Below are 288,358 nucleotides of genomic sequence, written 5' to 3'. Positions count from 1 at the left end.
ATTGTACAAAGAAAAACAGGACACTCATGCACACTCCTCAGCCACCTCACAAGTAAGGTAAGCCCAAGAAACCCAAACCCAACCCTTGAGAATTTCTCCGAAATGTCTTCAGTATTGAATTTCTTCTTGAAAGCAATTTCTCTTCTGTCAAACTGAATGAGAACGGTCGGAAAAAATGTGGGAGAAATTTTCAGCACAGCACTAGAAAATTCTATTGTTATCTATCTTATCAGGACTCTTAGTGATCCCACAGACTTCAAGTTGCCCTCACATCAAGTCTGAAGGACCCCTATGTAAGCCACCTTCTGAGTCTGGCAGTAGGGGTGTTGGTCACTCAAACAAAGAAGCAGAATCTACAGTTCCATCACATCTCCAACTGCCCAGTGAATGTTCCAGCAGAGAAGACCGAGGGCACAACTAGAGACTGGGGGTGTGGACTTGGCATTCAGTAAAGCTGTTTTGCTATTTGGCAGCTCAGTTGAGCTCAGCTCCTTCCTGAGGCAACTTCCACTAATCCTGGGAGCTTTCATGGGGAGCTGCCCTAGGTTTTGCCCTCCTGACAGATCCTTAGCTAACTAGGGATGTCAGAGAATTCCGCCATGGATCTCAGTGAGGCCAAATGCCAGTGCATTCGGCCCCCTGAAATCCGTGGTGGAACAAAGCCCCCCACCCCCCACCCCACAAAAGGCGCGCAAAACGGAGCACTTACTTGCTGCCGTCTGTGCTGACTTGCGAATGGTGGCCGCATCTGCGGCCGCCATTCGCTTCCTTATTATAGCTGTGATAGGCTACATAAATACTTACGTAGCCTATCATAGCAAAAAACCCAAACAAACAGTGGATGGAAATGGCGGCGGCTACGGTGGCTGCCATTTGCGTCCCCTTTTTTTTTGCCGTTTTAGCCTACGTAAATATTTACGTAGGCTATTACTGCAAAAAGAAAAAAGGGAATGCAAATGGCGTAGTGGTCGCCATTTGCGTTCCCTTTTTTTTTTTTTTTTTTGCAGTAATAGCCTACGTAAATATTTACATAGGCTAAAATGGCAAAAAAAAAGGGGACGCAAATGGCCGCCACCATAGCCGCCGCCATTTGCGTCCACTATTTTGTTTTTGTTTTGCCGTGATAGGCTACATAAATATTTACATAGCCTATCACGGCAAAATACAGGGATGCAAATGGCATCGGCTACGGCAGCCGCCATTTGCATCCCTGCAGGCTGCCCAGCGGCCGGATGTCTGGCTGAGGGCGGCCCCGGCCAGCAGCTCCGTGGAATCTCCGCAGAGCGGAGCCGGCCGGAGAGAATTTCAGGGGGAGGGACGGAGCGCCTCCCCCCGACCGCGAATGTCACCCTTCAAAAAGGTGACTTTCGTACATCCCTATAGCTAACTGGAACTTTAATACCTATGACCTGCTTCCTTTTGGTGGGATTGCCATAGGTCTGTCTCCAACTAGGCCACATCACACTGAGCTTTTATCCTGCAATTGAAATTGCTCCTTCACAGAAGCTCATGGGCTCGTCACATGACACCATGATCATTCAAGGTGTCTCCTGCACTAAATGCCCTTTGCTCCATTTTAAATAGATCACAGATAATGAGCTATCAAATTACCCCGTTGGGTTCCATTTCAGTTTCCTCCGTGAAAAGAGGAAAAGCGGCAAGAAGAGGGGCGAGATCAATGAAAGATAATGGCAGATGGGGATATGGGGAGAAGGAGGGTGGGGGGTTGGGGAGAAGGAAGGACGTGAAAATGGGAGTCATTGTGATCCTGCATTTAAAACGGAAGCAGAAAGCCCCATTTTAAATGCAGGATTTTAGAATGGTGTAGAGATGCCCTTGGAAATCAAAGTGGAGCTGATAGGTCTTCTGACTCCACTGTCCTGAAACATTTATATTATAATGAGAGAAAATACAGAGTGGTTCTTATCACTTTTTTTTGTAGACACCAGTGGTGTAGGACATTTTGAAGTGAGGTGCTCATTATAACACTTCCTATAGCCCTGTCCCCATGGAGGGTCCAAAAATTCAGGCAGTTGTGTCAATCTATATCAACAAACCAGTTATAGCATTTTTCATCTCCACCAGGAACAGGTCTTTTGTAATGGGTCTTAATTGCCCATTCAGGACCAAGCCATCCCAAAATACGTGTTACGAAAGGGAAAAAATATTGTTGCTGGGAAAATTCAATTCTCCCCAGCTACTGTGAGAACTGCAGCTAAGTTCAGAGGGAACAGGGAATTCTGAGCGGGGTAGCAGATGGTGTGAGTGCCCCTGCTAATACGAAAGTGCTGGTGGTGCCCACTCCACTCCACTATTGGATGACACTTAATATTTGGTCAAGCTATTTCAGGTTGAGAGAATTATATGCCTACCTAAACCCTGAGATCCTCTTCAGAGTCCCTGTGCTGGGTTCCCCTACGAAGTAAAATGAAAAGGCTGGTTACCAGGGTTACCCTAAGATTTTGAGTGAAAGTTGCAATTACTCAAAAATTATTGTTTCTCTTTTTGTACAACGGACAATTCAAAGATCTGGCTATTAACAGTTAAAGGTCTGTGGGGAAATGATTATCTTCATGCAGAAATATCCAGAGCACAAGGGAAGAGACTAAACACCATCACCATCCTTGTTTCTGGACAAGGAGAATTGCAAACACCGGAATGAAAAAGTGGGACATAGTGAGTTCTGCCTTGAAAACATCTGGTTTCCAGAGTGGCTGGGCATATATCTGCAGCCACCACAGGCCCTCGAGGAAGCCCAGCGGAAGAGACTAACTACCACCATCACCACCCTTCTCTCTGTTGGCCCTTTAAGAACTGCACCAGAATGAGAGAGTTGGGGCATGGCAAAGATCAGCTGATGCAGGCTATAGGAAATCTGGTTGTTATTTCCTGCACTTGGTTCTTCTAGGGTAGTTCTTTGCAGGTTGTATTGTTCCTTAATGCCCCTTTGCTGTATTTGGCTCTGGCTTACACTTTACTGATAAATAACTGATGCTGTGTTGTAATGGTTGATGTGGCCTATTTTGTAATTAATTTGGAATGCCAGAATGTTAGTATTAGTGAAAGGAATTGTTTGGATTGTTTATTATTGGAACAATGTCCTATTACAGTTGATGTATTGGTATGCATTCTTGTTTTTGTATTGCTGTTGTGTTGTGAGCCACTTTGGACACATTTTGTGGAATAGTTGCATACAAATTAAATGATGTTGATGTTGATGATGCTTTTGTCCTATCTGGTAATATACTCTTTTTTGGACCACAATTTGAGATTCAGACTTATTTGCACTTGCCTGAGCGTAAGCCCCAAATCTTTCTGAGTAGATGTACATAGGATTGTGTTGTTAATGAATGAAATGATGAGATGTGAACTGCCATAAGACCCCAAAAGAATATTACCATGATATCTCAAAGGCCTGGTAAATGACAGGGATATAAAAGTGATTGTGCATTTAATCACTGCTGCTAAATTATGTAGCTCAGCTAATTGGAAGCAAGCTGCAGCCCCTGTAATTTCAGAATGGTACAGCAGAATTTGGAATGTTGCTATTTTATTGAAATTAACATATTTCAGGAGAATAAGGAATAGACGACAGGCAGATACATTACGGGATCTTATTGTTCTGGAGTAACAAATTTTATGACAGCATCTAGCCATGTGAGATAGATAGATAGACAGATAGATAGATGGACTATGATGTATAATTTTCTGCTTTCATTTTTAAAAAAGATTTGAAAAATGCCTTCCATCATATTAAACTTGAATAGGCAGAATACGTTCAAGTGCGTCTGTATAACTAATAGTGCAATCCTATACCTGTCTACTCAGAAGCAAGTCCCACTGAGATCAATGAGACTTATTTCCAGGTAATTGCATATAGAATTGCAGCCTTAAACACAGATCAAGCTCTAGGTTTGCAATCTCTATTTTCCCCCATGTGAGGCTAGAAAAATATCCAGAGCATGGATATTCTTTTTAAATTCTAATGAATAACTCACATTTCACACTTCTCTGTAAAGGTCACTGTAACAAATAATTAAATCTGCAACTATATGCAATGAGCAGTATAATTAGTTTCTTTTCCAATAAATAGGAATGTGTCACAAAAATTTTGATATAAAGGGAGCCATTTAAAAAAAGATATGTATGCAAAACAGAAATTGTCCCTTCGTTTCTTCTAGAATGACATTCCATCACCCAAGGATGATTAGATTTCTTTTTCAATTCTACTCCTAACTGCAGCACTGTCCTTTTTTATCAGCAGCACTGTTGCTGATTTTGTTCACAACAGTTTTAATTAGCTACATTGGTAATCCAAAGAAGTCCAAAGGTTTACCTAAAGAAATGGCAAAAGGATGATCAGAAATTGATCTGTGTTTTTTTAACTATTCCTCAATGAATGTCTGAAATGTTTGTACATATACTGGAAAAACTGAATGAAACAATAAAGGATACAGATATTATTACCCCAGTTTCATCACCATAACAACTGAGTTTGAAGAAGTCGTTAATTACTGAGTATCAACAGGGAAATGCTGACCCCAGTTCACAGCTGGGAGTAGAATACAGCATTAACATGATTTAAAATGTAGCCACAGAAATATGTCACAAAGCCCCACTAGCAAATAACTAAAACACAGATGCCAGCTATCAACAGAATTCCTACAAACCAATGCAATTAAACAAGTGGCAACTCCCTAATAAATATTGCCTTTGCCAAGCAGGTTTTTTTTTTACAAGGGGTTCCATCCTGGGAGACATTGTCTGTATTTTTTTCCATCCATCTCTGTCCAACATTTCCCTCTTCTCAGATTCATCAGTACTAATATAATGATGATCCACAGAAATCCCTGTGGCTTGTAAGCAATTAAAATAGAAAGAGAACAAATAGGATTTTTAGGGGAAGTTACAATTCAGTCATCATATCCCAAAATTCCAAATGCCTTGGAGAATGAGGGATGGGCCAAATCTGTCAATTCCCTCAGTTTCTCATTTTTCCAGTCTTCCGTTCATGCCATCCCATTTCTGCACCAGTTTGCATTTTTTTTAAAGTCTGCATGAACATTTGTATGCATCATTGTCCATTTTTCTCCTAGTATACACATATTTGTATGCAATTTTGTCTAATATACACATTATACACATATTTGTATGCAAGTTTGTCTAATATGTATATATATGTGTACATTTAGCAGGTGGTTTTCCTTTATATAATGATTTTGTGTATGTGTCTTTCACTAATATAATGATGAGGCCTCTTGCCATCGTTGCTGCAAGGACAGGAAGCCCTTCAGTGTTGCAAGGCAGGTGGGATCCGGTCCTGCTGCTGCTGCTGCCTTGCTGGAGCTCTACCTCCACCTGGGGGACTTCTACTCTGCCTCCTTGCAGACCCAGGTCCAGCCAAGCACCACCCCACTCCCAGCTGCAACACCTGTGGGAGCTGGGGCATAAAACCCAGGCCCCGGTGGGGGCGGGACCACCACTGATGGGTGTCACTGCCGAAGGGGGTGACACCAAAGGGGGTCACCCCTTCGGGGGAGCCACTTCAGGGGAGCGCGAGGCCAAGGGCCTGTCCCCCGGCTTGAAAGGAGGGAAGGGGACTGTTTGCCTCAGTGTGGCCTGCTGGGCTGCCTGCATTAGATATGTGTTTTTTAATGAAGGGGGGGGGAGGTGTTGGGAGCCAGGGAACGGCCATTATAGTTCTATAGGGAAGAGGGAGATACAGAGGGGGGAGAGAGTCACACTCCAAAGGCAGAGTGTGTATCAATAGGGTGCTGACTGTCCCTAAACTGTCCCCCAATTCAAATAACTTGGAATGCCCTGGCAACAGACACCCTGGGTTGAACTGCTGCTGCTGAATGGTCAGTGAATGGTAAAACAACTGCTATCCAGGACTTGATCCTGGATGAGCACACTGACCTGGCTTGTATTACAGAGACCTGGCTGGATGAAGCGGGGGGGGGGGGTTAATCTCTCTCAGCTCTGCCCTCCAGGGTTCTCTGTCCAGCAGCAGGCAAGACCTGGTGGGCTAGGAGGTGGAGTGGCAGTGGTCTATCAGGATTTGATCCCCCTCGCCAGGTGCCCTATCCCACAGTCTTCTGGGTTCGAGTGTGTGTATTTGGAGGTGGGTGCCCAGGACAGAATAGGAATTCTGTTGGTGTACCATCCACCCCCCTGCTCAACAGTCTCCCTTCCTGAGGTAGCCAGGGTAGTCTCAGGGTTGGTGTTGGAGACCCCTCAGCTTGTTGTGCTGGGGGATTTCAACATCCATGGTGAAACTGCCCTGTCAGGAGCAACTCAGGACTTCATGTCCACTATGACAACCATGGTCTGTCCCAGAAGGTATCTGGCCCCACCCATGCTGCTGGGCACACTCTGGACCTCATTTTCTGTCCTGGATGGAGTGATAGTGATCTGAGAGTGGAGGAACTCTCTATAGTTCCATTGTCATGGACAGATCACTACCTGGTGGGGTTTAGACTTGCTGGCACTCAGCACCTCTGCAGGGGTGGAGGGCCAATTAAGCTGGTCCGCCCCAGGAGGCTGATAGATCCGAATGGTTTCCTGACGGCTCTTGGGGATTTTCCTGTTGCCTCAGCAGGCGATTCTGTCGAAGCCCTGGCCGATCTCTGGAACAGACCCAGTGCATGTAACTTTGGATTCCTGGATGAGACAGATTATCTAGATTCATTTCAATCTGGCTTCAGAGCTGGTTAAGGGACAGAAACAGCTTTGGTCGCCTTGGTGGATGACCTATGCCAGGAACTAGACAGGGGGAGTGTGTCCGTGTTGGTTCTGCTGGACCTCTCAGCAGCTTTCGATACCATCGACCATGGTATCCTTCTGGGCCGCCTCGCTAGGATGGGACTTGGAGGCATTGTTTTACAGTGGCTCCATTCCTTCTTGGAGGAGCAGACCCAGAAGGTGTGCTGGGGGACTCCTGTTCGACTCCCTGGCCATTGGCTTGTGGAATCCCTCAGGGTTCTGTTTTGTCCCCCATGCTATTTAACATAAACATGGAACCACTGGGAAAGGTTGTCCAGAGTTTTGGGGTTCAGTGTCACCAGTACGCTGATGACACCCAACTCTACTTTTCCTTTCCATTTAATTTTCAAGACAAGGCTGGACAGCCACCTGTCAGGGATGCTCTGACTTGGATTCCTGCACTGAGCAGGGGGTTGGACTTGATGGCCTTGTAGGCCCCTTCCAACCCTACTATTCTATGATTCTAGGATTCTAATTCCAAGGAAGCTGTTGGGGCACTGAACCGCTATCTGTCGGCAGTCATGGACTGGATGAGGGCAAACAAATTGAAGCTTCACTGGCTTCCAGTCTGTTTCTGGGCACAATTCAAAGTGCTGGTCATGTCCTATAAAGCCCTATACGGCTTGGGTCCAGGTTATCTGAAAGACCGTATTCTCCACTGTGAGCCTACTTGTGCCCTGAGATCTTCAGGGGAAGCCCTTCTCACCATCCTGCCATCATCACAGGCATGCCTGGTGGGAACGCGGGAGGGGGCCTTTTTGGTGGCTGCCCCTAGGCTCTGGAACTCCCTTCAAAGGGAGGGGACAGTGGCACCCTCTTTGATATGCTTTCGTAGGCATGTGAAATCTTTTTTGTTCCAGCAGGCCTTTGGGGATAACTAGTCTGGACCTGTGAAAATGTGACGTATGGATACTATTTTTGTTGTGGTGGTTGTTTTTTAATGTTTTAATATTTTTACAATTTTAATATCGATGATGTAATTATATTTTTAACTTTTGTATAGTTGTATTTATATTTCTATTTATAGGTTTTGATTGTATAAGTTTTAACATTGTAAAGCCGCCTTGAGTCCCAGTATTGGGGAAAAGATGGCATATAATAATAATAATAATAATAATAATAATAATAATAATAATAATAATATACTCATTTTTGTCTGCCTTTTCCCCTAATATAAACATTTTATATTAACATACTCTTTTTTTTGTTTGGAGAACTTCAAATGCATGCTGGTTCTCATATTGATTTGGGAAGTGCGTATTTGGTATCAAAATGCAAGTTCTTATCAAAATGCAAACCAGAAGAAATTCTCCCCTCGATTGAGTGATTCTGAAGCAGAGGGATTGAGTCAGCAAGATTCTGCTTCAGGTACAATCTGAGGAAGAACACATTGCATGCCATCTGTAGGAAGAGGGTTTGATACCTGACTTTCTTCTCTGAGCCTGAGGGTTTAGACTTCTCAAAAAAGAATCCATAACTCTATCACCACATCACCAACCACCCAAGGCACCTCACACCTTTGAAGTCCCCTTGTTAAACCTCCTGCTACCCAATGAGGCTGCCACAGTGTTTGGGTGCTTGATTGAGCTCCACCACTTGTTGAAGTAATTTCTATTCCTCCCAAAAGCCAAACAATTGTTTAAGCTCACAAGTTTTCCTTCCCATGGCTAAGAGCCAATGGTGTGAGGGCCAATGATTTAGTAGTTGTAGGGTACCATTATGTAGAGTGAGGCAGTCACCTCAGGCAGCTGATTTTGTATGAAGGGCATCAAGTGGTTAGTTATTTCTTAGTATGGTATTTTTATTCCTAGGAAGAAACACTTGTAAGATTTTCTGCCTCAGGACACAAAACAACTTGGCCAACTTTTGGTACTATGCTTCTTGAATCAGGGGTGGGGGGTGTTCTGCCTCAGGCAGCAAAATATCTGGGGAGGTGGTGGCCCTAGTTAGAGCACTGGTAAAGGTTTGGGGACATACAGTTTCCAATTAGAGCTGTGGGTAAATAGCCTCTTGAAATTCTCCACCCTATTTGTGGGCAAAGAAACTGGGGGACAATTTCACTGAATTTTTCCAGAGGGAAGAAATTCTTGAAGTTTCTCACAGCTAAGGTTCAGCATTGGCAGGGATTGTAGCACCACTTCTTTCTTTTTTCCTTTTTTTTTAGGGGGGTGGATTTGTGCTGCCATTGCAAATGGCAACAGCATCCACAGTGTTGACAGAGTGGCCCCCATTTTGCATCTACCACAATGCAGTGTTGTTTCTAACTCCACGGTAGAGCTGGTGCTGTGCCAAAATCTGTCCTCCAATTTCCTGAAAATTTTCTTCCGCCATGAAAGAGGCTTCAATTGTTCTTCCTCATTTTCAGGGTATTTCATAATTTATTTTTGTGGTGTTTTTGACCTTACCTAATCACTGCAGGATGGCCGAGGGTCCTGTGTATGTGTTTTCTTCCATTACATATCTTTCCTTTGCTCTGCAGCCTTCCAGGCCACCTGAGCTTCCTGATCTGTGGGCTTTAATTGAAGTTTGGGAAGCCAAGGATGCTACAGGCTTCCAGAGAGATGACTGTACAATGGAAGACAGAACACTCACGCACACTCTTCACTCACCTCCTAAGTAATGTAAGCACAAGAAACCCAACCCATGAGAATCATTCCGAAATTTTCTTCTCCTTTGAATTTGTTTTTGAAGGCTATTTCTTTTCTATTAAATTGAATGAGAATGGTAAAAAAAAAAAAGTGGAGAAGTTTTTGGCACAGCACTATTTCAAAACTTCACTCTGCTATGAAGGTCACTGGGTGACCTTAGGTCTTAGGCCAGTCATTATTTCTCAGGCTAACTTGCCTCTCAGGATTGTTGGAAGGATAACATGGAAATGGGGACCATGTATGCCATCCTAAAGCCCTTCAAAGAAGAGTGGGATAACAATGTAACAAATAGATAATACCTCCAGGGAGTCGAACTGTAGCAGGCTATGAAGTAGGGAATGGGTTAGTCTTCCTCTGTGCCACAGCCCTGATCCAAATCCCTCCTGCCATCTTCTTTTACAAAAAAGGAAAAATACATTGGGAGCTCCAAAGATGGAGCTCAAAAATAATGTGTAGTTTGGCCCAGAGATGTTGCATTGGATGTTGTCCCAACTTCCTCCCTACTTCACCCAGCTTCATCTACTGGACACCTTTCTCTCTGCTCTTGATACCAGCTCTGGACTCACACCACAGGCCAATCTTCTCCAGACCTACTTGAGCAGCACCTTGCAAGCTCACAGCTTTGCCAGAACAGGATATCAGCGTACCATACTGAATTGCAAAGCAAACCCATAAAAGCACAAAGAAAAGGGGGGGGGGAGACTGTAAAATAAGTAACAAGGATGTGATCTAATTTTACCACCATAGCAAAGTGAATACAAAACAGAAGGATATTTTTCAGGGGAAAAAAGTGTACAGGAGATAACTGAATGCAATTCTAAGGTCACAGGCATGTTTATTATGATACAAGTATGGAATATGTCATATTCCTCTGTGCTTATAGCTGGGGAAAAAAAAACATGCCTGTGACTGATAGATGTGAAGCTTCATCCTGGATCTTTTTTTTTTTTTTTTACAACACTAGAACTTGCTCCGGAAAAGAAGAAAAACAATGCAAAGGCTGTCATTGGCCCAGAAGCAAATCCATCTGGTGAAGTCATGAATGGCTGAATTTAACAGCGGGAGTACCTACTGTTAATCAGTTTTGTAGCCAACTGAGAACAATGGAAAGAATTCATTAAAGGGATAAAGACTCAAGCCTTTTGCAGAATGTTGGGGTGTTTAGGGTAAACATCAACCTTTTTTTCAAAATGTGAAATAATATTATTGGAAAGAGATTTCCCTCCTCAAGGAGATTTCCCCTTTTAGATGTATCTAAAAGAATCACTCCAATATTTCTTCTGTCTTGAAATGCTCCAGATAGACACAGAAGAAATATTGGAAGACAGAAAAAATATTGGAACAATTCTTTTAGATATATTTGAAGAAAGATAAGTGGCCCCTGAGGAAGGAAATCTCTTTCCAAAATGCTTTGGGCAAAATAGTAATACAAAAAAATCAAGCACCTGGGAACTTTTTCTCTTTTATTTTGTGACACATAAATGTGTTCCCCTCTTGCTGTTTCCTCAAATAATATTATTGGCCTACAGGAATGAGCAAACAGGAATTGTTTAAAAGCATATAGAAAAAAGAAGATTATTCATTGAGATTATTCATGATTTCCACATATGCTTCACTCCAAACCTGTGCACACCCGAGTAATTAGTGCAACATCAGCGTAGGCTGGTCAGTCGGGGAGGGGGAGTCATTGTTATCTGTAGGAATTCCAGCTCACACTTGGCTTCTAGACCAGACAAGTACCAATTTGGAGTGTTCATACCTTGTATTAGGCACTGGGGACAGACTGGGGATTCTGCTGGTGTATTGCCCACCCCACTGCCTAGCAGTCTCCCTGTCTGAAATGACAAAGGTGGTCTTGGTGACTCCCAGGGTGATTGGGGCATGTTGGGACTGCATTGTTGGGACTTCATGGCCACCATGACAACCACATGGCTGCCCCCATCATGTCATTGGTCCAGCCCAGGAAATCAGGACACACTCTAGATTTGGTTTTCTCAACCAAAATGGAGGATAGGGACCCAAACGTGGGGGACTTAACATCTATTCCCTTGTCATGGTGGGATCACTTCCTGTTGAAGTTTAGGTTGTCGATGGCTTTACCCCTCTGCAAGGATGGGGGAAATGGTTCAGAAATTACAGTTGATCCAGAATAGGGGCTCAAGGTTATTAATTGGGACTGAGCATTTTGACCAAATTGCACCTGTATTTGGCAGCCACACTGGCTCCCTGTCCATTGCCAGGCCCAATTTAAAGTTCTGGTTCTAGGTTTTAAAGACCTAAATGGCTTGGGAGCAGGGTACCTGAAATACCATCTTCTCCATGTGAACCTACCCCAAACTTAAGATCCTCCTCAGAGGCCCTGTTCCAAGTGCCAAATGAAGTGAGATGGGGAGGGTGTTTTTAGTAGTGGCATTCGAGTTATGGAACAGTGTTCCCAGAGAGGTTCAGATGGTGCTGTCTTTATGGTCTTTTTTGGTGCCAGGCAAATACCTTTTTAATTGTTCAGGACTTTATAATAATTTATTGTCTAGGCCTCTCAGTAATGTGTATTTTAATTGTGCTTTAGTTTTTAATAGTTTTTACTGTTTTATGTTGTATCTTTCATATCTGTTTGGTGAGAAGCCCAGAGAACTTCTGCTATGGGGCAGCTATATAAATACAGTAAGTAAGCAAGTAAGCAAACCTATGGATGCAACTCCAAATAGGCTGAGAGAGGTTCAGTAGCTTTGGGAACAACTGCACTACCCAACATTCTCCTTGTGAAGTATGGAAAAATTTCAAATTTATAACTACACTGAAGCTCTCCACTCTTGACACTTGATAAAACTCAAAACTGTCCACACAAAAATCCAACATGGGTGCAGGAGGAAGTTGGGGAAGTGCTGACAGCATTGCTAATATTGTCATAGCAAACTTGAAACAAAATAATGATCAGGTGGTGGGAAGATGGTTAAATTGGCTGTGGGAAAATTAGGAACAGATCACATATAGTATGCACATAACTCCCAACTATCCAGCCTTTATTGAGCTCATGGGCTCAGTTGACCAGCTGAGTGGCTGATTTAACTGAACTTGGTGGGAAAAAAATCCTCTGTTCTCCCAAACTCACCTCCACTCTCCTGGCATAATGTTTTTTTTTTGTGAAAAAGAGGGGAAAGCACCAAAAGTCTGACTAACGTGGACAAGTTGCTATTATGGACAAGTCTTGGAAGTTGCTTTCCAAAAACTACAATTCCCAGTGGGAAAGACACTGTCTGGACTCACCTCTCTCCCCACCCAACAGAGTATCCACTACCATTTCCAAGTTGCTACCATCATCAGTAGGAACAGCACCATGCTCTTCCCCTATTCACATGAGGAAGTATCGAAAGACTGCTAGATCCCAGATCAGGCCTGCTTGCGTGTCCTATTCCAGAAGAACACACCAGCAATCAAAGGGCAGAGAGGAAACCTCCTACACCATCCGCTACTGCTGTGGGCCCTATCTCTTGCTACCATCAGAAGCAATGACAATGTCCTTTCATTGAGGATGTTCACATCCTGTAGACATACTTATTCTGGTCAAATGCCAAATGAACTTTTGGTGTCTCAGCAGGTTGGTGAATAATTTGGTGGAAATGTTCATTTCTTCTGAATCCCAATCTTTGGCCTCAAAATGAAAATGCAGTGGAATACTGATATAGTGCCAATGTTGCCTACAAAATCCTCCACGTGTGTGTAAGATAAGAGACAAGAAACAGGAGATGAAGGTAGGATTCCCTCATATGACTCATGTGCCTGACATGATCCTGAGGTGTATTGGCTGCTACATGCAACATCCCAGAACTGTCTGTCTTGTATGGATAGTCTATTCACTGCACACTTCAGCCACCCATCGCAGGGGTATGGGAGCATAAAGTAAAGCAACTGATTTAAGATACTGAAATATCTGGTCCACACCAGACTATGCAGTAGCTAATAGTGTGACTTGGCTTCTGCTGTCAAATGGCAACTATACCCGCTGGAAATCTGGTTCCACTTAAAGTAGAACTTGTGCTACAAATGTTTCATACAGCATCTAGTACATGAAGAAACCTGAGGATACTGGCTCTACTGAAATTTGTGATCTCAATAAATAGAAGCAGGGGAAGAAAAAACCAATAGATGTGCACACTTTTGTTGTTGTTAGGCTGTTTTCAGCTAAGGGAGCAATCCTATCAGGATAGGCAGCTGCCTCCAAACTCAGAGGCAAACACCAATCCAATGCAGGGCAGGTGGCGTGCAGAGGGGATCTTCTCCTCCATGCTCTAGCCACCCTGCATTTGCAGCTAGATGGCCAATTGCAGCTGTCTAGCTGTGGGATTTTGGAGCAGGGAGGGAGGCAGACAACACATAGGAAGCATCATACTGGCACTTTTGCACTCCCCATCCTCAGAAATGCCTCCTTTTGCCCCACTCCATGCTGCTCTTCCAAGCACATAGCCTACAAGGCGGTGGGGGAGGGGGGGAGAGGAGGCAGTTTTCTGGAAAGTGACCTTGGAGCGTGGGCTCCGAGGTTGGTTCCTGGAAACCAAACAATCCTATGGCCGTCTAGCTGCTGTCTAGCAGCCATAGGATTGCCCCCTAAGTTACTTATACATTCTCAGTCTAAACCACATTCATTTCCAAGTAATTAGAGATATTTTAGCAGACAAAAGACTATGAATCAGGGCACTAAAGAATCCTTATAGTATTAAGAACAGAACAAAGTGGGTTTCATTTTTTTAAGACTTTTAAAGATCTCGTGCTCCTAGGTCTTTCCCTCCTGCTGTTCTTTACTCTGATGTTAGTCTGCTTTAAACTTTTAAAGGTTTTATATTATGCTTTATCATGTTATATTTTAGGGTTTTAATTTTTGCACTTTGGCTATTGGGAGGCATAGAAATGTAATAAGTAAATACAAATAAGAAGACTAAATCATTTTAGAAACTATGTCTGAGAGAAAGCTTAATAGAAAGCTAAACTGGTATTAAATAAGGGAAGTCTCCCACTGGTATGTAGTCTAGTTCACGCACCACCAATTGATGCAGCAGCAGGAGCCATCACAGCAGCACCAGCTGTCTGAATAGCATTGATGAAGATCAACACAAAATGTTACAATGAAATGTAAAAGTAAAATGTGAAGGAAGATGCCCAGTATTCTCCCCGGCGATGCCCACGGCAGCTGCTACCCTAAATGGTTGTGGTCTCCCATCTATTTTCCTGACATCCATAATGGACGTCTAGACTCTCCCATCTAGACCCTAGACTCTCCCATGCACCGTTTCCTGAAATCTCAGCTTCCACATTTTTCATACCCAAACTATCCATGCAGCATGTTAAGCAGCTATCTTGTCTGACTGGTCTGCAGGGATGCGTTCTGAAGTAACCTTGATGTAGCACTCCATGTTCGTTGCAGCTCTTTTGTTTAGATTATATGGTTTGACCTGTAGTGAAAGGAAAGGTGGAGATGATCCTACCTCATGGCAGGAAGCAGGACTTGATTACCTCTTCTTGTGTTCCTACCCTGACTAGATATCAGACGTTGAAGTCTACTTGTATCCCTGATAATGTATTTGAGGAATGGGATATAAAATCTAAAATTTATTTTATATAGGGCAGGGCATTGCCCCACATCCTTCCCACAATGGGGAAAGGAGGCAAGGTGGGTGAAGGAAAGGCAGCTTGGCTTCCGTGCATGCGAGGTTTCCCTAACCAGGAAAGCCTGAGCACAGCGAAGCCAATCCCTGGCCTGATCTCAGATTGGAGATAGCAGCAGGAATGGGAGTGGTGGAAATCGCCTGTGGGTAGGGATGTATGGATTTTGTAAAATCCATTCTGTCTGCATTTTGCGGGTTGTCAGGTGCCTTTCTTTCCATCATCCACTCACTGACAGAAATTGAGTTTTTCCAGTTTCCAAATTTCCAAATTCACATCTGCGCAAATTTGCATTTACGAAAATGCACAAATCCCCCCTAAATGGACATTGTCGTGCCTTAGCCTATCAGAGAAGTACACATTTTTGGCTTTAAAACATTAAAACATTATTATTATTTTACATACTGTATTTTTCTACAACTAAATTTGTGTAAAATTCCAGAAAGTAAAACAAAAAAACAAAACCCAGTCTGCTAGTCTGTAGAATCTGTGCAATTTGGGAAAAGCCAGTCTGTTACGGAATCTGCAGGTCGGATTCATAGAAATCCAAACTGATTTGATTCCTGGGTGGATTTCTCCAACATCCCTACCTGTGGGATCTGACTCTTCTTCGCCTGCTGCATCACCTTCTTCCATTACCTTGTTTCCCCATTGTGGGACGGAGGTTGCATGACCAAAGCAGGCTGAGACCTCTTTGCTGCTCCAATGGATAGCTAATACCTTGGAAGGCAGAAACAGAATTCAAAGTGATCTTGATAGACTGGAGCACTGGGCAGAAAACAACAGAATGAAATTTAATAGGGATAAATGCCAAGTTCTGCACCTAGGAAAAAGAAACCAAATACACAGTTACAAGATGGGGGATACTTGGCTCAACAACACTACAAGTGAGAAGGATCTTGGAATTGTTGTAGACCACAAGCTGAATATGAGCCAACAATGTGATGTGGCTGCAAAAAAGGCCAATGCTATTTTGGGCTGCATTCATAGAAGCACAGCTTCCAAATCCTGGGAAGTACTTATTCCCCTCTACTCAGCACTAGTTAGGCCTCATCTGGAATACTGTGTCCCATTCTGGGCACCACACTTTAAGAAGGATGCAGACAAGCTGGAGAGGGCAACAAAGGAGGGCAACAAAGATGATCAGGGGACTGGAAATAAAGTCCTATGAGGACAGACTGAAAGAAATGGGCATGTTTAGCCTTGAGAAGAGGAGACTGAGGGGAGATATGAATGATAGCACTCTTCAAGTACTTGAAAGGTTGTCACAGAGAAGAAGGCCAGGATCTCTTCTTGATCATCCCAGAGTGCAGGACATGGAATAATGGGCTCAAGTGACAGGAAGCCAGATTCCGGCTGAACATAAGGAAAAACTTCCTGACTGTTAGAGCAATATGACAATGGACCCAATTCCCTAGGGAGGTGGTGGGCTCTCCCACACTGGAGGCATTCAAGATGAGGCTGGACAGCCACCTGTCAGGGGTGCTCTGACTTGGATTCCTGCATTGATCAGGGGGTTGGACTCGATGGCCTTGTAGGCCCCTTCCAACCCTACTATTCTATGATTCTAGTTAGGACTTCCCTCCCATGGATCTTGAGACAAAGCCCCAGAAGTTGTCAGGTTTGAATAGCTGCTATTTCCATATGAAAGCAGGCACTTTCAACTGGGGCTATTGTAATATGCAACGTGCACAATAAAGCAGAAGAGCAGCTTCAAGAACTGCAGTTTTTGTTTTATCAAATTCCTGCTCTTAATACTTGATTTCTGCCTGCAAATGCAATCATTTTTGAAGTATGCTTTTGTTTTTCTGCCATATTTCAGATTCATTACTGTCAGTGTCAGCATATTAGATTTCATGGCATGCATATATATATATATATATATATATATATGGGAAAGCAACATGAATAACAAATACATCTCAGTCTTGCAAGCTGCAAGTCCCTGCTCACTCTCATCACCCTCAAGATTCACACATTGCACTTATATCTTAACCTTCATCACTGTTTATCATTTATATAATGCATTACCATTGATGAATCAAATATAAACAGAGTGGGGTTGATTAGCGCAAAGAAATCACCGTTGGACGTTGGTCCAACTACGTACAAAGATAAACAGGTGCACTGTCCACAATTCAGAGCCCTGGACACATGTGGGGTTGTATCTAGTGGTGGTAGGGAAACTGCTGGAGGAACGGACTTCCCCTCCTCCCTGCAGAGCACCTCTCCAGAGAAGATCTGGGGTGGGGGTGCACAGGGGACTGCAGGGGGCAGGAGAGAGGGAGAAGTCCTATTGTGCCAGCAGAAGCATGAAGAGACAGCCACTTGCACAATGCGGGCTCCAAGCCAAGAGTCCCTTCCTTTGCCAACTATAAAATCCTTAAGCATATGGGTCTCTTTCCCTTTGCACAGCTGACTGTAGGCTTCACTCCTGTGAGAACAGATCATCTGCTCATTTTCAGCCAATTTGTTTCTTGCGATCTGCACCTTCTTTAGATTTGGGAAGTGGGGTAAGCTATTAATTTGGGAATTAGTTTAATGCATGCCTTTTTTCTTGCTAACATTTTATTGGGCCTGTTTGCACATCACGACAGGCCACCATGAGGAATTTACCTGCAGGGGTTGTTGCGTCATGCCGGGCTCTGGTGGGCACTATTTTTGCATAGTGCTCACAGGCATCTGGCTCGCCGTGGCTTGTCTTGTCATGCAAACCCAGGTGGCAAGGGTTGTTCGAGGGTTATACAACCCTTAAATAACCCATGGCTTGTTTTAGGGTTATTTGAGGGTTGCCTAACTCCAGCAGTTTCTTTTTCAGAAAATCCGTTTTCCTTCGATGTCACTCAAGCACGGCTAGCAAGGTATAGCAGTTGCTCCACAGCCCTTAATCATGCTGCTTGAGCAGTTTTCCATTGCTGCTATGATAATAGTAATAGAATAAGCTCAGGTCTCAAATTTATATATCCCGCATGGCACAGCTTTGTGTGATCGGCCAGCCTCCCATGACATGTGTACCATTAAGGCTTTCCATATATAATGAGAGGTAACAGGATGCTGTGATGCCTGAGCGACAGGAGAATTCTCTCAAGCTCTCCACATGCACACGCTAACAATGTTAGTTCTGCATCCTGTTAAATGTGATGTGATCTGATTGACTCTTTCTTGACTGAACAGCCCATTATGGTTGTTCCATTTACACTGTATCGATTAAGGCTGCCAGAGTGTTTCTGAAATGGCTTCCCCCTCCCCCTCCTCCTGGACCTCGACAGTAACAAAAATAACCGTTGGAAAATAGAATTAAGGGAGACAAATGTTTTCAGATCAATGCCCTTCAAGTTAAATTATGCTTTGGGCTTCCATTTCTTTGAAAGGTAATCACCAACATGTAAAAGTGTCAGCCTGAAGAAGAGCAGTAATATTAGGAAATGCTTAAATATATACAAAAACAAAGTCATTGTAAGGAAGCACTGATGACCATCTACAGCAAGTCACACCCAAAGCTGGGGAATAAAGCAGTGCACTATTTGTTCATTGTTCCTGTTGTTTATTCTGGGCTAGATAGAGACAGCATGCGCTTAAGGACAATGTGAGCTACAAGTTTTGTCCTGTACTCCTTGGACCTTGGCTCTGGCTTGGGAAATGGAACATGATCCTGCCTTCATGGGAGACAGAGCTTTTTAGAAATATATTCCCCTACATTTTTGTGACTGTGTGTACTGATCGCTATCTAAAATTTATTTATTTATTTATAATACTTGTATGCCAGTCAATATAACAAAATCTCTAAGCAGTTAACATGCCGAAGTATTAAAAATCACTATTGAAATAATCAAAGATATTCAACATATTTAAAATATTTAAAAGCATATTTTATCCACATATTCTAAGCTGCCACTGGATTTGAAACTTCTGCACCTACTTGTTGGCCTAAAGCAGTGGATCCTAACCTTGGGTTAGGGTTAGGTTGTAGTCCAATATATTGTTGGACTACAACTTCCACCATCCCCAGACTGCATGGCCAATGGTCACGAATGATGGAGGCAATAGTCCAGCAACATCTGGGGACCAAAGGTGGGGAACACTGGCTTAAACACCCCCTACCTACCAGTAAATTGATACTTTGGTTTTACAGGAAAACACCCCTCGTCGCAAAGAAAAAAATCTCTTAAGAATAAGTAAAGCAGATCTGAATGCCTAGAGAGCCAAAACGAAGTTATGAAGGCTTATTGAAAATGTGGCAAAGATGGTTCACTTTCTCCTGCATTTCAGTGCTTTAAATTGAAACATTCTCACCCATATGCCTGGCTAAATTCAATATACAGCCGTTGCCAGCATAGAGGGGGTTGTGTTGTACCTGCCTGCCGTATACCTGCTAAAGATAAGAAGCTTGTCAAGAAAAAAGAGGTGGCAATCCTAATTCAGTGCTACAAAGATGGATGAATATATACTGAGATTCAAACCCAGACCTTTAAGAGCTAAAATCTCTGCACAACTGCCAGTCGGATCGTTATAGGCTCACACAGAGTTCTTTCTAGGCTTCAGAGGGCCTAGAAAGCTGCCTTCACCTCACTGGTGATCCCTGTGCCCCATGCTATCCAGTCCTTTTTGTCAGCATCACTCTGGAGGTTTTAGGCAGAGGGTTTTCCTAGATTTGCTATACAAGTTCCCTGAATGGAGATGTCGAGGATCAGACGTGGGACTGAATACACTAGGGATGTACGAAAGTCACTTACCTTTTCGAAGGGTGACATTCACAGTGGGGGGGAGGCGCTCTGTCCCTCCCCTTGAAATTCTCCCCGGCTGGCTCCGCTCTGCAGCAACTCCATGGAGCCGCCAGCCGGGGCCGCCTGCAGCCGGACATCCGGCCTCTGGGCTGCACAGGGATGGAAATGGCGACCGCCGTAGCCGCCGCCATTTGCATCCCTGTATTTTGCCGTGATAGTCTATGTATATATTTACGTAGCCTATTAGACGCGGCCACCATTTGCAAAGCAGCGCAAATGGCACCAGGTAAGTGTCCCGTTCCGCATGCCTTTCGTGGGGTGGGGGGGCGGGGGGTTTCCTTCCGCCACAGATTTCGGGGGGCCGAATGCACTGGCATTCGGTCTCACTGAGATCCGTGGCGGAATTCTCTGGCATCCCTAGAATACACACCTTCCACCACTAAACTGTTTGGCATGAGGCTTTGATTCAGACATAAGCCTAGGAGCTCTTCCTTCTCTCTGTCTCTCTTACGAATTAAATAAAGGGTTGGAACTGGTTCACACATTTAATGACACAAGGTCTATATAATTCAAATAAATATCTATGGAGGAAAAAATAATGAAAGGATTAAAATGGTATTATATGAATGAAAGACCATTGCTAAATTTGGAGTACTAATTATATGATCATAACCTTTAACATTGTATTTCTGTAGCAATAATAAATGATGGATTCAATCCTTCATATAAAATGTTCAGTAGGCAAAACCATGCTAATAACATGAATAGAAATAAGGGTAGGGCTTTTCTTTCTTCTTTCTTTTTTTCTTTTTGCTTTTGCTTTTTGTTTTTTTAGAGAATCATATTATATTGATTGCACGGGGGGGGGGGGAACCAAATAGAAAATGTCTGCAGCTCCATCCTATGCTAAGAAAATGAACATCAGTTGCTGGGGAACATGGGCGGGAGGGTGCTGTTGCGCTCATGTCCTGCTTGTGGGTTCCAGGTCGGCAGCTGGTTGGCCACTGTGTGAACAGAATGCTGGACTAGATCAACCATTGCTCTGATCCAGCATGGCCCTTGTTATGTTCCTACGTAATCAAAGATCTGGATATTTCAAAAATCAAAAAATAGCAGAGCTATAATATTTTTTAGCTTAGAGACCAGGTCTCTGTTTCAAGAGAAACCCTTGTCCTAAGACCTGATAAAGAATGAATGTATTTGTTTTGGGATGTGCTTTTTTTTTAATAAATTGAGAAGATAAGTCTAACATGTTCTTAAGGGGGAATCTCTCAGTAAGAAATCTGTCCATACTCTCAGCAGGGAAAATATGACTTCAATCGAACTTTATGTGAAAAGCAAGTTCAGTAGATGTTACAGACATTAAAAGCTTTGCGACTGGTATTGGTAGGATTAGGATTTTGCTGATAGTATTTATGGTAGTTCAATTCCATGCTCCTATTTTTTTATTTATTTTTTTATTTATTTATTATTTCATTTCTATACCGCCCAATAGCCTAGCCAGCATTCCATAGGTCCCTTCTTATCGGAACCCTGAAAGCCCTTTCTGAATTACCTTTGCTAGTTTTGGGGTCCCATCAAGGCCATTCAAGTCAATACAGGCCTTGTATAGAATATTAAAGACCTGTCTTGACTTGGATGGCCTTGGTGTAACCTAAAGATTAGCACAGGTCCATCAGAAAAGGCTGACAGACAGTGCTATAGTGGAACCACAGCTTGTAGGGATGCACCACCAGCACTTCCTTATTAGCAGGGATGCTGAGGTCATTTCCACCACCACATCAGAATTCCCTGTTCCCTCTGAGAGCTTACAGTTAGGGATGGCAGAGAAATCCTCCGCGGACTCCAATGAGGCCAGATTCTTTGGAATCCAGAATCTCCAGAATCTGTGGCGGAGTGGCTCCACTTACCTCTGGCTCCAGAGGATTTCACACGGAGTGGCTCCCTTCTCCCTAGACCAGATGATACGCTCATGGAGGCTGCCATTAGCCTATCGCTGGGAGAAATACAGACATAAATGGCGTATTGGATGCTACTTGCGGCCGTAAAGCCCTGACTTTGACCTAATTGCAGCTGTTTAGGGCTGTATTTAGGTCAAACATGGTGCTTTATAGCCGCAAGTGGCATCCAATATGCTATTTACGTCTGTATTTCTCCCAGCAATAGGCTAATGGCAGCCACCATTAGCGTATCGCCTGGTCTAGGGAGCAGTGCTCCCTAGACCAGGTGAGAGCACTGGGGGGTGGCTGCACAGAGGCCCCTCTTCCCCGTGCCGGCCTTTGCCAGCCAGCGCTTGGAAGAGGGGCCTCAGCACAGACACACACACCCCCAGCGCTCTCTCCCTGAGAATGACAGGACAAGAGCACTGGGGGGAGGCTGTGCTGAGGCCTGACTTTCCCGCACTGGCCTTTGCCAGCCAGCATGCGGAAGACGGATGATGACAGCCAGCGATAGGTTAATGGCAGCTGCCATTACTGTATTGCCTGGTATAGGGAGCCAGAGCGCTGCTCCGCGGAATCCTCCCAGAGTGGAGCTGCTCCAGAGGATTCCGGGGTGGGGTGAGGAATGGATCGCCTCCCTCCTGGGCAGATTCCCCACCCGAATGGAAGGTGGGGAATCCGTACATCCCTACTTACAGTAGCTGGGGGGATTGAATTTTCCCAGCAACAATATATTGTTCCTTGTTGTAATGTAAAGTACTTGGGGGTAGCTTGGTCTTGAATGGGCAATTAAGACCCATTAGCTTTACAAAAGGACTGCTTCTGGTGAAAATTAAAATGGCTAGAATTGGTTTGCTCATATGGCTCAACACAACTGCCTGCAGTTTGGGGCTTTCCTTGGGAAGATGGCTATGGGATCTGGGGCTGTTCACACAACATGCTACCCCACACTCAGTGGCTGAGTGTGGGTGATTTTTAAACCATTGGTTGTTTTTTTGAACTGTGTGTTAGTGTGTTGTCTGAACCCAGGACATTATCTGCAGGTTGGCTTGTTAACCATGCAGTGTGGCTTGTTAACCACCCTGAACATCCCAACAAAAAGCCAAGGGTTCTCAAGGTGTCTTGTTTGAGAAAAATAAGCAGCAACAACAACCCACACTCAGCCACTGAGTGTGGGTTAGCGTGTTGTGAGAATCCAGTGACTGTCATGATAAGTGCCTGCACTTCAAAATTTATACTACACCAGTGCTGACAGGATGCTGAATTTGGTGTGTTTGTGTGACACACACAAGATCTAATGTTATTTCCCCTCCTGTGATGGAGTTCCAATTTTTCTTCATGGTGGTGGGTTATCAGCTGAGCTGGGGAGGGGGGCTTGATCTCTAGGCCTTGGTCAAGTGTACCATTTCAGCCCCTATGTTTGGCCCCAAAGCCTTCTTGCACCAGGATCAAATGTGCTGTGTCTCTTATCTAGTCATATGTGCAGCACTCTCCAGTTTTATTAAGAAAATGAAGCAGATCTCACTTCATTTTAAATGAGTATTGGACATTCCTTTGTTGTATTGATATTCCCTGTTTAGCCTCTAACACTCTCTGACCTGATAAGAATTCACAATGAAACCAGACCTAAGTTGTAGAACATCAGTCATAGGCCAGGAAAGAACCTTTCCGCCACCTAGTCAGCAGTCCCTCCAAGCAATTTTTCGAAGACCTCTGCTCTCTGCAGAGTGTTTTCCTGCGGAGCTTAAAGAACCATTATGGGAAATAGTTTCCTACATTGCAAAACACAAGTACCAAAAATAAGACTTCCTGTACTTGCTATGTTTGTTCATTAGTGTTGTGGCCACAGGCTATTTTTCTCCTTCTCAAAAAAGAAGTCAATAATGGTTGAATATCCCAATAATAGCTTAACTTTCTCTAAAAACAAACAAGATTTTGTCAACTTTTCACATGAAGAAATGTACCTGCATCATTACATTTTTTTATTTGAAATACCAAATATGGTAGCAGTTACTGGCCTGTTCAGACAGTTCACTTAATAAGCTGAGATCTGCATGAGCCTTCTACCTGTGTTCACCATATGTGATGGATCAACTGTCATAAAACCATAAGACTGAAAGTGACTGTCATAAAGCCATAAGACTCTGGCCCCTCAGACAATATCTAGCAGCCATAGGATTGTGCCCAAACTGTTTTAACCAAGATTTGTTTTATGCTACTCTTTTAGATTTTTTGCTTTTGTTGCTGATGTGTGATTTTAATTATATTATTCTATTTTAAATGTTGTAAACCACCCTAGAAACAATGTTGAAGGGTGCGATAAATGTGTCTGTTACTGCTACTGTAGTATCCGGAAATTATTTCATAACCTCCACTGATAAATCATATGTTATTTCTTCTACTGGAAATTAAAATAGTTCTTAGCAGCAGGGAAGCAACTTTTGGATAAATCCTGGGAATGTGCAGTTCTGAAATAAATAAAAAAATTGTTCTTGCCCTGTAGTAATCCCCCTGAAAGCAAGGCAAATGGAGCCTATTGTCTTACCATTGATTTTATGTATTTGCTCCCTTTTTCCTAAGCTGCCAACTAGCAATATACTTTCTAATATTGATTTTCTATTAAAAAAAATTGGTGTAAAATGTTCTGCAATCACTAATAACTGAGAAGGCTATCCAGGTAACCTTAGCTCAGGATTTTTCAAACTTTGCAACATTGAGCTTCCATAAGCATAAATTTTAAAAAAAAATTCATGGCTTTCCCAGCCATTCCAACATGGATCTGGGAACAGTCTTTGGTAGCCAGGTGAATGGAAAACACTGGGTCAAGAAAGACATGACAGCTAGTGTCCCAGAGATGTGTTAATGCGTGCAACTTCCCTTCTGGATCTGCCATTAATTCCTTGGCATGTCTTTGTCCAACAGTATAGGTTTCTTGGAAAATGTGTTGCACTAACAAGCACTATTTATTCATGTATGACATTTCTATGCTGCCCAATAGCCAAAGCTCTGATGTTGCACTAGCATCAGCTTATGCTAGTGCAACATGAATAGTGCTAGCACCATGGCACCACTGAATCCTTCCCATAAACATAATAGAGAGGGTCTATGCAGGGCCCAAGCCAATGCCTTGAATCGTCCTAAAAAGCTATGAAGAACCAGTGTTGATCCTAGAGCACTGATGGCCATAACCAGTCCTAGTAACAACAAAGACAGCATACAAGTCAAGTTGTCTCATGTGTAAGACAGATAATTTGACCGAAGATTCGCTACAGCCTCTGTGGTTCTACAGCTGTCCTTATAGTATGAAAACTATCCTGATCACTCTGCCACATATATTTGGGGAGTGAAAAGCCTTTAATCTTTTCTGTGCATTGACAGCTCAGAAGCTTGAGCCAGTGCAGTATGCAAGATATCACTTCCAAATTGGGTTGGTCATTCAGAAGACATTATGGTCAGTATTGTGTAATGTAACGTTATGAGTTTGGGCTGTCTCAGGTATAAGCAACCGATGGCTGGCCTCAGACTTTAACAAAAGAATGGCAATGTCCCTGATTAGCTAGACATCCCTCAGTTCCCAACTGCATTTGAAAAGGTGACAGAAAGGCAGAGAGCTTGAAGCCAGGGCATTAACTTAAAGTGATGCCAGCAGAGGGTGAAGGGTTTTACCTGGAGTTAGCTAGAAATGTGGTGAATCGTTGGCATTGGCTGAAATGGTGGCTGTCTGGGAAACTGCTACAGGACTGACATGACTGCTGACCATCCTTAGCCATCTGTTTGCTCCACTATTCTCCGCTTGTGTATCTGTAAGTAAAGCAAATATTACAAAGCCACCATAAGTCTCCAGTACTCTCTCATCCAAAGAAAACTTAACCCTGTAGCATTGCCCCTGGACTCATCAGGGAGATGGGTATGGAATCAATTATTATGTCCCTTCAGATTCCATGAAGCTCCTTTCCACCTCTCCCCAAGACTGTACAAAAAAGTCAGTTGATTTTGTCTATATAAAGCATTGCTGCTCCATTATCAGATCCCTTGCATCTTTCTCATGATTTATACGGATTTCCATAAAATCCATTCAGAGATGGAAGGCAATTTTCATACAATAATGTTTAATCATGGTCTATTGTTTGACACTGTGCTGTGAAATGTGTCAGCTCCTCCCCCACGAAAATGGAGATTTTCTTTTCCTTTGAACTTGTAACGTCACGTATGAAAAAAAGATGACCGACGAGTGCTGAAATTTCGACATCTTTAATAGTTTAGTTCAAATTTCCCATACATATTCAGAATGCCCATTGACGCAGGATAGGTCTGTTAACAGTTGAGGGGGGGAATGTTCTGTTTCATTGTAACAGGTGTGAATGTGAAAACCTTGCTAAAATGTAAAATGGAAGTCAGCCTTAATTACCAAGTCGCAACTGGTGCTCTCAAACTCTCTGGAGATACAAATAAACTCTGCAGAGGCCTTGCCTTGTGGAGTTTGTGAGAGAAGATTAATGATCTGCTGTATTCTACAGATCTGGAGTAAGCCTGCCCATAGAAAATGTCAATATTTTTGCCTGTTTTATCTTGAGCTATATAGCTCAGTGATTTAGCAAACAACTAAAAACCTATGTGAAAATTCCTGGGAACTGTAAAAGAGAGAATATTTTCCCAAGGTTATTTCAACAACAACAACAACAGGGCTATTTACTACAATGCCGCCCACCCGCCCTCCCAAATGATCTGTACAATGTTTCTTCAGTATTTTCAACTTCTGCATTGAGCAAACACACAGGATCATACACATAAAAATCCACTGTTGGTGGTCTATAGCTGGGTCAAAGTTCAGAAAATGTGTCTGAAGGTACAGATATCAATTTTTGGTCTATTTTCAGATCAGCATGATTGCCTATATTCTGCCTCTGGATATGAGCAGTGCTCTGGAAGACTGAGACTATTCAATTCAGTTATGTCCTTTCTTCCACTTGACTAATAGCTACTTTAATAGTACCTATCTGCCTTAGAACTTTTAAGTAGCAATTATATCTAATTGCCATGAAACTATGCACATATATAAAAATACACTTGTATCAAAATAACCAGCTGTCATTGTAAATACTGTGGGATCTTTTGACTGCATGAGGGCCAGTCAGTTCCTCTTTGCTATGTGAAAAGTAGTCAAAATTAGAGCTGTGTGCAAATGGCCTCTCAAAATTCTCCAGCCTATTTGTGGGCAGAGAAATTGGGGGCGCAATTTCACTGAATTTTGCCTGGGGAGGAGAAATTCTCCATCAGTTTCTCACAGGTAGGGCTCACTTTTGGCAGGGGTTGTCACACAGGTTCTTTCTTTTTTCCTGAGGTTTTTTGGTTTATTGCACTGCTTCTGTAGGTGGCAGCAACAGCATCGATTGTGGTGAGGCTTCCACTTTTTTGAGAAAGAATTTTGAATTTGTTTTTTGAGCTTACCTAGTTACTGCGAGGTGGCCGAGGGTGCTGTGTGTTTTCTCTCTGTGTTACACATCTTTCCATTGCTCTGCAGCCTCCCAGGCCACCTGCACCTTCTGAACTGAAAGAGCCCCAAGGGAGTAATTGCCTCATGACGTCTTCCTCATGAGGGCTTTAACTGAAGTGCGAAAAACCAAGGAGGCTACAGGCTGCCACGGAGATGATTGTACAATGACAGACAGGACACTCATGCTCAGTCCTCAGCCACCTCAAAAGTAAGGTAAGCACAAGGACCCCAAACCCAACCCATTAAAGTTTCTCCAAAATTTCTCCTCCTTTGTATTTCTTTTCAGAAGCAATTTCTTTTTTTATCAAATTGAATGAGAATGGTCGAAAAAAATGTGGGAGCAATTTTCGGCACCGCACTAGTTAGAATCCAATGGCCAGCACATGCATTGGGATTTCCAGTGGGTCTTTATCTAGAAAACTGCCTTATATACTATAGCCAGGCTGTTTGTCCATCTAGCCTAGCCTAGTCTGCTCTGACTCGCAGTGGCTTCCCAGGGTCTTAGGCAGAGGTTTATCACATCAGCTGGCTACTCCCTGATCCCTTTTTAACTGGAGATGCCAGGGGCTGGACCTAGGACCTTCTACATGCAAAGTATGTGCCTTAGCACTCAGCTATGGCACCTTCCTGCTGCTTAGCACAAAGACCTATCCAGTAGGGCTGTGCAGGGACCCCCCGATCCAACTCAGAAGCCGCTTTGCAGATGGCGAACCCTGCTTCGGTTGCCCCCTGACGCCCCCACGCAGCCCCCCAGCTCCTTACCTGGGCCGCCTCCTCCTCCTCCTCCTCCGCCACCACAGCCATCGCCTTCTCTGTTGCCACGCCATCACTGCACCGCCACTGCCTTCTCTGCCACTACCGTGTTCTCCTCGCTGCCGCCACTGTGTTCTCCATCACCACCCACTGCCGCACCACCTTCTCCACCGCCTCAACCTCCACCTTCTCCATCGCTGCTGCCTTCTCTGTCACTGCCACTGCTGCTGCTGCCTTCTCCGCTGCCATCTACTCAGGCCTGGATGCACGGAGACTCGTCTTCTTGCAGGGAGTCACTATTTTTAAAATGGCAACCTCCTGGAAGTTCCAGGAAGTTGCCATTTTAAAAATGGCGACTCCCTGCAAGAAGAGTCATTGCACATCCAGGCCTCAGGACCTGGCAGCGGTGGCGGCGGTGAAGGCAGCAGCAGTCATGGTGATGGAGAAGGCAGTGGCAGCGGTGGCAATGGAGAAGGCAGCAGCAGTGGTGTGGCGGCAGCAGCATGGCAGCAGCGGAGAAGGCAGCAGAGAATGCGCTGGCGGCATAGCTGGAGGCAGAGAAGGCAGCTCAGGTAAAGACCTGGAGGTGCCGGGGGTGTGGGCCAGGGGGGGCCAGGGGGGCCAAAAGTCTGAAGCACACCGAGTGCTTTGGAGAGCTCCCAACCCGCTCTGGGTCACTTCGTTCCCCCTCTGCTTCGCCTCAGAAGGGGCACACAAAATGACCCAAAGCAGCCTGCTTCGATTCGGTGTTCAGGCCTTGGGCCAAAGCAGTGCACAGCCCTACTATCCAGCATCCTCAGCCAATCTCTAAACTTACTGGAGCCATACAAAAGGACTGTTTTAAAACATTATTTTGAGATAAGTTATTAAAATGTTGTGTTATGCCAAAATTGTCTCATGGCTATTGGATAGCCACTATTGGATAACCATTGGATATCATTACTAACAAGAGTTCAGCAGGCCACACAAAGATTTGAAATGACTATCCACCTAGGCAAACAACTGAAAGAATATTTGCATTATTAACAGTCTAGAAAACATTTTTTTTTATTCCTGCCCTCCTCTGATTTAAATTAAACGTCAAATTTGGCTTGTCAAAAAAAATAGAATATGAGCAGAAAATGAAAAATAATATATTATGAACACAGAAACAGCACAATCCTATACATGTCTACTCAAAAGTAAGTCCTACTGAGTTGAGTGGGGCTTACTCCTAGGTAAGTAGGCCTTGCTTTGCTGCCTAAGCCATGTATTATTTAAAGTCAACCTGCCAATGGTTGTGGTGACATCTAGTGGTAAATACTGGCACATTTTAATAATGTTTGAAAATATGGTTAATTTGTGAGTTATATAGTTGTAATTCTATCCCAGCATGTAGATAAGTTTGCCCCCACATCCTCTTCCAACTGCTGTTGCTAGTTCATGCATGCCAACCTCGTTTAAAAACTTACTTTTGATATGTTAGATTTCACCCAAAACATGCAGGCTTGATTTTCCCCCACCTGCAATCTGAAATGATACAGTCCACGAAGGGCTGTACCATGTTTCTACACTGCTGAGTTGTCTCTAATGTCCCATTCATGCAACCTAGACTCAGGCTGAAATGTGAGTTGAGGAGATGTGGGCTGAGCTGAGCCTGAGCATATGGTCATGGGATTGCTTCAGTGCACAGACCCACTTCTGCAAAGCAGCCACACACAGTCTACCATGCTCACCCACTCTTGAAGGCTTTTGACAACCTGAATCTCACACAGACTTCTTCAGAGCTGTTGCCAATAGGTTGTATCCCATGAGTTGTATCCAATGTTAACTTAAATCCCATTCATTTCAATGGGTCTATTCTAAGTAGGGCTAACATTAGATACAACCCATTGGGTGTTTTAGTATAATTATACTTGTTTTCTCTAAATAGCTATTCTAAAATTGGCTCTGCTTTCTGGTTCTTAGTAAAATTATTCCATCTAGTGCAACAAAAATTATATCTGTTACCAATCTTTTATTGTCTGGAACCAACTGAGGAATGATTTTCTATAGCTTTTCTTATTTTAATTTCCCCAAACATGATCTCTGCTGGTTAGATCGAACTCTGGAACTGTGACAGTTGTTGAAATTCTATTGTTGTCCCAGATTGATATTTGTATGCAGGGAATGGAGCAAGAGCTTAAACTGAAAATACAAATCTTGTCTTTTCTTTTTTTAAAGCGGGGGGGGGGGACATCCCTTAAGTCAAAGTGAGAAATAATTAATTCCTGTCTGTAGTGGTTCTCACATAAAACATTACAGCTTTACCGTTTGCAAGTAACTAGAACGCTGATTTGCAGTTAGCAATCATTAATACAAAGCATTGCCAACCGAGCTCTGAGATTTTAAAATCCTTTGCTTGTAAGATACAATGATTGTGCTGGTTCAGTCAAGAAAAAGGCTTTCCATTCCCAGGGTAAGCTATTAGCTCAGATAAACATTCCACGCTCTGATGTGCTTATCGTCAATCTTTTAAAGATAAAAGTTCTCCTCTCTTCTCTCCTAAGGAGTCATACAGAATAGGAATCTTTCCTGTTCCTTTTTAACCTTGTCCTCCTGTCCCCACCACTGATTCCTTTTGTACCAAACTACTCTGTACTGCGCGTCCTTCTGTTTTCCGATTCTCCTTGACCATGGGGAAGCTGATGAGATTTCTCCATCTTACTGAAAAGGAAATGAAGGCACATCGAATCGCCCTAACCTCTGTTACCAGAGCTAAACCCAAGGTGCATCAGGACTCATCAGCAACCAAGAGACTAGCAATCCGTCAAGAAAAGCAACGTACAAGAGAGGAAAACAACTTGAAATAAGAATTGCAATTTTGTTGAGCTGTTTGTGGAAGAAAGCTGTAGGATTAGTCATACTCTCCAGAAAGGTCAGTGCCTCACTGTGAGAAGAAAGATCACTTCTGTGGGGGGAAAAGAGGAAAGAAGTGAATGAAACTAGCGTTCCTGAGGAAAGCGGTGGTTACAGTCAGTGTGGCGGACATGAGGCGTAATAAAGCAGAACAACACCATGTATAGGGGGTGAGGGGATAAAAGGCCAGTCTAAAATGTTGGCTGCAGCTTTGTAGAGAAAAAGCAAATATAAAAATGTTGAGGAATATGGCTTCTTGAAATTCTCCACCCAATGTGCAGAGAAACTGAGGGGACCATTTCACCACTTTCTTCCAGGAGGAGGAGCAGTTCTTCATCTGTTTCTCATTGGTGGAACAGTAGCAAAGGGTGTCTCTACCTTAAAGGAAATTCCACAGCCTTACCGGGGCATTTTGCTTCTGTTCCCTCGGCGTGATGTGTGCTCTTTTCACAAGGCAGAAGTGAAAACACCATTTCCTCTGGACCGTACTGGGCTTGCCATTGTTTGTAATGTAACACCACCATGTAGTGGCTGCCAAAAACCCAGGCGTTTCTTTTTTTTTAACTTCCAGCATATTTCTGGTTTGGGTTTGTTTGTTTTTTGCACAATGACCAGGGGAAAGGTCAGGAAACATCCTGGAGGTTGGTGACGTCATGTAATGGATCTGCAAATTTCTGTGAGTGGCCAGTCAAGAGCGCACAATAAAAGCCTTGTTTAGAAATGGCTAAAGACTATTTCCCCTTCATGGATCACTGCCTTGTTGTGGCAAAGGGGCTTGCATAACTCAGTGAAGCCATAAGCTATGCCGTGGCCACCCAAGACGGACAGGTCATGGCGGAGAGTTCTGACAAAATGTGGTCCACTGGAGAAGGAAATGGCAACCCACTCCAGTATTCTTGCCAAGAAAACCCCATGGAACGTATCACAAAGCTAATGCAATGAATATGAATTTGAGCACACTCCGGGAGAGAGCAGAGGACAGGAAGGCCTGGCGTGCTATGGTCCATGGGGTCACGAAGAGTCGTACACGACTTAATGACTGAACAACAACAAAAGACTATTTCCTTTTTCTTGAGGTTTTTTTTTTTCTTTGCATCCTCTATAATGCCCCAGATCTAGTGTCATTCCAGGGCATGATGGATGGGTGGGTAGGAGAGAATGGCGGTCACCACAACAAAGTGGTGGAGACTGTTCTGAGAAAATTCTGCAATTAGTCTTTTTCTGGCAGAGGGGTGAGGTGAGGAAAAAAAAGAAAAATCTCAGAAATGTTCTCAGAAAAAAAAAGTCACCCTCCCCAACCTGCTGACCTCCAAATGTTTAGGACTACAGCTCCCACCATTCTTGACCATTGTCCATGCTGGTTGGGGCTGATGGGAAATGAAGTCCAAAACATCTGGAGGACATCAGGTTAGGGAAGGCTGTGTTAGAGAAATGGGGCACTTGTCCTGGGTGCTAGTTGCTTGTAGATGGTAACTTCTGCAAGCTTCTTTTGCTGTATCCCCTGGTCCCTTCATTACTGCAGTCTAGGTGAGGGTGCTTACACAGCCACGGGATGTGCTCATCAGCCATCTCTGGAGGGAGATGAGGCAGCTCATATTCAAGGGTGGTACAGAGCCAGTTTAGGGCACAATCCTACGGCCACTAGACAATGTCTAGATGGCCAAAGTATTTTTCCAGGAATCCGACTTCCCTCCCCCTCCCCCACCACCTCATAGGAGGCACGGTTCATCCCTGGCTCCATACTTGGAAGAACAGTGCAGAGCAACTGAAAAGGGGGCATTCCTGGGAGAGGGACATGCAAGCGCAGGTATGACACTTCCTATGCACCGTCCAGCCTCCCCCCCCCCCCGCTCCAAGGAACCTCAGTTAGAGAGCCGAAATCAGCTGTCTAGCCACAAATGCAGGGAGGCCAGAGTGCGGAGGAGAGGATCTCCTCCGTGCTTCTCCTACCCTGCATTAGATAGCCAGCTGCCTCCAAGTTCAGAGGTGGCCAACTATCCCCATAGGATTGTGCCCTTAGTGTAGTGGTCAGAGGACTGGATCAGGATTGGGGAGAACCAGGTTCAGATCCCTGGTCAGCCATGAAGCTCACCCAGACACCTTGGGCCAGTCACCATCTCCCTCAACCTTTCTCACATGGTTATTGTGAAGATAAAATTGCATGTTGATGGGAAGAACCAGATAGGTCACATTGATCCCCATGGAGAATGATGAGAAATACAAGAGAGAGAGAGAGAGAGATCCGGCCCATTTACACCACTGGCCCTCCTGTTATAGTCTCAGTATTCCTTATGGAACCAAGTTGCATCAACCAGCCAAACTGGTGTTCCCAGGTATGTCACAGGTTTTGTTTTCCATCTGAATCTCAGGGCTGAGCAGCAGCTCCTTTCCAGAGAGTTCTCCATCATGTCTCTACTCAAACCCACCTGGGTTGCCAACACCGCCGCAAGTTCCAGAGGAGGACCTAGGAGTCTGGGTAGACTGTGTTCTGAAATTGCAAGTCAAGTAAGAAGGAGTACGTAGAGGCTGTAGAGTCCTCCAATCAGGACTCCCAGACAGAGGGATCAGGTCCCTCCATTTCCCCCTTGTCAGCTTGAACACTCTGACCAAATTCTCAGTAGGTGGCTAGCCAGGGGCTCTTTGGTCTGCCCCAGCTAGAATAGTGCCTGTAGGAATTTCCAGTTCTGTTGGGGTTGGCCTGGAACCTCCTTGTCTGTTCTGGGCCCTCTTTCTTCCTCCTCTCTCTTCCTCCAGTCCTGCATAGTCTCCTCCTGCTCGTCCTACTTCCTTGCCTTCTGTCTTTCCTGCTTTCCTTCTTGTGCTCCAATCCCTGCCCTCCTTCTCTCTCACTTTGTCTTCTGTTGTTCCTTCCACTCCCACCATGGAGCTATTCAAAGTGCTCTTCAGTGCCTCTCAGCCCCACCTCCTCACGCTGGCTACAGCTGTGGCACTTCCCAGCATTCTGGCTGGCCAGCAAGCAGAAGTAATCCCCCCCCCCATGGCATCGCTCTGGGGCACCGCCACCTGCCACCTTCCTGACCCACAGTGTCAGAGTAAAAGTGGCTCTCTGAGGAGAACCCCGGCCATCTCCCACAGACTCTGTGAGCCAGTGCATTCTTGGCAAGGCTGAAAAGAAGTGCAGGTCCTTCTCACTTCCATTTTGAAATGACCTCGAGGTTACTGCAGAGGCCTGAAGTATATAGCCATTTGACAGAATTCTCTTCATAGTCCAGGGAGTAGGTGGCAATACGTTTACTGATGTTCTAGGCACATGTTAAAGGGCTTTATTTCACCCCAAGCATGTAATGTAAAGTCTTTCTATTCTTTATCTGTAAAACTACAACAAGCAAATAAGTATATGGGCTTTGCCTTTACCATATCAGATCTGGAATTGAGGGTATGTTCTTCATTATCCTTTCAGGCTCTTGTTGAATACAGTTATTAAGATCCATTTAATCAGCTAAGAAAGGAAACCAGAACTAAGCATTTAATACATTAGCATTCTACTGGCTTCTGGAAAAGAGTTGGTACTCAAGAAATATATCTATCACTCTTTAATGCACTTTTGGCAAAGCTCCCTGACTCTTCAAAAATTACACTTAGTATGAAATGCTCCAGCCAAACTTGTCACTTGTACTAAAAATTACAGACACATTAGTACAGTTCACCCTCAATTATTCCAACTTACCCATTAGTGAAATGATTAATAACCTGGATATTTTAAATGGCACATAAAACCTTTCACACTAACATTTTCATGCAGTGGCATAGACAGTAGCTGACAAGTTCTTCTAGAGACTTACACGCTGATCCTAAACATGGAAATGATTCTGAATGTCTTTTAAGTTTCAGGTTTAAAAAATACAAGATATCTTGTACTACAGAAGTGTGCAGAAGGTAGATCTCCAGATGTTTGGAACTTCAACTCCCAGAAGCCCCAACCAGCATGGCCAATGGTCAGGAATGCTGGGAGTTCAAGTCTAAAACATCTGGTGATCTACTTTCAGCCCACCCCTGTTGTACTGGATGGATCAGCTTTCTGAACTCCATGTTTCTCCAGGCTTTTCCTGGTACCCAGAAAACATGTTTCATTCTGAGGGCCAAACTATACATTATAATAAACAAGCTTTCTTTTAAAAAATCCTTAAACTGGCTATTTGAAGGGCCCCAATCCACAGCAAGCTCCCAATCCTGCTCTCAGCCCTCTACCTGTTTCCTGCCAAAGATCCTCCCCTCCCCACTCCCGCCAGGCTGCTATTTGACCACAAAGGTGCTGAGTACAGTAAATAGCACCTTTGGGAACAAATAGCAGTGAGGGCAGGCATGATTTTCAGCAAGAAATCAGCACAATGGAGATCAAGAGCATGAGTTGGTGTAATAACTGAAGGAAGCACTCCTTCACACAGCACATTGTTAATATGTGGAATGCACTGCCACAGGATGTGGTGATTATCTCTAGTTCAGGTGGCATTAAGAGGGAATTAGACAAATGCATGGAGCACAGGTTATTTGTCATGACAGCTGTATGCAATCTCCAAGTTCAGAGGCAGCATGCCTCTGAATACCACCTGCTGAGGGCAACAGCAGAAAAGGGCTATTGCCTTAGCTTCTGCTGCTTGTGCACTTCCCAGAGCTTCTGATTGACTACAGTGGGAAACGGGATGCTGGACTAATCTGATCCAGCAGAACTCTGTTCTTATCTGATTTTTTTAAAAAGAAACTACATTCATGCTTTGTTGGACTGAAAGTTCTGGAATAATTTAAAGTCTAAGCTTTGTGCTTATGCAAAATGTGTTTTCATCCTCCCCTGCCTACAAAAATCTCATGGTTCTACTCCACCCTGCATTTTTTCCTCACAGTAAATGCATGAGTTAGGATAGGCTGTGACTTAAGGTTGGGCTGATAGCAACTGGCCCCAGTAACCTGAATAGGGATTTGGACCCAGGTCTCACTAGACCTAGTCTGACATTCTAACCATGATTCGACACTGACTCTGACATATATCAGATGTCATGTTGCCTGGTTTGTAAACTGTCTTGTATTTTTGTATCGATTATATGCTAATGTCTGATGGCCCATATGGTCGTATCCAATGTTAGTCCTACTTAGAGTAGACCCACTTAAATGAATGGGACTTAAGTTAAACTAACATTGGATATAACCCATGGTCTTCTCAATTAAAAAAAAAATCTGATAGGAATATTTAACTTTAACTACCTTGCATGTCCTAACATTTCCTGAAGAGTCTTCTATTGAAAGACAATCATATTAGCACAGTTCAGAAGATGTCTCGCACTGAGAATGTTGCTTCTTTTCTTTGATTTCTTGGTCTCCTTATTTCTTGATAGCACAGTAGATACCAATGGTATAACAAAACTTTCTCTGAAAGAAGCTGAACAGGAAGCTATATTTTTGAGTTTACTATGTGATAGTTCAAAAACTTTCATCTCTCTTCCTTTCTTAGGCAACAAAAACACAGCCCTTCTTTCTCTGAAGGACCTTTCCTCAAATGGAATTTTTCTTAATAGCATTATCTTTTGAGATAGGGAATGGAAGTAGAAATACGTATTTTTCTATGACAATTTTTCTTCCAACCTTTCTCTAGTTGTTTGATATTTGTCTGGTTTTCTATTTTCATTTTATAGGCTGCATATTTTGCAATAACTGTGCAATTTTTAGAAGGTATTACAAATCCAGTATCAAAAAAGTGTCAAAAGTCATAAGCCAACACTGGCAAAACCTTGAAAGTGAGGCAATATTTTGTTGTTGTTTTTAATGTAAGCCTGAAAAGGGAATGATGTACTTAACATTTCCTAACTAAGGATTACGTCCTGTGTACTTCTATCCTCAGTCGTTTTATTTCAGTGATGCCAAAATGGCAGCCTTAGTTACATTTAAACACACACACACACACACACACACACACATTTTGTGTCTTACTTCTGGGATCCAAGACCAAGGACATGGGAGTTCCTTGCTTGCAAGCACATTGTTAAAAAAATAATTGAAGTGCCAATAACAAGGAAATGTACTAAAAGTTACTTTCTCCTTATAGCAAGTTATTAGACTGTTAATTACAGAATAAAGACCACATCATTCTAATGTCAGTCAAGAGAATTTATTAGAGCAAATTAAAATGGTCAAAAGACATCTATGCCTTAGTAGCATATTACATTCCTGCATCTCATCTTACAACAGCACACAGAAATCATCTTGGAAAGGATGACATAGAAGATAAAAACATGCCCTTGCTAACATACATTTTTAGAAGGAAAGAAATAGGTAAGGGGCATGGTGAGTTTGTGCCTATTATTCTTGGCTATAATCCTATACACCACAGGTGGGGGACACATGGCCCATGGGCCGCAGGCAGATGCACACACACACACACACACACACACAGTGTTGTTGTGGCCCCCACTGCCTCTCCAGCACTGCCAAATTTGCAACGATGGTGACAGAACCCCCGAAAATTTTGCTTGAAAACAAGGCGCATGGGGAGAACTTTGGAAGCAGAATTGCTGATTCACCAGGTCGCCCTCCTTAAGTTTCTCTTTCTGACTACAAACTTTGGAACTTCAAGGGTAATTTTGGGGGAAGTACATCTGACCTATCTCGCATCCTAGCCAGTTCTACCTCATCTCCCCATGCAACCTACTTTCTCATTCTACCTGCAAATGCCACCCATGACCAACAGGCCCTTCTATGCTCAGAAAAGGCAGTGCTTCTGGGAGTTCAAAGCCCCTGGGAGCTCCACCAGAAAATAACTTCTCATGGTAGATGTGAACTCAGTCCATTGTATCAATACAGTCTGACACTGCTTATCAAAACTTTTCTTATAAAGCCATTTGTCTTCTAGATACACCAACTTTCTTTTTTAAAATACTCCCTGTAAAAGGTGGTTGGCATGATGTGCTTTTTTCTTAGGATAGCTTCCCAACAATTAGGTGCTGTTTTATTTGCTCATGTGCTGACCATATCAAGAGAGCTTGCCAACAACTTAACTTGTAATTTAGGAAGCATATGCTTAATAGCTATAGTCTTTGAAGTTTCAGTGTAATCACATTTTTTTGAGCTCCTGCTTTGGTTTCGTTTCATTTAGAATTTGGCAGCACAAAGGTCTGGAAGGGATGGGGGACTCTTCTTGTTTGTGTACTTTCTCTTGCCCACACTGGAGACAGAGTATGAATTAATTATTGTTCTGGGTGAAGGCAATACCTGGATGACTAGATCTTGATATATTTTATTACAGCATTTTCTGATTACATCTTCCTGTCTCATCTCTCCCGCCCCCCCATGCACAGTTACAAAAATGAATTTCTAATGGTAAACATCATTGCTTAATTTAAAACACACACACACACCAGGTGCACTCTCTGAAAGCAGTAATTTTGCTGCTAAAGTACTTCTTCTGATATATATTCCAATAGTTGTTGCAAATAATTAACAGGAACGATGGATTTCTGCATCTACTTTGTTTAGAACTTTGATTTCAGTTGTCCTCCCAGATATTGCCTTAGGACAGGTAATACTACATTATGACTCAGGAATTGATACATTATTGGTAATTAACACAATTAAGGGAAAAATTAAAAATTATTGAGATAGAGTGCAGAAGTGATCATTGCCGCCATGCTCTGGCCACCTTGCATTTTCGGCTAGATGGGCAATTTTGCCTTTCTAGCCACAGCTTTGGGGAGGGGAAGGAAAGGAGGCCAGGATGTGCATAGGAAGTTGCATAACATGGCTTCCACAATCTCCTCCCTACCCCACCCCTAAGACCACCCACTTTTCCCTGTCTCCACACTCCATTTCTGAGACATAGCTGATGCAGAGAGAACCACACTGGCTATGACAGGGCAGAGGAGCGGGCAGGAAGTGTGGTTTCTGGGCTTCGGGGTCAGAGCCAGGCCCTCATTCCAACCTCAGATCCCAGAAACCAAAACATCCTATGGCCCTCTAGACAGTGTCTAGCAGCCATAGGATTGTTCCCTAATTGAGATATAATGGATAATGCTTAACTAGGGTGAGTTAAATTATATTTGTATAGACATACATGCTGTTGTGATCTAAAATGAGAGGTTTGTCTTCAAATGATGGAGAAGCCACTACATCTCTAGCTATGATCCCACAGTGGCTAAACAGTTGCTTTTTTATTTTTGATTTTCCAGAATCTATATATAACTTGAGTGAGGCTTGTTTTGTTTTGTTTTTAATAAGGTAGGTACTTCAGATAAATGAAGTGTGTGTGTGTGTGTGTGATTGGAACTGCATAGAATCCACCATCTTATGGGAAAATCAGGTATCTTCTTTCTTGAAGTTTTTTTTATTTTATATTTTAGATGAAGTTTGATGAACATTCTTCTCTTTGGTAATGCTCCTTTGCAATTTTATGCATGTTTACTCAGAACTAAGTCCAAATGTATTTAGTGGTGCTTACTCCCAGTTAAGTGTGCATAGGATTGCAGCCTCAATTGATAAGTTAAAGAAGGTTAGAGTAGAAGACCCTAGATGCTCCTTCCAACACTATAGGCTGAATCTAGGTTTTGCCCTAGAGCTTGCCTCAGTATAGGTAGGATTTAGGTTCCACCTAGATGCTCCTTCCAACACTATCGGTTGGATCCAGGTTCTGCCTTCCACAGATAGAAGGGCTCTGCCCATGGAAAGTGCTTCTGCCCAACTTTTGTCCTTCTGACTCAGAACATCAGTTTGTTACACAAGGCCTTGTCAATGTGTGTTTACCCAAAAGCAGAACTTGAAAGATTAGGTTGCTTCCCTACTTCAAAGCTATGAAGTGAAGTACTGGGAAAAATGTTTAAAACAGAGCCATCTAGTGCCACCCAGTTTGCATTTTCACTGAAAAGTATATTCTGTAGTTGCTTGTTCATAAATAGAGTCACCTCCACTGACTCATATGGCCTATATCCAGGTCTCCAGCTGATCTCAGTGGTACTCTTGGACCACCTATTGACAACAGGATGCTATGCATTTGAATAAACAGTGCACAGAAAATCAGATGTAAATTAAAATTAAAGTGCTTCAAACATAAAAGTCACAGAGGCCAAATCCAGTATAATAATAAGTTAAAAGAAATACTTCTATTTGCAAGAAGAAAATGTTAAATATTTATTGAAGACCGTTGGGGCTGACTCATTTGGGGGAATCAATAATTAATTGCTAGGAAAGCTGTGGCTCATTTATAAATATCAAAGACTTTTAATAATTACTTTACAAATCCAAATTAGCACATACCACACAGGCTTAAAACTGTGTTGGTTGTAGGCACAAGTTAAGAAGCTGTGTGATTCAAAATTCATCAAAACAGCTTTTCTTTGTGTGGTGCCCCACACAAAACTCCCCATCACTTTGGAGTAAACACTGCTGCAGAAGACATACATCTTAACTATCTGCAAGTTTACTCTCTCAAATATTTTGCAGTTTGATATTAAACATTTCTAATTCCTTCTTCATACACAATCCTGTCGTCAGCTAAATCAGTCATTCCGATTCCAAGGCACTTGCCTCCCGTCCTGTCAAAAGCAGCTAGGTTGGGGCACAGCTGCCTCATGCGGTAAACCACTGAACTGCAAGTGACAGTTTCTCAGTGAAGGACCATCATGTCCTGGGTGGACTCACTCAGCCCATCCAGGCTGCCAACTGGGTCTCCTAGACAGGAAGGGTATGGTAGTCCACAATGGTGTCCCAATGCTAGCACTATTGATGTTGCACTAGTGGAAACCAATGCTTGTGCAACATAAATAGCAAAATGGGGAAAAGTGGTGATTTGCTGCCAAAATGTCCAGCACCAAAATTTGGTGGCAAATCACCACTTTTTCCCATTACACTAATTATGTCATGTAGCCATTAGCTCATGCTAGCACAACATCAATAGTGCTAGCAGGAGAGCACCATTGGATTCTTCCCAATGTAAGAGAGCTTCCTGTTCTATTTGAGCCTAGCTTGTGAGGCAAGGTCTTCCTTAGCTCTGACATGCATCCTTGGTTATTGTTTGGTCCTGATTTCTGACTTGCTTCTCAATCCTACCTCCTGGTTTGTCTTTCAATTCTGACTCACTCCTTTGTCCTCTCTGCAGGCTTGTCTCATGATTTCCTTGCTCTTGGCTCTTGTCAGACTGCTGTCCATGACCTGGCCCTGACACACATTTAGGTGGCTAGACAACTGGGATTCTTCCAACCATGATTTAGCAAGTTCTGAAGAAATCAAAGCAGGACCTCTCTGGTGCTTTAAAAATACAATAAAATGTAAAATAGAGACAGAATATGAGATTCCCAGAGTAGCTGTGTTGATCAGTAAGATGATAGCTCTTATGGAATCTTCTTTAGGAGAAAAATGATGCAAGGTTTCTCTAAAGAAGAACTCTTCATCAGGCAAGACAATAAACAAATTGCCGATGTAGCTCAAACCAGTGATGAGAGGAGCTGCTGTGAAGGGGGTTGATTTGAGCAAGGTTAAATAATTATAAAGGAAGAAAGAACTTTATGGTTGGACTACATGTCATGTTCGCAAGTCATTCTCAACCCCAAGTTAAATATGGTGTTGGCAAAATCAGTTAGTCATACATCACCTTGAATAGTCATTAATGGCACTTTACTCAAGACATCACACCAGTCTTGTATCTGGGCCAGCAGCTGGGTTGTATTTAGCCCTGGTACTTCCAGTTATTGAGCCCTCTCTCTCTCTCTCTGCTATGCCCCATGGGTTCCCGCTTGTTTTTGATGTACTCTAGACAGAGTAAGTTAACATGTGACAGAATTGTGTGATGTAAATCCATGTCACCATGCATGGCATATCAAATGGGGAGTTTGCCCTATTGAACTCAGTGGGACTTAATTCTTAGCAAACATGCATAGGATTGCACTGGTTTCAAAAGGATGAGGACCTAGTTCTCATTGACGTGGGCTCTGTTTGGGCTGTACCACTTTAGACTGCAGGTGGGAGCTAACATGATTGGACATTCCTCCATACAAAATTGTATACAAATATGTGTTAACAGGAGACTTTCTGGTTGTATTTGTATATAACTCATCTCTTTTGTTTCTGCATGTGAGCTAAAATCCTGTATGTTGCTCCCTTGTTATGGGTCTTTAGATGGCTGGTAAAAACTATGCTGCTCCATCGAGCTTTTAGTGATCTTTTTTTATTATTGTTGTTGTTGAAGGTTCCCCTTTTTATTGCAAAGTATTATTTTATCAGTTTTGTTTTACTCTTAGTTTTATTTAGAATAGCTGCATTTTATTGTTTGTTATGTTTTCATTGTACATCACCTTGAGAACTCATTGAGTGGAGGGGTATTTCAGAAATATAATAAATAATGCATTAAATACATTAATAAATAAATATTTCAGTAAATCAGCAATAGTGTTTAACCTTGAAGCTACTGAATATGTAAAAGGAGTCATTAGAAAAGACGTCTTTGTTTGTGGGTCAAAACACTTCTGAAGTGCTGCTTTGGCCTAATTTTCCAGTACATTTTCAGATTAAAGCTAATGAAACATTCATTTTCCATATCATTAGGCAGGCAAACAGTCCTGCAAGGTGCCTAATAGTTGGGGACAATGCTTTTAACATAAGAAGAGCCATGCTGGACCAGACCAAAGTCCAACATTTTATTTGCACAGTGGCCAATCAAATGCCCAAGCAAAGCCCACAAGCAGGACATGAGTGCAAGAGCACCCTCCCGCATGTGTTACCCAGCAACTGTCTTACATACTGCCCCTGATACTGGAGGTTATATATAGCCACCATATATCTCTCAATATAGCCTTATCCTCTGTGATTTGGTTTCCTTTTTGTAAACCACAGGTTGTTTGACAACGTGACACTGGGAAGATGAAGAGCATCTCAGTAGCTTGTTCCTCAGACCTCCTGCTCTTCATCTTGTGCTCTGCTGCGTGCCACTTTCTGTGTTCCAATTCCCATGTGCTCCATGTTGTTTACTCTTTTCTCTTTGCTTTTCATCTCTCTGCAGTGCATCTCAGAGGGAATTAATGTCACTAATATGGCAGTGGGGAGTTCTCACTGCAAGATGTTGTTGACAAGATGCTTAGAACTTTTGGACTTCAAAGTGCATACTTTCTTCTCTCACCCCTCAAAAACATGTTCAAGATATACCAGAGGCAAAAAAAAAAAAAAAAAAAAATCCTTCTTTATGTACCTCTGTGAGCAATTTCACAGTTATGTAAGGCAAGCAGGATGCAACTCTTAATTAGCTTAAGGCATGCTACTGAGCAAGATTAATGTTCAATTATTGATTCCCTTTTGATCTAGTGGAAAAAATCTTCTGGGGGAGTTCTTTTGCTATTGTCATAACCATCTACCCCTTTGATTATGAGCATCTCTACACCAGCCTAAAATCCAGCATTTAAAAGGGGCTTTCTGCTTCCATTTTAAATGCAGGACCACAGTGGATTCCCTTTACACATGCTTCCTTTCACCCCTCCCCCCTCCCTCTCCCCCTTATCTGAGTCTTCCATATGTTTCACTGGTCCAGCTCCTCTTCTTAGAGCTTTTCCTTTTCCACCAAGGGAACTCAAGCGGAACACAAGCAGGGTAATTTGATAGCTCATTATCTCTGATCTATTTAAAAATGGAATAAAGGTCATTTAGTGCAGGAGACACCAGGGAGGTTCACGACATCATCTAAACGGCCCGCAAACTTCCATGAGTGAGCAATCTCAATAGCAGGATAAAAGCTCCATGTGAAGAAGCCCCATATCTCCACGTCCTACTTACTTAACTAAATTTGATGATTGTCTTGTCGCTGCCCCACTTGCCTCTCAGTCTGACTGCTGCCTGGTTGGTTGTTCTGATTTTATAGAAAACACCAGGTGAAATTTGTATGAGACATTTTGGAACCTAGCTGTTGCTTCTTCTTTTTTTTAGATTTATCTTGGATTTATTATTTCAATGAATATGGTATTCCTTCTTGAGTGCTGCAAAACATGCAATTCAATTAATACATCTTAAAAATAAATAACCTTACATAATCTTAGCATCTAATCCTCCATCGTGAGACAGGCTCCACCACATCCAAGCCACTCCAAATAGAACAGCCCAATCCTCTCCTGTGCATGTTAACTTCAAAATTAGTCACTTGTGTTTGATAAATAATGCTTACTTTAAGGTAAATGTGCACAGGACATGCAGTCTTATTCATGGAACAGAAGAACATCAATATTGGATTATATCCTATGTTAGTCAGTCTAACTTAAGACCCGTTCATTTCAATGAGCCTACTCTAAGTAGGTCTAAAGTTAATTACAACCCCTTTTTTAAAAATGTTCACCAGTACTCTAAGAAATACACTGGCAGAGGAATCCTACTGATGGGGCAGGAAGGTCCAAAAACCCATGACGCAGAGTGGAAGGGCGGGGGAAGCACCATTTCTTCATCATCATCATCATCTTTGTCTCCTTCTTCTGTGGAGGAAAATTATGTATGCCCAGTTCCAGGCCTAGAGTACATTCATGGCGGGGGGCAGGGGGATGGACTGGGAACCAGGAGAACTTTGGATCCTCTGGAGTCTTTCCTGATACCCTGATAAACCTACAATACACCACCTAATCTGTCCCCCTTTTGCCTCTGCTGATGTTGGAGCTCCAGTATCAGACAGGCAAAGACCCAGGCATCTGGTCTTCTGTTCCAAGGGGGGACCTCTATCTTTGCCCTTGGGCAGGGACCATAGGATTGGCCTAAAGGCCTTATTAAACATTTCTCTGGGCTATTTCACACTGTGTCCATTCAGAGCTTAAACACGCACATGTTAATAATCTCAATGACAATTGTTAGTGATTGGTTTCACAATACATGTGACCCAAATACCTAGACATCTACATATCCACACATGATGGAGTAGGTCGTGCATATAGATGCACACATTATTTTTCTGGTATCCATTCTTCTTTATATCTGTAAGTATGTCCATTGGTTCATCCATTTACTTCCCAAGACCTGGACTCATGTCATAGAATATGTAGGATTGCATTGGCTTTTCAATGCCTGGATTGGTGCTCAAATATTCAGTGATCAAACGTCCTTGTCTTGGTTGATCTGTAATATGTATGTACAACTGTTAGCATGGTATAACCTTTTGTGTGACACCTGCAACCTGTGAATGGATTAGATAGCTGAAGTGACCTTCAGTGCAATTCTAGAGCATTCAGGAGAAGCAAAGAACACTCTGGGAATACAGATTATTTCCACTTTTTCATTCAATGTGGAAAAAACTAAGGATTCACATATGTGTAAGCTAATATTTGCCTGCAAACCTAGTTGCTTCAGATTCAATGTGTTGTTGTTGTTGTTGTTGTTCAGTCGTTCAGTCGTGTCTGACTCTTCGTGACCCCATGGGCCATAGCCCATAGCATACCAGGCCTTCCTGTCCTGCGCTCTCTCCCAGAGTGTGCTCAAGTCCATATTCATTGCATCGGTGATGCTATCTAGCCATCTCATCCTTTGCTGTCCCCTTCTCCTTTTGCCTTCAATCTTTCTCAGCATCAGGGCCTTTTCTAGAGAGTTTTCTCTTCGCATTAGGTGGCCAAAGTATTTGAGCGTCAGCTTCAGTATCTGTCCTTCCAATGAGCACTCAGGATTGATTTCCTTTAGGACTGACTGATTTGACCTCCTTGCAGTCCAGGGGACTCGTAAGAGTCTTCTCCAGCACCACAGTTCGAAAGCATCGATTCTTTGGCGCTCAGCCTTCCTTATAGTGCAGCTCTCACAGCCATACATTACTACTGGGAAAACCATAGCTTGCCATTGTTGGCAAGGTGATGTCTCTGCTTCTTACTATGCTGTCTAGGTTTGCCATAGCTTTCCTCCCAAGGAGCAAGCGTCTTTTAATTTCATGGCTACAGTCACCGTCTGCGGTGATCTTGGAGCCCAAGAAAGTAAAATCTGTCACTGCTTCCATTTCTTCCCCTTCTATATGCCAGGAAGTCATGGGGCCAGATGCCATGATCTTAGTTTTTTTAATGTTGAGTTTCAAACCAGCTTTTGCACTCTCCACTTTCACTCTCAACAAGAGGCTCTTTAGATCCTCTTCGCTTTCTGCCATTAGGGTGGTATCATCTGCGTATCTGAGGTTGTTGATAATTCTCCTGGCAATCTTAATTCTGACCTGTGATTCATCCAACCCGGCGTTTCTCATGATGTACTCTGCATATAAGTTAAATAAGCAGGGTGACAATATACAGCCTTGTCGTACTTCTTTCCCAACTTTGAACCAATCGGTTGTTCCATGTCCAGTTCTTACTGCTGCTTCTTGACCCTCGTACAGCTTTCTCAGGAGACAGGTAAGGTGGTCTGGTACTCCCATCTCTTTCAGAATTTGCCACAGTTTGTTGTGATCCACACAATCAAAGGCTTTAGTGTAGTCAATGAAGCAGAAACAGACGTTTTTCTGGAAATCTCTTGCTTTCTCCATGATCCAGCGAATGTTGGCGATTTGATCTCTAATTTCTCTGCCTCTTCGAAATCCAGCTTGTACTTCCAGTAGTTCTCAGTTCACATACTGCTGAAGCCTAGCTTGTAGGATTTTGAGCATAACCTTGCTGGCATGTGAAATGAGCGCAATTGTATGGTAGTTTGAACACTCTTTGGCATTGCCTTTCTTTGGAATTGGAATGTAAACTGACCTTTTCCAGTCTTGTGGCCACTGTTGAGTGTTCCAGATTTGTTGGCATATTGAGTGCAGCACTTTAACAGCATCATCTTTTAGGATTTTAAATAGCTCAGCTGGAATACTGTCATCTCCGCTAGTTTTGTTGTTAGTTATGCTTCCTAAGGCCCACTTGATTTCACTCTCTAGGATGTCCAGCTCAAGTTCCGTGACCGCACTATCATGGCTATCAGGGACATTCAGATCTTTCCTGTATAGTTCTTCTGTGTATTCTTTTCACCTCTTCTTAATCTCATCTGCTTCTGTTAGCTCCCTGCCTTCTTTGCCCTTTATCATGCCTGTCTTTGCACAAAACATTCCCTTGAGATCTCCGATTTTCTTGAAGATATCTCTAGTCTTTCCTATTCTATTGTTTTCTTCGATTTCTTTGCATTGTTCATTTAAGAAGGCCTTCTTGTCTCTCCTTGCTATTCTCTGGAAATCTGCATTCAGTTGGATATATCTTCCTCTTTCTCCCTTGCTTTTCGCTTCCCTTCTTTCCTCAGCTACTTGTAAAGCCTCATCAGACAGCCACTTTGCTTTCTTGCATTTCTTTTTCTTTAGGATGGATTTAGTTCTTGCCTCCTGAACAATGTTATGGACCTCTGTCCATAGTTCCTCAGGCACTCTGTCTATCAGGTCTAATCCCTTAAATCTATTCATCACCTCCACTGTATATTCATAAGGGATACGATTTAAGTCATACCTCAATGGTTTAGTAGTTTTCCTACGTTCTTCAGTTTAAGCCGAAATTTTGCGATAAGAAGCTTATGATCTGAGCCACAGTCAGCTCCAGGTCTTGTTTTGACTGACTGTATGGAACTTCTCCATCTTTGGCTGCAAAGGACATAATCAATCTGATTTCGATATTGATATAATGATGTCCATGTGTAGAGTCACCTCTTGTGCTGTTGGAAAAGAGTGTTTGCTATGATCAGCGTGTTCTCTTGGCAAAACTCTATGAGCCTTTGTCCTGCTTCATTTTGTACACCAAGGCCATGCCTGCCTATTATCCCAGTGATTTCTTGACTTCCTACTTTAGCATTCAATCCCCTATGATGAAAAGGACATCTTTTTTTGGTGTTAGTTCTAGAAGGTGTTGTAGGTCTTCATAGAACCGATCAACCTCAGCTTCTTCAGCATCAGTGTATGGGGCATAGACTTGAATTACTGTGATGTTGAATGGTTTGCCTTGGATTCATACTGAGATCATTCTATCGTTTTTGAGATTGTACCCCAGTACTGCTTTTCCCACCCTTTTGTTGACTATGAGTGCTACCCCATTTCTTCTAAGGGATTCTTGCCCACAGTTGTAGATATAATGGTCACCTGAATTAAATTCACCCATGCTTGTCCATTTTAGTTTGCTGATTCCCAAGATGTTGATGTTCAATCTTGCCATCTCATGTTTGACCACCTCCAGTTTACCTTGATTCATTGATCTTACATTCCAGGTTCCTTACAATGTTGTTCTTTCCAGCATTGGACTTTCTTTTCACCACCAGACTCATCCACAGCTGAGTGTCCTTTCGGCTTTGGCCCAGCCTCTTCACTCTTTCTGGTGCTACTTGGAAATTCCCTCTGCTCTTCCCCAGTAATATATTGGATACCTTCCAACCTGAGGGGCTCATCTTCCGGCGACATCTCTTTTAGCTAGGGATGTCAGAGAATTTTGCCATGAATCTTGGGGAGGCCGAATGCCAACACATTCAGCCTCCCCCCCAAAATTGGTGGTGAAACGGTCTGCCCACCCCACCCCCCCAGGATGGGACTTACCTTGGGTGAATCCTCCTGGTGGCGGTGGCTTCGGTGGCGGTTCGGCGGCAGCGGCGGCTGGTCTTCTGACCGGCGGCTGCCGCCGCCATTTCCAGTTAAAAAAAACCAACAATAAAACGTGATAGGCTACGTAAAGATTTACGTAGCCTATCCCAGCTAGATTTTTAAAAAATACTGTGATAGGCTACGTAAATGTTTACATAGCCTATCACGGCTGAGTGAAAAAAAAAACCCGCGCGTACGCAAATGACGGCGCCCATGGGCGCCGCCATTTGCGTTCCTTATTTTGGCACATCTAGACGCTACGCTATTTGCATTCCCCTTATTTTCGCCGTAGTCTACGTAAATGTTTACGTAGACTAGACATGCCAGAATAAGGAACGCAAATGGCGGCGCCCATGGGCACCGCCATTTGCGTACACATGGGTTGTTGTTTTTTTCACTCAGCCGTGATAGGCTATGTAAACATTTACATAGCCTATCAGGGCTGACTGAAGCGACGCAAACGGCGGCGGCTACAGCCGCCGCCATTTGCGGCCCGGCCGACCAGGATTCGGGGGTGGAGGGACGGAGCACCTCCCCCCAGCCAGAATTTCGGTGGGGAGGGACGGAGCGCCTCCCCCCCCAGCCAGAATTTCAGGGGGGAGGGATGGAGCGCCTCCCCCCCGGCCAGAATTTGGGGGGGGGACAGAGCGCCTCCCCCCCACCGCGAATCAAATTTCGATACAGGTAAGAGACTTTCATACATCCCTACTTTTAGCCTTGTGATACGTTCCATGGGGTTTTCTTGGCAAGAATACTGGAGTGGGTTGCCATTTCCTTCTCCAGTGGACCACATTTTGTCAGAACTCTCCGCCATGACCTGTCCGTCTTGGGTGGCCCTGCACAGCATAGCTTATGGCTTCACTGAGTTACGCAAGCCCCTTCGCCACAACAAGGCAGTGATCCATGAAGTGACAGATTCATGGAGGAGCTCAGTCTCAGTAGCAAGTTTAACTAGGGGATTGCAATATATCAGGACCACAGATAAAAGGCTTATCTTTCCTGAATCATTATTTATACCAGGGTTGGGCAACCTATAGCCCTAGGGCTGCATGCCATCCTTGGCCTAATTGCAAAAGGCCCCTGAAAGGGATCAGTTCAACTTCAAACCTTGGACAAAAGCAATCTGGCCCTCTCCCCGCAGCTCACCGGTGTTGGGTATGTTGCAATCTTGTCTGCAAGTTACAGGAAGGGGGCAGTGTTGGAGTAAGTTAATTCATGGGAATTAGGGGCATAGCTAGCCTTATGATCTCTATAGCCTGCAGTGTAATTTCCTGCTCCTCCCCTTTCTCTCCCCCCACATCTCTCTGACCTCCTCCATTTCTGGGAGCACACGTGCTCTCGCTCCCTCACTCCTGCCAGTGTTACAGAACACAAAGGAAAGGACTCAAGAAACCCTGTTTGAAACTTTACGCTGTGCCTGCATTTTTATGCAAGAACATATTCTGACTAAACTATTCTACCTTTTTTCTTCAGTAAAGAAAGATGTGGTCTCTTTTTGTGTGCATGTGGGACTGGTAAACACTCATTCTATTCCTCCTTTTGTTTTTTCTCTGCTAAACTGCCTTTTTTAACGGGAGGCAGAAATACCAAATAATTCCCATCAACTGGGTTAAAAAGGGTGAAAGAGAGAGAAGGGTCTCTCTGCCCACTTTTGGCTCTAGCCCGGGCCCATGACTGGCTTTGGTGCTGCCCACAACCAGCCCCATCTGCCACCAGCATGCAACTCTGCAGAGATTACCCCAAAGCAAGGGTGAGGAAACTCAGTCCAGCCCTCTGAGGCTCCTGAGATGGCCACACACCCTTTCCTTGGCCTCCTCTCCTTTCCCCTAACCACCAACCATTTGGGTGTTTTCTGGCTTTTGTGCAGTTTTTTCCCCATTCTAAAAGGTTTAAGTGCTTCTCCTAGGGCTTAGTTACCGGCAGTAAGAGTTTTAAGCTACAAATATGCTGGTAATTTCTTGTATTTCTGGCCCCACCCTTTCTACTTTTAGCTTCTCCCCCCTTGCCTTTGGCCTTGCCTACCACTGGAAGGCAGCCCCCAAGAGCTTCTCTGAAATTGAATTTGCCCCTCAGGCTGAAAGAGGTTCCCCTCCCTGGCCCTAAGGGAATGCAGCCTTTGACAGGAAAAAAACACACACCTCATTCTCCATAAGAGTTTTAGCCATATAGAGCTTTTCAACACAAGGCTGTTAATCAACTGTATCTACTTTTGGTTTCATCAGAGAATTGAGATCTAAGCACTACATGAGGAGTGTTTCCTTTCCTGCTTTTCCAGTGCATAACCTTTAGGTGGCACTGTGGTAGAGCAGAATAGTGCAATACACAAGAAGAAATTGTGCTTTCTTTCACTTTCACAATTAAATGCAGCATTATCCCTGCTCTAAAAAAACTCGCAGAAAGTGCTGGTTAGACACAGAAGTGAAACTGGAAGGTCACAACGTCATCTACAGAACCCGTAAGTAATCATGAGTAGGGAATGACAAGCACACGATACATGCCTCATGTAGAAAAGCCCATACCTGAGGTTCCTAGAGTTTTAGTCATATACTGTTTTCTACTGCCTTGGGTTACTCTGTTACTGACAAGAGTGTGAAACACCAGACTCTACATATCATGCATAAAGCCTTACTTTTAGTTATATGAGTACTTTCAGGCTGAATTCAAGGATGGTCAGGACTAATTTGCCATGAACAGCCAGCACCTGTACAGGTAGTTTCAGACAACAATATTATTCAGTGATTTCGTGATTTCAGAGTCTGTCTTTTTGAAACTTTTTATTGCATATTGACTCGCTGCAAAATACTCTTTTCCAGTGCAAACCTATTCATGGCTACTCGAAAGTAAGCCCCATTGAGGCTGCAATCCTATACATTCTTACGTGGGAGCAAGTCCCATTGAACTTAATGGGGCTTCTTTCTTACATGTGTAGCATCGCATTGTTAATCTTATGAAATATCTCATGCTAAAAAATTATCACCAAGTGAATGAGTTGTATCTAGAGATGGATAGGAGGGTTCTCATGGAGGGCGGCAGAATATTTTAATACTAGCCAGAAACCTGGGATTATAAATTATAAGATACAGAAAGCTGTGAAATACCAATGGTCTTGTCCTGACTATGAGATCATAGTGACAGAACTCTTTTCCTTCCCCCCTCTTATTCTTATTAAGTGTACAATTATAGAGCTCACATAGCACAATGGTTATAAACACTGGCTGACCTGTGAGCTGGAAGGTCTCCCATTCAAATCTCAGCTCAGCCAGGAATCCACGGGGTGTCTTACATTGTTTGCCAGGCCCCTTTAGCTGCAATATATATTGAGACATCAATAATGGCCTGTGTTGTGTGTGTGCGTGTCTATTATTTATTCATACCAAAAGGAAGCACAAACATATACCAATATGTTATGCAAAAAGAGGAAGTACAATTGAATATGCCAAAAATATACAATATTCACATAATTCTCTGTCTTTACAACATCTCTACCAAAAGGGAAAGGAATAATTCCCATGATTAGTAAATAAAATCAATTTCTCTACCAATGCATCTGTCAATGTTCCTTCTTTTATTTTTTTTAAAAATACATTAAAATACTCACACAAGCAATTATCCATATTTTACCGAACCAAACAAATGTAAAGGATGGGCTGGGGATTTTTCAGTTTAGTAACCACACAGATTCTTGGCTGCTGTTAAAAAAAAAAAAAGATCATTTCTATATGGCCAGGTCTGGTCAAGGCTTCGAGATACCTAAACAGCAACAACAAAAACAACTCCTGTACTTCGGAGAGGAGAGGCCTCCCCCATCCCAGCCATCAGTTCCCCACAGTGGCATGAGATTCTGGAGTCACAGACACTCCACTGCGTGCTCACGCCTCGTGTCACAAAGAGCCGCAACTTCTCTTTCTCCTGGGTGTTCCCACGGTATCCATGTTGGTCTCCCAACTTCAGTAAAGCTATCTGCGTCTTCTCATCTCTCCACCACCGCCACCTTGCAGGCTGGGTAGATCTGGGGTACTCAACCCAGCCAGCCTTGGCCGTCTGTGGCTAAGTTCAGTGGAGGCTGTTGTCTCCAATGTCAGTGCAGTGGTTACTCTGCTCCAGGTTTCAGTCAGAACCAATTAGAATTCTAAAGGAGCTATCCATGGATTCTTGGATAGCTTCTTTAGAGTTCTGACTGAAACCCGGAGCAGATTCACTACCCCACTGAGATCGGAGCCACCAGCCCCCCACTGGCTGAGTTACCACCAGTAGCGCTGAGGAATACAAGTCAAACTGTGCATTCAGGGGCGATGGACAGTACTTTTCCTTCTGCATGGGCCTCTTTCCTCTTCCCCCCACTCAAATATTCTCCTCATTAGGCTCAACCTGGAGGCTTTTGGAAGGAGGCTGGGCATCCCGCCACAGCTGCCCACACTCCCCGAGCAAGAGCACACGCCCTTCTCCATTTGTCCTGAAAAGCAAGTCAAGGGCTTGCTCCTGTCTTTCCTCGACAGCTTTCTTCCCCTCACTTAGGGTGCAGTCCTATGCATGTTTAGACGGAGAAAAGGCCTACAACTCCCAGCATGCCCCAGCCAGCCATGCTGGCTGGGGCATGCTGGGAGTTGTAGGCCTTTTCTCCGTCTAAACATGCATAGGACTGTGCCCTTAATTGCCTTTCAGAGTCTATTCACTTTCTCTCCCCAAATCCCCTCAACCTTTTGTATCCCTGGTTGTACAGCACCGCCTTCCCCAATCTCACAGCCTTCCCTCATCCCTCCCTTGTAGAACTTCATCCTCTTTCTTGGCATCAGTCAGATGGGTTACAGCAGCAACGGCAAAGTGGTGAGTGGGCCACGCAGGGAGAATGCCGGTTCAGAGAAGGCTGCTGCTTCAGCTGCTCACCCCTATTGTTGGGCAGGTGAGCGGATCACCCGGAGCTGGGTGTGTAAGTCGCTTCCTTCCCGGTACAAAGCAGTTCTCCAGCACTGGGAGTCACTGGCGGCCTAGTCCTGTGAAAACAGAGCAGGTTGATTGCCTGCCACAGTGGTGCAGGACTAAGAGAAGGGATGGTCTTAAGGGATCACCTAGATGGGATAGGAACATAGGAAGTTGCCTCATACCAAGTCAGACCATTGGTTCATTTAGCCCAGTACTGACTGACAGCGGCTCTCCAGGCCTTCAGACAGGAGTGTTTCCAGCCTGATGTCAGGGTGGACACTGAGCCCATAGAACCTCAGAGCAGTTCTGATTCTGAGGAGGAACAGCCATCCGTGGGAGAGGAGCACGCTCATCCCTCCCAGGCCCTGCAGCTGGCAGAGGTTCCTCCTGCTGGCATTCCAGAGATAGATAGCGGTCCTGGGAGTGAAAGAGCATGGGAGGAGGGCTGGCTGGATGCTCGACGCAGACGCAAAGAACGACGAGGTATGGAGGGCGCGGAAAGGAGGCGTAGTGCCTGTTTGGTGTGCAAGCAACGGTCGTGTCCAGAGGACCCAAGGGAAAAGGGGAGGGGCTCTCCCTAGCCCATAAGTTCAGGGTCTGCAAGTGATTTTTGTTCAAACGGGGACCAAGCTGTCAGGGGGCCCTAGCCGGCCTCTTTCAGTCTACTCCAGGAGCCAACTCCAGACACAGACAAAGGATTCTTTTCAAGGCTTTATTCCTTTTACAACTTAATAACTCTATCTCCAGCGACTAAGCTATGAACAGCAGCGTAACCTATGCCTCGGATTGGAAACAGTTGGTCCCCGTTTGAACGAGAATCACTTGCAGACCCTGAACTTATGGGCTAGGGAGAGTCCCTTCCCTTTTCCCTTGGGTCCTCTGGATGCGACCATTGCTTGCGCGCCAAACGGGCGCTACACCTCCTTTCCATGCCCTTCATAGCTCGTCTCTCTCTGCGTCTGCGCCGAGCATCCAGCCAGTCCTCCTCCCGCACTCTTTCCCTCCCAGGACCGCTATCTATGTGTGGAACACCGGCAGGAAGAATCTCTGCCAGCTGCAGGGCCTGGGAGGGATGAGCGCGCTCCTGTCCCACGGACAGCTGTTCCTCCTCAGAATCAGAACTGCTCTGAGGTTCTATGGGCTCAGTGTCCACTCTGACACCCTACCTTAAGATGCTGGGGATCGAACCTGGGACCTTCTGCCTGCAAAGCAGGCAGTCTAGCACTGAGCTATGGCCTTTTGATCCCTCTCTGTGTCTTCCAACCACATCAAGATCATCAAGTAACAGCATACCACAGCATCACACCAACATGGCCATGAAGGCCCTGCCTCCACTAGCCCTGAGGCTATTATTATTATTATCATTATTATATTTATTTATTTATTTATACCCTGCCTTTTCCCCAGTACAAGGCAGCTTACAAAAATTAAAACAGATACAATTAAAACATATGAAAATATACAAAAGTTAAAATATAAATTAAACAATATAATTAAAATTATATTAGAACATTAAAGCAGCATTTTAAAACAGCTTTTTAGCAGCTTACCCCCAGGTTCCAGCTATGTCCCAAAGGCCTGCTGGAACAAGAATGTTTTAGTCTGCCTCCAGAAACACATCAAGGAGGGAGCCATCCTAGCCTCCCTGGGAAGGGTGTTCCACAGCTGTGGGGCAGCCACCAAGAAGGCCTTCTCCCGGGTTCCCAGCAAACATGACAGTGACAGTGGTGGGACTGAGAGAAGAGCCTCCACAGAAGATCTCAGAACACAGGCAGGCTCATAAGGGAAGATACAGTCTTTCAGATAATCTGGAACAGAGCCATATAGGGCTTCATAGGTCATAGCCAATTGCCTGAGTCCCCAATAGGTCTATCTGCAAATGGTTGCTTCTGAATGCAAAGATTGGCCAAAGTTTTCCATTCTGTAAAAGCAACCAAATAAAGAAACATCCATGGGCAGGGACATCCATAGGCAGAAAATGTTCACTGTACAAGATAAAGTGTATCTTTAGTTCTAAAGCAAATTCAAAGACTTTTACTACCACACATTGCACAACTAAGTAGAACTCGTTTTTTTACCCACTTCTGGGACAAAAGATGATGCAGAACACACTAAAAACCATTGTGCAATGGCATGCATTAGTAGGAGGAAATTGCAATGACAAAAAATATGTAAGAATAATGCTTGGAGGAAACCAAATGCTATAACTGCCAATTCCTGACATTTTAGGCTGTAAGCATTAATCCTCAAGAGCATCTTCTGAATATATTATGAAGTAATAAATCACATCCAACTGAAAGTAAAAGTATAGACACCAGCCAAGTTTCCTTTGAGTTTTGTTGATACTGAGACACATAACTTTTCTTCCTTTTGGTGCTGATATGCATTATACATAGGAACTGTGCATCATAAAATTAACGTTATTCCCACACATCCCTTATGTATTCCTGTTTATAAATTTCCAGAAAAAGAAGTAAAACACCAGGTGAGAGGCTCTGAAGGTACATTTTGGTCGTTATGAAGTGTCACAGCTTTTCTTCTACTAGGGGCAAATACAGAGAGTGACTCTGACCCTAATTTACACCTAGTAAAACCAGGGATTCCCACAGAAAACTACATAATAAGCAGATTTAACAACAGTAAAATGGGGAAGAAACTGTGGACCATGTAACAGGAACATGTCATAAAGGAAGGGTTGTAGCTCAGCAGTAGTAGAATGCAGAAGGTACCAGGTTCAGTTTCTGACTTCCAGGTAGGGCTGGAAAAGTCCCCTGTCTGAAACCCTGGAGAGCCATAGCCAGTCACTGCAGACAGTACTGAGCTACATGGATGAATGGACTGCTTCGGTATAAGGCAGCTTCCTCTGTTCCAAATCATGGTGAGTTGTTTCCCTGGTAGATTCCCAGGATGCATGATTCGGATGTGTTTACAGTTCTGATGTCTTCTATATTCTTAACAATATAGGCAATCTGAACAGCTAGCATAGTCAACCTGGCTTGACAAAACACATCTATTTTTAATCTACAGAGGATTTCCTATCCACCTTCTTGACCTCAGAGACCAGGCCTAGGATTTATGACTCTGGTAACCTTAGAAATGTATGGCTCTGGAGATAATGCTTTCTGGAGTCTGGGTAACAACTATAGGATTCATCCCAACACTGGGTAGTCATCGCAAAGGTTAAGAACCACATTTTATCAGACCTGCATGATATTTGGCAAGGTAACTTATCTCTGAAAGAGAGGTCCATAGGTCTAAACTACATAGCTGCATCCTATAAATCATTTGACCCTGCTTTTGTTACTGTTTGTGGATATGTCTGAAAAAAAGTTCTTTCACTCCAGATGATAAATTGAATATGTTTATGTTGTTGTTACAAGGATGACCTGCAACAAAATGTTGCAGCGTATCCCCAGTCCCTATAAGGAGAACTCCTGTCTAAGGCTACAGCCAGCCTGGATCATGAAACTTGTCATCCTATTCGGGTCTTGTGGGGTGAGGGGGGTTTCAGGAAGGGGAAACCACTTCCCACAGCCCCCCCCCCCCTTGTAATACAATATAGTGCTAGAGGGATTTCAGCTCCAAACCTGAGCATTTTATACCTGTATAGCAGGAGAGATCTGAAGAGTGGGGAAAAGAAAATGCCCCCCCCTTTCCTTCCTCTTGAAACATTCCTGCAGAATGCAGAAGGATAGGTTTTTTAAAAACCTCATTGCATCCCCCCTCCAAGATACACACTATAAGCAGCTAAGGCCTTGAAGCAGCCAATTTTCTTGTCTCGTTGCCCTCCATTTTTCTCCCTCCACCCCAACTGGCCTCCTAACATTCCATGTCTCAACCATCTACTTAATTAATGTTACCTCCCCACAACCAACCATCTAGATTCTATCACAGGGGTAGTCAGCCTTCCAAATGTTTTGGCCTACAATTCCCATAGCCCCTGACCATTGGCCATGCTGGCTGAGGCTGATGGGAGATATAGTCTAAAACATCTGGAGGGAACCAGGCTCTGTGCCATCACAGGTGCTTGTCACACCATTTGGGTTTTTAAAAAGTTATTATTTTATTGTATTTTTATTTACAGATGTATATGCTTCTCATAGCTAGGGAGTCCCCTGAGTATGTAGAAAACAATCCCTTCTTTTTAGGTGGCCCCACTTCGCTTCCAAGCTTGATCTCCCAAGTTTGCTATTAGAAAGAACGATTGTGCCTAACACTTCTAGGCTCTATACAAAAAGTTTTAAAATGTTGCTGAGTAATTATATGGGTCCTATCTTTGAACTCCTTCTGAATCTATCGTCCTTCATCCCAATCAGTGTCTCTTAGTATAGGACTTTCTTTCTTCCAGAAAATGGCTGAGAACCATGTGTGGCATCTGATTTACCATTCTAGCACCCATATAGCTGCTAAGAAATTTCTTGATGAACCACAGTACTTGGAGCTCTGAAGGACTATGACAAAGATATTGCCAATGTGTTCTGAGTCTCCAAATTTCCAGGAGAAATGCGAAGCCATAAAACAAGGAGATACTTCTAGAAGGCTGCAGTAATTTTTTCTAAGGTGTCAATAAATCCACGGGCATGCTCAGAAGCTCTGTCAATGATAGAATTACTGAATTAAGTTAGGGAATGCTGGGAATTGTAGGACTTTTTCTGTCTAAACATGCATAGGATTAGGCCCTTAGAGAACAACCCTATGGTTCCCAGGAGAGTGTCCCATGGCAGAGTTCCCCCTCCAAGGGTGGAGAGAGAGGTCCATCCTTGGAAGGGGGAATCCAGACAAGGAAATCCAACCATCTGAAATTTCCCAGCCACAGTGGAAATCTCCACATTGGATTCCTCCCTTAACTCAGACCATGGGGAAGGGTGGGAAGAGGCATGTACAAGGTGTGTCAGTGGGCAGGGAGGATGCAGCTGTGGATCTGCATGATCCCAGGCCCCAACAACACCGCCAACATGGAACTGGTCTAAATGAATGTTTTCATCTGAAAAACCCTGCAGAGGCCCAAGGGGGTGGGGCCGAGTGGGGGGAGGAGAGAAAGTAAAACAATGTCTCCCTGCTCTCTTCCACCTTGCCAGCAAGTAGGGATGTATGGATTTTGTTAAATCCATCTGTGTTTCACAGCTTGTCAGGCGACTGACGGAAGCAGATTTTTTTTTTAAACAGGAAATTCGTTCTACTTGTGCTAATGCGGATTAGCGTTAATGCGCACTTGTGAACTTGCACAAATGTGCTAATCTGCACTAGTTAATATAGATTAACACATTGCTGCTAATGTGTACTTGCACTAATGCCCTAGTGTGAATTAGTCCAAATCCCACCCCCAAGTGAAGAACCCATTCTCAAGTCCGCAGAATCCTCATGACTCAGAAAAAGCCAGTCCACTGTGGAATCTGCAGGTCAGATTCATAGAAATGCAAACCTATTTGAATTTGTTGCAGATTTCTGTGACATACCAACAAGAGCACAACAGATTTTAGGATAGATTGGAGGCTCTGATATTGGAGCATTCTGTCAGAGCAGTGGTACAAGTAGGTAATTTTAGACCTTGACCTTAATTATCTTATAGGGTCCCCCTTTAAATGGTCATATGTATTATTTCAATTGTGAACTGCACAACTGACATTTCTCTTCTCCCTCCAACTGGCATCCCATGTTTTAAAACTGCTTCTACATTCCTGGTATGTTAGAACTACAACAAGGATAATAACAGGAATGACAACAACAACACTAATTGTCAAACCTGATGGATGTGTGTGTGTGTGTGTGTGTGTGTGGGGAGGGAGAGAGGGGGGGCACTTGAGCCCCTTATTCACTGCAGGAATAAAATGGAGTTTGCTTCTGCATCTGCTGCCCTTTGGGGGGTCATTTGGAGGGGGAGCTGGGCTGCAGATCCCTCCACTTTGGCTCCAAGGACCACTGCATCAGGGAGTTTAGGATTGCTCTTTTAAATGTCAAAAAGAAAGGGAAAGACCCTCTCCTATTTAAATAAACTATGAAGTCATTAAGGTTGCGATCTTAAAGACACTTATGTGGAGTAAGCCCCACTGAACACAGGAGGACTTGCTTCCAAATAACGCGCATAAAGTTGTGCTATACGGGTTGCAGGGACAAAATGGGATAGATACTTCATCTAACTTCTTTATGATGAAAAAAGTTTATATTTAAGGAAGGCACTGCACACAACAACTCAATACGGTGTTGGTGGTGGGGAAGTGCATATGAAGTTTCTGCCATCAGTGTTTTAGGCTGGAGTTTGTTCTAAAAAGCATTAAGCTAGACTTTTCAGAATTCAGCACAAACTGTGTCTGGCCTTATGTATTCCGAAGCTGCCACTGTTGAATAATGAGGCCATTTTCAAGGATTTAAATTATAATTTCAATAGCCATTAGGCATCTCACTGCATACATTTGGGGAAATACTTCTGCATTAGCATTATGCCTAAAAGTGGATGCAAGTCAGTATAAACACTGAGGGTGGTATTAACAAAGAATAATTTAGATGGTTTTATTTTCAAGGTTAGTGTCAAAAAAACTCTGAACCTAGCCTTCTGGCAGGGATACAGACTTCAAGTAGTCATAGGCTGCTGGAAGGCATGTTCTTGGTTCCACATGGACCCATGGCCTGATTAGAGTCCACCAGGTGACCAGGGGCATTGCTAGGTTGTTAAAAGATGTAGGGCACAGGCCCAAAACACAAATTTGCGCATATATATATATATACATACACACACACACATGAGTCTAAGCACACATCTAATATGTGTGTGTGTGTATGACTGAGGTGTGTGCATGCAGTGTGCTTGTGTGTGTGTATAAATTACATACATACATACATAAGAAGTGTGCACTGACCCCACTTCAACTCAGACCCTGATTCAGCATTTTGGAAAACATCCCGCTTCTGCTCGGGCTAACTTGTAGTTGGACCATTTCAGCTCAGCACCAAACCTGAGTCAATGTTTGGAAAAATGAGTCTTTATGCTTCCTGTTGACTACCACTGGCAATTAAAAAAAAAAAAACCACACAACTTGGTAACTTTTTTGTCTTGGTCAGAACTGGATGATAATTTCAGGCATAGTAGACCCCTAGAAGGAGATTACACCTGCCCAATATCCAAAAAAATAGGTGCAGAGTTTATATTTTTATTTACTTTTAAAGGGAACTGCCAATAACATTTTAATTCCTTTGAAAAATTGGATAAAAAATTCAGGATTCATTGCCCCATCAGAGGAGATCATGTCTGCCAAATTTCAGAATGCTAGCCACAAGATTTTTGTGCAAGGGTGGAGTTGACATTTTGAGGTCTCCAAAAGAGGACATACTTATTTCCCTATGTTCCTTGTGGACGATTGTTCTGAAAATTACAGACAGCCTACAGTTGTCCCTAAGTAAGAAATCAGCAAAGTTTCAGAAGGATAGGTGAAGCAGTTCATGTGGAAGAGGAGTTCTCCAATTTGGGGGAGGTAGTGATTTGCTTTCCCTTCTACTTACCCCTTCCCCAATAGTTTTTGGGTAAATTTTAGGGATGTATGAAAGTCACTTACCTTTCCGTGGATTGTGTTGATGGTAGGGGGGGAGGTGTTCCGTCCCTCCCCCCGGAATCCTTGATGGGGGAGAGGCGATCCATTCCTCCCCCCCGGAATCCTCCATGGTCGGCTGTGCTCCGTGGCAGCTCCACGGAGCAGCCAGCCAGGCCCAGCCAGGCCAGAGCCATCCGCAGCCGGATCTCCGGTCACAGAGGGCTCTGGAGAAAAAAACACCCACGTACGCAAATGGCGGCGGCTATGGCCGCCGCCATTTGAGTTCCTTATTTTTGTCCGTCTTAATCTACGTAAATATTTATGTAGACAATGACGGCGAAAATAAAGGGGAACGCAAATAGCGTAGCGGGCGCTATTTGCGTCCCTTTTTGATTCACCATTTTAGCCTACGTAAATATTTACGTAGGCTAAAACAGCGAATCAAAAAGGGACACAAATAGCGCCTGCGACGCTATTTGCGTTCCCCTTTATTTTTGCCGTCATAGTCTACGTAAATATTTACGTAGACCAAGACGGCCAAAAATAAGGAACGCAAATGGTGGCGGCCATTTGCGTATGCGGGTTTTTGGGGTTTTTTTTAAACCCAGCCATGATAGGCTACGTAAAACTTTACGTAGCCTATCACATTGTGGGGTTTTTTTTGGTTTTTTTACAAGACTGCAAATGGCGGCGGCAGCGGCGGCCGGTCGGAAGACCAGCCGCTGCCAGAGCTGCCGAAGCCACCACCAGAGCCGCCGCCGCCCGGAAGATCCGCCCCAGGTAAGTCTCGTCCCCGGGGGGATCTGTGAGGGGGCAGGGGGGTGGCAGGCTGTTCCACCACGGAGTTCAGGGGGCTGAATGCACTGGCATTCGGCCTCACCAAGATCCGTGGCAGAATTCTCTGCCATCCCTAGTAAATTTGTATGAAAATGCACAGATCATTAGTGGTGTCCCCCAGGCAAGACACCAGCAAAGTTTCTGATGGATATACATGCATGCAAATCTAGAATTACTAGAATTTATTTGCATTTCACCAATTTTAGCAGCAGGGGTGGGAAGGTGCTATTGCACTCATGTCCTGCTTGTGGGTTTCCTATAGGCATCTGGTTGGCCACTGTATGAACAGAATGCTGGACTATGGACCTTGGTCTGATGCAGCATGGCTCTTCTTATGTTCTTAAATATAGAGTGCCTCTGAGCATGTGCAGAATGTTTTTCTTTCACCACAGAGCACTTACATTCTCCCTCTACCTATTCTATTCCCCTTCATGCAACCATCCTTCCTCATCCGACCATCCTCCATTTATTTTCATTAAAAAAGTCTTGCTTTGTGCAACTCCTCTCTACCTCCTCCTTGTTATGCACAAGCTCTCATTGTATCTTCCTCCCCAGAACTTCATTTGTGCCAAGACTTCACCAGGATTCAGCCAATGAGTCTGTTTACAAAACGAGCTACGTTATGGAGAAACTCTGAGCATGTACTAGTGCCTTTTCCTCACCACTGAAGCTAGAATTCATGCAAAAAAAAACCCCAAACCCACAAATGACAAAATATGCATAGGACTGAGCTGAAAGGGTAGGCAATTCATTAGGTGGAATTGGGTAAGCACTATATTAAGCTTGCAGTACCATACTCACAACTCAGGACTTATTTCTGAGTAAACATGCAGAACATCAAAGTGCAAACTTCCCTGCAAAAGTAACTTGTGCTGGAATCCTATGCACATTTTCCTGAGGGTAAGCCTCATTAAACATAATGGGACTTCTCAGTAGGCATACATAGGATTGCATAAATTAGCAATATTTATCTCCCCTCCACTTAAAAAACAAACCCAAAACTCCTATTTTTTTAAATTAAGACTTTCTGTTCATAGGAACATAGGAAGCTGCCTTATATCGAGTCAGACCCTGGGTCCATCTAGCGCAGTATTGTTGGCACTGACTGGCAGCAGCAGTTCTCCAGGGTTTCAGGCAGGATTCTTTTGTAGCCCTACCTGGAGATGCTGGGGATTGAACCTGGGACCTTCCACAGGCCAAGCATGTGCTCTGTAGGGATGGGGGAGAATTTCTCCCCGAAAATTCAGGGGGCCGAGTGCCAACGCATTTGGCCCCCTGAAATCGGTGGTGAAATTCACCGCCACCCCCCCGCCACCCCCCCCCCCCGGGATGGGACTTAACTTTCACGAATGTCCCTCCCGGCGGCAGGTCCCGGCGGCGGTTCGTTGGGTCTTCGTCAGGGGCGGGGGTGGCAGCCGATCTTTCGACCGGCTGCCGCCGCCGCCATTACAAGGAAAGTTAAAAAAAAAAACCACCCCCGTGATAGGCTACGTAACGATTAATGTGGCCTATCACGGCTAGATTTGCAAAGTCAGCCGTGATAGGCTACGTTAATCGTCACGTAGCCTATCACGGGTGACTTTGGAAAAAAAAAAGCACATACGCAAATGGCGGCCCCCATAGGGAGCCACCATTTGCGTTCCTTATTTGGTCCCTGTAGTCTACGTAAATCTACGTAAATCAAAGCTATTTGCGTTGCCCTTATTTTCGCTGTAGTCTACGTAAATCTTTATGTAGACTACAGGGACCAAATAAGGAACGCAAATGGCGGCTCCCTATGGGGGCCGCCATTTGCGTACGCGCTTTTTTTTTTCAAAGTCACCCGTGATAGGCTACGTGACGATTAACGTAGCCTATCACGGCTGACTTTGCAAATCTAGCCATGATAGGCTACGTTAATCGTTACGTAGCCTATCACAGGGGTGGGGTTGTTTGTTTTTTTTCGCGGGTGGGTAGACGGGGCACTTCTACCCGGCCTGACTTTCGCTTGCGAGGGATGGGGCACCTCCCGCCCAGCCTGAATTTCGGCTGGGCGAGGCGGGAAGCCTCCCCCCCCTCGCATGAACTTGGGGGGGAGAAGAGAAGCGCCTTCCCCCCACCGCGAAAAAAGCTGCAGGACAAGGTAAGTCCCTTTCGTACATCCAGCTCTGCCACTGAGCTGCAGCCCTTCCTATTGCTGGATAATGGCAGCTGACAAACAAAACAGCCCCAGATTTGACAAACAAAACAGCTTCCCGCCTCGCCCGGCCGAAATTCAGGCTGGGGAGGAGGCGCCTCACCTCGCCCGGCCGCGAACGCGAAAGTAAAAAAAAAAAAAAAAAGAACGCCCCCTGATAGGCTACGTGACGATTCACGTAGCCTATCACGGCTAGATCTGCAAAGTCAGCCATGATAAGCTACGTGAATCGTCACGTAGCCTATCACGGGTGACTTAAAAAAAAAAAAAGCGCGTACGCGAATGGCGGCCCCCATAGGGAGCTGCCATTCGCGTTCCTTATTTAGTCGCTGTAGTCTATGTAAATGTTTACATAGACTATGGCAAAAATAAGGGCAACGCAAATAGCGTTGCCCTTATTTTCTCCCGTAGTCTACATAAACATTTACGTAGACTACAGCGACCAAATAAGGAACGGGAATGGCGGCTCCCTATGGTGGCCGCCATTATCCGTACACTCTTTTTTTTTTTTTTTTCAAAGTCACCCGTGATAGGCTACGTGACGATTCACGTAGCCTATCACGGCTGACTTCGCAAATCTAGTCATGATAGGCTACGTGAATCGTCACGTAGCCTATCAGGGGGCGTTTTGTTTTTTTTTTCTTTCATTGTAATGGCGGCGGCGGCAGCCGGTCGAAAGACCGGCTGCCGCTCCCACCTCGCTCGAACACCCGCCGAACCGCCGGCCGGACCAACCACCGGGAGGGACATTCGGTGAAGGTAAGTCCCGTCCCGGGGGGGTGCGGGGTGCAGGGGGGAGTGCAGAGGATTTCTCCCTGAAACTTGTTCGGGGGGCTGAACACATTGGCGCTCGGCCCCCCGAAGTTTCGGGGAGAAATTCTCCGCCATCCCTACCTATGGCTAGCACAAAAGCCACTAGACCTGTCTGAATGTTGGCAGACTCAGTCATCTCTATTGGAGCTGCCAGGTCCCCAAATTCCATGCACATTTGTGGAAGCACATATATAGAGATAGATAGATATGCTTTGACACATTTTCTTGAAAATACTAAACTTTACCTGTGACTAGCACAAAAGTCACTGGACATAACTGCCTGAAATTTGGCAGGTTCCATCAGCTCCATGGGGGCTGTCAGTTTTCCAAATTCCATACACTTATGTGGAAGAACAAAGAAATTATAGCTCTTTGCTTTGACAGATTTTCTTGAAAGTAGCAAATTTTACCTGTGACTAGCACAAAAGCCACTGGACCTAACTGCCTGAAATTTGGCATATTCAATCAGCTCCATGGGGGCTACCAAGGCTCCAAATTTCACTTATTCATCGTACAAACTAAAAATGTTATGGCCATTTTTGTTTTCTAATGCAAGTCAATGGGAAAATGTAAAAAAAATGGCGATTAGGACAGTTCAAAAGATCCGGGGCACAGCTCAAAAAAGATCCAGGGCCCATGCCCAGGTGGGCTCTTTTATAATGATGCCCCTGGTGGTGACCCCCTTCCTATGGAATTCCCTGCCTTCGGAGGTGAGGCAGGTGCCAACGTTGTGTTGCTTTCAGCATGTCCTGAAAACATTGCTATTTCAGGAAGCCTTCCTCAAGTGACCAGCTGCGGTTTATTAAACTTGGTTTTCTCAGAACTCTGTTTCTTTTTTTTTCTTTAAAAAAATATTTTAACATGGTGTTTTAACCCTTTATCCTGTTTTCTGTTCACCACTCCAAGGTCTTTGGATGTGGAGCAGTATACAAATACTGCAAATAAAACAAAATAACAAATAAACTGACTGATATGCAGTGCCATGACAGCTGATTAAAGATTTATTGCATGGGCAAAAATGGCAACATTGTTTGTGGCCTCCCACTGTCTATATTTCATCAGAATACAAATAGGGTGGGAATTATTTATCTCATTAATGCTTCAATATTTATCTAAAATCATAGAACTCGCTGTATAAAATCCATCCATGAATCCAGTTTGCTCTTTCGTCTGGTCATAAACCACAATAAACAGATCTGATTCACTCACACTAGTGTCCTCCCTTAAACTTTCTGTGCCTTCCACACATTTTAATCTCATCTTCCTTTTTCTCCACTCAGTAACTCTTCTAAAAAGATACATATGGAAAATATCCTCAATTTACTTCTCACTGAACCATTTGTATATTGTATGGGATTGCCTTATCTTTAAGTTGGAATCCCCCCAGACAGAATGGCTACATCCTCAGTCCATTTCACATTGTTCCCATCCCAGCTTGAATGGCCATTTAAGTGATGTCTTTAACTGCAGATAAAAAGTTCATCTGAAGTGAACGCCAAATCCGTACCTTTGAATTTCAGTCCTGGTTGCCTCTGAAGTAGGTTAAAACACTATAGCTGCTTGACCTTCCTGCTATGTCTTGCTGTCTTGTTTGCTGCAGAGAACCACCCATGCTGCTGTCAAAGAGAATGCATTTGGCAAGCGGCACAGCCGCACAGCAGACAGCAGGCCACAGCCTTGCAGTGTGTTGGTTTGGGTGATGACAATGTCTCAACTCCAGACCAGAATGCTGTATGCCTGAATCTCTTGTGGATCAAGGCATCTCACTCTTTTCCTGCGCTGGGAAATGCTTCCATGTGGCAAAAGTTCAGGGAAGCACATCTCATGCGCCTGTTTGGTCCCATGCAAGCACGAGATAAATGTTCCAACATTCCCTTGGGTAGCAGAGCTGGGAGACACCTGCTTCATGCTGCAAAGCCCATTTAGCTTTGACTATAAAGAGCTATATGAATTACTGACTCAGTGCCTTAATTAAGACTGTTGTTCAGTCGTTCAGTCATGTCCGACTCTTCATGACCCCATGGACCATAGTACGCCAGGCCTTCCTGTCCTGCGCTCCCTCCCGGAGTGTGCTCAAGTTCATATTCATTGCATCGGTGATGCTATCTAGCCATCTCATCCTCTGCCGTCCCCTTTTGCCTTCAGTCTTTCCCAGCATCAGGGTCTTTTCCAGAGAGTTTTCTCTTTGCATTAGGTGGCCAAAATATTTGAGCTTCAGCTTCAGTATCTGTCCTTCCATTGAGCACTCAGGGTTGATTTCCTGTAGGATTGACTGATTTGACCTCCTTGCAGTCCAGGGGACTCGTAAGAGTCTTCTCCAGCACCACAGTTCAAAGGCATCAATTCTTCAGCCCTCAGCCTTCCTTATAGTCCAGCTCTCACAGCCATACGTTACTACTGGGAAAACCATAGCTTTGATTATACAAACCTTTGTCGGCAAGGTGATGTCTCTGCTTCTTACTATGCTGTCTAGGTTTGCCATAGCTTTCCTCCCAAGGAGCAAGCGACTTTTAATTTCATGGCTACAGTCACCGTCTGCGGTGATCTTGGAGCCCAAGAAAATAAAATCTGTCACTGCTTCCATTTCTTCCCCTTCTATATGCCAGGAAGTCATGGGACCAGATGTCATGATCTTAATTTTTAATGTTGAGTTTGAAACCAGCTTTTGCATTCTCCACTTTCACCCTCAACAAGAGGCTCTTTAGATCCTCTTCGCTTTCTGCCATTAGGGTGATATCGTCTGCGTATCTGAGGTTGTTGATAATTCTCCCAGCAATCTTAATTCCGACCTGTGATTCGTCCAACCTGGCGTTTCTCATGATGTACTCTGCATATAAGCAGGGCGACAATATGCAGCCTTGTCGTACTCTTTTCCCAATTTTGAACCAATCGGTTGTTCCATGTCCGGTTCTTACAGTGACTGCACTGTCATGGCTATCAGGGACATAAATACCTTTCCTGTATAGTTCTTCTGTGTATTCTTTCCACCTCTTCTTAATCTCATCTGCTTCTGTTAGCTCCCTGCCTTCTTTGTCCTTTATCATGCCTGTCTTTGCACAAAACGTTCCCTTGAGATCTCCGATTTTCTTGAAGGGATCTCTAGTCTTTCCCATTCTATTGTTTTCTCTGATTTCTTTGCATTGTTAATTTTAAGAAGGCCTTCTTGTCTCTCCTTGCTATTCTCTGGAACTCTGCATTCAGTTGGATATATCTTCCCCTTTCTCCCTTGCTTTTCGCTTCCCTTCTTTCCTCAGCTACTGGTAAAGCCTCCTCAGACAGCCACTTGGCTTTCTTGCATTTCTTTTTCTTTGGGATGGATTTAGCTGCTGCCTCCTGAACAATGTTACGGACCTCTGTCCATGGTTCCCCAGGCACTCTGTCTATCAGGTCTAATCCCTGAAATCTATTCCTCACCTCCACTGTATATTCATAAGGGATATGATTTAGGTTATACCTGAATGGTTTAGTGGTTTTCCCTACGTTCTTCAATTTTAGCCGAAATTTTGCGATAAGAAACTCATAATCTGAGCCACAGTCAGCTCCAGGTCTTGTTTTGACTGACTGTATGGAGCTTCTCCATCTTTGGCTGCAAAGTACATAAGCAATCTGATTTCAGTATTGACCATCTGGTGATGTCCATGTGTAGAGTCACCTCTTGTGCTGTTGGAAAAGAGTGTTTGCTATGATCAGCGTGTTCTCTTGGCAAAACTCTTATGAGTATTTGTCCTACTTCATTTTGTACACCAAGGCCATGCTTGCCTGTTATCCCAGTGATTTCTTGACTTCCTACTTTAGCATTCCAATCCCCTATGATGAAGAGGACATCTTTTTTTGGTGTTAGTTCTAGAAGGTGTTGTAGGTCTTCATAGAACCAATCAACCTCAGCTTCTTCGGCCTCAGTGGTTGGGGCATAGACTTGAATTACTGTGATGTTGAATGGTTTGCCTTGGATTCATACTGAGATCATTCTATTGTTTTTGAGATTGTACCCCAGTACTGCTTTTCCCACCCTTTTATTGACTATGAGTGCTACTCCATTTCTTCTAAGAGATTCTTGCCCACAGTAGTAGATATGATGGTCACCTGAATTAAATTCACCCATGCTTGTCCATTTTAGTTCGCTGATTCCCAAGATGCCGATGTTCAATCTTGCCATCTCATGTTTGACCACCTCCAGCTTACCTTGATTCATTGATCTGACATTCCATGTTCCTAAACAATATTGTTCTTTACAGCATCGGATTTTCTTTTCACCAGCAGACACATCCACAGCTGAGTGTCCTTTCGGCTTTGGCCCAGCCGCTCCACTCTTTCTGGCGCTACTTGGAAATTCCCTCTGCTCTTCCCCAGTAGTATATTGGACACCTTCCAACCTGAGAGGCTCATCTTCCGACGTCATCTCTTTTAGCCTTGTGATACGTTCCATGGGGTTTTCTTGGCAGGAATACTGGAGTGGATTGCCATTTCCTTCTCCAGTGGACCACATTTTGTCAGAACTCTCCGCCATGACCTGTCCATCTTGGGTGGCCCTGCACGGCATAGCTTATGGCTTCACTGAGTTATGCAAGCTCCTTCGCCACAACAAGGCAGTGATCCATGAAGGGGCACACACCTACCTTACACTAAAAATAAATAGGCTCAGCTACATGCTACGCAATTAATGTAAGATGTAGTCTGATCCTAATTGAAATGCTACTTAAGGGCCAAACTAGATGATATGTGAAATGTGTGACTGGATGTCATAAATATGTGCACGTTTTTAATAGCAGCCATGATATGTGTGTGTGGAGTGGGGACACAGACAGGATTGGGAATGTGGCACACAGGGAGGGGGTGTAACATTTTCCTTTCCTGCCGTGGTCTCAGTGAAAAAACCCTGCCCCAAACTGCTGTTCACCTCAGGTGGGTAGTTGCCATTAGACTAATGACGATGAACATGTTTCCTGGTAAGGTGTTGAAAAATTAAAGGCCTTTTCTTTGCTTCCCCCCAGCACAAAGACAACATTGGAGACGCCTAGGAGAAATGACTGCAATTCATTGAGGATCACTGCTTCAGAATAGTGCAAAACACCCAAGGGCAAAGGAGACACAAAAACAAAGATGAGTTCAACTTTTGTGGATGTATATTCTGCCACAGTTTCAGCACAGGCCATGCTGAGAGCTTTTTGAACACGCTAAATCAAAACAGCAGGGTAGCTGTGGCCTCAAGGTAAGAAATATTAAACATCTGCTAGCTTTTAGACTTGAAACATTGCCATAACCTTAGCAGAGGGGGATTTCTTGCTGCTACTCCCTCTGTGAAATGCCTTCTTGCTGCAACGTGGAGATGTTGGTACCTTGACAGAAACTGCTACTTCCCAATAATTAACGATCACGTAGCCCTGAGATCCATGTTTAGCAACAGACACCACTTTTCTGATGCAGGTAGGCTGGTCCAGATACATAGTTAATACCAATGATATGTCTTTGGGTAAGGAAGAATCCTGGATACATCACCATTCTCTAGCCACAGAAGTTACAGTTGATAGCATTTGGTATATTGGCATATACAAATGCCTTAATCTGCTGGCCTTTTGCATGCAGACTGTGATACAAGAACAGAATTTCAGCGTGATGCATCCTGTTGTGCACACAGAACTGTCCCATCCATTGAAGTGAACATCATATGGAACTCTAGCCTGGCAGGAAATGTTTCAGCATTCTTAGCCCACGTATCTATATAATTACTATTAACAGTAATGTTAAATGGTATATATTTTATTGCTAGTTTATAGGAAGTGTATTATACCTGGTCAGACTATATGTCAATTTAGCCCAATATTGCCTACTTTGAGCAGCAGCATTTTTCAGACTCTCAGAGCATCCTTACACCAGCCTAAAATCCTGCATTTAAAACGGGGCTTTCTGCTTCAGTTTTAAATGCAGGATCACAATGGACTCCCTTTACACAAGCTTCCTTTCCCCCCTCCCCTTTTCCCCTCCTTCTCACCCTTATCTGAGTCTTCCACATTTCATTGGCTAGCTCTTTTTATTGCGGGTTTTCCTCTTTTCACAAGGGAACTCAAGCAGAACTGAAGTGCAGTAATTTGATAGCTCATTATCTCTGATCTTTTAAACAATGAAATAAGGGTCATTTAGTGCAGGAGATGCCCTGGAGGTTAATGACGCCGTGAGGGAGCATTCTCAGTAGCAGGATAAAAGCTCTGTGTGAAGAAGCCCTCAGAGTTCTTTCACATCACCTGTTGCTAGATCCTTAAAAAAAATCAAACAAACCTTGAGGTGCCAATGATAAAAAAGATGTGGTTCCATCACTAAGCTATGGTCCCTCTCGAGCCTCTCCCAATAATAGATTTCGTTTCGAACATGTATATAATACGTGGTTCACAGTCTCTCTCAAAATAATACATGGAACAAGCATGCAAAAGAGATAATTATTATTCCCATTTTACAGGAACCAGAAAATCAGACAGTTTACCTGTTGAGTTATCTCACCTTTAGTATATCTTCCTGTCTCTCCCCCCTTTAAAGTATTAAAGGAGACACTTAAAAAAATATTAGCACCCCAATGTAGCAAAGAAGATCTCTGCACGAGCTTCTTTGTAAATGATAATCTAATTTGCTACTCTTTATTGTCAGGATACAGCATTAAGATCGTTTCAGTTAGTTATGCTTATGTCATGTTCTTTACATGTGCTAATATTGCCCTCTAGTGGTTAGTTTTCTGTTAAAGCTTTGAGAAGGCAAATTTATTCTTGTTTTTAATGCAACGTCCCTGTACAATAAAAATGTTTTCTTCCCCTTCATTGGAATTTAACCATAATCCACTGGGTTAAGCGTCATCTTGAAAAGTCACCAATTTTTTGTTTAATGCTCAGGTCCCTTCATCATAATGGGACTCCTAAACAGAAAAATTCCAAAATCCATATTAATGTAATATCTTTATTACGCCAAACAAAAGGACACACAAATGTGTGCTTGTTTTCAAAAATCTCCAGTTTTCTTCATCAGAAAATATGTCACAAAAAGCAGGTTTGGGATCAGGGGAAAAGAGGAAGATAAAGATATTATACTAATAGGGATTTTGGAATGTTTCTTATGGCCAACATGGCTATCTTTGCTTCCCCCCCACCCCACTCCCCAAATAGAAATTGTCATACCAATCCTGGTAGGCAGAAATGTTTTTATGTGTGAACCAACCCTGAGTCTCAGAGGAAGGTAATTTCGTATTTCTATAGAACCTAGACGTACAGCTGTCAGTATTTTAGGAATCACCAGCAACCATATTTGGCACTCACATGGGGAGCTGGTACTGTTTCTTCTTGATGGCTAAAGCAGAAGATGTACATGCCAGAGAAATCTGCAGAGGAACACTGTGTATAGGTGTTTCTATGCAAATGGTAGAAGCCTCTGAGCCAAAATGGGAGAGCTGGAGTGCCTGGTTTTGAAGGAGAACCTGGATATAGTGGGCATTATGGAAATGTGGTAGAATGGAGAGAACCAGTACAATATCGTCATCTTTAGATATAAACTCTATAGGAAGAACAGGGAAGGGCATAATGGAGGAGGGCATAGTGTCGAGCAGACTAGAAAACCTATAAGGGGCAGACTCCTCCACAGAAGCAATGTGGGTGACAATACCAAGCTCCAAAGCTAATTTAGAATGAGTAACAAGCTCCAAAGCTAATTTAGAATGAGTAACATCCCCTTCATGGATCACTGCCTTGTTGTGGCAAAGGGGCTTGCGTAACTCAGTGAAGCCATAAGCTATGCCGTGCAGGGCCACCCAAGACGAACAGGTCATGGCGGAGAGTTCTGACAAAATGTGGTCCACTGGAGAAGGAAATGGCAACCCACTCCAGTATTCCTGCCAAAAAAAACCCATGGAACGTATCACAAGGCTAAAAGATAGACGCTGGAAGATGAGCCCCTCAGGTCGGAAGGTGTCCAATATACTACTGGGGAAGAGCAGAGGGAATTTCCAAGTAGCGCCAGAAAGAGTGAAGCGGCTGGGCCAAAGCCGAAAGGACACTCAGCTGTGGATGTGTCTGCTGGTGAAAAGAAAATCCGATGCTGTAAAGAACAATATTGTTTAGGAACATGGAATGTCAGATCAATGAATCAAGGTAAGCTGGAGGTGGTCAAACATGAGATGGCAAGATTGAACATCGACATCTTGGGAATCAGTGAACTAAAATGGACAGGCATGGGCGAATTTAATTCAGGTGACCATCATATCTACTATTGTGGGCAAGAATCCCTTAGAATAAATGGAGTAGCACTCATAGTCAACAAGAGGGTGGGAAAAGCAGTACTGGGGTACAATCTTAAAAATGATAGAATGATCTCAGTACGAATCCAAGGCAAACCATTCAACATCACAGTAATTCAAGTCTATGCCCCAACCACTGATGCCGAAGAAGCTGAGGTTGATTGGTTCTATGAAGACCTACAACACCTTCTAGAACTAACACCAAAAAAAGATGTCCTCTTCATCATAGGGGATTGGAATGCTAAAGTAGGAAGTCAAGAAATCACTGGGATAATAGGCAGGCATGGCCTTGGTGTACAAAATGAAGCAGGACAAAAGCTAATAGAGTTTTGCCAAGAGAACATGCTGATCATAGCAAACACTCTTTTCCAACAGCACAAGAGACGACTCTACACATGGACATCACCAGATGGTCAATATCGAAATCAGATTGATTATGTCCTTTGCAGCCAAAGATGGAGAAGCTCTATACAGTCAGTCAAAACAAGACCTGGAGCTGACTGTGGCTCAGATTATGAGCTTCTTGTTGCAAAATTTCGGCTTAAATTGAAGAACATAGGGAAAACCACTAAACCATTCAGGTATGACCTAAATCATATCCCTTATGAATATACAGTGGAGGTGAGGAATAGATTTCAGGGATTAGACCTGATAGACAGAGTGCCTGAGGAACCATGGACAGAGGTCTGTAACATTGTTCAGGAGGCAGCAACTCAATCCGTCCCAAAGAAAAAGGAATTCAAGGAAGCCAAGTGGCTGTCTGATGAGGCTTTACAAGTAGCTCACGAAAGAAGGGAAGCGAAAAGCAAGGGAGAAAGGGGAAGATATATCCAACTGAATGCAGAGTTCCAGAGAATAGCAAGGAGAGACAAGAAGGCCTTCTTAAATGAACAATGCAAAGAAATGGAGGAAAACAACAGAATGGGAAAGACTAGAGATCTCTTCAAGAAAATTGGAGATCTCAAGGGAACGTTTTGTGCAAAGACGGGCATGATAAAGGACAAAGAAGGCAGGGACCTAACAGATGCAGATGAGATTAAGAAGAGGTGGAAAGAATACACAGAAGAACTATACAGGAAAGATCTGAATGTCCCTGATAGCCATGATAGTGCGGTCACTGAACTTGAGCCGGACATCCTCGAGAGTGAAGTCAAGTGGGCCTTAGGAAGCATTACTAACAACAAAGCTAGCGGAGATGACAGTATTCCAGCTGAGCTATTTAAAATCCTAAAAGATGATGCTGTTAAAGTGCTGCATTCAATATGCCAACAAATTTGGAACACTCAACAATGGCCGCAAGACTGGAAAAGTTCAGTTTACATTCCAATTCCAAAGAAGGGCAACGCCAAAGAGTGTTCAAACTACCGCACAATTGCGCTCATTTCACATGCCAGCAAGGTGATGCTCAAAATCCTACAAGCTAGGCTTCAGCAGTATGCGAACCGAGAACTACCAGAAGTACAAGCTCGGTTTCAAAGAGGCAGAGGAACTAGAGATCAAATCGCCAACATTCGCTGGATCATGGAGAAAGCAAGAGAATTCCAGAAAAATGTCTATTTCTGCTTCATTGACTACGCTAAAGCCTTTGATTGTGTGGATCACAACAAACTGTGGCAAATTCTGAAAGAGATGGGAGTACCAGACCACCTTACCTGTCTCCTGAGAAACCTGTACGAGGGTCAAGAAGCAACAGTAAGAACCAGACATGGAACAACCGAGTAGTTCAAAATTGGGAAAGGAGTACGACAAGGCTGCATATTGTCGCCCTGCTTATTTAACTTATATGCAGAGTACATCATGAGAAATGCCTGGTTGGATGAATCACAGGTCGGAATTAAGATTGCTGGGAGAATTATCAACAACCTCCGAAATGCAGACGATACCACCCTAATGGCAGAAAGCGAAGAGGATCTAAAGAGCCTCTTGTTGAGGGCGAAAGAGGAGAGTGCAAAAGCTGGTTTGAAACTCAACATTAAAAAAACTAAGATCATGGCATCTTGCCCTATCACTTCCTGGCATATAGAAGGGGAAGAAATGGAAGCAGTGACGGATTTTACTTTCTTGGGCTCCAAGATCACCACAGACAGTGACTGTAGCCATGAAATTAAAAGACGCTTGCTCCTTGAGAGGAAAGCTATGGCAAACCTAGACAGCATAGTAAGAAGCAGAGTCATCACCTTGCCAACAAAGGTCCGTCTAATCAAAGCTATGGTTTTCCCAGTAGTAATGTATGGCTGTGAGATCTGGACTATAAGGAAGGCTGAGCGCCAAAGAATTGATGCTTTCAAACTGTGGTGCTGGAGAAGACTCCTACGAGTCCCCTGGACTGCAAGGAGGTCAAATCAGTCAGTCCTAAAGGAAATCAAACCTGAGTGCTCATTGGAAGGACAGATACTGAAGCTGAAGCTCCAATATTTTGGCCACCTAATGCGAAGAGAAAACTCTCTGGAAAAGACCCTGATGCTGGGAAAGACTGAAGGCAAAAGGAGAAGGGGACGGCAGAGGATGAGATGGCTAGATAGCATCACCAATGCAATGAATATGAACTTGAGCACGCTCCGGGGGAGAGCGCAGGACATGAAGGCCTGGCATGCTATGGTCCATGGGGTCACGAAGAGTCGGACACGACTGAACGACTGAACAACAACAACAACAACATGCTATCATCCCCCAGACCAGAATGCTCAGGGTGTTCTTGAGATGGAAAACAAAATCAGGGAGGCCATCAAATGAAGAAGTGGCTTCAATTACCCCCACATTGCCTGGATAAATGCATGTTCCAGTCACAACAAAGAGATTAAATTTCTCGATGGCCTAAACGACTGTGCCCTTGAACAGCTGGTCATGGAACTGATGAGAGGGGAGGTGACCCTAGATTTAATCCTAAGTGGTGTTGCCCAGGAACTAGTATGAGATATAAATGTTGTTGAACCAACTGGAAACAGTGACCACAGTGCTATCAGATTTAATGTATAGTTAAGAGAAAAAATTGCCAAGGAGGTCCAAGACACAGTCACATTTGATTTCAAACGAGGAAACCTCTCTAAAATGAGGGAACTGGTAAAAAGGAAATTGAAAGGGGGAGACACAAGGGTTAAATCCCTTCAAAATGCTTGGAGGTTACTCAAAACCACAATAACAGAAGCTCAGCTAGAATGTATACCACAGATAAGGAAAGGTAGCATCAAGTCCAAGAGGTCCCCAACACAGTAAACAAGCAGGGTCAAGGAAGCTGTTAGAAAAAAGGCTTCCTTCAGAAAATGGAAGTCTTGCCAAAGTGAGGGAAACTTGGGCAAAACTGGGAAAGATTGCAAGATTATGAAAGTCTGAGTTAGCCTACTCCACTGTTAGTTTCTGCATTTTGTTCAGTTTTTCCCCTTTATTACTCTTCTAATTTCTGATGTTTGTGAATTGTGGACCTGGAAAACTGCTATATAAAGTACCTAGGGCCATATGCGTGGTGCTAGATGTAGAAAATAGTGTCTGTGCCTGCGTGTAATCTATGTGAAACTTTCTGTCTTGAAGGGAATGCTAGGCTTCATTAAGTTTTATTTATACCTAAAAAGCACAAAAAATTAATTAGCTTCTCATCTGTCCCCCTTCTCCCACCCACTCCACTCTTGTTGCCGCTCTTTGCAAGCATTTTTCCCCCACCTCCCAGTTTTACGTGAGAGGTGGAGGAAAGAGGAGGCCAAGCCCTTGATCATTCATATCAAGAACTACTGGGTAGTGAGAGTGTTATTTGGAAGGAGATCCTGCAAGAATGAGTGAAATTGGAAGATAATTAGGAGATGCATGCTACAGGTGGGACAGGACCGTACAACTGCCCAGCTGCATTCTAAATGGAAGCTCCTTAAGGGCTCATTCATACCTGAAGGGCTGGATGCAGCTGAAAGAAGGGTACCTCTGCCAGATCTATCACCATTCCATTGGAGGGTAGCGCATATGGATCAAGGCGGGCAAACCAGCATTCCTTGACAAACCAGCATTGCATGAAAAGACCACACACACACACACACACACGCAATGCAGCGAGAGGAATAAATTGATGAGTGGCATTCTGATATGTAGAGAGGGGATATCGATCTGCTGGGCTGCTGTACTAACAACAGTACTACTGATACTACTGAAGAATGTAAATAGCGGACAGGTGAATCTACACACTTGAGAAGGAGCAATTAAAAAAATTACGAACCCGTTTGCACAGTTGCGAAGGACTGAAAAAGCAAAGAAAAGTTGTGCATGGAATAACAGAAAAGGGGTAGCAATCGGAGTGGGGGGAGCCAGAAAAGCTTCCCTCCATAGGAATATGAGAGGCGCTGTGCTGCAAAGGCCCCTGCGTTATGTGCATGGAGTAGGTGGGAGTACTGAGGGAGTACTGAGTGCCTGATCATCTGTCGGGAATAATGTGGGTTAGCAAGTGAACAACCCACCCACTGTGGCTTATTCTGAGCGTGGCTTATTGTGACATGCAAACTGGCCCGATGTTTATCTCCATGTTGTGAAAAGCTTCATCCAACAATTTCTGAATTCTGAGCTGCTGCTGGACGTAACAGCAGGCCAGGCTAGTTCCTCCTGGTCACTTGACAATCCTGTACAGTGTACGCAGACATTTCAAAGCTCAGTTGTCCTTTGTTTATCAAAGGTCAAAGACTTTCTTTCCATCACAAAACCTGGCTTGAAAAACTCCAATTTGGGCTGGATAGACCTAGAGAAAAGCAGCCAGGCTCTGAAAAAGCCTGGAGAATGACATTCTTTGTCTTGCTCTCCATTTCACAGACCAAACCTCTTTGGCAATGTGAAGGGAACTCATTCTGCTATTAACAGTACTTAACCTTTACCATGAATAATAGGTCCCAGCCAGCAAGCCAAAATTTTTATACATGAAATCTTAATATTGTTCATGTTGTCACACTGTAATATTTCTTACATTGAATTATGAAGTTGCTAAGCAGTTAGTAGTTGCAAAACTCCACACTTCTGCCTGCAAACAGCCTAAGAGTATTTTCCCCCTATTAACAGGAACTATGCATGATGCCTTTTTGTATTAAAATTTTAAATTGCTTTGGGTTGTCAAGAAGTGAAATATGGCTATGGGGTTATGTGGCATAGAAATTCAAACGTACAGCATCCAATTAGGGAGGAGAGGGTGGAAAGCTGTTACAGCACTCTACTGCCACATCTGAATGTTAAAATACACTGCTCTTCAATTTGCACATTTTCTTATTGGTCTCAGAGCTGGCATAGATTCTGTAGCTCTTCTGTCTTTTATGCATCGTTATAGAGCCGTTTGCTTGACGTTTTCTTTTCTTTTTAAATACAAATAACAAATCAGAATGAGAAGTGTTCAAAAGATCTCCAGAAAATTCTGGGTGGTGGGGAAAGCATTTCCAGGTTCAAGCAAGACAATGGGTTTTCCAGGAGCCTTTACACTTTAAAGGCAAGGGAGAAATGGAGCCTAACGCCATGGCCAATCAGGAGACTTAACACCTGACTTACAGCTGTTGGGTGGGATAGGACCGCTCCTACGCCCGCTTGTGCTAGCAGAACACAATACTTACACTGGCAGAGGGAGAAACTACACAGATGTAATCTGCGCTGGCAGGTGGCTACTACTGGTGCAACCCTTGTACTGGTGGGACTCCATCAGTGGAAGGGGAAAAACTGGGCTGAGTTGGAGGCGTGGTAGTGGAGGATTTGCTCACTCAGGAGCTGGTCCCATCCCCACCAATGGTATTGTAAAATTATGCCTGCAAAAAAGGTAGCATAATAGACAAAGCCATTGTATCCGGGGGGGGGGGGGGGCTCAAGTCTCTCTCAGTCAACAGTGGATGAAAGCATCAGGAGCAAACCACGTGTCATATATTAGTGCAGGAAGGGGCTACAGCACTCTGCCCCCATGAATAGCCTACCTAACTCTTCTAATGTTTTACTTGAATCACAGCACCTCCACACCCTCAGAATTTCAGCCAGTTATGGCTATTGTTCAAAAACACCTTTGAGTAGGCATTGTCAGCATTAGACTTACTGCATCAAGTCTCCTGGAATGTGGAAAAGCAGCGACTTATGCAGTCATCCCTGTATCTCACAATGTGAGCACTGTGTGTTATTGAGCGGATTAAAATTTAATAAATTAAATAAAATATAAAATAAATGTTGCCAGTATCTCATTCATTCTAGAAAAGGGAAAAACAGGTGTCCCCTTCAAAACCTAGCAGGTCTTCAGTACTGCCATCTCTAAAATCTTGCTAGCGCTGTATTTTGGAGGGGATAGGGGTCTTTTAAACATCTTTTCTTGAAAGAGGCCAGACCAGGGATGGAGAGCCTCTAGCCCGCAGGCCAAATTCCGCAGGCCAGGCCACCACATGCAGCCTGCAGAGGCCTTGAGCAAGCTCTGAAGCCCCATCCACTCCAAAAAGGGAGAGGGGGCAAGAGAACGACTACACTGCAGCTTTGAGCTGCACTCGAGGCTGTAATTTGGTTTGCCTCATTCCCAACTGGGGAAGGTGAGGAGGAAGCAAAGGTGCCTTGAGACTCTGCCAGCACCTCAAGGATGGAGGACGCAAACAAAAGGGAAAGGGGATGGGTGGGATGATATCAAGAGGTGGGGCTTTCTGGGAGGGGCTTTGGGAGGGAGGGGCTCACCCCCTGATGTCATCTGGCCCCCAGGCAGTTCTTAGGAGGCAATCAGGCCCTTGGGGCCAATCCACATCCCCACTGCCTGGCTAGATCATAACTGTATGGTACTGTTAAGTATCTGAAACAGTAAAGCTTTCAAACTATCAAACTTCACAAGTAGAAGAACTCATTCAGAAATGCATGCCTTGTTTACATATTTTAATAAATATGTTTTAGCAGCACTGTACTTCCTGCATTTTAGAGTGTTAATTTTTGTCATCTTTGTATCTTCCAGTTTAATTTCTAGATAACTGTATCATTTAAATTTGAAGTTTTTTCTCCTTTGATGGTAAACCATAGGAAGAGCAGCATATCACTTCTTTATTTCCCCTTTCCTTGCCTTCAAATCTGTTTCCATTTTATCTGCTTCCATTTCTTCTGGGCTCTGAAATTAAGCCACATGCAAGTTTGAAAAAGACAAGCATATGTGAAATGTGAACCTTACAGGATCAAGGTGTTCCATAAGAAGCTGTAAACCAAGGACCTTGATAATATCTGGAACTGGGCCCAGAATTGCTAGTACATCACATAACCTGAGATGGGGCTCTAGGAGATAAAGAATGGCAATTATTAAAGTAGTTATGGTTGCTAGCGTTTAATGGTCTATCAGCTGGCATACTGGAATTCTATGCACACTTACATGGGAGGAAGCCTCATTAAATTAAGTGGTACCTACATCTGAGTAAATATGCTTAAGATTGCATTGCATATCACATTAACCCCCCTCCCTTTATTCTGGAACTTTTCCAATATGTTTATTAGGACTGCTCTAGAATAAATGGGTTATGGCTTGCAGTTATCCATGGAAATTCACCAAGCGTGGACATGTCCACACTAGCACCCAGTTCTAAGCATAATTACTTGGAAGTCCCATTTATTTTAGTAAATTCCACTTCCAATTAAATGTGCATGGACTGCAAATTAAGTATTATGCTTTCATGACTACTATTGAACATGTATATCCCAATCCTATATATATATTAGGATCCTTGGGAAGGCCCACTGAGTTCAATGGAGGCTATTCCCCCAGAAGTGTGCATAATGGAGGCTATTCCCCCAGAAGTGTGCATAGGAACCTTCCATTTCCTGCCAGTTAGAAGCACCGGCAGGAGACTTAGCAAACCAAAGCACTCTAGGGGTGCTTCCAGACAAGGCTTTAATCCTGCAATCACCCTGCCTCATTCATGGATTTTTACTAGGAGTCCAGATGACACTGTTTTCAACTTGTAACCCTCCAGTGTTTTTCCCACCACTTTTCCCATCTTTTTTCTCTCCATAAAAGAATCGGTTAAGGAGGAAAAAACAGGAGAGCCGCATAATAGCTGTTGACTGATAGTGCTAGAACCCTTCATCTGGAAGCACTTTGAAGCACCAGTAAAACACACCCATATGAATCTAGCCCCACTCTGTGGTCTTCAGAGAAGGCTCTATTTTGCATGGTGCTGCTGCTGCTAACTGAAGTACAGCTGGTGTGTGTGTGGGATAGGGCCATATGGCAGGTAGCACCCAGGATGTGGAACTGGGCAGAAGATCCAGTTGGCTCCTTTTCTTTGTGCATTTTGGCATCAATTTAACAAAAAATGGTTTAGACCTGCAATTCACCCTTGGATAACAAAATACCTGCTAATCTGCTTATCAGAGCTGCTGTTGTCTTGGTTTCTATTTATATAGCTTATGTTGTTTTATTGATGGTTGTGTACTGACAGTTGCTAGCTATCTTTAGGGTCTTCCTAATTTGGGTATAGAAAGGCAGTATATAGATATTTTAATAAAGAAACACAATTAAGTAAAAGAACAGCTTCCTCTCTGCTGAAAGGAATGATCACACAATGCATTTTAATACTGTAATGCACTTTGAATGAAGCTGAAGTGTGAGTCTAGGATTACAAGTGGTCAGTGCCCACATCGGAATAAATCTGTTTGTCTTTAAGGTGCCACAAGACTCTTTTTATTGTTTTTGCTGCAACAGACTAACACGGCTGCCCCTCTGGGAAGTGGTCGAGACAGTTACAGAGAAGATACAAAGCCACAGCCCACAGGGGAAGCAAGAGGAAGTTCCTTTAACCAGAATACATATTCCACTGTGTGTGGCTACTTCAGTTGAAAACAATAATCCACCACAAGGAAGAATCTGGCTGTTTCAACAGAGTGTTCTCTTACCAGACATTCTTCTAGCTAAAATTTCCAATGTAGGTTTAAGCAAAAAGTACAGAATAACATAAAGTGGTTATTTTGTATGACATCTGATTACCACATGGCATTTGGACCCTCAGTTAGGAAATACTTAAAACTTTATTCCTTGTGGTTCTAATGTTTTGGTTCAGCTTCTCTGACCCGGTCACTCCAAGCCAAATATCAGTCCTGCACATCTTATGATCACCTCAAAAAAGACCATATACCAGACTGGGAAATCATGGCATCAATGTGGATGGTCCAGTTGGTGGAAATGCACACAAATTTCCAGCTAATTTGGAAAGAGAATAAGATTACCCAGGATGGCATTCTAGAAACCACAGGTGAAGCTTTCAAGAAGGAAGGCTGTTCCACGACAGGAGGATCAGTGGAATAAAGAAGCCAAGTACTATATTAAGAGGAAGGCATCTGTTAGAACAGTGATGGGGAATCTCTGGCCCATGGACCTAATCCAGCCTGTGAGGTTCCTCAGTCTGGCCCAGGGCACTCTCCCAGACCACACCCCCTTGTCTGCCACAGTTTTAATCCCCATCGCAGTGTGCTGGAGGGAGAAGGTTTAGAAACCTTCCACCCAGCATACCATGATTAAAGTGGGGATTAAAATGGGTCCCTTGCTGCTCCTTAGCTCATCTGTGCCAGTCAGCTAAGGAATAAAGAGGGCCCAATTTTCATCCCCATCATGGTACACTGTACAGAGAGATTTAAACTCCCTACCCAGCACACCACAATGACACACATGGATCAGCTGGGGGATGGGGTGTTGAGAAGGGTGTGTGCATATAATATGAATAATGTGTGTGTGTGTGTGTGTGTGTGTGTGTGTGTGCATGTGTGGAGAATGGGCTGTGCATGGGCGGGGGGGAGAGAGAGAGATGGCTTTGCCCACTGCTGGCACGTGGCTCTTGAGAGGTTTCTTGGTTGGCAATATAGCCCTTGGGCCAAAAAGGGTTTCCCAATCCTGAGTTAGAACCAACAAGCCATAAACAGAAAGAGTGTGTAGGCTCTTTCAGAGCAGAATGTTGTCTAATCTTGACCCTTTCCTGAGGTCCATTTTATTCAGCATATGAGAAAAATGGAGGAGATAACCTTCTATGCAGCCGACACTCATCTGGAAATAAAACAGAATGTCTACCTGCAAGCCCAGATACCATATGATAATGACGACTGAGAAAAACAAGGGATCTCCTTACCTTAGCCAGTTTGTCTAAGTAAAGAAAGATTACAGAACAAGATCTGGGTCTGGGTATTTTTCCTCCTTATCCAGAGCAGCAGTCTCTGGGACACAAATGCATAGGTTCTAACAATGCATAGATTCTAACACTTATCTAACACTTTTGTGAGTTCTCCTCTCCTATCCAACAGCAATATTAAAAATAAATAAATAAACTTATCTGCATAATAACAAATGCCCATTCAAAAAATTCCCCCTCATTCTAGCTTACTTTCATTCTTAACAAATTAAAACACGCTAGTATTAGGACTATAAATACCTGAATGCATTTTTTCAGCTTTAATATATACTTTAGAATGTGGGCTTCTTTTTCGCCAAGCTGGTATATTATATGCCGAAGTGAACCTTTCTACAAATAAAAACACAGATTGCTTTAGACTGTCATTTGTAACTCCCATTCTGTTAAACTGAAATTGCATGAATCACAAATCACTTTGAAAAATATCTTAACCCGAAAGGAAAATGCATTCCCGATTCAACCTGAGGTCATGGGCAAGACTTTTGGAGAGGTAAAGACCACATATGCTCCGGACCTAGCCCAACTGGCTGATTAGCATGGCCAGGTCAAGGCTGACTCACTGGATGTCAAGAGTAGTAAATGCCTTCTTAAAAGAAGGTGTGATCCCACTGGCTGTTCAGGAAGCCACTGTGAGACCCCTTGTAAAAACCCCTGCTTGATCCCACAGATCTATTCTTAGCAACTACTGGCCTCTGCCAAATTTACTGTCCCTAGACAAGGTGTTCAAGTGTGTTCCATTTCCCAAGTTTTCCTGGATGAAAGTGATTATTTAGATCCATTTTAAAATAGGTTCTGACTTGGTTTAGGGACAAAACTATTTTAAGTGTCCTGGTGGATTACATTGGGAGATGGATAGGGGCAATGTAGCCATGTTGATTGTCCTGGAGCTCTCAGCACTTTCTGTACCATGGTAACCTTCTGGATCGCCTGAAATGGAACTGGGAGACACTGTATTTGCAGTGGCTTCAGTCTTCTTTTTTTGTCAGGTTCTGAAGGTGGTGCTGGGAAACTGCTGTTCTACCCTACAGATTTTGGCAACAGGGTGCCATAAGGTTCCATCATGTGTCCCGCACTATTTAATCTCTAAATGAAACTTCTGGGGCAAAGTCATCCAGAAATACATATGACACACAGTATACACATGACACCCACATCTCTGTCTCATTTCCAGTGGCAGTGAAGCTTTAAACTGGTGTTTGGGGTCAGTTCTGGAGTGGATGAGGTTGAACAAACTATTGTGTAATCCAGAAACAACAGAGGTGCTGTTAGTTAACATTCCAGAAGTCTAGGAGTTGGTGGCCATTTGTTTTGGACATGGTCATATTCCCCCTTAAAAACTGTGGGCAGTTTTGTGCTCCTCAATGACCGGGTAGTAACAGTGTTTAGGAGTGCTTTTTACCAGCTTCTGCTGAAAACCACCAGCATCTTTTCCTTGAGAAGCCAGCCAATCATCTCCAGACTACTTTGCTGTAACATGCTCTATGTCAGGCTGGTAGATCAAAATACAGAACACTTGTATTATACCATACACACTGGCTACTAATTTGTTTCTGGTTCAATTCAGTGCTTTTTCTGACCCTTAAAGCCCTAACCAATCCAGGACAAGAGCATCTTAAGAATCACCTTCAACCATATGAAGCTGCCTGATTCTGACTATTAAGGGTATATACTGAGGCCCTTATCCATGTCCTCCTCCCATCTGAAGTACAGCATATGGGCACGAGGAACAGAACCTTTTCTGTAGTGGAGCTAGGATAGTGTGGAACACCCTACCCTACCCCATCACTATTCACCTTTTGGTGGAAAGCAAAGGCCCACCTTTTCTAGCAGGCATTTTTAGCTGTTACCTTTTGAAGTGTTTTTATTACTGCTTTTTATGTTTCAAACTGTATTGTAATTTTAGTTTTATTTTAATTTGATGATTTTTAATTTGTTTCCACTATAATTCCTATAATTATTCATTGTCTTGAGAATATTTTTATATAAAAAGGTGGCTTTAAAATTCTGTAAATTAAAAAAAATCATTAGCTATAATGAATTAGTTGTAACATTCAAGCACACTGTTCCACTGCAACAAGATTATACCAAAAGAAAACCCACACATATAAACCCCACACCCAAAAAAACAGGCAGGAAGACAGAGTAGGGCAAGGGAGACCAAATCTGTTGGAGTAAAAGTGATAATTAGGAAATGACTAAATTCCAGCAGGATTGTATTCTTGAGTATAAAATAGGTAGCGTCATCATCAATAAGTGTTTTTCCATTCCTGTGAAAGAGACATGGTCTTAAAGGGTGCAAAATCTTAGTCACAGATCTCCTTTTTTGACATCCGCTGGGAGTATGGCTCTTCTCACACCAAGGTGTGATATTGCTAAGTGTCACAAAACATTAACAGCTGAATGTGGAAAATGGAGTTCAACTTGGCAGAATACTGCAGATGTGACAAATGCAAAAAAACAGCCTGAGTTTGGGTTTCTGAATGTGACCACAGGATGTTACAATTTACATTCAAGTTAGCCAGATTTTGCATTCCTAAGCCTTTGCCGTGTTTACTTATTTTTCTCTTAACTCTGCAGTAATAAATCTTGCAACGCAGATGACAGCAAGAGTATTTTCTAGCCAAATAAATAGTATTGCTCCATCTACGAGCATCCAACTGGACAACCCTGATTTCTACCTTCTACACAGTGGCAGCTGGTGACTCCAATTCCAAAGGGGCTGTGATCCCATTCAGGATTAGTTACCACCAGCCAAAACTCTAATGGTGCTATCCAAGGTACTGAACTTTATACCCAAAATGGCTTCAGCACCTTGGATAGCAGCATTAGAGTTTTGACTGGTGATAACTAAAACCCTGAATTGAGTCACAGCCCTTCACCACTGCTTCTACATCACTTCCAGTTTATCATGAAAGTCCTCAGACCAGGCTGTGAGTTATGGGCATTTTACTGCTCGTGGTTCTAATCTGGACCTCTCCAGGTCCCTCACAGGACCTGCACCCCACCTTCACTTCAGCTCTAACTCAGACACCCATAGACTATAAACATCCACTTCTGCTCTTGCCTTTTTTACTCTTCATCCTGAATTTTATTTGGTCCTAGTGCCTTTCTCAAACAGTGTTCTAACCTGGCATTCTCTTTGCCTTCAGCTGGACTTATACCTAACCCTGCAAGTAAGCACTGTACTTTCTTTGGGAAAAAATTGTCAAGGTCAATGGAAAGCAGCAGCCATATTTGCTGCCAAAATATCCCTGGCAACATATCCCTGCATGGACCAAAGATGACACAAGGATATTCAGTGATGTTTCGGGTGCTAAGCAAGTATGGATGAAGATGAAGATTGCTATAACCAGAACTGGAAACAAAGTAGATGGGGTACCAGAATGGAAAATGAGACTTCATGAAAATCATGAATGGCAAGAACGAAGTGAATAATGCCACAGCTGCTTCTTAGGGAGCAATCCCATGCCCACTAGACAGAGGCTAGATGGCCACAGGATAACTGGTTTTCAAGAACTGACCTTTGAGCCCGTTTTCCAAGGTTGGTTCCCAGAGAACTGCCCCCCCAACTTCCGCACTGCCTCAGAGGCAGCACGGAACATCCCCATCCTCCGCGCTTGCAAGAGGAGTGTGGAGCAGCCGAAAAGGGGCATTCTAGGGGGTATTCTGAGGCAGGGAGGGCAGAAATGCCTGTACGACACATCCAATGTGTCATACAGCAGCCTCTTCCCTTGCTCAGCCCTCCCGCAGCTAGACAGGAGCAATCAGCTGTCTAACCGAAAATGCAGAGCAGGGGAAGCACAGAGGGAACGATCCCCTCCATGCTTCTCCTGCTCTGCACTGGATAGGCAATCGCCTCCGAGTTTGGTGGTGGCCGCCTATCTGAATAGGACTGAGCCCTCGTTAAATATATTCCAATAAGGCTGTGAGCAGCAGTTGCTACCATAATAAGTTCTTGAAGACTTTTATAGAAAATTCACATAATTTCACTGACTTAATTTTTTTTAGAATATATATACCCTAAAAAAAATCAGTGAAATTATGTGAATTTATTTATATTTAAATATAAATAAATAAATATATATATATATATATATATATATATATATGGTTTTACTCAAACTGATAAGGGCTAGAGATGGGGTGGGCCACAATTCTGAACAAATAAATATATTATGTATAGATGACCAGTTTCTCCTGATCCCCTCCCCTGTATTATTATACAGACTTAACTACAGACAGGGACATTACAAACTTTCCCAGTATTTATTATTTCATTTATTTAGGGCACAATCCTATGGCTGCTAGACAATGTCTGAAGGGCCATAGGATTATTTGGAGTCCCCACTCCAAGGTCAGAGACAGTGCTCTGACCTCGGAAGGGGAAGTTAGAGATCTGACCCTGCTCCCCCTCACAGCCAGCACAGAAACTGTGCCACCTGGCCTCTGAGGTCACGAGAGGGGGAAAGGGAGCATTTCAGTAGGTGGGGAGGAGACTGGAGAGGCCAGGATATGCGTTATCCTGAACCTCTGCCGGCCTCCTTCCCTCCCCCTCCAAAATGCCTTTGCTAAAAAAAAGCCCATCTAGTGTAAAATGCAGAGCAAAAGGATGGGGAGGTGAAGGTCGCCTCCACTGCTCCTTCCACCTTGCATACGATGATTGTAAGCCTCCAAATTCAGGGGCTTATGATCATCAAGAGCGCAATCAACAGAACTGTGCCTTTAAAACATTTTATATAGCCCGTCAACATTGATTCCAGGGCAGTTTACATGGTTGAAATTAAAAATAATAATAATCCAGTTTTGTGTGATAGGCAGCAATCTCATTAATAAAAACTAACACTCATGCCAGAAAGAGGTCCTATGAAACTAGGTGCTCACCTGTAGGTAAATTCATCTTAGATTCTTTGGCCACACCAACTTTACCATAGGTCAGATTTGGTGACCTTCCAGCTACTGGAGAACTCAAGGAAATGCTTCTCCCATTGGCTCTCTGAGAAGGAACATAAGAAGCATTCTCAGCATTCTTGCTTTGATCATTTTGTTGGCAATTCCCTTTACCTTTAGGGTTTGAAGTATGCATTGCTGCAAGAAATAATACAAGAATCAATATTTTCCCCGAACATGTAAGAAGCTACTCAGTGCTGCTCAACATATAGGGCAGGGATGGGGAAAGCGAGGCCCTCCTGATGTTGGACTACAAATTCCATCATCCCTGACCATTAGCCATGTGGGCTGGGGCTGATGGGAGTTGTGGTCCAATAACATCTGGAGTGTCACAGGTTCTCCACCCCTGATATAGGGGAATGAATGGGACATCAGATCCAAATCTAAAGCTCGTTCTTTTAATAAATTGCCTCTGATGACAAAGTATGACCTAGTGAATTTTGAAAATATGACTGATATGACTTTTTTTACCTAGTAAAAGTGATTGCTCAAAATACCTTTTGCTGTCAAAGGGATAGCTGGGTTTTGGGGTTCTTCAGATATCCATTTCTTTTTCTTCACCCCTTTAAAATGATGCTTCCTTATGCTTTCAGCATGGCTTGTAGCTAAAGAAAAGCAACATGACAGGATTCTGCTGTTCAGTTCTAGAGCAGCGGTAAGTAAGGAGGACACATCTCACAGGTCTGATTCACACACTCATTAAGTATCCAGTGTCTGTGGCATGGTAAGGCCTTGCTATATCAATGAGGTAACATATGATCTGAGATCTATACATATATAACCTTACATACATAATATGATTTTAACAATCATCCTGCCCCCAAACATTTTTCTGGGGTATAAATTGGTCCTAGCTGCCATAATGCCAATATCACATGTGTCCTCATCTACAGTGTAAATACAGTGTAAATAAGTGTTCCCTTATTTATTTATTACATAAATGTATATACCACTTTCTAGTGAACTCTCAAAGTGGTTAGCAGAATAATAAAACACAACATGTAACAATAAAAGCAGAATAAAATAATCTCTGGTTAATTATAACCATACCGGCTGATTCACCCCTGAGGGAAAGCCAGCATGAAGAGTATGGGTAGTATCCAATAGTATCCATGTGAAACAATGCTCCTTTCCAGAAGGGGCAGGCTGCATCCCTTTGAGAGATGTGTGTTTTTGCCCAGGTTGGCAAAATATGCTATGAAATATGCAAATATGCTATGAAAGTAAGCCTGCTACGTAATGCAGATCTCATCTGAAGAACTGCTCAGCTCAGTCCCTTTTTAGACTCTTGGGAAGTTGAAATGGTTCATGGGACAGTAAAGATGATAATTGCAATTAACTTGCTGATCCTGCTGCACCCAAAATCAGTAACAAGTTTATGTTGGAACCAAAGAGAGCAGAATGTGCCATAACTGGAAATAACAAACGGAGTGTTAACTGTGATAAGAGAATGAAATTAGCTGCCAATAGAGTTGAACTCTCTGGCACATGTTATAGACAACTCACGCAGACAACTTGCCAGAATGTATTTTCAAATTGAAAAAGACGAAAAAGAAAGAAAAAAGCATATTTTCCCATTCAAAACAAGATGAAGCATGATCTCGAAATACCTTTAACATTTGAACACTTCAGCATGGTAAATTCTTTTTCTCCACTGAACACTTTGCTTTGTATTCCTCCAACAAATATACTTCTTTGTGACAAATAACAATCACCTCCTTTAGAGAGACAGAAAGCATGACAGAATGGTCAGATAAAGGTAATAATAATAATTAAAAAATCACAAAAGGAGGTAAACAGAAGGGTGCTTCAAAAACTACATTAACAACTGGAAAAAGGAGTGAGCAATCAAATGGGAAAATATGCAGATAAAGCAAAGTTATTCAAAGTAGGAAACTAAAAAAAATTACGTTTTATTTATTACATTTATATCCCACCTTTTTTCCTCTTTAAGGAACCCTAGGCAGCGTACATAATCCTCCTCCTCTCCATTTTATCCTCACAACAACCCTGTGAGGTAGGTTGGGCTGAGAGTCTGTGACTGGCCCAAAGTCACCCAGCCAGCTTCCATGGCCAAGTAGGGAATAGAACCCGGATCTTCTGAATCCCAGTCCAGCACTCTAGCCACTACACCACACTGGCTCCATGCTATGAGCCTGTATATGAAGGCAACAGCTCATACAATCCAGTGTAAGGTCAAAATGCTACTGTGCATAGCTTTCATGTGGTGAGTGGTTAGAGTGGTGTAGTGGTTAGAGTGGGACTCTGAAGACCCAGGTTCCAGTCCCCACTCAGTGTCACATTCCCTTGGCCCCCTCCTTCCTCATGCATGCACACAAGAAGGGAGGCTTCAGTCTCATGTCTTTAATTCACTATCAATCAGATTCATTACAGATGCAAATCCTTGAAGACTCTCAGGCTACAAAGGAATACAGCTGCTTCATACCTTTACGAATGGCAACAGGGGATCCAAATGGGAGCTACGACATTGCCAGCAGTTTGAAACAAGAACTTGCCGGCTCGAATAATTTATGGGGGGATGCCCCTAGGGATGTCAGAGAATTCCACCACGGATCACTATCACGGATCACCGCCCGCTACGCTATTTGCGTTCCCCTTGATTTTCGCCGTCATAGTCTACGTAAATATTTCCGTAGATTAAGAGGGCAAAAATAAGGAATGCAAATGGCGGCGGCCGTAGCCGCTGCCATTTGCGTACGCGGTTTTGTTTTTGTTTTTTTACCCAGAGCCCTCCACAGCCGGAAATCCGGCTGCGGACGGCTCTGGCCTGGCCGGGCCTGGCCTGGCCAGCTGCTCCGCGGAGCTGCCGCGGAGCACAGCCGGCCTCGGAGAATTCCGGGGGGGAGGAACGGAGCGCCTCCCCCCACCAGCGAGGATTCCGGGGGTAGGGACGGAACGCCCCCCCCACCATCAACATAATCCGCGAACAGGTCGAACGTCTGAGCTCCTAACTTTTCCCTCCTTGCTCTGCGCTGCAGTCTATCATCCCTCAGGTCACACCCCACACTCTCCTGCTCCTCCTGGGTTCTCAGGGGTGGGGGGGAGCTTCAGGCCCAGCATCCTGAGAAGCATGCCTATCCATATCTGACCTCGCTCGGGAAGATGCCTCCCCTGGTTCTGGCTGTTCCCATTCTGAGTCTGAACTGCTAACTATCTCAGCATGCTCAGAATCAATCCTGACACTCAGTTATGAAGCTCACTGGATGACTTTGGGCCAGTCACTAACTCTCAGCTTAACTCACCTCACAGGATTATTGTAAGGATAAAATGGAGAGGAGGATCATATATACTACCTTGGGCTTCTTGCTAGAGGAAAAAAGGTGGGATATAAATATGATGATGATGATGATGAGCCTGAGCCATTGTGCTGGTCTTGCAGGTGTAGAAGCAGGGTGTCCTAAATGACCCCTATGGTCATTTTATCTGCACACACACAAAGACTACAAAAACGTGTCAGCTCCTGGTGAAAGGAAGAGGTTTCAGGGTTACTGATTCTGGCATGGAGACAGAGATTCCTTTGGATCAGTTTCCTTTGTTCGGGACAGAATGCTGAGGTTGCTTTTGTAGTTCCATAGACTGAACTGTCATTGAAGTGATGTGTTCCAGGAGAAAGCATGTGGACAGCCCAGGAAAAAAGGACCAGATGTACTTCCAAATATTTATTACGAAATTTAAAAGGAAGTAAGTGCCTTGGACATTTTGAATGGGAGCTTTTTATCTGTAGTCTTTCTTCTACTGAAAGAGCCCTCTAATCACTCAAGGATGTTATTATCCTTTAGTAAGGCTTTTGCTCTTTGCTATGGTCTTCTGGGCTGTTGCACGAACACCATTTTTCTTGCTTTCAACCCACTTTCACCCCACTACTGATAACACCACACACGTTACCCTACAATGCAATGCTGTGCCACTGCCAATCTCAGGTTGGCATGGGCCCAGTTTTTACTAGAACAACATTAACTGAATTTTATCAGTAGAGGAACACTTGTGTCCAGTCTTGTATGGTTTTGTGTGTGCAGATAAAATCAGCACTTTCTGTAGTCTCATGCAAGTGTGGAATCAGGTATTGGGAGCAAAATTCAGAATCCTGAAAAATCCCAGTTTTCATTTTCATTTTTTAAAAAGCAAGTTACTAAAATAAAGACAGATGGACAACAGTTAGGAAAACGTGAGAAGCCAGAAAAGGCTGAGGAGGACTTCCATAATTCAGACATTAGGATCTAAGCAGAAAGAGAAAAAAGATGACATACATACATACATACATACATACATATGATTCATTTGCAAAATGGTGTATGTGGGTGACCACTGAATTCAGGTTACCTTAGGGCAAAATTTGCATTTTTTATTCACACAGAGCAGCTGTACTTGAACAGAAGTTTTCACTTTCTTGTCCATTATAAGAATTTAAATAAAAGTATTTTTAAGTAATTACCTCCATTTTCGAAGGCACTAAGATCAGATCTAGAGCTACTGTCTAAAGATGCCATTATCTTTGTTTGCCTTTCTAAAATATTAAACTTTGATGGAACTGCAATACCATCACCTAGAAGGGCAAAAGACAGAGTCAGTGAATTTATTAAACTTATCTACTAGTTTTTCCATAGCATAGACATTACTATAGTGTTAATCAAGCCAATATTTTATTAGCTTCAGCCCAGCTACTCTAAGCATTACAGCGCACCCCACTCTACCCCTAAGCATTACTGAGATAATCGATGCAAAGTGCTTTGCATATGTGAAAGATACCATAGGCTAGATATTATGATTCCTGCGTTCATACATTCACTTACTTCAAACACCCCAATCATGGATTATGCAGGATATTCAGGAGTCATTTTTTTTCCTTGCTGCTCCTAAAAAACCCACTTGACAAAATCCTGGAACCAAACATGTCCACATAATTTGATGATTTAAAGCAAAGATGATCATCTCTAGCTAATTAAAGGAAATCGTCTAAAAATGAACAACGTCTTCACTTATTAGTCAAAATACTTACTTTGCTTTTACAAGTATCAGTATTGTTCAGGGCTCCCCCCACCCCACCCCGACTCTTAATCCTAATTCAATTGATTTTGATATGATAGCAAGCAGATTCAGATAGTTAACCATCATATTAACCCCCCTTTAACCATGCTGGCATCCTGGAATATTCAGGAGATAAATTTTTAATTTTTTAATTTAATTTATTAAATTTATTAAATTTCTTAATTTACTATTATTAAATTTAATTTACTGAATTTCTTAATCGCCCATCTGGCCAGTCACCCAGCCACTCTGGGCAATGTACAATAATACAACAGTTTAAAACAATAAAATCCCACTTTAAAACATTGTATTTCTAAACATACCCTAACTCTAGTAAGCAGCAGCAATACTACCATTTATTATGATTAAAATCTGACCCTTGAAAACTCATTCTAAAATACTGAGTAGGGTGATTCTGTATCGCTTCCTACTAGTGTCTATAATCTGGTTTAAATTAAACAATATCAATGACCTGGGCAATGGAACATAGGAGTATTGTATGCAAGGTGAATATAAGCCTTTTGTGATGCTCCCATAGCTATTTTTCAAAGACTATGGAGATGATTTGCTAAATTTGGTGGTGCTGAGGCAGTGGAGCTTGTGGGCTTTATTAAGGGACCTCTATCTTTCCCCCATAATTAAAGCACTGGTACGCTTGATACCATGAGTAATCATGATATAATCAAAGTACTGTTAGGAACTCTGGGGCAGGAACACCAGTACAAAACTTTCAGACGCCATTATTCCACATCTGAGATTGTGGGCCAGTCTTTCTTCTAAAGGTATTTTATATATATATATATATATATATATACACATATATATATTCGTTAAAAAAATGATAGGCGTATTTTCCCTCCCTCCTCTCCTAAAGCTGTTTCAGATATGGACTGTCACTTTCTCTACTTGCCCAACACATTTCTGCCAGCCCATTTTTCTCTAGGCTGAGTATGGATAGCACCACCAGCAGCAGGAGGTGCTCCAGGAATCAGCTCCTGGAGGGTCTGTTCCCCAGTGAAGAGAGGCTAGCCCAAGGAGCTGTTGAGGGTGGTTGAGGCAATGTGGCTTCTCTGCCTCTTGCCCAAGCTAAACTCAGACACAGACACACAGAGAGAACAAAGATGGAGAATCTCAGGCCTAGGGGCCAAACTGAGCCCTCTGGGGTTCCCCAGATGGCTACACCCCTTTCCCTCAGCCACCAGTCATTTCTTTTTCTGGCTTTTGTGCAATTTTTTCACCCTTTCAAAGGCTGAAATGCCTCTCCTAAGGTTTAGTTACTGACAGTAATAACTTTAAGCTACAATATGCTGACTTTTTTTGTATTTTAAGCTCCACTCCTTTTGCTTTGGGGCCCTCCTCCTTTGCCTTGAACCCCACCCATCACTGAAACGCAGCTCCCAAGAGCATCTCCAAAACTGACTTCAGCCCTCAGGCTGAAAGAGGTTCTCTGCCACTGCTGACATAGAAGTTCAGCATAACACACAATACAATCTTATACTCATTTACTTGGAAGTACGTTGCACTGGATTCATTCAACCTTACTCTCAGGTAAATGTTCACAGGATTTCAGCCCAAGAGACAGAAACTTCATATTGCTATTTTGATGTACATAGGAAGCCGCCTTATAGCAGATCAGATTATTTGCCCATCTAGCTGAGTACTGTCTACTTTGATTGACAGTGGGTCTCTGGGTTTCAGAGGGATGGCCCCAGGCTCTCCAAGTCTCAAGCAGATTTCCCATAACCTGCTACCTGATCTGTTTAACTGCTGACGCCAGAGATTAAATCTGGCACCTTCTGCATACAATGCACATGCTCTACCTCTGAGCTACATGATAACGAAGACTTTAAACATAAGAATTAGAAACATTTTATTTAAATTAAAAACCAACAACATCTAAACCACCTAAATTGAAAGTTCTGTTGCTCAAGTCCTTGCCTTCTTGCAAATCTCTGCCAGTTTCCAGGGGTTTCAAGAGCTCATTCTCCAGCACTGAAGGTATGATTTTTGTGAAATGGTTTTCCTGAGAAGTCTGAATTCTGTAGTATTCTCCTGATTCAATCCCCAGAAAGACAAAAGACAAAGGGAAATTACCATAGTGATATCAAATAAAAAAGAGGAAGGGGGAGGGAAGAAAAAAAGAAAAGGAAAGAATCAAGAATTGATTCTTACCAGATTTATAACACATCTCTTTAATTGCCTTTTCTTCTTCTATGTCTTCTGGTGTCTTTGACAATAAGTAAGATGCATCTGTCGGTAAACATTTTAAAAGATTCTTCTAACTAAAGATCCTTCTAGATTTCTTCCTGCACCATACAAAGCAAGACTCAACTGTCATTGCATTTATTATACAAATTAAAATAGAACTTCCACTGGTAGAGTTCCACATCAGTGTTGCTTTAAATGTGAAGTAACAGATTTCATTCATTTTCTGGGGAATCCTAGTTCTCCATTTTTAACATTAAATAACATTTGCTTGTTATTATGTAGCTTTATTACTAAAAGTCTGGATCAGCTACAGTTGAAGGAGATGTTTTAGTCCAATTTACTAAACTCAAATGTATTATACAAACGTAACATTAAATTCAAAGTATTTACTAGAGCAAACAGTCATTATTATACAGACAGACAGACAGACAAACAGACAGATCAGGGTTTAATTTACAATGCTTCGGATGAGAGCTTGAAAATACAACTGCAGTGATCACAGGAATAATAATAATAATAATAATAATAATAATAATAATAATAGGATCTATAATGCTATAAGAGATCCTCATTTTTAAGGCAGCATTTTCTAGAGTCAAATTACTATAAATAATGAGTAGGTAAACACGAATTACTAACAAAATATTTACATTTCTCCTCCTGTTCTTCTTCTTCTTCGTCCTCAAGATTGATGGTAATAATCAGTGGAGGATGAATAGGTCTTAATGTACTTTCTTGACCTTTTGTGGAATCTTGATTTTGGGCAGGATGTAAAATCCCTTCCTGAACTTCCCTTTGCAATGTAGAATCTATAGGAAGGAACTTTAAGTTCAGTATAAAACTGTGTTGAGTAACACTTTGAAGTGCTCAACATATGTAATTCGTTCACAAAAGGCACAACACTGTGTGTGTGTTTGTTTTCTAGACGTGTTATATGTAGAATGTAACAGATGTGTATTACAACTAGGACCATGAGCTAACTAAATAAATCATACCTGATTAATCAGATGAGTTTTATAGTGCTGCAATCATAGCAATGTCAACTTGGAAGTAATTTCTACTGTGCTCAGTAAGGCTTACTCCCAGTTAAGTGAGTATAGGATTTCAGCCTTGTTCTATTAATCTATTAATCAATCCATTAATTAATTAATTACCGGTACAATCCTATTCATGTTTATTCAGAAGTAATTTCCACAGTGTTCAATGGCCTTTACTCTCTAGTAAGTGTGTTTAGGACTGCAGCCTAAATCAGCATAAATGAGAATAAACAATAACACTTAAGAAAAAGGATGCTATATTTTAAGATGATCTGTGCATGTCTCACAGCAGACATAATTTTAGACGGGACATTTCCCATCTTCTTCCACATATATGCAGTTGTCAGTTGGAGTTTTTAGAAATGCTTGTACTAAAAAAAAATCATAACTTTAAAAAGCCTGCTAACCAACCAATTAGGGACAGCTAGGCTGGTGAGGATGAGGGAGAGGGCCTTCTCTGTGGTGGCCCCTACTCTGTGGAACTCTCTCCCTAGGGAACTCCGCCATGCCCCCTCTTTAATGAGCTTCCGCCACGCACTGAAAACTTGGTTATTCAGGAAGGCATTTGGGGTGGGTTAGGGTATTTTTAAATAATGTTTTAATGTATAATTTTATTGTTTTAAATTGTACCGTTGTACATTGCCCGGAGTGGCCGGGTGACTGGCCAGATGGGCGATTAAGAAATTAAATAAATTAATTTAATTAATTAATAAATAGGGGCACTTTTTTTAGGTAATCAAAATTTTTTTTAATCCCCTTCTGAATTTTATAAAATATTTCTGGAGGAGATCTTAAAACCATTAACAAAAGCAATGGGTGCTAGTTTAGACACAGGAAATATACAGAATACCTGGAATGACGCAAAGATAGTGATTATTCCAAAAGCAGATGAAGACCTATATTTGCTAACCTCGTATCACCCTAATTCATTGCCAGACTATGGTTTTAAAATATTTGCTGCAGTTTTAGCAGTCAGGACAGGTTTAATAAATTAATTCACCAGCAAGGGTTTATTAAAAACAAAAAATATTTACAAATAATATTCCTAAAAGACTAACCTGATAGATTATATAATGGTGCAATTGATTGCACCCTTGATGATTGGAAGCCCCCAAGATCAGAGGCTTCCTATCATCCAATGCCAGGGCGAGAGGAGCGGTGGAGGCGATCTTTGCCTCCCTGTCCTCCTGCCCTGCATTTTTCACTAGGTGGGCTTTTTTGCCTGTCTAGATGGACTGCTTCGGGGGGGGGGGGGTGAGGGGGCTAGAGAGTCCTCAGGATAGCTCATATCCTGTCCTCTCCAGTCTCCTCCCCTCCCCACGCACCAGAATGCTTGCTTCTTCCCTACTCCGAGGTCAAATTTGTGGCCACAGAGAGCAGCTGTTGTGGTTCTTTCTGCAGTGGCTGCAAGGGTGTGTGTGTGTCAGAGCTACGATTCCCCCCTCCAATGTTGGAGCACTGTCTCCAACCTCAGAGCTGGGAGTCTGAAGTATCCCATGTCCCCTCACATGATGTTTAGGGTCCATAGGACTGCTCCCTAAGGGCGCAATCCTATGCAAGTTTAGACTGAAAAAAGTCCTACAACTCCCAGCATGGCTGGCTAGGAAATACCAGGTGTTGTAGGGCTTTTTTTGGTCTAAACCTGCATAGGATTGCACCCTAAATTAGGAAAAAAATAAGGCTAGAAAAGTTTTTGTAGATGCAGAGAAAGCTTTTGATAGGGTGGAGAGGCCCTACTTATTTCAGTTTTCACAATACCATGCATATGGAGTAAAATTTAGGAGTTGGATTAATAATATTTACAAACCAGAATTTACAAATACAAATAGTATTTACAAATTACAAATAGCTAAGATTAGTTAATTATTTATTAGCCCCACAATTTCAGCTGTCAAGAGGAAGTAGACAAGGATACCCCTTAGATCCATACTTATTTATTATCCATACTTATTATTGTTATATTGTGGTTTTAACGTTCTATATATTTTAAATTGTTTTATTGTGTGCTGTTTGGTTTTAATTTTTGTGAACCGCCCAGAGAGCTTCGGCTATTGGGCGGTATAGAAATGAAATAAATAAATAAATATTTAATTTATATATATATTTTTTTACTGCATTATGGAACAACCCTAAGATAAAATGGCAAAGTATGGGAGATTGAGAAATTAACGTCTGTGCATATGCAGATGATATTGCCCTGATTAATGCAGAACCAGAAAATTCTTTGATTGAATTTTTAAATGTTGTAGAGGAATTTAGTAAAATAGCAGGCTATATGATTAATATTACTAAGTCAGAGTTGTTAACAATTTTATTTTACAGAACAAGAACTAATAATACTGGAAAGTAAGACAAGACTTATAATTAATAAAATGTCAGCAAAATATTTGGGGATTGAATTTTTCACCACAAATGAACAAGTAAGAGTACTAAGTTATGATATATTGAAAAGTAAAATAAAGGATTAATTGGATAAATGGGAACATCATAAACTCTTTTTCAGGAAGAATAACAGCAATAAATATGAATATTCTCTCTAAAATAAACTTCCTTTTATAAAATATTCCTATTGCAATAAAAGAATCAAGAATGAACTCATGGGAATGAATTATTAATACATTTGTGTGAGAGAATAAAAAACAATGATTATCAAAAGAAAAGAAGAGGGGCTTTATCAGATTTGAAGAGTTATTTTCAAGCAAATCGTTTAATGTGGATTATGGACTCCTGAAATTAGAGGAGGATATATACATAACTTAGAACAAAGTTTTGTTAAAATTCTATTAAAAGCTTTGCTTTGGATGAATCTGAAAGGAAGAAATGTAGTAAAGGAAATTATTTATATCATCACAGTCTTACTGAAAGTTTGGGATAAGCTATGTATGTCCTTCAAAATCACCATTGTCATCACTCTTATTTGATCCACAGTTGAATAAAATGGGATAATTGATAATTTTATAAAGTTACAATATGTCGTTGATAAATGTGTTGATTAATCAGGGTAAGCCTTTAGACCAGTTGGAGAAAAAAATGGTTAATACAATACTTAATACGTTTGAATACTTTCAAATTAGACATTATTTAAATAGCTGGTTAAGACATCAGGAGGGACAATTAAGACAATTAAATACATTTGAGAAGATAATGTAGGACAAACCAAAAGAGATGCTAACCCAAATCTGGAATTTTATCATGCTCACTGAAAAAAATAGAAGACCAGGTTACATTCAAAGATGGAAGAAATTACTTGGAGAAAGAACATCTGATAAAATGTGGAAATATATTTGGAATAATTTAAATAGATATATAACCATGGGGCAGTATCCAGCTGTGTCATTCTGCTAGCGCAAATTACACTGTGAAGCTAGCTTCCAAATTATGCACAAGAAGAGAATCCAACTAAAGTTACATTTGTGCAAGCGTGGTTGCACATGCGTTTGTGTGTAATTTTTGTGCAACCCATTGTGCAACCTGTTGTGCAGTGGGTTGCAAAAGCGTAATGCTCCACCACTTGTGCAACAGAAAGATTTGGTAGACCTCCACTAGTGCTATTTGAGTTTGCGAAATGACAGTGTTGGATACTGCTCTCTATGTTTTTAACAGAAAATTTGATTAGGATTCTGACTCAATGGTACATTGCCTTTACAGTTATGTAAGATCTATGAATATTGTAAGGATATTTGTTGGAACTGTAGAAGGGGAAAAACAGACTTTATGCATTTTTGGTGGAATTGCTTTGAGGCAAGGAGATTCCTGGTGATGTGGACAAGCTTTTTTTGGCTTGGCCAAAAAACAACAACTTGTCCCCTCGATCCCTGCCCATCCTGGCTTGTAGTCCAGGGAGGGGAGAGGGTAAAGCAATTTTTGCTGAATATGATTACCTTCCCTTAGGGAGGCATTAATTTTCCATCATGTCTAAAAGAAGCAATTGTTAGACCGCTTCTGAAGAAGCCTTCCCTTGACCCCCTAGACTTCAGTAATTATAGGCCGGTAAGTAATCTACCATTTTGGGGCAAGGTAATTGAGAGGGCAGTGTCTATTCAGCTCCAAGCAGTCTTGGATGAAACTGATTATCTGGATCCATTTTAAACCAGCTTCAGGGCGGGATACCGAGTTGAGACTGCCATGGTTGCCTTGGTGGATGACCTTTGCCTGGGAATCAACAGGGGGAGTGTATCCCTGTTGATTCTTTTGGATCTCTCAGCAGCATTCGATACCATCAACCATGGTATCCTTCTGGATTGCCTGAGGGAGTTGGGGGCACTGCTCTGCAGTGGTTCCACTCCTTTCTCTCAGGACGGTTCCAGATGGTGTCACTCAGGGATGTTCCTCGAAAAAGGAACTATTATGTGGAGTCCCTCAGGGCTCCATTCTATCCCCAATGCTGTTCAGTATCTACATGAAACCGCTGGGAGAGATCATCAAGAGGTTTAGGGCTGGGTGTTGTCAGTATGCTGATGACACCCAAATCTATTTCTCCTTAACATCCTTATCCAAGGAAGGTATGACTCCTCTGAATGACTGCCTGAAGTCAGTAATGGGCTGGATGAGGGAGAACAAGCTGAAATTGAATCCATGCAAGACAGAGGTGCTCATCGTGGAGGGTCCTAATTCAGGTATTGAGCTATGTCAACCAGTTCTGGATGGGGCTGCACACCCCCTGAAGAAGCACGTTTGTAGCTTGGGGGTGCTTTTTGACCCAACCCTTCTCCTGGTACCCCAGGTGGAGACAACAGGGAGATGTGTCTGTTATCAACTTCAGCTGAAATGCCAGCTATGCCCATTCCTGGAAGGTGTGGACCTGGTAACGGTGGTGCACGCATTGGTAGCCTCTAAGCCTGATTTCTGTAATGTGCTGTACTTGGGGCTGCCTTTATATTTCGTTCGGAAACTTTAACTGGTACAAAATATGGCAGCCAGGTTGGTCTCTGGGACATCCCATGGAGACCATATTACACTGGTTTTAAAATCTTTACACTGGCTGCCAATCTGTTTCCAAGCAAAATATAAACTGCTGGTTCTTACCTTTAAAGCCTTACATGGTCTAGGTCCAATGTACCTCAGGGAGCGCCTTCTCCCCTACACCCCAGTCCGCCACCTAAGGTCCTCTGAGGGCTCTCTGCTGCAGCTGCCTAATGCGAGACTGGCAGCCAGATGCAAGAGGACCTTTTCCTTTGCTGCCCCTCAGTTGTGGAATGACCTGCTGGGTGAAATGCACCTGCTGACCTTGTTGAAGGTTTTTAAGCAGGAATTAAAGACTGTTATTCCAGCAGGCCTTCCCTTTTTAGAACTCTTGTGCCTTTTGCTGATTTTTGTATACTGTTTTTAAGCTGTGTTGTTTTATTGTTGGATTTTGTAAACAAATTGTTTTTAGTTCAAAGTTGTTTTTAGTCATATGTTGTTTGTCCATAGGTTTCATGTAAATGGTTTTAAAACTTTGTATGTTGTATTTTACTACTTTAACTTTTGTAAACCACCCAGAGAGCTTTGGCTATGGGACAGTATAGAAATAATAATAATTATTATTATTATTATTATTATTATTTCTGGAAAGGAATTATTTTTAATATTAGTAATACTTTCCAACATACTATACCTTTTGATCCTAGAATTTGCTTATTAACTTATTTGAAAGATGCAGTACCAAAGAACAAAGAAAAACTACTTTTTTATATGATATTAAGAGCACATCTTCTTTATGGCAAGTACTGGAAAACAAAGGAAATACCCCGACTAAAAGAGTGGTATATTAGAATGTGAGATTTGGCAACCTTATCCAAAATTACATGGTCTCTTTGGTTTAAGAAGGGAAAATATAGGATACATCAATTTAAACAGGAATAGGAGCCATTTAGGAGGTTTTGGAGTAATAAGCAAAGTGTGATACATGGCTATCCATTTTCTTTAATGCAATGTCTCACTGTTCAAAGGTTATTTATGTCTAAATATTTTATTGTTATAAGGTATTTGATGGGTCTCACTAAACATTTAATGTTTATAATAGGTTTTAGTGTGTTAAATGTCTAAAGAACAGTAATGGCTTAGTATTCACAGTTATTTGTTTTGCAAAGAAATCTGTTTAAAAATAATAAATGAAAAGATGATTTGAATCAATTACTCTAACTGATCAATTGACTAAATGTTGTGGCTCTAATAACTACTACCATCACTTTGTGAACATAATTTAGCATCAGAAACATATAGAGTAGCGTTTCTCATACCATCTTGGCCAGGTAGTCTTTTTGCAAGCAGTCCCATGAAATTTGTATGCCCAGTTACCAAATACACCCATACTTTCCTTTTCTCTTGCTGCCTCCGCACATCCTGGATAATTCTAAGTCCTTTGCCATTGTCCCAACCTTATGGGTTTTTTTTAGCCACGTTCTTCTCCACCACTTTTCTCTCTAGTTAGAGCTAGTTCAGAGGAAATATCTTTCTTCTTTCTAACTAGGAATGCATGTGGAATCCATTATGAGTGGAAAAATGCATATGCATTTTGCAGGAAAGTTATATGACAGTATCCCATCTGTAGATCATTCCTGCAATATCCAAGTCTTTTTTTTTCTTATGAAACACAACGTTTTCCACATGTATTTTTCCATAGAGAAAATACATTATATTGGAACCATACTCTTGTGTTTGTATATAAAATGCAGCATTCATCTTTTGACTATATATGTACTTTACACTTTTTAAAAATGAGAACAGGAGATCCCTAAGTTATACAGTACATAAGTTATTCATATTGTTTCTCATTCCTTCTTCTCTGAGTGTTCAGTTCAGCCCAACCTTCACAAGATGAGTTTCCTATGGAGGAAAGAGTGCTGGATGCTTACAGTGCCCATGTAATACACAGTTTAAGCAGGCACTACAGGTTATAGAACCAAGCACTATGGCAGAAAGTCTTAACCCCAAATCAGTATCTGTACCTTGGAATTCCAAAAACTGATTTCCCCAGAAACTTTTAACAACTCTGCCAGACCAGGCAAAACTGGTTTCTTTCAGCTCCCCCTGACCTTGGCTGATGGATATGATTCAAGGTACATACCAATGCCTGCAACAAATTGACATTGGGGTCAACTGTCCATTAATATCCACTGTCCACTATAATAGCCAAGCCCCCAAGGATGCCCACTTTTCACAAAATGACTATGTAGGTTAGGGATGGGCAGACTTCAGGCTTGTGGGATCTACTTTACTTTTTGTTAGATACCTAAGATCCACCAACTGGATGCAAAACACATATGCTTAGAATTAAACAATTTGAGCTCAGTAATTTGTTGAGCAGCAGAGCTGAATGGAGCTCACACTCCTTCCACACAAAATTCCACTCCTGTTTACCTTCACCATGCCAGCTTTCTTCATCCACCAGTATAATTTAGGGTGGGAGGGAGCCATTTTGTTGCTGTTATTGTTAAACCATTGGGAATCAGAAATCCTTGCTAATCTACTCCAAATCACCCAGAGATCTACAGTAGATGCAGATCTAACTTCTGCCCACCTCTGCTGTAGGTCACAGCAACACGCAATCACAAAAGCGTGAAAATTACTACTGGAAAGCAGGATGTTCAGACTTAAATCCAGCAAAAACACCTATGTGGAAGTCCCAGAAATTTCAGTGGAATTTAATGGCAAGCAAATATGCTCATCATTAGAGTGTAAGGTACAGAACACCAGTGTGGTGGTCATGTACAATCAGAGGTAAAAGGAAACCAAGGGGACTCAAGTATGCTTAACTGAGTTTTGGATTGCCACCTAAATCGGTATCATGTTGGCTTATATTGTAAAATTTCTAGTCTAAGAACTGAAGCTGTAACCCTGGCTCCAATTTGCTTAACAACTCTGAAGACACAAGAGTGTCTGCACAGAGGACACAAGGAAGAACTATTTTCCATGAGCATCTACAGAATTATTCTCCCTCTGGGAAGGGGACACCAATTTTGTGAGGCATAACCATACTGTTTGTATTCAGACCCTGGGTCGCAAACAGTATACTCAGCAGGATTCCACGTACCACAGCAGGGCCAACTACGGGCTGATGCCTTGCCTGGACCCCTGCTGCCATCCTGGGCATTACTGCCATCTCCTGTCACCACTTGGGCCCCCCAGTGGGGCTGATACTGTCCCTGGCAGCATTGTAGCTACCAGCCCCCCCAATTTTCCAGTGGTGGGTGTACCCAGCAGTGGCAGTGCTCTAATAGCTCTGATCAGCACCAGCTGGCCACGTTTTCTCTCCCACAGTGTGATACCCAACTGCCAGGGCCAGCACCTGTGGCACTGGTGAGGGTGGGGGGAAGTGGCGGCAAAAGATAGTGGCGGCAAAAGATAGTGGCAATGTTGGGTGGAGGGTGGTTGGTGCTGGGGGAAATTGGCAGCACAATGCCAAGTGGCCAGTCAAACCTGACACTAACTCTGCCCCCTGCCATTAAAACATATCCTCCAACTGCATGGGAGCAGCTTACATGAAAGTAGCTGCTACATCTCTAGAGTACATTAAGCACGTGCATGCATACACCTTTCTGCAGTAACCCCCCCAGTTATGGAACATGCTCCACAGCGAAGCTTGCTTGATGCGGAGTCTGTCATCCTTTCAGTGCCAGGCCAAGACATTTCTCATCTCCTAGATATTTGAGTAATCTTAACAGTCTGGCCTTGGTGGTTATTTCTACTATTCATTCCTATGTTGGATGGGGAATGGTTTGGGGTGATCTTTGGGATGGGCCTTTGTAGTAAGTTGGTATGGGTTTAATGAATATGTTTTAAATGTAATGAATTTAAGAATATCATACTCTTTGTACTTTAACCTTTTTTGTACATCACTTTGGGACTCCTTTTGGTTGTGTGAAGATATATATAAATGTAATAAACTGAACTAACTAAACATATATAGATCCTAAATTAAGGGGAATCCTGGTTACTCTTAACCACAGTTAAAGTTTGTACTAACAAACTGCTTTGTTATCACAAGTTAACAGGAAGCCAGTATTATATTTGTACTGGCTCCGTGATAATGAGCAATTATTTACGAATTCTGACTTCGAATAATATTTGCCACTGTTTGGAAATGCTGTCTACTTCTGAGCATGATAACCTTCGAAACGCTGTTCTCATTCTGATCCATTAGGCCACAGGCATGGGTGTATCTGTATGTAAAAGTCAGCTTTCTTGTATGATGTTGCTTCTTAACATGCCCCAGATTCTTAATACTGGAATCTGGGGCATGTTTAAACATTTCTATTTCATTCCCAGAATATGGAGAAAACATTTGTACTCACCACTACTAGGTGGCAAAAAAAGTCCATTTATGTTACGAGGTTTCCTGTGATGGAAGACACAACTGATCCTCACACAGCCTAAAGGCTGTGTTTCCCAGAAACACGAGATGCTGTTATATTTTTGCTATGGAAAAAAACATGGATTGTTCCATATTTAATGATTATACAACACTATACAAAGTTACAGATGGAGCTCTGGAATCCATAAATCTAAACTATGATGAACAACAGCTGAGAAATAGAACTTAGCACTCAAAGAAGGCTCTGCCTCTTATATTTTACTATAGAAGTCTCCACACACATGAATGGAGATCTAGAAAGATGTGCTGTTCTTCAAATTGTTTTGGTTGGTTTTCCCACTGATTTCTGCATAGACAGAGAAGTTCACCAACTTGGTTCCAAGACTGGCACTGAAAAAGAATCAGGCTTCTGGCTCCTTGCACATTACACATTTGATGTACATAGTGGGTTGGATCCAAGAGTGCCCTTTCACACCCTTGTGGAAGGGCTGTTTTATACCTCACATTAGAGTGTGGTGTGAGGAAAGTTAAACCAAATCCACAATTGTTGTCCTGCTTGTGCAACAGTGAATGCCCAAGAATAAATATGAGAACTGCTATAGAACCTACCAATTGTAGCACTGTGTGAGCTCTTGAGCATTTGCAAAAGTGTGGTAGTTGCTATTTTCTTTCCATTAATAGTTCTTTGGATCCAACTTATATATGGAATCTGGAAAGTATTTTTTCCATTTCTTTCTAAATCACTATGACTGTAATCCTGAATCCTTGAAACCAATGAACAATTTGCCACTATATTTAATAAGACTCAAGATTTTACTAAAGATAGCTAATTTTTCTTCTCTCTACTCACTGCAATATAAAAATGTTCTATTATCACAGCACAAAGAGGAAGGTTTGGGGAACAGAAAGCTGAATTAAAGTACAGATGGAGAGGCCCTTAAAATTCAATGAATTTGTTCAGCTTTTCAAGCCTGGTAGAAGGTGTGACTGAATGCTATCTTTATTTGATGTGACCGTTTCTAAAGCTGCTATCTGGGTGTCACAAGGACATCACGCTTCTTCAATGTGAAACTAAGATGTTACATTTGCAGTAGCAGAGGTGAGAGACAGCCTATAAATGCTTATAATAGATCTACTTCAAGAGAGGCCACTTCAAAGAGCTTGTCATTTCTACCTGTATTTCCATATGTCTAAATTTGCAAAGTTGATGGGAACATCTTCCCTCTCTCCATAATGAGCACACGGTGTCACTGCCAATGGCTTTTTCACAGTGACGGAATCGGCACTTTGATCCCTGAATAGGGAAGAAAGAGGGGCTTGAAAACTTGGCCATGCAATATTTCTTTATTTTAAATGCTTTTTTTTTTTTTTGGTGGTCACCCTTCCAGTTACAAAACTCTCAGAATGGCCCACATAAAAACAGTGTCAAATACCAGAACATTCTACTTCAAAATCAGCAGAACCAGTGGAAACACAGTAGAATAGTGGACAGTATCCAATGGTGTCATTTTGCAAGCTCAAAAACTGCTAGTGGAGCTCCACTGGCTCTTTCTGTTACACAACCAGTTGCACATTACACCTGCACAACAACTTGCCCAACGAGTTGTGAAAGTGTAATGCACAAGCAGTTACACAATGAGTTGCATAAGCACAGTGTGCAACTGGTTGCACAAAGGGTTTCACAAGTGTAATGCACACCTGGTTGCACAGTGGGTTGTGCAAGCGTACTGCACAACCATTTGAGCAACTATTCTTGTGCAAATGTAAGTTTAGTTGGATGTTCCTCTTGTGCATAGTTTGGAACCTAGTTTCTGGCTGCTAGCGCAATGTCACTTGCACTAGCGGAATGACACAGTTGGATACTGCCCAATAAATCCAGAAGAACGAATAAAGTGTCGAATAAAATCTGTTTTGATGACATCCTGGAAGGCCCAAATGAAATAGACTATGCTTGGCACTAGAAAGCCAGGTGAGGTTCCCTGGGGAGCACATTCTACAAACAGAACATCACAACTGTGAAAGACCTCCCTCTGATCACATCAACCTAACTTCAGAAAGCAGGGGGATGATCCTGACGCTTGTAAAGTTTGAGCAAGCTCATATGGAAGAAGGCAATCTTTTAGATGCCCAGGTCCCAAGCTGTTTAACCTATACTAGTCTACATGTTGCATTTATTGCCCAAGCAGCCTATTAAAATTATTTTTACAAAAGCCTAGGGATACATTTGTCCTCAAAGTGCAATATTACTATGGTGGCATATTCCAAGCATAAGGCTTGGAATCATTATCTCACTGTCCCTAGTGAAATTCCAGTGCAAAACCCAAGGAAGATACAAGTATATGATAGAGGAGAAAAAACTTTAAGTGAATCTACATTGTTAACAATTATATTCCACCAAGAACGACCACTGTGCAAGCTCCATTCAACTGAAGTAACTGGAACTAAAGTAGCAGCAGTACCTGATGGATGGTGCCTAGTGGGTGCAATGCAGATCCATTAACATCAACTGGAGATGCCCTATTGCTACAGTGAGATGTGACCTCCTCGTCTCCAATGCTGAGAGGAAGGCTAGGGTGTTGAAATGGGAGAGACAGAGCCTAACTACAAATGGCGCTAAATCCATCACTGCCAAGTACGTTGGGGGGTTTTGTTAATAGCAAATGCCCCCACCCATTTTTACTGGGTGCAGGGACACAGCATGCAGGGAGGGGAGGTTTTACCCTTCCTTCCTCAGCCATGAACTCCATGCAAATCGGGGGCCCCGCACACACACACGCACACAATTAGTAATAGGAAAAAAGATCCCATTGGGATCAATGGGATTGTTTCCCCGCCCTCCATTGCTAATTGCAGCTGAAGAGGGAAGGGTAAAAGCTTTCCTTCCCATATGCTGCCCCCTCCCAAAAAAGTGGGGGACACACTATTAAAAAAACAACAACCCTAAAATGATTGGCAGTGACGCAATTAGCATCATATGTAGTTAGGCCCAGAGAGAAGCAGATAGATGGATAACTGACAGTTTCTAGCTGGAGTGAGCTGGAACTGGGATCCAGCTTTGGGGAACACTGCACTAGTTGCTCCCTGAGGATCTTCTGCTTGCTTCAGAAGTGCCTGTTTGCTTCCACTGTGCTCTACTTGTATATTTGTAAATAAAGTAAATATTACAAAGACACTGTAAGCCTCTAGTGCTCTCTTGTCCAAAGGGAATTAAACCTGTCACAGTACTCTGAAACCTTGAACGTTCCTACTGTTGAGATATAGGAAGCAGGAAGTGTGTAACATTGGTGTCAGAAATGGAATATTGTTTTCTCCCTGGAGAGAAACTGAGCTGGTAAGCGAGCCAAGATGAAGCAAATCATAGCACCGTTGAAACCAGAACAATGCAGCACCAGTTTGCAGACCTTCAAGCAACCCTGGATGAATATTTAATGAGGACTTTAGAGGAATCACGAAGGAGAATCTGGAGAGTGCTCATAAAAATGTCACCTACACAGCACTACACAGGAGTCAAAGCTAAAACATAAAGTCAGCTGCAGAGCACTCAGAAGTGGCTAAGGAGGTCCATTAAGTGGAGGGACAGCTGACAGGCTTAGACTGTTGTGTACTGCAGTCAGCAGCTGATCAAGAGGTTTTGTCTGTCCAGGAACTTGCCAGCAGCTATGTGAGTGAAAAGCTGGACAAACAGAACCCCAGAATGGGAAAGATGCTGGGGAAATAATTTGCAGGAGTTAAAGCAGAAGAAAGTGTAGAAAGCTGGTCAGGAAGTGTTTTCCCATCTCCTCAGCTTCATTCTTGGGCTGGAGGGCACTTTCTGCACAATCGATGGTGGGTTGCAAAAATTCTAATTATTTTCTCATGGGGCGGGGGCCGAATGGAACTTACATTGTAGCATGGTCAGAGGCTTCTCCTTTTTAATCTGCTCTTCGTTTCTTCCTTCCTTCCTTCCTTCCTTAGTTTTTCTTTTTCAACAGCAATCCTCCTCCATCAAGGCAGGGCAATATCTCCCCACAGTCAGATAGATGCATGTAATGTCCTTCCTCAGATGCACTGTAGGGTAAGATTGCCCCAATGGAAGATTGCTGCTGCTGCAGAAAAACAGCAGCAAAAAACTATTTAAAGCAAGAAAGAAAGGAGGAAGTTTAAAAAGGAAGGCTTTGACTGTGCTTCTGTCTCCCAGTGCTAAAAAATTAAAAATGTTAAGTCCCCTGCCCCTGAATGTACCCCTGAAAGTAATCAGAAGTTATCCACCTCAAGTTTTTTCTCCTCCTCCAACCACCCCCCTTTTTGCCTCTACTGGCTCTTCTAAGAATGTCCCCCAAAAAATTACCCCGAGAACTGCCTGCACTGGAAGTGAGTGGACTAGAAGATGGAACCTGTAACCATGATGACAATTTCTTATAGACTTAGGTTCAGGATCCTACAGCTGGTGGGTTGCAGAGGCAGGGCCTTGCAAGTGAGAGTAATCCATAGCCCTTCAGGTTATGGGACCAAAAGAGATAGGTGGTCTATCTGTTTTTGGTTGATATCCTGCCCAGTATAAGCAATTTGGGTGATGGCCAGAAAAGCAGGGATGGGGGAAACTGGCAACCAACTTGAAAGGATCAGCCCTGCTGGTTCAGCAGCATGGTTCTCCTAGGATATTCATCATGTTGCTTAGCCAGTTATGAGCCAGAAACCAGTGCAAGAATGGTAAAAAGAAGAATCATTATCCTTTCTGCTAGGTAACTGCTATTTTTACTGGGTTTTTAAAAAAATCAGTAACCTTTGTTTTTATTGAATTTTTAATGAATATGTCGCTACTGAATTTTATTGTATCTGTTTTGTATGGATTTTATCTTGCACACCATCTTGAGAGGGTTTTACCCTTAAAGATGGCCTAAAAATAATTTAAATAATAAGCAAATCCTTTCAACAAGGTGCAGCTGATACAAAGAGCTTTATGGGTATAGCATATTAAGATGCAAGGCAGGGGACCTTGGCAGAGGACTGTTTCCTGGAGAGACAGTTTGACTGGAAATGTGCCTAAGCAGGAATTCCTACAGATGTATACTCCTGTTCAGCCCCAAGGCAAATTTATTATTATTATTATTATTAGCATTAGCATTTCAATACCGCCCCATACCTGAAGCTTTCCGGGTGGTTTACAAAGATTAAATAGAAGCAATACTCATCAGGGGAAACGTGCTTAAATGTTGTTTTCAAGATTGAGTATTCTAGTCAAATTTCCTACAGCAAGTGGTCCAGATGCTTATGGGGGACTAGAGTTTTCTTTCCAGGATGCCGCTCTGATAGCATAGTGAAAAATCCCACTTATCCTTGCTCTCCTAACATGTCAGTGAAACCCATTCATTTCATACTAGAAAACAGATGAAATGTAGGGACAAGAGGTGAGCGCTGTCTCTGTTAGGGAATCCTCACTAGTGTTCATAAGCAGTGAAGTGGAAAATGCTGGGAACTGGAAGGGATTGTTATCTTCACATAAACACTGTCTCTTTGTTTTCCTACCACTGATGGTCCCAGTGTTTCCCAACCTTGGGACCCCAGATGTTATTGAACTACAACTCCCATCATCACTGACCATTGGCAATGCTGGCTGGGGACGCTGAGGGTCCAGAAACACTAAGGAAAAACAAAAAAGTAAAGGTAACTGTGTTGACCAAAAGAAAGAAAAAATCTATATCATGATAATACCTTGATTAGGTCAACTAAAAAGTCACAAAATACTATGCAAGCTTTCAAGTTCTCCAGAATTCTTTATCAGGTAAGATGGTAAGCAAAGCAAAAAGGAGTGGGAGAGGAAAACAGTGGCTGATGTGTAGAATCCATGAAGTCTACATTTGGTACAATCTTAGATGGAAGGTGGAAGGAAGCTGGAGACATTCAAATTAGGGTCTATTAGGTTGTAGAGGTCTTGCATGTTCTTATTTTTTCTTAACATTCAATTATCTCATACTTAGGAGGACTTGTAGCCACAAGCCAAGTTGTCATGGAAGACAAGTCATTTAGGGAAAAGGTTATATTAATGGGTGCTGACACTTGCTAATAGACCAGGATGGTAGATTGATTGTCATCAATGGAAGCTAGTGAATAGGGATCTCTCTTTATTGTTCTGAATGTGGTACCCACTGGAACTTGGAGAAGGTGAACATCCTATCAGCAAAAGTGACGGAGCAGAGAAAAGCAATAAAGCAATTTGCAGTTGTTGTTTTAATGGGAAAGACAGATGAATAATACCCCTCCAACTGAGGGCAGGCAGAGAGAAACATCAAAAGCAGTCTGCAGTGTTTGAAATGGGATAAACTGAGGCAGATACACTGCAAGCTGAGAGTTTCAAGGTAGAGTTATGTGGAGCTGGGGAACAGGTGAAGGTTGGGTGGGGTTTGTACAAGCTGCTCTGGGGGATCTTCTGCCTACTGCAGGAGTGCCTGTTTGCTTCCAGTATAAAATTAAGCCACTATTACAAATACATTCTAAGTCTCTAGAGGTCTCTCATCCACAGGAAACTGAGCCTGCAATCTTATATATATTTATCTGGGAGTAAGCTCACATAATGTAATGGGGCTTACTTCTGAATAAATATGCACAGGTCTGTGCTCTAAACCCTGTAGCACGCTCCCTGAAACTTCGCACAACTTGTAAAAGTGGGGAGCACATAACAATATAATAGATGCAAGCCATTATAAATTGTGCAGTATTTACCTTTATACAGGTTGAACGAACATAGAAATAGCAGTCATTCCCAACTTCTGCCATTGCCACCTCTTGTGCTTCTACTCCACTGCCTTTAGAAAGGTCTCAATGTAAATGTAAGAACTATCAACGTGTAAGGGAAGAACATTCCCTTTTGTTCTGAATACAGCTTATTCAGGATCTAAGTTCTATTTCCTCTTAAAGGGAGACCTCCAGTTGATAGTTTTATTCAAAAGGCTACTTATACTAATTGTAAAACAGACGGTACCTTCTCCAGGTTTGTTGAAGTACTCACAAATTGAAAGTGGTTGCTAGACAGTGCGCAAATTCAAACTTCCAGAATTTCTTTCATTGTTACCTTAGTTCTTATGACATCATCACAAAGGACATCATACGACCCCTCAAACTGGGAGTGCTCGCTTATTTTCATCGCTCCTATGTGTTTTAAAACAGGAAGAGGACAGCGATTTCCATGTAGTCTGTTTGTCCCGTTACTCTAACACACATATTAGCTTATCAAGCAAGTAGAATGCAAACATCTGTAAGCTGCATAATTAACAGAAACACAGAGATGGGAGTGGGACAACTGAGAATATCAACACCCTCCTCCTACCCACTCCAACAATGGCCTGCCTGCCAGAACCTTGATCTTTTTATTATATTTGGCTTCTGGACTTACTCATAGCGATTGCTGTTACTGAGAGACTTATCTGCTGCATAGATCACAGTTAATGTCATGTGTGCAAGGACTGGCAGCATTAGGTTTGGGAATACCAATGGTGTTGCTAGTGAGCAACAGCCCAAAGTGCTGACTTTGGGGTGGATGCTTGGTTGCACAGGGGCAAAGATAGGGACTGATGCTTGTTTTCTCTCTCTCTCCAAGTTAGCCTACAGAAGCTTTAGAGCTGACCCCAGTCCTTTGCTTGTGAGTTGCTGAACAACAGGTCTTGAAAAGGCCATTGTTCAGTGATAGTTTTGGGTTAGGCTCCTGTAAGAATGTCCATGTGAAAGATGAGCACAAGGCTAGAATAAGCATCTGGAATGGAGAAAAAGTAGAACTTGGGATGACTTACCACTGGGGTATAGCAGAACAGGGCAGGGAGAAGAGAATACTAAAATTGGCACTTGGTCAGAAAAAGAAGGTATGAAAGAAATAGACCTGGGCATGCAACTACTGACTATCTCCTGTTATGACTTCTGGGTCTGTTTCCAGCCAACAGATACAGGGATTTAATAACAACCAGCATTCATATTTTCAGGTGTTGTTGATCAATGCCAGATAAGTGTCCAAGAAGACATTTTTGCTCCAGAATTTAAGAGGAAGGAGCCAGCCTGTCATGTGTTAAAGAGAACTGGCAGAAGGGGAAGGGGGTCCTACTCTCTCCGAGATAGGCCTACCCAGGTTCTTGGGGCACGATCACAATGTTTTATAGGAATTCAGGTTCCTCTTCCATCAGAATGCCTCGTAATCTGCTATTGACATAATTGCTAAGCAACACCTTGCATTCAATCTGATCAGGATTTCCTGTTGTCAACAGCATCTGTACTTGAATTGTCCTTATCTCCTTGCTTTTCATTAGGTGAATTTCAGCTGCTGTGGCTTGAGGAAAGATGATGGAGAGGTGCAACCAAACATTTATTCTTTGTATCCTGGCCCTTCCTGGATGATTTTAGATAGATGGGATTGGCTGGGTGAAACTATTAATGTTTATAATAGCTTCACCCAGCTATTATGATGTCTCTTTCAGGAAAAGAGTCCTTCCATTGGGTGCCAGCAGGCAAAGTTGTTTTTATTCAGGCAGGCCTTTGGCATATAAACTGAAGAGGGTTTTTTTAATTGGTTGGTGCTACCTATTTCTTGCTGTTGTTGTTAATTGTGTTTTTATTTGCTTTCATGTTGTATTTTAATTAAGATTTTGTTTTTAATCCAGATTTTATTGTTAACCACCTTGGGTGCTGTTTTTGACAGAAAGGTGGGATATAAATAAAATAATAAAGAAGGAAGGAAGGAAGGAAGGAAGGAAGGAAGGTCAGTCAGTCCCTGGTCCTCTTAAGGATACTGCTTGGCAACTTCTTAAAAAAAAAGTAAAAAACCCTCCCTGGATTCTCTGGATGCAGGAATTACTAGCTAGCCAATCCCCAATATACATGTTTGGCAAATGCTAGAGTGGGTAGTGACAGACCAGCTCCAGGCTCTTTGGGATAGAACTAATTTTCTGGACTTATTTCAGATGGGGTTCAGGCTAATTTGGGGGCAGAAACTCCCTTGATCACACTGATAGATGACTCACTGGGAGACAGACAAGGGGAGATCATCCTTGTCGCTTCTCATGACATTAGTAGCTTTTGATACCATCAAGCATAGCATCTTTCTGGATCACCTGGCAAAGTTGGGAATAGATGACTGTGCTTCGGAGTGATTTTGTTCATTCCAATCAGATTCCTGTCACATAGGTTTCAGAAAGTAGTAATGGGGAATTTACTTTCTTCCTGATATCTTGTCAGGTCCTACAGAGTTTGCTTTGTCTCCAGTGCTTTTAAACATCTGAATGAAACCACCAAGAGAGATTATCAGAATATATGGAGTTCAGTGTCATTATGACAGTCAGTTAAGTCTCTCCTTTTCCTCAAATACTAGTCAGGCACAGAAACCTCTGAATCATTGCCTATGATCAGAAATGTGCTGGATGAAGGCTGATAATCCAAGGAAGACAGGGATTATTGCAGTTGGTAGGGATGTGGATTGTGTGGAAGAGGTGAACTGTCTACTCTAGATGTGATCTCACTCTGCTGAAGGAATAAGTCTGCAGCTTAGACTTCTCCTGGAACTGGCCATATTCCTGGACTCTCAAGTGAGGACTGTGACCAGCTTTCCAGCTTTGCCTGGTACACCAGCCTCACTCTCTCCTTGATTACCTGGTCTTGCTAACTTCTAGCTTGGATTAACATAGCACACTCTATGTGATGGTCTTTTGGAGACAGTTCAGAAACTTCAATCCAGCAGCTAGAATTTTAACTGGTGGCTGCAGGGACCACATAACACCAGTCCTAAAGGATCTACAGAGGTTGTCTGTTTGGGGGCTCAATTCAATTTTCAGTCCTACATGGCTGGAAAAATCTCTTCCCCCATACATTTTCCTTTCCCTTGCATTGAGATAATTGAAGGAAGCTCTTCTGTCCCCTAAAGTGTGGTGGGTGTCTGTAAAATCTAGAGCCTTTTTGATAGTGATATGGGCTGTCAGGGCAGAACTTTGGGGCAGAAGTCCAGGGAGAAGTTCAGCAGAATGAGCAATAGGTCCCCGAACACAGCACAGCTGGTTTACCACATTTTGAAGTCAATGAAGTAAGACACATTGCTCCCATTTTCTCCAGCAACTGGTATACAGAGGCACACTGCTTCTAATACCAGAGGTAGTACATAGCCATCATGATGAGTAGCCACTGATAGCCTTATCCTCCATGATTTGTCCAATCCTCTTTTAAAGCCATCCTAATTGGTGGTCATCACTACATCTTGTGGTAGCAAATTCATAGTTTAACTATGCACTGTGTGAACAAGTACTTCCTTTTATCTGTCCTGAATCTCCCACCATTCAACTTCATGGGATGACCCCAGATTCTAATATTATGACAGAGGGGAAAATCCTTCTCCCCTTCCAATTTCTCCACACCATATATAATTTTGCATACCTCAAGACTAGTGTGCAAGTCTGAGTCTGGATTTGGGTTGAAAGAGTGACCAAAGGTGAATGCTATACCCACTTACCTGGGACTAAGCCCCATTGAACTCAGTGGGACTTCCTTCTGAATAGACATGTATAGGATTGTACTGTAAGAGTTTCCAGGCTGAGAAGCAAAGATGGATTATCAGGCATACTGTTGCTTTGGGGCAGATGCTTCTACAAATCTATTACTTCTACTGTGTGGGTGCTTGCCTGTGCTCATGTAATGCCACTGCTATAGTTTTAAATAAACAGAGTATTAGAAAGACATCAGAAGAAATGGACCATGTAAAAGACTGGTCCTGAGCTTCTCACACTACTAGAGAAGGGGAGAGTATGGAACAGTACCAGCTACAAGCATTCAGACTGCTTATGCAACTTCCAAAGGCAAGTTTACCCTAGTGGCTCTTGTAGTTCAATGGCACCAGATGTTCCTTCCATAAATGAAGTCAGGAAGATGTCACCTGAAAGAGGAAACAAGTTGATTTTAAAATATATTCGTATTTGTGGCTTATGTCAATTCTGCAGGTGTTTAGTAACCTAAAAGTGCTTTAAATAACACTGATATTTAAACCCATGTTTGACACAAGGGAAAGGGTGCATTTATTTTTATGATATATGAATAAGAAGTTCATAGTAGAGTAACAGACAAGAAGGAAACCACTTCCACTGAGTAGGTTGCACATCCCATCAGAATATTTATAGCATTAGCTTGCAAACACATGTTTCTCTAGAGCCCTTATATTCAAATTTCAAAGATTCACCATAATTTTTCCAAACAAGGGAAATCATTGAATGGGCATTCTATGCAGCACAGAAACCTTTTAGATTTACTGAAAACAACCACTGACGTAGGCACATGTTATATAAAAATGGACTAAAATTGCCAATCCAAAAGTAACTAGCTATTATCAAGCAGCTGTTCTGGGAATAAACACTCAGGAAGGATATAATTTAGGATATAAAATAACATGAACACTCCTCTAGATTATGGGAATAGGGAGAAAAAAGATATATATGCAAAGTATTCTGGAGAGAACATATTTATGTGCAGATGGATAGAAATTTGAGGCTTATTTAAATTTTGCATGTACATCATCAATGGATGATTCATGAGGCAACTTACCTGACATGTAGGACTGCATTATACATTACAAAAGCAACAGAGAGGCAGCAAGATATTCTTCTACATGTTGGGGATTCTGTATAAGGGATGTAAGAGACTCACTATGTAGACAGGCACCACCGAGCCAAGTTTCCACACCACCATTGCACATTCCTGGTGGTAGACGGTGCTGGCATGGAGACTACATGATAGTCCCAGGCCACATGCTTGGAACTGTTCAAATGTTATGATCCATACATGGAGGTGGTACCACATGGAAGCATTTCTCATTATCACCACATGACTGTGCAGAGCACATAATGGAATTTCCATATTTCAGACAGCACCACAAGAGTGTCATTTTATTTTTTTAAACTCTGGTATTCCTATGTGAAATCCATTTAAAAACAGAGGAGCCAACTGACCAGAAAAAAACCTAGCCCGACCTACTGTGCCTTTAATAACAACTTTATCTACAGAAATCAAAAAGTGAAGCTTTTCCCATGCTTTTTGAAAAAAGCATTATCACTTGCTAATGCCTGCAGATCAGGCTGTTTGTGTGTGGCTGTTTATTCCTTCTACATAAACTATACACACACACACACACACACACAGACCTCTTCCAGTGCGCAATCAAGATAGCATACCTAGATTAAGAAGCAAATGCAGGGATTGACTTTGTGACATGGAAAAAATGATAAAGTACATGCAGCCATCTGTGGCATATTTCAAATTGCATGTGGCCTTGTACATGAGCATTGATCGGCATGTGTGAAAACACGAATGGTTCCTTAGGGTCTTTGGATCTTAAATCTTGGAACAGGATGCAGATGCTATAGTGTCAAACAGGGGTGGAATTCTAACTGAAGAACGTAGGGTTCGGCTCCTGGCAGGCTGTCATTCAGCGTTAAGCATCCAGGGCAAGAGGCAAGCCAAACAAAATATGACCAAAAAATCTGGTGTTCTGAAGCATGCTATAGACTATTTAATGGTCTATATAGCATCTCTGGATTGCTAAAACACACACACAGAGAGAGAAATTAATTTTCTATCAGTGGCTGGTCTGTAACTGTAATTAAATAAAGAAAGAAAAAAAGAGAATTTTCTATCCATTGCACCCCTGATGATCAGAAGCTCCCGAACCCAAAGGTTTATGGTCATCCTAGGCAGGGCGGGAGGAGCAGCAGAAGTGATCTTCGCCTCCCCATTCTCCTGCCCTGCATTTTTTGCTAGATGGACTTTTTTGCCCATCTAGTTGGGGTGCTTCGGAAGGGGAGGGAAGGAGGCTAGAGAGGCTGCAGGATCACTTGTATCCTGGCCTCTCCAATCCCCTCCCCACCCACTAAAACATCTGCCTTCCCCCCCTCTCTGAGACTGCTTTTCCGACTTTGGATAGCAGCCGGTGCAGTTCTCTCCGTCCTGGCTTCGGGGGGGGGGGGGGTCTGATCTCTGACCTTGGAAAGGGAAATCTGAACAACCCTATGGCCCCTAGACAATCTAGGGGCCATAGGATTGTTCCCTCCATACTTCTATCGTTGACCTAACACAAGTAAAAGATAGCATCAACTAGTTGGCCGAGCTCACCCTTTAAAATAATTAGATGTATCAAATGTGTGCACATGAACCTAAAGCTTCATACAGTGCACAGCCTGCCATTTCGGACACCGCAGTTTGAACTTCATCTATTGTAGGACAATTTGGTGCTCCTGATATAGCATTAACCCAAAGTACAAACACTTTCCTGGCTTTTAAATCCATGGAAGAAGATAGGCAATTGCGGAACAGAGCATAGAGTCCTCAGCCATTTGTTGAGCAGTAACAATAATTGGTCATTTAAATTTTTTTAAAAGATATGTTGAATTCTTTCACTGCATAGATGGTAAAGAAATAACTTTCCTTTGGTGCCTCTGCAGATTTATCTGCACGTTTAAAAAAAAATTTGTTCTGTTTGTATCAAATGTAGCATCTTTGAAATGTTGGAGGGTAAATCATTAGAGGTGGGGCTCAGCATTAACTCTTGCTGTTAGAAATATGTGAAGCACTAATAAAGAAAAAATGCCATTTCTGAGGATGTTTGTATTATCAGCAGTAACTGCACTGCAGATGACAACTGTTAATGCAATTGTCACTGTCAGTACTTTCTACACTTAATTTTGCTCTGACCTCAGTGTTTACAATCCCGCCCCTCCTCATCCCCTGCAAAATGTAGTATGAACCTGAAACTCTCCATAATAGCCCATGCATCTGAAGAAGTAGGCTGGAATACATTTGCCTCGAAACCTTATGCCAGAATAAATTTGTTGTTCTTTAAGTTGCCACAACACTTTGTCGTTTTTTCTGCAACAGACTGCCCTCTGGAACCACCTTCCCCAACCTGAGGCCCTCCAGATGTGTTGGACCACAACTTCTAGCGTGCCCCAGCCACGCAGACTGCTGACTGGCATGCTGGGAATTGTAGGTCAACACAACTGGAGGGGGCCACGTTGGGGAAGGCCGCTCTGGAATTTGTGCGCACGTGTGCATTGCACAGCGGAGCCCTTTCGTTCGTGAATAGCCGCAAGCCACACAATGCCTGAACGAAGGCGGGGAAGGCTTGAGGTTAAAAGGAGCAATTGCCAGACAAACTGAGCACCCGGCGTCTCCCTCAGCAAGTTCGGGACTGTGAAGAGGGAGAACACACACACACACACACACGCGCGGGGGGGGGGAGCGCCTGGCACACTTCCAAAGTGTGCCGGGGGTTCTCTGCCTTACCCCCTTTACAGTCCCGAACTACATTTCCCAGCAGTCCTTTCAGTCAGGCCTACCACTGCTGCTGCTTCTGTCGCCGCCGGTGGAGGCAGACTCTGGGCCGGGGAGCGGCTGTTAACTGACGGTCGAGGCTAGTCGCCGCCCGCTGTAGGGTCGCCGCCTGGGCGACGCGTGGCCATGAGCCGCCTGGGCTCGGTGCAGCAGAAGTTGCCCTGCCTGTTTGAGACGCAGGTGAAGCAGGAGCCCTCGACCAAGCGGGAGCGCCAGGTACCGGGGGTCGGAGCTGCCTGCAGCCGAGGGGGCGAGCCCCGGGCCTGCCAGGAAGGGTGGAGGGGGTGGCCGGGGCTTTCGGATGGCCCTGAACGGTGCTTCCGGGGGAGCCAGCCTTTGCTGGGACCGTCAGGCTTTGGAGGGACTCTCATGCTGCAACCCGGTGGGAGGAGACGCTTAGGCAGGGATGGTCACCTGTGCTTTCTTCCGTCCGCCTCGCCTCGTTTTTGCATCGCACGTGAAAGCACGCAGCGCGCGGCGGAACGGCTTTATCCGAGGTCACTCATGAGGAGGGTCGCTTCACACGTTCACGAAAAATCTCCGTGTACGCAAACTACCCTGCAGCCAAGCGGGCGCACGTGACGAACTGCCTGCGTGCGTTCCGTGTGGTCTTTCTTCGGAGACGCAAGCACTTTCCCTGTAGGAATGCCGTAACGTGTGAAACGGCAGGAAATGTTTTGCCCTTCCCTTCGCTGCGAGAGAGCGCTCGCAAGCTTCAGCCAATCTTCTGCCCCGTGGTGGGATGTGTAATGAGTTTTGCAGGGGTAATATACCGTCCAAGGGTTCCTGTTCAGTTTACACGTCCCTCCCCTTCTTAGTACAGGAATTACGGATAGGATTGCTAGGCGGTAGAGCCCCCTGCCCCCATTTCAGGGGCCTGGCCCTTACTCAAAACATTAGAGTCGCATTTAACACAGCGCGTGTATTCTCTCTTATTTTGAACGTGCTGATACAGTAGTGCTCTGTTTTCTTTTTACGTTTTGTATTCTATACTGGGATAACTGCATTCTTGTGAGATGAGGGCGGAGGGCTCTGTTGGGTATAATTTCAAACTCAAGCTAAAGCATTATAATCTACTGGGAGAGTTCCCTAATAAATTCTAATTTCTATATTCATCAAGCTCTAAGTAGTTAAAAAAGTAGTTATCGACTATCATTACTGGCCTTAATACATCTTACTCTTTATAGACCTAGGGCGCAATCCTATGCACGTTTAGACCGAAGAAAGTCCTACTTTCTTCGGTCTAAACATGCATAGGATTGTGCCCTTATTGAAGCAAAAAGGTTTAAATTTGGACAAATGGCTTTTACAGTGTAACAATCTTTAACAACATTACCCCCATAATGTTAGAGCAATAAACATAACTACTTACCATTATTTTGTTGGTGATGTGGCTTCTAATTTCAAACTGAAGCTTGAGAGCAACTGTTGTTCCCTTGATAAATGATGCACGGAATCTTTGTTGCCATGGATATAGTAACTTTTAAGATTCTGTAGTGCTAGGCTTGAATCCTTCAAAATGGAGAAGCACATTGCATTCCCATTGTAGCAACCTCTGAAAATGATTTTAAAGCTCAAGATGTAGGGGGTATTCTATCTTTCTTCTTTGAATAAATATTGAGAACTATACTGTGTCATGAAATAACTCGGGTATTATTAAGAACCAAGATTACTAGTTTGTTTTTTTAATCTGCTTGATAATCTGCTAGTTCTTATCTTGAAGAAAATGATACTTCCAAGAGTTTATAATGAACTTTTCCCCCCTCAGCCTTTTAAAGTGTTGGCCACTGAAACGATTAATCAAAAGGCATTAGATTCAGATATATACAATGCAGTCCCAACTGAAAAAGTGGATGGAACTTGCTGTTACATAACTACATACAAAGGTAATGTGGAAGAACTGTATTAAGAAGTCTTATGGTATAGCAGCAATATATGGGCATTATTCTCCTTCTATGCATGCAGGAAAGAGTACACAGCTGCTAACAGAAGGCAGTGCAAGGCCCCAGTTGATGACTAACTACTGAGGGGTAGATAAGGAGGCTTATCCAAGGTGATGGAGAAGACCACAATAACCTGATGTCAGGGTAGCCACAGTGGTTGCTGCGAACTGGGCACCTGGCCTACTTACCGCCCTGTATTGCTCTGTGGATTCTTTCAGTAACAGAATGAGGCCTTTCTAGCCACATCTCACTTGGCAGAAGGGACTGGCCGTGGTCCTCTCTCACATATGATGTGACTGACAACCTGTAGGCGCTGTTTGTGTACAAGGGCCTGGGCTGTTAGGTGCCAAGTGGGTCTCCTTATGCCAGGATCCCCACATACAACCATTTGTAGAGGCTGGTTCTTGACAACACATTTACCGTAAGGCCATTGTTCTTAACTGTTGATGCAAGTAACACCCATACAGCCATGTCATTACTGAATACCAGCTAACATTGGCCGAAGGTGATTAGACTGGGGGAATAATAAGTAGACATATGAATTGTACCAAAGTTAGAAAAACCCCAAGTGTCTGGTTAACTTGTATGCCTAAATTTTTACCTAGACCATCTAAAATTTATTTTAAGTCCTGGTAAAGCTGGCTTTAAATTGAAGATCATAGGGAAAACCACTAAACCATTCAGGTATGACCTAAATCATATCCCTTATGAATATACAGTGGAGGTGAGGAATAGATTTAAGGGATTAGACCTGACAGAGTGCCTGAGGAACTATGGATGGAGGTCCGTAACATTGTTCAGGAGGCAGCAACTAAATCCATCCCAAAGAAAAAGAAATGCAAGAAAGCAAAGTGGCTGTCTGATGAGGCTTTACAAGTAGCTGAGGAAAGAAGGGAAGTGAAAAGCAAGGGAGAAAGGGGAATATATATCCAACTGAATGCAGAATTCCAGAGAATAGCAAGGAGAGACAAGAAGGCCTTCTTAAATGAATAATGCAAAGAAATTGAGGAAAACAACAGAATGGGAAAGACTAGAGATCTTTTCAAGAAAATCGGAGATCTCAAGGGAACGTTTTGTGCAAAGATGGGCATGATAAAGGACAAAGAAGGCAGGGACCTAACAGAAGCAGATGAGATTAAGAAGAGGTGGAAAGAATACACAGAAGAACTATACAGGAAAGAGCTGAATGTCCCTGATAGCCACAATAGTGCAGTCAGTGAACTTAAGCCGGACATCCTAGAGAGTGAAATCAAGTGGGCCTTAGGAAGCATTACTAACAACAAAGCTAGAGGAGATGACAGTGTTCCAGCTGAGCTATTTAAAATCCTAAAGGATGATGCTGTTAAAGTGCTGCACTCAATATGCCAACAAATTTGGAACACTCAACAGTGGCCACAAGACTGGAAAAGGTCAGTTTACATTCCAATTCCAAAGAAGGGCAACGCCGAAGAGTGTTCAAACTACCGTACAATTGGGCTCATTTCACATGCCAGCAAGGTGATGCTCAAAATCCTACAAGCTAGGCTTCAGCAGTATGCGAACCGAGAACTACCAGAAGTAAAAGCTGGGTTTCGAAGAGGCAGAGGAACTAGAGATCAAATCGCCAACATTCGCTGGATCATGGAGAAAGCAAGAGAATTCCAGAAAAACATCTATTTCTGCTTCATTGACTACACAAAGCCTTTGATTGTGTGGATCACAACAAACTGTGGCAAATTCTTAAAGTGATGGGAGTACCAGACCACCTTACCTGTCTCCTGAGGAACCTGTACGAGGGCCAAGAAGCAGCAGTAAAAACCGGACATGGAACAACCGATTGGTTCAAAATTGGGAAAGGAGTACAACAAGGTTGCATATTGTCGCCCTGCTTATTTAACTTATATGCAGAGTACATCATGAGAAACGCCGGGTTGGATGAATCACAGGTCGGAATTAAGATTGCTGGGAGAATTATCAACAACCTCAGATACGCAGACGATACCACTCTAATGGCAGAAAGCGAAGAGGATCTAAAGAGCCTCTTGTTGAGGGTGAAAGTGGAGAGTGCAAAAGCTGGTTTGAAACTCAGCATTAAAAAAATGAAGATCATGGCATCTGGCCCCATCACTGGCCCCATATAGAAGGGGAAGAAATGGAAGCAGTGACAGATTTTATTTTCTCGGGCTCCAAGATCACCGCAGACGGTGACTGTAGCCATGAAATTAAAAGACGCTTGGGCCTTGGGAGGAAAGCTATGGCAAACCTAGACAGCATAGTAAGAAGCAGAGACATCACCTTGCCGACAAAGGTCCGTATAATCAAAGCTATGGTTTTCCCTGTAGTAACGTATGGCTGTGAGAGCTGGACTATAAGGAAGGCTGAGCGCCGAATAACTGATGCTTTTGAACTGTGGTGCTGGAGAAGACTCTTACGAGTCCCCTGGACTGCAAGGAGGTCAAATCAGTAAATCCTAAAGGTAATCAACCCTGACTGCTCATTGGAAGGACAGATGCTGAAGCTCCAATATTTTGGCCACCTAATGCGAAGAGAAAACTCCCTGGAAAAGACCCTGATGCTGGGAAAGATTGAAGGCAAAAGGAGAAGGGGACGGCAGAGGATGAGATGGCTAGATAGCATCACCGATGCAATGAATATGAACCTGAGCACGCTCCGGGAGAGAGCGCAGGACAGGAAGGCCTGGCGTGCTCTGGTCCATGGGGTCACGAAGAGTCGGACACGACTTAACGACTGAACAACAACAAAAGCTGGCTTAGTGAGCAATCTTATGGTCCCAGGAGAGTCTCTCCAGGGACCGCAGGATTCCTTGGAGTCTCCACTCCAAGGCCAGAGACGCTGCTATGACCTTGGAAGGGGGACTCCGGAATTCCTCCCCCCCCCCGCCACAGAAAGAACTGTGCCAGCTATTCACAAGGTCACAAAAGCGGCCTGGAGGGGTTAGAAATGGGGCATGGCGGTGGTAGGGGAGATGAGAGGCCAGAATATTACTCCTATGGCTTCTCCAGCACCTTCCAGCGTGCCTTCTCTAGATAGGCTCAGAGAGAAAAATCACGCAGAACAGAGAGGTGAAAATTGCCTCCATTGCTCCTCTCGTCCTACTGGCAGCAGCTCAACAGGACATTGGATACATTGAATCCTCCAAGTTTGGAGGCTTCCATCTCACGAGGGTACAACCCATAGGACTGCACTCTCAAGTACTGTTCTGGGTCTGATCTATACCTGCTTTTGCTGTTATAAAGCTTGATTACAGAAGTTATTATTGCTGAAAGAAGGCCAAAAGAATCTCAAAGCAGCTTATGCAATAAAATAGAACCATGTTCGTATAAAGTTGTCAATGCCTTTATTTCTTCTTGCTGCTCCGAATTAATTTTTCTGACAGTGGGATATTCCATACATTATTGTGCCAATATTCCATTGAGAATGCTGTATTTTATTTCTGTGACTTGGTTATACCTTCCCTAGCTACCATAAGTAAAAAAAAGAAAGAACTTTTGTGTAGCACCCCTTTATTTCTGTTTTAATATTTGTAATGAATTTTCAACAACAACAAAAAGGGATGGTGGGTAACAAGTTCAAATTAGCACAACCCCACCTGCAAATGTCTGGTGATCAAGGGGTTACTGTGGCAATCAGTAGGCTTGTGCCCTTCTCACCAACTATGCCAGTTAGCTCTATTAAGCCACATTTTACTGTAATGTTTGTGATACTTCACTGGTGGTGCAGTTACCATGCACAGTTCTGAGATGGTACACGCTTCGGAATTGTCCACTCTGAATAGGCAGGTGTTCATGTAAGAGAAATGCATATTTCATAGCCTATCTTGAAAATCTAGATATTCTAACAACAGGGAATGTGTGTGTAAAACAGCATTACCAACTTGATAAACAATTGTCCTTAAATCATCAAGATTCCATTGCAATAAAAGAGCACAATCCAACCAAAGCCATACACTGAAATTCTATGCACACTTACTTGAGAATATGTGTATTCTCAATATGTATGAAGAAATGTATTAAATATGTGATAGTATAGATTTCATTATATAATTGTGAATATTCTGGCCAGTATCCAATGCTGCTGCTGTGCTTATGCAATTGATGCATCACTAGCGTAAGCAACCTCTAGTGCAACACTGATAGCTTAAGCCGGCACAATGGGTTTCCTTTTTGGTTTTATACTCCCCAGTGTTAAAGTAGTATGTACTGTAGTTATTAAAAGGATTTGTCTTGTAGTTTTTCAATAAGAAACCTGTTACTATAATCTGGTTTCATAACTATAGGGCAGCCATACCTTTGGGCTCGATTGGACAGAAAACCCAACAAGCAAGCTGAAAAAAGATTTAAACGTTTTTTGTACTCTGTAGACAACTCAAAAGGTTTGTGGTGATTTTTCTGGTAATTAAAAGCTTCTGTAAGATGTGGGCTGTACCATAGGGAGGAGGTGGTGAGTACTGTTGAACCAAATGACCATACCATATCTGCAATTGTTTTTTTCCACGCAGTCATCTCCAACTTTTGCATGCACTCCTTCCTTGTTGTCATTGCTTGAAATTCAAATTGATTGGAATATCAACATTTTTAGGAGGAAGATGGGAAGGATGCTCTGTGTGGGTTTCAGCCAGCAGGGCTTTAAAGCATCTGCTGGGTTTCATGCAGTAGAGAAAATGATGGATGGGCTGGAGAATGAAAATAAGCTTCTACCTCATCTTGCTTGTGAAAGGAGCAGCGCTCTTATGAAAGCAAAGGGGAATGTCAAAATGGTGGAGGCACATCCAACTTAGATGGACATGAAGCAAAAGGGGTGCCCATAGGCAGCATGGGCTCACTAAGGAGAGAGAGGGAAAGCAAGGAAGAAAGGGTTTTGAAAAACAAAAAAAAAGCTGGGCCATGAGACAGCAGTACCCATTGGCCAAATCTGCCCCACAAAACACTATTTTTCCCTGAGCTAAAGTGACATCTTGATCAGATCAAACTATTGCTGTGGCAGTTGGCAAACTTTCAAGCCAAAGAAATGTATTTCACATTCTTGCTTGCAGGATTTACTTGGAATATTAAAGAAGACTTCAGGCCTGTTCCTGAATGCTGGATTCCAGCAAAGGAAGTAAAGCATTGCAATGGAGAGCCTTTTCCAGATGAAAATGGGCATATTCCAGGTAGAAAAATCCAGTACAACACCAGAAAGCTCTATCTTTTGTCATTTAGGGTTCACTGTGGTATTTCTGCACTTGATGGCTGCATATAATCAATTTACATGTTCAGTTGCAATCATCGAGCAACAAGTTGCCTAGAAAACCTTTTTTACAGAGTGAACTTAAATCATGTAAATAAATAAAGTTGGCAACAATGATGTGTGAATCAGCTTTTCTATATAGTATATTTCTTGTTCAGGGAACTTTTCAGTCTGTCTTGTTCATCTTCACAATATCATCGAGGCATTAAGCTTGAGAGATCACGATTGTCTGGATCACATTATATCAGAATGGAATATTAGAATGATTTCTGTTTCGTTTCTCCCCCCCACCCCAAGTGAAACAAACATGGGGCCTTGCACATCCCCACTGTCAGATTACTGATTATTGTTCAACTATCCAAAGCCCTACTTACATGCCTACCTGCAGTGACAGGTGGGTTGGTGGGCATGAGGGAGAGATGGTTTTCAACACAACCCACATACTGTGCCAGTTGGGGTAAGGCAGACCCCATCATTGCTGGCCTTTAAAAAGGCCCTTAATGCTCATTTGTTTTCCATTGCTTTCTCCTGATCATGTCGGAGATACATATATAAAAATGTGGCTCTTAACTCTTTAAGAGTTAACTTAATGTTTGATCAGTTTTAGTGTTACTGGGCTACATGTTTTTGTATTCATGTTATTGCTGGGTTTATTATTTTTGTTTGACTTTTGGAATTTCTTGGTTTACATATTGTATTTCTATATATTGGAGGCCACCTTGGTTTTTACCCTGAGAGGTGGTCCGCAAATATTTTAAATAAAATAAGCAAGTAAAATTAGTGTTCATATCATTTTAATATTTTTGTGCATATAAAGCCAAACCTGTCAGGAAATAAAACTTGTTTCTTTTTCATAGGTTGGGTGCCAGTGGAGAAAAACAGCAAACAATATTGTTGGCACACTTCTGTTGTTGACTATGAATTTGAATTGGCTCTCGTTCTCAAGCATCACACTGAGGAAATTGGTCTTCTGGAAATCAGTCCAGTTCCCTTATCCAATTTTTCAGAGCAAACACTGGAGCTTATTGGAACAAACATTAATGCAAACCCGTATGGTAAGCATATCCTATATTCATCAACTTAGATATATTTTTTAAGAATTTTATCAAGCAGTGTAACAAATGCACTGTACTATAATTAGAAATGTAATATTGTAGAAATGAACACAGCAAAACCTTTTGACAAACACACATATGAGGGTGCAGGCTACTGGACGTCCTTACTACTAAGATTTTGATGAAGCCTAGGGCAGTGATTGGCTGAGCTGCAGCTATGCCATAGAGAGGCACAGCAAGCAGAAGCGTCTCTGGCCAAGTTGCTGAGTTTCTAGAAAAAAGGTATGTGGAAAAGCCTACAACAGGAAGGCCAGGCCTATAGATGCAAAAGCTAGAGACTTACTAAGATAATAGAAGGGAGGGTTAGGAAATAAAGGTGGGGAGAAAGACATGTGGGGAGTTTATGTAATAAAATGAAGAAAAAGTTGTGTTTTAAATGTTTTGATAGGTTTAGGAAGCAAGAAACATCCTATACACTTTCTTGTCCCCCATGGAACATTTCAAATAAAAAATCCACCTGCACTGAATCACAGTGACATATTGGCTTGGCTTGATGGATGCAAAGAGGGAAACATTGAAGGAATTGTATGGCATTGTGCTGATGGAAATTTAATCAAGGTAATCCTGGAAGCTTTTCCTGAAAGTAGCCAACTTTTTCAGTTTCATGTGCAAATATTTTCATGTGCAAGATTGGCCCTGACACGCCGATTTATTAAGGACACTGTTATTTGTTTTGAGAAAAAATGAATTTTCACCTAGTGTAAGGCATTAGCTCAGCCCTAGCCACTATGATCAATGGTCAGGGATGATGGGAGTTGGGGAAGGTTGCATTAGCTTATTGGGTCACCTATCATATGGATCTGCTTATATTTCTTTGCTTGTTCTACGCACCCTTTCTGTAAGCATTGTTATGTTGGACTGAGTTTGTGCCCAAATAGAATATGACAGTGCATGCAGGTTGTTATCAGATGTCAATAGTTTAATTGTCTTTCTTTTCCTTTATAGCTTCATCGGCATCATCTTGGTTTGGCCTGGCCAGTCGCAAATCCTTATTTGATTTCTCAACCAGTTGTTGTCGACTTCAGTGGGGCCAAATATGACTATAATTTTAAACCAAAGACACTTTTTAATTATTTTTCAAAATTGGAGGGACAAAGATTCAGTAGTCTCAGAGATATAATAAGTGATCTATGATCAGATTTCTTAAGAAGATAGTCATCTGTAGGACTGCTCATTCCTTTTAGGTGAGAGTGTTGAAATATTTCAGTTTTTGTTGAAATGCAGTGTAAATAGTATTTAGTATATACATGGCTTAGCAGCCACATGTGCACATAACAAATGCTGCTGTTTATGTAGCAGAAGAGCCATAAAGGAAAATCAAAACTTTGAGCACTTATTTATATTTTTCAGTACCCAAAGGTTAAGTGTAAATATACCTTTATTGAAACATTGAGGGCTAGATACTGGGAGTGCCAGTTTTTTTCCCCCTGCTGAAGTCACTATAGGGTTGCTTCATTTTCAGTTATTGTAATGGGTAATTTGTACAGGCAAGTTTATCCTAGCAATATAGAAATAGAATATTTAAGTTTAGCAATAGATGGGACTGTGTTGATGAAATCAAAGGAAAACTCAAAAGGCTATTTGTTCATGTCAACTGAATAGCCTCAGGGCAACTTCTTGTGCTATATTTTATACTCTGCTACAGATATTGGAGTAGAAAATACATATATAGCAAATCAGTTGTGAAGAGCAGAGATATGTAAACATCACTCCTTAAAATACATAGAAGCAGTGATTTTAGAAAGGTCTTATTCTTTGGCTCCATGCATTTTAAAAGTGGAACAGTGGTATATACATCCATCTTACAACTAAGGTGTTTGTACTGAATTCAAAAAGTAGTCTGGGAAGCTACACCCGGTTTTCACATTTGTTTTAAAACGTTTACAGTAATGGGGTTTGCATTTCTTTTGAAATATATATATTCTACAGGACTGCACTATTGGCCTAAATGACTTTATAATTTTTCTTCCCTTGGGATTATGGGCTACATCCAATGTCATGTAAGCAGACTTCCCCTTGCCCCATAACCTCCCCTGCAGGTTGGGGGGTGGGGAAGGACAATCTATTCCACTGCTGGACTGATAGCATTAGATGCAACCCAATGTAACTAAAATTTGGTCTTGTTCATGAAAACCAAAATAATACAGAGTAAACAACATTATGTTTGTAGAATTTTTATTAGGCAAAGCTCCTATTATGTATCTGTCATTTTTAATTTAAAACATTTAACATGGGGTAAATGTTGAACTGCTGTTTGTTCACCATTTACATATATTAAACGTAGAAAAATAAAGAATTGCTAACTGCAGTAAATGTATTCCTTCTGTTCAAACACACCAATGGAAGATCTACAAAAATATATTGAAAACTTAATAAATTAGCACAATACAAAAAAACATAGTGAACTTTACAGTAGTGCAATGCCTTTATTCCTTACTTTTACTTCCATATTCATAGAAGTGAAAAGAGGTAGTGGCTCAAGTTTATCAGGGAGACTTTTGCTTTGTCAAGAGTCGAAAAGAATTGTATGCTAGAGTTACGCAGCAGGAATAAGCTGCACACTTGTCACTTTCTGAGGAAGTAGAAAAACATTTGCTTTGACCCATGGTATGAGCATATTTTTGTTCTTTATGCCAAGACTTTGTTATCTCCAAATGAACATCACTTGCAGGCTTATTCAAGAAATGATGTACCTTAATCAATAGAAACTCTGGCTGGAATATCTACTTGAACACCAAATTGTTCAGCAAGTGTTTTCAATCTTTCTTCCAAGATAATATTTTTTTTAACTTCTTCATTATAGTTGTATTTTAGATCCTCAATTTCTTCAAAAAAGGATGGATCAAAGTGATCCAATTCATTTTTCAGCTTTCTGACTTCTTCCTATTGAGGAACAGAAGCAGTTTTATTCATTACATTTTGAGGCTTCAATGTAAAATGAAGTTCACAAACATAATGGACACAGTCCATCCAGAGCTGAATACTTTTAAATTCCCATTGATTTAATGGGAATATTACAGTGTACTTAACTCTTTCCCACTGAAATCAATAGGATACAGAATTTTTTAAATATGGGTGTCTCATGCCCTAGGAGTTAAAGAACATGGTGGAACTTGATTTATTTCAGTTCAGACATCTAGAGATTTAAAGATCTGCTGCAGCCTTCCCTAGCCCGGCATCCTCCAGAAGTTTTAAGTTACAACTCCCAGAACTCTTGACCATGCTGGTCAGGGCTGGTGGGAGTTCATCCAAAACAACTGGAGGGCACTAGGTTGGAGAACGCTGATGTACTGCATTGCTGTGTTGAAGAAAAGGACTATGGAACAAAACCTTTGCATTTGGGACAATTTCATTAAAGATTTAACAGCATGCACACAATGGCTTTGTCAGAATGAAATTAAATCTCTCTCGCATCTGTTTTAGGCCTATTGTTTTATATCATACTTTTGAAAAGCTATAACCCAATATGGGAAAATTTCATTTGTCCTGAAAGTACAGGGGAAAAAAAACACTGGGTGGTGGAATACCTAGGAAGGACAGACTAAGTAAAGTACCGTGCTTCAATATGAGAGCTCAAGCATAGTCTGCAAGTCTTCTAAGATCCACAGATACTTATTCTGGATGTTTGCAAATGAACAATGACTGGAATATTCACAATACTAACATGAAGTCGTTGCTGTTCCAAATCTGAGGTTTTCAACTGTGTCTTGAGGTCTGTTACTTCTGCCAGTAGTTTGTAGTTCCCAGCCTTCTCTAAGTATTCATATAGAATGTTTTAGGTACAAAAATATTACTATACATGAAGATTAATTAAAATAATCTTACCAGCTAAACAAAGAAACAACTGTGATGCATTAGCCCTTTTTATCCGAAGCTATAAAAGTGAAAGGCATAGATCTGGTTCACATGTAACAACAACTCAGAGTATGGGTTGTCAGTGAATTGTGGGTTGTTATGTACGAACCCTGCACTATAGTTTAACTATGGGTTGTTAATCATGAACAGCCAGAGTTCACAACTCAACAACAAACCATGGGTTCTCTTCGTGGGCTGTGCTCACCCGATACTTACATCGTTATGTGCGAACCAGACCATAGGGTTCAGTACTGCTATGCAAAGTTGAAACTGTTACACAGATCAGCTTAGTTACAGCTGGCAGGGAGAGCCTTCACATGTGAGGGGGAGGAACACACAACTGCATAGCTCTCTTGATCACTAGACCATGGTTAAGGAATTAGGAGCATTATATCTGTACCTGTTTTAAGAGGATGTATATAGCTAAAGTAAGGTCCACCAGAAAAATACACCCCATTGGTAGAAGGGTGAATATGTATTAGCGGCAGGATGTGTTACAGCTCTAAGCTTCTTGTACCATGAAGCAAATTCTGTAATGACTTAGTTTTGAATACCAAAACTGTTTGTCCTACTTTATTTCTCACAATTAGATAATATTCATAGGTGCTGAATCAGTAGGTTTAGAAGAAATATTTAGTAATTAATTTGAGTTAATAGCCTCTCATCTAACCTCAGAGTGGAAAATAATAAAAACTACCAGTGCATTCCCAGTGGTCTGTTCTTCTAATTTTCCTTTGAAAATGCAGGTGAATGCAGTTACCCTTAAAGGATGTAAAGCTACCGAAACAAGTAGAACTAAAGGAAACCATCTCATTGAACTGGCTGTTTGCAATAACACCTTCCCAAGATTCTTCAAGCATATATATTTTTTTCAGAATGAGATTGATTTCAAAGTGCAGCGCCTGGGTTGTTTTGTGACAAAAGATGGATTATTTGGTAGAATGGTTTTACAAAACCTAAGAACGTATTTTAACCTATTGTATTTTACTTTTTCTTCAAAAACATAGAACTCAAACATCATGGGCTTAGATTCAAACCTGTTCTTTCATAAGCAGAAGGCACTTCCTCTATTACAAGGAGAATGCCTCCCTCCATCCCACATTGTACTGGAGGGTCCCTTGTCCTTCAGGAGCAGCTTTTCGGGGGGCTGGCAAGTCCTGTTGTATGAGTGGAATTCTGCTAATGCTTCTTTAGATCTAAGCCTTTGAAAGGTTTGATCAGTCCACAATGTAATTAAGTATTTTAAATATTACCAGTTGGAAAGCCATCTCCTTTCTTAACTTCATTTTGGTTTTGAGAAGCCTCCACCTGGTGAACTAGTTCTGCTTTTTCCTTTTCCAAACGATCATTGGTTAATCTACAAGAGCATAAAATAGGGCACAGAAGTCTAAGTCTTTGATATTCCAGTTCTGTTCTGCAGAGGAAACAAGCTTTTCTGTGTCTTACCTGAGAAGCTGAAGTTCTCTAACAAGTCCTTGCTCTGTTTTGGCACCCTCTGGAAAGTGTTTGAGAAGCTCGATCTTTATATGGAAAAAAGAGAAATACTTGCATTTTAATATTAGAAGTTTTCCAGTAGAAAAGCATTCTAAGTTTTTTTTTAAATGGAGGAGATATGCCTCTTGACTATGTGCTACAATTAACCCCCCTTGGTTGCACTGCTTCTTTTTCTCATCATTCCAGGCCATACAAGGTGCTTAGGTAGCTGTGATAAACTGAGAAGCACTATTTTAGTTGCAGCCCCAAGCTTTCCAACTCTGTCAGACTGGCTAGAGAGAAGGCAAGGTGTAGTAAAGAAAGATGCAGCAAAGACCAAAGTGAGCTGCCAGTTCTGTACTACTCTGGGTAAGGGGGTTTGAGGACAGAAAGCAGGAGGCCTCACAAGAGGAAACCCAGAAATCAATCTCTGTGTGTGTGTGTGACCCCAACCCCTTAACAGGAGAAGGAAAAGCTAAACAGTACAAGTAAAATATATTTTTTAAAGAATTAAAGTTTGTGGAAGATAAAGTCAGAAGACCAGAAGGTGGTGCTATCCCAAAATGTAAAGACTGCTCTCTGGGCAAACTTTACAGTGTCTTCCAGTATTACATTGGAAGGCAGCATTGCTCTCCAGTGCTGCATTGGAGAGAGAGAAAACGTAACAATAACAAAGGTTCATCGTACATTAAAATCTCCTAATATGAATTAGGATGGTTGGCAAATTATACCCACAGTAAGTTTTACTTACTTGCATTTTTGAGTGTTCAGTATTTTTTTCTTCACTCTCTGTGGCTTTCTGTAGTAGCTGTTTAAGGTCACTAATGACTTGATTTTTTTGGGCAATATCAGCTTCCATTTCTTTCATCTTATTTTCATACATCCTGAAAGAAAATTACATTATCCGTGAATATACAGAGCAGAACATTCCAGTTGATGGAGTTCACAAATGGGGCAGATAGCAATACTCCTGGGGGATAGGTAGTTTTGCAGCCATCTTTGTTATAAGTATATAATTGGCTCTGTGCTTTGCAAATGGGGGAAGCATCTACTCATTATCGAAGCAGATATTTTCTTATCATGGCACATACTCCAACATTATTGCCTAAAGTTCAAGTAAGGTAGATAAGAAACTTGATTGTTGGCGATAAGATAAACTGGTCAAACAGTAGACCATTTGGTGTCTGCTGTTTGCTGGGATCCTTGCAAAGAATGCTGGACTAGCCAGACAAGCCACTTCTTACATCCCTTAGTGAGAGTGCGTGCTGAGGATTAGTTGCTGTAACTATTAAGTGATCCCAGGTATGTACTCTCTCTGAATAGATGTACAATGTATCAATAGCTGTTTTGTAAAAGAAAAATGGAAAATCTGCAAGACTGAAGTCAGCTCATTACTGTTGCATGTGATATTATGCACAGCACTCTGAATAAACATTCAGTTTACTGCCCCAAATAAAAACATTTTGTGCAGTTTCCTAAATCAACTATTGTGTAAAAATGGCAAAATAGTATCTATATGCATGAATCAAGATCATTTACACTGGATGTGCACAATATAAAAGCTCTCTGGGCAGTATCTAATACTGCCGTTCTGCCTCCACTGGTTCTGTTGCATTCTCTGGAACCCCGGGAACTAGTGGAAAAGCTCAGTTCCAGAATGGGACAGGTTAGCAGAACTCCCTTCTGTGAGTTCCGCTGACCTGCGCCATTCTGGAAACTAATGTTCCTGCTCATTTCCAATTGCTTCGTAAACCACTAGGTTCCCACAGCGCTAGTGGTAAGTCCTGTTAGTGTGTGGGCAGCTTTGGATATTGCCCTTTATTAATAACACTTTTCTGGAGTGAAAAACATATTTGGAAGTGCTGATAAAATTGAAAATGAACCTCTCATTCATTTGAAAATATTAAGGGAAATGGATCTGCACGACTATCTTTTATTGTTATTCAATTCTACCTTGTTATGACAATGGATTTCCAACCCTTGCTGTAAGCTCCTTCAAGTTGTGGGTTTCTGCTTTCTGCTAAGCTTAACTTCTTTATTGTCTCTTCAAGTTCAGCAGTCAATTTCTCATTTATTATCTCAAGATTATTCTTTGCAATTCGCAGCTTCTCTGCATTCTCTGCTGCCTGTTGACCAAAAACAAGAAGTTGCATACATTGATATGATTGAGACATCATATTTCTAGCCTGCTAAACTATGGCTTAACGAGCTGAGAATGAGCATCAAGCCCTTCATCTCCTCCTGATTTGTTCAAACCAGAGTTCTGCATTACATCTGAAACAAATCCTGGTTTAAGATCGTAGTTAGTAAATAGATATTAGAGTTCCCCATTTCAGATGTAACAGGAAGCTCTGGTTTGAGCAGACCAAGACTAAAGCTGGTATGTGAGAGAAATGTGGTCATTCTCAGCTTGTTGAACTATGTGTTAGGAAGAACACTTTTTAAAAAGCTAGATCCCAGAACATCTTTTTTGTGCTGTTAGAAGAAACACATTATAATAAATTATAAATTACCTCCTTCATAAAAATATCAGTACATTTTACAGCTGTACCTTTTTCATCTCCTTCCGTATTCTCTCATTTTCAGCGATGATTTTTTCTGTGCCTTTAGTCTTCAGTTCATAATGCATACTCAATTCACCTCCAAGGTGCAGTTTCAGTTTTTCCATTTCAGACTTAATATTTCACAAATAATAAAAAAAAATATTTGTTACTTCTCAAATCGTTTATATTGCTAAAATCTGGGGGAAGGGGAGAGAAACACAGTGCCCATTTAAATATATGGCAATGCTGAGACAAATTTTTATGTAGCTGTATTTCACTCACTGTAATATATAGTAATGTTTTACACTGTAAATGTTTCACAGTGATTTCTACACTAATTAATAGCTTTCCTTGTATATATTGAAATTACTGATATTATGTGAAATAGCAATAGTCATTTTGAACATTTACTTTTCATACTAACAAATTAAACAAAATGGCTTTTAAATAAGAATACTTTACCTTTAAGCATTCATTTTCTTGTTCAAGGCTGGCCAGTTTTTCACTAGAAACTACTCCAGGTGCTTTTTTTAGCTCTTCATTTTCTCTCTGAACTCTTTCTACAACCTTTTTCATCAAACCAATTGTTTTCTCTAATTCTGGAATAGTTTTCCCACTTCTTCCAGACTACGCAACAAAGACAAGAGGGGAAAATAATAATATTTGCAGTTTTAATGACATAGGAACCTTTCCATTGTCCCCAAACAAAGTAAGTTAATATGATTCATATTTTCTAATTGTGCATGGATCTCACAATTTCCTCCACTGATTTGGGAGATCCATTTGCTACAGAGTTTTGATTCAATGTCATATCTTATTCCTTTAGCAAACACGGTCATATCACACTTAACATCAGTGGCCACCGGTTGCATGTAACAGTGGCAAATTGTGGGTTAATAAACCCACGATTTGCCATAGCACATGCCTAGCATGTTCCGCCGCCATTTTGAATATGCAACCACTGATCCACCTGATAAGAGGCTGCTGCGTGACTTGCAAACCCAGATGCTATGGGTTAATCATGGGTTAAACAACCCACAGTTAACCTAATTTTAGGTTAACTGTGGGTTAAGTCATATTGTCTAGGCTCACATGTGATGAAGCAACCTCCAGTCAGACTGATTGGAGTTTGCATATTTAAAATGGCAGTAACATGCAACCCCAGCAAATCGAGGGTTAATTAATTAACCCACGACTTGCCAGTGCTGTGCAAGAACTGGGTCATTGTTTAAAATAGGTAGGTTGTGTGGGAATGAGAATGAATAAGAAGTGCCAGTGCTGGATCAGACCAAGGATCTATCTATCTGGTCCAGCATTCTTAACAGTGGCTAGTATTATGAAAGAATACCAGCTCATCTTCATTTTATCCCCATACTATTACTTTGTAACATTAGCTAGCAAGTGCTGGCAATCCAGGACAGGGTGTCTCTGCAGGAAATTATTATTTCATGTAAAAGGACAGGTATTTAAATGGTTATACATTTACTCCAGCCTACCCCAACCCCATACCATCCAGATGTGTTGAACTGTTGAATATAATTCCTATCCAGCATGGCCATCCAAACACTTTTGGAGGGCACCAGATTGGGGAAGGCTGTTTTATACTATGGTTAAATGGCTCAGCTTGAAATGGAACATGAGGTAAAAGTACCTGATTAGGCCTCAAACTTCTGTGAAGGTTCCAGGGTATGGAGGCTTGACTGCTAATAGAAGCCTTGGCTGCAGTTACTAAGGAGGGCACCATCTCTCGTTAGTTAGCAGTACTGAAAGTGACTGTCCTTCGTGTGTGTATGTGTGTGTGTGTGTACTAGCCAGACACACACACACACACACACACACACACACTGATCAAGGGCATTGGAAGAGACTAAGCTGAATGGATTTATGAGGGTCACACTAAAGAACTTCTATTTGTACTTCATAAAAGACCAAAAGAAGGCGAGCTGGCAAGGTAGCCATATGTTATTGGCCAGAGGCTGTGGCCAGCAAAGTTTAAAAGACCAGACAGAGCATTGTCAGGAGCAGTTAGAACTGAAGACAGGCAGGCAAGAACCTGGGAGAAAAAGACAGAGGATAGAAGGCTAAAGAAGGAAGGAAAAACAGCCACAAGAACAGAACAAGAATGGACATGGGAAGACAACGCATAGCCTAAACAGAGTTGAGAAAGGAAGGTCTAGAAGACAGTACCTACAGCATTTCAGAAAAGTTCTGCTTAAGTATTCAGAGAGACTTCAGCAGGCAGAGAGCCGAGAATCTGAAAAGCCAGAGTCTTCAGTGAGGTGGTCTGGACGCATCTGAAAATGTCTCTTCAGAAGGAAGTCCTCACTTCAGCTGAACATCAATCAGGCCAAGGAGGAGCAGAGCAAGGGATGGACCTGAAAGACTTCAGTCCAGAACCAAACTCATTGCACATTTAGGGCACAATCCTATGGGGATAGTCAGCCTCCTCCAAACTTGGAGGTGACCAACTATCCAATGCAGGGCAGATGGAGTATGGAGGGGATCTTCTCTGCGCTCTGGCCGCCCTGCATTTGCAGCTAGTGTGCCGATTTCGGCTGTCTAGCCAGGGAGCTGGGGGAGGATGGACGGCACATAGGAAGCATCGTAACGGGACTTCCGCCCACCACTCCCCCTTCTGCCCCCTGCTCTGCACTGCTCTACCAAGTGCAAGGCCAGGGATAAGCCACGCCATCTATGAGGAGGCGGGGGAGGAGCTGGGGAGGCAGTTTTCTGGGAACTGACCTTGGAGCGCTGGCTTGGAGCTTCATTCCCAGAAAAAATCCTATGTCTAGAAGCCATAGGATTGTGCCCTTACTTAACTCAGTTTGAGGAGACTTGAATAGAGTTTTAGTTGTGGGTCAGTCTCATGTTTACACTGTATTAAAATATTAAACTCACTACATAAAATCCATAGAGTGTTTAATGTAATGTAAGTTGGTGGCAGTAAGAGTTTATTAGCAGGGTTAGGTTAAATATGTATCATATATAGATCTAAGTTTTTTCCCACATGCAGTGACCACCCTCTATTGATACAGACAAGATGTTCTTTTGTCCCTATCTGCCATGAGGTACAGAGCTCTTGGATGTTGAAAACCCCAAAGTCACCTGTATTTTAATCCAATTAAAACTACTAGACTAGTTATCAGTTGGTTGTTGAGAGCTGTGCGTTCTTGTGTGAACTACCAACTAACACAGAAACACACCCAGAGTAAAGTATCCTTCTGTTCAGAAAAGAGCAGGTAGGCCTTTTCCCACTGTTTCAAAGTCAAACATTTCAGAATACGCTTTTTGTTTGATGGCAAATGCCTATATAACATGCCTAATTTCTAAAACAAGGAGAGGGATTTGTTTCAGGCTTGTCCTCAAAACATGTTCCATAATTCCATAATGTAATTCTTACCCCTCTGACATTGCCTAACTTCCGCTCAGCTTCTGCCTTCTCTCGCTTCAGAAGCTCACACATTTCTTTTAAATCAGCTACCTGATTCTTAGGAGAAAATAAAACAATAATCTTATCCAACTGAGAAGTGTCTTCTAAAAATGACATTTCACATTGAAATGGAAAATAATTCATATGTACACAGAGGAAAAAAGACAGGCATCAGCTGCCATACTGGCCCCAATGCAGAGACATTTTTATGCAATAGTGCTGTGTACCACTCCTTATACAAGGCGCATCCCTCCATTTATATTCATAGTACAGGAGGTGCACAACTAGCACTCTGTTTCCACTCAGAGTGCTTTTCCTAGAGTTGTCTGTTGACTTCTGAGTCAGAGAACTTACACCAAGCAACTATAACACATGACTATGTATTATATTTATCGTTATTATATTAAATGTAAAAATATCTAAACCTAGTGATACTCATGAAGTTCATGGTTTACAGGGAGCATTTTCCCATGGATGAACAGGTACTTTGATATGCCAATATTTGGGGGGAAATCGGAGTTTGACAATTGTGCCTGAACTAGAGACAGAGAGCAGGCTTCTGCATACAAAACAGGAATCCAGAGCATACACTAGATGTTCATCTTAATGTGGAAGCCATTTGTCTGCATTGCATTACATTCAACGGGAAGCACAGCTGAATCCCAGTGAAAGAAACGGTACCAACCATGCTGCTATGACAGCCACTGCTTTGAGCATACCTATATCCAATCAGCCTCCATGCTGGGAAGACACAACCAATGCAAGTGACATGTTGCTGTGTCTTTGATGTCAAAATTACTGCATGAGCCAAACACAATAGATACTGAGATACAAGAAAATTAGCCCTCCAGGAGAAGGCTGTTGTATGTACCTGCAAGTCAGTTCTCTGGGCTTGCCTCCTAATCAGGAGTCATGCCAAGATCCCATGAAGAAACACATGGGATGGGGACTCCACTGAGGATAGCTAATTCCTATTCTTACACACTCAAAAGTAAATATTTTCAGCTATAAATGAGTAAAAGTGTGTCTCGGTGATCAAAAGTTGCAGAAACTTCTAAGGATTAACATAGAAGCAAATACATTGGTGATCACAAGAAGCCAAGGAGAGGATTTCAGTATGAATTAATTTTACAAGGTAATTTAGGGTGCAATCCTATTGAGATAGTAGGATTCAGATGCTACTGACTTTCCAGTACAGGACGAATGGAGATCATCTCCACGACTCGTCCGCCCTGCATTTGTGGCTAGATGCGTTTTTGCGTGTCTAGCTGTGGCTTTTGGGAGCAGGAGGGAGGGGGCCTGGAGACCGGATAGGAAGCTGTCTAAAACAGCTTCCATGGTCTCCTCCCACCCCCTGGGAATGCCCCATTTTTGCTTTCTCTACGCTCCGTTACGAGCGCGGAGACAGCAGCAGCATGGAAAGAACAGCACTGGCTATGAGGGGAAGGGAGAGGTGGTGGGGAGTGTGGTTTCTGGGAACTGAGATCAGATGACCTCGGTTCCCAGAAACTGAAAAATCCTATGGCCATCCAGATAGTGTCTAGCAGCCACAGGATTGCTCTCCCTGAAACACAGCCCTAACACAGGGGTTTTGTTTTGTTTCTCATCTGTTGCAAATGCATATGTAACATAATATAAATTCATTCATAATAAAATCATCCGTTAATATATTAGAGCAGGTGTCACATACACATTTTTAAAAATAACTCCAATATATAAATCTGAAACCTCAATTGGTGTACTGTGACACTGTCAGGCATGTTAGATGCAAAAGTATACCTTTAATCTTGGCAAGTCTTTATTGGCTTGTTCTAGCTGAAATCGTAATTCCATATTTTCAGATGACAATGTTAGGTTCTCCTTTTGAAGCTCGTGTTCTTTTTGATACTGATCATCTGATCCTAATCCTGAAGTCTTAGGAAGCAGAAAAGGAGCATAATAAAAACTCAAAAACCAGAATATTTGCATTTTTGTTACACTATACAAATACCAAGTTTGGGTTATAATAATGTATGACACAATAAACTAAGTCTCACCCAGAAACATTTGCTCACTGCTCTCAAACAAAGTTGTACACAACCTCTTCATACCTACTGCCCCTTACTACTGTTCAACATGTGATTTCCAAGATGGCAAATAACATAACTGGACTCCTTTAAGTTCTGTGAATATATAAACTAGTGATACCCCCAAAGTATACTTTTTCAGTTAAAAGAAATCCATAATTTATTTATTTAAAAGTTTTATGTTAACAGCACAGCCACTGATGAGGGCGGAAGCTGAAACATCTAGCTTAAAATCTATTTTTAATACTTTGTTAGTGTTTCTATCTTTCATATATATATATATATATATATATATACACACACACACACACACACACACCCCTTTTGTTGTAAAATATATTTACAAAAATAAGATAAAGTACAAAAATAAAAGATGAGAAATAAAAGCATGTTGACCAATGTTAAAATACATCAAAAAGCTTGGGAGAATAAAAACACCCTGGGAAAGCAAAAATGTGGTGCTGAAAGGATAGCAATGTTATTGCTAGGTAGGCCTCCCTGGCAGGGAATTTCACAAATGAAATTTCCACCACTGAGAAGCCTCTCTCTTGATTATCATCTGCCTTACCTCAGATGGCAAGGGTGTCTGAAGGAGAGCTTCCAAAGATGACCTCAATGCAATGGCAGGTGATGGCCACCAATCTGGATGGTTTTAAAAGGGGTTTAGACACATTCCTGGAGGATAAGGCTATCAGTGGCTACTAGTCCTGATGGCTATAAGCTACTTCCAGTATCAGAGGCAGTAAGCCTATGTACACCAGTTGCTGAAGAACATGGGCGGGAGGGTGCTGTTGCGCTTGTGTCCTGCTTGTGGGTTTCCCATGGGCAGCTGGTTGGCCACTGTGTGAACAGAATGCTGGACTAGATGGACCCTTGGACTGATCCAGCATGGCTCTTCTTTTGTAGATACCTGGTATCTAAGCTGTATAGGGCTTTAAAAGATATGCAGCAGCACTTTGAACTGTGCTTGGGATGAACCAGAAGCCAGTGAAGTTTTTTCAGTTCCAGTGAGATATGTTCCCACCAACTCGATCCACTCAATATCCTGACAGCTATATTTTGAACTAAGTGTAGTTGCCGAACAGTCTTCAAAGGCAGTCCCATGACTAATGCAATATAGTATTTATTTACAAGGTTTGTATGCTGCCCCATAAAAACATAGACAATCCTAGGTCATATTCACTTGGACAGTCCCCACCAGCATAGTCCCACTGAATGCAACTGGAACTTAATATATTATTACTTGACTTCAGTAAGTCAGTAAGGAAGCAATCCTATGCCTGTTTAGACAGAAAGAAGTGCTACAACTCCCAGCATTCCCCAGCCAGCCATGCTGGCTAAGGAATACTGGGAATTGTAGGACCTTTTTCATGGGTATATTAAGAAAACACCTTCTACTATAAACCACTAGACTATGCATAGAGCTGTGTGTTAACGTGCTACTCATGGTGGTAAAAACTACTTGCAGTATTATGTGGATATTGACAAATAGCTTATCTTTATTTGCTAAGAAGCAACAGCAATGTGATATTCTCGTAAAAGATACTAACGATATATGCTGGAATACCTCTGTTCTAGAGGCACAATCAGACATTTTAGTATGACCATTAGACGACCAATTTTTCTGTTCTGTTTCTCATTTAGTGCAATACCTCTGGAACAAAGTGTCATACTGGCTTTGCTGTTAGTCTACTGCATCCTAAACAATTACATACTGGAGCAAAAAGCCTTAGGATAGGGCAGTTGCTATAAAATGTGAAAAGATCCTGTAGGTTGAGAAGCTATTCTAGGAAATAACAGGGTATTGAAACAGCTAATCACTACGGTTACTAGGATCACATTACATGACATAATTCATTTCGGATTAGCTACACAAAGGAACTGTGACAGGGGAAAGCAGGGAATGGACTCATAATGGCAAACCTGAGGAACTTCACAAAACCCTGGAATCAATTCAGTCTTCTCTTCCTCAGTTTGATGACTCTCATATGTAACTTCTACCACCAGCACCTCATTATTTTTTTCAATGTCTGTGTAAGAATCTTTGTGTTGTTTAGCAGCTTCTCCAGAATCAGACTGAATGCTGCTCTCTCTGCATTCATGTTTGCTTCCTTTTTCTTCTTCACCATCACTACCACTAGAACGCTTGCAGATTTCTTCTGCTTCTTCTTTTGTTATTTCACAGTCTTGATCATTTTTTTTCTCTTCAGAAGAAGCATCTTCCTGTTCAGCAATCTCTTCAGTGGAATTATATTTTGGGGAGCTGCATTTTTTGCCTTCTGATCCTGCCTCTAAATCCTCTTGCTTTCCCCCATTTTCAAATTGCTCTTCTGGAGTTCCACTGACAGCAACACCTTCAGCAGCCTGATGGGATTCATCTGTAATATGTGACCCCTCATTGACTCCATTGTCATTTGTATTAGCCATATTAACAGAAGCTTGATGTCTTGACTTGATCTCACCTAAGAGTGTTTTCTTAGGTGGATATTTCAAATGCTTGTGCTTAGCAAATTCGTTAATAGTAAAGGGAGTGTTAGCCAATGCAGCTGTCTCACATGGAGAACTCTGATACAGAAGATGTAATGTAGCATAAAAAGAAAGAAGCAGTAGGTTGTAAAAGAGAGATAGCTTTAACAATCATGTACATATGGATGAAATTCATTTACATATCGTTTAAACCCCTACTATAAAAAAGATTATGTAAAACAGCATTATGTGGGCCCCTGTTCCTCATTTGTTGGCGACATCATCAATTCATCCAGATCTCAGCTCTCTAAAGCTTTGTTATTCCTTGATTTCCTCACTTGTCTCTAAACCAAACCAGCTGCTACATTCAATGCAGAAAAAGTAGTTTCTTTTTCCTGCTCTTAAATCTAACAGCGCTTTGGTCCTGTTAGGTCCTGTTAACCCAACACTGTTTCCAACATTTCCAACATTAATCAGTCCAATGTTCCAGGCAAACACTCTGCACATTTGTGGGGTGGGGTTCCCACAGTACTCTAATACTAAGAGATACAGCACCTCTCAACACAGAGGTTCCATTTAGCAATCATACGTAAGCTAAATAGATCATTTTTATCTATTTATTCATTTTCATATTTTAATGCCAGCTTTCAGGCCAGAAAAGTCCTCTCAAGGCTGCTCTCCGAAGCAACATAAAAAACAATTTCAAAAATATAACACACTCAAAAAATAATAAAACACAAAACACAAGCATTAAAATCACCTAAGCTAGTACTCATACCACATCTTTGTGGTAGTGAATTCTATAAGCTCATTGTGAGTTGTGTGAAGAGGCATTTTCTTTTGTCTCTGTTTTATCTAGTGCAATGCCAATCATTTCACTGAGTGATCTTAAGCTTTAGTACTATGAGAGAAAATTTTCGATATTTATTTTCTCTGTACTGTTCACAATTTTATAACACTCTACTATAGGGGTGGAAAACGTGTGGCCCCCAGATGATGTTGGACTCCGACTCCCATCAGCCCCAACCAGTAGTGCCAATGTTCAGGGATGATGAGAGTTATAGTCCAACAACATCTGAAGGGCCACAGGTTTCTCACCCCTGCCCCACCATGCCCCCTTGGTCATCTTTTTTTTCAAAACTAAAGGCAGTATCCATCTTTGCGGAATGACAACATTGGATATTGTCCAAGGTCCCAAATACTTTAGGTGATCATCAGAGGGATGGTGCTGTAACCTGATCATTTAATTATGTTTTCCAGCTTAACAATATCAGAACTGTCCTAAATATGGCTGTACCATAAAGGCATTATGATACTTGTTATTTTATTTTCAGTTCTTTTAAATAATGCCTATTACTGAATTTCATTTTTTCACTGCCACTGAGTTAATATCTTGTGGTAAGTTTAGATATTATTCTCTCTGTATTCAGGACAAAACTAAAAATACTACTGTGTCCCATGAATCCTAAGACCTGTTCAGACAATAATTCTCCCTCCCCTGCTTTTACTTCTATGCACCTCAAAGGATCTTGTGTGCTTCCTCCTCCCTCTTCAAAACAGGCAGTAAGTTAATGCGTCAAGCGCCTTCTCTCAATCCCTGGAATATAGATCTGGAGGTCCCCCTACTGACAAGTACAATGCTTCATTATAGAACAGCTAGTTGCAGAAATATTTGGGTTCAGAAACAGAAAGCATTTAAGTACTTAGTTTCTGCAGGACCTATGCAAACAGGAGAACACTGAAATCGAGATTTTCATCAGTCGGGAGAGAGAAAGAATAGAAACAAAAGTTTATAAAGACTGCAGATTATGTGTACATTTCAAGAAATACGAATAATTAACCTACTGAAGGTCTTGAAAAAGTGTCTCTAGAAAGCTGTTTCTCCAATGCAATAAGTTTTTCTTGCAGGTATCTGTTTTTTAAGTGCAAGTCTTCTACAACAGAATCTCGAGGGACAGCGTATTGTGTCCTGCATAGAAACATGTATCCGTGTTTTACTGAAGTGCACAACCTGACATAGGCTTTATGTTCTAGATAAGCACATGATTTAGATTTGTATAATTATTTGGGGGTAGGGGGCAACACTTCACTTTGTTTAACCATGCATAAGAATTAGGTGCATTGCATATGTAGCATCCTTAAGTGTACTCATGTAATATAAGCCACTTTGAGAATCATTTGACTGAAAAACAGAGTATAAATCCTCAAACAATCAAACAAGGGGTTGGATCCAGGGTTTCTCTCTGCCAGGCAAAGCACTCTCCAGGCTGAGTTCTGCTCAGGACTCTCCAGCTGGTAAGAAGCAGGGAAGGCAATTTTAGCCTATTCCTCCCTTGCTCTTTAGCCCCCAGTGTGCACCTTCCACACTGTTCCGGAGAGTCCCCCAACCCTCCAGAACAGATCTTCAGGGGGCATAGGGGACTGGAAGGGGAACAGGCAAAGGCCGCCTCCTCCCATGTTCCCCCAGATGAACTCCATCATTGGATCAGAAGCCTTCTGTGGACAGAAGGTGCCTTCCATCCACCCAAGACAAACTCTGGATCCAAACCAATATAATTTTATACAATATATTTCTCCACACATATATTGATTAGGATGCAATGATAAACTATGGCTTAGTGTTACATGCATGAGCCTCGGGCTTCTCTCCTCAGCATGGTTGCGAGGAAGAGATCAAAATGTTTTCCTTCCATTTTCAATTAACCATGGCTTATTGTTTCTTTTGAAACAAACTGTAGTTAACCTTAACTATGTTTTAGGGAAACAAGCCAGGATCATAAAACTTGGATTGAAATTGGCTTGGTTCCTAAATCCTAGTTAAGACTAACCACACTTTGTCCACATTCAGACATAATGAGTAACCCTTGTTAGTTAAAAATGGAAGCAAAAGCTTCCTAGTCCAAGGCTTGTTCAATTAAATACTACTATGGTTTAGTGTAAGTCCAAACAGAATTATTGTCTTCCCACATGAGCTTTGTATTCCCAGCTGAGCTTTAAGGTATTCTTGAGGGAGCCACACCAAATAATCACATAAAATTGTAAACCAACCCTTATTAGAGACATTAATAATCCACAGGATTCTTTAGTATAAACATTCAACTTTTACTAGTATCACTTCACTGTATTATATGGTATAAAAACCAATACAGCTTACCTAAAAGCTACCTTAAAAACTTTTATTTGTAGTCCCTGATAAGATGGTGTCACAAAAGGTTTTAGTCCTGTTATAGCAATATGTTTTCTCAACAGGACCACTCCTTTTTTTGTATCACTTCTTCTCAGGCCCCAGAATGGCCTCAATAATCTATAAAGCTGTCTAACTTTTTTTTTTTACATCATTCTGGTCAAAAAGTTCAGTTTCTGAAAGAAAAACTTTCCTTTGAAAACTATGTAGTATAACATACTACAACTTTAGTAAATTCAATAAAAAAAACACTACCATCACCACCACCTAATAACACCATTCATTTCCACAGAGCTTTTATAGCATTTCTTACTTTAGGTGAACAATCTCATTTTCCAAACCCACGTTTCGTTTTCGAAGCTCTTCCAACTCTCGTTCCGATTCAGAGGCTCGTACTCCCACAACGTGATCAACAGTAACACCACAGCTCTTAAGTTTCTTCTGCAAAGTAATTTTTTCTTTATCAGCCCTGTAATATTTAATTATTCATTAATATAATGTGGCATTTGCTTCCATATGAACGAATGATATCTAAAGAGTCATTTGACTACTTAATAACACAATGGACCAGTTCATATGGAACAGAGGCAAACAGTGGGTTAATTAACCTGAAGTCTACCAGGTCATGTGTTGCCACTGTCTCTTTAAATATGCAACCTCCCATTGGCCGAATCGGAGGTTGCTTTTTGACATGCAAACCCAGGCACTATGGGTTATGCCCAGGTTAAACAACCCAGAGTTAACCTAGAATTAGTTCTTAGGTTGGGTTGTTTAGCTCACAAATAATCCCACACTACCTGGGTTCACACATCACAATCAAAGGTTGCAAATTCAACATGGCCGTGGTGCACAACCTGGCAACTCGTGGGTTAATTGACCAACAATGGGCCCAGTCCTATGCAGGTCTACTCAGAAGCAACCCAAACCAAGTTCAATGGGACCTATTCTCAGTAAGTATATATAGGATTATAGGCCCTAGTTATATTTCTTACCCCCCTCTAGCCACCTTTATGAAGGAAACATTTTGAAGCATACCTCCTTATGTGGGACCTAGGAAACTGTGCCAGTAGACATATATTTAGGGAGGTTGAGTTTGCAGCCTTATGGTGCTTTTTGCCATCCTTGGCCACTACAGAACTGTGTACCTTGATCAAAAAATGGGGACAGTATTTATTTAATATGTTCCTTTGTCTAATTATTTTTCTCCCCAAATATTGGTGTGGGGTTTGAAGGGGGGGATGTAGTGATGAGTTTTTTCAAGTGACTGTCAATCAGTATGTGGTAAAACTGCTATTGCTCAGGATGTGTTTTCCGTTTATTGAAACTTTCCTACCCACGCACCCACCAAAATCTGACATAAAAAACTGCTGTGACTTTTGCTGTGAAAATATACTTACTTGGAAAAAAGTTCCTTTACTGTATTTAACTGTTTGGTTAAAGACTCTACTTCCTTTTCCTTTTCTTTTAGTTTATTCCTCATCCCTTCGGTTCTAGTCTGCCATTTTTTACTTTCCTCCCATCTAATTAATTCCTCCTTTGAGTGCTGTAAAATATAAAAAAGCAAAATGCATAATTCCTGGAATCTACTTTTTAGAGTCTGTTTATTTTTCTTAATTCTTAATTATTGTTACTTTTAAAGAAGTTATACACATAAACATACTTAAATGTTATAAATAATATATTTTTGTTTAAAACTGATATATTTGGTTGCATTTTCTATTTTGCTAATTTAGATTTTAATCTAATCCTTTGTGGAACAAAGAACCTATTTTTGTCAGATATGGCCAATCATGCTAATTTGACCACTGATTTGCTTAATCATTTAATTCATAACAAAGCAAAGACATAATTGCAAGGCAAAGGGGAAACCATGACAAGTCAGAGAGAAATTATATTGGCTAAGACCATTTTTGTAGCATGCCTCCCACACCTTGTCTTCTCTTGGTGTTTTCTTTTCTGACTCATTAGTCTTCTTTCCCAACTCAGTTTCCAGCTTTTTAATTTTTCTTCGAAGTTCATCTATCAGAATTTGCTCATCAGCTTTGCCCTGAAAAATCAGGAATAATTTCAACTAACTGTAACTGGTATACATTTTGTTTAGTAGAGTGATAATAGTATTGATACTGGAGCATTCTAGCAGGCCCAACTGTGAGCCCCAGTGAAATGTATGGAGAACACATAGAAGCACTGATTGCTAGATTATGTTCTTGAAGAAACACAGGCTCTGAGATATTCTCAGTTTATGAGTAAAGACATCATTATATACGTGGCTGTTTTCATCACTGCAATGATATAAAATGGGCATTCAGGAAAATGAAAACATTCGTGAAATAACCAAGTTTGATGCTTCAAGTAAATTAACGTTTGCTCTAACAGACATGTTTACAGATACTTAAATAAGCTGACTTATTTTTGTATATAACCAAAGTCACCAGATTTGCACACACGTGTAAAGGGCTTGTGGTTTACCACTGGATGATTTGCTGCAGTACAAATACCAACCGTCCCCGAAGAAATGTCCGATGTCACAAACTATTTACCTGAACTGAATTGTTTAGCCTTTTAATTCGTTTTTTTAGTTCTTCGTTTTCTTTTTCCATCTCATCTTTCTCCCTTAGAACTTGAGTGTGGGCTTTCACTTTTTTCTGAAGTTCCCGATTCAAATCATCCATATCATCTAATAATGAATTCTCTTTATTCTTGCTTAATTTGAGAGAATCTTTAAGTTTTGAAAGCTGGTCATTTAAATCTTCTATCTGACTCTACAAAAATACATTTTTTGAAAAAAAAATGTTATTTAGGATTGCCAACGAAATGAATAAATATGGTAACATTAAACTGATATGGTTAAACTGATACTTGTTCCTGTTTGAAAAAGTGGCCATTTCAGAAAAATCATTATGGTACTGACCACAATTCAGACGACACTGACTGCATGAGTTTCTGACAACAGAATGGTAAGGGAAGGATTTTACCCTTTTCACAGCACACAAGATAACCCACTTGTTAATGGCTCCAAACTGGTGGATTCAGCATTAGAAGCTGCTTTATAACAAGTCAGACCATTAGTACATTCAGACCAGCATTACCTACTCTTGCTGGAAGCTGCTCTCCAAGGACTCTGGCAAAGGACTTTATCCTAGATCCTTTTAGTAGATATGCTAGGGATATAATCTAGTATAGGGTTGTTGAACCTCAGGCCCGGGGGCCAAATCCAGCCCTCTGGGGTTCCCCATATGGCCACACTCCCTTCCCCACATCATCAACTGGTACCTGCATTTCCCTCCCTGCCCTCAACCCCCAATTGTTGGGTGTTTGCATGTTTTTTCCCATTCAAAGAGACTGAAATGCCTCTCCTAAACTTTAGCTTAGTTACTTTAAGCTAAACTAGGCTAGTATTTGGCCCCATCCCTTTTGCCTTTGGCTCTGCCCCCCTGCCTTCAGCCCTTCCTAAACTGAGTGCTGCCCCCAAGAGCTTCACCAAAACTGAATTTGGCCCTCGGGCTGAAAGAGGTTCTGCACCCCTGATCTAGTACCATCTGTAAGCCTGTGGTGCTAACAGCCCTATCAAGTACTGAACAGCAAGACACTACATGCTGCTGATTATTCTAAACAGTTGCAAAGTATTATGGTGTGCCAATGTATTATTTTTCTAGAAACCATATCCAGAATGATATTCTTTTTAGATCATCTGATGAAGTAAACTTGTGCTTACAAAAGCTCATGCTGTAGTACATATGTTCGTCTTCAAGGTGGCACAAGACTACTGCTTTTTCTGCAATAGGCTAACAGAAATATTTTAGATTGTATTGTTTTCTTTGTGATTTTAGAAATAATAAACTACACTTAGAGATTCTGCATGAAAATATAAGATCAAGTGCAAATATTTTTGGCTAATTTAATATAGTAGTACTATTCTGTATGCTTTAAGTTGCACATGCTCTTAATGCTTTGCTAGATCAGACCACAGAGGTCAGTGGTTTGTGTGGTTGAATCCATCACACATATTCCTGATTACTTCAAAAATATAGAATCAACTTCTTTATGTAGAAACCTTTTAAAGTGTACAACACCAGTATATCCTCTCTAGAATGCACAGCACACTGCTAATGCCCAATCTCTAATGCTCAAACATAATAGGGAACAGATATAACTGCTGCTAAGCACTTTTGGTTCATTTTAATACAGTGCCTGGGAAACTGCACCCTGTGGCTTTAATACTCAAAAGCACCATTTGTGGACAAGAAGCTGCAACTTTCACAGTGGTATCTATTCCATAGTATGTTCTATTTTCATATCAGGACAAAGGAGGCAACATCCCATAAGCATGCTACTTCCTGCTCACCCTCAGTTCCTTTGTGTGCTTGTCAACAATCTGCTGCACATTCATGTGGGCCTCCTTCTGTGATGCAACAGAAATAATCTGTTGCTCTGCAGCAGCTGTCATTTCTGCTCGGAGCTCCAGGAGTGCTTTACTCAAAGCCTACAAATATTTACATGTATTAAAAACATAACAGGTTTGCTAAAATAAAAAAAGAAATACTGATATCATCTTTGCCAAAATTAGGCAGCTAGGTGATGAAAGGAAGGAAGGAAGGAAGGAAGGAAGGAAGGAAGGAAGGAAGGATCGATCCCAACAGGAAGTAAAAGGCAGAGATGAGATATACATCTAGGATATAAAGTGGTCAAAATTTTACCTGTATATTTATCTAAAGTTAAGCTTATACATAAAACAGTTTAGAATTTGAACAGCTCTATGTCCTATAAGCTGCTACCATTTCTGCTGGTAGCTAAGTGTTTAGGGCAAGTGTGGGCGACTTGTGGTTAGGGATGTTAGAGAAATCCACTCCGGAATCCGCAGTGGGACAGCCCTCTGCGCCGATCGCCTTTTTTTTAAAAAAAAAAAAGACGATCAGCAGAACGTGCCCATAGACTTATACGCAAAATAGAGCCGTGAATCTTGCGTATAAGCCTACATGGCAATCAGCGTGGAGGAGAACGGGTCAGGTAAGTGGCCTTCAAGCCGGGTGGTTCTGCAGAATACTTGTGGAGCAGAGCCACTCCGGAGGATTCCGGGGGGGTGGGGCAGATCGCCTCCCACCCCAGGTGGATCCCCCACCAGAACGGATGGTGGGGAATCCGTACATCCCTACTTATGGCCCTTCGGATGTCTTGGCCTAGCCAACAGTTCCCATCAGCCCTAGCAAGCATAGCCAAATGGTGAAGGATGATGCAAGTTGTAGGCTAAAACATCTGGAGGCCACAAGTTGCCCATCCCTGGTTTAGGGTAATGTCAAGTTTAGCTCTCATAAACAAGTTGAGCCCATGACCCTTGAAAAGCTATAGGGCAGTATCCAACTGTGCTGTTCCGCAAACTCAAATAGTGCTAGTGGAAATCCGCCAACTCTTTCAGTTGTGCAAGCGCTTGCACATTATGATTGCACAACCGTGCTTGCGCAAAAGTAACTTTAGTAGGATTCTCTTCTTGCACATAGTTCTGAACATCATTTGTGCTAGTGGAACGACACAGTTGGAAACTGCCCTATGCGCCCAATATTCAACCCAATATGGTTTCATTAATCCACCCTTGAATTTAAATACTAACCTGATAGCCTCAGGCGGCCAGGAGTTGCATGCATACAAAGGGTTGGCGAAAGAGGGATGTAGTGCTCTGTCTTTCCTCTGCACCCAGTATAGAAACACAGAGGGCTACTAGAGGAAGGAAGCCCACTCCTCTACACCTAGCATATAAATACAGCTTTCTCTCTCTTCTCTCCCTGTCCCCAGCAGGCTACTAAAATCTTTTGCAGGCTAGTATGCACTGATAAGGTATTATTTCTAGAAGTGCCTAAATATACTAGGCACTATATATAAATAAAGTGAATAGGTCCCGGCCACAGGCTCACAATTTCAGAAAAGAGTGAAATAGTTCTGGTTTGCTAGAAAGAAGGAGCTGGCTTACACCCCAATTACTTTTTCACATACTTACTTTCTGCTGTTTCTCTTTTAAGGCTAGCTGGTTCTTCAACCGTTCCACTAGATTTTTCATTGTAGTTGTTGGAGCTCTATTATTTGCTTTTCTTTGGGCTTCCAGCTCCGTTTTTATATTCAGTAATTCTTTCTCCATCTGTGACAACAAACTCCTTAATTCATCCACTTCATCTTTCGATTTTTTCACTTCAGCTGCATGCTTCTCCTCAAGTCTAGGACAGCAAAATAATAAATAATAATGACACCCACTGGTTAAACAGAGCAAATTCCAGATGGGCTAACAGGGCTGAAATATTGCTTTGTTTTTATTATAATTATAAATATTCCCAATGGTGGCCTAGAGGAGCAAAACACTGTCAAAGTTGTTTTTGTGATAACTAAAGTCAGATGCATTAAATAATGAACTATGAAAATGTTTGAATTAACAAAATTTCCTCCATTTATTTCAACTTATGATTAAAAAAAACTAATGTTCAGAACATACATTTGGAGGAGATTCATCAGTCTGCCTCATGCCAACCAACAACCTCACATGGACCACCCCACCACCACCCTCAGCTCTGCCTGATGTCTGCGTATTATATTTTGTGTTTGCATAAAGACCTAACAAAAGAAGGATCGAATGCACATCAGGCCCAAAGAGCGCATGTTGATTTTTTGGCATCCAGATCATGCAGCTCAGGTTTTGGTGGGCTCTACATGTGCAGGTCCCTATGCAAATATAAAATCCAAAACACAGTAATGTTGTGAGGGTCATGGACAGGGCTAGATAATCCTGATCCCACAGTGTACATACATTCTGAACATCAGCAAAGAGCTGAACTTCTTTAAACTACCATCATGAAAAAGCAATCTGAATATGGCAGCAGCAGCAATCACTTTTAATTGTATTAAAATTCATTCAGTCAGAAGACTCCCGTAATTTTGTTAGGTAGTTTCAAAGCAATCTGATTATGTATACCAAGGGGTGGTCTACATAGCCTACCTAGTTATTTTAAAATGTGGGCCTAACCTACCTAATTATCAACATCTTGGGTTCTTAATATTTAATATCTTCCTTGTGTTAGACTAACAACAAAAATAAAAAAATTAAGAAAATTAAATTTTAGATTCTTTTGTCATGTTTGTTTGGCTCACCTTCTTGGCCTTGCCAATTAACACTGAATAATGGCCCACAAGGAGTCACAATTTGACAAAATGCGTTAAATGTCTGACAGCGCAATCCTATGGCCGCTAGACAGAGGCTAGATGGCCATAGGATTGTTCGGTTTTGGGGAACCTAGAAAACAGCCTCCTCGCTGCCTCATTGGCAGTGCAGATCATCCCTGGGCTCTGCACTCGGACGTGCAGCACAGAGCAGGGCAAAAAGGAGTGTTCCCAGGGGCAGAGATTGCAGAAGTGCCAGTACAATGCTTCCTATCTGTCACCTGGCCTCCTCCTCCGCCCCCCGCTCCGAGGTCCCACAGCTAAACAGCTGAAATCAGCTGTCTAGCCGTGAATGCAGGGTGGCCAGAGTGCTGAGAAGATCCCCTCCATGCTCCGCCCACCCTGCATTGGATAGGTGGTCGCCTCCAAGTTCTGAGGTTGCCATCTATCCCCATAGGATTGCCCTCTGAATTGGTGGTCTGCTCACTCTAATGAAGAATAGGTAAGCAAGTCATTCAATGGCAAGGGAAGAATGCTTTATCATACCATCCATGAATGTCTACCTTCTTCTTGAGTTAAAATTCCACCCCTGCATACACCTACTAATTTGGAAGAAAGTGCTAAGCGGTGCCACTCTCACAGTGGCAGAAGGTTAACTATGGAAGAATGCAACCTACAGCACACTTATTCCAGAGCCATAAAGATGAACTTAATAAAATTACTTTGGAGTGAACAGGCTATGGATTGCAACCAACACATTTTGTGGAAGAAAAAGGAATCCTATAAAAACAATGCTTTCACTTGCAATGTATTTATAAAGAATAATAGACCTGAAAACAAAAACACTTTATATAATACTGAGTTCAAAGTTTAAGCTGAATTATTTCTTGCACAATAAAGTTAATTATATACTTCAGTCAAGGTTTTCTAAAGATTAAATAAACAGACGTATCTCAGACTGCCAGTAGATCATTTATATCATGAAGCATAACTCTCGTCTAGACTTACTGGGCCCTGATGTTATCAAACTCCTTGATTTTTACCAAGGTAATCTGCTTTTGCTTTTGCAAGTCAGAGGATGTTTTCTTTAATTTGCTCAGAAGGGAAGCAAGGGAGCTGTCTTGTTCCGCTACGGTTTGCTCCATCTCCGCCAGACGAATTAAATGTTTATTTGCTGGGACAGCTAATGAAGGCTTTTTCATCAACTCCTGCAGAACAAAACATATTTTCTAGGGAATAAATCTTTCACTGTTCAATTATTTGATATTACCATTCAACTTATATCTTAAGTTACTTCGATCAAATTCCTTCCCGATGCACATCAAGGAAGGGATTAATTTAACTCCTCATACCCAACACTTAGAATATACACTTCAGCCAAAATGTGGAACTTATTGAAGTTCTGCTGATTTCAGTATAAGATTAAAGAATGTGCTTAATGTTCTCCCAACAAAAATGTCAGCATGACGTAATAGCCCTATGATCTAATGAAGCCCTATAACAAAGCTGTCTGAATAAGTGTCAGAAAAACTTACCATGATGCCTCATTATACTAAAGGAATGAAACACACCAGATACAGTATTCTGTATTTCATATTCTGAAAGATTTTTGCTGGGTATAATGTATTAGCTAAAGATACATGACACTGTGTACATTCTTGGTGAAAAACCAGGTATGGCTCACTTGCTGTTATTTTCTCACTTAAACTGCAAGAATTCAACAAAGATAACAGTGTTTTAATTCACACGCTGAAAAACCACTATCAATAGCTAGCCCAATAAAAAGGCTTTATACACTTCCTAAAAGATGGTTAAACTTGGATCCTGGTGGAGTTCCATTTGCAGTTTCCTGCATCCAATAATAACACCTATAATAATCAGCAACTCAGCTCCATTCCCATTTCTTTATTTGTATTATTACCTTATATACCACCTTTTTTCTCTTGCAAGAAACCTGAGGCACCTTAGATGGTCCTGCTCCTCTCCATTTTATCCTCACAAAAGCCCTGTGAGGCAAGTTAGGCTGAGAGTCCATGACTGGCCCAAAGTCACCCAGTGAGCTTCATGTCTGAGTGGGGACTAGAACCTAGGTCTCCCAAGTCCCAGTCCAACACTCTAACCACTACACCACACAGGCTCTTATCTTTATGTCTCAAATAATGTAAAAAGAGAAAACCCCATTATACTTACTAATGCAGTTTGCTTGAACCTATTAAAGGAATTGTCGGCATGTAAATCTAACTTTTGATGTAGCACTCTGAGGTCTTCTTCATGTTTCTTTGCAACCTCTTCTTGTTCCTAAATAATATAAAACACAATACAATTTCCTAGTGAATCCAGTGAAGTGCAGAGAGACTCATCTGTTCTTTAAACCTTTGTGAAAGGTTCTACTGAGCTAACGCTTACTACAAGAGCTATAGGCTAATGAACACCAAACCTGCTAATTAATGCACATAGACTCATAGAATCATACTACTTTTACATTTTAGTGATTACATCTACATACCACTTCATTCTACTCAAATCTACACTGCGTCTACTTATTCCAAGTCACAAATAAGATGAATTAGGCTGCAATCCTACACACATTTACCTGGGAATAAGCATCATTGAAATCAATGGGACTTCTGAGTAGTCATGGATAGGTTTGTGCTGTTATTATAGTAAACGCAGAAGAGTCTGAAAACTATGTTCATACCAATAAGGCATTACATTTTCAAGTTTTCCAAACGAAGGATCCACTTTTAACTTCTAATTTCAACATCGGGCCTTATAGTTTTCCCCTCTCCTCTCTCCTAACCTTCCTTCCTTATGCAGCCTATGTAGGACTTTTTTCACGAGCGATGCTCAAAAAGACTGCAGGTGCAGCCATTGAAATCATAGCGAGCTACCACCAGGAAGCAAAGGTTCACGCACATGAGTACTGTCCAACCAACAGCTCCACTGTGAGCATCAAATGCTCCAGCCCTGTATTTATTTAAGCATTTCTATAATGCCCTTCAATTCAAAATTTCCACAGTGGTTTACAATAACAGTTGATGCATTTCATATTGTCATACAGTTATTGTAAATACCTCTCTTGCTTTGGCCAAAAGGTGTTGGTACTTTTTCAGCACTTCCTCTTTTTGATTTAATCTTGCCTGCATATTTGCAATAGTCTGATGTGCAATTTTCAGAGCATGCGGATAGGCAGCAGCAGTATCATCTTCTTTTTGGTCAAGCTCTGCTATTATCTTTTCTCTCTCAAACGATGCTGGTAATCGAAGTCTTAGTTCATTTATGACCTTGTCTCTTGACAATATATTTTGTTCTGCTTTCCACAAAGCTGTCTCTTTTTCTTTTAGTTTCTGCAGTAAAATAAATTCAATACCTAAAACTATTTATAAATATAGCTTTAGGTAAAATACATGTATTTTATACAGATATTCTCATCATCATGTCAAACTTGCCATAAATGTACTGCATTTAAAAGCTGATATGAGCAGAAATTTCTAAAGCCATTATATGACAGATACCTAGTACTAAAAGTTTAAATAGACTATTTTCAAATATTTAGACATGTAACAATGTTTAATAAGAAATCTAAGGACACCAACTATTTTGGAGGGTGTTCTCAGGCTGTTTAATCCAGATCACATATTGTTATCATTCCCATTTCAGAGGGGTTACAATTTGGGCACATGGAGGTTTCAAGAAGGGAGGCCAAGGAAAGGATGAGCTTGCTGTGGCTCCCATTGATGGTGGACAGACAATACAGCTAAGGAGGATTCCTTGCTTTGGAAAGGAGAAGGAACGGGCAAAGGTAGAGTGGGAGAAGAGAGAAGTGTGATGAATGACGCTGTGCATGTGAGTGATGTGGGAACTTGGACTCAGGGTGAACGCTACAGCTTCTGTGGACAGCATCAATGGATAGAGGAACAAAAAGAACTGGAAATGGGAAGAGGACATGCTTTGGGAAGAGGTTAAGGATCTGGAGAATAAAGAGGTAAGTTCTGACCCTCCAGATGTTGGTGGACTGCAACTCATAAGAACTTAAGAAGAACTATGCTGGATCAGACGAAATGTCCATCTAGCCCAGCATTCTGTTCACAGTGGCCAACGAGCTGCCCATGGGAACGGGAAGTCCACAAGCAGGACATGAGTGCAATAGTACCCTCCCACCCATGTTCCCCAGCAACTGGTGTACATAGACATCCTGCCTCTGATATTGGAGTTAGCATGCAGCCATCAGGACTAGTAGCCTTCAATAGCCTTATCCTCCATGAATTTGTCCAATCCCATTTTACAGCCATCCAACTTGGTGGCCATCACTACATCTTGTGAAAGTGAATTCCATAGTTTAGCTATGCACTGTGTCCCTCACTACTGGCTATGCTGGCTAGGGCTGATGGAAGTCACATGCCCACTGATGTGGAAGAATAGGGACTTTTGGTGAGGTTTCTGTTAGAATGTTTTAATGTTATATTTCACTGAGTTTTAATTAAGCTCTTATTCTGAAGAATCGGGGATGATGATGATGGTGATAATAATAATGATGATGATGATGATGATAATAATAATAATAGCCAGTGAACTGTAGTGGTTAGAGTGTTCAAGAGACCTGGGTTCTAGTCTCCACATGGCCATGAAGCTCACTGAGTAACTTTGGGCCAGTCACTGACTCTCTTGCCTAACCTACCGCACAGGGTTGTTGTGAGGATAAAATGGAGAGAAGGAAGAGGATCACATGCACCATCATAGGGGGAATATAAATGTAACAAATAAATAAATAATCCAATTTTTTTACTGTATAATCATTGCTCACAAGGAATTAGTGATATTGACTTAACAACTAATCAATGAAAGTGGAATATCCTTTACGAAGATGGTTAACATTAAGCACAATGCTAATAATATTGCCTGTTCTAAGAAATGTAAATGTGTATGTCTTTACACCTACAGAAGCAGCATTTTCCTTTTCCATCAAACTATTTTACCTGTGAAACCCTAAGAAAGCTAATAAATATGGTTTCAAATAAAGCTCTCCCAGGTGTTTATGCTTATAATACTGTAAAGCAGGAAAAGTATCTTCAAATAATTTCTGTTTGCACAGAGTAAAAGAAAAAGGAGATTTACTGTATAGTTATAGTCTGGCCCAAACAGTGTTATCACTCTCTCTCTCTCTGAAATACTCTCCTAAAACCATGAGATTCAGTTAGTGCATCAGTCCAATTACCTCTTCTAAGGATTTGCAGGTGGCCTGCATTTCCAGGATTGTTCGAATATGTTCTCTAATTTTCCTTAGAGCTTGCTCAAGCTGATGTGGAATGGGCAAATTAGGGTCTGGAACCGATCCTGTAGCTTCATCAAACTGCAGAGGAGAAAAGGAAACAAAAAGGGCTGGCTTTCTTTCTGATGAGTACAATAAATACAAATACTGATACCATTCAAATATAATAATCCTAAGTACCTTTTGAGCTGTAATTAGTATGTCCTTTTGCTGACGGTCATATATGTCAAGCTGACGTTCCAATTCTACTTCTCTTTGATCCCAGGCCATCTGCCTCTCCTCGTGGAACTACAAGGTTGGACAAATTTAATAAGACTTTATGCCAGACCATGTGAGACTGACACAAAGGTATCACAGACAATGAGACATTTTTAATCCTGCATGCAAAAAAATAAATGTGTAGGACTTTAAGGCTGCAATGTTAAAACTGCTGGAAGGGTGTCCCAAGGGCCATAGGATAACATTGTCCTCCTAAGTGTGAATAGGTTAAAAGAGGTTTAAAAGGGGGAGGATCAAAAGAAGCTTTGGATCTTCAGGATTTCATAGAATCATAGAATAGTAGGGTTGGAAGGGGCCTACAAGGCCATCGAGTCCAACCCCCTAAAAAAATTTAAAGCCCTCCCAGTCCCCAAATACACTCCCTACATTGGGGAGGGGAGGATTTACACTAGCCCTGGAGCTGATGTAAAATAATTTGCCATAATCCTCCCATAATTTGCAATAGGAGGGAAATAGCTAAAAAACAACAACAACAACAAAGAGCAAAAAGCGGGAATAAACATATACTGCTCCTCACTCAATCTTGCCCTTCCAGCATGAGCCTGGTAGGATTTTGGGTGTAGTAGTTCATTCACCTTTGGAGCAGTAATCCACATTCTGTTGGACTGTTCTGTCCCTGCAGTATTACTAAAGTTATATTAATTAATTATATTAATTAAACAACAACACCATATGCTTTTCAGTACCTTGTTCTGCTGTACAATTTCTTCTTCCAGGTTATTGATTGTGTGCTCATATTCAGAAAGAATATTGTTCAAATATTTAATCTCCTCCTTTTTCTTGGCTAATTCACGGTTCAGTTTGAGTTCCTGAAGACGAAGCTCCTCAGTTTTCATATGCCATTCAATTACCTGATAATACACAACAACTGTTCAAATTGCAACAGTAATTTAAGGACCAAGCTGAACCAATTCCAGTAGAATACCTTGGTACTAAGCTGTTGCAGCAAAAATTCCTATGGCACTTTAGAGATTAACTGCATCATTGTAAGTGGAGGTTTGGCAGGCAAGAGTGGACTGAAAGGATTGTAGATACATTCTCTTAGCAGTTGAGATTCACAGAGGATAAACTAATGTTGAAATCAAGATGGAATGCACAGTGGTGCTTCTGAGCCCCACTCTTCAAAAGCAACCCATGTGCCACCCAACAAGCAAGTCCCGAAACTGTGGAAAGTGCAAGGAGCTGTGGTTCAAAAAATAACAGTCAGGAATCCTTGATGCATGGGAGGAAGCACCAGCACACATTTGATGAGCTTTTTGCATTCAGCCCAAATTAACAAGATGAGTTCACAAAGAATGAAATATAAATACAAAATACCATCAATGATGGAACATTATCAGTAGAATGCAACACAGAGACTATTCTTTGTAGTCAAAGAACCCAACATTAAAATTATTTAAACCCTGAGGGTCACAACTACATCATATAATTCTAGTTCTGAACTTCAGGGGAGAGTTTCTGCAATTATAGAGGGAGGTGTTGGCAGACTCCAAACTTTGTAGAATCAGAGCTTTGTAGAAATGCAAACAAATTTGGAAAAACCTGACAACTGGATGAGAGGGGGAATGGAATGGAGTGGCTAGAAAGAGAGGAAGACACAAAGAGATAAAAAGGTACAGAGAGAGAGAGAGAGAGAGAGAGAGAGCGCCATTTCATTGTCTGGATAAGACATTTCCTGCTTCAAACTGAGAAATTATTTTTAAAAGTCCCCAGGGACAGAAGTGAAAGCTGCCTAGAGAAATCAATGAAGAAATTCAAGATTTCTATGTAGCTAGGATTAGGCACCACTTTGTCCACTCCACTACCCCAATCACTCCAAAAAGGTTGCAGCAAAGAGAACTATCTCTTTCTAACTCAATTCTAACTTAGTGAGAAACATTTTTTAAAACCTGCCAAAACAAATGCAGTTCATTGGCCATATTGACGTTTGAAAGGGGCCGTGACTGGTAGAGAGTGGCTTAGGAGAGCCCTGAGGTGTAGTTCACACTGACTACTGCAGGTCAAGCTCCAAGTTGTTTACCACAACCCTGCAGTGTTGTTCAGCACTATTAGACCCCTACCTCACTTTGGGGATTGGGCTGAAGCAGAGACTGTAAAACAGTTTAGTCCATTGCCTTTATCCTCACATCACAAATTGAGCTGAGAGTAGCATACAACCACCTTGCAGTGTAGTTCACCTTTATACCCCCAATGCAGATTAGAGGATTGTGCTGAGCAAGAAATTGAGAGAGAGAGAGAGAGAGAGAGAGAGAGAGAGAGAGAGAGAGTTTACAGTACGCCTGCAATACAGTATATTGTTAATATTGCAGGTCAGAGGCTGGTTTAGATACCCAGTCAAAAAGGACCCAAAGATCTAGCTGCACTTTTAAGTGTTCAAAGATTAAAAAAAACTGCACATGAAGTTAGAGCAGGAACGCTGTCCTTGATGCCAACTGTTTGTTTTTTTTTCTCAAACCCCCTCAGCCCCAGGCTCAAGTAACATACACACACCAGGAATACACTGCAAATTTTGTTGCAGGGTCCCACTTGTCTATTAATACATTCCAGTGCTGTCAACTAAAATCAGTCCTGATTAGTTATTTAGAGTTGTCAAATAATAGCAGAGACCAAGCACAGACAGCTCAACTAGCAAGTGTCGTCCCAGGGCTGGAAATAGTCCGACCAAAGCATAAGGCCTGATGGTTATACATGCTACCTCCAGTATCAGAGGCAGTATTCCTCAGTACAGCAGTTGCTGGGGAAGATGAGTGGGAGGGTGCTGTTGCACTCATGTCCTACTTGTGTGCTTCCCACAGGCAGCTGGATGCCCACTGTGTGAACAGAATGTTGGACAAGATGGACCCTTGGTGTGATCCAGCATGGCTCTTGTTATGAAGTTATAACGCAAAAGGGTAGCAGTAGGACGTGAGGGCTCAGAGCTTGCTTTATGAGACATGAAAGTAACCACCAGGGAAGCAAGAAGCCTGCGTAACATTGCATTGCCTCAAACACTAACCAAGCAATATAAATAACAAGCAGAGGCCGACTTGCCTCTGCCTTCTGGCCTAATCAGGATACCAAGATTGTAGTGGGGAAAATATCCAAAACTTGGTCTGAGGCAGGGGTCATGTCAGACTGCATATAAAAACAATGCTCAGAGTTATATTTCAAATTAAGTTATTATATTTCGAACCTTTTGTGCTCCTCTTGTATCTTTTAACGTGGCTATTAGCTCTTCTAAGCCTTTTAATTTCATCTCCAACTCCAGTGCTCTGTTCTCTGCATTCCGGCGCTCTTGCTGAGCATGCTGGACCTCATCCATAGTTTTAAGTTTGTCATTCTGAAGCTGAATCATCGTCTTGGAGAACTTCTCCTGCTGAGCCAGGGGCAAAGCACCACTGAATTGCCTCCGCAGTGACTGAACAGTCTGGCGTAGGTGTTTGGCTCTGTTTCTCCCCTCGAGTCGTGCATAATATAATGCTTGTTCCTTGTCATCCAATTTTTGCTCTAGGCGCATATTAGCAACCTCCATCTTCTGAAGTTTAGAGGTAGCAGCCTCTAACTTAGCCACAGCAGTAGCCTCACTGACCTGAAGGGCCACGATATGCTGATGTAATTTTGCAATAAGTGTTTTTTCATCCGATTGTGCCTAAGTGTCAGATAAGATCAAATCAAATGCGTTTGCAAAGCATCTACAAGGAATTCGGCCAATTATCTTTGCCACTGAAGTCAATGGTTATGGGTCTTAGCAGCAAGGACCATACCTGAAAGTCCAAAATTTGCATTCTAAGAGATTCTACTTCTTTTTCTCTGGATTGCTGCCGATTCTCCAAAGCAGCAACTTGCATCTTGGCAATATCAGAAATCTCTCTTAACCTAGCAGTAGAAGTAAAGAATATTTACAATAATGGGGGGGAAGGCTGTTCATTTTCATTAGCTGTAATGCAAGGATAGCAGTATTATTTAGGGCTGAAGATTGCGGTCCTTTACAAATAACCTAATTCAAATACATCATTATAAATAGGAAGAAAAAATCATGAACATGATACGGTAAGGATATACCTACAAAGCAATTTGCTGCATTTTATGAAGTACAGCAACTGAGGCTTTTGCAAAATCAAAGGGGTGCAAGTATGTAGGAATTACCACATTTCCCCTTATAATACATGCCAGCAGGGGCTTGTTCTGTTTCTGCTCATGTGTATTTTAAAGGAGAAAACAGGCAATTTCAACTCACATGCACCCTTCATATCCAGCAAGATGTGCATGTATTTTGGTTTGCAAACCTGAGTACAAAAGGTATAGGAAGCAACTCTGTTACCATATAAAAGAGCTACATTTTAACACTCGGTACATAGTTGTTGTTTTTTTCTGTGACTAACAGCTGAAAAAGCATGTTTGGGGACTATATGCAGGTGGAAATTTTGGTAAAAAGCTACAGCTGAGTCTGCCACAATAGCACTGTCTTTACTAAAGGGTGGCACAGAAATGTTCAAAATAAAGAGAAGCCACATTCCAAAGAGAAGCAGGTACACAAACAATTCAGAGTTTTGGTTGCAGGAGCTGCCCCCCAAAGAACCCCCAGCTATTCTTCACATTTCCCCAAGTACATAAAGCAGTTTGGGGATGAGGAGTGGTTAGTTTTTAAAGTGAAAACATTGCCAGTGCTAATTTCCTCACAAAGGGCTTTTGTGACACACATATGTGAGTGCGGGGAGTGGGTAGCTTCAGACTGAGAGGTAAACTCTCGAAGACGTTTTCCAGCCTGCTCCGTCCCATTTCACTCAGGGATGCAGTCAGAGTATCACGAACACTTTGGAACTTACTTGGATGCTTCGACCTTAAGTTCCGTTTCACTTTTCTCCAGATCCAAAATTCGCTGCCTGTCTGCCTCACTGACTGCTTTGCTCACACTGCTTGACAGTTCATCCCGCAAGGACTGTTCCACTTTCTGTGCTTCAAGGTTGATCTTAGTAAGCTAAGACATGGCAGATTTGGGAAATATATTTGAAATGTCAACACAGTGTTATTCAGCCAATGCAAAACTATTTTTTTAGTATATGGGTGGCTAATCTACGTTTTTGAGACGCTCCTGGACAGGAGTATGAAGGGCTATGGCGCCTGCACCTGGCTGTGGCAGAGGGAGTCCAACCTGCCTTTCCCATGCTTCCTTTCTGCCTGCTCCCTGACTCATTAGACTCGAGGAAAACCCTCTCCAAGATACAGGGGGCCTACATATACAATGAACTACACCCCATCTTATACTTTGGACTCAAGTTGTGGGATGCTTGCCAAAAAGACTGGACACTACTATCTTAGTACAAGTGCATTGAGAATAAGTGTCAGCCTTCGTTTCACAATATCACTTTTTACTTCCAACAGCCTATCTGGCTAAGGGAGGGGGGCAACTCCTGGCCCTCCAGATGTTTTGCCCTACAAGTCCCATGATCCTTCACCATTATATATGCTGGAGAGGGCTGATGGGAGTTGTAGGCCAAAACATCTGGAGGGCCAGGAGTTGCCCATCCCTGAGCTAAGGATCATGTACACAACCATCAATCCCAGTATATACACTGAAGTAAACTGGTAAAGGTTTCAGTAAAGAACATGGTAATTAGGCTAGACAGTGCTAGCATGTAGGATGAGACATACTTTTTAAACTAATGGTCACTTATTATATTCCCAGAGAAAGAGACCAGTGTATAATGCACAGAAGTGCATCAGGTATGAAGGGTGCAAGTATGTAGGAATTACCCACATTTCCCTTTATAATACATGCCAGCAGGGGCTTGTTCTGTTTCTGCTCATGTGTATTTTAAAGGGGAAAACAGGCATTTTCAACTCACATGCACCCTTCATATCCAGCAAGATGTGCATGTATTTTGGTTTGCAAACCTGAGTACAAAAGGTATAGGAAGCAACTCTATTACCATATAAAAGAGGAGTCAAAATTCAGCTGCGTTGAGAGTATTTAAGATGCCTAGACCACAGTTTTAATTAAAAAGCCTCTAGGCAATATTCTCAGGAATGGCTGAGAAAGATGAAAAGAGAGACCAACAGAAATGACTTTTTCAAGAAGCAAAGGAAGGACAGTTCGAGACAAGATATGGTCAATAAGGCTCAGAATGGCAAAACAGCTGCTGATTGCTCAAGGCAAAAGAGGCAACCCTAGAAATTTGAAGCATCAATGAGCACAATATAGATTCCATAGACAAATGCCAATTAATGCTTGGAGTTATATAGACTTATATAAATGTGTAGACTTTATATCAGCCTTCCCCAGGCTGGTGGCCTCCAGATGTGTTGAACCACAACTCCTATCACCCCCAATCAGCATGGCTAGTAGCCACCAGCTTGGGGAAGGCTGCCCTAGATGCACTTTCCATTTTATTCCACAGTCTCTCTAAAAGCATCACCAGAAAGCTACATTATTTTAAAAATCTTATATGATTAACAAATAAAGTTAAAGTTAAATAAAGAGAACACAACCTGCTACTGCATCTTCTACACTTCAAAATTATCAAAGCTCAGTAGCCAACCTCAGCAAACTTTGTTTCCAGTTCACAATTACGTTCTTCCGCTTGCTTTAATGTGTTTCGTAGTTGTTCATACATTCGCTGAGAATGCTCTGCCCTCTGCCTTTCATTTAGTTCTTTCATTTCCAGCATAGTAATTTTCTTAGAAATTGAAACAATCTCACTGTTGGTTATGGCTTTTGTGGCCTTGTCTGAAGCACTGTCTCCTACAAATCAACCATAATATAATGCAGATTTTTAGTTTTGCACACACATGCCCCTTCACCATTTTTGCAGAATATAAAATCTGCGTTATGGAACAAAGAGGCAAAAATACTCATTTTTTCCAAAATATTTAAGCATGGTAAGAAGCAAGAATTTAATTTTTAACTAGCCTGATGCCCATCAAATGTCATAAAATCTGGGCAGACTAATAATCGGTTGATGGTCTAGTTAGTGCTGTGGCTTCAAGATTCAAATTCGGCTGTTATCACCTCTCTTTTTTCATCATACTTACAAGGAGCTGGACAGTTCTTCCCAGACTATCAGGAAACAGGACATAAAATCTCACTGAGGCTACAATTCTAATACATAGAAATGGTTCTCCTTGTAGGTAAGACATGTTAAATCAGGGATGGGGAACCTCCAGCCCATTGACCTAATAACACTCATGCATACTCCAGAGTAGACAATCTGCCTGTTTGCACAACATGACAGCCCACTGTGGCTTAGTTTACCCATGGGGACTGTTATGCTGGGTACTATTTTTGCATAGCATTTGTGGGCGCCCGGCTTGCTGTGGCTTGTTGAGTCGTGCAAACCCAGGCGGCAGGAGCTGTTTGAAGGTTAGACAACCCTCAAATAACCCTAAACAACCCCTTCCGCCCGGGTTCGCACAACAGAACAAACCACTGCAAGCTGGGGCCCAAGGGCACCAGGCACAACACAACAGCCCCCGCAGGTAAATTAAGCCACGGTGGGCTGCCCTATCACACAAACCAAGTCAAAGGCTTGATATTTAGGATGCTACTTGGAAAGGCTTTTCAGACATGCTGCTCATGCTCACTTCTGAGTAGGCATGCTTCCCTCTATAAATTGGTAACAATGGGGGGGGGTGAAATTCCAGTGGTGAAATTTTCAGCCCCACCCACTTTTGCCTTTGGGCCTGCCCATCACTGGAATACGGTCCCCAAGAGCTTTTCCAAAACGGAATTCGGCCCTTGGGCCACAAATGTTTCCCCATTACTGTATTAAATGATAGGGTAAGTAACTGATGATCAGACATACTTTTTGTACTCATGTCGACAACCTACTTTATTTTATGTTAGTCTAAGTCAGTATGTGGATGCCACTTAAGATTCTTACCAAGTTTTGAATACAATGTGAGATTGAATAGTCTTGTTAACTTCAAAGTAAAAGGGGGTGGGGGTAAGGTGCAAACATTCTCTTGCATTTAGTAGGTTTACCGAAAAAGGATAAAATGCATCATCCCATTATCATAAAATAATTCTAATATATTGTGTGCTTACCCAGTTTTGCGGTTTGTTCCCAAGCTTGTTCAATTGTATGAAGTTTCTCTTTTGTGATTTCCAGTTCCTTGATTAAAGACGTGATCTGTTCTTTCAGGGATGCATTCTCACGCTACGTGGCAAGATGTGAAAATGAATTGCAAACTTAATTTAAATATGATCTTGAATGAAAATAATGCTTTGTATAGCAATAGACTATTTAGGCCTGTTTGTATGTAATAATAAGCCAGGTTTCTTTAGAATTCTGGCTTATTGTGAAGGAGAAAAGGTGCTAGTGCACACCACTTGATCGCTCCCACTTGGCTCCTCCTGTCAGTGTGAGTGGCTGAAGAAACCAGGAAGTCTGGCTGTTGTTTATATAGCATTACATCTAAATACTGGGATCCCTGGCTTGTTCCTCTCCTAACAAGACAGAATCATGAGTGAGGCTTTGTTCTTGGCTCATGACTCTGGCTTGTTAGAACAAGCCAGAGATCCCAGTTCAAGCCAGAGATCCCAGTTCACACGAAATGCTAAAGAACAGGAAGCTTCCTGGTTTGTTTAGCTTCTCCCATTGTTAGAAGAAGCCAAGTGGGAGCAATAGAGTAGCATGTACCAGCAAGCTTGCACATTCCCAAAGAATGAATTCCCTTATTGTAAGTCAATGACGTTGACCAAAGGAAGAAGTCCACCCACATGGTTCTCCCTTCTACTGTTAGAGCCAGCAGCTTTCACGGGGGGGCACTGTGGATATTTCACACTCCTTTCTCCTTTCAAATCCCGGCTATAATAATAATGAGCCTAATTGCCTGCTGGATCGGCACCACCAGCTTGGAAATTAAATTATGGGATGCAGAGAATGAGTCTAAAACTATCGCAAAGTACAAGTAATAGTACCTCCAAGTGCTCCAGAGTAGTTGTTCTTTGAACAAGCAAGTTATCTTTCTGTAGCATATCTCTGTATTTAGCAGTTAACTCATTATATTGTTTATTAGCCATTTCTAGATCGCTTAGAGGTATGCTGTCATCCAACACCTTTTGCAATGCTGCTATCTTGAAGGTTGCCATTTCCTAAATAAAAAAGGGGGGAAACGTTAATTGAAAAAGAACCCCAACATGCAGACACTGTGAGCGGGACTAGCCTGGAGCCACAATGTCAGAGTAGGGATGGGCTAGGATTTAATTCAGTCTACATTTGGGAAAAAAACTGATCCAATTCACACCTGCAAAACTGACATGGACTAAAAATAGTCTGATCCATCCATCTTGATGTCAGGGTCAGCAGTGTGGCCTCGCTCTTGCGTCGACACGCAGGTGTTCTACACATAAGTAACGCATAAGCAGGGCTCATATGGCATACAAAGCATACCTTGAACCTTTGCAAACATCCAATCTTTTCTCCAACTGCAGCCTCCATAGACATCAACTCAGCCTTCATTTTTTCGTTCTCCTTTCGAAGATGCCTCTCCATTTCAAGTAAGGTTGTGTACTGCCTTGTCATTGATCTTTCATTTACTCGCAAAACTGTTATTTTTCGACTGTAGTCCGCAAACAGACGTTTAGAGTCATCACTATCCTTTTGAAGCACATCTAATAAATTCTGTGGGGAGTTTTCAATGTTACTGGCACCGCAACAGAAGTATTAAGACTTACTATATTTGCACACAACGGCTTGAATCCAAACACAGAATTCCATTCATATCATGGGCCTTTCCCACCTCCTCCCCGACCCATGCACTCCCTGAAGAGCTGCTCCCAAGAGTTGGGGGTCCTCCTGGAACAGCATGAGATGTGTAGAGATGTGAAGGCGTGGGAAAAAACACACAAGTGAACTTTTTTTGGAGGGGGGGACCTTCACATCTCTAGAGATGTGACACGAGGAAGAGGAAAAAACAGTGCAAATCAGAGATCCTCGTTCATAAAGTGGGAGGGAGGTTGCTTTCCACCAGTTCTGCCTGCCCCCCGAAAAAACCCTGCCACATCCCAAGCCATTCTGACATCCACAACTGTCAGAAGTGACTTTTCAGAGAGTGAAAGGGTCCACAGCAGGGTGGGGACAGGAAAGCCTTTATGCACGAGTGGAACTTGCTGTTCTTAATACCTATGCCTTTGTACATCAACACTTTTGCAGTATAAACTGAAAAAGAAATGCACATCAGCTCCACAAGCTAAAATTTCTAAGATTGGTTGAGAACACTTCTAAAGGAAGGTATGTAGGGTCTTTTCTGAACATCCTGTCATGAAAGCCAGACAACACAATGTCTCTTGCCTTTCAACAAATTGCTTTTTCTTAACATTACACAGCTTTTCCAGTTGGAAAGGCCACAATTGTATTAAGATATAGTACAAGTCACCCTTTTCAGAAAAAAGTCTGTAGGAACCTAACAAGTGGAAAATACTTCACTGAACAAGAACAATTTAACTTCTGAAACTACTATAAGCTTAAGAGTTGTTTCAATATTTTGGAAAGTACTTTCAGAACAAAAACTTTTTCGTAAGGCTACACAATTATAGATGCCTATAGTTATTCCCTTTTCAACAATGCATCGGGGCTGGATCCAGATTTACACTTGATCAACTGTGCTGACAGAAATGGACTAGCCCACCCCGCTCCTTCCCTTCCAGCCCCCTGAAAATGCTACACAGGGAGTCAGGAGCCCCGGCTGAATGGGGCTGAAATGTGGTGTGGGGGGATCCCCCAAAATCAGGTGGAGGGAACTTCCAAAAGCTGAGCCCTTTCTCAAGTGGAAGGCAAATCCTGGATCCAACTCTAGATGTTTTAGGTACAGACACAAAACAGATTAAGTTCAAAACATTTTCTAGAGCACCGCAGAAGACTGGTCTCCAAGTTTCAGATCAGGAAAAACCACCACCACATCTGGCATACACCATCATTAAAATGGGAACTGACTGCAGTCTCCTTTCTAAATCCTGTGCTATTGTAACCTGGTTTAGACATAAAGGACACTGTGGTTTCCTCCAATGTGAATGAGCCTGCTCAAGCCTTGGGCTCATGCACTCTCCCCTCCACTTTTGCATGCCAGAGGAGAAAATTAAAATAGAAGCTTTTCTCACTATGTCTGAACTCAGGGAACTATGGTTTGTTTACAGCTATCATTTGAGAACAAGCCAGTATCTGAAACCATGGTTTGATCTTGGCTTTAGTTCCCTGGGGAACTATGGTTTCTTTAAAAGTGAAAGTAGAAGCTTTTGGTCTCCTCCACTGGCATGCAGGTTTCCCATTATGTCTGAACATGGCCTTTGCTTATTTCCAGCAACCAAAAACTAAAATGTAAGTAGATTTACTGGAATATTCAAAATTATTAGAAACTTGTTATTCAAAACTGAGGAGGTGGGCAGGTTCGCACACTAGAAAGCCAAGATTTTGAAATTAATATGAAAATCAGGAGCACTAAAACTCTTCCTCCTCCAAGTGTCCTGGAGACTGAGACCACACCACTGGATTTAACAATGGAGAGCACCCACTTCCTCCCATTATGAGTTCAGGCATTCCTCTTTTTCTCCATTGAGAAGCTTTCACAAATAAAGGATTGAGAATAGTCTCTCTTCCTGTTAGGGAAGCTCGCAGAAGGAAATTGACATAAATGTTCCCCAGCATGACATTAAGTTAAGTTTCTTACAAGTTATTCTTACATGTTATGTCTTACATCTTATAAGCTCTACTCCATTTCAACGTTTTCTCTATGTTGATGTCTGTTAAAATCACTACATCCAAGTGAAAATAGGAAAAAAAAAACCACTTACAGAATATTCCTTTATTTTTATATCGTCTTGCTCCTTCTGAAATTCCAGCTTTCTCTTTTCTTCTTGTATTTTTTCACCAGCAGTTTGCCAGTGTTCCCTTTCACTAAAAACAATTTTTTACAGATCACACATACATGTTTAGAGCCTTATTTCTGAATAATTTGTAAGACATATTATTGTAACAATAGTGACATATTATGCCACCTGGACCCCTAAGGCTAAATGTTCAGGTCAAGACATTCATAAGCTGTTTTTTATAAAAGAGTAACTGATGGAAATAACAGATTTTGCACTGAGAAATTTGTATCTTTGACAAGGCAGAGGATGGTCGAATATGGGCTAATGGAATCACAGCAACTGAGTGATCTTTGACACCAGATGGGTTTTGTTGTTGTTCTTTTGCTCCAAAGCAAATAATATATTCTTTTACGTAGCTTCAAAAACAACAAAAATACATACAGTGAGAGTAGAAAAAATGAAGCACAATGATACAAGTTTTCTGTAAGTTCCTAATAGCTTTATAAACTACATGTAAACCTAGTGAGGAAAAACTATTCTCCTTTGGATCCCATCGAAGATGCAATCCTATGCAAGTTTAGACAGAAAAAAGTCTACAATTCCCAGCATGCTCCAGCCAGGGAGTTGTAGGCCTTTTTTTTGTCTAAGCTTGCAAATGATTGCACCCTCAGTAAATCAAAAGCAGTAATTATACCTTTGATATTCTTTATACAGCAAACCTTGCTGGTGGCGGATAACTGCAAATTTTCTTTTATATTCTTCTAGTGCTTCTTCTAATTTCTCCAACAGATGCTCTTTATTTTCTAGTTCCTAATAATAAATTTCAAATTAAATATATGACGTATCTCAATTTCAATTCCAATTGTAATGTTACATGACATTGTGTGCCTTGAAGTTATGGGCTTTCTGAATTAGGATTTTATGACAAGCGATTTTTCCCATAAACATATATTGAAAAAGTACCACACTCACTGCCATGAAACAATTATATAAATATATCAAGGAGTTAGTGTAATATCAATGTAATATCAATGTTCACTTTAAATATAACCTCTCAACCACATTATGTTTCTTTACATTTCATTTTCCCTTAAATTTCTTATGTGAAACTATCATTAAAATGTTGGTTGTTTGTAACCAATTTTTAGAAACTAAATATGAATTGTAAAGCCATTCATCAGGTGTGTCATGAATATGAAACCATGCATATAGACTTTTATGTTTCTCGTTAAGGTATTGCACAGCTTCCAAGCTACCATGTTCTACATAGGAATAGATTTGACAGAGCTAAACATATGTTAAAATATATCTAGTACCCAGTTTAAAATGATTTACCTGCAGAAGGTGCATTAAATATTCATTCTGTGAATTGATTATGGTCACACTAGAAGGAGCAATCCCTTCTGGAAGATGTACTGCTTTGAATACTATATTGGCACCTTCTGATTGTCGCAGCAAATGAATCTCATTATCTAGATTGGCAATCTGAAAAAGGAAGAGGATAGCCAACAATAAAGGGAGAAAATCAGATCACTGAAAAACTTTTAAGTGTTGCCTAGCTTATATCACTATATCTGTTGCAAACTATTCTGTCACAATCTAGAAAGTCTTTTCAGATTATCTACTACACCGAATCAGACTGCTTTTGAAGCTCCACAAATTTTTAAGAACAGTTTGCAGGGAAGGGCAGTGGAGGAGTTGTTTGGGTGCACACAGCTTGCAACATCATTCTCTGGATCACAGCATGCAGCCATAATCCACTGAAGTAATACTCTTCCAATAGCCCAGCTGTGCACGCGGAGCTCTACTGATCTGCTATTACAGGGGTTACTTTGAAATACCAAATGAGCTTACATACCTTCGCATTTGCTTTGGCCAGCTGATTAGAAAAGTTCACTGCCTCTTTCCGAGTTTCTCTCAGTTCCTTCCGCAATTCTTCATTTCGTCCTGTAAGTTGGTCAACTTGAGTTTTCAAGTGCAAGCTGGCATCAAAGGTTCCTTCTGCATTCTTTAATTCAATTGCCTGTCAACAATTCATTTGCCATAAAAGAAAATACACGATTTCCATGAAGTTATTCTTTCAAAGCCAGAAAAGTTCAGATGTTTCTATTGGCGTCGCTAACAAATATTTTGCAAATTCAATTAGCACTGTATATGAGTAGGGCTTCTTTTAAAAAAACAACTGGCATTTTCAAGTGTAAAATTTGCATGACAAGCAGAGCTGGCATTGAAAGGAAGATTGCAGAAGCATGACCCATATGCAAATATACGGCAAAACCTTTCTGCAGCTGTTTTAGAGCAGTATCTTACAGCAGGGACATGAAGAAGGTAGATCAGGATGCACTGGTAGATCTCGGGGTGATTTGTAGTACAACTGGAAAGGGTTTCTGACTTCCAAGAGTTTAACAATGCCAAGTAAAATTGCAAGGGGGAAAAGTCATCTGCCATGTCTGGCTGTGTGCAAATTGCTTCTCACTCAACCTCAGTGTTCCTTGCCTATGAAGTATGAATATTAATTGGTTACTTTTGACCAGGTCTTTGTGCAGCTCCGTTGGCCAGTTTTAGATATTTATGTTACAATCCTTTATCCATAGTCATAATTCAGGTGATCTGTACTGGCATACGCAGGTTGCCGTGTATAGTTCATAGGGTGCAGCAGGTAATTTATTTTGCTCCCTGAGCCACCATCGTGCATCAGGCTCTGCTTCCTATCCTGTCCCAAGCCAGTAATTTGCCCCTGACTTCAGGTGGTGGATCTTGTGGTTCTAGTAACCAAGGAAGTAGATTCCATACACCTGAAGTCTGCCCACCCCTGCTTTGGAGCATTTGAAGTACACTGCGTACATTATCAAGATATAATCTTTGCACTAACCCCATAAGGTCAATCAGTATTAAATGCTGGTGCTGGCCCGACAGCTACACCCAGGTCGATTACTATGCATGGCACTGTCAGCTAAGGATCCCCTTAACAAGACTGCAGCAGGGCCAGGAGCTAAGCTCAGTCCCAGCAACCTGACTTTTTCCTTTCTTCCCTCTGGCTTGTCAAGGAGAGAAACCCAGTCACCTTCTCAGACCAGGTCATCATTCACTACAGAGAGAGGAGGAAGGAAGGCCCTTGAGAAGAAGTGGGAGGTGACTCCTAGTCTAGGTCCTGTACAAGTTTTCCTTCAAAAGAACCTATCTTCTAGATGATGGAGAGGAGACCTACTCCAGTGTCTGGACAGCTAGCAACAATTGGGGAGGAAGCAAAATTGGTAGGATTCTGACTAGAGTTTGCAAGCAGTTGGAGGATGGTACTGTTGTCTCAGTTTTAAAATATTCTGTAGCCCTTCCAGTAAGAATATCATTTCCCTCCAAGCACAACTATTTCATTGATAATTTCATATGTACGCAAAGCAACAAACAGTTCAACATGAAATTCCTATAATAGTCAAACAGATTCAACTTACTAAGCCAAGTAAGTAAAATGGAACAAAGGACTTACATTCACTAATCGTTCCAGACTAGGAATCATTAGAGCTGTTTCTCCACCTTTCACAGCTGGATCTTTCTGAATATCCTTTATAGCTTGTAGAATTTCTTTCATGCCTTGTTCAAGGTGCTTATTTTCTTGTACTAATTCTTTTACTGCAATTAAATTGCATATTGTTCATTTCTGGACACTATGGACAATTACAAATTCATATACATTTTTATAGCCAGGTTTGAAATGATAGTGGGTTGGATCCAGACATGTCATACCCAGAGGATTTATGGGGCCTGGGACAGGTGAGATGTTAGGGGCCCTGTTGCTGCCCCCTACAGAGACCCATGCATGTGCAGAGTTCTGGTGAGCAATGCAGCAGGGCCAGAACAGGGGCCAATCAGATGCACAAGAGTTGAGACAGCAGGCCCCTTGCTTTGCAGGGGCCCAGTGCAATTGCCCCCCTTCCAGAATGCTTAGACTCACTGAAAACAATAGGACATGTTAGTCATGACCAACTTAAGTCCCACTGATTTAAGGGGGTCTACTCTAAGCATGACTAAGTCTGGATCCAGCCCAGTGTTCATACTTTTTACAGGAATTAAAAATTAATGAATTTTAGCAAGAGATTTAACACACAAGTTTTCATTCAGAGAATAGATTTTTAGTTTTTGACTCTTTAAAGCCAACAACTTTTACTACTGATTGAATCACATGTAGATTCTACAAGATCTAAAAATAAAGCAAGATCATGTTTAATTTTGTTTGACCTATTAACCATCACACACCTTATCATATATTTAAATTGAATTTCTGCTTACATTTGGATTGAAACTTTGCAATTACAGTTCTGTTTTGTTCCAAATCTTTCTCTCGTTCATTTAATTCTTTGGCAAGGTAGTCATTCTGCCAAAAAAATGAAATGTGCATAAAAATATTTTTCACTTTAAAAAAAAGGCTCAAACTTTTGAATAGAATACAAACTGAGAAAAAAATCATTGATAAAAAGTTGTTAAGTCATACAACATGCATTTCCAAGAACATATGACAGCATGCTACATTTCATATATTCTAAGCAAAACATACAGATCATTCTGTAAGAAGAAAAGCGTCAGTCAAACATTGCAATTCCAAACAGTAAATCCAGTCACAGCATACTAAGTTCTTGAAAAATACTTATCAGGCTCTTAATATGGGCTTTCATCATGTTCTCTTTGGAAAAACCTTCAACTACCTCGAATTTCTGGCTCCTGCACGTGTCAAGCTCTAGCTCTGCCTTTTTATTCAGTGTATTCTTGGCGAACAAGTCTCTCAATATCTGCTCATTCTAAAGAACAAGTAATAATTAGTGTAGCATTCATTCATATTTTCAGCATCTAAAGGCTTTATTATTACATATGCCTCACAGTCCAATCTTTAACTATTCATAGTTGTATATCTTAAAAATTTGCAACAGGTTATCTAACTATAACCCAGTCAGCATCACTGCAATTCTGCTGTGATTATCTGTTTTGTAAAGATGCACTGATACAGATGCTGGTACAGCAATTCCTAACCACTTATGGGCCAGCACAGCTAATCTTAAAAAAAAACCAAATCAGACCATTACAAATAATTTGTTCAGGTCTCCGAAGTTCTCATATGTAAATAGCCTGAATTTAGACAAACTACAGACTGTGCATATGTGCTGGTTGCCTGTTCAGAAATGTGGGACGTATGTAACTGTAAAGCACACACTTAAGAACATATGATGAAGATGCCTCACCTCTGACCTAAGGAAAATTAATTCATTCTTCAGCTGCTTTATGAGACTCTCAACTCGCTCTATCTGATATGCACTCACTGGCTGGCCACAATCAAGTCCTCCTTCCAAATGTTCTACTGGCCATGATTCCGGGAAATATATTTGGTCTTTGCCCATGTCTTGGAAATCAGTTCTCAAATCCATTAATTTTATTTCAGAATTGTCTCCCTCATCTTTCAACAGGACCTCCTGCACTACGTAAGATGATACTGGCTTTCCAAGCAGAGTAAGAGGCAACCCCCCCTGGAAATCCAGGGACAGTGTCCTAACAGGGTGTGCTGGCATATGGGCTTGAGAATGAGCTTCAGTTCTCTTCATCTGCCTTGCCTGCCTTTGTATCTGTTGTCTTTTACTAGCTCTTTGTTTTCTTTGTATAGCAGAAAATGAAACTGGACAGTCTGTTTCTAGTTCATTTGATTCCTTATAGTTGACGGGACATAAAGCTGTCCCTAGCATTTCTGTCGATTCTTGCCCTAATGAACTGTAAAGCTCATCTATTGTAAAAGCCTTGGAGCCATCACTATTATCCTCCACTTGTATCTGTGAAAAAAGTTGAGAACTCAACTGAAAAGAAAGAAAAAAGGAAATGCTTTCACTTTTCAGACAAATAAACTTTGAAATATCTTAGTTCTTCTCAATCCATTCCCCAAATTTTGGGGTTTTTTACATCACATCCTACAACTTCAAGGAAAAACAGCAATCATATTTTAACATAAAGTATGCTTTCCTCTCTGTGTTACCCGATCTGCTAACTCATATTCACAAACCAAAAAATGCTTAGTATTCCACTTGTACAAACAAGCAATTGGAAAGATGGCCACACATTATTAAAAATACTTTTAATAATTTTGCTGTATATAATACTTTACGCAAAGATACTTCAAGGGTATTCCAATTTAAGAAATCAAATCAAAATGGAATTTACAATGGATAGATATAATTTGTGCCTTTACCTTTGCTTTAACCTCATCAAAGTTAGTGGTACTCATGAACTCAGATTTCCCCCTTTTCATCTTCAAATCTTCAGTAAAGGTATTAATCAGCTGTAGGTCATCTGTATCTAGTCCTAATCAGAACAAAATTAACAAGCAATACATTTAAAAATAGAAGAATTCAGAGTTGACTTGAAACGTCATGGATGATAAAAAGTCTACAAAGCAAGTAGTGTGAAGAAACTCAGTATTTAACCTAGAAAGGAGATTTCTCATATAAGACTTCTCACCAAGAGGGGCCTACATCAGCTAGTAGTTGGCAGTTCACATTTACAACCTTGTATGGAAAGGGCTGGAAGGGGCCAAATAGAAGCTAGGCAGGAACTGGAGACTGCCAACTGGGCAATTCTGATAGATCACAGGACAGTAGATACCGCTTAAATAGATGAGCAATTCAACAGCAGGTCAGGTTATCTAAATAAGGTTTAGCATCTCCCTTTGCATACAGTTTAAGGAAACATTATGTAATTATCTGTCTAGAACTGTCATGGAAGCAAAAGACCACACTGGATTCAAGAATTTAATCAATTTGAGAAGGATTGTATAATCTGATTCCTCAGTACTACCAAAAGTTCTTTTATTGTTCTGAAAAGGGGTTGACAACGAAGTTAATAAAGATGCTCCTCTGGAATCTTCTATTCTTTCCCATGAGATATTAAATAATTACAAAGACAGTAACAGCCAACCTGCCTAAAGCTGCAGCTCTTCTTCCTTTCTCCTGAGCCAGTTTACGAACCTGTTGTTTCAGAGCAACTCTTTCTTCTTCTAGTCTTTCAATCTGCAATGCATTTAAATCACCATTACTTCTCTGTGTAATTTAATTTTACAAAAGCTATGAAATGAAATGTACCACTTGCCTCTTTCAGCAGGATCTGGTTTTCAGCTTTGTACTGCTGCTGTTTTAGCACTTTGCTGTTTTTAAATTCAGTTAAATCAATCATTGTCTTTGGATCAAGACCTGAAATGCAATATGCATGATATGTATTAGAGAACATTTGTATCTTTAATTAGAGAAGTGCTGCTCAGGATGATGGGCTCTGGGATAGAGAGGAGCGAGGAGAAACTCTCTTCCCACATATCATCCTGTAGGACTTTATTGCTATGTTCCTGGCTTACATATCCAAACTGAGAGTAATCCTCAGCCACTGCCTTCAGCTTGCTTGCTACCTAGGGCAAATACTGCAATGTTTTCTAGAATCCCCTATGTGCATTCTAGTATTCACTTATGAGATTGCACTAGGTGGCAGCTCCAGACTCTTCCCAGCACTGGCAAGTAATCACTGTTTTTAATGCAGGGGATGGGGAATTCTCTCTCCCTCTGCATGTGAACCTCTGCTACTTAAGCAGTGAGCTTTATTATTCTATAAAGAGATTATATATATTAAATATATGTGCAGTTTGTAATCAACTAGAGTTACAAAACTGGAAATAAAGACCACAAACTTTATTTTGCACTCAAAGGCTTGTGTTCAAGGATTCTCCATTTTTCTTACTACCAGCTCTATGTGCTGTGTTTGCAGCAACTGAAATCCCCACTGGCTTGCCTGCTAGCACAGGGGGGCTGTTCCAGAAGACGCCTGTGCATGATGATAGTTCATTACTCAGCCCTTTGGAACTAGGCTAAAAAATTAACATTTGTTCTGCTAAATCAGTACCTTTCTCTATAGATAAGACCAGGAACACCTTATTGATCATACCAATTTAGGGAAAAAATGATAAATTCTCCATTTCCAGTCAACTAAAAAAAAACAACTGAAATTTAATTTGAGAGAAAAACCACAGATAGCTATCACATGTTTAAAAGGTTATTTCAGTACAATTAAATATCTGCAAAGCATAACATATTACATACCTAACCGTTCCCGAAGATCTTCATTTTCATCAAGAAAATCACTGATTTTCATTTCAAGTTTGTTAAGTTCTTTAATTAATGTTTCATTCTCATGATCTCGTACTTTAATTTGCTTTTTCAAATCTTTTATTTCAGCAACAGCATCTTCCAAACCATATATTCCCTTAGAAGAGAAGTCACACAAGATTAGTAAGATATATTGTCAATGTAATACCCAGAAACACATAATAAAATTGGATTCATTTTCAGCTTTTCTGAGGGCCTGCGGTCATGACCACAATCAGCAACCCATTAACTACCTTATAACCTTGGCTTTGTTTAATATATTCATCAACAGGCAAATGTGACATGGCAGGAAGTTAAGAGCACAACAGCTACCACGAGGAACAACAGCTAGAGTACCTTCAGAAAGACACTTTAGTGTGCTGCACTCCCTGGTTGAGCCTCTGAGCTCACACATGCACCTCCTTCTCTTTGCTTGCCACTGCCTCTCCAGACTGCCACTGCTGTCTCCACAGATATTAAGAAAAGGAATAAGAGACACTTGGTGACAGGAGGAAGCAGGGAGCCCAGAGAGGGAGGGAGAGGGAGGGAGACTTACCTGTGTGTTAATAGATGGGTGGTGTGTATGTGAGAGAGAAAGAGAGAATGAATGAATGAATGAATGAATGAATGAATGGAGCGGCGTGTGTGTGTGTATATACACACACACATACAAGAGGGGAGGGGGGAGAGAGGGGAGGGAGGGAAGGAAGTGTGGGTTTTCTGAGAAAGAATGAATGGATAATGATGGGGAAAAAGAGGGGGGAAGAGGGACAGAAGTGGGGTAGGAAGGAGAGAAACAGCTGTCCCGCCCACTTTTGGCTTTGGTCCCAAGTGCTATGTGGTATGTAGCCCTCAATTCCAGAAAGGTTGCCTGCCTCTGCCTTAAGGAGACTTCCATGAAAATAAACTACATACTGTTTCATAATCTTTCATTCGCTTCAGAGTGTCGATAAGATCTTTGTCCTTCTCCCTCGCATCAGTTTCTGCGAGTTCTGCTACCCTTTCAGCTTCTTTAGTTTTTTGTTCCAGCATATGCAACTTCCCTTGCAGTTCCACAATGCAATCTTGTTGAGTAAAAGATGGCTGACCTGAAAAAATCCAACAAATACCCATAAGAAGTTTGCTGTTCTATCAGTCCCCATCCGTTCATTAAGGAATAGTAAGTGTGAAAACGATATTAAATACTCTGAATTAAATATACTGAACTGATTCATGAATGTAAATTAAGTGACAAATTAGTAATCACTACCTGAAGAAAAGGATCAGTCTCCTTTCCCACCCTGACTATTTAATCCAAGAAAGGGAGGACAGGAAACATCCTTGCAAACAGAATGAAGAAGCAGGTGCTCCTGAGGAACACTGCAGCTGTGCAGCAAGCAGGAGTGGAACTGAGGAGGGTCTCCACCAACAGAAGGTGAAAAGTATGCAGTTAATAATACATGCCTACAGTCATGTGGAGCAAGCGGAAGAGAAATCCATCTCAGGGAGAATGACACATGTTCATAAACACACTATAAGGCATACCATAGGAAAGAAAATCTACATAAAAGGTTTAGACGTATCACTTTGGGATGGTGCAGGCAGAATGTTTCTTCTCAGCAGTGGGCCACAGGAACAGGTGCTCCTGCTCTTCTTCCAATCACACAGTCATGAAGAAAAACCCCATCTAGAATTACTCATGGTTCAATTTCCAGAGGGTGAGCCATGTTAGTTTGCTGCAGTGAAAACAACAAAGCCTGGGTTCGCATGACACACCAACCAATGATGGTTTGTTTTCCCAGACCTTTTGCCCCAAGGTTCCATGGCAGGGCGGTGGGATTCATCCCATCCATTTTTTGAGAGGGGCACTTTTTTATTTTCCCAGTCCCGTTTTTGTGCAAAATGGAGCCAGGGAAATTAAAAAAGAGGACCCAACCCCAATGACAACTGGAGCCGGGAAGGGGGACTTAGCGGCAGACAAGATGGGTTTGCCGTCAGGTCCCCTGGGATGCGGGGTGGAGGCCTGAAGGGGGACGATGGGTCAAACCACAGTGGGTGGTTTGCCCGATCGTCTTTTTGCAACAACCCACCCTGCATGGCTAGCGCGTTGTGTGAAGAGTCCCAAAGAGTCTTATGGAACCTTGAAGACTAGCAACTTTATTCTGGCAAAAGCTTTCATGGACACTGTCCACTTCATCAAATGCAAGGTTACATTAAAGGGTAATGTAAGAGTAATTCAGCACAGATATGAACCATGGTTAACTCTAACCAAACTTCAGTCTTAACCAGGATTTAAAGCCAGCTTCAAATCCTGATCTCAAATCCAATTATAGATACTGATTATATATTGCTAATATTACATTAAACATAAAGACAAACAGTTACCTTTTCCTTTTTGGAGTTCTCTTTTCAGGTCCTCAGTGATCAATGCATTCTTTTCCATCTCTTTTGTATATCCCTCAACCTGTTCAGTGAGCAGTTTGATCTGACTGTCTCTGTCTTGCACACCCTGCAAAAGTATAATTTTGTACTTAATAAATAGCATGGATAGCTGGCTATAAAAGTACACAAAAAGATCAGTGTAACATAAAAATAGAGGTACTTACAATATAAAGTTCAGATATTATCTAGAAAGATAAGCAAATGCAGAAGAGCAAAAAAAAAAAAGCAGAGAAGTAAAAATAAAATGTAGAGCTTGCAGCATGATAAAAAACAATTAGCTTTTTTTCAGTACTAAATTTTGCTCATCATCATCACCTGAACTTTGTTCTGAACCAACGTTAGCTATCTTATATGCTTGTTCAAACAGTCCTGCATATTCTCATGTGTGCATATATTACAACTTTGGGCCTGTTTGCATGATCAAACAGCCACAGTGCGTGCCAGTGGCCATTTTGAATATTCAACTGCAGCTTGTTGCGTCATGTGAATCTGACAGGGTTGGGTTGTGAAATGGTGAAAAAACCCTCGCAAAGCCCACAGCCTGTTCCTCGCCAGGTTCAGATGACAGTTGCAGCATGAATTTTCAGGATGGCACCCATGGGTGCCATAAATCATCACGGTTTAAATAAGCCTCGATGAGCCATGGTGATCACACAAACCCACTCATAAACTGAACAGAACCAAGTATAAGAGAGCAATCCTACAGCCTCCAAAATTGGATGTCAGCAGGAAGTCAAATGAATGGAGGAAAAATCAACGCTCTTGAGCCCATCTATACATTTTCTGGGGATGGGGGTGTAGCTGGAGGCTGTTGGATCCCTCCTCTCCTTCCACAACCACTGGAACATCTCTGACATGCCCATTCCCCCCCCCCCCCATCTATGAGGTCAGACTTGCGACCTCATAGAGAGAGCCACCACAGAGATTTCTGGACAGAACCAGGAAGGGGCTCTGACCTCAGAAAAAAAACTCCAAGGTCTATCGATGGCCTCAGGGTTTTTTTCTGAACAATCCTATGGCCCCTGGGACATTGTCTAGGGAGCATAGGATTGTTCTCTAAGCAATTGTGTTATGTGGGTGCATAACCCTCACATGAGCCTAGTCTTCCATGGGCAAGGGTGGGGATTAGTAATAGAACAGTATGGACAGAGCAGCCTGAAAAACATGGGAAATGGGCAGGGGGGGGGGGAGTCTAAAACAGGTTTCCATAACACAGGCAGAGTTAGTCTCTTCTGTTCACTGCACTGTGCCTTAAGCCACATGTAGATTTCTAACAAAAATGTTACCTATATGTTGAAAAAACAGTACCTGCTGGAGTGCCATGACACTGCTCTTGTCAGCATCAAGCTGGGCCATTTTCAGCTTCTCTTTCAGAGTCAGCAACATTTGCTGATACTCAATGATTTCATCATCTTTGGAAGCCAAAATTCCCTGTAAAGTAGAATAAAGTAAGTGGGGGAAAGGTCTTGCAAAAAACACACTTCTTAAAAGGTAGCTAAAATTAGCCATAAAATACCTTCCATTCTTCCACTTTTTCATTTACAGCTGCCATGAGAGGTTCATCTTCTTCATTTTTTGCTTTAAGTAGCGCCGTTAGCTCATGCACCTGTAAGATGACACTGATGTAAGATTGATGAAAATACAAAGCTATGCAGACATCTCTCCAAGCCAATTTACAATGGACATTTTGCCAGGGGCATCACTGGAATGTAATTGCCACTGACACAGTTTACATTTAAGAGCTACTGGATCAAACACTGTACCCCCTAAGCAACCAGTAGGCCAAGAATATCTAGTATGCAAATTGAACTTTGAAATTGGCATACTCAGAGCTTCTTCAGAAAATGTAATCTCTCTCATTTGGTTCATTGGATTCTAATTTTTAATGCCTTCTGTATTTGGGTAATACTGTTACTGATCTTATGCTAAAGAGAGGCTAGGCTATAAGTTACTTCTTACTTGTAGCTTATATTGCTCCTTTTCCTTTCTTAGTTGGTCCATAACAGTGTCAGATTGCTGCACAATAAGTTTCATTTTATTGTACTCATCCGTCATCTTTTCCATTTCCTGCACTGAATCTTCTAGATTCTTCCTCATTTCCTGGTTCTGAGCCTCTAATTTTTCATTAGCTTCAGTCAAACCCTAGAAATTTAAAAGCAATTTTATGGGATTAGTGTTTAGGTACAAGCAAACCATTTTAACATTGATCCAACCCGGCTCTGGAAAGGACTAATAGACAATATGGTAGTAGGTTTACTTATCAGCCCAATTCTAACTGCATAAACATCACACAAGCCATTACAATTAGCCCACTACAGGCAACAAGATGCGATTTCACACCCTTCCCATGATCCACAACACTAGAAAAGGATATCCCTCAACTATTGTTGCCTGCAGTCTTCCTATGAGTTTTGCCATCACAATACTATCTAGAAAAGTCTGCTGTCAGCTTTCACTTCATTGTGTGGAGATGGAAACAAAAGACCTGGTGCTCCACCTACTGGGATACAATAGGGAAACCAGATAGACACAGCTTGGCAGCTGCACCACATTTTCTGGCTAAAATCCATCATTTCCTCTAAGTAAGGTGGGTCCCCCAAGTGAAGACACACTGGACATTCAAATACAAGGAAAGGGATGATAGGATGAGGTTTCTACGGAGAGTAGCGGCCCCACACACACATTTGCAGGAAAACAATGGAAGGGATGGAGCAACATGATTCATCTCCCCTCCAAACCTCAGGAAGAGACAAGGGCCACACGCTCATGCTGCTCCCAAGCTGTCTTAGAACACTGGCAGCAAAGAGCAGTGTGCTAGTGTGAGCCCCCGGACAGCTGGGGCTGTGAGTTAGGCTGAAGGGAAGCAAGGAGGGCTCACTGTCTACTTTCCTTCAGACTAGGGCTCAAAGGACATATGCCCTCTGGCACATGTTCTCAGAGCCTAATCCCCCTCAATACAATACTTTAAACCATGGTAGGCAATGTGGTGCCCACAGGCACCAATGTGCCCCCAGGCACCTTTCTTGGGGCCTGCCAATGTGTCCAACCTCCCACTTAAAAAAAAAAAAAATGACGTATTTTCTTACTGAGAGCTGGGGCTGCTGTGAAACAGGTTTCTGCTGGTTTTGTTGTTTAGGGTGTTAGGGCTTAGACCCCACCTCTGTCTTGTGCTCAGTCCTTTGGGCAGGTTACTTATCCCTTGCCATACCTTCTATAGCAGCCATTTTGTGGTCGTGCAGAGGACAGTTTTTCAAATTGCCAAATATGCCCATGGCCCACAAACCTTGCCTACTCTTGCTTTAAATGGACACTCTTTTGCTCCCACTCTTAGACAGCACCTCTAGTCAAAAACTGACACTGACAAGATAAACCGCAAAGCTCTGGACTCCTTCAAATTATGTTGTATCAGGTCCTATTTCTGAAAATAAAGACAAAGCTGTCCCATTTCTTTTCCTGAACAATCCTTGGAAGATTACCTGAATTTCATCTAGATACTGGACAAGCTCAAAGTTCTTTTTTGATAACTGTGATCTGTAATCTGATTCTTCTCCTCTTCGTGAAAGAACTGTTTCTTTTTGTGCATCTATTTGTCTCTGATAGTCAATTACATCTTGACGAAGCTGCTCATTCTGCATAAAAACAAAGAGGAGGAATTAAGAGTTTGAAAATTCTGCAGGTAAGAAACATACTGACGCCACTAAAGACAGGAGGAACCATGCCAATGAATCTCATGGAGTCAGTATTTCAGCTATATTCTCTGAAATAAGCTATCACACTGCACATAGATATTATCAGTACTCCTATGATCTACTAAACTAAGCTGATTCCTCACCTTTTTCTTCATTCGTTTTTTCTTCAAAGAAAATAGAGCAGAATAAGAAAGAAAATTAGGAAAAATTGAGAAGAAATCATAATTTAGTAGACAAAACTGAAAAGAAAACAAGAAATATTTTTTCATGGGAAGAAGTAATAATATTGTGCTTTGCAACAAACACAGCACATTAACGGCTTATACTTTGAACCCTTATGCTGACAGAGGCTGAAGAGTGAAGGGTCCCTGTACTGGACGCTGGGGATTATCCTTCCCCTTGCATCAGATTTAACCACCAGAAATGAAACAAATTAATCAAGCCAGATTAATAGGCCTTACTTCTAAGAAAAGAGTCCTAGGACTGGGGTGTAAGGCACAAGATAAATATAAATGAGAAGGCAGAAGCACAGCACCTGGTCATATAGAAAAACAAAGAAATTTCAGCATGGCATAGAGTATGGGTGAAAAAAAATGTGGCCTGCAGGCAGCCCCCACCCTAAGCCTTTTCTGGTAGCCCCAAGATCCCTAGTGTCTGCCACCACCAAAAAAAAAGGCACGGAGGACAAAACTGCTCTATGAACAGGCTCTATGGTTCCTGCCATAGAAGCTTCATTCTTAGAGTATCTCTGGAACACCCTGGGAAGCAGTGCTTGGATGTTCCTGCCAGCTTCCTAGGATGCTCTAGGAATGAGGCTACCTAGGAGACACAGAGCTCATTACTGACACTGAAAGAGAGGCAAACAGTGGTGGAAAGCAGTGTCCCAATAAACAATTGCCAGAAACATAAAAGGGAAGCACAAAGTAATTAATCTCCAGGTCTTAGCCACCCTCCAGCACAGACTCATTCCAAAATATTTAAAATATGTTAAAACCACACACACACATGGATATATGTACGTATGTGAAGGAAGTGCAATCCATAAACATATTACAAAAGTACTGATTCCAACGTTCTTTACTAACCTCTCTTCTCAACTTGCTGTTTTCATTTTCTGCATCCTCATTTCGAAGAGCAAGCTAGAATAACAAATTGAAGTAGTTGGGGAAAACTAGCAAGTTCATAATGAAGGGTGCATCCACATTTTCCTTTCTTTTCCAGGAGTACCAATACTTCTGGAGTACACACAGTAAATGCTACGTTTATAAAAACGGGTGCTGTAATGCAAATGGTGGGAAGCACCAGATTGCATTACACATGCTTTTGTTTTTGCATTTCCTCACTGATAGTGGGGGAGAGATGCCACCTAACAACCTTATGCCATTGTTTGCACTGCACAATACATGAGGAGCAGGAATGGTTAGTGCTAAATAGTCGAGCAACAGCAAAACCACACTGAGTAACTGTATTGGCCCCAGGAGCGTAGTCAAGTCATTTATAGGGTTAGAGGGGCCTAGAGATCCACAATGCTTGCTTAAGTCCATTATTGGTGCAATTCCCTTGCTAGTAAGCCTCTGAACATGTGCAGATGAGTCAAAAGGCCGATAACAGCCTTCTCAGAACATTCCTTGCTAATGAGGAGAATGTCTTATCACTGATGAGCCTGAGAAGCAGAGTTTGTTTACCTTAACTCTGTGGCTGTGCTTGAGAACCAAACACTGCTGCTATGCTGCCTCATGGCTAACATGTATTGTATAAAACCCATTTGACCCAATGGCTCGTGGTTCAGAGAAGCTGTCTGATCCAGCTATTGGGTATGCCTGTGTGCTGTAAGTTAAAGTACTCCTTATAAGTAAACCTTTGAGTCTGATTTATCACTATCTTGGCACCTCTAAATTAAGAGTTCAAAGCCTACGGTCACGGCAATACAGTAACTAACAGTGTAATCCTATACACACTTACCTGGGAGAAAGCTCCATTGAACTCAATGGGGCTTACTTCTGAGTTGGGATGGGAAAATCTGTCAAGGTCAAGATCATTGAGGTTCTCATTTTTCCAGCACCAAGCTCATTCCATCCCATTACCGTGCAAGGTTTTTTTTTCCCCACACAGAAATGTGGATGTATTTTTCTATGCATTTTTCAAGATGTGTACATTTTTGTGCATCTTTCAAATATACAGATTTTTGCAAGCATGCACCCGTAGACTACGTGTGTTTGTTCACATTTTAGGTAAGTATGCATTTTTCTTTGCAAATTTTTCAAATGTGCGCATGTTGTTGAATGCATTTTTTTGATCGCAGAACACATTGCAAATGTATGGACTGCCAAGTGCAAATTGTTTTTTGGGTCCTTGTCCAGGGACAAACTGGGTAATCTTGCATTAAAATGTGCACCCAACACATTTCTCAGCCATCCCTACTTCTGAGTAAACGTGGGGTTGTAGCCAATACTGTCCATCTACCAGGAGAATGGAAACCGCTGGCAGAATAGATCCCTCCTCTCTGCTGTAGCCCTCCAAATCTGCTCCAGAGCTATATTCAAGAGCCTATTCTTCACTTTACTGAACCTTTTTAATTTCCTTTTAGTTGCTTCTCATACAATTGTAAAACATAATTGTAAAACACAATACAAACCTAGATTTTCACAGGACCTTATATAGTGTAGTATGATCCTTTGACAATTAGACAAATAGACATTCCTATCATGTATTCTATCAACAGCAGAAAAAAATCCAGATTGCATGTCTATACTCATTTACCTGGGAGTAAGTCCCACTGAACCCAATGGGGCTTACTTCTGAGTAGACATGTAGAAGATTGCCCTGCACAAGTATCTTAACTTCCTGTACCTCACAGTGCATGCATATATATGAATTATAGTTTTAAATCATTAGGGTTTTTTTTATTTCAATTGCTACTCTCAAAGTTAGTTTGCTCAATACAGATCCTCAATTACACACGTCTAGTTAAATTATACTTGCCTGTTCATTAACTTTCTTCTCTTTCTCAACCTCCTTTTCCATATCTGCCAGTTCTCTGTCTTTTTGTTCCAGCTGTCTTTCCAGTTGACGGATCTCATCACGCAAAAAGCGAGTATCACGGCCACCAGTTGTTCGCTGTGCTGCCTTAGAACAATGTTTTTAAAAAAGTAATTAATATGGTTTCAAGGTAAGTAATTATGACACACATTTAACAGTTTCGGTCAGGATTACAATGCACACAAAACTCAAGGAGATTAGAAAGCCCTTTGCAGTGTTGTGTAGGTGCAATTTTGGAAAACCAACTGCAGATGAGTCCTTCTCCACACACACCTGAATCAGAACTGGGGATGTGCAACACTGGGAATTCTATTCCATTTAAGCCTGACAGGATTTTGCAGTATTTCCATTGCATTAAGTAGTGATGGACTGTAGCGGATTTTTTTTATCCAATTCTGGAAATGTTCACATTTTTTTTTGCTCATATTAAATAAATCGACATATTTTTTCAGATCCCGTGACTGGTACAAATGGGATCGTGGTTATTTTAAAAATTATTATTTTTAGATCTTTCATTTAGCACAAATGGGATCAAGGATTTTTTTTCAGGTCTTCAAATTTGTGCAAATGTGGTCCTAATTTCTTTATTTTTTAATATTTTTTATCAGTGGTTTTTTGCAAGTCTGCCAGTCTGCTATATATTCCCATTGTAAATATCCTTGTCAGTTTCATCCTCCCCACACACTACTTTCGTTAGCCCAGCAGAGCCTATTTCTTACTTGTCAAAGAACTTGTGAATTTCATCCTCCATGCACCCCCCCACACACACAAGCCACTTTTGCTCAGGAAGTGCAGAAGTACAGAATATGGCTCTGCTGGGCTAAAGGAAGTAGCTGTAGAGCAGATGGAACTGACAAGGATATTTACAATGGGAATACATAGCAAACAGCCAGACTTAGGAAAGACTACTGTTGAAAAAAATTTAAAAAAATATTGGCGCAAATTTAAACACCTGAAAATTATTTTAAAAACCAATCCCATTTGTGCAAATTTAATGCCACACCCCCCAATAAAAACAACATGATTCCATTCACACAAATCACGGGACCTGAAAAATATTTTTTCTAAAGACATGGGCCCATTTGCGCAAATTGCTACTGCCATTAAAAAAAATGAAATCTGCATATTGAATCAACTCTTTACAGACAGAGGCGAAGCCAGCAGAGGGAAATGGAACAAAATCTGCTAGGACAAAACTGGTAAATCTGTCGAGAGTTCACCCCAGTACAGAATTCTCAAAGATCCCTATCAGAACCGAAATGATATTTAAAATGAATGTGTCAAAGCACAACCATTGAACTGTCAGCTATTAACTTAATCCATAATTGCTATTCCAATATATACTGGTCGGTCTGGTTGGTCCAGTTGCTCCAGAACAAGTGCAGCATTCTAAGGCCTCCTGTGAGGCCTTGGCAAGGCACTTTGCGGATAAAATTGATCAGATCAGGAGTGTTATTCCTGTCAGGATTCCTTTAGCTCTCACTTTATTTCAACGCCGAAGACAAACACAGATGAGAGGCTTCAGTATACAGCTTTTAAACCATTACTACCAGGGTCATACAGATGCAAAGTCTCATTGGCTCTCAGTCTACAAAGGAATGCCTTCAGGGGAATTCAAAAGGTAGTTAAGAGAGTTGGCCATCATTTGAAGAGGAAGGCGGGCTCACTAGCTTAACTTAAGGGGCAGGGGAGGACCCTCTGTCTCATGAGGTCTCTGAACGCAACTTCTCACACAAGGCCAATCGGGTAGACTGCCTGAGTCCTGCCCCTGCCTTCTCCCTCTTTGCTCTGCGCCTGCACCTGGCATCTATTAGATCAGATTCTCCACACACCGCTTCCTTCTGTTCGCTGTCTCTCACAGGAGTGTGTGGACAGGAACCCTCATCCTCAGCCAGCTGGGCATTTGTAACCTGAGAAGCTGGCCCAGTCATGTCTGGAGTAGCCTGGGAAAACACCTCCCCTGTGTCTGGCAGTTCTCCTTCAGAATTTGAACTGCTATCCCACTCCCTGCACTCAGAAACAACCCTGACAATTCCATGCGGTGTGGATACAGTTAATGAGCGAGAGACAGCCTATGGCAAACCAGTTTTATGGGATCGGTTCCAGCTTCTTCCTTCTGATGAACTGGACAAGGTACTTTCATCTGTAAAGCCGACCACCTGCTTACTTGATCCCTGCCCATCTTAGCTTATTATGAGCTGCAGACAGAGGTTGGGTGAGGGGATCAGGGTGATGGTGAATGCCTCCCTTGAGGATGTAGTGATGCTATCAGCCCTCAAGGAGGCAGTGATAAGACCGCTCTTAAAACAGCTCTCTTTGGATCCCCAAGTCCTGAACAACCCAGTTTCCAATCTGCCATTTTAGGACAAGGTGATTGAGCAGGTGGTGGTGATGCAGTTGAAGGCACACTTGGAAAAAGCCGATTATCTAGATGCATTTCAACTGGGCTTCAGGCCTGGGCATGGGACAGAAACAGCCTTGGTCATCTCGGTGGATGATATGAGGAGGGCTCTGGATAGGGGTGAATGCTCCTTCCTTGTTCTCCTCGACCTCTCAGCAGCTTTTGATACCATCGACCACGGTATCCTCCTGGACCGCCTGGAGGGGTTGGGCATTGGAGACACCGTATTACGGTGGTTCCGGTCCTTCCTCTCCAGTAGGTACCAGAGGGTAGCACAGGGAGAGGAGGTTTCGGACCCGTGGCCACTCACTTCTGGGGTGCCACAGGGTTCCATCCTCTCCCTGATGCTATTTAATATCTATGTGAAGCCGCTGGGGGCTATCATCAGGAGGTTTGGGGTGCAGTGTCATCAATATGCGGATGACTCTACCTCTCGTTGAAATCTTCACCAAGGTTGGCTATAGAATCCCTGTCCAAATGTCTGGAGACGGTGAGTGGCTGGATGGGGAGGAATAAGCTGAAGCTGAATCCTGACAAGACTGAAGTACTTTTGGTAGGAGACAAGAGGAGGTTGGGGGATGTTGACCTGGTGTTGAATGGGGTATGGCTACCCTTGAAAGACCAGATCTGCAGCCTCGGGGTCATTTTAGACTCCCGGCTGTCCATGGAGGCTCAGGTGTGAGCTGTGAGCCGGACAGTGCTGTACCAACTCCATCTGATACAGCGGCTGCACCCCTACCTTCCTGACCATCTGTTCTCATTGGTAGTACATGCCCTGGTCTTCTCTCATATAGACTTGTGTAATGCACTCAACATGGGGTTACCCTTGACGATGGTTCAGAAGTTGCAGCTGGTTCAGAAGTTGCAGTTGGTTCAGAATGCGGCGGCTCGCCTGATTAAAGGCAGCCACCAGCGTGATCACATCACTCTGGTGCTGAAGGAGTTGCACTGGCTACCAGTTGTTTTCTGGGCCAAACTCAAGGTGTCATTTTTTACCTTTAAAACCCTGTATGGTTCCAGCCTATCTCAAGGAGCACCTCCAGCAACACCAGATAGGCAGCTCAACAAGATCAGCCTCAGATGGCCTACTCTCTGTCCCATCAGCCAGGACAGCTAGGCTGGTGAGGACAAGGAGAGGGCCTTCTTTCTGGTGGCCCCCACTCTGTGGAACTCCCTCCCTAGGGAACTCCGCCATGCCCCCTCTTTAATGAGCTTCTGCCACGCATTAAAAATGTGGTTGTTCAGACAGGCATTTGGGGTGGGTTAGGGTATTTTTAGAAATACGATGTTTTAATCTGGAATTTTATTGTTTTAAACTGTTGTACTATTGTGCATCACCCAGAGTGGCCGGGTGACCAGCCAGATGGGCGATTAAGAAATTTAATTAATAAATAAATACCAAGTACAAATCTCAAAATGAATTAAAGTAACGTATACCTTATAGGGTCACCATACACAATTATATATTCTCTGCAGATCTACACTTCCAGTATGTTTAAAACCTGAATGAAAGTCTATGTCATGTTTCTCTGGATCAATACTACTGTAAGTGCATTTTCTGAAGTATGTAGGAAGAATCTGCCTTTGGCTACATCTTCAAGGTTCTGCCCTACAGATGAAGTCAATATAGTTGTGATATCGAACAATGGGAACCTTTCCAACACATAGAACACAATCTTTCCAAAGTTAAGTACATTTTAGTCCTACTAATTTCAATGGCCAACTGAAATTGTAGAATTTAAATGTAACCATGGTTGAATCACACACATTTTATTTATGTCCCCAAATCCTCCATTAATGTTTAATACATGTATTTAAAAACAAAGATTAGATTATTTAAGGTGAATAAATAAAAGCTCATGTAGGTGCTATAAATTAAAACAAATATACTGAGAGCAGAAGGAATCATATAAAAACTCAATTATTTCAAAAATTATTTTAACATACCTCTAGTTCCTTTTCTAGTTTCATCACCTTAGTTTTTAACTTATTTTCTGTTTGAACAAAATAGGACAAAGTTAACAAAATATAATTTCAAAAGCTTCCAACTGGGAGCTAAAATAAATTTGGAGGCAGCATCTGCTAACATCATGAAGAACTAATTATTTAAATCTAATTTTACTAATCACAAAATCAATGTTATATTAAGTAGTATTTAAAGAGGAAGCATACTTTATAATTAACAATTGTGGAACAATCCAACCATAGCTATGCAGTTCAAGTCCCAATGATTTTAATGGGAGAGATAAGCCTGTGCTTAACTCCTCCCTGTTAAAATTGATAGAAATTCAAAATTGCTTGACTTTAACTGGATGTTGACCTCTGTCAGCTTCTAAACAGACATTTTTCCTGATTTTATAAATGTGAAACCCAGGTTCAGAGATAGGAATATGGCCAATTTTGACAAAATTCACTAAGGGGAATTGTTCACAAATTATAGTTCCTGCAAGAATGAGTTCAGTGAAACCCTGGGTAGCAGTGCCAAGTTCTTCAGTGCAAACATATTTTCCAGCTTGGATATCATAGGTCTTCGAAAAGAGTATTTCCTCCAACATTCCTGTATCAATGAGCGGGTGAAAACAGCCAAGTTTGTCTTACTTATTCTGACATGCCTCTCTTGAAATTAAATGGAACTATGGGCAAAATTCAATGCCACCAGAGCTCACACAATGGGACCTTCTCCTCCTCTCCTCCGCACTGCAGCCTTCTACACCACTTTGGAGCATATTTGGAACATATCTCCCAACCCTTGGGAGCATATTTTGAGGGTGCAGGGGGGAGGCTGTAGGGGGAGGAGGAATTGCCCTTTCCCCAGCAGGACAGTTTAATTGGATGCTGACCTGGAGCATCCAATTAGATCTGTGGAGCTAACTAGGAAAGTTCCAAGGGTACACAACTCTATCACCTGGTTTGCATGTCACAATAAACTACCATGGGTTAATTCACCCACGGGGCTCCAAAATGTGCACCAGCCACCATTTTGAGCATGCAAGAGAGGGGGCACCAAAGTTTGTCTTGTCACATGAACTCTGGCATTGCTAGTTATTTGAGAGTTAAACAACCCTTGGATAACCTTTTGTTGTTGTTTATTTGGTCAGTCGCTTCCGACTCTTCGTGACTTCATGGACCAGCCCATGCCAGAGCTTTCTGTCGGCCCTCGCCACCCCCAGCTCCCCCAAGGTCGAGTCCGTCACCTCCAGAATATCATCCATCCACCTTGCCCTTGGTTGGCCCCTCTTCCTTTTGTCTTCCACTTTCCCTAGCATCAGCATCTTCTCCGGGGTATCCTGTCTTCTCATTATGTGGCTAAAGTACTTCAGTTTTGCCTTTAATATCATTCCCTCACGTGAGCAGTCTGGCTTTATTTCCTGGAAAATGGACTTGTTTTTACTCTCAAATAACCAATGATGCCTGGGTTCACATAATATGACAAGCCATGACATGCCCCCAACCCAGCTTGCATAATTAAAATGGTAGCCGGTGCATGTCCCGGAGCCTTGCAGGTGAATTCACCCACCGTGGCTTATTGTGACATGCGAACCAGCCAATCATCACTGGGGTGGGGGAGAGAACAGATCAAATGACTCATGTGTGAACAAATTCCAAGATACTGAATTCAGAAGTTCAATTTTTTTTTAATCTTCTACCAGATTGTAATTTCCCATATTCATCTATTGGACCTACAAGACATACTATCTTGTTCTATTCAAAATTGGCAATACATGTGTGAGAGAGTGTTACTTATCCACAGAAGTGCAGATACCAAATTTGGCTTGCTCTTCCCCAGCCTTCTCAACTTCTTCCAGTGCCAGTTCTACTTCTTGATTTTTCATCTACCAGAGAAATTTGAATAAGACAAACAAGTGCCCAGAACAAAAAAAACTATTCACATGAATTTACAAGAATTCCTAACATCCATCACAGAACTGAGGAGAGACCTGAGTCTTGGGGGATATAGCTGACACAAATTTGTCCAATGAAACCCAATATATTGTTCAGCAGGTCACACAAAACAAAGTAAGGGACAGTAGTGAGCTATTCATCCCTGCCTACTACACAACCTAGGAACTTCCATGAAATAAAGGCCAAGATAGCTTCCCTTTTCATAACAGATACAGAAATCAGCTAAAGGGGTTTAAAACCTCACAAAGAATGCAATAGGTGTTAGATTGGTTCCTAAGAAGTTTATTTAAACTAGGGATGATCTTTCAGTGGGTGCACATCTTCCTGCACATCAGGGAGGCACAACTGAAATTACTCAAGGCCATTCTTATTAACATAAAAGGGCCACACCACTGCATAAACTAAAGAAAAAAGCGATTTTGTCACATTTTTAACTGAACTGCATTTTTCATACAAACTCACTGTACATGGGTGGACCACACTGATAAAAGTTTCTCCACCAAGGGCGCAATCCTACGCATGTTTAGACAGAAGAGAGTCCTACAACTCTCAGCATGCTGGGAGTTGGAGGACCTTTTTCTGTCTAAACATGTATAGGCTCCCACCCTTAAAGTTTTAATTTATCCGTCCAACACAGGGGTGGACACCTTGAATGGCCCTGAGGGACAAGTTGTATGGCCCAGGGGCCACACATCCACATCTACACACATCCTTACCCAGATTGCTGGGAGGAGTTAGAGGCCTTGTTCTCCTCAGCAAGCTTGACTGAGGTTGCTAGGATGAGGGTGAGGTTAAAGACTCCCCACCTTCCCAGCACTCCTGCTCATGTTTGCTTTAATCTCACCCCCAATCCCAGTGATTTTGAGTGGCATCACTAGGATGGGGGCAGTTAAAATTAGTCATACCCCCTCTTTCCCAGCATTCTCTTCTCAGAAACAGGTACAATGACAAGAGTCATCCCCACACACCCTGTTTCCCTGCAGAATGTTCTGCTGGGAAACAGGGCACATGAGAGAGCCCTGCAGAACCAGAATCCCACAAGCAGAATTGGTGTGCGTCCAATTCTGCTATGAAAGGCAGGGATGACTCTCTTTGTGTGGCCTTTGTGGTATAGGTGGTGGCAGCATGGCGGGGGCGCAGAATGGGCACCCATGGTGGGCCACACGTGGTGCCCACCCCTGCTTTAAAAAGCCCATGACCAGGCTGTGACACAAAAACGTCAGAATTTAAGCTCAAGTGTAGTCTCCATGACAAGACAGGCTTCTGTCAAAGGCCCTGGCAGGAGCAACTACTGTATGTTCACTGCTATCAGTGCTGCTGATTTTGCAGTTACAGTAGCCATGACACTGCTTGGTGGGAGACAATAGCAAGGTTCATATTATTGCTGACTGAGGACCAGCCAGAGCAGCAGTGTCCACAACTGCGAGATGGCTGCTGACTAGTGGGGAAAGAACGTGGCCAGAGAATTTGTACTCAGCAAAGAGGTTCAGCATTGTTGTCTTGGAGGGATGGGAAGGGTCACTGCCCCACTTAGGAAGGGCATGCACGTTTCACCATTTCCCTTCTCTGTGCATGCCCTTTCCCAGGACATTGCCCTCCTCTCCCCATAACAGCCCCACAACGTGCTCCATGCATTTTACCATATAGTAGCAAGTGGGCACAGCAGGGGATAGAAAGCCATACCGGTTTATATTAACAGCTGTTTGCAGAATAACTGGTTTATTGCAAGATGAGGTTTTGTAAAGTTGTGTCTTACATCTGAAAAAAGCCTATAGCTCAGGAGTATTGATTGATACTTATGGACACTTGCCTTATACTAGTCACTTCCAATGCTCACATATGGGCTTATGAAACAGGCATTACCAGAGTTTCCATTTGAAAATGTAAAGTTCCCCTTTAGTAGTCAGAATGTTGTAATTAAGACACAGCGATACTGACCTTCATTAGCGACTGAGAAATTTTAAAAAGTTGAATTAAATGTTCAGGATTCTCATCTTTCAGGTCATTTCCATCAACCTAAACACAGAGAAGCAAAGTATTTCTTGAATATTATGAACATTATACATTTGGACAGTGTAAACACACAATTTCCATTGAGTATTTACACGACATGATGAATTCATCCTGCACAAGTACCTTGGCCACTGTGTCCAGCAAATTATCTGCTAGCTCCTCTTGACGAGGCAAAGCATCAGGATCTACTCTCATAAGCTTCTTCCATTCTAAAATGGGTGCCATCTTGAATGTTCATTTATCTCTGTTCAAGTAGAAAAGATGTTCTGAAAAGACATTATCATACAAAAAGGTAATTATTTACATAAGCTAATTACAAAGAAAGTGAAGGTTTACTAGATATTATATTCAAACACTAAACAGAAGTGCGAAGCATTAGGAAGCATTAAGACTAGAATCCAAAGACCCTTGTTTCTGTGCTCAAATATTTCAGCTTCACTTCTATTTGTATCTCCTGAAAGTGCATCACTTTCTGGAAGACACTCTTACTTTTAGGAGCACCATCCAGAGGAGATGGAGAACAGCTATAATGGTGAATATGAAGAAACATTGTGTGTGAACCTTTAAACACCATCCTAAAGAATAGAAACAGACATGCTTTCGGGTTCTTTTAACTATCTATTTCCTTGTCAGATATCTATATCAGTATCCAGAAGACTTGGCTATTGTGTTAATGAAATTCTCCCGTGTTACACTTAGAGGTGTAGAAAAGAAAGTAATATTATTTATTTATTAATTCATTTCTATACTACCCAATAGCTGAAGCTCTCTGGCAGTTCACAAAAATTAAAACCACAAAGCACAGCATAAAATAATATAAAACATGAAAACTTAAAACCACAATGTAACAGTACAACCAGAATAAAACCTAGCAGCAATACAGAAATTTAAAATACCAAAGCTTTGGAAGGTAAAATGCTAAAATCCTGGGAGAATAAAAAGGTCTTCACCTAGCTGCAGAAGGAGTACAACATAGGTGCCAGGTGAACTTCTCTAGGGAGCTCATTCCACAGCCGGAGTGCCACAGCAGAAAGGACTCTCCTCAGTGGCCACCCACCTCATTGCATTTGGCAGGGAGAAGGGTCTATAAAGATTATCTTACGGTCCAGACAGGCATATATTACTAGTATTTATTATTTATAAGATTTATTAGCCACTCACCTGGCCAGCTACCCGGCCATTCTATGCAGCGTACGATACAAATAACACAAAATACAACATAATCAACAAAACAACATTGCTCTAAAAAACCCTTAACCCACCCCAAATGCCTCCCTGAACAGCCAGGCTTTCAAAGGCCGGCAGAAGCTTACCAAAAAGGGGGCATGACAGAGGTCTCTAGGGAGGGAATTCCACAAAGTAGGGGCTACCGCAGAAAAGACCCTCTCCGTCCTCATCAGCCTAGCTGTCCTGGCTGATGGAACAGACAGAAGGTCTTCCAAGGCCAATCTTGTTGAGCGGCATCCCTGGTGTTTCTGGAGGCGCTCCTTAAGATAGACCGGACCTGTATAGGGTTTTAAAGGTCAATACCAGCACCTTGAATTTGGCCCGGAAAACAGCTGGTAGCCAGCGCAACTCCTTCAGCACTGCAGCAATGTGATCGCGCTGGCAGCTGCCTTTAATCAGGCGAACCACCACATTCTGCACCAGCTGCAACTTCTGAACCATCTTCAAGGGTAACCCCACATAGAGCACATTACAGTAGTCTAGGTGAGAGGAGACCAGGGCATGAACTATTGATGGGAGCAGATGGTTAGGGAGGTAGGGGGGCAGCCGCCATGTCAGATACAGTTGGTACAGCACTGCCTGGCTCACGGCCGACACCTGAGCCTCCATGGAGAGCTGGGAGTCTAAAATGACCCCCAGACTGCGGACCTGGTCCTTCTGGGGCAAATGCACTCCATTCAACACCAGGTCAACATCCCCCAACCTCCCCTTGTTTCCCACCAAAAGTACTTCAGTTTTGTCAAGGTTCAGTTTCATCTTATTCCTTCCCATCCAGCCACTCACTGACTCCAGACATTTGGACAGGGTTTCTACAGACACCCTTGGTGAGGATTTAAATGAGAGGTAGAGTTGTGTGTCATCTGCATATTAGTGACACTGCACCCCAAACCTCCTGAATATAGCCCCCAGCAGCTTCACATAGATGTTAAATAACATCGAGGAGAGAATAGAACCCTGTGGCACCCCGCAAGTGAGCAGTCAAGGGTCTGAAGTCTCCTCCCCCAGAGCTACCCTCTGGTACGTGCCAGAGAGAAAAAAACGGAACCACCATAATATGGTGTCCCCTATGCCCAACCCCTCCAGGCAGTACAGGAGGATACCATGGTCAACAGTATCAAAAGCTGATGAGAGATAGAGGAGAACAAGGAAGAAGCATTCAACCCTTTCCAAAGACCTCCTCATATCATCCACCAAGGCGACCAAGGCTGTTTCTGTCCCATACCCAGACCTGAAGCCCGATTGAAATGGATCCAGATAATCGGTTTCTTCCAAGTGTGCCTGTAACTGCAATGCCACCACCCGCTCAATCACCTTGCCCCAAAACGGCAGATTCGAGACTGGGCGAAAGTTGTTCAAGTGTTGGGGATCCAAGGAGGGCTTCTTTAACAGCAGTCTTATCACTTCCTCCTTGAGGGCTGATGGCATCACTCCCTCCTCAAGGGAGGTGTTCACCACCACCCTGATCCCCTCACCCAGTCTCTCTCTGACGCTCGTAATGAGCCAAGATGGGCAGGGATCAAGTAAGCACGTGGTCAGCCTTAAAGATGAAAGCACCTTGTCCACTTCATCAAAAGGAAAAAGCTGGAACCGATCCCACACAACCGGTCTACCACTGGCTGCCCCTCATTCACTAACTGCATCCACAGCACATGGAATAGCACTCTTGGTCCAGTCGATTTTATCCGCAAAGTGTTTTGCTAACTCGTCACAGGTGGCTTTAGAATGCTCCACTTGTTCCAGAACAACCAGACTGACCAGGTTCCAGACCACTTGGAACAGCCTCCTGGGACGGCACTCTACGGACACAATACAGGCAGCATAAAAACCCTTTTGTGCTGTTCTTATTGCTACATGGTAGGCTGAAGCTACAGCTCTTTGGAGTGAAATTTCTGCCACCGGTGCTCTAGCTTTCTTCACCTCCCACTTCAGAGCTTGTAACCATGGGGTGAACCATGATGCAGTCTGAACTCTGTTCAGGGGGAGAGTGCATTGTGGATATACCCCCAACTTCCAGATCACTCCCCACCTCTCCGGAAACAAACACAAGGTCTAACGCATGACCAGCTACATGGGTGGGCCCAGTTGGAATAGGGTGCAGCTCCCAGGAAGCCATGGTCTCCATGAAGTCCCGAAAGGAAGCCATGGTCTCTACACTGAAGTCCCCCAATACCAACACACGCACATCAGAGACCACTTCAAGCACCTCAGCCAGGGAGTCTGTCATGCCAGCCTAATATGGGAATTAGACAGGTATGTAGGCAGTATCCAATGGGATGCTTTCTCCCCCACCAATTCTTTTCTGCCATACCGATTCCACTGTGCAAGTGGTAGGTCCCTCCAACTGTGTTGCACAAGCGGGACCCACCACTTACACAAGGGAGATTTAGCGTTTCCTAGAGGAAGCCCCAAAATGAGCAGAAATGCTCGTTTCTGGAAAGAGGCAGGTCAGCAGAATTCCCTTAGGTGACCACCACCGGCCTGCCTCCTTCTAGAAACAGGAATTTCCGCTCGTTTTGGAAGCACTAAATCTCCCATGCATAGGGGTGGGTCCCACTTGCACAGTGCAATCGGCAGGGTGGAAGAGAACTGATGAGGGCAGAAGTGCCCCATTGGATTCTGCCTTAGGGTTTTAATTCCACAAAACTCTAGTCCTTCTGGATATATAAAGATTTAGTAGTGGCCTTGAGTAGCAGTAAAGATTTCCCTTCTAAATATTTTTTTGAACTTCTAGAAACCTTGGGACTTCCCTGGGCCTGCAGATCTCCCCCTTGTGCATAGATGATACCATTCTGGCTACCACCCTCTTGTCCACAACTGGTGCAATGTTGGCTAGATAAGGATCCATCCTCAGAGAATGAGTTTGCTATTAATATATAGGATTATAAAGTGACTCAACAGCTAGACACTGTACTGTAATTATATTAAACGGAACAAACCTGCCTGCAGGCTTATAGTCTAAGAGACAACACCATGAGGAAAGGGAGAAAGAAGATTAGAAATGTGATTAGAAATCCGAGGCACAAGAGAAGAGGAACCTCTAGTCTTGCCAAGCTGGTACCACATAATAAAATAACTATAGCTAAAGCTATTATTTGCTATTAGACTGATTCAGTTCAAAAGCTCACAGGTTCACAAAGTAAGTATTTCTCAACTAAACCATATTCAGAGCAAAATAAAGCAGATGTGTATGGACTAGATCCAGATTAACTCAGTAATGCTTTAGCTATAAGAATGTTAAGAAGAGCCATGCTGGATCAAACCAAAGCTGTAGTCCAGCATCCTTTTCATACACTAGCCAGCCAGATGCTGATGGGAAGCCCACAAGCAAGACACAAGTGCAATAGCACCTCTTCTGTCTAACACAATCTCTCAAGTGTCTGTTTCTCCCTCCTTCCTAAAAAATCTGTCTGGGCATTAAGGTTTGCAGAAGTGGTTGCTACCCAGGCTAGGCTATACAAAATTACAACAACAAGAAGTCTTGTGGCAATTTAAAAGGCTAGCAGATTAACTGTGCCTTAAGCTTTTGCAGACTAGGGTCACTTCACCAGATGCAGAACAGAAATACATATCTGTCTACTCTAAGCCCAAATGTATGCAAGATGAGCACATGCAAGAGAAATACGTATCTTGCATATATTTGAGCTTCACATAAAAACATTCCCAACTTGCATTTCATACACTGGTTCCTATGTTCCCCCCGCCACCTCTATAAATATACATCTGTCAAGTGAGAATAACGTTTCATGTATCTGCTCTAGTCCAGCAGAATTTATGCCACAATAAATCTGCATTAGACTGCACACCTAAAACACATTAGAGAGTAAGCACCATCGTGCACAACAGCATTTATTTCCCAGTTACTATGCAAACGATGGCACCATAAGTCTTAAGAGGTGCCTCAAGACCCCGCTTCAATATAAAACAGCAAGTAACAAGGAAACAACTCCCACCACCCAGTCAGCAGCACAGTAACCAGATAATAAGCCTTTTACCCCCAGATAACTTGAAGGCTGAAGGTCCGTATAATCAAAGCTATGGTTTTCCCAGTAGTAATGTATGGCGGTGAGACTATAAGGAAGGCTGAGCGCCGAAGAATCAATGCTTTCGACCTGTGGTGCTGGAGAAGACTCTTACGAGTCCCCTGGACTGCAAGGAGGTCAAATCAGTCCATCCTAATGGAAATCAACCCTGATTGCTCATTGGAAGGACAGATACTGAAGCTGAAGCTCAAATATTTTGGCCACCTAATGCGAAGTGAAAACTCCCTGGAAAAGACCCTGATGCTGGGAAAGACTGAAGGCAAAAGGAGAAGGGGACGGCAGAGGATGAGATGGCTAGATAGCATCACCGATGCAATGAATATGGACTTAAGCACACTCCAGGAGAGAGCGCAGGGCAGGAAGGCCTGGCGTGCTATGGTCCATGGGGTCACGAAGAGTCAGATACGACTGAACAACAACAACAACCTTGAAGGCTGAGCGTCCTGAAAAACCCTTTCACATAAGAGCAGTGTCAATAAAAGTCAACCAAGAGTCTTGTTGCACCTTAAAGACTAAGGGCACAATCCTACATATGTTTAGGCAGAAAAAAGTCCTACAACTCCCAGCATTCCCCACCTATCCATGCTAGCTGGGGAATGCTGGGAGCTGTAGGACTTTCTTCTGTCTAAACATGCATAGGATTACATCTTAAGGGGGCAATCTTATGCCTGTTTAGACAGAAGAAAAACACCTACAACTCCTAGCGTTCCCTAGCCAGCATACCTAGCTGGAGAATGCTGTGAATTGCCTAGAAAGAAAAAAAAGTCCTACACACATAGGATTGCAAATTTGCATTCAACAAATTTATTCTGTTCTCAGCTTCCCTGGACACTGTCCGCTTCATCAGATGCGTGAAGTGTTAACCGCAAACTGGCAGATCTATATACACAGGAGCAGAGTGGGGAATTGTCAGAGGAAATTGTCAGGGGGAACTGCACTGCAAAAAGTACAGACAGTGAGGATTACCTGAACTGCTGCCATTCACAAGACGTCGTTGGGCGATTACAGAGACGTCCCGGCCGTGGTGCGCCGATTAATGGTGCGGTGGGATTGATTCACGTTTAAGCCAATAGGTTTCCCCCAGAGAAAGGAGTCTGAGGACTGCACCCCTAACCTTTCCCCGCCCGCCAAGGCTCCTCGCTCCGCTTCGCGTAAAAACGGGCAGGAAAACGAGAGCGGCCCGTCCCTCGCCAAGATCCCCGCACGGCCCTGGCCAGCCTGGCCCACACGTCGTATCTAATATCTAAACAACGTAACCCTGATGTGTTTGTCAGCTACGCGGAGAAGTCTCCAGCCCCTCCCTCCTCCCTTTCTTCGCCCTCCCTCCTCATCGCCACTCACTGGTTTCCTCAGTCGTTAACGGAGGAGGAGGAGGAGGCCGCTGCTAGGCGACGCCATCAAACAGTCCTCACCCGGGAGTCAGAAGGACCCGGATATTCTTAAAATTGAGCGCCTGCCGAGTCAAAACTCCCGCGGGACTACAATCCCCAGAGTGCCCAGGAGGGTCCTCGCCGGAGACTGCAGGTCCCAGCATGCTTTGCGTGAGGAGCCCCTTACGGCCGCGATCGTCAGCGCGGCTTTACGCGGAGGAAACGGGCATATGGGCTCCCGCTGCACGTCACAGCCTTTAGGGAACGAATATGGCCGAATGAATGGGGGAGCGGGACAAGGCACTAAAGTAGAGACTACATGTCCCAGCATGCTCTCCTCCGCCCAAGAGGTCTAAGTTCCGCACTATCGCCCGCCTGGAATGCTGGGATTAGCAGTCACGCCGGGAGGCTTCCGGCATCCTCGTCGAGCGCCGCGGGTGACAGAGCGAAGGCGTGCGCCTGCGCGGCGGAGGAGGGAGTCTTCGGGTGCTTGCTCCGTGTTCAGGTTGCACAGAGAGGCGGGGCTGAGCGGGATGAGACATGGCGGTCATGCTAGGCGGCCCCAGGTAGAGCTCATGCGGAGCACGAAGCGCGGGCAGGGACTGGGGTCTGGGTCCTGCGGGAAGCAAGGCGGCTCATGCCTGTGACTTGCCCACGAAGGTAACGTGAGGGATGGGGAGGCGGGTTCCTGGCTCTGCCTTTCCCAGCTACGGAGGAAAGAGCTGGAGCTTGCCCGCCGAGTGCGGCGCTTACTCCAGCGTAACGATGCCCCTCGCTTTGGGAATTGCGGAGCGGCTCTCGGGTGCAATTCGGTAGCTTGCGGTCGCCGTTCAAGTGGGCACTCCTATGGGTGTACTGCTTGAAATGGGCATCTCCAGGAAAGGCTTGTGGGGTCTGGGGTAAGTGTTCACACGTGACGCTTGTGAAGACCCGAGTTATTTATTTATTTATTGTATTTTTATCCTGCTCCTCAGCCAAAAAAGGCTCCCGGAGCAGCTTACGATCAATGAACAAACAAGACAGTCCCTGCCCACAGGTTTACAATCTTAATCTTAAGGAGTTAGATCCTGGGTTTTTTGTAGTTATTCGCGGGGGCGGGGAGCGAGAAATGGTTGTTTGCAATATGGAGACTGCAAAAGAAAAAGTTACATACCACACGGTAATACCGAGTTTTATCCAGCCACATACTGCACCGTGGTCCCACATTCCCCCAAAAGACACACATGCAACACAGTTCTGTGCGTGATTACTCAGAAGTAAGTCCCAATGCATTCAGTAGAATTCACTCTCTAGAAAATGAGGTTAGCATTGCATTAAGACCCTATTTAAGGTAAAGGGTCTGAAATTAGTTGCAGCTAACTTGTCCGATTGGTTTCAGCAGGACTTAAATGATGGCTAACTTTCTCTAACTTTACAAAGCATGTGACAACTGATGTGCAAACCTTGCAAAGTGTGTGTGTGTGTGAAGTTTCTCCTTATGGTGTTGATCGAGATACAAGTGGGAATGTACGATGTCTGTCGCTATTCCACATGTAACAACCTCTGGTTAAAAATATTTCTTGGTCGAAGCTGCCATAGAATTCTCTGTGGGGAAGATAAATATATCTGCCTGTGCACAATAATTACATCTAAAGTAGTTTCTCAGGCATTACATTCTGCACTTATAGTTTATGAATGAAGCTTGTAGTTGATGGGGTCTTACTGGCATGTACAGACTTCCAGCTATTAGACTTGGCATCAGTCTGATACATTTATACAAACATAGTTCTGATTGATGGTTCTTTTCCCCTCCTGCACCTGTCTTTGAGATGAGAAGCATGAGAAGGCGATCTGCAAGGTTGCTTTGTCTTGTTTGCCCTGTTATGCTAAGCTGCCTCGAGCAGTTTGGTTGAAAGGCAACCTAGCAATTGGGCTGCCCAACAATGTTGTTTGTACCAACAGCCTTTTTCTAATGGTCTGCTTTCCTTATTCATGTGACTGTTGACTGTGCTTTGAACATATGCCTGAAAAATATTAATCTGCTGCACGTAAACATTCTTGATATCATCAGCCTGTCACTTCCCAGACTGTCTTTAAGTATCAATGTGCAGGCGTAGTTTTCTCATAAGTGCATTCTTTTTTCTATGGCCAGACAGAGGTGTACATGGTTAAGTATATATTAATAAACATTTCAAACCAATTAATGCAATTCAGAATGCCTAGCACTCAATGCAGAAGTACTATTTGACTTCATTCCAGTTCTACAAAGTTGCTTTTATGTACTGTATAAGCTGTATGTAATGGTTCAGGCCACAATCCAATAGTTCTTAAAGTGAGTCCAGAAGCTTCTGCTTGTCCAGTGGAACTTCTAACTTTTTTTCTTTGAACAACGGATTCTCATGCCATATCACAAACTTCTTTTGAAGGTTGTTTGGACTGGTGTTTTCACTTTTAAAATTCAAAGTCACAGTGTGTATATAAAACTATATATATGGATCTGGATTTTAGTCACTGTATACATGCCTGGGGGTGGAGGGTGGTTACATATTACAAATACACATTTCATCTTCCCATATATGTCAGATATACTACTCCAGCATTCCAGAATGTTTGATTTCCTAAGGAATTCCTCCCATGTTCTTTTTTCCCCTTCTCCTACATGAGAGTTTGTCCAAAAGACAGCAGAGAAGGAGCCTGATGGATCTCTGCCCAGAAGGGTCTTCCAGAGCCCCAGCAATGCCATGAGCAAGGATCCCTCTCCTAAGTATTCTGCCTTGGCATTCAGGACTATATTTGCAACCATAAAGTTATTCATTTCCTTTTTAAAAAATGGCCAGAGCAATCCTAGGTAGGAGGAGTGAAATGGAAAACGATCTGCCACTTCCAAAGATCTGCTGGTCAGGGTAGGAGGTAGGGAGCGTTTTTTGCTCTAGAGCTCACTGGCAGTACTTTTCTTCTCCTTTTTGCAATCCTCCCCCCCCCCTTTGGATTCAGTGGGGACGAAATTACTTAAGACAGCTCTAGGCTAGCATAACTAATGGGCCCCCTCAGGGGTACTGAGGTGCTTTGGATTGAAAGCTGCCACTGTCCCAGCCCTGGAATGTCCTGATTAAGGCCTTGCTGACAGCAGAAGGTCTCTGCCCATGGAGCTTTCCATGGCTGCAGTGGGGGCTGCTGGGGTGGGCATATCCCCCTACCAACAAAAGGGCACTTCTTCCCCCTTCTAACCACTTTCAGCCAGCATCTCTTGGAAGTTAGGTTTTCTCTCCTAGTCTTGAATTCCTTATACATGAGCATATACTGGTCCAAATGGCCATGCAACATTGATTGATTGATTGATTGATTACATCTATATCCTGCTTTTTTTCCTCCTAAGGAACCTAAGGCGGTGTACACAGTCCTCCTCCATTTTATCCTCACAGCAACAACCCTATGAGATAGGTTGAACTGAGAGTTTGTGACTGGCCCAAAGTCAGCCAATGAGCTTCCATGGCCAAGTGGGGACTAGAACCCAGATCTCCTGACTCCCAGTCCAACACTCTAGCCACTACACCACACTGGCTCTCCACTGACATGGTGGAATAAAATATAAATGTTGATGTCATAGGATCCAACTCGTTTAATAGATTTGTTTTGTAGCTGCTGAATTATGTATATCGGGGTGGGCAACTTGTGGCCCTCCAGGTGATGTCCCATCAGCCCTCGCCAGCATAGCCAATGATGATGGATGACGGGAGTTGCAGTCTGATAACATCTGGAAGGCCACAAGTTGTCCATCCCTGATTTAGATACTATAATTGAATAACTAATTCTTTAAATATCTATGTAGTGCTTGTTTTTATTTATTTTTTTCCTCAAAAAATTCAAAACTGGCTAAAACAAGAGGTGATATGAAACTAGATTCTTATGGAAACTGCAATCCCTGTATACAGATCTGATTATATAACCACTTTATGCAGGACTAGCAAAGGAACCGGGCTTCGCATGGATTGGAATAACTTAGTTTAATGCAGGGAACCCTTCAAGCAAACATACACAGCTGTCAAAGTTGGAAACATTCTGTCTGCCCCATCTGAGTGAAGACATGCCCGCTATTACCCCTAGGCACAGCACCTGCCATGGTGCATCCCCACAGCCCCCTAAGAGAGGAGTCTGGCCTTGCCATTCTTCTGAGGGTTGGGGGAGCAGCCTCACAGCGGAGGGGAGAGGCAAGCAAATAACTGTGTCCCTTGGCCTACTAATCTCCCGTGGCTTCAAACTGTATAGACTGCAAAGGTATGTCATGGTTAGGGAAGTTTGTCCCTAATAGCTGAAGATGTTACTGTAGGCTTCAACCACATGAACACATTTAAATTAATTGAAATTAGTTGCTGCATTTAAAAAACACATGGACTCCAAAGTGCACACCCCTAGAATCCCTTCAGTATGTATGCCAAGTTTCAGTTGTCTAGGTTTCACAGGCTTGGTACTGTGCTGGTGACGGACAGAGACAGACATGCGCAACCTCTTTTATTATAGATGAGGAGGAAGGCCTTCTCCTGCACTTAACAATTGGGTTTTTAGCTACCAGAAAGAGTAATTTAACCCCTTTATGTCTCCCTAGGGCTACTTAACACAGTGGTGCTGGCAAACATATGAAGCTCTATTGTACTAAATGAGACTACTGGATCAGGTAGCCTAGTACTGTTTACTCCAAGGCTTCTGGCAGAAGCATTTTTCAGCTCTGCTATCTGAGATCCTTTTAGCGGGGCATGGTGGGGAGTAGGGGTAGGAGCCTGGGGTTGACCCTGAGACACTATGCATGAAAAGCATGAGCTGTACTGCTGAGCTAGGAACCATCTCCTTTATTTCAAAGTGATCTATTTGTGTGAGCCTGGATGTAATGGATTTCTGCCCCAATCTTAATACACATTTTGACTTGCAAGTATATTAATCAGATCACAGTGTGAACTGGCTTCCCAAATTATTTCCTTAGGTGGGAGAGAATGTGACTGTGTTGTAATGTCATACTGTAAAGAGCTTGTGTCTCATGAATTTTCAATGGTTTTGGTTTAAGAAAGTTGTGTTCTGCTATGGAGAATCACAGTGGTTTCAGAGAAATTGATAGTATGCTCCCTAAAGATAATCTTTTCTTTCTAGTAAAGATCCACAAGCACCCGGAGGTGATCAGAACTGCTGACATCAATACGGATAAAAAAGTATTTTACACAATGACCCTGAAGGGAATGTATAAATGAAAAAATACTGTGTTTGAATGGTAAGTCTAATGTTTTATTAAAATTGTTTACCAGGCACTGGCCATCAAGTCTGAATAGCTTTTAAATTACTTGGCCCTGTAATCTTGTTTTCTTGATAGTTGTTTCATTCTCATATGAAGAACATGACTGTAATAAATCCTCTGCCTCCCGTGTTATTGTTTGTCAGATCAGAAGCATTAGCCCAAGGTTGTTGACAGAAGCTAGCATGGGCACCTTTATTTCAATGCCTCTTATCCCCACCGCATTTTTTACAGTGGTGGCCGATCTGATTTGATTGGAGAAAGTGGCCTGCTGTCTGTATAAGCAGTACCCAGTGAAATAATATTTTCATTTTTCCATATTTCTATATGGAAAAATGGACTTTCTGTTATATATGGACTTTCTATTATCGTTTTAGGGGGCCAGTAATGTGAAGTGGTATAGAGACTGACAGAGCAATCCTGCTGCGTATCTCCTCCTCTGAGACTGGAGACCAAGCTCCAGCCTCAGAGGAAGAGATCCAATAGTTGATCTCTCTTCCTCCCCCAAGCCCCTCCCAGCTTTCATTGGGAGGGTAGCATGCTGGTGGACTGGACAGAGAGGGGAAAGGCCAGTGCAAAGGTCCTGGCAGAAGTCCCCTAGATGGGCAGCAGCTAGGTGGCTCAGAGGCTTGTCTAGCAAAACATAATTGCAAAGGAGCAGTACAAGGCTGTAAAAGCCCCTGCCATTCCTTCTGCCTTGCATGGCTCTTGCTGGCAGGGCTTAGGACGGCTCCGACATCCCTTGGGTGTCAATCCCATGGGATTGTGCCCTGAGCTGATGAAGGCCCCAGTTCCAATTTGCCTCTTAGCCAGAGTTTTGTTGGGTGGCCCTTCACGAGTCACTGGCACCTAGCCTTGGCCCCTTTAACTACAATAAAGAGATAATTTGTTATTTCTGTTTGTTCTATAGTTTGATGAGGTAAGCTGCTTTAGAAATAAAGTGAATATAAAGATGGCATATAAATGATACTGGCCTACTTTTAGAGACAGCCCTGCCATACAGGCAGCACCATGAAGATGGGATATGATGACATGAATGACTGTGTGAATGGGGGAAGAAGACGTTTAACAACTTTCTGAAGTCTTGGTCCTAGTGAACTGGGGTGTGTGAATGCTCTTCGGGCTCCACTTTTGCCAGCAAAATGTTTCGGGCACACTGTTGTAAAAATTACTGAGATAATGTATGCAAAGCGCTCTGAGCGTGGAATGTGAATACTTTGTATCATTCTTAACTTTTTAAATTGTTGTTCTTGTATGCGAAGGCAGGTGTCCAGTAAGCTTTAAAGTCTGTGACAAAAAAGAATGTTATACTTCAGTTTATATAAAAAATAGTGCTCCAGCGTTTTTTGCAAAGCTTATCTTATTTTTGCAAAGCTTATCCATACTTATCTCCTCTGGTACTGGCAGGTCTGTGTTAACTGATAAGATGCAAGTGCAGATACCTGTAATTCTTCTGGAGGTTTTCTTATCTTTCTTCCCAACCTGGAAGGCAAACTGTTTTTCTCTTCTCTAACTCTGCCAGCCAACTCATTCCCCCCATCTTCCTTCCCCACTCTGGCTCACTTCCCATAGATGCACACTCTGTCTCACATACGCACGTGCACGCACTCACCCCATGCGTGCGCACATATACACACGCCATATATCCATCACGCATACATTCACATCCCTCTCTTCTCACTGCAAACACAAGGAAAACCACACTCGTTTTCAGGAACCCTCCAAAATCCCCCCTAAACCCTCTTTTTCTCTCCCTCCCACCCACAAACAGTCCTTACCCAGTCAGACATACAAGCTCACAAACCTCCCCAGCACTCCCAGGTGGGTCCCCCAGCCTCTGCTGGCTTCTCTGCATGGATTCTAGATACTTGAGTATGTTTCAGTATTTCAGAAGTGTCTGGAATGAATTTGAGTGCCTGGGTTAAACCTGACATCAAGAGCTACCTTCCTGATCAATTCCTAATTTGCATCTGTTGGGTTATTTTGCAGTAGCTATTAGTCTGGATAAGGAGAAACTATAATTGCCAAGTTACCCTGGGGTTTGATATCTTACTCAAGTAAAAGGAATGAATCTTGCAGGAAAGCAGGAATGGGTTTATTAGCCTGTAGTGTGCCAGTTAAAAGGGGGAAACTCCTCCCCCAAGGATACTAGATTCTCTATCATTTTTGACTTGAGGTTAAATGAACTTGAAGCCCAAACTTGCTCATTACAACACTGTGAGTTTGGAAATGATCATTCCTGTTTTAGAGATGAGTGAAATTGAAGTGAACCACACAACCCTATGCATGTCTCCTGAAAAGTAAGCCTCATTGAGTTCAATGGAGCTTATCCCCAATAACATTGCATAGGATCGCTGCCTGAGAGTAGTCCTTCTCCTGCTCTTCTCCCCAGGACCACCCAAAGCAACGATAACTTAGAGATTGCTCTCATATGCAAGTTTACCACTACTACCCTTCTGGTTACTCTGGCTCTTTCATCAGTTGTTCCTTTGTACTGCGCTTACAACAACACTGGCAAAATACCAGACATGAATATGTCCTGAGGTTGTGTGTGGGCCCATCAGTAGGAACATCGAACAGTGTTGCTTGGATTTAAACGATCATTCAATGATTTGGGTTGTGTGAAGGTTAGGCTGAAATGTGTCTTGACCTGTTTCAGAAGTAGTCTCTTGCTTACCCCTGTTGGTAAATCACTCATGTTGTTCTCTGTAAATATTGACTGCAAATGCTTATTTTAACTAAGACAGATTTTTTAAAATGTGCTTGAATCTGTTTTACAGATATAGTTCCTGAGAGTTCTGGAGAAGATGGCTTATGTTAGCCTAAAGGAAACTGCACTGATAGTTGGAGTGGTGGCAGCATGCTATTGGAATAGTCTGTTTTGCGGCTTTGTTTTTGATGATGTCTCAGCCATTTTGGACAACAAAGACTTGCATCCTTCTACTCCTTTAAAAAATCTCTTTCTGAATGACTTCTGGGGGACTCCTATGTCTGAGGTATCTCTCCCATAGAAATACTAAGAGCCATTCTAAAGCACGTTGCTAAGCCAATATGTAGTTTTAGCATGCAGATTTGAAACTTCCGCGCTAGCAGACAGTGATATTCATAGAATACTGATAAATGAGTATCAGACCTCCCATCCACTTGATTTTTATAAAGTTTGTGATGTCCAATCACAAATTGTGATCATCCAGAGGCTAAATAGTACCGGGAAAAATAATGTAATTCAAACAGTATCTTGTCTTTTCCAAGATCTGAGATTAAACTATTTGTAACCTGATTGGCTATAGGCTTCTGTTTTATAATACTAGAATGATTTGCTTACCTATATACGCTGATACCTTTTTTGTTTAAAAAACGGAAAAAGAAAAATCTACGTCTGTGTGTTTTCTCTTTTAGGAGAGGAGTCATAAGTCATACCGGCCGCTCACTGTCCTCACATTCCGTCTGAACTACCTGTTCAGCGAGTTAAATGCTGTTTCCTACCACTTCCTGAATGTCCTTTTCCATGCAGTTGTTTGTATAGTCTTCCTCAAGGTCTGTAAGCTTTTCTTGGACAGCAGGAGCAGTTGGGTTGCATCCTTACTATTTGCAGTACATCCAATACACACCGAAGCGGTAAGTAAACCTGCTGAGGCTTTGTTGGGTTTCTGCTAAGGAAAAGAAGTATAAAGTTCTTTATGCCTGCAGTGAAGCAAAAGGGCTTGCATATTTTGAGGATTGGAAGTAGGGCGAATATCCAGTTAATGCATTTAAACTCTCTTAGGAGGGTCTAAAGAAACTGCTGAAATAAAAGGAGACGCATTTTAATTCTTTAATCAAGTCTGTGGTTTACATCCATCCTTTACAAAGTGCCACGTTCCTGTTACATTAAACTATTTTATTTTTTAATTTCCCCCCACTTTATCTCACAGGTGTTACTCAGAGTAGTTCCCAGCAAAAAAAAAAATAGTACAATAAAATGTCAAAACACACAAATGCAAGAATACTACACCCAAACAACAAATGAAACAGGAGTGTATCTTGCAGATTGGTTAAGTTGCTGTATGCCGTTTTTATTCATCAGATCAGAACTGGTTAAGTCTGAAGGCCTTGAAAAGCCAGGTTTTGGATTCATATCTGAAGGTAAATGGTATCAGGGCTCCCTCAGGAGGATGCTACGCAGAGTTGGCACCACCACTGAGATGTTCTTGCTCCTGGTAGCCATCCACCGAACCTCAATTTGATGGAGGTACATGGAACAGGACTTCATATGCTAAACAGAGGGAGCATGTATGAGCAAAGGTCTTAGTTGCAAACAGTTTTGGACTTTAAAGGCTAAAACCAGTGACGTAAATTAAGCCCCGAAACAAATAGGCAACCAGTGATCTACAACCAAAGTAATATCTTCCAGCCAATAATCTGGTCGTGGGCATTTTGCACTAGCTGGAGTTTCTGAACACTTTTCAAGGGCAGCCCTGCATAGAGCATGTTACTGTAGTCAAGGCTGGAGTTTACCAAGGCATTAATGACTAGGGAGAGGTCTGACTTCTGGAAAGGGCATAGCTGTGCACCAGCTGTCACCTGAGCCTGACAAACAGTTCACCCCAAGCTACAAACTCGACTCTTAGGGGGGAGTGCAGCCTTGTCCAGGTTGTCTGCCTCTACTTAAAGCAGACTGCCAGTCAGCAGCACTTCCGTCTTACCTTGATTGAGGGCCCAACTAGACACGATGTTAAATTTATTTCATTTATTTGCCATCAGCATATGTTCCTTATAGGACTGAGAATAAAATACAATGTTAAGATACAACTGAATATTTAAATCACAGCAAAAACAGTAAAGTGCAGCTGAAAAGAATTTTCCTTTTCTCAGCAATGGAAAAATAAGACCAATTAGCAGCTTAGCCCGTAAAAGCTTCTTTCTTTTTTTTAACACATTGAAAAGGCCTGGGTGAATAAAAACTGGCACCGTAAAGACAATAAAGAAGGCACCAGGTGAGTCTTGCTGGGAAGGCTATTCTATAGCTGTAGTGCAACCACTAAGAAGGCTCTCTGCCTAATAGCCACCCGCCTTACTTCACTTGGCGGAGGCACACAGAGCTGAAGCGCCTCTTCATGGGGCCTGATCTAGGTAGGCATGTATGAAATAAGACGATCTTCCACGTAAGCTGGTCCTGAGTCATTAAGGGCTTTAAAGGTGAAACCAGCAGTTTAATTTGGGCATGGAAACTGATTGGGAGCCACTGCGGATGATAAAGCACTGGCGTAATGTGATCACAATACCCAGTCCCAGTTTGATGAGTCTCTGCATTTAACCTGCAAGGGGTGTGTGTGTGGGGGGGGGGGTGTTAGTGCAAACAGCAACTGCTGGGGGTGGGGAGGATAATTATGAGGACTGCACCAGGCAGGGTGTGGGATTAATCTCCCCCACTGTGATTCTGATGAACAATGCTCCTTTGAAGCCGCTATTTGCATTCCCACACTGGCGCGCACACACACACACACATCCCTGCCGCTGCCCCATCAGGTGAACGGAGAACTCATGCTTCTAACAAGCGAATAGCTTTGATCATTTCAGTTTTAATGGAATGTAGTGCAGACTTTCTATGTATACATCAAACATATCTGCTATACAAATCATATATATCTGCTATACAAATCAGGGCCACAGTCTCGAGGACTTTGCTTTAGGCATGCATAAAAAGATCCAAGGCACACAGCAGGAGCTGCTATATGCTTCTCAGCTGCAGCTCCTGCTGTAGGTCACCAAGAGCAGAATGCAGTTCTTGAACTGCAGTTCTTGAATACTAGAACATGGCACTTCAAGGGGCACTATGAGAGCATGAGAGACCCAGACTTTGGGGGGAGGGATGGCAGGAGAGTGCTTCTTCGGGTTGTTCTGGGGCACTTTGGAGTGCAGACATAACTTAGGATGCCATATTAACAGTGGGACATTTCTCCAAGTTCTTTCAGAGGAGATAAGCACGAGGTGGTTAATACAACGCCTCTACAGACTTCTCATAGCATCATTTTTTATGTGCAGTATGGTCCAAACAACCCACCGCTATCAGGGGCAGCACTGAACTGCAGGAGCAGGGAAGTGGGACGATCGCCCTTGATGCTGTTGCCAGGCAGACGTCAGCATCACTGCCAATAAAGGAAAAGGGCTAGGGAGATCATGGCAGCACATAGAGCAGCCCCCTTTTTTACCTGCTCTTGCCTACCACCTCTGTAGCCTGGCAAAACAATCCTTGTGAACCCGGAACCATGGGTTGTTCATGTAATGACAGCCCATGGTTTAAACAACCCAGAGTTCACAACCCAACAACAAATCATGGGTTCTCTTCCTGGGTCATTCGTGGTTAACAATCCATACTTAACCCATAGTTCCAGGTGTACACGTAACAACAAACCAGGATTGAACAACACATATTATGGATTGTTGTTACATGCAAACCAGGTCATCGAGGCATATAGTCACGTGGCTTTAAGAGGAACTTGACCATTAGCTGCGGGAATTGCATCAGGAATAACTACAAAGAGGATTCTGGCTGTGCTTTTTATCTTCATGAATAGATCCTTTGGAGCATGCCCTAGATTCCTATATTATTATGTTAAGTCTTTTCCCACGTTCTTTCCATCCTGTTAGAGGACAGGCTGAAGCTCAGTGGTACAGTATATCAGGTGTGTTGAACCTGAGGCCCACTGGACAAATCTGGCCCACCTGGGTTCCCAATTTGGCCCTACCATCTTTCCCCCCGATGGCCAGTCGTTTGTGGGTTGGATGGCTTTTGTGCAGTTTTTTCCCCAATCTAAAAGGTTGAAATGTGTCTCCTAAGGCTTAGCAGCAGTAAGAGCTTTAAGCTAAAATACGCAGGTATTTTCTATAGTTTGCCCCTGCCACATTTCTCCTCCCCCTGCCCCCCTGGAATACATCCCCTGAGAGCTTTTCTGAAATGTAATTCTGCCCTTGAGCTGAAAGAGGTTTGACAGCTCTGCAGTAGATGCTCTAAATGCGAAAGGTTCTGGGTTAAGTCCCTGTTGTCTCGGGGTTGGACTGAGAAAGACTCCTGCCCTGAGAGCCTGGAGAGCAACTGGACTGTGAATGATACTGAGTGATATGGACCAATGGTCTGATAATAAAAAATAATGCTAAAACCCACATTAGCATAATATCCAGGGATGTGTGGATTTTGTAAAATATGGTCTGTCTGCGTTTTGCAGGTTGTCAGGTGCCTTTTGATCCATTGTCCACTCATTGACAAAATCTGAATTTTTTCCAATTTTCCACACAAATTTCCCCAATGCACACAAATCCCCCTCAAAATGTGCATTTTCATGTTTTAGCTTGTGGGGAAAATGTGCATTTCTGGCCGGTGTCTTTTTATGTTATGCATTTTTCTACGACTAAATTTGCATAGAAGTCTGGAAAGTAAAAAAAAAACCTGGTCTGCAAGCCCGTGGAATCTGTGCGACTCAGGAAAAGCCGGTCCGTTGTGGAATCCATGGGTCTGATTGACAGAAATCCAAACTCATTTGATTCCATTGCGGATTTCTCCGACATCCCTAGTAATATCTTAAGTAGGCCAATTCAACAATCACAAAATGCTGTGCGCTTCTTTGAGTTCATCGGAACTCTTCATCGGGTAAGATGGTAAACAAATAAAAAAATTGGGGTGGGGGAGGGGAAAAAGTGGCTGATGTTAAAGCCATGGGCTTTGCATTTGGTAACAGCACATAGAGTAGGCTTCTCTGCAGATGCTCATGCTATAAGCATTGATGTCAAGGAGAGGGGGCTGCGTTACGCTCGCTTAACTAGTTACGGATGGTTCCACTGTCTGAACGTGTTGTTCTCAATGGCTCTCTGGTGCATGTACGCATGTCTCCCTTGCATGTTTAAGTCCTATAATGCAGAACACATGTACCTGCCAAAAATACAATGGGTTTAAATGGCCCTGACTGATCTGGCAGTGTGGTTTCTTGCAGGATTTTGTAAATTAATACCAAATCAATTCGAATTAGAAGATAGCTACTTTCTTGTATCAGCCACGTGAGGGCACTCTCATTCTATACTTGACTCACTTTAGCAAAGCAGTGGATAAATCACTACTTCACTTTTTTTTTTAGTTTGCTTTCGGTATTCATCAGTACAGATATCCCTAAAGAGAACATTTGCCCTGTATTCTTTGTCTATTACTTGCATAGCTGTCTTATCTGTGTGATTACATCCTAATTTTGTTTAAGTACTTAACACACACACTGTCTCCTCTTCTATTTAGGTAACTGGCGTGGTGGGCAGAGCAGAACTTCTCTCCTCGATCTTTTTTCTAGCTGCTTTTTTGTCGTACACCAGATCCAGAGGGCCAGAAAACACAATAGGTAAAATATCTGCCATCAGTTGCTTGCCTTTTTAGCTTGTAAGGGCAAATAGTCCACAAAAGCAAAATATCAAAACTGCCCCTTTTGTGTGTTCATTCATAATATGCTTTTTTTTTTTTTCCTTCTGGAAGATGTAGGGCAGCCTTTCTCAACCTGGCGCCCTCCAGATGTGTTGCACTACAACACCTAGCGTTCCCCAGCCAGTCCAACACATCTGGAGGGTGCCAGGTTGAGGAAGGCTGATGTAGAGTCTTAATAGGGAAACATTCTATTACAACCTTCTCCAACATGTAATGAACTGCAATGAGTAAAAAATGGAAAGTAAAACTTCTGATCTCCTCCTTGTGCGTCAGAGGAGGAGTGGGAAGTGTGTGAACCTGGGGAGAGACCAAGCTCATTCCCATCATGATATTCCTTGGTTTATTGTGATGTTCAAAACACAGCCATTGGCTGGGCTTGCACAACATGACAACCCATACTTAAGATTGAGTATGGATTGAGTGTAGGTGGCTGCTGAACCGTGGATTGTTTTGTTGCATGAAACCAACTGCGCGAACTAACCACAGTTTGTTAACCACGAACAACCGACAGTTCACAACCCAACAACAAACCATGGGTTCTCTTTGTGGGTTGTTTGTGGTTAGTGCAGTTGGGTTCACGCAACACAGCAACCCTTGTTTCAGTAACAACCCATAGTTCAATGACAATCCACACTCAACCCGTACTCAGCCTTGAGTGTGGGTTGCCGTGTTGTGTGAACCCAGTCATTGTGTAATAAGGTTGCATTATTCTGAGTATTTGGGGCTAGCAGTGTGATTGCCCTTGATCAGTCCAGCTTGCAAGACGGGCTTGTGCAACACATCCAGTGTACAAAAGAATGAGAAAATTGGCTATAGCTTCCAGTTTACATCCAGTTTACAAAGTATTTTCAGTCTGGCCCTTCGCATTTAAAACTAAGCATTTCCTACACACAGGCTAACAGTCTATTTCTCTCTTTCATTGCAGTGTGGACTCCTATTGCAGTGACTGTGTTTCTGGTGGCCGTTGCTACGTTGTGTAAGGAGCAAGGAATAACAGTGGTGGGAATATGTTGTGTCTACGAAGTATTTATAGCTCAAGGGGTAAGGAGCTTGTGGAATCCAATTGTGTAAGCCTGAGGTTATGCCATGAATTTGTCAGGAGACGCATCTGTTTTGCAGTTAGAATTGTTCTTCTTGGGCACGTTGCTAACGTTTATGATAATGCACTATGTTCACATGACCACCTTATTTTGACAATATACCTGGCTTCCCCCCCCCCCCCCCAATGTGAATGGCAGTGCTGGGCTGAAAGGGACTTAAACCTAGATCACCTCTCTGTCAAAAAGCAGAGTGGTTGGATCGCATTGTACAATGCCCCAAGCGTTGAGGTAGATACCGTGTGCAACAGGCCGATGATGCTTGTAGGATGGTGATCCCTGTCCAGGGGCTACTGTAGTGCCCGCCCACATCGTCACTGAGATCACCCCAAGAATAATAAAAGAAATGCTGGAGGCCTTTTCCAAGGCAAAGAATGGCGAGCACCAAATTCAAAGTGTTCCTACTACTGTCTCGACTGTCAGATGTCTCGATGGCGCAAGCCTGCTTCGGGCATTTGCCAAAGAGGGGTTAGCCGTAAGCAGAGCGCATGCCAGGGGTGCACGCCCCAGCCCCGTCCCCTCCACTCCCAACTTCCCTGTCCCCTCCACTCCCAACTTCCCCGTCCCCTCCACTCCCAACTTCCCCGTCCCCTCCACTCCCAACTTCCCCGCCCCTCCACTCCCAACCTCCCCGTCCCCTCCACTCCCAACTTCCTCATGTTGATAGGGCAAGCCTGCAAGGGGAGTGTAAGTGTATCCAGCTGATCCTGTCAACCAGGAACCCAGGCATATCAGGTACCCTCCTCAGACAGGGCTCTGTAACAGTGGTCAGCCGAATGCTGTTGTTGCGCCATTTGCAAACCTTTTCCATCAGCACAAGGAGGTCAGGAGTGGAGGGGCAGGGGCAGAGTGTGCACCCCCACCTCCCCCTGTGCTTAGTTAACCCCTCTTCAGCAAATGCCTGAGTAGGGCTACATAACATTACTAAATCTAGTAGTTCCCACTACCACTGCTTTCCCTATGTCCCATGCTTCTGGTACAACTGCAAGTGTACGAGCAATTCATTTTTAATTTGGATGCCCTTCAAGTATTCTCTTACATCAGGGATAGCTAGCGTGGTTCCCAGAGGCACTTTTTTCGTACCGACTAAGGTGCCCTACCCTTCCCACATTTTTTTCAATTAATAGATGTTCTTATTGGCTGCTGGGATTGCTGTGGAACAGGGTTCTGATGGTGCTGTTTAATGTGTTGGGGTGCAGACCCCACCTCTGTCTTGTACTCCATCTTTTGGGCAGGTTACTTGTCTTTTGTCATGCCTCCCATGGCAGCCATTTTGCAGTGGTGCCCAGGACACTCTCTCAAATTGCCAAATGTGCCCATAGCCCAAAGAGTTTGCATACCCTGTCTTACATGGTATCCAAGCCTGTTAAGAAGATGTGGTTGTCAGCAAACAACAAGCAAATCCCAAACATGGGCTGCAGTGCCACTAAGTTTCATGCTTCACTGGCACAGTGCAAGGGAAAACTTTTATAAGAATAACCCACATTGCTCAAGGAATCACACTGAAGCACTTTCTACAAGGCAACCACTTAACGGAGTTCAACAAGATCCCTCCCATTTCAATAATTGCTGTGACCCACCCAGGGAGCTTTGGCTAGTGGGCAGTACAGAAATGTAATTAATCAATACTCGAACAGAATATTCCATTAACTCCCTTAGGATGATTCCATGCCAACCAGAATCCTGGCTTTACTTGCGGCACCTCTAAAAAGGCCTGGGGCAGAGGGACTCTTGAAACCTATTAGCGCCTCTCTTCTGAGGCAATAGGGACTAAGTAATCAAATGATTGCCCTCATCAATGTACATGCAACTCCCAGTATAAAAGCTGAGAAGAAAACCGAATTCTTGGAAGCGAATGAACAATAGAAGTGTTCTCAGTTAAAAGTTGATAGCTTTCTAATTTCCTGTACTTTGAGACTTGGTGGTGGTTGTTTTCAATCAAGGCTGAGAAGCTGTAATTGCAGTACTTACCACAAGACACACAAAATTATTTTCCTTTTTCAAAAAAAATGTATTTCAAATTCATTTAGAAAACATGTTTTCCTAGAATGGGTTGCCTGTCATTCGCAGGTCTGTCATTCACTGAAAAAGGATTGCTTATGCCATTTGTAATGTTTAAATATGTTACCATGCAACCCATACCATGCAAAGGCACTCTGATTAATTTTATAGGCTTTGGTCGTAAAACCTGTGGGGTGGTGAATGGCCATATATTGGATAATGAGTTGCACAGTACCATTCCTGCTCATAAAGCCCAACACTATGCATGTTTTCCTGAAAGTAAGTTCGGGTTATTTCCAAATATGTTTGCCTAAGATTGTGCAGCTACTGCTAGGTTAACAGAACATTTGAAAGATAATGTGCACTGGGTTGATGTTAAATGTATTGGTTATGAGGAGAATAGTAATAGCTTACTGAAAAAGCAAAATGTTCTCTTCTGTCGGTATATGGTATATATGATTAAACTAACCAGGATCTAAGGATGGACGAAAGTCCCTTACCTGGTCCCGCAGCTTGCTTCGCGGTGGGGGGGAGGCGCTTCGGTTCTCCCCCCGAAGTTCAGGCCAGGGGAGAGGCGCCCTGCCCCGCCCGGCCGAAATTCAGGCTGGGGGGGGAGGCGCCCCATCCCTCGCCGCCGAAATTCAGGCCGGGGAGGAGCGCCCCGTCTCCCCGGGCGTGAAATAAAAAAGTAAATGTAAAAAACACACACACACGTGATAGGCTACGTAACGATTTACGTAGCCTATCACGGCTAGATTTCCAAAGTCAGCTGTGATAGGCTACGTAAATCGTTATGTAGCCTATCACGGGTGACTTCGAAAAAAAAAAAGCGCGTACGCAAATACATTAAATAAATAGCATTGCCCTTATTTTCGCCGTAGTCTACATAAATCTTTATGTAGACTACCCGGGCCCAAATAAGGAATGCAAATGGCGGCACCCATGGGCGTCGCCATTTGCGTACGCGCTTTTTTTTTTTTTTCCCAAAGTCACCCGTGATAGGCTACGTAACAATTTACGTAGCCTATCATGGCTGTCTGGAAATCTAGCCGTGATAGGCTACGTAAATCATTACGTAGCCTATCACATGTGTGTGTTTTTGGGGTTTTTTACATTTACTTTGTAATGGCGGCGGCGGCAGCCGGTCAGAAGACCGGCCCCCGCCGAAACGCCGCTGAACCGCCACCGGGACCCGCCGCCGAGAGGGACATTCGAAGGAGGTAAGTCCCATCCCGGGGGGCAGCGGGGAGGGCGGAAAATTTCACCGCCAATTTCGGGGGGCCGAATGCGTTGGCATTCGGCCTCCCCGAGATTCGTGGAGAAATTCTCCGCCATCCCTACCAGGATCATGATCTAATCAAAATCAAGCACTTCTGTTCCATTGATTCAATGAAAGATGTGTGTTTGCTTTAATATCTCTTATTGAAATAAATTGGACTTAATGAGTGCTTGGCTTTGGATCATGCCCAAAACTATTTAACAGAGAGAGCAGGTGGGTAATTTCAAGGGTTTTATTTATTTTTACACATGTGACTGTTAAGAAGTGACAAGGGGAATGCTAAGGTATTTTGTTTTGTGTCCTCTTAGAAATTATTTATCTTCATGTAGACTTGTACAGGTTGGCTGTTCTTTCTCATAACAATGAGAGAAGTAAATGTTCTTAGGCTCTCCCAGCTGGCAGCATCCTATATCAGCCTTTTCCCATTTTTTTCCTCATTTTGTCTTCATATTTTTGCAGAGTGTTAAATCCCTGAGTAAAATCCAACTCAAGTCTTACTTAGAGTAGACCCATTGAAATGAATGGGACTCAAGTTAGTCATGGCTAACTTAAGTCTCATTCATTTCAGTGGGTCTACTCTAAGTTATGTATATAGTTCCAGTAGAATTGCCAGCCCTTTATTTCCTAAAACATAATTTGTCAGAAATACAACCAATATAAAAATACCCAGGCAGAGCAATCCTATGGCTTTCAGATAGTGCCTAGGGAGCCATAGGATGGTTCAGATCTCCTCCTCTGTGACCGTAGATGGGTCTTGGATCTTCTCCCCACCCCTCCACATCCCATCCCTTCCCAGCTTCCATGGAATACTTCTCTTCACAACTGTGACCTGGTGAGAGAAGTCAGGGAAAGGGGCACGGACGGGAGAGAGAAGAAGCCAGGATCTGCAGTATCCTAAGGCCTCTCTGTCAACCATCTGACCCACCAAGAGCTAGTTGAGCTAAGAGGCTTGTCTAGCTATAAACATAAGGAAAAGGAGGAATGGCAGACATTTTCACCCCCACCCTCATCCCAGCCTGCCTGGCTCCTGCCAGCAGGGCGTAGGGTTGACGGAGGGCTCTGATCTTGGAGCCCTCTGCCGAGTAGCAATCCCTTAAGATTGCCCTCTTAATAATTCAGTGATGGCTAAGGGTGCAGTGCTAAGCTGCTACTATACTATCCTGCTCTGACATGATTCTTCCCTGTGAAGTCAACCAAACCTTAAGAGTACATGAAATCAAGGATATAACGTGGCCCAACAGTCCTGGCATCTTCCCCAAGGCTTCTCTGACTGTTTAGCACAGCCACAATAGCTCCCAGGAGCTGGGATCCATAAACAACAACAACGAGAAAACCGTAATGGCATCTGCCAAGACTCTTTACTCTTGCAGCACTCACTAACTACATCTGATCGGACATACTTTATGCTGCCTCTTGTTGGTTTTATCTGTCTTTTTTATTCTATTGCTTTAGCTTTGATTATGTGTCATTTCAGGAACTTCAGAACTAAAAAGTGGTCTATAAATTGAGCCAGTGATAAATTTATTGTCTTGAACAACATATAGACAACAGCTGTTAGTCCACGTGGTGAATGATGCTGTAAGGTGTGCTGTGTTTGCAGACTGTAAAACCTTGTTTCCTTTTCCAGTATACCTTGCCCTTTCTTTGGGATACAGTGTTCCAGATTCTCCGAGGCAAAGGCAGTATCCCTTACTGTATGCTCCAGATGCTGTTGAAACTAATAGTTCTGATGTTCAGTACCCTACTTCTCGTTGTGATCAGAGTCCAGGTGATTCAGTCGCAGTTGCCAGTGTTTACAAGGTAAAATCCACTGTTTATCATACTCTTACAATATGATAGAACTTGGTAATGAGTAAAAAAAAAAAAAAATTCTAGCAGGTCTTTACTGCTTGGTTTTATTATGGAGCTAATATTCTGTTGTGGTTGTTGTTTCCCTGAAAGCAAAATTTATGTACTTTGAGACTTGATTTTAATCATGGCTTATGACACTATAATGTCCGTTCTATCCATGCAATACTTTGGTGACTGAAAATGTTGGCACAGTGACCTCTTTTCGATGGCAAATGTGTTTTTAATGGTAGTTAAAACACAATGACCCAGTTTGCATGTCACAGCGGCAAATCATGGTTAATTAAACCACGATTTGCAGGGATGGGCACTGTATGCGAGCTGCCTCCAGTTTGCATAAACAACCTATAACACTCCACACCTAGGTTATTAGCCTGACATCTGAACCCAAACGCTGTGGGTTCTTTACGAGTTAAAAAACCCAGTGTTAACCTACAATCAGTTGTTAGGTTAGGGCCCTGGCAAATCGTGGTTTAACTTATTAACCCACAACTTGCCACCATGACATATGAACTAGCTTAATTTTAAAAACATTTTTATTAAAGGAGTGTTTTAATGCTAGCCAATTTTATAGAATGTAATACAATGTGACTTTGATCTTGCTCTTGACAGAAGATGTATGGCAAGTCTGCATAGGAAAAGTGTGCTTCCAACATAGATGTAAAATGATATTCTCTTCCTGTAGCTGATACTATTGATACAGCAGGCAGGATTTCGATTTGCCCAGCCGCAAACCAAAGAGCTACTTCCATTCATGGATGGGACCGAGATTCCACGGAGGCTGTCACTAAAGGAACTGCAGGGTGGGGGAAGTTACTTTTGCCAGTTCCCTTTTCCACTCCAGTACCTCTTGCCACCTTCCATGCTTTTGGAGGGTCCCCTGACCTGACCTTCCTGCTCCCTCCAGCAGTGTCTCCCATGGATGGGTTCTGCCCACAGGTAGTCTAGATCCAATCCAGTGACACAGTTGACATTATCACTATGGATTAAAAAAGCTAATAGCAACAGGCCATGGGTTATTTGAGGGTTGTTCCTCCCTCAAACAAGCCGTGATGCCTGGGTTTGGATGACATGACAAGCCGCATCCAGGCGAGTAATTGGGCAAATGACACCCTGCAAACACTGGCACACACTGTGGTGATTGTGCGAACTGGGCCAGAATGTATAAGACTGTTAAATTATATTGTATTACATTTCCATGAGGATAAGAATACAGTAAGGCAGTGACTGGGCCACCTGGGTTCTTTTGTGGTTTTCATTGTAAGGTGTTGCTCCCTAAGGAGTGGCTGGGGAAGGAATCTTGACTGGCCTCCTCTTGTGTGACTTGTTATTAAGCAAAGAGGTGGAGCTATTTGATCTTCTTTTTCACCAGTAATGTTGGAGGTGATGGATGTCACTCACAGGGAAATAAAAGGAAAACAGCAGACTCATACTGCCTTCTCCTTACAGACCAATTGTTACTCTTGCATTATTCACCTGTGGATTTCAAAACACCCTGTGGTCCTCTGAGGTCTTGCTTATTCCTTTTTTTTAGACTGTCTGATACAGACTGGGAGAGATAATAGATGCTGTTGGTTTGATTTGCCTGTCATGGATCCTGGCTTATATTTGTTAACCGTGGCAAAGCTAGACGTAGGTTGACCCACTAAGAGCAGAGTTTGAAAAGCCCTGTTCAAGATTTTTCCAGTTTACTCCAGCCTTCTTGTGGAAAATTTACTATGGATTGGATCCAGATTTGACCATCCATGAACAGAATGGCTCCTTCTATTGGCAGAGGGAACTAGGATCCAACAGAGCCTTCCCGCCAGAGGAAAGGGACAAGGCAGGGATGTTCCCCCTTCCTCTACAGCCCCCGGAGTCACCTCACACACTGGTCTGGAGGTCCCCCAAACCCACCAGAGCAGTTTTTCCGGGGGGGGGGGGGAGAATCTGCAAAAATCACCTCTTCCCCTTTCCACCGGTAGGATCATGCAGTTTATGGGATTCCATTCCATGAACTGGATCCAGCTCCATGACTCAAAGCCAGATTCTGCTGTTCTGCTCAGTGTCGTGGGAATAATGCCTATTAGCCAGAAGGCTGTACAACTGAAACTTTTTTTTTGGTTTTTAATTAGGTTTGATAACCCAGCTGCTGTGAGCCCCTCCCCTGCAAGGCAGCTGACTTTCAACTACCTCCTTCCTGTAAATGCGTGGCTGCTTCTAAATCCCTCAGAACTGTGTTGCGATTGGACAATGGGCACCATACCACTGGTGGAATCTCTTCTAGATATGAGAAACCTTGCCACAATCACCTTCTTCTGCTTTTTGGGAACGTTGCTTGTCTTTAGTCTCCGGTATCCTGGGGATTCCTCCAAGACTGTATTAATGGTAAGTGCTGTCTCTCTGTGAGCTAGAGTTGAAATAGTAGAATCAAGTCTATGGCCAATATTTTCATGAGAGAATCACCGTGACCTTCCTTGCAAATAAGTATTTTCGGTGTGGTTCCCCCTGCCCTTGTCATCTGCCGCCCATCTCCATGAAAATAAAGACATATGAAAAAAATGCCTCTTATTCTGGAATGGTTTTTTTGTGGGTTTCTTCATGTACTGAATCTAACTTGGAACACATCTTTAGCTATAACGCCAAGCCCTCCAAGTGCCTTCAGTGTCATAAAATGAACATGCGTTAGCATCTGTTAAACATTATTTCTAAAAGTGCCGCTTGCATAAGAATGTAGGAAGCTGAGTCATAAGAATATTGAGTCAGACCCTTGGGCCAGCTAGCTCAGTATTGTTGACACTGACTGGCAGCAGCTCTCTGGAGCTTCAGACAAGAGTCTTCCCAGCCCTACCTGGAGATGCCGGGGATCGAACCTGGGACATTCTGCGTGCTGTGGGCTACATCCGTTTAACCTTTTGGGGGCCATGCACCAGGGAACTTTCCCTGTCTGATTCTGCTGCTGTATAATCCTTGATGCTTTCTCCGTATGTGCCTGCCCACCTCACCAGCTTTGCTTCCTTGAAGTCCTTTTCAGGAAACCTAGGAAGCTGCCTTATACAAGGTCAGTTCTAGTGCGCGCACACACCCCGCCCCCAGTATCATCTGCTCCCACAAACAGTGGTTCTCCAGGGTCTCAGGCAGTGGATCCTTTCATGTCATTGGCAACCTGATCCTTGATTGAACTTGAGATAGCAGAGATTGAACCCAAGGCATTCTGCATGCAAAGCATGTGCTGTAGCCCTGGGCTTTTGCTCCAGCAGCAGCCTGGTCCCAGGTCAGTGTATGTGGGGGGAAGATCATTGAGTGGGCTCTGATGTGTGGCAGAATGGAAGCCCCATGTATTGTCCAGTTTGGCTGCATTGGAAGACGTTCTGATGTACAGTCTATTGTGTAGCTAGGACCTCTGTGCTATGGAAATTGTGTAGCTAGGACCTCTGTGCTATGGAAATTGCAGTAACTTGTTCCTGTTTTTTATCACCACTCCCAGTAGATCCTAATGTTGCTTTCTGTCCTTGAACGCTCTTGGCACATGGAGCTGCCTTCGTTCAGCACTCCCCCCAAAAATTGCTAGCCATCTTACTTGTACATTGTATATCTGTAGTTAAGATTGCATGGCGCATTGCCTTTATCAGGAATGAATCTTCTTTGCCATTTCTGTGCCCAGTTTTTAGGCATATGTCTTATTTTTGTACCATCCTGCTGTGCAGTGGAATTTTGTATCTGCAGATTTTGCCTCTGCACTTGTCAGCCCCTTGTAATGTGTTTGCACAATGTGGGTTGCATTGGCAGCAAAGCTTTTGGCCAGGTTACGACGACATCATGTCTGTAGCACAAGGAACAGAGCAAACGTTAGGCTAGGATGACTTTCCCCCTGAAATGCACACTCTTGTCCTAGGGATGAATCAAATGCTGCAGACAGCAAGAATGCTAGAAACCGTGTGATTACTCGTTAACAGCTTTCACTGCCACATAGAAATGGTGTGAGAAATGCAAACAAAATTCAATATAGGAGCAGTCCCTTGGGTGATTTGGTCCCTGAGTAGGCATATCTAGCCATCTGAATCACCTGAAGATTTGTGAGATTTTTCTTCTCTTTATTTTACAGCTTTTTTAACTGATCACAGCTTCAGTGGAAACGCAGTCATGTAGGGTTGTTGTTTTTTGCTTCAAATTCAATGTATTTACATTACGTGAAATGATCGTATGGGACACTTCAACAAATGTAATGAGAACACTGGGATGTCATTAGGAAAACCCTTTTTTATGGGACTAGCTTCTCGGTGGATTTATAGGCCCCTGTGGGGTATATGAATGCTGAGGATATATAAAAACTCAAGTTCTGCACCAAGGGAATAAGCATGCTGAATTCAGAATACGTTACTCAAGACTGTTGATGTAGTGTGTCCTGGCTTGGGTGCCGGAGAACTGAACATCTGCCCCTCATTATTGCAAGCCTTCCTCTTATTTCTTTCTTTAGCAGACCCTACCCATTGACCTGGTTCACACATCATGATAGCCCATGGGTTGTCGGGGATGAGTGAGAGAGAGCGGGTACACTGCCTCCTGCATGCCCGCCACTTCCGCTTTTAACCCATGAGCAGCGCCTTCATAGGTTGCTGAGCATGTTGTCCAAACCCAGACCTAAACAACCCATCAGTTAACCCATGGTTTGTTGTAACGGAACTGGCCCAATATGTCTTTATGGCTATTGGAGATCAAAGCTTGTATAGCTTGCAAATTTTTTTGAAACTTTTCAGCGTTCCAGTTTTCCCAGTATGTTAATGACTCAATAGGAGTGTGGCTGAACTGTAGCCTGTTCATCGCTTGGCAGGAGGCGTAGACAGAATTGAGGGGGGCCTAACATGGCTGCGACAAAATCCAAGGCGTTTAGCTCCCTACCTCACCCCAACATATCTGAGGGAAAAAAGCAGGCAGCGCACCTCTTTTCTTTCAAAACCAGGCATGAAATCCAAGTCACAGAGGGAAGTTTGTCCTCTGCTTTTTATTTAAATCTCCCGTCCACCTGAGACCCAAACGGAGCAGAAGACAGAAACGGCCCCTAAGTCATAGGGTAGAGCCTTAGAGGTTGTAGCTGAGCAATTCTGCACGTTGTGGGGAGGTTGCCCAGCGTAATGCTCAGGCTCTTTACTTTGCTGTCCAGATGTGCAACACTCAGCATGGCCTCAGAGAGACTGTTCCAAGTTAATAACTGCACATAGAATGCTAATCAATGAGTAATAGCTGCCCTCCTTCCCATAGAGCAGGAGTGTTGAATCTCAGGCCTCTAGTTCAAATCCAGCCCCCTTGGGGTCCTAAGCCAGCCCTATAGGGTTCCTCAGGTGGCTACACTCCCTTCTCCTGGCCCCACCGCCTTTTCCCAGATCACTGATCATTTAGTGGTTTCCTGGTTTTGTGCAGTTTTTTTCCCCCCCATTCTAAACAATTGGAACGTTTCTCCCTAAAGCTTAGTTGCAGGAAGACCTTTAAGCTAAAATATGCTGCTATTTTTTTTACCCCTTTTGCCTTTGCACCCCTCCCCCACTGGAATGCAGCCCCCACGAACTTCTCCAGACCTGGATTTAGTCCTTGGGCCGAAAGAGGTTTGACACCCCTGCCGTAGAGCCATGTAAATCCCCTGATGGGTAGTGCACAGCAGCAGCAGTGGACACTTGTATTCAAAGGGAGGTGGAGGCACAAAGGGTCAGCCTGAAGGAACAATTCATTGTCCTTGTTAGTTAAGCTGAATTCTGCTCTTAGCTTGGCCCAGAGAAAGGTTTGAAAGCAGATGGTACAGTTCCCCTGCCGAAGCTTAGCAAGTCTGGCAGTGTAAGGAAAATGGGGAAAACCATATGTAAACTGCTCCAGTCGTGACAGAGAAGAGTTGGATGTGAGTGAAATAAATATGGACATCTTATAGGGTCAGCTCACTAGTTGCACAGAGTACAGTATTGAAGTTCCCAACCGTTTTTATTTATTTATTCATTCATTCATTCATTCATTCATTTCTATACCGCCCAATAGCCGAAGCTCTCTGGGCGGTTCACAAAAATTAACAGCACACAATAAAACCATTTAAAATATATAGAACATTAAAACCACAATATAACAATACAACCACAATAAAACCTAGCAGCAGTGCAGGAGTTTAAAATACAGATTTAAAACAGCAAAGCTAAAAGTTTAGAATGCTAAAATGCCTGGGAAAATAAAAAGGTCTTCACCTGGCGCCAAAAGGAATACAATGTAGGTGCCAGGCGAACCTCACCAGGGAGCTCATTCCAGAGCCGGGGTGCCACAGCAGAAAAAGCCCCCCTCCTAGTAGCCACCCGCCTCACTTCCTTTGGCAGGGGCTCACGGAGAAGGGCTGCTGATGATGATCTTAAGGTCCGGGCAGGCACACATGGGAGGAGGTGATCCTTCAGGTAACCTGGCCCCAAGCCGTGAAGCGCTTTGAATGTTAACACCAGCACTTTGAATCGGGCCCGGAAATGGACTGGCAGCCCGTGCAACTGGAAAAGTACTGGCGTAATATGAGCTCGCAGGCCAGTCCCTGTTAACAATCTTGCTGCCCTATTTTGGACCAGCTGAAGTTTCCGGACCGTTTTCAAAGGCAGCCCCACGTATAACGCATTGCAGTAATCCAGACGAGAAGTTACCAGAGCATGGATGACTGTAGCTAGGCTATCTCTGTCCAGATAAGGGCGTAGTTGGTATACCAGCCTAAGCTGATAAAAAGCGCTCCGTGCCACTGAGTTCACCTGTGCCTCAAGTGACAGTTCTGGATCCGAGAGCACCCCCAAACCACGAACCTGATCCTTTAGGGGGAGCGCAACCCCCTCCAGAACAGGTTGAACATCACCTAGCCGGGCAGACGAACCACCCACGAACAGTACCTCCGTCTTGTCTGGATTGAGTTTTGTTACTAAACAGCATATAGGATGTGAAGTTCTTAACTGAAAGTCAGCGGCAGGCGGGTTTTCTTTGTAAAGAATGCCGATTTAATTTGACTTGGTAGCTTGTGTGTTCCTTCTTCCACATATAATATGAAATACTTGTGTGTGTCACATAAGGTGACTATACGGTACTGTATACGGCCAACATACAGGAGCCTGATTCAGATGACCCTATCTCACCTAAGAAAGCCGAGATACACATGAGCCTTTTCCCCGCACATAAAGCCCCTTCACATGAGTTGCAATGAAGCCAATGCACAGGGAGGTCCTGAGGGCATGTTCAGCTCCCAGGTTCGCCACCACCAGCCATGGGCTACACACCTACTGCTGCCACAACAATCCCAGTGGTTTGCCACCAGATTTCAGTGGCAAAGTACTACGGAACTGTCAAAAAAACAGCTCGTTTTCAAGCTAAATTTATCCTTTTGAAGGTTCTGTAGTGGTTTGCTGCCAAAATTTGACAGCAAACCACCAATTTTTTTTAGTCTGCTTTTGTCTTATTTTTCTGGTATCACAGCAGGACGGGACCACATATTGCCCACCCCTGCAGTACACCTTTGAAGTTGGTTTAAGATGCTTATTTGTTCCGAATCTGGTAACCCTAATTTCCTGATCCGGATGAAACAGGGAACTGTGGTTAATTAGGGACGTCCTGGTTTAGTTGCCTGAGCATGAAGCCCCTTTGCAGCACCCAGCAAACAGGCTTGTCCATATCTCCACTTAATGAGCTATGATCTTCTGAAGTTGAAATTCGTATTTGCGCTGTATTACGCACATGCACACGCACGCACGAATTCTTTATAATGATTGTTTAAGCACTCTCTCTGCTTTGGGTTACTAGTTAGTGTTTGTGTGTCTTTTTTTCTTTTGCTTTTTTAGGCACTTTGTTTAATAGTGTTGCCATTCATCCCAGCATCAAACCTTTTTTTTCCTGTTGGCTTCGTAGTAGCAGAACGAGTGTTATATGTTCCCAGCATGGGATTCTGCATGCTAGTAGCCCACGGGTGGAAAAAGCTCTCAAGCAACAGGTAGGTTCAAAGTTACTGCTTGTGGGGGGATGGGGGGGGAATGGGGTTCAGACAGAAATTTTTATGTTGTGAAGTTCCATGCATGGCGCAGCTGTCTCAGTGGCTTAATCTCTTAACTTGCTTTACCATCTTTTCCATTAATATAGTCAGCAACTCCTAGGTACACCCTTTTTATACTGCCTTTCTATTTGTGATGGGAAGGAACAAACATCTTTTGAAAGCTGTTTCCCTTTATAGAAGTAGACAATAGTGACTTAAAGCAAAAACCTAAACATGTCTACTCAGAAGTAAGACCCATTGAGTTCCCGATTTCAGCCTTTAAAAATGCTTTTAAATACCCTTTAAAAGTAGAAGTTTCTCATTGCGTGTATGTACAGTGATCTAGAAATCCTTTTGAAATGTCTGATATCCTTTACGGTCCACCATATTTGTTCTTTCAATGTCCTGTAATGAGAGCAATTCCATTATATTATATAATAAGTGTTCTAAACAATCTGGGTGACCCTCTTAAGCTTGCATTCAGGGGAAAGGAATTTCCTACATTGTCCTGGCTTGTTGTCTCTTTTCCTGAGTTCCTGTTGCTATGATATTCTTACATTTGCTTCATTTTAATGATTCACAGTACCTGAGAAAAAATTTAGGATTTTTATCTATTTGTTTGGTGGTACTTGAGCATTTATGATTCGCTATAACTGAAACCTCACATAGTCTGTTCTAAAATGTTTCTGGGGGGGGGGGGTGTTAAATTTTATTTTGAAAATAGATCCCCTACTTTTCTGAATTATAAATAATGCAATGCACGCATCAGAAAAGGCAATCCAAAGCAGATGGAGAGCTGTCTCATTTGTAAAATTAACTTTACAATTTGATAAAATATTATTTTAAATCTGTGCTTCTCTGAAAGGGTGATTCATTTTTAATAGTTCTCGCCATTTAACTGTTATTGTTGGTCTTTGTTTAGTTCACTGTCATCAAGCAGCACTCCAAATAATCCATGCAGGCATTGGAACTCCATCGCACACACAGGCTCAATTCAGATGAGGTTCCAAACCATGCTTCCTCTTCCTGTCTTTGTGTTTTTCCCTTTCTGTTTCCTGTTCAGTACAAACCATTGTTTTTTTGTGACAACAGAATCAGCAAACTTTGGTTAGCACTTGCCTTTCAAACCAGAATCGGAAACCAAGGTTTGAAGTGGGTTTCTGATACTCATTGGGAGGACAAATGTTATCACTTGTTCGCTAATTCTGATGTTATGGGAAACTATGGTTAACGCTAAATGGGAAACCAACAGGACCAGGGGTACTGGTGATGAAGTAGTGAATGCATGAGACGACAGCTCATTCACATCCTCCACAAATTATTTCGAGCATTATTTTATTTTTTATTCATTTCATTTCTATATTACTCTTCAATTAGTGGATTTGGACCCAAGCTGGGTGGAGGGTCATCCTAAGGTGGGTGGCACCAGGGGTACAACCACTATAGGAAAAAAAAGACAGACAGACAGACAGACAGACAGACAGACAGAAAGCCAGTCCTATGGAGCAGATTGAAGTTATTGCTTGGTCCCAGGTCTAGAAAAAAGTTGAAGGGTACTGTCCGGAGGACAATCTGAGCTAGGGGATGAGCAAGCCTCCCATTGCTTGCCCCAAAAGGAGTTGAGCTTTTGTGATTGCTCAGTCTGAGCACTTGAAAAAGGCTCACGGGCCCTCAAGGAACACCCATCCCCCTTTATTTTAGGTGGAGTGTTTAGCTTGGGGGACAGGGAAGGTGGAGGTTGTGGCGGGCACTCCAGAGGCCCTGTCAGAGCTTTTCCCCCCACCAGGGATCAGTCTGGAAGGACCAATCCCATAATCCCCACTGGGAGACTGGTGCTATTTGCATCACTTCTCCTGGGGATTATGAGACTGTGGGGACCAGTCCCATCCCTGCCAAAGAAATGAGGTCCAGCAATGCCTCAAAGTGTCCATTGCTGCTTGTCCATTGCTTCCCTTGGCCCATGGTAAGTTACTGGAACTGTGGTGAAAGAGGGAATAGCAGCAGTGCACTCAGGCTTGAGGCAAGCAGAACTTTGTTAACAGCCAGCTACAGGCAGGGCTCTACTTGCCTCAACCCTACTTTGAAGGACACAAGCAGGCAAACACGTCTGCTCGAAACCTTGCGGCATCCCTTGTCTCAATAGAGCCATAGTGTATGCCTGCCTTCCTGAAATATTTTTCCTGTTTGTGTCAATGGAAAGACCTAGTCAGCATACACAATCTACTGCATGCGTGGACAGAGTTTCTCAATTGACACAATGGGGGAGCATGAACAGAAGATCCGTACCTGCTCAGATGTGCACACCGATCTCTAGATCTCAGGGTGTGTGACTCTGCTTTCTCAGCTGGAGAGCCAGATTTGCTTTCAACAGCTATCTTTGAAGCAGCCGTAATTGCTTTCCAACACAATATATTTGGTGTGAAGATATTTATTACCGCTTACTAATTACACTTTTAGCTGCCCTAAGCCTAATAATTAGGCTCATCGCTTTTATATCAAAGAAACAAATGATTAATTTTGTTTCTCTTCTCACTGCCTTTTTTTTTTTTTAAGAAATGAGAACAAAGAAAATGTAAATTAGGTGTATCTAAGGAGAATCTGTTCCAGCATGACGTTCTAGAAGGGGTGATGCTATCAACTCCTAATTCTTTTCAACAAAACATTTCTTAATCATATGAATTGCCATGTATTGGATAACTAACAGTGCTTTTTTTCAAGTTTATCTTTGTGAGATCAAGAGCTATCGAGATAAAGTAATACCTAGGAATGCTGAAAACAACCCTCTTTAGTTCCCTATTTCCATCAGCCTTAACAGATTTAATAAGAAGTAAAATAAGGCATTACTTTTGGTATTCATTTCTTTTTTGCTGAGCACACTAGATCCTTTAATTTCATTAGCAACATTAACTTGTACATCAATCATCCCCAATCTGGCGCCTTCCAAATGTGCTGGACCACAACTCCCAGTATCCCCCAGCCATCAGGGTGCCAGGCTGGGAAAGGCTGATGTACATGAACACAATTCATTCTACTTTCCAGAACAGGCTGTCTTACATTTGCAGTGATTCAGTTCAGGCCAAGAATCTTGAAGCTGTGGAAGAGTAATCCAGTGTGGTTTTCACCACACATCACTCCTCTGATTCCAGTCACATTCTGATAGACACAGAACTATACTTCTTTGCCTACACAAACATTCTGGTAGATGGTAGGCCTCAACCTTTTGGTGGAATACGTGGGTTTGATCTGCCCTGTGTGAACAACAGTTTGACTTAGTTCTCGACATCCACAGACGTTGCGGCTGCGCAATGGGACAGTATATTATTCGATGCTGCCCAAACACTGCTCAGGCTCCCTGCCCTTTGACACTAAAAGCAAATTGAAATCTGGGAAATCTGACCACAGTTCTCTGTGCTGTCATTTCCCCCTTTTCTGGAAAATGATGACACAATGTATGAGAGATCAAATAGTGCTTTCATTCATACATAGGGAAAATGTACCAAAGGCACATGTCAGAAGAACAAAACTTTGACCAGATCCCATTATCTAGCGATCATTATGTATCTTGGGGTGGGGTAGGGGGGTGTCCATCTAGCAGTTTCTTATTTAATTTTAAGTGGTATTTCTATTACTAGTCATCTGGCTTATATTTATTAATGATTTTATGTATCTATATAAACCTTTCCAGGCAGGAAGCCCCTTCAAGGCAGTTTACAAAATTTAAAACATAAAATGGTAGTGATATAAAGAACAAAACATACAGTACTGGCAATAAAAAAGCAGTAACCATTAAGACTCTTCAACTATAGACGAGCATCAATTAGTCAGTTACAATCAGTTACAGTTAAAAGCAGATTCAAACAACCGAGACTTAAGGACCCATTTAAAAGCAGTCAGCAAGGGAACCAGGTGTACTTCCCAAGGTAGGAAATTTCACAGTGATGGGGCCACCACAGAAAAGGGCCCTGTCTCTTGTGCCAACCAACCTGATAGATCTTACTGGTGGACAGTACTATATCTTGCCCCTTCTCATTCTCTCCATTCAGTTGAAGCTAGTATATGGACTGCTTTCTTCTGCAATAGCTTTTTTCCTGCCATTCTGGGCAGTATCCAATGGTGACATTCCGCAAACTCAAATAGCACTAGTGGAGCTCCACTGAATTTTTCAGTTGTGCAAGCAGTTGCCCATTACGCTTGCACAACAGGTTGTGTAAGCAGTTGCACAACTGGTTGCACAGATGTTATGCACAACGGGTTGTGTAAAGGTAATGCACAACTCCTTGTGCAGCTGTGCTTGCACAAATGTAACTTTAGCTGGATTCTCCTCTTGCACATAGTTCGGAATCTTGTTTCCACTAGTGCAAGAGCATTTGCTGTAACAGAACAACACGGTTGGATACTGCCCTATGCTGCTGCTTATGCCACAGGTGTGGAAAACCTGTGACTCCCCAGATGTAGTTGAACTCCAATTCCCATCAGCTTCAGCCAGCATGGCTGGCCAGAGTTGATGGGATTTTTAGGCTAATAGCATCTGGAGGGCAACAGGTTCTCTACCCCAGCCTAGAATATCCTCTCCTTTTGCTATTTCCCTAATTCCCTTTCTTCTCCTCTTGAAGTCAGTGCTGTTGCCCTAATCTCCTTTCGTGTTACAGCAGCAGTGGAAATGTCTCTTACAGCAATTAATGTGCAATCTATGATGCCTGTTCATATAAGCAATGAACAGGGTAGAAGTCTTTTCAAATGTGTCATAGTGCCATTTACCGTCCCATAGGTGGACATTTTCCGAGTGCTTCCAGACAGAGGGCTCCTAGTGCTACAAATCAAAAGACATTGTGCAGCTCTTCCGTCTTTTCCTCCTTAATTTTTTGTGTGTGTGGAAAGAAAGAAGACGGAAGAAGCAGTGGGAAAACACAGGCAGGTTACAAGATGAAGGTGATGTCCTCCAGAACCCCTGTAAATTTATGTGCATGGAGCAGGGTGATGGCAATCATTTTGGCCATTAAGGCTACAGTCTTGTACCTACTTACCTGGGAGTAAGTCCCATTGAATCAATGGACTTTCTTCTGAGCGGACATGCATAGGATTGCACTGTAAGACTAGATTCCTAATCTTTAAAAGCCAGTCTCTTACAGTTGGAGGATTCGAGTCATGCATTTTTAGCAGCAATTAAGATTTTAGCTGCAGTTAATTCATTCCAAAGTCATACATAATGCTCCTGAGAGAGCCTTTCAAGTACCCGGACAAAATACTCAATGGATTAAATGAAAGGATATAACCAATCATAGTGCTGATAGCAGAAATAACTTCCTTCCAAAAAGCTGTAATCCCCAGTTCGAAGTCTGGATAAAATCGGCTTTAGGTTGAGAACACTTCCAGCACCTATCATTACCATTCTAATTCCTAATCCATAAGGTATCAAATACCAATGGAATATATTTTTGTAATGTTTGTGTGTTTTTATATTCTCACATATGCATGAAAAGGGAGCAGGACCTTCTGCTAGTAATTCCTAATTCATAAAGTAAATAAATAAAATTTGTATACATGAGCACCCTTTCCCCTAAAAGCAGCGGCTGTGCTTTTTTAGTAGCCTGTTAACACTATATGACTGGTAAGCATTTGAGATGGGAGGCTCTCTCATGGGTTTCTAACTGTGCGAAAGTAGAGTAAAGGCAGATTGGCTACAGCTGACAAAGTAAACTGGGTCCATATGGATTAAAACTGGTATGTGTTGGTGAGGGGCAGGGGTGGGGGAGAAATATTATTATCCTGTGATGACTTGAAATTCTGGAATTACATTAAATGGATTTTCTTTTTTGCAACAGTGTGCTGAGAAAGCTGTCCTGGGTTTGTCTGTCTTTGGCGCTCTTCATTCATGCCTTAAAAACAGTGCACAGGAACTGGGATTGGGAATCGGAATATACACTGTTTATGTCTGCTTTAAAGGTATAATACTATGATTCAAGTAGTCTACCCTACTTCTGACCATGCTGCATTCTTGAGATGAAGTTGCTATCAGGGAAGACTCCTGGGCGGGGTGGGGCATGGGAGTTCACACAGTGGTGGTCATGATCACCAAATTTTCTTAGTGGCCTTTTCAAATATGAAAGATTGAATTGCGTATCTAAAAGCATACGTAGAAAAATAAGGTGGTCATGTGTTGTTGTTTTTACAGATCCTACATTTACAACCAGCAAAAGGGCCTTAAAAGGAATTAGTCCCTAAATATAATATTGAATTGACATCTGACCTTTTAAAGGTGTTGTGTTGAATATATCTGCTTTTTAGTAGGTAAAGCCAAGCATAGGAATGAGAGAAATGCAAGTTTCAACTGGAAAAAGGACCTTTAGAAAGGAAGTAGATGAAGAATCACAATTTCCGGCACACGTTAGGGATGTGTTAATACAGCGGAGTACAATAGCTGGAGATCAATCTCCCTGTAATGTACCACCTTTTGATTTTAGCAGATTGGTACGAAGTTACATGCTGACATAAAGCATTTTCTGCACAAGCCCCTAGGGAGATATGTGAGTGAGTTGCTGTATTCTACCATGAGTTTAAACTTCATTTTTGTATGTCAGGTCCTACAGATTTCTTTCTAAATTGTTTAGCTCAGTTCTAAAGCTCCTTGGGAGTTCCAAAGCACACATGGAACTCCCTCGTACACCCAAAGGCCCTGCACAGACAGACCTTTGTGCACACATTGGAGTTCCCAGAACACCCCCCCCCCCCAAGGAATCCAAAAGTCTGGGGTAAAAGGTTATGGTCTGGTAAGAAAACAACAACAAAGGTAGCCATGTTGGGGGAAAAAATAAGAAAAAATTATATTAGTGAAATACCTTTATTAGGCCAACCAAAAGATCACAAAAGATGTGCAAGGTTTTGAGATCTCCAGATCTCTTCATCAGGCAAGATGTTATAAAAAGCAGGTTTGGGCCAGGGGGAGGGGGTGTGATGTGGAGAGAAAAAAGCCCTGACTTAATGGTGAAGTCAGAGTGTCTGCATATTCATAAACCCAAGATGAAGTGGGGGAGGAGGGCTTTGCAGACATTCAGATTAGGCTCTGCAGGTCATGTGATGGTTACAAGGCTGGGTCTGGAGTTAGGTTTGCTGGGAACAAGAAAGGGAAAATGTTGGATCTCCCATCCTCATGACCTGCAAAGCCTAATGTGACTGTCTACAAAGCCCTCCTCCCCCACTTCACCTTGGGACTCTGAACATGCAGACACTGTGATCTGTACCATCAGATAGGGGTGGATGGGGGCTCCCTCCCCATTCTTCCCCAAGCAAAACTACTTTTTCAGATATCTTAGCTGATGAAGAGATCTGGAGATCTTGAAAGCTTTCACATTTTTGTGACCTTCTGGTTGGCCTCATAAGGCTATCACACAAATATGGATTCTGAAGCTTTGGAAAAGGTGCATCACTTAAATGTGTGTGTGTGTTAATATTTGTTTTCTGTGGTCAGGTTAATAAGAACAATGCCAAACTTTGGAATAATGTGGGTCATGCTCTAGAAAATGAAAAGAACTTTGAAAGAGCTTTGAGATTCTTCATACAAGCCACCCAGGTGCAGCCAGGTGAGCTGGAAATGAGAGCCTAGAAGGTTTGGCCAGGATATGAAGGTATTGCCAAAACCTATGCTAGATACCAGGCTCTGTCCTTGCACAGTGAACTTGCACAAATACAGCTTGCTTAATTCTGTGAAGTCATAGGGGCATATATAATTTTATGTATACGTGTATAGATGGTTTGCTTATTTTGCATCGCCAATCAAACAATAGTAACATCTTTTTAAAGCTATTGGTGAAAGGTTTTTTGCTATTTCATCTAGCAATTACTAAATTAGATATTCATCTTCCAGTACTGACTTAAGGGAAGTGGCTATCAATGGCCACTAGTCCTGATGTCTATATGCTACTTCCAGTATCAGAGGCAGTATGCTGGGGAACTTGGGCAGGAGGGTGCTGTTGCACTCATGTCCTGCTTGTGGGTTTCCTATAGGCAGTTGACTGGCCACTGTGTGAACAGAATGCTGGACTAGGCAGACCCTTGGTCTGATCCAGCATGGCTCTTCTTGTTCTTATGTGGCTACAGATCAGTGGCAATACACCTGCTTTGCATGCAAAAGATACTAGTTCAATCTCCAAGTAAAAAGACCTCCGGAGAGCTTCTGCCACTAGTCGAGAGTGGAGTGTGCTGAGCTAAATAAACCAATAGCCTGACCTGGTATAAGGTCCTATGTTCCTCTGGCAAGGGAGTAGGTTGTGGGGAGAATTATTTTTTGCAGCAAGTGCAATATACTTCAGAAATCTGAGATCCTAACACACGCATTCAAATAACTGTTGACAGTTAAACTCTCTTCATTACCTTGCAAAACGTATGTGGCAGTACTCTCAGTAGCAAATTAACTTCTCTGGCCTAGTTTAACAAATCCACATGACAGACATTGTATTGGCATTCAGCCATACTTTGAATCTGTATAGTAAACTGGATAGAACGTATGTCTCTTTAGTATTTCTTTGGCTGCCATTTAAGATAGTCATGACTACTCAACATTATTCCTGAGTCAAAGATTTTTTAGGCTGGAAAAGTTGTATAAGTGTTTTGCTTATCTTTAAATTTGAAGATGATATTGGTGCTCACATGAACGTAGGAAGAACTTACAAAAATTTAAACAGGACCAAAGAAGCTGAAGACTCCTATTTGGTTGCAAAATCGTTGATGCCACAGGTAAGTAGAAAGATCTTCAAAAGCTATTTCTTTGAGAACTTTCAGTAGACCTAGAATATCATGTTCAAGCATTAGGGTTGGGGAGGGGGGTGGTCATTCAAAAACTTAGGTCTTTCATTGCCTGCCTCTGCAATGAACATACACTTTCAGTGCAAACGAAAGTAGTAATTCAAAATAACCTTTAGAGATTTGTCTGATTTTAAAACTGCATCTTTTTAAAAGAACTGCTATTTAACTGTGTTTCTGATTTAGTTAGTAGCCTCTAGCTGATGCCCTCCAGATCTGATACCATTTCTTCCGCTGTCAGATTATTCCAGGTAAAAAATATGCTGCTCGAGTTGCTCCTAACCATCTGAATGTTTATATAAACCTTGCAAATTTGATTCGGGCAAACGAGTCTCGCCTTGAAGAAGCAGACCAGTTGTACCGCCAAGCCATTAGCATGAGGCCAGATTTCAAACAGGCATACATAAGCAGGTATTTCTATTGACGTCTTTCACTGCATCCATGAATATAGCCAAAAGCAAAGTACTGTGCTGTGGGGTAGGGAGCTCTGTCTTAATCTGAGAGCTATACCGTTTTAAAATCTCAGATACATCTGTAAGAGGGTGGAAAGTGTTATCCCACTATGACCTTAACCACTATTTATTCATTTTATTTTTAAAAATATTTTAAGGCCACCTTTAAAGGTACAACCCCGTCAAGGTGGTTTACATAGTAAAAAGCAATAAAATAATAAAACAACAAATCATGAGGAAACAGTATCCTACTGCAGAAGAGTAATGCCGTCCAAGTAGGGATGTGGGAGAATTTTGTTCAGTCCACATTTTTGAGCAAACCAACCTGATTCACACTTCCCAGACTAATATGTAGATCAGAAGACAGCTGTCAGGAGCGCCCTAGCGGCCTCTTTCAGTACACTCCAATAGCCAACTCAAGACACAGACAAAAGGATTCTTTTCAAGGCTTTAATCCTTTTACAACTTAATGACTCTTTCAGAAGCTAATCACCAGCGATTAAGCAATGAACAGCAGAGTAGCCTATGCTCCGGGTAGGCAGTTTGTCCCCGTTTGAAGGAGAATTACTTGGAAGACCCTGAACTTATGGGCTAGGGAGAGATCCTCCCTCTTTCCCTTGGGTGCACGGGTCGCGGCCGTTGCTTGCGCGCCAAACGGGCGCTACGCCTCCTTTCCGCACCCTCCATCGCTTGTCACTCCCTGCGTCGAGCGTCTAGCAAGCCCCCCTCCTGCACTTTCTCACTGCCAGGGTCACTATCTCAGGAATGCTGGCAGGAGGAATCTCTGCAAGCTGCTGTGCCTGTGAGGGATGAGCTGGCTCCTCTCCCACAGATGGCTGATCCTCCTCAGAATCAGAACTGCTCTGGGGTTCTATCAGCTCAGTTTCCACCCTGACAATAGGTTTGCTTTGGATTCCGCACTCCTCTAAATTTTACGATGCACTTCTTGGTTCAAAAATTCCCTATAAAACTACATCTATTAGAGAAAGTTGCATACAAAAATGAGTATATTAGGGAAAATTGCATACAAAAATGTGTATATTAGGGAAAGGTGCATGTAATAATGCAATTTTTTCTGAAGTTTAAAATTGCAGAATGATACAGAAATTGAACAGAACATGCCTTCCTCCAGGCAATTAATGGATGCCTCAACTTGTATCAGGGAGATTTTCCAGCCTTACCAGGAATCTCGGCCCCTTTTCCATAACAAAAAGTTTAGTCAATATTCATAGGCATGAAAGGGTTTAGGCTCAAAGATATCAGAGATAGAATGTATTCCACATTTCCCTGCATTTCAAGGGAAAGAAGTTAGTTTACAGTATTCTACATAGATATTAGGTATGTTAAACAGAAGCTTGACCTTACGATCCAGTCGCTGCAAAAATACATAGTTAAATGCCCTTAAACCATTTCAACTTCTCTGCAGCAAATATATTCGCATACAGCCAGAGCAGTACGTCATCCCATACAAAGAGTTAGATTTTGGAGAGAGAGTCGTGTTTAAAGTTCTAGCTATAGATTTGTCATAACATCACAACTCATTTTTTTTAAATTAGATTCTCTGTACATACATCATTTCCAAATGTTGAAAGTTTCCTTTTCCTTGTATGAGCCCTTGTAATTTGGGCCCAGTTTCAGTCTTGTGACTCTGCTTGGGAAAGAAAAGGGATCAATGTAGTATCAGCTAGAAATTATGTCCAAATTAGGTACATCCTTCTTTTCATCTGGTGGCAGCTCTTCATCTTGTGCAAACTTTAGGTCAGCTTTCATGTTGGCTGGAGATGATGGGAGTTGTAATCCAACACATCTGGAGGGCACCAGGTTGGGGAAGTTGCCATAGGTAATAAAGAAGGAGTCACTGGGCTTGGAATGCATGGATAAAAATGTCAGGCTGCGTCTCCCTTCTTCCAGTGAACAAATAGAGACCCCCTGCAGGAGTCAATCAGCAAGGATGGAGAAGCTCATAGTCCAGTGATGAGAAACTCGTGGCCCTCCAGATTTTTGGCCTACAATTCCCATCAGCCCTAGCCAGTATGGCCAATGGTGAGGGCTGATGACTTGTAGGCCAGAACATCTGGAGGCTGAATAGTTGCCACCCCTGTAATAGTAGTTAGGACCAGGCAAATCCCTTGTAAGCCAAAAAGGAAGGCACAGTGGAAAGGCTTTGGAGAATTTCTTCTGTAATTCAAACTGGGCATTCCCTTGACGTCAAATTAATCTTAAGTAAGGAAGGCACTTTTTAAACTTCAGGCTGGTTCCAGACAGGTGGGTCCTATCACTAATGATCATCGCTCTTTTGTTGTACATTCTTAAGCTATCAATGAAATTGCAATTGATTTTCCACACTTGGGCACTGCAGTCTTTCCGTACATTCATCCCACTGTGTTCGATCAGCATGAGTGAGTGTGACATAGCTGCTGTGTGCAGGGAAAGGGGAAAGTCCAATTCACCTAAGTGGTGATTTTGAACCTCAACGTACATTCACTATAATCCTTGCAGCAGGTGCCATTTTACCACTCCATATTTGTTTAGTTGGTCTTTTTGTTAGTGCTAAAGCCTTTTTCCAGTTATAATTTTTTTAAAAATAATAGTGAAATACTACCTAAATGAAATGGTGTCATAGCACAATGGCACTTTCTAATTACTGCTATTTTAGCTTCAGAGTTAACGGCGGTAACTGGAAATAAGGTTTTTCCTTAAGATTACTATTACAGTGCGGCAGCACTTGCATTTAAGGCATTTTGGCTAACAAAACAATTTTAATTACAGCATTTTAGTGCTAATTCTCATCAATTTAAAAAACAAGTGGAGTAATAAAAATATTACCTGCTACAGCAAAGGCTGTAGCGAACGTATGCTGAGCTGTGATAGGTTCACTGCTGATATGTTGATGTCCATATCAAAACCTTTTAAAAAGGCAGAAGAGAAGTGCTAAGGGCACCTACCCCTGTGGAGATTGCTCTTCCATTCTGGATTTTCTGCAGTCTGAAAAAGCCAAACATGCCAATGATTGGATGATGATGTGGTGTGGGTGCCCTGGAAAGAAAGAAAGAAAGAAAGAAAGAAAGAAAGAAAGAAAGAAAGAGGGGGGAGAGAGAGAGAGAGAGAGAGAGAGAAAGAAAGAAAGAAAGGCAATTCCACACTAAAAGCCTAGTATGGAAGCACCCTTAGAAGAATCTTTCCTATACTCAGGCTGAGTTTTCCTTCTCCTTCCAAACAACCTCAAGAAAGGTGGCCTTCCATCTAGGTCAGCCTTTCCCCAAACCTGGTGCCCTCCAGATGTGTTGGATTACAACTCCCATCATTCCCAGCTAGGGGATGAGGGGGTTGTGGTCAATACATCTGGAGAGCATTGGGTTGGAGAAGGTTGTTCCAGCAGGCAAGCACAGCCAGCAGAGTTATCACTGTGCTTCTCTTGCTCCATCACCCCCATTTCTCTCCTAGCCTGCTTGGCACAACTCAGACCCCACCATGGGCAAGAACACCGTTTTTATGTTTGTTTAATAGCAAGCTGGTGGATGGAAACAAAACTTAAACTTTGACTCTTCAATAGGGGTGAATTGCTTCTAAAAATGAATAAACCTCTACAAGCTAAGGAAGCTTACCTTCGAGCCCTCGAGCTGGATAGGAGCAATGCAGACCTGTGGTATAACCTGGCAATTGTTTACATTGAACTGAAAGAGCCCACAGAAGCCCTGCAGAACTTCAACAGGGCATTGGAACTGAATCCTAATCATAAATTAGCACTATTCAACTCTGCACTGCTGATGCAAGAATCTGGTACGTCTGTTCATTTACATGTGAAAACATGGCAGCTGTATTATAACACACACCCTGAGGTGTGTACAAAAATATACAAAATCTTATATTTTGTTTCCTGTTTGAGTACAGAGTACATGAGTACTAAGTGCACACATAGGGTATAAGCTTTGAAGTGTGCATGTTTGTCAAAATGGCCACTTTGTAGGGCTGTGATACTGTGACACATTTATGTGGGAGTAAACGTCTGAGTAGACAGGCATAGGACTGCACTCTAAATCCCTTTAAAATATGCATAAGCAGGCAGGTATCTACACCATTTGATTTGGCCACAAACGGTGCATTTAATACATTTTTATTTCATTTTGCAGTGTCACTGCATAGGTAGTAAATAAATCTATTCCCGTTGGATTTAATACTAAATCTACGTAATGATGATTTTAGTTTAGAACATATTGATACATGGTATATTGTCATATCTGTGAAGCTGGAGGATAATTGCATATTAATCTCTTTTTCCATTGTATTAGGTGATGCTAGACTTAGGCCTGAAGCTAAGAAAAGGCTTCTAAATTATGTAAAAGAAGAACCTCAGGATGCAAATGGCTATTTTAACTTGGGTATGCTTGCAATGGATGACAAAAAAGATGCTGAAGCAGAAACCTGGATGAAAAAAGCCATAAAGCTACAACCGGGCTTCCGAAGTGCTTTGTTCAATTTGGCACTGCTTTATTCTCAGACGGCAAAGGAGTTGAAAGCTTTACCGGTTCTGGAAGAGCTCCTGAGATATTACCCCGATCATACCAAAGGTTTGATTCTGAAGGGAGACATTTTGATGAACCAAAAGAAAGATATACAGGGAGCTAAAGAGTGTTTTGAGAAAATTCTGAAAATGGACCCTAACAATGTACAAGGAAAACATAACCTGTGTGTAGTGTATTTTGAGGAACGGGACTTACTAAAAGCAGAGAAATGTTTAGTGGAGACACTGGCCTTAGCCCCACATGAGGAATACATCCAGCGTCATTTAAGCATAGTCCGAAGTAAAATTGCTTCACTTGGTACAGGGGAAGCATCAGTGATTCCCACTGAGAAGACTGTTGCTATGGAGGAAAAAAAAACTCACTCTGAGAACTTGAAAGGGGCAAAAAATGAACCGAAAAGTACTCGGACCACAAATAGTAACAGCAATAAAGGACAGACCAAGCCCAAGAAACATGTGGAAAAAAATACCACAGACAAAGAGACAAAAAAGAAGTCTACAAAAGAAATAAAAGACATTGAGAAAAAAAGGGTTGCTGCTCTGAAAAGACTAGAAGAGATTGAACGTATTTTAAATGGTGAATAATTTCTCAGGACACCTCCAGTGCGGGAAGTTGACTCCTATTTCCAAGGTTGTTTGTGTGTTCAGTCAAAAATGACCACTAGGTGCTTTTTGAATTTGAAAAGAATAATGAAAGCATACCATTTTTAAAAAAAGAGAAGGCTGTTTCTATAACACAAAGAAGTAATCTGTTAGGAAAATCATGGATTTTATTCAAATATGTTTGTTTAAGGGACTGAGCATAGCTGACACACAGGAATTTTCCAGCAATGGAAGTTGTAATTCTAATACTAATGTTTAGAACGACAGCCTATTTGCCAGGAAGCAAGTCCCACTGAACTCCACCGGTGCTTGCTTCAGAATAAACCTGTTACGGGCCAGGCTGCAAATGACTAGCAACCAGATGTTTTCAGTTCTTCGTGTTCTCAAAAAATCGAAAAATGCTAGAAGGCAAAATTTAAGTGGTACCTCAGGTATGATGGTTTCTAAGCTGACTTTAAGGGGAGTTTACTGGTTCAAGTGCTTTAGGAACACAAATTTAGTTTGGATAACTGACTTTATTTCAGTTTACTCATCAAAACATTGATGATTTTTGTGGCTATATGTTACGCATCACACCCCCATTATCCCTGCCTCCCTGAAATTATTAGTGCTCCAGAATGTGTTCAGGGTTAACTAGCAAGTACCACTCATATTATGTATGTGTGTGCATGCAGTTGCTAGTTTTTTCAGACTTACATAGCTCCCACTAAAAGTGCAGTGGTTCTCTAAATCATATGGGGTGGGGGAACCCCACTCCCAAAACAATGCTTCTTGAAATCCCCTGCCCTGTTACATGATTTATTAAGATCCTGTGGTGCTCTTAATATGCTTTCTCAACAATCCACTTTCCTTGCTGTAAGGAATCAGTTGGTGTGAAACCTCTGAGTTTATTTCTACCACTGTTTTTTTAACATATGTGTTGGAAAAGGGGGGATGGGTCTTTTTCTTTACTTTTTAGTTGAATAATACATATGGGGCATCCTGTGTTTTAAGTTTCTCACTGATGAATTGACTCCCTATTGCAGTTAATGTCATGAATGGTAAGCTGGCACACCTTTTTTGCCATCACTGTGACCATGTTTTACTTTGTGGGATTCCATATAAACCAGATTATACCAGTAACTGTCTGCTGCTCAGGGCAGTTCTAAAGAGATTAAGGTTGCAATCCTATGCACACTAACTTTGTGAGTAAATCCCATTGAACTTAGTTGGAAAGAGCTGTGGTTCAGCAGAAGATCATGTGCCCAGCATGGCGAAGGTCCCGGATTCAACCTCTGGCATATCCAGGTATGGCTGCGAAAGGTGCCCATAGGTGCCAGTCAGTGTAAGCTAGATGGACCAATTATCTGACTTAGTACAAAGCCACTTTCTATGTTCCTAGTGGAATAAATCAAGTAAACATAGATAGGATTGGGCTGTGAGCATTTCACATTGCTTAAAAAGACCTCTTGAGGGTTGCTTCATACAGCCCCTGCAGAGAAAGCACTTCCAAGTGGGAAACAGTGTAGATCATCATGTGGACAGATAGCAAGTTGTGTGCCAATCAATCTCTCTCTCTCTCTCTCTCTCTCTCTCTGAAACACACACACACACACGTATGTAATCTCACAGATTACATGTTTCCAATTTACACACAGATTCTATACTATTTCCAGCCTGAAATGCTGACTTCTGGTTTAATTCCAAACACTAAATGTTTCACTTCCTTTATTTGGGGGGGGGGGGGTATTTATTCTGTCCTATTAAATTTCCAAATGGTTTCCACTAACATCTTTGCTAGAATGAGTTAACTCAGTTCCTTATGTGAAACGTGGATTGATAACTTCTACATTTTTATATCTGTGGCTATGCATATTCTCTCCTAAATATATGGTTGGATTGCTTAAAATGTTTCTTTGTGTTTTTTGTTTTTTTTTTAATTACTATCTGCTCACCGAGTGAGTTAAACCCTGGGAACGAAAAGGAAGTTTACACTGGCAAACACTTCGTCTTCTATTCCTTCTCAATTTTTTACATTAAAAATATCTTGGCGTGCTTAGTATGAGCTCCAAAACAATCAGTTCCAGGCCCAACAAGACCAGACCATTCTTGCACACCAAACAAGGATTTCAACTTTTTACTTATCACGAACTGCTTTTGAAGTTCCTGGAAGTTCAACAAGAAAGTTGTGATATGCTCGGGAGAGAGTTCTGTAGATGAAGAACAAAGGGCAAACGCCCAATGGGAAAGTGGAACTGGTGTTGTGCATCTCTAGAGCAGGGGTAGGCAATGTGGCATCTGTGGGCAACCATGTGCCCCCAGACACCTTCCTTGGTGCCCACCCCTCCCACCGCTCTTTATAATTAATACATTTTCCTACCAGAAGCTGGGGTTTCTGTTGGTGCTGAAAACAGTGGGTTCAAACCAGTCATTTAGCATGCTAGGACTCAGACCACATGTTTGCCTTGTACTCACCCTTTTGGTCTGGTACTTGTCCTTTGTCATGCCTCCCATGGCAGACATGTGGTGGTGGTGACCAGGAGAGTTTCTCAAATTGCCACCTGTGCTTACAGCTACTAAAGGTTACATACCCCTGCTCTAGAGTGCGAGTATAAACATCACAATAATATTTCTTCTTCCCTTGTTAAGAATACCAGGTTTCATGGTGAAGTACAAGAATGCTAGGTAGGTTCTTATGAATATACACACACACACACACACACACACACACACACACAGAAATCATGTGTGAGGGGTGGTGCAGACTAACCTCACCACTGACACATGTGTTCGGCTGATGTGTCAAAGGGCTTTACGCATGTACTGAGGTATGTATTGTAAAGCTCTTCCATGCAGTGGGACACCTGGCCAAATGCGGTTCCCTTTCTCATGGAGGAAATGTATGTGTGTGCATCAGTATGAATGTAGAGCCTTTTCCCACACCTGCCAAACGCACTGACAGCAGGGAAGCATATCTGATGTAAGTGATCTGGGAGGGGGTGGCTGCAGTAGGCAGCAGGGTGCAGGGCTAGGCCCGTCACCACACACACACACACACACACACACACCCTTTCAGTGTGTCGTCACACACACACACACACATTCTTTTAATGTGTACGGCTGTGGGGTGTGAATCTCCCTACTGGTTTCTAAATTAAAAGTATGTTGATTTCTTTTTATTCAAAATATATTTCAAGTACATATTCAGGAAGCCATCATTAGAGCTATTTGTATTGCATATGAATTGCGATAGTGACTACATTAATTCAGTATTTGGATCATTGCAGCTGTAAAAAAAAATTGTATGCCCTCTAGTTATGTAGACAAACTTGAAAGGAACTGAACCAATGCTTAGGCTGAACTCCATAAGCAGAGGATTTCCAGTTGTCACAGGATGGGGCTTCAGCATCCTGAACATTTCCTTGTACATCTTTGTGACTAGTAGAAATCACTATGTCCTAGAACCTGAGTTGGGTGGGACCTTGGAAGAGAAATGGGCAACCTCCCCTGAATCCAATATGTGCTACAACCAGAAAGAAAGAGTTGGTTCCCATAGTGGGGGCTCCAGGGAAGCCATGAAAGAGAAGGGGGGGATCTCAGGGCCAGAGGACAAATCCAGCCTTCGTGGGGCCCCAGTCCAGCTCTCTGGAGTTCCCCAGATAACCACAACCCCTTTCCCACCAATTGTTCGGTGGTTTCCCAGCTTTTGTGCATGTTCCCCTCATTCTAAGAGGGTGTGATGCCTCTCTTAAGGCTTAGTTAGTTGTGCTGGCATTTGTTAATGTTTGGCACCACTCCTTTTGCCCTGCCTCCCTCTGGAATATGAGAGTTTCCAGAGCCAAATCTGGCCCTTGGGCTAAAAGAGATTCCCCACTCCTGCATTAGGGACACCTCCCTCACCCAGCGAACCCTGCTGAATCCAGAATCTTCAATACCTGAGCACCCCTCTGCCACAGGAGTAGCCCCAGCAAGAAAGATGGTGACAAATCTAGGCCAGGTGTTCACTCGGCCATGCAAGACCCCCATTCTGTACTGCTGAGGACAAGAGCCTGACTTAAACGTTAAGGGTGGGGCTGCTGCCTAAAAACCCATCTCAGTTGCCTAGCTGGGGCTGTTGCAAGACTTATCCTGCCAAGCCCTTTGCTTTGGCAACTTTGTGGACAGCTCCACTGCTGCTTTCACTATTCATCTCCTGGATCCTGTGCTAGTCTTCCACCATTCAGCTACATTAGATGACTGTGGGTTCTAGTATTATGAAAGTGGAAGCGAATCTCACTTTCTGCTTTCTCTACATCATGCATTTGTGTGCGTGTGCGTGAGAGATTATATGTATTTAGGAGTGCAGGACAGACTGGGCACGATCACCCCAGCACTCCATGGCCTATTTAAGCCCACCGTGGGTTGCGGTGCATACCAATGGCCATTTTGAATATTCAGCTCCCAGTGGAAGTTTGCCATGTCATCCAAAACCCTAGAAGCAGGGATTGTTGGAGGGCAAAATAAGCCCCCAGTAACCCTACAACAGGCCATGGGTTATTGGGGGGTTGTTGCCTCCCCCCACACACATAACAAACCATGCCACCCAGGTTTGGAGAACATGACAAGCTGTGGCATAAACAGCCAACCTGGTACCCGCAGACGCTGCGGCTCATCGTGACTTAAGCCACGGTGAGCTACAGTGATTGTGCAGTTCAGGTCGCTGTGTGGCATGCATAGGGCTGCCCTCCAAGGGAGGAGAATGTCGAAAGGCCTCAGGAGAAACAACTGAGGGGCTGCCACTTCTGCCTCTAGCATTTGCCAGCTCAGGTAGTTGCCTCGCTTTGCCTGATGGTAGGCCTGGCCCTGCTGACCATCAAAACAAAGCTGGCTCTAGAAAGGCCACCCACCCCTTTCCCTGCCTTGACAGGTTTACGAAGAGCCAGCAGGTATTTTAAACTGAACTCTCAGCCACAGAAAAAGCCGTGTGTGTGTGAGAGAGAGAGAGAGAGAGAGAGAGATTCTCTCACTCACACACACACACACACACACACACCTCCTTCCTAGCCTTTTTTCTAAGCAAAATCCCCCAAACATTGTAACCTTTCTTCGTAGGGGAGTTGCTCTAGTCCAGTTGATCGTGTTCATTGCCCTTTACTTTCTCCAGCTCTACAATATCCTTGTTCAGAACTGATGAATTATCCACATGAGATCTCAACATGTATGTTTAATGAAAGTGCTCCTTCAATTAACTTCAAAAAATAACATCCTGGTATTGCTACATCAGCAAACCAGGCAGTAGGTGCTGAGAGAAATATCGTTTTCCCAGAGCTCCTGGCTGCAGGTATTGTAGCAGCTCCAAGCACCTGCAAGGATAACTAGGGATGTACGAAAGTCACTTACCTGTGACGAAATTTGATTAGATGTGGGGGGGAGGCGCCCCGTCCCTCCCCCCCTGAAATTCTGGCCGGGGGGGGGAGGCGCCCCGTCCCTCCCGCCGCGAATCCTGGCCGGCCGGGACTGCAAATGGCGGCAGCTGTAGCCGCCACCATTTGCGTCCCTGCAGTCAGCTGTGATAGGCTACGTAAATGTTTACATAGCCTATCACGGCTGAGTTAAAAAAAAAACGCGCGTACGCAAATGGCGGCGCCCATGGGCGCCGCCATTTGCGTTCCTTATTTTGGCACGTCTAGTCTACGTAAACATTTACATAGACTATGGCGAAAATAAGGGGAATGCAAATAGCGTAGCATCTATGCTATTTGCGTTCCCCTTATTTTCGCCGTAGTCTACGTAAATGATTACGTAGACTAGATGTGCCAAAATAAGGAACGCAAATGGCGACGCCCATGGGCGCCGCCATTTGCGTACGCGCAGTTTTTTTTTAACACAGCCGTGATAGGCTACGTAAACATTTACGGAGCCTATCACGTTTTTTTTTTTTTTAACTTGGAAATGGCGGCGGCGGCAGCCAGTCGGAAGACCGGCAGCCGCCGCCGCCACCAGGGAGATTCACCCAAGGTAAGTCCCGTCCCGGCGGGGGCAGGGGGGGCAGACCATTTCGCCACCAATTTCGGGGGGCCGAATGTGCTGGCATTCGGCCTCCCCGAGATTTGTGGCGAAATTCTTTGACATCCCTAATAAGGACAGACCAGCAACGGTAAGGTAAGTGAAAGGGTTGGTGTGTTGCAAAATGAGAATAAAGTGACTGGGTGTGAGACCCTTTACCTTGCTTTGCAAGTTTTCTAAAAAACACTATGATGTCATAATGGAACACTGTAGACTGGGTAGCAAAGCATCAGAAGGTGAGAAAAGCTATGTGCTGTGTTCCTAGGGCTGAACTAGTGATCCAAAACAGACATTATTTTAAATCCATATCTAGCAGCTGCATTTTTATGCAGCTCTAGAGTAGATGTAAGGGCCCAATCCCGATCTTCAAAGCCCCCCTACCCCCCCAACTTAGGGTCCTGATCCAGATTACGCCCCCTCGAGTAAAAATGAGGGGAGGAGAAGACATCACTGCTAGATAGTCCCTTGGAAAGCATCCCAGGGACTAGAGAATGTGGTTTTCCCCCCTCCCAGGGCTTTAGACATTGCTACAACCTTGGGAGGGGGAATCCAAGATCAGACCATTTCTCCCCTCCCCCTCACAGTCGGCATGGAAAGCACTGCAGTGGCAGCTCTTCCAAGGTCACAACAGCAGCCTTGGAAGAACTCGGGGAGAGTGAAAATGAGGGAGGAGGAAAGGCCCAAATCCTTAGGATCCTAAAGCCTCTTCGTCACCCATCCTGCCCATGCAAAGGCAGGTCACCTACAACTGCGGAGAAGAAAAAATAGAAACAAGGTATTTTCGCCTCTCTCCTTCTCCTGCCCTATCTGGCTCATCCCAGCTGGGCATAGACAAGGGCTCAGAGATCAGAGTCCGCTATCAAGAGGCTATCCCCTAGGATTATGCTCATAAAGTAGTATCCGTTTTGGCCCTGAACCAGGGCTTACTACACAGAATCGGGTCTCCGTGCTAAAGATACTTCCGGAAGAGGCTTTCTTGCTCAATCACCTGGCATCACAGAATTTCACAGCAGGGGTCAGGCGTTGCCATCTTCCATTTGTAACCCTGCTGTGTTTTCCCACCACTTCCATCTTTTTTCTTACCAGAAAAAAATCTATTAAGGAGGGAAAGATGGAATACCTGCAGAGTGCCTTGGTAGCACATAAGAGCCCTCTGTCTGGTAGCATCCTAAGGCTCTTTTTCTCATTAGCTTGCATTTTATTCCACCACCACCCACATTTCGAGAGGGGCAGAGAGTCCTTATTTCTAGCCACACACTTCAGACTTATGTAGGATTAAGGGGCACGTCTTCCAAGGCAGCTGGGAGCCTGGGCACTTCCCAAATTAGATACTTGTGTTGTTGAATAAAAGGGAACTGAAAAAACTAAGCCGTAATAATACACACACTGTTAACTTGCATCCACCCAGCATGCTGTTTTGATTCTTGACAACCACTGGAGAGCTGACGTATATTAAGCTGTGATGACCAGGGTACCTCTATTTGTGTGCTTATTCATGTGCACAATAGGGCATCTCTGAGGGAGGAAAGGATCACAATTCTAGGAAGTAGCATATTGTGCATGTAATTTTTGGTTTCCAGATATTTTCAGAGCATTCTCACCTTTGTTTGATTTAAATTATTGGTAATTGCATTGTAATTTTGGAGTCATAGCTCTTGCAAACAAAATGGGCTTTTGTCTAGGCTGCAAATGAAACACCTAAAATGTCTATAGAGAGTGGAGGCAAATATGAAAGCAGAGTTATTGTCCATGCTATTTGCTGCTAGAAATGCATTTGATTGCTTTCAAAAGAGACCCAGAGAGAGCAATGGACACTTAAAAAAAAAAAATCTGTAGCAGTTGAAGCGAGTTCCTCTATGCCAGCTTGCAGCATAGCAGCTTTGGGTGTGTGGGAGTATCACTGTGTAGCAGCTAAAAGAAATACCAATTGTGCAAATTCTAGAAGCATTTAATGACTTTGCTACAATTGTTGAAAGTGTGTACCCTCTCATTAGCAGTCAGCAAAGGTCTGAATATAATATCTGCAGAAGTGCAGGGGTGTGAATGAGTGGCAGAAGCAGGAACGTATTAAGAAGTAAACTGCCAAGCAGTATTCTCTACTAAAAAAGGCAGAGAATTAATGAAGAAAGAAAAGTTAACACATGTTGGTCGATCACTGTACATTACTGCAGTTAAGGAAACAGGTAGAAAAATAATCTTTAGATAAAAATGATTTAGGTTCAGGGGTTTTCATGACCTTAACAACAATGTGACATGGTGTTAGTATTGGTGTAATTTTGGGAGGGGGTGGTGAGCCCAGAACCGATTCTTCAAGTATTCTTATAGCATATGTAAGCCCCCCCCCCAGCTGGACGTATACCCTGGAACTGAAAGATACACCCAAAGAATAATAATGAAATATGCAAAACAATCCTAATACTTCTAATCAGTGGCAGCCAAAAGAGGCACCAAGGCCTGGGAATGCTCACTGGTATCTCAGTTCCCTTTCCTCTAAAGCAGTGGTGGCCATCTTGCGGCTCTCCAGATAAGTGCTGGCTCCAGCTCTTTGAGGCCTCTTAGGCAAGACACCCTCAATGGACCCCCACCCTTGGTGAGTCTGCCTTCTCACCACCATTGTCAGCAGCTGCTCTTGTTCCTCATCCACTTTCTCCTCATTACTACCACTTGCTTGGCAGGCAAAGAGCAAGTGAGCAAAAAGGTAGGGGCATCTACTGCTCCTCACCACCATTGCCTGGGCCAGAACGAGAGGCAGACGAACAAGCAAGTTACAACGATGAAGAGGAGGAACAACTCCAGGGGGCTTTTGTCAGGGGGGCCCTGCTGGGGTGTGGCCCCTTGGCCCAATCATACCTACTGTTAATACTGGTCCTCCAGATGTTGGACTGCAACTCCCACCATCCCCTGTCATTGGCTATGCTGGCTAGGGCTGATGGGAGTTGCTGTCCAGCAACATTTGGAGGGTCACAAGTTGCCCACCCCTGCTCTAAAGTTAAATGTTAACTGTTGTGATGTACAATCGGGGTTCCCAAGCCTGTTGGCTCCAGAGAAGCTATAAATGATCCATCTCACCTTTGACTAGGAGAATGGGGGTGATTTATCAGTGGCACCATGACCTTCATTCTTTAGGCTAGAATCCTGGGAGTTAAGGCCATCAATGGCTACCAGACATGACGGCCATACTACCTCCAGGATCAAAGGCAGCATGCCTCTGAATACCAGTTACTAGGGAACAGCAGCAGGGAGCGGGTTGCTGGGCTCATGTTCCATTTGTGGGCTTCTCAATCATCTGGTTGGTCACTGGGAAATGTGATGTTGGACTAGATAGCCCTTTGGTCTGATCCAGCATGGCTCTTACATTCTTAAGCTGTAGACACACGCACACCTGGGAGTAAGTCTCATTGAACTTAATGGCCTTATTTCTGACATAAATAAGGCTGCACTATTGTTAATGTAATAAAATTCTTTAACATCCTTAGAAGGAAAAGTCTGGATTTCCCAAGATGCGGAAACTGCCTTCCTGAGCTCTTGTCAAATAGACAGACTCTGGGCAATATATTTCAGCTTTTCTCTCTAACCTATGCTCTCTACATGCTGTTAACCCTTTGACTGGAAAAGTCTCTTTTCCACCACGAGAATAGGTTAATGTAATGTACCAGCAGCAGTACAAGCTTTTACACTTCAATGTAGTAAAACTCTTTGACCTCTCTTGGAAGGAAAATGTTGTAATCTGTTCAATGCCCGAGATGAGACTGATTTAATGTCATATAAAAACCCTATGCCATGTCAAACTGACTGTCAAAGTTATCAATCACATGGGGAATATGCTGACTTTATATCAGGTACTGATCAAAAGGTTGACACAACTGAGTGAGTCTGAAGTGGGAACTGAAGGTTATTGTTGTTGTTTTTCAGTGTCTCATGGGCATGTTCAAGTAAAGTAAGTTTGAATGGTGCCACTTTTGAATACAACGAGGGTGTGGTCTCCGCAATCCAGCCACCATTTTGCCACAGGGCATAAGTTGGGTGGGCAACATGTGGCCCTCCAGGGCCATTTGCATGTTCCCCCTGGCACCCCCACCATGCCACCACCTCTGAAAGTGCTGGGCAGATGTTGGATGGGATGGTGAGAGTGTGTATGCAGCCAGGGCTGGCCCAAGACATTTTGCTGCCTGAGGTGAAGAACGAGATGGTGCCCTTTTCCATTCCATGCACAAAAGCCTTTCTTCATGACTGAACATCTTTCTTCAACAGCGATGGTGGGACAGCATCCTCCACCACGCCCGAAGGCAGCAGGATAGCTTAGATGGCACACAATTCTCTCCTCCAACATCTTTCTGCCACTTCTCATCTCTCCTGAGGCAACTGCTGCACTTTGCCTAATGGCAGGGCTGGGCCTATGTGCAGCTCCCAGCCAATCAGCCAATATCCAATGCAGTCCTCAACACAAAGGAAGCTTCCTACCCAAGGCACAAATCAACAATAGCCCATCATACTGCCAGTATGCCCTCATTCTCAATGACCAATAGCCAACTACATACATACAAAGGTAGGTTGTCCTCCAGGCAATGGGACAGACATGCCAGCGTTATCTTCTGTTATCCATGGCGACTTTGATGGGGACCCTTGTTCTAGGGATCAAGAGTCACTCTTGGGTCATTTTAGAAATAAGGACTTGTTTGGGAAATAGGACATGGACTTAGCATCTGGTTTGCATGTTTGTTCAAGGGCCCATCAACTCCTGGTAGCAGCTGGTGGCAAACCTGTTTGGCAGGATTTTTTTTTAGTTTTGGGATGGGAAGCCATGCTAGAAGTTTGAGTAGACAACCTAGTATCTTGTAGGTGGTTCTCCCTACACACAGGCTTGTAGTTAAAAGCCTGCACAGTTGTAGACCGAATGTCATGCATGTGGATTCTTCTTGTCATCCCTGTTCTTAGTGCTAGCAAGGCCCCTGTTTCTATTAACACTTCCAATCTGGAAGTTGTGGGGCCATGAACTGTGTGTTCTTTTCTTGCTATCCTATTCCATTCTTTCTACCATTATCACCTCATGGCATATGTTTGCTCATTCTACAAAACTGTCATAGATGCACCATTTTGAGAGGTCCCAAGCCCACTGAATCAAAGCCTTGCTGACTTGTATCATATGTTGGATGGTATTTTTTCCTCACTTCAGTGTTACTAAAACCCAAGGCAAGTGTGAATGATGGTGGCAAACTCCTAGATGTAATGCAGTAACAACCAGCAAAATTTTCAAACTTACTAATGCAAAGCTACTGCCTACCAGACTAAATTGCTACCAGATGAGGTTCCTCTTAAAATGTGTTATTAGTGGATTTGCAATGGCATAAAATGAAAGCTGCGAGGATGCACAACTCTGCTCATTGTTTACTGGAACTATTTTTCCTGAATTGCAGTTTACATTGCACAGTCTCTCCAGTTTATTCTGTGTGTTTCCTCTAAAGACAACCTTGACCCAGGCTAACCAGGTAGATTCCAGTAGGGAACAGATTATCCGTCTTTGGGGAAATCTAGCATTTCTTGGGTGTGTAGATGGTCTTTAAGGTGGAAGTGGTCATATCATATCATGCCACAGCACGTGAATGGATTACTAATGAAGTGTTTCCACCTCCATATTAAGAACATAACAGCCATGCTGGATCATAGCAAGGGTTAATCTAGTCCAGCATTCTGTTCACACAGTGGCCAAGCAACTGCCCAGTAGAAACCCACAAGCAGGACATGAGTTCGACAGCCCCCACCCACCCATATTGCTGCCGCTTGTGTGAATTTAGCCTTCATTCTTTTAACTAAACATCAGTCAGACTCAAATTTATTCTGTGTAAAGATTAAGTTGCTAGCCTACACATTCCTTATGATCTGTCAATTCTTTCAGCCTAGAAAGTCTTAACCGCTAACATATTCAATAACTCTTTTCAAGTGGCCCTCTGTCATGTCTGGAGAGTTAAATTGAAGCTACAAATTGCTGCATGTGTGGCTTGAGAGATACCTGTACATTTCATTTATTTGTTTGTTTTTAAGCATTTATACTCCACCTTATCTCTAGGGAGTTCTAGGCGGCATGCAACAACATCAACAATTTAACAATTTAAAACATTCGCCCAATTTACAGCATAACATTAAAACACAAAAAAATGGCAGCAGAAGACCACAACACATTTGCAATCAGGATATTTAACATTTTCAGGAAATAGAGACCAGTTAAAACTGCCAGTTTAAATTAAATACGGCATACTGTAAGGAAGGTCCTTACCAGCTTTTAGAGGGTCATTAATGAGGTGGTGAGATGGGCTTCCCTTGGAAGTGAGGTCTACTGAATAGCCACTGAAAAGTCCCTCTCCATAGTCCCAACTAGGAGCATATCTATGCCATCCTAAAATCCCGCATTTAAAGTGGGGCTTTCTGCTTCCATTTTAAATGCAGGATCACGAGGGACTCCCTTTACACATGCTTCCTTTTCCCCCTCCCTTCCCCCGCCCCTTATCTGAGTCTTCCGTATGTTTCATTGGTATAACCCCTCTGATTGTGGCTTTTCCTCTTTTCACAGAGGGAACTCAAGCAGAACACAACCAGGGTAATTTGATAGCTCATTATCTGCAATCAATTTAAAAACAGAATACAGGTCATTTAGTGCAGGTTACCTCCATTAACCTGGCATCATGGCATCATCTAAAGGGCCTGCAAACTTCTGTAAGTGAGCAATCTCAGTAGCAGGATAAAAGCTCTGTGTGAAGGAGCCCTAGACGTGTCTCAGTGGATGTTGGGACATACAAGAGGGCCTCCACAGATGGCATCGGATTGGATCTAGATTTAAGCTGGATCAGCTGTACTGGAGGGAGCAGACTTCCCTATCACCTCCTTCCCATGGTAGCCCCTCCTGAAAATGCCACACAGTCAGTTGACCATGCTGAATTGGGCAAGAATCCCCCCAGAACTGGTGGAGGGGACTTTCCATGAGCAGAGCCCTTCCTCTTGAGGAAGGCCGATGCTGGATCCTACCTTTATATCTATTTATTTAAACTACAACCCTCATGATTCCTGGCAGAAAATGAAACTGTCTGAATCCTTTACAGTTAATGAGAGGCCTGGTTAAGGCAATGTGCCTTTCAAAAGTATTCAAAAATGTGTATTATAAAATGCAACAATGGAAGTCTTGACTGGGACTGTTCAGATTTATTTATTTTTTTTAAATCACGTGATCCTGTTGTACCAGCTTCATTGGCTCCTGGCTTATTTCTAAGTTCAAAGTGCCAATGATTATGTCTTAAAACCCAAAATCAGGGGTAGGCAACCTGGTACCCTCCAGATTTTGGGGTGGCTATAGCTCCCCTAAGGCCCAGTCAGCTTGGCCAGGTGGCCCACCTTTGACCTAAATGGTTTGGGACCATTGTACATGAAGGGCCACCTTTCTTCACATGCTTCATCCAGATCTTGTGATGGAGGATCCAATCTAAAGGTCCTGAACCTTTTTAAGGGGAGCGGAGAGAAATTGGGCCCCACTGCAGGCCAGATAATGTCAGTGGGCGACACCGTGCAAAACGACTCGCCCATGCCGGGAGGAGCGGCTGCTCTTCCTGATATGGGCTGAATCCTTGGCCCTGTGGATACTACACAAGGCTACTCTAGCAGGGCAGGGAAGAGCAGCTGTTCTTTCCACCACCAGCAGAGTCCCCACCATCCGCATCTCCGCTGCTGGCTCCAGTTCTAAGATCAGAGATAACAGGGATTCTCTCTGCAGGGCTTGGCCAAGACATTTTGTGGCCTGGAGTGAAGGACAAAATGGTGCCCTGTCCTGTTTCCATATACAGAAGCCAGCTGGACTGGCAGCTGAATCTTACTTCAACATTGGCAATGGGATAGTGTCCTCCGCCACACTAGGTGAAGCAGGCTCATTTACTGGACCCAGATCAGGTTGTGTGGCATACACAGCTTTGTCCTGCAAGAGAGGGAAACAGGAGGCTGCTACTGCTGCCCCCATGGCATCTGCTGCCTGAGGCAATTCCTCACTCTACCTATTGGTAGGGCTGGCCTTGGCCCTCCAGAGGGTTTCTTCCAGGGGCAGGGCATGGAGGCCCCTGGAGGCTACATGGGCAGGACTGGGGTGCCTGGTGAGAAGCATTAGACCCACTAGGCTGGGTGTTCTTCACCCCTGATCTATTCTGTCAAATCATTTCCAGAGGATTGGTTGGTGAGTATAAAAGCCAGGGCTCTCTCTGCTGAGGCACTCAGACTTTGGGGACTCTACCCTAGGAGACACAGTTGGCCCCATCACTGATGGCATTTCATTAAAATATTTTTATTTCACTGTGTTTTAGCCTAGAAACCTAGGCTTGCTTCTGCTTCAAAGGTCTGTCCCATCCTTACAATACACAGAATAGTGGGAGGAGATGGAATGCCACTTTCCCAGCAACAAAGCTTTGGTGTTTACTGTGAAATGTTCTTTTCCTACAAACAGACGTGCTGCCTTAAAGAAAGATACGTGGATCTCAACCAACAGCCAAGAATTAGAACAATATTATATTTACTTATTTATAACCTGCACGTTCTGTCCCAATTGTGGAACCTAAGGCAGCTAACATAAAAGCCATTAAAAACAATACAGGCACATTATAAAAAACAACAAAGCACAATAAAATGATGTAAATGCTGCATAGCTAATAACAGGGTCAGGGAGCACAAATAAAATTGAAGTCTCCAGGGTGAGAAGATGGAGGTTTTAGTATGAAGTACACACAGCTCGTGTTATACTGTTATTGAGGCTAAAGAAGCGAGACTATCTGGGGATCATCTTCATGAATGCAATGTGAATTGCTTCCGATTCAGCTGAACTGTTGCTTTATATTCTCAGTCATTTTTCCCCAGAATTATTTCTTTATTTGCAAAGAAAATTGAGTTTATTCAGACTGTTCCATGTCATTTCTACCTGATCTTAAAAAGATGAACTGGGGCAATGTAATTTATTTACTACCATTCTGAATAGAATAGAATAAAATAAAATAAGCTCTTTTTAGAAAGATGAAGAGTGCAATTTACAAAGCCATTTAAATAGAAGCACTTTGACTTCAGCTGATTTAGTACCATTGATTTCCATGGGACAACTCTCTAAAGTATTGTGGTTTGGTTGGCTTGGGACTGAAATGCTGCAGAAAGATGCTGTTATCGGGGGTTTATTTGTTTTTGTTAAATCACCTTAAGGCAGAAACATCTCCTTATATTTATAAGGCTGCAGTCTGAAAACACTTACCTGGAAGTAAGTTTCATTGAACTCAGTTGGGCTTTCTTCTGAGTAGGTATGCATAGGATTGCAGTGTAAATATTCTGCATAGATTACAGAACCTTAAAAACGTTGGCTCAGATCCTTGTACTTTATACTGCTCTGAAAGAGCTGGGGCAGAAACTCTAGTTGTGACTAAGACTTTCTTTTTCGTTTTCCATTGAGTAAAACTGTTGAGATTTCTGCTCTGCTGACTAGATTTGCACCCATACAGCAAATTTCTGATCATTCCCATCTTAAGAGATTCTCTGCAAATATCAGTGGTGTGTGTGTGTGTGTGTGTGTTTATTTATTTAATTTAATTTAATTTATTAATCGCCCATCTGGCTGGTCACCCAGCCACTCTGGGCAATGTACAAGCGTATAATAAAACAGTTTTAAACAATAAAATTCTACAATAAAAACATTTTCTAAAATACCCTGACCCACCCCAAATGCCTGCCTGAACAACCACGTTTTTAATGCATGCTGGAAGCTCATTACAGAGGAGGCATGGCGGAGTTCCCTAAGGAGGGAGTTCCACAGAGTGGGGGCCACCACAGAAAATGTCCTCTCCCTCATCTCCACCAGTCTAGCTGTCCTGGCTGATGGGACAGAGAGAAGGCCATCCGAGGCTGATCTTGTTAAGCGGCCTGTCTGGTGTTACTGGAGGCGCTCCTTAAGATAGACTGGACCGGAACCATATAGGGTTTTAAAGTTCAAAACCAACACCTTGAATTTGGCCTAGAAAACAACTGGTAACCAGTGCAACTCCTTCAGCACTGGAGTGATGTGACCTCGCTGGCGGCTGCCTTTAATCAGGCCCGCCGCCATGTTCTGTACCAGCTGCAGCTTCCGAACCGTCTTCAAGGGTAACCCCACATAGAGGCATTACAGTAGTCTAAACGAGAGGAGACCAGGGCATGCACTACCGATGGGAGCAGATGGTCGGGAAGGTAGGGGCGCAGCTGCCGTATCAGATGGAGTTGGTACAGCGCTGTCCGGCTCACAGCTGACACCTGAGCCTCCATGGACAGCTGGGAGTCCAAAATGACCCCCAGGCTGCAGACCTGGTCTTTCAAGGGTAGCCATACCCTATTCACCACCAGGTCAACATCCTCCAGCCTCCTCTTGTCTCCCACCAAAAGTACCTCAGTCTTGTCAGGGTTCAGCTTCAGCTCATTCCTCCCCATCCAGCCACTCACCGTCTCCAGACATTTGGACAGGGATTCTACAGCCAACCTTGGTGAAGATTTGAACGAGAGGTGGAGCTGCATGCCATCTGCATATTGATGACACCGCACCCGAAACCTCCTGATGATAGCCCCCAGCAGCTTCACATAGATGTTAAATAGTATCAGGGAGAGGATGGAACCCTGTGGCACCCCACAAGTGAGTAACCATGGGTCCAAAACCTCCTCTCACAGTGCTACCCTCTGGTACCTGCTGGAGAGGATGGACCGGAACCACCACAATACGGTGTCTCCAATGCCCAACCCCTCCAGGCGGTCCAGGAGGATACCGTGATCAATGGTATCAAAAGCTTCTGAGAGGTTGAGGAGAACAAGGAAGGAGCATTTACCCCTATCCAGAGCCCTCCTCATATCCACCAAGGCGACCAAGGCCATTTCTGTCCCATGCCCAAGCCTGAAGCCCAACTGAAATGGGTCTAGGTAATTGGTTTCTTCCAAGTGTTCCTTCAACTGCATCGCCACCACCCACTCAATCACCTTGCCCAGAAATGGCAGATTCGAGACTGGGCGAAAGTTGTTCAGAACTTGGGGATCCAAGGAGGCTTCTTTAAGAGCGGTCTTATCACTGCCTCCTTGAGGGCTGATGGCATCACTCCCTCCTCAAGGGAGGCATTCACCATCGCCCTGATCCCCTCACCCAGTCTCTCTCTGCAGCCCATAATGATCCAAGATGGGCAAGGATCAAGCAAGCAGGTGGTCAGATGAAAGCAGATGAAAGCACCTTGTCCACTTCATCACCTTACAGATGAAAGCACCTTGTCCACTTCATCAGAAGGAAGAAGCTGGAACTGATCCCACAAAACTGGTTTGCCACAGGCTGCCTCTTGCTCACTAACTGTATCCACAGCACATGGAGTAACACTTCTAATCCGATCAATTTTATCCGCAAAGTGCCTTGCCAAGGCCTCACAGGAGGCCTTAGATTGCTCCAGCGGTTCCAGAGCCACTGGACCGACCAGGTTCTGGACCACTTGGAACAGCCTCCTGGGACAGCACTCTGCAGACGCGATAGAGGCAGCATAATATTCGTTTTTTTGCTGCCTTCACCGCTACGTGATAGGCTGAAGATGCAGCTGTAGCCCGTGTCTGATTGTCTTTGGAGCGAGACTTCCGCCACCAGCGCTCTAGCCATCTCACCTCCTGTTTCAGAGCTTGTAACCGTGGATTGAACCATGGTGCAGTCCGAGCCGTGTTCAGGGGGAGAGAGCATTTCGGAGCTACCTGATCTAATGCCCCAGTGATTGCAGCATTCCAGCCACCCACCAGGGTCTCGACCAAGTGGCCATTTGCATGCTCCAGAGAATCCCCAAGCATGTTCAGGAATCCATTCGGATCCATAAGACGCCTGGGGCAGACCATTTTAATGGGTCCTCCACCCCTGCGGAGGGGTTGTGGAACCGAGAAGTCTAACGTCACCAGATAGCGATCTGACCATGACAAGGGGGTGGTGGATATACCCCCGACTTCCAGATCACTCCCCGCTTCTCCAGAAACAAACACAAGGTCTAGTGCATGATCGGCTACATGGGTGGGCCCAGTTAGAATATGGTGCAGCTCCCAGGAAGCCATGGTCTCCATGAAGTCCCAAGGTGCTCCTGTGATGATGGCCTCTGAATGTACGTTGAAGTCCCCCAACACGTTAGGGAACTGGACATGCACATCAGAGACCACCTCAAGCACCTCGGCCAGGGAGTCAGTCGTGCAGCGGGTTGGATGGTACATGAGCAGAATCCCCAGACTGCCCTTCGGGCCCAACCTCCAGTACATGCACTCAGCAACCTTGGTCTCCCGGAGAGGGGGTCTGGTGAAGACCAAGAACTCTCGGTAGATAACAGCCACTCCCCCTCCCCGATCCTCAGCCCTCGGCTGCTGTGCATACGAAAATCCGGCTGGACACATGGCTGCAAGAGTTGGAGCAGTGGCCTCGGCCAGCCAGGTCTCCGTAATACATGTCAGGTCTGCACCCTCATCCAGGATGATGTCATGGATGAGGGAGGTTTTCTGGGTAACAGACCTGGCATTGCAGAGCAGCAAACGAAGGCCAGAAGATGGGGTCACGCCTCCCCCAGCCAACCTTTGGCTCTGGACAGGCCTGGAGCAGGGGACAGATACTACACATCTCTCCCTTGTTCCCCTTACCTGGCATGACCTGCCCCTAGAGCTCCGCCAGCGCCTGCCGCCCAGCCTGTTCTGGCCCCCAACACTCCCCCCACTGCCTCCATCAGGTGGACACATGCCCCCTCGCTCCCGCCTATCAGGCAGGCTACCCACCCCTAAAAACACAACAGAATCCCCCAGAAGTTTTTTTTAAAAAATTAAAAATCCCCTTAAAAATAATGCCAGGCAGGACAGAGTCCACGGTAGTGATAGTGGTGGTGGTGGTGGTAATGATAATGGTGGTGGCGGCGGCGGCACAGCAGCAGGCCCAGCAGCAGCAGGCACGCCTCTTCCCCGGTGGTGGCAGCTTCTCCTGCAGGCCCTGGCTCACGTGTGTGTGTGTGTATATGTATATATATATATATATATATATATATATAATCTGAAAGAATCCAGCTGTAGTTCCTAAAGGTGTAGTGAAATAAATCCTGATTAGGGTAATTGGGGGGGGGGGGTTAGAACACCCTGAATGTTTGCATAAATATCTTGTGAACATTGTACTGTATAATTGCATTCATTGTTTTCGGGGCGGGGGGAGTGACTTTAACTCAGTAGATCAGAGTTCTGCTCAGATGCTTGTACCAAGCTTCAAAGGTAGCATTTGCCTTCATGTGTCTCAGTTTTTTGACCTGTAAAATGGAAAGCAATAACTAGATTGGGACATTCTTCCTAGTTGTTGTTGTTGTTGTTGTTATATTTCTATACGTCCCATAGCTGAAGCTCTCTGGGTGGTTTACAAAAGTTAAAACGTCAAAATACAATATACGAAGTTTAAAAACCATTTACAAAAAACAGACAGACAAACAAGATATAACAAAACAACTTTGACCTAAAAACGATTTGTTTAAAAAATCCAACAATAAAACAGTTATTAATTTCTTTGGTCTAGTACAGCCTTCCCCAACCATGGTCATGCTGGCTGGGCATGATGGGAGTTGCAGTGCATAACTTTCATTAAAGAGCTTGTAATCGTCAGTTCCAAGGTCTCTCTAGCTAAGATTTTTGTCCATTATTATATAGTAACCAGGAGACTAAGCCTTTTCGCATAATTTATGCTTGCTACAACAGAAATGGCAGTAACAGGATGCATGACTTATAAGCCATAAATTTTGTCATAAACCAATTGGGAGTCATTTTCTTTCCTGAAGCACAATTACAGCAAAGTTCAGGCTCGGCATAAGCCAATTAGTCCCAGAAAATATATGGTTATTACTACCTTTGTTCAGTGTAATTACCCCTTAAAACCAGTAGTCACTACAATGGTTATATTCTGATGTTGTTAACCCTCTAAGGGTGTATTCAGACAAACATTTCCCACCCCAACCCAAATAAGCATTAACAGGCTATCCTCAGCAAGAATCAAACGGAAATGGGGTGTCTGAAGGTGTCCAGTAGACAATAGACTCCACAGGCTCTCCTCAGATTTTTCCATTTGTTCCATAAGCTGCAAAGTCCATGGTGTTGAGCCTTTCCAGAAGCCAGTGATGAAGGTAGTCTGAAATGGACAGGTATGGGATATTGGCAAAACATTATGGAGTACAAACCTAAAATATAATCCACTTGAATCCAATTTCTGTGCCAACTTTATTAACAGACAACCTATTATAATGTGCTGCTACAACTCAGTGAGCAAGAAAGTTGTTATGAAATGCATGTCAGATAAGTCTGAGGATCCTAGTGGCAACCAGCCCCTTGGTTTTAGTGGCAGGGGTTTCATTTTATGGCTTCAGCAGACATAAGCCATGATGCAATTCCAGATGTCTGTCCTGTCGTGACGCCAAGCTTCAAATGATATCAAGAGAGTTGGTGAACTTAGATTTGACTTCTTAGATTCTCTAATGAAAAGGTATAGTCTAGACAGCTACTGAAATAACAGAAAGGTCAGCAAGGGTCCAGGGGGGCTATTAAAGACCATTAATCATTTGCACCATCAGATCCAGTAATCTTAGCAAAGCATTGAATTGACTGCAAACATGGGTAGGGCATTGTGGACTTATCTTTTTATTTATAAAATGTTTATCACATACTTTTCCATTATGAGGAAATACCCAAAGCAAGCTAACACAATCTAAAAAGAAAATGACATAGAAAGCATCATTAAAATATAACTAAATTACACTTGCTCTCATGCCCCAAAGCCCTCTAAAACAAAACATAATGCCAAATGTGAGGGAACCAGGTGGACCTCTAGGAAAAGGGAGCTCCAAAGCCCGGAGATAATGGCTGAATGGGTATTGTCCTGCACATACCTATCCATCTAGCCTCCAAAAACAGAGAGGATATAGAACTCTATTCTATATCCCCTCTATTTTTGATGAAAAGAATGGGCAAGTTTATATAAAAGAAGGCAGTTCTCCTTACCCCAGGCTGTTTAGAACTTTAAAGATTAATACCAGCATGTCCAATTAGGTCCAAGACCAGAGGGAGGGGGAAGTGCAGTCAACACATTGACCATATTATATGCTCATAGTTGCAGGCTCCAGTTATTTGCTACTGCATTTCAAGGAACACTTTCCTGCAGAAATGCAAATCTTACCAAATCTAAGGCTAGATTTTTTTCAATTTAGAATTTTTTTGGTACTTTACATTGTTGCAGAGAAGAAGGCAGTCAGTGATGTCCCAACACCTTAATTTGTTATCAGTTTTCGATCTTGCTTCATCCCTTAGATACAAATGTTTGTATGTTTCCTCACATTACAGAGAAAACAATAAAAAGCCAGAGCTCTGCACATTCAAAACTATCATTCAGGAAAAAGCTACGCTACAATATTCGTGGTAGTTTTTTATGTGCAGGGAGGTTTGGGAGTTTTAAAAAATCTTCAAAATATTTTACATAATAACAGCAACAACAGAGAGCCAGTGTGGTGTAGTGGTTAGAGTGTTGGACTGGGACTTTGGAGATCTGGGTTCTAGTCCCCGCTCAGCCATGAAGCTCACTGGGTGACTTAACTCTGGGCCAGTCACTGACTAACCTACCTCACAGGGTTCTTGTAAGGATAAAATGGAGAGGAGAAGGACTATGTCAGCTGCCTAGGGTTCCTTGCAAAAGGAAAAAAGGTGGGATATAAATGCAATAATAATAAATAATAAATACAACAACAACAAAGCAAAAAGGGGGTATACAAAAAGGTATATTGATAAAACATCAATATACAGAAATCATTACCATCACTCTTGATATAGAAAGAGAAACAAGGAAAAAGGAGAAGAAGAAAACACAAAAAGGGGAAAAGAGGGATTGAACACTGTATATGAAATGGAATATATGTGTATGTGTATGTATATATATATATATATATATATATACACACACACACATACATATACATACACACACACACACACACACTGATATAAGCAGTCCATATATCTATATAGGCATGCATATGACTTTCACGGTTGTAGGCAATACACTCACCCCTTCATGGATCACTGCCTTGTCGCAAAGGGGCTTGCGAAACTCAGTGAAGCCATAAGCTATGCCGTGCAGGGCCACCCAAGACGGACAGGTCATGGTGGAGAGTTCTGACAAAATGTGGTCCACTGGAGAAGGAAATGGCAACCCACTCCAGTATTCTTGCCAAGAAAACCCCATGGAACGTATCACAAGGCTAAAAGATATGACGCTGGAAGATGAGCCCCTCAGGTCAGAAGGTGTCCAATATACTACTGGGGAAGAGCAGAAGGTATTTCCAAGTAGCGCCAGAAAGAGTGAAGCGGCTGGGCCAAAGCCGAAAGGACACTGAGATGTGGATGTGTCTGGTGGTGAAAAGAAAATCCGATGCTGTAAAGAACAATATTGTTTAGGAATGTAGAATGTGAGATCAATGAATCAAGGTAAGCTGGAGGTGGTGAAACATATGATGGCAAGAATGAACATCGACATCTTGGGAATCAGCGAACTAAAATGGACAAGCATGGGCAAATTTAATTCAGGTGACCATTATATCTACTAGTGTGGGCAAGAATCCCTTAGAAGAAATGGAGTAGCACTCATAGTCAATAGAAGGGTGGGAAAAGCAGTAAAAAAAGAGTAAAGGTGTCCCCAACCAGTCGTGTCTGACTCTAGGGTCCGGTGCTCATCTCCATTTCTAAGACGAAGAGCCAGCGCTGTCCAAAGACACTTCCGTGGTAATGTGGCCAGCATTACTGAACACCAAGGTGCTCGGAACACTGTTACCTTTCCCGCCGAGGCAGTACCTATTTATCTACTTGCAATTTCTTGCTTTCGAACTGCTAGGTTGGCAAGAGCTGGGACTGAAGACGGGAGCTCACTCCGTCACGCAGCACTCGGGTCTTGAACTGCTGTCCTGCCGACCTTCCAGTCTGCAGTTCAGCGTCTTAACCACTAAGCCAATCGCAAAAACGACAGAATGATCTCAGTACAAATCCAAGGCAAACCATTCAACATCACAGTAATTCAAGTCTATGCCCCAACCACTGAGGCCGAAGAAGCTGAGGTTGATCGGTTCTATGAAGACCTACAACTCCTTCTAGAACTAACACCAAAAAAAGATGTCCTTTTCATCATAGGGGATTGGAATGCTAAAGTAGGAAGTCAAGAAATCACCGGGATAACAGGCAAGCATGGCTTTGGTGTACAAAATGAAGCAGGACAAAGGCTAATAGAGTTTTGCCAAGAGAACACGTTGATCATAGCGAACACTCTTTTCCAACAGCACAAGAGACGACTCTACACATGGACATCACCAGATGGTCAATATCGAAATCAAATTGATTATGTACTTTGCAGCCAAAGATGGAGAAGCTGTATACAGTCAGTCAAAACAAGACCTGGAGCTGACTGTGGCTCAGATCATGAGCTTCTTGTTGCAAAATTTTGGCTTAAATTGAAGAACATAGGGAAAACCACTAAACCATACAGGTATGACCTAAATCATATCCCTTATGAATACGCAGTGGAGGTGATGAATAGATTTAAGGGACTAGACCTGATAGAGTGCCTGAGGAACTATGGATGGAGGTCCGTAACATTGTTCAGGAGGCAGCAACTCAATCCATCCCAAAGAAAAAGAAATGCAAGAAAGCAAAGTGGCTGTCTGATGAGGCTTTACAAGTAGCTCACGAAAGAAGGGAAGCGAAAAGCAAGGGAGAAAGGGGAAGATATATCCAACTGAATGCAGAGTTCCAGAGAATAGCAAGGAGAGACAAGAAGGCCTTCTTAAATAAACAATGCAAAGAAATCGAGGAAAACAACAGAATGGGAAAGACTAGAGATCTTTTCAAAAAATCAGAGATCTCAAGGGAACGTTTTGTGCAAAGACGGGCATGATAAAGAACAAAGAAGGCAGGGACGTAGCAGAAGCAGATGAGATTAAGAAGAGGTGGAAAGAATACACAGAAGAACTATACAGAAAAGATCTGAATGTCCCTGATAGCCATGATAGTGTGCTCACTGAACTTGAGCTGGACATCCTCGAGAGTGAAGTCAAATGGGCTTTAGGAAGCATTACTAACAACAAAACTAGCAGAGATGACAGTATTCCAGCTGAGCTATTTAAAATCCTAAAAGATGATGCTGTTAAAGTGCTGCACTCAATATGCCAACAAATTTGGAACACTCAACAGTGGCCACAAGACTGGAAAAGGTCAGTTTACATTCCAATTCCAAACAAGGGCAATGCCAAAGAGTGTTCAAACTACCGTACAATTGCTCTCATTTCACATGCCAGCAAGATTATGCTCAAAATCCTACAAGCTAGGCTTCAGCAGCATGTGAACTGAGAACTACCGGAAGTACAAGCTAGGTTTCGAAGAGGCAGAGGAACTAGAGATCAAATCGCCAACATTCGCTGGATCATGGAGAAAGCAAGAGAATTCCAGAAAAGTGTCTCTTTCTGCTTCATTGACTACGCTAAAGCCTTTGATTGTGTGGATCACAACAAACAGTGGCAAATTCTTAAAGAGATGGGAGTACCAGACCACCTTACCTGTCTCCTGAGAAAGCTGTACAAGGGTCAAGAAGCAACAGTAAGAACCGGACATGGAACAACCAATTGGTTCAAAATTGGGAAAGGAGTACGACAAGGCTGTATATTGTCGCCCTGCTTATTTAACTTATATGCAGAGTACATCATAAGAAACGCTCGGTTGGATGAATCACAGGTCGGAATTAAGATTGCTGGGAGAATTATCAACAACCTCAGATATGCAGACGATACCACCCTAATGGCAGAAAGCGAAGAGGATCTCAAGAGCCTCTTGTTGAGGGTGAAAGAGGAGAGTGCAAAAGCTGGTTTGAAACTCAACATTAAAAAAACAAAGATCATGGCATCTGGCCCCATCGCTTCCTGGCATATAGAAGGGGAAGAAATGGAAGCGGTGACAGATTTTATTTTCTTGGGCTCCAAGATCACCACAGACGGTGACTGTAGCCATGAAACTGAAAGACGCTTGCTCCTTGGGAGGAAAGCTATGGCCAACCTAGACAGCATAGTAAGAAGCAGAGACATCACCCTGCCGACAAAGGTCCGTCTAATCAAAGCTATGGTTTTCCCAGTAGTAATGTATGGCTGTGAGAGCTGGACTATAAGGAAGGCTGAGCGCCGAAGAATTTATGCTTTCGAACTGTGGTGCTGGAGAAGACTCTTGCGAGTCCCCTGGACTGCAAGGAGGTCAAATCAGTCAATCCTAAAGGAAATCAACCCTGACTGCTCATTGGAAGGACAGAAACTGAAGCTCAAATATTTTGGCCACCTAATGTGAAGAGAAAACTCCCTGGAAAAGGCCCTGATGCTGGGAAAGACTGAAGGCAAAAGGAGAAGGGGACAGCAGAGGATGAGATGGCTAGATGGCATCACTGATGCAATGAATATGGACTTGAGCACGCTGCAGGAGAGAGCGGAGGGCAGGAGGGCCTGGCGTGCTATGGTCCATGGGGTCACGAAGAGTCGGACACGACTGAACGACTGAACAACAACAAGGCAATACACTCAAGGTTTTTGGTATGTGAAGAGGGGTTTGGTGTGTGGGGAGATGGAGGAGAATCCAAATATTAAATCTCTCACCTGAAACCTGAACTTGTATTGTTCAGCAACAGTTTTATCTCATCCAGGCTGCTGATTGTGTTGCTGAATTTTATAGGAGATGATTGCAGCTGTTCGCTTTGAAATACTCATGGTGTGGGGTGAGGGGGGGACTCTTCCCAGTTACCAAAGTATTCTAAGGGAAACCACTGCACTTCATACACTTGTAATTCTTTCATAACTGATGTTGCGCTTTCTTCTCCCAAATGCTCTCAAACAGCAGTTGAGGAAGGTTGGGTCCCTGCTTGTAAGACGATGGTGTGAATTCCATAGGTGTCCTTCATGAGCTATCCATGGCAGTTAGAGGTGAAATGGAAACAGAGTGCTGGGCACAACTTGGGTGCATAGGAGTAGTGGTGTAGCAGAGCAAGAACAGAGCTGAGTACAGCTCCGGTACTTTCTTCACAACAGGAGCGATCCCATGACCTGCACGAATAGTATTTGCCATTATTGTAAGCTTGGGGTGGATTGGAATTAGGGATGTCCATCACTGGGAAACCTGGTTCCGCTGTCATTTGTGCAAATTGCTCAGAAATTTGTGCACATTGCAGAACCTCCTCCCCTGCCCCCCAAATGTGCAAAATTCCCAGAAAATCCGCAAACTGGCTTGACTCACTTCAGATTGAGTCCGATGCTGCGGCGGAAATCAAAATGAAGTCTGGGGGGACCAAGCCTGGTAAAACCCATTGAACTCCACCCCCCAAACACACTTCTCTGACATCCCTACTTGGAATACAGGAGCTATTGTATTCATTCCTTTACCTGGCAAGACACGCACGCACGGATGCGTCCTGCAATTTGTTATAAACAATTCAAATTGAGCCCCACCAGCATGTGAAAGGGCAGGTTGTGCATGACATGGCATTTTAATGTTGTTCACAGCTGTATACCACATTTCCTCTATTGGGCTTAGGGTAGCACAGATGGGTGAAGGGCACCCTTACCCCATTTTATCCTCAAAACAAGGTTGGGTAGGTTTAGCCTGTAACTGACCCAACATCTCCCAATCATAGAATAGTAGGGTCTATGATTGGGTCCTCAATATATACAAGAGTCCTCAATATACAAGGTCTCTCTATACACATCTAACTGATAGAATATAATATGAAAATATTATTTTCATTCAACTGGGGAATAATACAGCTTTCAGCTTATTTTTAAACCAGGTCATTCTCTGTGATTGGAAAGTTACATTTCAAATGGGGGGGGCATTCAGGCTTTGGGAACATGAGCTCCTGAGGTCCTGCTCTAGCAGTCCCTGGATTGAGGTTCACTGATCTGATGGGATCTGTCTTGGGCCAGGTTATAATGTAGGGGTGCACGAAAGCCACTTACCTGGTCTCGCAGGTTTTCGCGGTGGGGGGGAGGCGCTTCGCTGCTCTCCCCCTGAAGTTCAGGCCGGGGGGGGAGGCTTCCCGCCTCGCCCGGCCGAAATTCAGGCCGGGGAGGAGGTGCCTCGCCTCGCCCGGCCGCGAAATTAGAAGTTAAAAAAAAAAAAAGCCCCCGTGATAGGCTACGTGACGATTAACGTAGCCTATCACGGCTAGATCTGCAAAGTCAGCCGTGATAGGCTACGTAAATCGTCACGTAGCCTATCACGGGTGACTTAAAAAAAAAAAAGTGCGTACGTAAATGGCGGCCCCCATAGGGAGCCGCTATTCGCGTTCCTTATTTGGTCCCTGTAGTCTACGTAAATCTTTACGTAGACTACGGCGACCAAATAAGGGCAACGCAAATAGCGTTGCCCTTATTTTCGCCGTAGACTACGTAATCTTTACGTAGACTACAGCGACCAAATAAGGAACGGGAATGGCGGCTCCCTATGGGGGCCGCCATTATCCGTACGCGCTTTTTTTGTTTTTTAAGTCACCCGTGATAGGCTACGTGACGATTTACGTAGCCTATCATGGCTGACTTTGCAAATCTAGCCGTGATAGGCTACGTTAATCGTCACGTAGCCTATCATGGGGGCGTGTTTTTTTTTTTAGTGGAATGGTGGCAGCGGCAGCCGGTCGAAAGATCGGCTGCCACCCCCGCCCCTGACGAAGACCCGATGAACCGTCGCCGGGACCCGCCGCCGGGAGGGACATTCGGGAAAGGTAAGTCCCGTCCCGGGGGGGTGCAGGGGCGGGGGGGCGGAAAATTTCTCCCTGAAACTTGTTCGGGGGGCCAAACACGTTGGCGCTTGGCCCCCCGAAGTTTCGGGGAGAAATTCTCCGCCAACCCTATTATAATGCTGGGCCTTATTCTGTACAGAAAACATTTCATTTGGAAAATAAGTGCAGCAAATGGAATGCAGCCTGCTCTGTAGTGTTCTGCATGGACCTATACCCTGATTGGAGTCCACCCAGAGAACAGCCTTAGTGTGGTGGCCCCCATTCTATGGAACTCTCTGACTTTGGAGGTCAGACAGTTGCCAACACTGTGTGGTTTTCGGCACCCCCTGAAAACGTCTTTATTCCAGGAAGCCTTCTTTGACTGACCAGCCACGTTTTTTATTGGTACTCTGTTTTGAAAAATAACAATTTTTAATGTGGTGTTTTATTTTCTCTTTTTATCATTTTATCTTTTATTGTTCACCACTCCAGAATCTGTTTAGATATGGAGCATTATATAAATGCTGCAAAAAAATAAAGGCAGGTTGCAAGGCTTCTTTCCAATTTACTCATGGTTTAATGACCCCACCCCTTCTATATACTCTTGAAGTGGGGCAAAGGGAACCTGAAGATCTTTTTTGGGGGGGTTAACCTGGGAAGGGGGTATTTCTTAGCAAATTGTCCCAGTCACTGCTCAACACAGTTCAATCCGTTGTCCTCTTCCCTCCCTTTAGACCAAAGTGTGCAGCATAGATGAATGGTCTGGTACACAGAGGAACGATCCTTTGGATGTCAGAGTATGCAGTGAAACCCCAGGTTCCAATTAAGAAGTGTTATTAAAATTCAGGATAAGGGAAGAGGGATAAATTATTGCTGTAAGCTGCCTTGGGAGGGCTTCTGCTCTGAAAGGCGGCCAAGAAATATTTTAAATAAATAATAAAATAAATAAATAAAGTAGGTAGGTACCATACAAATTATTTTCTAAATAGCATACACCATACATGCCTAAACAGAGGCTCCAAGCATATGTGCCAGCCACACAGGTCATCCATGAGTCCCAAGATGGCAATGGGATATCCAGACACATTTCATAGGAGAACAGCCCCCATCTTTATCAGAATAATTCAAGGGCGGGAGGAGATAGGCAGGCAGGAGATGATCCTCTAATCAGGTGCAAATAGCTCTCCTTGATGGGGAGTCTTATGTTATACCTGAGACATGGGTCTCTGCACTCACATAGAGGAAGACAAACTATTAATGCCTTTGCAACCCTGGAATATAGATGTCAAAAGTTGGAAAGATTTCCTGCTTTGTGTATCTGTGAGATAAGTCAGCCTCCCTGAAATGGAGAGTCTAAGTTATTGGGCCAGAGAGGGATTTTTACTTTATTATTTTAAGAGACAGGCATTAGAGTACCAAGCCTCTTCACAATAAGCCGTACTGGTTCTCAAATGCTACCAAAATTTATTTATTTATTTATTTATTGCATTTATACCCCGCCTTTTTCCCTCTTGCAAGGAACCCAAGGCGGCTTACATTATCCTCCTCCTCTCCATTTTATCCTCACAACAACAACCCTGTGAGGTGGGTTGGGCTGAGAGTCTGTGACTGGCCCAAAGTCACCCAGTGAGCTTCCATGGCTGAGTGGGGACTAGAACCCGGATCTCCCAGCTCCTAGTCCAACACTCTTGCCACTACACCACACTGGCTCATTTATCATGACAGAAACTGGGTGTCTAAAAAATCAGCCCCCAGCAGTAGTCATTCCATTTGGCTGCAGAGCAAAGGGAAAGGGCCTGGCTCTGCTGACAGACCAGTTCCATCAGACTTCTCACCCTCAAATGCTTCCATTCAAGCTGTTTGCTACATGAACTTCGTACATTTAAGAACTGGTGTCTGAGTTTGCTTTCTCTCCCCCACGTACCCACCCCGCCTTCCTCCTTTTTTCCCCCTTTTGTGCCATATCTTTTAAATTGTAAGCCTGGGGACAGGGACTATCTAGTGTTTATTTAATTGATCTGTAAACTGCATGTTCGAACCTTTTCAGTTAAGGGGAAAGGTAAACATTCTATTTCTTGAAAGCTAGATAGTTTTTAGAGGTCTATGCTTCTTGCTATAACAATGGATAATTGTAAAATTCCATGCATTTTCTTTAAAAGCTTGGCAGGTTCTATTTACTAAGTACTGGCAGGCTTTTTGCTAATTTCTGCATTATCTTACAAAAATGGAGAAACCTGAACTTCCTACAATTGTGTGAAGACTCTTTAAAATCACATCTCATCTATGCAGTTCACAGCTTGAGAGACAGACACACACAGAGAAAGAGAGAGAGAGAGAGAGAGAGAGAGAGAGAGAGAAGGGCTGCTTTACAAGTTCGATGTCCTTATTAAATCCATGTCCTTCCTGTTATTTTACATTTGGTGAAGAATAGTATAGAATTTAGTGACTGAGTGGCCTTTTGGTTCTAGTTCTGATTCAAGGAGCTTCTCTCTGCTCTGTAAAACATCTGTCCTCAGCATTTTAAACTAAGATTGAACACTGCAGCTGTATAGGAATTTACAGTCAAAATGGCATGTGTCGTAATTAATTTAAGTCAGCATGCAATATACAGATGGTTTCACTTGTGAACTAGTAGCACTTGCATTTTGCACAGTAATGGGATTTGTAACCCTGTTTGTTATTATTTTAGTCTGCAAGATTAAAGTACTGCTCAGAGAAGAGCTCGAATATGACAGGCTTGCTAGTTCCTGAAAAAAAAAAATCATTTTTAAGAGAGAGGGAGGGACGCCAGTAGTTTGTGCTTAAACCAGGAAATTGTTGTGTTTTTCCCTAATAAAGAGACAGTAAACTTTTGAGTTAATGTTTTCACAGGTAATCTTCATGCTCACCTCAGGTACACCACAATTCCAATGGTATTGTTGTTGTTGTTGTTGTTCAGTCGTTCAGTCGTGTCCGACTCTTCGTGACCCCATGGACCATAGCACGCCAGGCCTTCCTGTCCTGCGCTCTCTCCCGGAGCGTGCTCAAGTTCATATTCATTGCATCCGTGATGCTATCTAGCCATCTCATCCTCTGCCGTCCCCTTCTCCTTTGGCCTTCAGTCTTTCCCAGCATCAGGGTCTTTTCCAGGGAGTTCCAATGGTATACCCATTGCAAAAACTGACACATGTAATGCTGGATGCTTCATCCTTAAGCTGCCTTCTCAATATGGGTATTAAAGGAGCTGGTATGTGGTAATCCTCCTCAGTATGTATGTATGTATGTATGTATTTGCTTTTTAAAAAAAAACGCCAAGAGGGAACTTCCACTCAAGGAAGGTGCCTCTGCTTGTTTTTCAGTGGCCCTCCTCCACCTCAGCCCCCCCCCCCGCAACAACCCACCCCATTTAGGAGGGTTCTCTGATCCTTGGGAGAGCCTTTTTTGTTCAAGTCAGGGTGACTTTCTGCACACTCCCTTTCACAGGCACGTCTCTGGATCCAAGCCAATATCTTCTAATAATCAACATTAAAATGAGCTTGTCAGCCATTACTCAAGGTAGGCATCGGTGCCAGCATCAAGAATAGACATGATTGGGCACCTGCTGAGGGCTCATACCCCAGCAGGGGCTCACTGAGAAGTCCCCTGGAGTTGCTCCTCCTCTTCATGGTTGCAGTCTATTTGTTCACCTGCCTCTCTCTCTGGCCCAGACAGCAGTGGAGGTGAGAAGAAGGGGCAGTAGATCCCACTGCTTGTTTGCCTCCTGGGCTCTCTGCCTGCCAAGCAAGCAAGTGGTAGCGATGACGAGAAAGGGGATGAGGACCGAGAGCAGCTGGTGACACTGGTGATTGGAAAGCAGACTCCCGGAGAGAGGGAGGGAGGGCTCTTGAGAGTGTTCCACAACCTGGAGCCAACACTGGCCAGCATATAGGTCCAGGATTTTGCTAATAGTAGATGCGTAACTGCAGTCTTCACATACAAGCAAGAGAACATAGGAACATGAGAACATGAGAGCCATGCTGGATCAGACCAGGGGTCCATCTAGGCCCGCATTCTGTTCACACAGTGGCAGACCAGCTGTCGACCAGGAACCCACAAGCAGGACAAGAGCGCAACAGCACCCTGCTGCCCATGTTCCCTAGCAACTGGTGTACATAAACTTACTGCCTCTGGTACTGAAGGTAGCACATAGCCAGCAGGACTAGTAGCCATTGATAGCCTTCTCCCTCAGAGTATTTCTTACACAAAACCAAGAATGATAGAGATATATCATGAGCCATCACAGTGGAAGAGTAAACAAACCATTAATATCACAAGGTGTATAACCATCGAAAGTGACTCATTACATTGTTGCAGTCAATCGACATTCGTAAACTTCTCTGTTTTGTGTTTGTCAAAGAGCTGAACTAAACATGACACAGAATTCTGTGTAACTTTCCTCCAACTTTTTTTTTTTTTAATGAAAAGCAGCCATCAGGAGCAAAGGAAGGTAATGGCCCTGTATCTTTTCCCCTGTGGGGAAAACAGCAGTTTGAGGAGGTTAAATTTCAGAAGGAAAATAACTGGCAGGGAAGGAATTACGCACTCTCTCCTCACCAGCTATTCTCTTGCTTCTGCCTCTGCCTCCAGTGGCTGCTTTTCATTAAAAACAGTGGTTGGAAACTTACATGGAACTCTGCAGTATAGTTCAAACTCAAGAAGCTAAAAGCTATGCAGGTTTTATAAAAGTTTGTACATAACTATATACGGCTATTCTGCTCTCACGTTTGAAAATTAAAATGCATTATACAAAATAAAAAGAACACTGTCATCCAACTGAACAGGGATGACCTGCTTCCTATGGTGGGAAGGTTTCTGTATTAGGGGAAGGCAACTGGTGCCCTCTAGAAGTTTTGGACTACAACTCCCACAATCCTTGAACATTGACTGTGCTCACTAGGGCTTTAGGAGCTACAGTCCAAAACTTCTGGAGGGCTCTACATTGTCATAACTGTCAAAGACATTACAGAATAGATGAATCACATCAGCACCAACTGCTAATAATGCAAAGTAGATCTTTGCCATCCCATCTGTACTGAAGCCTCATCAAAGTAGAAAATCTGGCACTTTTGCAACCCTGCCTTGAGGTAAAACTATAGACACAGTTCTATAGTTTTTAACCGACCATGAAGCATTCTTAAAGGTCAAATCTTTGGCAGACTCTTCATTTTATGTCATGTTAAAGTAAGTCAACACAGTTAATAATTCATTCCTTTTGTAAGAAGAACATATGAATAATGAAGGAAACTTAAAAAGTTTCTGTTTAAGAAATGTGTGGAAATCATTTACTATACTATAATTTCATAGGCATTTCGTCAGGAAAAGGTTGAAGAGCAACATTTTGTAAGGAAAACAATAGCAACATAGTAGCTGTCCAGAGGGAGAGTAAAGCCCCAAAGAATTATATGTCAGAGTATTTCTTCGAATTTAAATGAACATTTTAAATGACATTTTTATAACTGTCCTCCCCCAGAGTAGCAACCGTGGTCCCCCTCCCTTTTGTCCTCACAATAACCCTGTGAGGTAGGTTAGGTTGAGAGATGGTGACTGGCTCATGGTTATCCAGTTACCTTCATGACTGAGGGCATCTCTACACCAGCCTAAAATCCTTCATTTAAAATGGGGCTTTCTGGCTGCTTCTGTTTTAAATACAGGATCACGACGACTCCCTTTACATGCGCTTCCTTTCCCCCCTCCCCTTCCCCCCTCCTTCTCCCCATATCTGAGTCTGTCATTATCTTTCATTGATCTTGCTCCTGTTCTTGCTGCTTTTACTCTTTTCATGGAGGTAACTGAAGCGGAACACAATGAGGTAATTTGATAGCTCTTTATCTGCAATCTATTTAAAAATGGAACAAAGGGCATTTAGTGCAGGAGACGCCTTGAATGATCACAGCATCATGTAAAGAGCCTGCAAACTTCCATGAAGGAGCAATCTCAATCGCAGGATAAAAGCTCAGTGTGAAGGTGCCCTGAGTGGAAATCTGCTCCCAGGTCTTCCTAGCCACAGGCCATCACACAACTCAGGACCTTTTTCTTCTTCTTTTCTTCTGCCCTTTGTTTTCAGTTTAACTGTGAACTATGAATCTAAGTATTATACATTGCTTATTTCTACCCTAGAATTCACTGTTGTGAACACCACCTGGAGAGTGAACAGCTACAGATAAAACAACAATTTTACAGTTTTATGCTGTAGTATTCAACTTTTTCATTCATTCATTCATTCATTCTATTTCTATACCATGCAATAGCCAAAACTCTCTAGGTGGTTCACAGCATGATACAACATAATATAAAACCTTTAATGTTCAAGAATTAGAAATAGTTTAAAAACAAGTTTAAAACAATTGACTATAAAACTACCAGGACCTGATAAATAGAAGTAAAACACTCTATCATATGCTGCTGGGAGGAAAGTCTTAACTTGGTGCAAAAAACATGACAATATTGGCACGAGGTGTACCTCTCTGAGGAGAGTGTTCCACAGTTAGGGGATCACCACTGAGAAAGCCCTCTCCCTTGTTCCCATCCTTCAAACTTCCCTCAGAGGATGCACTCAGAGAAGGAACTTTTAAAAGTTATATATTTTATTTTGTCATGTTGTTGTATTTTATGGTTTTAACTGTTGTGAACCACCCAGAGAGCTTTGGCTGTTGGGTGGTATAGAAATGTAGTAAATAAAAAAAATAAAATCAGTAAAAGAATCATGTTTATTTTAAAACATTTATATCCCACCTTATCTTCAAAGAATTCTAGGGGGCTCACAACCACTAGATAATTTAACAATTGAAAACATCCCTCCAATTCATAACGTAACATAAAACACAAAACCAGTAGAAGCAGAAAGACACAAGAGCAATCAAAATATTTAAAATAGTAAGACTGATTCAAACAAGTTATAATTACACCCTGAAGGCCTTTCTAAAAAGATCACCAACTTCTGGAAGCTCAGTGAGAAAGTGAGATGAGCCAAAGAGGGTTCCAGAGCAACTGAAAATAATGAAAACAAACTCCTATCAATAAAACAGAAGATTCAAATAATCAACAGATTCAATAATCAACAGATAATACAGCAGATTCAAATAATCAAGGAGCAGCAGTTAGCTAAGGCCATGATCTCATATTATGTCAGCCCACCAAAAATGCCCTCCAAAATAGCCAATTTTTCACGTCTTTGCTCAAAGATAAAGCGGTATCTGTTCTGAACTCTGCCTTGAAGCCAGATTTCTACAAGTCGAGAAAATTCTCTCTAAGAGAATCTGGACCTGTTCCAAAACTGCCCACTCAATCATGTGGCCACAAAACCCAAATTAGATACCAGCCTATAATTACTTAAATCAGAAAAGGAAGGCTTTTCTTATAGAGGGCAAATTAGTGCATTTTTTTTAAATCCAGGAGGAACCCCCAGCCCCACACTCACACTTCAGAGGTGTCAAAAAGGAAGTTAATGAAAGATGGTTAGATTTTAGAAGCCATGGTGGTCAAGGGAAAGCCATGTACCATGTTTAATATCTTTTAAAAACACAAACATCCTCAGGCAATATTTATTCATTCAATTATTTATTTATTTATCACATTTCTATACCGTCCAATAGCTGGAGCTCTCTGGGCAGTTCACAACAATTACAACCACAGCATAAAATACAATATAAAAATTAAAAGTTTAAAACTACGGTATGAAAGTGAAACCAAAATAAAACCTAGCAGCAATGCAGAGATTTAAAATACAATAAGGGCGCAATCCTATGCATGTTTAGAGAAAAGGCCTACAACTCCCAGCATTCCCCAGCCAGCAAGGCTGACTGGGGAATGCTGGGACATGTAGGCCTTTTCTCTGTCTAAACATGCATAGGACTGCACCCTAACAGATTTAAAACAACAGAACTAAAAGACTAAAATGCCTGGGAAAATTAAAAAAAAAGGTCTTCACCTTGTGCCAGAAAGAATACAATGTAGGTGCCAGGCAAACCTCTCTGGGAACTTGATTCCATAACTGGGGTGCTACAGCAGAAAAGGCCCTCTTCTTGGTAGCCACCTGCCTCACTTACTTTGGCAGGGGCTCCCAGAGAAAGACTGCTGAAGCTGATCTTAAGGTCTGGGCAGGTACATATGGGAGGAGACAATCCTTCAGGTAACCTGGTCCCAAGCCATTTAGGGCTTTGAATGTTCACACCAGCACTTTGTATTGGGCCCAGATCTGCAATTTATAATTGCAAGTTATCTTACAAAACTGGACAAGCAGAAGCTTCAGATACCTCTCTACCCCGTGGACTGAAAAAATGGCAGAATTTAAGTTGGGTGAGCTATTTTTATCTGTGTAATATAAATTTAATAATAAATAAATAAATATCTTGGAAATTGGCCACAGCAATCTCTCAGAGGTTCTTTACCCACTAGGATACTTGGATGTAATCAACCTTTTACTATTTGTCAGAACTCTGCTAGACAGCATTGATCAGATAATATGATGACTGAGAAGCTGACCTTTTGCCACCAGCATTACCACAATGCAGTCTCTAAAGCAAGGGTGGGGAACCCGTTTCAGTCCAAGGGCCAAATTCCGTTTTGGAAAACCTCTCGGGGGCAGCGTTCAAATACCAAAAACAGAAATCCAGCATATTTTAGCTTAAAGCACTTATTGCCAATAACTAAGCCTTAGGAGAGGCATTTCAGCCTATCAGAATGGGGGGACGGGACTGCATAACAGCCGGGAAACCACAAAATGATTGGTGGTTGAGGGAAAGGGGTGGGGTCAGAGGAAGGGGCGTGGTCATTGGGGAAGCCCAGAAGCTGGATTTAGCCCCTTGGAAATACCAGATTTGGTACCCGGGCATGAGTCGTCGTCCCCCGTCCCCCCATCCCTCCGCTTTAGAAGATACTCTAATTTGTGAAGGTAGATTGCCCATAGGAAAAACATCTTCAAATGATTATCTCCCACTGAGGGATTATCCTGAATGGCTGGCAAGCTTTCAACCAAACAAGGATGGTCTCAAAGAATCTGCTGCAAGACATTTGGCAAATGGCACTCAATAATCTCTGTGGGAAACCTCTTATTAGCATGTTTCTGTTTAAGGAAACAGAGGATTCATACATGTAATATATGTATTAGGACAGAGATGTTCAAATATTCTAATTCCAGAGGGGAACCATGTTGGTCTGCTAGAGCAAAAACGACAAATACAAACACATTTATAATGGCATACGTTTTCGTGGACAATGCACACTCAATCAGATGCAAGTATTCTCTGTGAAAAGTAAGCTCCACCTTATGCTCAAATGGTAGTGTGCAGCATCACCATCCAATTTGCTTTAAGCTATCCTGTGACTGACATTAGTTTATAAGTTCTCATTAGCACCAATGGGATTTTTTTTAAGTGAAATTCCTAGCTTTGGGATGGGGACAACTTTCAGGGGGTGCAGCTGAGAAGGGAAGGCATAAACGTCCCCTTTCCATGTACAGTGACAGCCACAATCACCCCCAAATATCCCCTCACCGTACCTGTAGTTACTCAAAGAAAATTGGAAGGCAGAACTGAATGCTACACATTCAGTGTAATGTGTGGCTTGGCCCTAAATGGTTACAAACAAACAAACAAGCAAGCACTGCACATTACTTATGAACCTAACTGAAGTTATCACAAGGCTCTGTTTCGTTCTGCTCTATCAGAAGTGAGAGTGGGAGCAAGTGGGCTTGGGCTCTTGGCTTGTAGTGCCTGCAGCTCCTTATGCGAAACCCCTGCTCTCCAGTCAGTGACAAATAAGCCCTTCGCATGTGCCTGATTTGGAGGTGAGGGCTGGATCCTGGGACTTTGGTTGCATAGGTTGTGTCAAATCACGAGGCCTTGGTGCTGTGGTCTCCAGCTTAGTACCTCTGGGTACCAATGTGCCTGTAGGCACCTCTCCTGGCACCCACCAGGCTCTCTGCCCCCTCCTGATTTTTATTTTATTTTTTAAGATTTATTTTTAATTAAAACCTCTTTTTTTAAAAAAAACTGGGAGGCTGGCATGCTACAAAGCAAAGTACTGCCCTCTTGTACCATCTTTATTTGGGTTTAAAGGAGTGGTTTATAGTTTTGAGCTCAGACACCACCTCTGTCTTGTTCTGGGGCAAATTACTTCTCCTCTCATCATTTTGCCTTCTAGAAAATGGGTGTTTTGTGCTGAGCCACAGCAGTATGCTGAAGGCAGTGGAAGTGTATCCCTGGAGAATTGGTTCACACAATATGCTTTCCCATGTAATTCCTGTCTCCAAAGATGGGACGGACATTATGGATGCTGTTAGGTGTGCCACAGGGGGTGAGGAAACTGTAACTGCCCAAATTCCTTGTTCTATATACCCATCCACTCCGTTTTCAGTAACAATTGGTTATTCTAGCTTAGGGCACAATCTTATGCATGTTTAGACAGAAAAAAGTCATCGAATCGGGGCAATCTACATTACAACTTTAATCTGGTTTCAAACTGGCTTATCTAAAGGGATCCTGCAGTTTCATGAGGGTACTGAGAATTCTTTGCTAGAGACCCCTGTCCCCTGTCCAAGCGGCCCCTCTTCCTAGAGCTACAATTCCCAGAATTCCTGTATTTGGTAGCCGTAATTGCTAAAAACAGGTTTGAAACCAGTTTAAAGTTGTAATGTAGATTGCCCCCAAGTCCCAACATTCCCCAGTCAGCCATGCTGGCTGGGGAATGCTGGGAGTTGTAGGACTTTTTTCTGCCTAAACATGCATAGGATTGCGCCTTTAGATGCAAGAACCTGATAATCAGTTAGCTAATGTAGCAGAAGAAAAACTTGGAATTTCTTTTTTTTAATTTTAAACAAAATAACAACAACAATAATAATACATAAGCAACACAAACAGATTGGGAAAGAAAAAGAACAAAAAGTTATGTATAAAAGAATCACAATAATTCTGAGGAGTCTTGAGATACTAGTACACTCTCAAGTTTAAGAAGAACTGCATAAATTAAAATTTCCATTTATTCTGGAAATTGTCTAAAGTTCACCAGAACACTTATATAATAAGTGAACACTTATATAATAAGTCTGTGTAAATAATGACCCAAATCTTATCAAGCCACAAATCTGTTGCAGTTCTTTCCATCTTCATTTAGCCCCTTAAGAAACAATTTAACCAAAATTCCTGTTTATACAAAGGAGATAATTGTTTTATGAGTGTGTTCATTTGTTGTATGTAAATAGTTTTTAAATTATCTTACAATATTGTATTTTTAAGGTTTTTAATCTTTTTAAACCACTCAGAGAGCATTGGCTATTGGGCGGTATAGAAATGTAATAAATGAAATGAAATGAAAAGACAAATGCCCATATTCTAATTAAGACATTGAGTAGAGCGTCTTCTTTTCTGAAGTAATTATTGATATTCTTTTAAAATATGGGCATTTTAGTGAATTGTTAAATGTTATACATGTGTTCCATGCACCATGGAGGAGTGATAGCAAAATGTTAATGGATTTTGGGAAAATTCTTACTTCCTTGTGGTCCCAGAAGAGATTATTCTTTGCTTGATTACACAGCATTAATATTATATTCCCAACAGCAATCATTACTTCTGGCTGGCATTCTAGAAGGATAGATTTTCCATCAATCACAGTAGTTTCTGAGGCACAGTACAAGTGATTTTCCTCTTACAAGAAAATAGTAAGTAAAATCTAAGTACCATAGAACAGGAACGGCTAGTAAAGATAATGGAAATAGCTTTGTTTCAATAATAGGCAAGCTATCTCAGTAATTGATGCAGCAGTCTGTTCTCACAAACAGCTGAAGCATCAATACTGAAGAAAATGAAGAACAGAAAGTAACTGTGACTGACTAGAGACAGAGTCAGTGTTCATATTTGTAATCCAATTTACCATCAGGAAATGAATACTAGTGAAATATGCACTACAGTCAAAATGGATTCTAATAATAAGCCCTTTAAAAGGAAACCTGTTTATTTATTTTTCAGGTATTATGCCAAATAAACTTATAACTCACAGTTTCCCTACCCATACTGCCCAGTGTTGTAACCAAACAATCTATTTAATGCACAGCCACCTCTGCAAGCCACCCTAGGGTACTAGAAAGAGATCTTGGGATTGCGGTGGACAACTTGATGAAAATGTCAACCCAGTGTGTGGGTGCTGTAAAAGAAGACCAACTCACTGAGAATAAAACTGCCAATATCATTATAAATCTATGGTGCAACCACACTTAGAATACTGGTCGCCACACCTAAAAAAAGATACTGTAGAGCTGGAAAAAGTGCAGAAAAGGGCAACTAAAATGATCAAGGTGCTGGAACTACTCCCCTATGAGGGAAGATTTATTTATTTATAACAGATTTGTATACTGCTCCATATCTAGACAGATACTGGAGCGGTGAACAATAAAAGATGCAAAATAGGATAAAAGAATAAAACACCATGTTAAAATAATTACTAATTATATAATTAGTATTATATTTTTTAAAAAAATTAAATATAATTTTTAAAATTATATTTAAAAAAATAATTACTATTTTTTAAAGGAAACAGAATTCTGATAAAACCTTGGCCAATCACTCAAGGAATGCTTCCTGAAATGAAGATGTTTTCAGGAGGGTCTGGAAACAATGCAATGTTGGCACCTGCCTGACCTCCAAAGGCAGGGTGTTCCATAGGAGGGGGGGCCACCACATTGAAGGCTCTTCTCTGGGAGGACTCCAATCATGCCATAGGCCCATTTGGAACCACCAAGAGCATGCCCTCAGATAACTTCAATGACTCTCTCAGGTATCCTAGTCCCAAGTTGTTTAGGGCTTTGTATACCAGTTCTAAAACCCTAAACTTGGCCTGGTAGCAAATAGGCAGCCGGTGCAGTGCAACAAAGGCTTTGCATACTGGAAAGGGGCAGCTCCCAACAACAGCTGAGCTGCTGCTTTCTGCACTAGCTCCAGCTTCTGGAGCAGCCTTAAGGGCAGCACCACATAGAGCACATTGCAGTAATCCAGTTTTGAGGTTACTAGCTCCTGTACCACTGAGGCCAAGCTATCCCTGTCCAGGAGAGGCCATAGCTGGACAGGGAGAGCCAAGGCTGGTAAAAGGCACCATCTTATTCACCATACTATTTAACATATACATGAAACCACTGGGAGAGTTTTGGGGTTCAGTGCCACCAGTACGCTGATGACACCTAACTCTATCTTCCTTTTCCATCTAAATCCAAGGAAGCTGTTCGGGTTCTAAATTGGTGCCTGATGTTGGTAATGGACTGGATGAGGGCAAACAAACTGAAGCTTAATTCAACCAATCAGGGGTGCTTTTGGTCAATCGAAAGGCAGATCAGGGAACAGAGATTCAACTGGTGCTGGATGGGGTTACACTCCCCTTGAAGACTCAGGCTCGCACTTTGGGTGTGCTCTTGGACTCCGCCCTGAAGCTGGATGCCTAGGTCTTGGCAGCCACCAGGAGTGTGTTTGCACATCTGAGACTAGTGCACCAACTGCACTGCACCCATTCCCATGATCATTCATGCCTTAGTTCCATCCTGTTTGGACTATTGCAATGTGCTCTACATGGGGCTGCCTTTGAAAAGTGTTCAGAAACTTCAGCTGGTCAGAATGCTGACTGGGGCAGACAGTTGACCGGGCCTAGTTTCAGGGACCATGTGACTCCCTTGTTACAACAGCTTCACTGGCTACCAGTCTGTTTCTGGGCAGAATTCAGAGTGCTGCTTATGACCTATAAAGCCCTATACAGCTTGGGACCAGGCCATTTGTGTCCTTGCTTTAGCTGTGATAGGCTACGTAAATATTTACATAGCCTGTCACGGGCTACCATAGGGACCAAATGGCGTCCCCTACTCAGGACGCCATTTGCGTCCGCACCAGCCCGGCAGCAGCCGGAGCCGAAGCCGCAACCAGGTAGGCTCCCTTTCGCGGGGTGGTGGAGGGGGTTGCTCCGTTCCGCCACTGGAATTCGGCCCCCCTGGGATCCATGGCGGAATTCTCTAACATCCCTAGTCTTGGGGCTTCTTCACATGGAGCTTTTATCCTGCTATTGAGATTGGTTACTCATGGAAGTTTGTGGGTCCTCGAGGCTCCAGTATAGCTGATCCAGCTTAAATCTAGATCCAATCCAATGCCATCTGTGGAGGCCCTCTTGTATGCCCCAACATCCCCTGAGATACGTCTAGGGCTCCTTCATGCACAGCTTTTATCCTGCTATTGAGATTGCTCACTCACAGAAGTTTGCGGGCCCTTTAGATGATGCCATGAACCTCCAGGGCGTCTCCTGCTCTAAATGACCTATATTCCATTTTAAATAG

General features: G+C 42.7%; 4 protein-coding genes across 41 annotated transcripts; 2 read left to right on the top strand and 2 right to left on the bottom strand.

Annotated features, from left to right (window-relative positions):
• Nucleotides 1-79,711: 79,711 nt before the first annotated feature.
• Nucleotides 79,712-120,599, bottom strand: ZC3H11D (zinc finger CCCH-type containing 11D). Of its 19 annotated transcripts, none has more exons than XM_084810369.1 (15): nucleotides 120,282-120,474; nucleotides 116,358-116,424; nucleotides 112,597-112,673; nucleotides 111,127-111,167; nucleotides 106,723-106,842; nucleotides 105,529-105,652; nucleotides 95,867-96,025; nucleotides 95,181-95,258; nucleotides 94,914-95,060; nucleotides 92,416-92,526; nucleotides 89,573-89,680; nucleotides 88,460-88,567; nucleotides 87,897-88,100; nucleotides 83,256-83,345; nucleotides 79,712-79,957 (listed from the first exon to the last, which is right to left on the bottom strand). In XM_084810369.1, the coding sequence occupies exons 4-15, from the start codon at nucleotides 111,127-111,129 to the stop codon at nucleotides 79,932-79,934; spliced, it is 1,278 nt and encodes a 425-aa protein (XP_084666495.1). In that variant the 5' UTR covers nucleotides 111,130-111,167; nucleotides 112,597-112,673; nucleotides 116,358-116,424; nucleotides 120,282-120,474; the 3' UTR covers nucleotides 79,712-79,931. The 19 variants fall into 19 exon arrangements, with proteins under 19 accessions (XP_084666495.1, XP_084666498.1, XP_084666497.1 ...); XM_084810372.1 differs by having other exon boundaries at nucleotides 94,947-95,060; XM_084810371.1 differs by lacking the exon at nucleotides 120,282-120,474 and adding an exon at nucleotides 119,873-120,258.
• On the top strand, nucleotides 119,914-130,973 carry RLIG1 (RNA 5'-phosphate and 3'-OH ligase 1). Its single transcript, XM_084810385.1, has 7 exons — nucleotides 119,914-120,083; nucleotides 121,636-121,753; nucleotides 126,087-126,182; nucleotides 126,843-126,959; nucleotides 127,894-128,091; nucleotides 128,540-128,709; nucleotides 129,097-130,973. Exons 1-7 carry the CDS (start codon nucleotides 119,994-119,996, stop codon nucleotides 129,283-129,285), a joined length of 978 nt encoding a protein of 325 aa, XP_084666511.1. The 5' UTR covers nucleotides 119,914-119,993; the 3' UTR covers nucleotides 129,286-130,973.
• On the bottom strand, nucleotides 130,310-203,948 carry CEP290 (centrosomal protein 290). Of its 11 annotated transcripts, XM_084810343.1 has the most exons (57): nucleotides 203,494-203,948; nucleotides 197,384-197,526; nucleotides 197,186-197,263; nucleotides 195,108-195,177; nucleotides 193,292-193,338; nucleotides 188,887-189,030; nucleotides 186,990-187,043; nucleotides 185,692-185,844; nucleotides 184,175-184,357; nucleotides 183,732-183,821; nucleotides 183,524-183,646; nucleotides 182,380-182,400; nucleotides 182,159-182,282; nucleotides 180,710-180,882; nucleotides 179,750-179,912; nucleotides 178,755-178,855; nucleotides 178,588-178,675; nucleotides 177,859-177,971; nucleotides 176,867-177,469; nucleotides 176,336-176,428; nucleotides 175,923-176,007; nucleotides 175,123-175,265; nucleotides 173,497-173,661; nucleotides 172,974-173,123; nucleotides 172,333-172,448; nucleotides 171,621-171,723; nucleotides 169,225-169,455; nucleotides 168,753-168,926; nucleotides 167,877-167,988; nucleotides 166,372-166,574; nucleotides 164,659-164,810; nucleotides 163,597-163,708; nucleotides 163,026-163,481; nucleotides 160,540-160,704; nucleotides 159,755-159,862; nucleotides 159,521-159,655; nucleotides 157,380-157,652; nucleotides 156,496-156,603; nucleotides 155,314-155,513; nucleotides 153,158-153,371; nucleotides 151,514-151,651; nucleotides 149,709-149,930; nucleotides 149,099-149,215; nucleotides 148,566-148,711; nucleotides 147,482-147,637; nucleotides 145,830-145,953; nucleotides 143,442-144,083; nucleotides 141,232-141,366; nucleotides 139,423-139,509; nucleotides 136,485-136,649; nucleotides 136,031-136,153; nucleotides 135,433-135,605; nucleotides 134,231-134,363; nucleotides 133,453-133,526; nucleotides 133,260-133,363; nucleotides 131,816-131,904; nucleotides 130,310-131,034 (listed from the first exon to the last, which is right to left on the bottom strand). In XM_084810343.1, exons 2-57 carry the CDS (start codon nucleotides 197,483-197,485, stop codon nucleotides 130,846-130,848), a joined length of 8,745 nt encoding a protein of 2,914 aa, XP_084666469.1. In that variant the 5' UTR covers nucleotides 197,486-197,526; nucleotides 203,494-203,948; the 3' UTR covers nucleotides 130,310-130,845. The 11 variants fall into 11 exon arrangements, 10 of the variants coding, with proteins under 10 accessions (XP_084666469.1, XP_084666472.1, XP_084666474.1 ...); XM_084810346.1 differs by lacking the exon at nucleotides 143,442-144,083 and having other exon boundaries at nucleotides 203,869-203,948; XM_084810348.1 differs by lacking the exon at nucleotides 143,442-144,083 and having other exon boundaries at nucleotides 147,514-147,609; nucleotides 203,869-203,948.
• Nucleotides 203,949-204,405: 457 nt separating this feature from the next.
• Nucleotides 204,406-248,083, top strand: TMTC3 (transmembrane O-mannosyltransferase targeting cadherins 3). Of its 10 annotated transcripts, none has more exons than XM_084810362.1 (17): nucleotides 204,406-204,463; nucleotides 208,480-208,548; nucleotides 209,016-209,133; nucleotides 211,935-212,150; nucleotides 212,554-212,772; nucleotides 217,415-217,514; nucleotides 218,520-218,635; nucleotides 220,864-220,971; nucleotides 223,599-223,771; nucleotides 225,934-226,186; nucleotides 231,631-231,779; nucleotides 237,641-237,761; nucleotides 239,284-239,395; nucleotides 240,445-240,548; nucleotides 240,856-241,025; nucleotides 244,620-244,846; nucleotides 245,356-248,083. In XM_084810362.1, exons 8-17 carry the CDS (start codon nucleotides 220,894-220,896, stop codon nucleotides 246,171-246,173), a joined length of 2,205 nt encoding a protein of 734 aa, XP_084666488.1. In that variant the 5' UTR covers nucleotides 204,406-204,463; nucleotides 208,480-208,548; nucleotides 209,016-209,133; nucleotides 211,935-212,150; nucleotides 212,554-212,772; nucleotides 217,415-217,514; nucleotides 218,520-218,635; nucleotides 220,864-220,893; the 3' UTR covers nucleotides 246,174-248,083. The 10 variants fall into 10 exon arrangements, with proteins under 10 accessions (XP_084666488.1, XP_084666487.1, XP_084666484.1 ...); XM_084810361.1 differs by having other exon boundaries at nucleotides 204,406-204,557; nucleotides 245,356-248,077; XM_084810358.1 differs by lacking the exon at nucleotides 220,864-220,971 and having other exon boundaries at nucleotides 209,021-209,133.
• Nucleotides 248,084-288,358: the final 40,275 nt, after the last annotated feature.

The sequence above is a fragment of the Heloderma suspectum genome, chromosome 7, assembly GCF_057233095.1.
Source record: "Heloderma suspectum isolate Gila_16-S chromosome 7, 16-S_ref, whole genome shotgun sequence".
Lineage (NCBI taxonomy): Eukaryota > Metazoa > Chordata > Lepidosauria > Squamata > Helodermatidae > Heloderma > Heloderma suspectum.
The sequence above is the reverse complement of the archived record's forward strand: the minus strand, read 5'-3'. Positions and strand labels throughout refer to the sequence as shown.

What these genes read in the sequence shown, in the direction of transcription:
- ZC3H11D (XM_084810364.1), bottom strand. Translation starts at nt 112,668, where the DNA reads ATGAAAATAAGCGAGCACTCCCAGTTTGAGGGGTCGTATGATGTCCTT. An exon ending in TTAGACATATGGAAATACAG is followed by an intron (nt 105,653 to 106,722) that starts GTAGAAATGACA and finishes TTTTTTCCATAG; the next exon opens with CAAAAATATAACAGCATCTC. An exon ending in AGCTGAAAAAATGCATTCAG is followed by an intron (nt 79,958 to 83,255) that starts GTATTTATAGTC and finishes GCTTAATTTCAG; the next exon opens with AGCCCAGAAGAAATGGAAGC.
- RLIG1 (XM_084810385.1), top strand. Translation starts at nt 119,994, where the DNA reads ATGAGCCGCCTGGGCTCGGTGCAGCAGAAGTTGCCCTGCCTGTTTGAG. An exon ending in CTCTGTAGACAACTCAAAAG is followed by an intron (nt 126,183 to 126,842) that starts GTTTGTGGTGAT and finishes TCTTGCTTGCAG; the next exon opens with GATTTACTTGGAATATTAAA. An exon ending in CATTAATGCAAACCCGTATG is followed by an intron (nt 128,092 to 128,539) that starts GTAAGCATATCC and finishes ATGTTTTGATAG; the next exon opens with GTTTAGGAAGCAAGAAACAT.
- CEP290 (XM_084810343.1), bottom strand. Translation starts at nt 197,485, where the DNA reads ATGGCACCCATTTTAGAATGGAAGAAGCTTATGAGAGTAGATCCTGAT. An exon ending in AAATTGTACAGCAGAACAAG is followed by an intron (nt 159,863 to 160,539) that starts GTACTGAAAAGC and finishes CCAACCTTGTAG; the next exon opens with TTCCACGAGGAGAGGCAGAT. An exon ending in TAAAAGAGAAACAGCAGAAA is followed by an intron (nt 151,652 to 153,157) that starts GTAAGTATGTGA and finishes AAATATTTGTAG; the next exon opens with GCTTTGAGTAAAGCACTCCT.
- TMTC3 (XM_084810353.1), top strand. Translation starts at nt 211,962, where the DNA reads ATGGCTTATGTTAGCCTAAAGGAAACTGCACTGATAGTTGGAGTGGTG. An exon ending in AAAAAGCTCTCAAGCAACAG is followed by an intron (nt 231,780 to 237,640) that starts GTAGGTTCAAAG and finishes TTTTTGCAACAG; the next exon opens with TGTGCTGAGAAAGCTGTCCT. An exon ending in ACTGCTGATGCAAGAATCTG is followed by an intron (nt 244,847 to 245,355) that starts GTACGTCTGTTC and finishes CCATTGTATTAG; the next exon opens with GTGATGCTAGACTTAGGCCT.